This window comes from Lynx rufus, unplaced genomic scaffold (assembly GCF_022079265.1).
Source record: "Lynx rufus isolate CCGP_SWC_20201006 ecotype Redwood Valley unplaced genomic scaffold, mLynRuf1.p SCAF_16, whole genome shotgun sequence".
NCBI lineage: Eukaryota > Metazoa > Chordata > Mammalia > Carnivora > Felidae > Lynx > Lynx rufus.
In genome coordinates, this window is record NW_025814830.1 from 9,417,981 (window position 1) to 9,631,684 (window position 213,704).

General features: G+C 49.2%; 9 protein-coding genes, 2 long non-coding RNA genes and 1 pseudogene across 20 annotated transcripts; 5 read left to right on the plus strand and 7 right to left on the minus strand.

Moving 5' to 3' along the window:
- Positions 1-5,795: 5,795 nt before the first annotated feature.
- On the minus strand, positions 5,796-22,210 carry LOC124511088 (uncharacterized). 2 transcript variants are annotated; one of them, XR_006961820.1, is made up of 5 exons: positions 21,605-22,210; positions 21,277-21,369; positions 20,414-20,550; positions 18,498-18,582; positions 5,796-7,095 (listed from the first exon to the last, which is right to left on the minus strand). It is a non-coding gene; the product is annotated as an uncharacterized LOC124511088 (long non-coding RNA). The 2 variants fall into 2 exon arrangements; XR_006961819.1 differs by having other exon boundaries at positions 21,277-22,210.
- Positions 22,211-26,924: 4,714 nt separating this feature from the next.
- Positions 26,925-43,814, minus strand: LOC124511089 (carcinoembryonic antigen-related cell adhesion molecule 1-like). Its single transcript, XM_047077989.1, has 9 exons — positions 43,622-43,814; positions 42,419-42,778; positions 38,465-38,743; positions 37,583-37,837; positions 36,091-36,369; positions 31,641-31,767; positions 30,871-30,923; positions 30,121-30,152; positions 26,925-28,822 (listed from the first exon to the last, which is right to left on the minus strand). Exons 1-9 carry the CDS (start codon positions 43,683-43,685, stop codon positions 28,703-28,705), a joined length of 1,569 nt encoding a protein of 522 aa, XP_046933945.1. The 5' UTR covers positions 43,686-43,814; the 3' UTR covers positions 26,925-28,702.
- A 25,724-nt stretch (positions 43,815-69,538) lies between these two features.
- LOC124511732 (uncharacterized) lies at positions 69,539-85,488 on the minus strand (annotated as a pseudogene).
- Positions 85,489-88,054: 2,566 nt separating this feature from the next.
- Positions 88,055-112,503, minus strand: LOC124511090 (uncharacterized). Its single transcript, XR_006961821.1, has 3 exons — positions 112,210-112,503; positions 89,301-89,472; positions 88,055-88,892 (listed from the first exon to the last, which is right to left on the minus strand). It is a non-coding gene; the product is annotated as an uncharacterized LOC124511090 (long non-coding RNA).
- An 18,200-nt stretch (positions 112,504-130,703) lies between these two features.
- Positions 130,704-132,702, minus strand: ERICH4 (glutamate rich 4). Its single transcript, XM_047079328.1, has 2 exons — positions 132,529-132,702; positions 130,704-131,414 (listed from the first exon to the last, which is right to left on the minus strand). The coding sequence occupies exons 1-2, from the start codon at positions 132,700-132,702 to the stop codon at positions 131,187-131,189; spliced, it is 402 nt and encodes a 133-aa protein (XP_046935284.1). The 3' UTR covers positions 130,704-131,186.
- A 3,642-nt stretch (positions 132,703-136,344) lies between these two features.
- On the plus strand, positions 136,345-142,110 carry DMAC2 (distal membrane arm assembly component 2). The gene is made up of 6 exons (XM_047077995.1): positions 136,345-136,537; positions 137,707-137,943; positions 139,583-139,663; positions 140,189-140,325; positions 140,420-140,582; positions 141,003-142,110. Exons 1-6 carry the CDS (start codon positions 136,347-136,349, stop codon positions 141,178-141,180), a joined length of 987 nt encoding a protein of 328 aa, XP_046933951.1. The 5' UTR covers positions 136,345-136,346; the 3' UTR covers positions 141,181-142,110.
- A 1,531-nt stretch (positions 142,111-143,641) lies between these two features.
- On the plus strand, positions 143,642-146,802 carry B3GNT8 (UDP-GlcNAc:betaGal beta-1,3-N-acetylglucosaminyltransferase 8). 3 transcript variants are annotated; one of them, XM_047077994.1, is made up of 2 exons: positions 143,642-143,912; positions 145,351-146,802. In XM_047077994.1, exon 2 carries the CDS (start codon positions 145,383-145,385, stop codon positions 146,574-146,576), a length of 1,194 nt encoding a protein of 397 aa, XP_046933950.1. In that variant the 5' UTR covers positions 143,642-143,912; positions 145,351-145,382; the 3' UTR covers positions 146,577-146,802. The 3 variants fall into 3 exon arrangements, with proteins under 3 accessions (XP_046933950.1, XP_046933949.1, XP_046933948.1); XM_047077993.1 differs by lacking the exon at positions 143,642-143,912 and adding an exon at positions 144,365-144,995; XM_047077992.1 differs by lacking the exon at positions 143,642-143,912 and adding an exon at positions 144,365-144,988.
- Positions 146,803-147,165: 363 nt separating this feature from the next.
- Positions 147,166-165,947, minus strand: BCKDHA (branched chain keto acid dehydrogenase E1 subunit alpha). The gene is made up of 9 exons (XM_047077991.1): positions 165,833-165,947; positions 157,710-157,892; positions 157,517-157,603; positions 153,671-153,779; positions 150,976-151,137; positions 149,152-149,358; positions 148,816-148,957; positions 148,440-148,611; positions 147,166-147,709 (listed from the first exon to the last, which is right to left on the minus strand). Exons 1-9 carry the CDS (start codon positions 165,938-165,940, stop codon positions 147,539-147,541), a joined length of 1,341 nt encoding a protein of 446 aa, XP_046933947.1. The 5' UTR covers positions 165,941-165,947; the 3' UTR covers positions 147,166-147,538.
- A 475-nt stretch (positions 165,948-166,422) lies between these two features.
- On the plus strand, positions 166,423-175,755 carry EXOSC5 (exosome component 5). Its single transcript, XM_047078006.1, has 6 exons — positions 166,423-166,585; positions 170,406-170,519; positions 170,941-171,062; positions 172,516-172,656; positions 173,749-173,838; positions 174,476-175,755. The coding sequence occupies exons 1-6, from the start codon at positions 166,438-166,440 to the stop codon at positions 174,566-174,568; spliced, it is 708 nt and encodes a 235-aa protein (XP_046933962.1). The 5' UTR covers positions 166,423-166,437; the 3' UTR covers positions 174,569-175,755.
- Positions 175,756-176,372: 617 nt separating this feature from the next.
- On the minus strand, positions 176,373-197,211 carry TMEM91 (transmembrane protein 91). Of its 5 annotated transcripts, none has more exons than XM_047078000.1 (5): positions 197,007-197,211; positions 183,450-183,554; positions 180,102-180,340; positions 177,291-177,440; positions 176,373-176,779 (listed from the first exon to the last, which is right to left on the minus strand). In XM_047078000.1, the coding sequence occupies exons 2-5, from the start codon at positions 183,532-183,534 to the stop codon at positions 176,621-176,623; spliced, it is 633 nt and encodes a 210-aa protein (XP_046933956.1). In that variant the 5' UTR covers positions 183,535-183,554; positions 197,007-197,211; the 3' UTR covers positions 176,373-176,620. The 5 variants fall into 5 exon arrangements, with proteins under 5 accessions (XP_046933956.1, XP_046933957.1, XP_046933955.1 ...); XM_047078001.1 differs by having other exon boundaries at positions 183,485-183,554; positions 197,007-197,025; XM_047077999.1 differs by lacking the exon at positions 197,007-197,211 and adding an exon at positions 186,763-186,836.
- Positions 187,012-194,058, plus strand: B9D2 (B9 domain containing 2). 2 transcript variants are annotated; one of them, XM_047078004.1, is made up of 4 exons: positions 187,012-187,187; positions 187,849-187,940; positions 190,641-190,766; positions 193,033-194,058. In XM_047078004.1, the coding sequence occupies exons 2-4, from the start codon at positions 187,853-187,855 to the stop codon at positions 193,344-193,346; spliced, it is 528 nt and encodes a 175-aa protein (XP_046933960.1). In that variant the 5' UTR covers positions 187,012-187,187; positions 187,849-187,852; the 3' UTR covers positions 193,347-194,058. The 2 variants fall into 2 exon arrangements, with proteins under 2 accessions (XP_046933960.1, XP_046933961.1); XM_047078005.1 differs by having other exon boundaries at positions 187,012-187,123.
- On the plus strand, positions 195,178-209,307 carry TGFB1 (transforming growth factor beta 1). 2 transcript variants are annotated; one of them, XM_047077996.1, is made up of 7 exons: positions 195,178-195,533; positions 198,573-198,733; positions 199,937-200,054; positions 201,638-201,715; positions 201,865-202,015; positions 208,381-208,534; positions 209,020-209,307. In XM_047077996.1, the coding sequence occupies exons 1-7, from the start codon at positions 195,179-195,181 to the stop codon at positions 209,176-209,178; spliced, it is 1,176 nt and encodes a 391-aa protein (XP_046933952.1). In that variant the 5' UTR covers position 195,178; the 3' UTR covers positions 209,179-209,307. The 2 variants fall into 2 exon arrangements, with proteins under 2 accessions (XP_046933952.1, XP_046933953.1); XM_047077997.1 differs by having other exon boundaries at positions 201,868-202,015.
- Positions 209,308-213,704: the final 4,397 nt, after the last annotated feature.

A 213,704-nucleotide genomic window follows, 5' to 3' on the forward strand; every position in this document is an offset into this window, starting at 1 on the left:
GCTGGCTTTGAGGGCCAGGGTTGGTGGTGATGTATGAACCAAGGAATGTGGGCAGCCCCTAGAAATGGGATCAGGTGGAGAAGCAGATCTGCCTCTTGAACCTCCAGAAGGATTACCAGCCTGCCAACACCTGGATTTTATTCCAGTGGGACCTGAGACTTTTGGACTTCTGACCTCCAGAACTGTAAGAACTGGAAAAAGAAAGTATTTGGTCTTTGCATTCTGGAAAGTTATAGCCTGTCACCTGGAAGAAAAAACCAGAAGAAATATGCTGAATTGTTAAACAATGATAAGTCTACATTACACATGGGAAATGTTTTTCTCTTCTATACTTAGTTTTCAAAAATAAAAACATTAAATTACAAATACAGGTAAGTTCAATGTGCTGTGGGAGCACAGAGAGGGAAGCATTCATCTGCCTGTGGGAGCCCCTTCAAGGTTTGTGAGAGAGCACACCATTTGAGTTTGCTGAGTGCACGGGCAGGAGAAGGAGGTGTTACAGGCAGAGGAACAGCAGGTGCAAGGATAGGAAGGGAGAAACAGTAGATGCCCCTCACCCCAACCCTCCCGGTCTAGAAATGGTGACTTTGTGTTGAGGATAAGCATGAGACTTTGTACTTCAATCTAAATGGTCTGTCATCTCAATGGATCAAACCCAAAGGAAGGAATCTCTAGGCATCAAGGAATATGGTCAGGGACCTCTCATGGGGCAAACTGACATTCCAGCCACTCGGAATTGTATCAAGTAGCTTTGGACTTGTTGTAGGGGAAGAACGTGCTCATGAAATATTTGTTGTTTAAGGCTCAGGCTTTTCTGCTCTTTGCTTCCTCCTGTTTCTTGCAGTACCAGGGTGGGGAGGGGCTCCCTGTCCTGATACGTCCCCTGTATTTTGCAGGAAGAGTTTGTTTCCTTTGTGGAGGGGTGAATGTGTAGCTCTGAGTTTGTTTTTTTTTTTTTTTTTTATTGTTTTTTGTTTCTTTCACCAGCAATTAGGGAAATGGTAGAGCGGCTCCTTTCTCTACCAACAGTCTCATAATGGAGCCATCTAAATCTCATATTGATGCCTCCACCCCCTAAGGAGCCACGCCTTTTCCTGGTCCCTCTAGATCCTGGGGGACTCAGAGGCCTTGCAGAGCTCTCTGTGAGGGAAAACAAACAAACAAACAAAAACCAGGAGTGAGTAAGAACTGTTGCAATTGCCTTTGTTTTCTTCTCCCTTCCCTTTCTCCACCCTGATATTTGAGGGCCAAGTCCTCATCTCTGGGCACAAAACTGGTTTCCTTGCTCCTGTTATGGTTTGGTTCCACCCACCAAGACAATGGGGCCTTTTTCCCCCCCTATAGTCAAAGGCGTTGTGTTTGGCCCTAGGGGTTCCACTCTGAACTGGTGCCAAAGCTCTAACCTTCCTGTTTCTGTTCTTTCCAAGTAACCTGGGTATCTGCAGACTTGTGTGGTAGGGGTCCTGAGTTACGTCCAGAAAAAAGGGCAGGTTGTGGGAATCCCACACAGTTGTGCTTGGGAGAGTCTTTTAGGCCTCTTGGCAAAGAAACAGAATTGTGGGCCGGGGGGACCTGGGCTGTGGTGGTGGTGTATCATCCCTTCAGGGCCCAGGGATCTACCATTAGATAAAAATAAATTTAGGGGCGCCTGGGTGGCGCAGTCGGTTAAGCGTCCGACTTCAGCCAGGTCACGATCTCGCGGTCCGTGAGTTCGAGCCCCGCGTCGGGCTCTGGGCTGATGGCTCAGAGCCTGGAGCCTGTTTCCGATTCTGTGTCTCCCTCTCTCTCTGCCCCTCGCCCGTTCATGCTCTGTCTCTCTCTGTCCCAAAAATAAATAAACATTGAAAAAATAAATAAATAAATAAATAAATAAATAAATAAATTTAGCTGACGTCTGTGTGAGAGGCAACTGACCCCCAGATGTCATGTTCCCTGGGTGGCTGGCCTCTTAGGTTAGAGTGGAGCGTTGGGTATTTTTGGCCTCATCTTACTTGGGGGGTCTCTTTGGTAGCAGGAGGGGTAGAGCCTTCCCAAATTGTGAAAGTCTTGACACCCAGCCTAAGGAATTTGGACTCCTGTGAGTGGGGAACTCTCAGAGGATTTCGGTGGGAAGTGACCTACCTGGTCAGATTGTATTGCAGGACACGCGCTCTGGCAGCTGGTTTGTTGCAGCCGCTGGGAGCCTGGCCTGGAGTCTGAGATCTGAGCTGGGAGAGCAGGGGTGGGAGAGCCATTTGAAGAACTGGCAGGCCTTGGTGAGTGACCAAGAGGGTGGTGGTTGGTGGGAGTGCTGAAGATGACTTGGAGCTGCGTCTGGTTTGGGCTCTTGGGTGGCTCAGGTGCCATTAGTCCTGAGATGAGGTTGAGGGATAGGCTGGCTTGGGACTGAGATGCTAAACACAGTTTGGGGTATGTTTGGATGAGATGGCTGTGGATGGTCCAGGTGGAAATACTGTCTGGGCAATGGGGAGAAGCTGTAGGGGGAGGCCAGGCTGGGGTGAGGAAGTGGTGGAGGCAGTGACAGAGAAGAGGGAGCATGTCCAGAGCCTGTCCCTCAGCTCGGCCCTGTTCTCCTCAGCACAAGGCCATGGGTGTGCAGGCCTGAGCTCTACTCTCCATCATCCTTTTCTGTTGATCAGAGTGATTTTTCAGCGTTTCCGCCAGATGGATGTTCTTAACCTGGGGGTCACATGTTAACTGCCTACAGGTCTTCTGGAAAGTGGGGGCTGTGAGTTGATGAGGGGAAAGTAGAAAGGGGGGGAAGGCAAGGAAGGGCTTTGGAGAAAGTTAATAGAGAAGAGCAGGCAGTCAGAACACACCCTATAAAGTACTTAGCATCATTATAAAACATAAAAAAGCACAATGTAGATTCAGACTTTGTGGTGCCTGGGTGGCTCAGTCAGATAAACATCTGAATCTTGATTTCAGCTCAGACCATGATCTCACGGTTCATAGGTTAGAGCCCTGCATCGGGCTCTGTGCGGACAGTGCATATTGGGATTCTCTGTCTCCCTCTCTCTCTACCCTCCCCAACTTGCTCTGTCTCTCTCCAAATAAATAAATAAACTTAAAATTTTTTTTTTTAATTTAAACTTTCGTTGAGAGCCCAGTGTTCAGGGGCAGAAAGGGGTTGTTCAGACTAGCAGGGCACAGGGTAGAGGTAATTTAGGATTAAGCTAATAATGAAGCTGCTAGCTCTAGAAACTCTGTAGCTGAGAAGTCAGTTGATCTGTCCATTTCTTGGGAGGAATGCATTTCATGTGTACATATTGCAATATAAAATACTAATAGACCACAAATATGGTATGCTTACCAATTATGATACCACTGACAACTAGAACAAAACTCGTACCCAGCAAATATTGTGTGTGTACTACCTGCCAGGCAGTGTGCTAAGCACTTTAAATAGCTAGATCCCCACAACAGCACATGTGGTGGGTACTTTCATAAGCCCCATTTTACAGATGCAGGGGACTCAAGTGCAGTCATCTGCTCAGGGCTTTGCAGCTCATGCACTAGAGTCGGTTGGAAGCCAGGTCCTGGGGACTTCACAACACATGCTCTTAGCCACTCAGTGTCAGGTGGGGCAGTGGGGAGGTAGGACTTCTCTTAGATGGTCCTTGATCATCTGTACCAGAATTATCTGGGATGTTTGTTGAAAACTGAGTATCTATAGGTCTCACCCTGAATCAACTGAAAGCAGAATTTCTCTTTTTATTTAAAAAACATTTTTAAAATTAATTTATTGTTTAATTTACATCTAAGTTAGCATATAGTGCAACAATGACTTCAGGAGTAGATTCCTTACTGCCTCTTACCCATTTAGCCCATTCTCCCACAACCCTTCCAGTAACCCTCTGTTCTCGATATTTAAGAGTCTCTTATGTTTTGTCCGCCTCCCTGTTTTTATATTATCTTTGCTTCCCTTCCCTTATGTTCATCTGTTTAGTATCTTAAATTCCTCATATGAGTTGAGTCATATGATACTTGTCTTTCTCTGACTGGCTAATTTTGCTTAGCATAATACCCTCCAATTCCATCCATGTAGTTGCAAATGGCAAGATTTCATTCTTTGTTTTTTTAAATGTTTATTTATTTTTGAGAGAGAGAGAGAGAGAGAGACAGATCGTGAGTGAGGGAGGGGTAGAGAGAGAGGGAGACACAGAATCTGAAGCAGGCTCCAAGCTCTGTGCTGTCTGTACAGAGCCCGATGTGGGGCTGGAACTCATGAACCGTGAGATCATGACCTGAGCTGAAGTCGGATGCTTAACGACTGAGCCACCCAGACAACCCTAGATTTCATTCTTTTTGATTGCCGAGTAACACTTCATTGTATATATACACACCACATCTTCTTTATCCATTCATCCATCGATGGACATTTGGGCTCTTTCCATACTTTGGCTATGGTTGACAGTGCTGCTATAAACATTGGGGTGCATGTGCCCCTTCGAAACAGCATACCTGTATCCCTTGGGTAAATACCTAGTAGTGCAATTGCTGGGTCATAGGGTAGTTCTATTTTTACTTTTTTGAGGAACCTCCATACTGTTTTCCAGAGTGACTGCACTAGTTTGCATTCCCACCAGCAGTGCAAAAGAGATCCTCTTTATTCGCATGCTTGCCAACATCTGTTGTTGCCTGAGTTGTTAACGTTAGCCATTCTGGCAGGTGTGAGGTGGTATCTCATTGTGGTTTTGATTTGTATTTTCCTAATAATGAGTGTTATTAAGCATTTTTTCATTTGTCTGTTCACCATCTGGATGTCTTCTTTGGGGAAGTGTCTATTCATGTCTTTTGCCCATTTCTTCACTGGATTATTCATTTTTTGAGTGTTGAGTTTGATAAGTTCTTTATAGATTTTGGATACTAACCCTTTATCTGATGTGTCATTTGCAAATATCTTCTCCCATTCCGTCAGTTGCTTCTTAGTTTTGCTGATTGTTTCCTTCTCTGTGCTGAAGTTTTTATTGTGATGAGGTCCCAATAGTTCATTTTTGTTTTTGTTTCCCTTGTCTCTGGAGACGTGTTGAATAAGAAGTTGTTGTGGCCGAGGTCAAAGAGGTTTTTGCCTGCTTTCTTCTCGAGGATTTTGATGGCTTCCTGTCTTACATTTAGGTCTTTCATCCATTTTGAGTTTATTTTGTATATGGTGTAAGAAAGTGGTCCAGGGTCATTCTTCTGCATGTCGCTGTCCAGTTTTCTCAGCACCATTTGCTGAAGAGACTGTCTTTATTCCATTGGATATTTCCTGCTTTGTCAAAGATTAGTTGGCCATACATTTGTGGGCCCATTTCTTGGTTTTCTATTCTGTTGCATTGATCTGAGTGTCTGTTTTTGTGCCAGTACCATACTCGTAATGATTACAGCTTTTTAATACATCTTGAAGTCTGGGATTGTAATGCCTCCCATTTTCTTTTTCAAGATTGCTTTCGCTATTTGGAATCTTTTCCGGTTCCATACAAATTTTAGGGTTGTTTGTCCTAGCTCTGTGAAGAATGCTGGTGTTATTTTGACAGGGATTGCATTGAATATGTAGATTGCCTTAGGTAGTATTGACATTTTAACAATGTTTGTTCTTCCAATCCAGGAGCATGGAATATTTTTCCTTTTTTTGTGTGTGTTTTCTTCAATTTGTTTCATAAGCTTTCTATAGTTTTCAGTGTATAGATTTTTCACCCCTTTGATTATGTTTATTCCTAGGTATTTTATGGTTTTTTGGTACAATAGTAAATGGGATCGATTCCTTGATTTCTCTCTCTGTTGCTTCATTGTTGGTGTATAGGAATGCAACCAGTTCTGTGCATTGATTTTATATCCTGTGGCTTTGCTGAATTCATGGATCAGTTCTAGCAGTTTTTTGGCAAAAGCAGAGTTTCTCAAACACTGATATTGGGGGCCGGATGTGTGGATTCTGGAAGGCAGTGGAATCTTGGTTTCTTTAGTCACCCACAGTTTGGGTGTCATCCCCCTGTGCATCGACAATGTAGCCTAAGCTTGCTTTCTTTCTCTGGGCTGTTGGAAGGGTACATTCCATCCCGGGAATGGATGAAATCACGCTGACATTTATGATAGGGAGGCATTTTGAAGCAGCATCCTTTATTCACACTTTCCTTTCACCCTTCATTTGCTTCTCTCCCCTCAGGGTGGGTTTCACTTCTCTTGTCTGTCCTCTGGGGTGAGACTGGGGGAGTATGGGAAACAAGGGAGGGGTTCAGGGCTCTGTAGGGGGCCGTGCCCTGAGAGGGGTAGTTGCACCGAAGGTAGAGCTTTCCACGAAGCTTAGCTGCTTCACCCTGTGAGGGTGCAGACAGTGGGGCTGCAGCCTGGGATGTGAGGTGGAGACCCCGTCACCCATAGCAGTGGGTTTTTTTGAAGTGGAGGGTTGATCTCCCTAAGGGCTCCAAGCCAGGCAGTGTAGATAAACAGGAGGAAATACCATTCTTCCTCTCATCAACTAATGAGTTTGGAGGGCTGATCCAGTTAATACCCCTACCGTGAGTGAGGGCAAGGGAGTTTTATACAGTTCACTTTTGGGAGATATTCCCACATCGTGGCCTCAAGGAGATCCAGAGGTCAGGGGAGAGCCCTGAGCCAGAAGTGAGGAGAGCTGGTTCTGTGTGAGCTGAGTACTCCTTGAGAAAGTCACTCCCCTACCCTGGACGTGGGTTTTCTTATCTGGAGTTGAATTTGGCTGATATAGTCTTTTACCTTCCTTCTTGTCCTCAGGTCTGATGCTGTGATTAGCAGCTGGGAGGCAGGGCGGGTGTGGCAGAGCCCTGAAAGCTTCTTCTGTCTCATGTGCCTGCCTTCTCCCAACGAGCAGGTTGAGAATTATTTCAGTAGCCCGAAGATGTCCACTGTGGGTGTGGTAAGGACAGCCTTTGGAGTCAGGAGCCCCCCTCTGCCCTGGGGAAGGAGGGCCTAGTTGGGGGGTTCCTTACGGTTGCACAGAATTCTCATGTTTTGGTTTGATATGACTTCCCTTCCTGTTCTCCCACCTCTTCCACAACTTTCCCGTGAGCATCACATTCGGTTTCCATAGTGGGCTGATTGTTTAGATAACTTTCCCGGTTCTTTCCTGCCTGTGGTTCCCTGAAACAAATAGCAGGAAATTGTTTTCATAGTCATCAGGGTCCCGCTTCATGTTTTCTTCTTTCCCTGCAGAACCTGACAGAACACACAGAGCACAGAGATGCATGTGCATGCTTTAGCTCCCAGTGCTCCTCTGCAGTGAGGGGTGGGTGGGGTTATATTCTTAATATTGCCTGGGGGCCCACGGCACACTTCTGTGAATTGTGTGTGGCATGCTAATGGCTTGTGTGTCACTGCCATTTAGTTTAAATTTTTTTTTTTTTTTCAACGTTTATTTATTTTTGGGACAGAGAGAGACAGAGCATGAACGGGGGAGGGGCAGAGAGAGAGGGAGACACAGAATCGGAAACAGGCTCCAGGCTCTGAGCCATCAGCCCAGAGCCCGACGCGGGGCTCGAACTCGTGGACCGCGAGATCGTGACCTGGCTGAAGTCGGACGCTTAACCGACTGCGCCACCCAGGCGCCCCATAGTTTAAAGTGCACGTGTGTGTTACAAGTGCCTTGTGTGTGCATGCGGATCAGAATGTGGGGTCAAGGTGATTGTTGCTGAGAGGAAGTGATTTAGGAGCTTGTTTGCTCTCTGTTTCTGCTTTTTAATGCAATGTCGTGGTAATGTGTTGTCAGAGTGCTGATTAAAAAGATATTAGAAATTTCCTTAATCTGGTCTGAAATTCACTTTGTTTTATTATTGATGTGCAACGTGTAAGGGTGTGAGGAAGTGGAGGATGAAACATCAGACCTTCCTGAGCAATCGAGGTCAGTTCTCAGAAATTGGATGTTGACTATTTAGTTATCACCACCCTTGGATTTGTGAGCAGGATCCAGAGGATCGGAGCGCTTCTATGACAGAGGTGTTATCCTGTCCTGGGACAATTAGAGACAAGTTGGCAAACAGGAAACAGGTCAAGTTTGGGGCTTGTTTCTAACCAATATTTAGGCATTCTGACCTTTAAGAACAATTTAATTTCACCGATACTGTCACCTAACTACCAACTGTAAGGTGCTGAATTTTCAAGGATAAATGAAATTCACTCCCTGTTCCGATTATTAATTGTTGGTCTTTTCTTGGACAAGGCTCTCTGGGCCCAATTCCCTCAGTACCCAGCTCTCTTACTAGGCCACTTTTGAGAGCTCTCTCAGAACCGGACAAGCAAGGCTGATCCTGGAAATGGCTGATGCAGGAGAGAGGGGCAGGAGCCTAGCTCCTTGCAGTGTCTGACTCTCCTTTTCAGGACATAGTGACCATGGGAAGTAGGAAATGTCTCCTTCGGAAATCCTGTGATGGGCAAGGTGGTGGGGATGGCAACTCTGATGGTCCCTCACCTGTCTCTCAGCTCCTCATGACACGAGAGCATGCCCTCAAGCATTCCCAGAGATGGGCATGAGTGTCTGTGCCTTGGGGCCCTGGAAACAAGATTTGTTAGCTACTTCTAAGAACATCATCAGTGAGAAGGAAGGGCAATTTGAGGTCCTGCAGAATTATCTTTAGGGAACTACTATTACTTCACTCCATTCAGACCAGGAGGTTAGTGGTAGCAAAGCATGGGGTAGAGAGAACAGGGTGCAAAAATGCTCGGACTGATTGGTGCCAAAACTTTTTCTGAGACTCTCACACTAAGTTTGGATCCCCTCTACCCTAGCAAGGTACCGAGTGAACTTGGGTAGGACTTCCCCTCCCTGGAAAAACCATTTTGCTAAGGCTTTGTGATGTCCTCTTGTGACTTTTGCCTCTTCAATACTGCCTTTCATATATTCATTTCAGCCTGAGGTCACTTGTGTAAAATTACTGGGGTTAGAGTGAGTGAAATGTTTCCAGACCCTACATTCTTGGGGTTGCCTCTGGGCCCTGCAACAATGGGGCCCTGGGAACTTAGTTCTAGCCTGGGTCCTTGTGTAGCTCTTTCATCATCCCAGCTACTCTCTGTGAGAGAGACTTCAAGCACTGGGATTTCTTAGATGTACATGTGCCTTTGGAGTCAGATAGACCAGATCTGGATTTAAGTTCATGCTTTGTTCTTTGACCTTGGCAAAGAACCTTGGCAAGTGATTTATGCTCTCTTAACACTCAGTTGCTACACCTGTCAAAAGGAGATGATGCCTACCATAATAGTTATTATAACAGTAAAATTCATTGAGCATCTTACAGTTATTAATTCATTTAATCCTCATACATTTCTAGGAATTAAGTGCTGGTGTAGTTGTCATTTTTCAGATGAGGTAATTGAGGCACAGAGAAGTTAAGTAGCAGGACCAAGTCCATGCAATGTGTAAGTGGTGGAGCTGGGATTCTGAACTTGGACAGTTTGACCCCAGAGTCTGTGTCCTCAACTACAGCACTAGACCTTGTATTCACAGAATGTTAATAAGAATTCATTGAGATTAGGGCACCTGGGTGACTCAGTCGGTTGAGCATCTGACTCTTGATTTTGGCTCAGGTCATGATCCCAGGATTGTGGGATCGAGCCCCACATTGGGCTCTGTGCTGAGCATGGAGCCTGCTTGGGATTCTCTCTCTTTCTCCCTCTCTCTCTCTTTCTCTCTCCCTCTGCCCATCCCCCACTCACGTGTGCACACACATGTTCTCTTTCTCAAAAATAAAAAAAATTAAAAAGGTAAGAAATCCATGTTTTTAAAAAATGTTTACCTATTTATTTTTGAGAGAGAGAGAGAGAGAGAGAGAGAGAGAGAGCACAAGCTGGGGAGAGGCAGAGAAAGAGAGGGAGACACAGAATGTGAAGCAGCCTTCAGGTTCTGAGCTGTCAGCCATCAGTGCAGAGCCCAACTGGGGGCTCGAACTTATGAATCGGGAGATCATTACCTGAGCCAAAGTCGGATGCTTAACCAACTGAGCCACCCAGATGCCCCAAGAAATCCATGTTAAAAAAACCAATTCATTGAGATAAACATTTAAAGCACTGGGTATAGTGCTTGGCACATAATAGGCACTCAGTAAATGGTACCTGTTACTACCAAAGTGGAGAGGCCTCCTTCCATGTGGGTATGTGGAAGGTGTGGCCCTGGGTCAGGGTGAGGCAGGAGAAGAGACAGGAGTTCCTGCTGACCTGGGGTTTACACACTGTCAGGGTTTCTTCCAGCCTATCTTTTAAATTAATTAATTAATTAATTAATTAATGTTTATTTATTTTGAGGGAGCATGCACATGCGGGAGCGAGCTAGGCGGGGAGGGGCAGAGAGAGACTCAAGAGTACTCTTAACCAAGTGAACCACCCAGGCGTCCCCCCAGCCTATCTCTTTTAGACAGGGCTTATTGGCAAAAGTCTTGTTCCTGTAATCCCAAAGTTGCCTGACAGGCCCCAAAAGGAAAACACAAGAGCTGAAACTGGATGGCCATAGGGAGGGGCTCCCTCCCAGCAAGCCGGTGCTCAGGGATCACTTCTCTGAATCTGCTTCAGAGGAGTTTGACTTTTCATTTCCTGACATCTTATGCATTTGATCAGGGCTTCCAATAAGCCACCTGTGGAACAGAGTGGGGCTGTTGCCTGAATTGGCACAGGGTGGAGTGTTAGTGCCGGAAGCCAGGGAGACCCTGCAGGGACCCAGGGAGACCCAGATGTGGACTTTGAAGGAGGGAGGTATCAAGCTGGCTCTGCTGTCTTGGGTTGTATACCTTGGCTCTCCGCCTGGGCCTGGGAACAGCTTGGTCAGCAACGCCTGCCCCGCGCGGTGCCAGCTGGGTTTGGAAGCCACAAGGCTTTGGGGGCTGGGGGACCTGGATTCCCTTCATGGCTCTGCCACTTTTTAGTTGTGTAGCCTTGGCCTTTTATTCATGTTCTCTGACCCTCAGTTTTCTCATGTGTGAGAAAATTGTGAGGATCAAGTGAAATAACATACATAAAGCACCAGAGCGGTAACTTACGTAACTGTAGGTGCTCAGTAACTGTTCTCAGTCGTGGGTAGGTGCAGTTGGGGGAGGAGGGAAATATAAAATACAGTTCCTTCCTTTAAGAAGGTTACAGTTTGGGTGTGGTCAGAGGTAATAAGACAGGTAAACATATAAATCAGAGTTGGGACTGCATGTAATGAAACACAGAGCACTGAGTGTAGCAAACAGAGCTTTTGGAGTTCATATGTAGGAGAACTGCCCTGTGGACTACACTGCTCAGGGAAGGCTTCCTGAACAAGTGAACTGGGCAAACCTGCAAAGGTTGGGAGGAAGGTGGAGGGGCATTCCAGGAAATATCTGAGTTGAGGCCAAGTAGCATAAGTTGAGCGGAAGGAGAGGAAACCAGCTGGATACCCTAAAGGGTAAAACCGTCCTTGACAAAGGTCAGGCTGAGGCAGATATTCCAGATGGGATTTTAAAAAAAGACAGAGGGTCACCAGGGTGGCTCACTCCGCTAAGCATCTGACTCTTGATTTAGGTTCAGGTCATGATCTTATGAGCCCCGTGTCCAGCTCTACACTGAGAATCTATTTGGGATTCTTCTCTCCCTCTGTCTGCCCCTCCCCCACTCATGCTGTCTCTGTCTCTCTCAAAATAAATAAATAAACTTTAAAATAAGAAAATAAAAGAAGACAGAGAAAGGTGAGTTTCAGGCAGAATTTCGGGAGAAATTCTAGGGTCTCAAAATTAGAATGATCTCTAGGTAGGGCAAAGGGGGTGGCCACCTTTAAGCTCAGGCCAGGCTTAAGTTCAGGAGAGGAGCCTGAAGCGGCAGAAAGGGAAGGAAGGGCTCCTTCCCCAGGGATCTGGACTTGTGAGCTTAAACACAGCAAGTGCCACCCAAGGTTTCCTGAAAGGGAGTGAAAACTAAGTCAGGCCAAATCCTTGGTGAGCCAGTTAGGGGCCTGATGAGTTGGATCTGATGTCCAAGGAAGTTCAGATGTCAGCAGGTGGTATCCACTGAGAATTCCTTGTTAGGCTCTGGCTATCCTTGACTGAAAATGTCTGTCTTTAAAAAAAAATTCCTTTGTGTTTTTTCTTTCTTTGTTCCTATTGTTAGTTCGTCTGAAAACTTAGTCTTGGTTGAACTAAGTAGAAAAGGTTCATTCTTACCTAGCCAGTCTAACTAGGGTTGTTGTAAGAACAATTCTGGAAAACAATGTGTTGGTGGCCATGGACATCCATTGCCCTTTTGATAACTTTAGTAGCATGATTGCACTGTTAGTATGCCCTGTTCTTTATCTGAGTACATACTTAACTTTTCTCACTCCTCTGAAAGCAACTTAAGGTTAGAAACTGTGTCTTTGTTTTGGACTTTTATTAAAGTACCTGTCAAGAAACTACTTACATTATAGGTATCCAATAAATATTCATTAAATTGTAGGTTTTAACATGTGTGTCACACACAGAATCCAGTAAATGCTTGACATTTTTATTAATTAATTAATTAATTCATTCATTCATTCATTCAATCTCTTAAGAGGTATTTAGTTTCCTGAATGACTACTAGATACTAAGCATTATATTGGGCATCTAATGGGAATAAAATCTAAGGATTTTAGTGGTCCTTAAAGGGCTCATGGTCTTATGAGATAGTCCAATAAACAGACAGTTACAGAGCAGGATGACAAATGTCATGACTCAGGGACAGATTGAGTATTATAGGAGCACAGAGGAGGAGGGTCTCATAATTCATCTGGAATGAGGGTGGAGGTGTTGAGATCAGTCAGACAAGGATTTTTTCCCTTTTTCTCTTTTCAAGAACAACATTCTAAAGGAGGAATAAAAATTGAGGAAAGAGCCTCCCAGGCAGAGGGAATAGTGTGTACAAAGTCAGTGGTGTGAGGGCTACCTGTATATTCAGGGAACTGTAAGTGGTTGAGTACATTATAACAGGGAGTACGGAGGGACCGTGGTTAGAAATAAGCAGGGAACATTATGAAGAGCCTGGCATACTAGGTAAAGAAGTTTGGATTTTATCCCCAAGGTAATGGTACGGGCATTGACATGATCAGATTTGTATTTTAGGGAGATCACTTTGACTATCAAAGTGGAGAACAAGTTGAATCAAAGTGTTGGAGGAAGATGAACCAGGGCAATTCAGGGAACAGGATAGGTAAGCTAGGTGATTGCTGCTTCCTGCTTCTCTAGGATACTCCTTCCCATCTTGAGGGACTGTGTTTCCAGTACCTGCCATAGCACCTGGTTAACAGGAAGCACTTCAGAAATACTTCTTCCTCCTCTTTGTATCTCACAAGCCTAATACAACGCCTGACACTTGGAGGTGCTCGGTGCACATTGGTTGGCTCCACCACTGTGACTTGTGCTAGCAGCTACTGAGCACTAATTTGGAGATAGGGTGGGTACCCTTCTTCCTGTGGTCACAAACCAGGCAAAATTGCTTTCTGGGTTAGAACTGACTTTGAAGATATCTTTCGCATGGCCCTTCTCAAGATGTCTCCAAAGACATTCTCCATCTTCTGATGAGTCTTTGTTCTAGAGTGAACAGTGAGAGAGAGGGGTGCCGGGGTGACTCAGTCGTTTGAGCGTCTGACCTCAGCCCAGGTCCTAATCTCATGGTTCCCAAGTTTGAGCTGATAGCTCAGAGCCTGGAGCCTACTTCGGGTTCTAAGTCTCCCTCTCTCTCTGCCCCTCCCCTGCTCATGCTCTGTCTGTCTCCCTCTCTCAAAAATAAAAAACATTAAAGCGGACAGTGAGTCACTTTAGGGCAGGAAACATATTTTTATATCCCCAGGACTTATCACAGGGCATGATAGATGATAGTAGTAGGTGATAGTAGGTGATGGTAGATATTTGTTCCATGAATTTGAGATTCATTGTTTTGGACTTGAAATGTATTTTATGAAACATGTTAATAAATGTTGATTAGGTTCTGATTCCTCCTCAAAAGCCTTTTAGATTTTTTTTAAGTTTATTTATTTTGAGAAGGGGGGGTGAACATAAGTGGGGGAGGGGCAGAGAGAAGGAGAGAGAATCCCAGGCAGGGTCTGCGCTGTCAGCACAACCCAAGCCTCAAACCCAGGAACAGAGTGCAGAGTCCAACGGAGGGCTTGAACTCACAAACTGTGAGATCACGACCTGAGCCAAAGCCAAGAGTCGGGATGCTTAACCGACTGAGCCACCCAGGTACTCCAAAAAGCCTTTTAAACCTGTAGCCTAATGGGTAACCGGGCATACTGAAGACTGGAGGCGAGGAACTCGAGGAGATGGGAGGAGTTAGCAGAATGGGAAGTAAGTTACTTCCCAGAAATATTTGAAAGCTGAACTGAAACAGTTCAGAAAGATTCTGGCCAAAGGGTGTAGGTTCTTCGAAAGTTCTACTGGGAAGATTGGGAAGCTCTGGGTTCTCTTTACCACCTCCCGTTATACAGATTGCTTTGGTTTCTCCTCATACACTTTAAAATACAGTTAAACTAGATGACTCACCATGTTTTCCTGATTATTTGTTTTTTTGTTTCTTTTCTTCATTAGGAATGCCCTCCTCCTTTATACCATTATCATCATCCTTCAATTCCCTGCTGAAATGCTACACTCTTTCCCTGAAACCCTATGGAAGAAATAGTCTCTCCCTATCCTGAATGTTTTTGGCTTTTAGACCCCTTCATGGTACTTAATGCTATTACAATAATTATATATGGGTTATCAATCTTATTCCCACTAGGAGGAAGGGATCTGATTTAGCTATGTGTATTTCATAGCACAGGGACTTGTAAATGTTGACTGAACCATGTGACAGAACTGTATTACTAGCTTAGTGTGATGGTTAATTTTATGTGTCAACTTGACTGGGCCATGGGGTGCCCAGATATTTGGTCAAACATTTGGTCAAACATCACTCTGGGTGTTTTTGTGAGGGTGTTTTTATAAGGGAGTTTTTATATGAGATTCACATTTATTTTTATCAAAAAAATTTTTTTTAATATTTATTTATTTTGAGAGAGCACAAGTCAGGGAGGGGCAGAGAGAGAGGGAGACACAGACTCTAAAGTAGGCTCCAGGCTCTGAGCTGTCACCGCAGTGCCCAACGTGGGGCTCTAACCCACAAACCACGAGATCACGACCTGAGCCCAAGTGGGACACTTAATGGACTGAGCCACCCAGGTGCTCCTATGAGATTAACATTTAAATTGGTAGACTGAGTAAAGCAAGTTGTCTTCCCTAATGTGGGTAGACCTCATACAATCAGTTGATGGCTTGAATAGAACAAAAAGGTTGATCCTTCTCTGAGTAAGAGAGAATTCCTCCTTACTGCCTGGGACATCAGCTTTTTCCTGCCTTCAGACTTGAACTGAAATTTTGGCTCTTCTTGAGTCTGGAGCCTCCTGGCCTTTGGATTAGAACTACATTTTTGGCTCCCCTGGTCGCCAGCTTAGTGACTTAGCCCACAGATTTGGGGACTTGTCAGCCTCTTTAATCAAGTGAGCCAATTCCTTATAAATCTCTTTCTTTATGTCAATCTGTCTTTCTTTCTGTCTATCTAACCTCTGTATCTAGATATATCCATCCTATTGGTTCTGTTTTTCTGGAGAACCCTGACTAATACACTTACGTCCTGGATTTTAGAAATATTCTAGAGAAAGGAAAAGAGTTTGATCTACCTTTCCTGGAATTGGATTAACATGAGACATGCTTTTAAAATGATGCTTACCCTTTGATACCTTTTCATCTCCCAGACGCTTCTCATCTAAACTCTTCTTCCTTTTCCAAGATTTCAGGCTCATAGGACTTGGACGCTTCCATCAGCCCTCCACTGTAGTACCTGACCAACGCCCACCCTGTCCTTCACTTAAGGCCCACATTTTCCTTGCTTTTGAGTCCTCTTGCCAACCTCACCCCATCAAAGCCCCAACTCAGTGTCGTAGGTCTGAGGTTGGTCGGGGTGGCAGGGGCGGGGGTGGTGGGAAGCAGCCTGCTATTCAAGTGATGCATGTGTAGCTGAAAGCTCTCTAACCTTCTCAGAGTTATTTGCTAAATGACTTGGATGAAATATCAAGTAGTTTAAAAAAATGGGGTGAGGTTTGTAGGCAGAGTGGGGATGACATTTTGAGTAATTGCCTAGTGGGCAGGCAGAACAGCCCTCCTGACCTTCAGTCCGAGGGTAGGCACCTCCTATGCCCTTGCTGCTTTGACAGATTCTTCTCTTTTCCATTTCTGAAACCACAGCTTCTCCCAAAACAATAACAAATAAGCACTCCCACAGAAATAGCAGTGGAGATTCTGCTGCTGACACAAGAAAAGAGGGAGGGGGCAACCATGTGCATGTCTCTGATGGATCTTTATAAGTTAGCAAATACTTATGGTTTTGAAAAGCCCATTTTAGAAGAATATAGACTGGGGCGCCTGGGTGGCTTAGTTGGTTGTGTCCGATTTGGGCTCAGGTCATGATCTCATGGCTCGTGGGTTCAAGCCCCACATCTGGCTCTGTGCTGACAGCTCAGAGCCTGGAACCTGCTTGGGATTCTGTGTCTTCCTCTCTCTCTCTGCCCCTCCCCTGCTCGCTCTCTGTCTCTCTCCCTCTCAAAAATAAATAAACATTAAAAATTTTTAGAAGAATTAGACTGTTTTAAAGATGATGAGAAAATCAGAAGTCTTACATTATGTGTGGCTATAAATAAAGAGCTAAAGAGCTGGCAGGAGAGCAGATGTCAGCGGAGGCATTAGAGGTACCCTGTTTTCAAGGATGTTGGTTAGTCAGATCTGCACTGAAACTGCTCTGGCTTAAAATACTTAGCACCTAGCATATTGTAAGATCTTCCCTGCAGGTTTCCTGTGAGAAGGAGGGGGAGGATTTAGGGGAAAGATCATGATTATAATATGAAACTACAAACTCCTTGCATCTATTTCCATGTTTAAATATATTTAGATCTTTCTCATGTTAAAAAAAAATTCTTTTTTTTGAACCCATTCCTCTTGCTGACTTCCACTCTATCACTGTCTTCCTTTGTATAGACAAACTTCTTAAAAGAGTCATTTTCAGGGTTGTCTGGGTGGCTCAGTAGCTTAAGTGTCTGACTCTCAATCTCAGAGCCTACTTAAAAAAAAAAAAAAAGACTTGTTTTGGGAGCGCCTGGGTGGCTCAGTCAGTTGAGTCTGACTTTGGCTCAGGTCATGATCTCACAGTTCGCGAGTTTGAGCACCACGTTGGGCTCTGTGCTGACAGCTCAGAGCCTGAAGCTTGCTTTGGATTCCGTGTCTTCCTCTCTCTCAGTTCCTCCCACACTCACACTCTGTTTCTCTCTGTCTCAAAAATAAGTAAATATTTTTTTAAAAAAGGGACTTGTTTTTAGCCAGTATCTCCATTTGTTTATCTCCCATCCACTCCTCAGCATTGGAGAGTTGATCCCCCCACCCACCCCCGCCCCACCCCACTCCCTTGTACTTCGCACCTTTGTTTTACCTAATGTCACAGAGCAGGTGCCACTCTTGGCCACTACTTCACTCAAACTGCTGCCATGGCCCTCACTCTGTTGGTTCCCCACCAATCTGACCATTCCTCTTCAGTTCTCTTTGCCACCTCTTCTGATCTGTTCATGCCATAAATGTCACTGGTCTCTAGAGTTCTGACCTGTTCTATGCCTTCCTGTCTGTGACTTCAGTTATAATCCATCACTCTTGAGTTGTAGATCTCTACTGTCTGTTGGGTATCTGCTTTTGAATGTGCAACATGTCCCATACTGAACTTACCTTACCTCCAAACCTGGTTCTTTAAAAATAATAATAGTTATTATTATAATTCTTATTATAATAATATATGTGGGCTGGTAGCCCACAGTGATCTGTGCCACAAACCTGCCACCGTTCTCCTTCCCTTTGGCATTCCCTCATCTGGTCAGTCTGGGGTCATGACAATGCCAACTCCTATGTAACTCTCTAACCTGTCCCCTCTTCTCCAACCTGATTCATGCTACTAACTCAGGCCACCATCATCTCCTCTGGATTCCTGCTACATCTTCTCTCTGACCCCCTTCCTTGCTCCAGCCTATTAATTCCGTGCCCCCTCCCATTTGCCGTCCACAGTGCAGCCGAAGTGGCCCTTGCCAAACAAAGTTCTGATCATATCCTTTTCCATAATTAAATTCCTTCCATCCTTCTCTAAAGCAGCCCTCAGGCTGCAATTTGATCTCTTCAGCAAGGCTCCCCAGTTTTTTGTAACGTTACAAATGTAGAAGACCTCAGTATTCTTCAGCTTCCACTGTCCCAGTCCTGCCCTCCACCCCTCCCCAGTTCTTGCACATTATGCCTCAGCCACACCAAACTACTTTAATTCCTGAAATTCCCTGCTTTCTAGGAGTTTGGGCCTTTGTGCTTATTCTCTCTGCCTAGAACACTCCTGTCACGCCTCTTTATTTTCGTATCAGTTTTAGTTAGCTTTCAGGCTTTGGTTTATACCTTACTTCTGTAATCTACTACACTAACACACCAACCTGGGATTATGCCCCTAATGTCCCCAGCACTTACCCCTTTTGTACCACTTACCATGCTCTCTTGAGACTGGTGAATGTACGGTAAGCATCTTGTAGGCAGGGATGACGTGTTAAACTCCCAGGCCCTCGAATAGTACCTTTCACATGATAGATGTTCAATAAATATTTGTGATATCATTGAATGATTTCCATAATTACTTTGGACATGTTTCTTATTAAATCAGTTGAACAAGTCATATAGAGCTCATAGGGAGAGAGCACAAATGAGGTCCAAGGCCTTAAAGTCAGTTTTTGTTTTGTTTGTTTCTTTGTTTATTATATTTTTAAGTAGACTCCATGCCCAACATGGGGCTTGAATACATGATCCCGAGATCAAGATTCATAACGCTCTACTGACTGAGCCAGCCACGCATCCCTGTTTTGTTTTGTTTTAATTAAAGCAAAAGTTTGGATTTTTGCAGTGTTACTGGCTGGCTATGGGTCTTAATGGGCTTATGGGATAGTATAGTTAAACCTAGACTCCAGCTAGCTGACATAGTCCAATTCCAGACCTTTAGATTTTTTTTTTTTTTTTGAAGAACAGCTTTATTGAGATACAATTCATATACCATACAATTCATCCATTTAAAGTATATAATTCAGGGCTCCTGGTTGGCCCAGTCGGTTAAGCGTCTGACTTCGGCTCAGGTCACGATCTCATGGTTCACTAGTTTGAGTCCCACATCGGGCTCTGTGCTGACAGCTCAGAGGCTGGAGCCTGCTTCAGAGTCTGTGTCTCCCTCTCTCTCTGCCCCGCCTCCACTCATGCTCTGTCTCTCTCTCTCAAAAATAAACATTAAAAAAATTTTTTTTAAGTGTATAATTCAATGATTTTTAGTAAGTTCACAGAATTGTAGAACAACCATCACCACAGTCAATTTTGAGCATTTTCATCATGCCAACAAGAAACCCTATACCCATTAGCAATGCTCCTCATCTCCATCTCCTCTCTCCTCCACTGGAAACCAGTAATCTACTTTTTGTCTCTATGAATTTGACTATTCAGGATATTTCATATAAATAAAATCATACAATCTTTGGTATTTGTGACTGGCTTCTTTCACTTAGCATGATGTTTTTAAGATTCATCCGTGTCGTATCATTTATCAGTATTTTATTTCTTTTTATTGCCAAATGATATCCATTGCATGCCCCATTTTGTTTATCCATCCATCAATTGATGGATATTTGGGTTGTTTGCACCTTTTTGGCTAGCATAAATAATGCTGTTTATGAACATTTGTGTACAAACTCTTATGTGGACGTAGTTTTTATTTCTCTTGGGTATATATATATGGGAGTGGAATTGCTGGGTCATATGGAGGACTTATGGTTCTTCTTCTTCTTCCCCTTCCCCTCCTTCTCCTTCTCCTTCTCCTCCTCCTCCCCTTTCCCCTCCCCCTCCCCCTCCTCCTTCTTTTCCTTCTCAGCTACACCCAATGTGGGGCTTGAACTCATGACCCTGATATGGAGTCTGATGTCCTACTGACTGAGTCATCCAGGCACCCCAGGACTTAGGATTCTTAAGAACGGAGGTTGCTTTACACAATGAGCTCAAAAACACATGAAGCACTAATAACTCTTGCTCTTTAATTTGTTTATTTACTGACAGGCAGAGTTTTACAGCTGACTCTTTGAAGAATTGGCATTAATCAAATTTCTCTATCTGATACAAAGTAGCCAACGAATGTGCAAAGTCCAGTTTTCCCGTGTAGGAGAATAAAGGTCTTCTTGGGTTTAAACGGAAGTGGGAGAAGTTAGTATCTGTTTCTGCCCATTTCTACTCCCACTCTGCCATACTCCTGGACCACACAGGGCTGGCTGATGGAGTCACCCAGGAAAGCTTCAACTGGGAAAGCTGGCCTAGGAACTGATTTTCGCCATAATTAGATCACTGCTTCCATCTCTGTATTTATCATAAGAACTTACTGTTCCTTTTGTATGACATCTGTCTCTGGCTCTTCTTTGTTCATCTCCATCATCTCTGCCACCATATACACTCCTGTCTTCTCCCTGCTCTTTCGTTTTTCCTCACTCTCCTGGTCATGTCAAACTGTTCCTTGGTCCTATTTAAGACAATAAAGTTATGAGACTCATGTGAGTTTTAGGATTCCTTTTATAAGTATATCATACCCAGATAAATACGGGCACCTTAAAGTAGTTGTCCTGGGTGGCTATACATTTATTCCAAAACTTCTGTTGTTACTTAAACTATTTTGGTTATTTATTATGTAGAGTTGCTCTCAAAACCAGTCTGATCCCTACAAGAAGACTAGTTTCATTTCCCTTAATAATCACACCTAGTATTGCAAGGGCCTCCCACTCTGCTTGCATTTATTTGCTTGTATTTATTCCCAGTTCCCTCTTTCCTTTCTTGCTCTAGTCCCCCCAATAAGAGGAGTTCTGGGTTCAGATAGGGACACAGAGACGCAGTGAAGGGAGATTGGCATGTTTCACAAGACTTTGACCTTTAAACAAAGCATGCTTAAGATGCTCCAGTGTTCCATTTCTGCTTTGTGATCCCCTCCTCAGCCTTTTTCAGAGGAAAAAAAACCCCATAAAATAGTAGGGCTGGGAATATGGCCTTGAATTGTTCTCCTCTCAGGGGGAGAAATGAGTAGGGAGAAGTACTTCTGAGGGCTCCATTTCCTTCCATCCTGGGTAAGTTAACGTTTTACCAGCAGTTCGTTTGCCTCTAGGGGAGACAAGGATCATGTTCCGGCCCCACCCCGCTGCTCAGGGTAGAGGGCACTTTGTACAGAGCTGTGATTTGAGAACAGCCTGCATCTGACCTTATTCTTATTTTCGAGTCTGTAGCTGCCTGTGATCTTGTATCTTCTCAGCTCTGAGGATTTTCATATTCTCTTCCTCTTTGAGTTTCTGCTCTGGGGAGAAAAGGAAGATGTTTACTAGTGGGGGGAAAATAAACCCTGAAATTTGCAAAATAAAAATTAACATATAGCTGAGCTTCCTGCCCATCATGCCTCCATCTTCTCCCCAGCAGTTTCTGAACCTCCCCAAACCCCAGTGAGATTTTGGTTGGTTGTACAAATATATCTACAGGATTCCCTTAACGAGGGAGCTGTGTTTGAAGGCTTTGTGTTCTTGTTACCATCTTACCTGCTTTTCTCTTTTCCAGAGAATTCTCCTTCTCACAAATAGGTATGAGACCAATGGTCGAGAAATACAGCCTCCGTTCACCCTTCTATTAATTGCAGAATAAGTGATGCAGAGGCTGGTTAGATAATATAGCTGTGGGTAGAGAGCAAAAGGAAGCATTGGAACACCTGCCAGGGATGAGACCAGAGATCACCATTAGTGAATGAACATCCCTGGAGCAGAGGAAGGGAGGAGGTGGAAACAAGAAAGGGAGCCAAAGGAAGCCAAAGAATTATAGGAACTGAGGATATAATCTATAGGGGAATGAGGGAGGCTAGGCAGAGGATTTTGGTGGTCTCTTCTCTAGTGCCTGAAAGGACAGTTGCTTAATTAGTGGCTATTATGGGCATGGCCTCAGGGTAGATTCTGGGCATATAGAGATAAATAGATACAGTCCCTACTTTACAAGTGTACAGTCTAACAAAAACAAATACAAATTAGATGAGACTTTCAAACGTGTGGTATTGTGGACTGGGATACTGCTACCATTACTAGCAGTAACATTTTTGTAAATTGAAGTATAGTTGGCCAAGATTATATTGGTTTCAGGTGTATAACATAGTAACTCGACAATTATATACATTATGAAATGTGCACTTACAAGTGTACATCTGTCACCATACAAAGTTATTACAATGTTATTGACTGTATTCCCTATGCTGTGCTTTTCATCCCTGTGACTTAATTTATTTTATAAATGGAAGTTTGTACTTCTTAATTACTTCCACCTATTTCACCCATCCATCCCCACACTTCCCCCGGCTGGCAACCACTAGTTTGTTCTCTGTATTTACGAGTCTATTTCTGTTTTGTTTGTTTAGATTCCACACATAAGTGAAATCCTACGGTATTTCTCTTTTTCTCTCTGACTTATTTCACTTAGCATAATACCCTCCAGGTGTATCCACGCTGGCAAGGTTTCATTCTTTTTTACGGCTGAATAATATCCCATTGTGTGTGTGTGTGTGTGTGTGTGTGTGTGTGTATCACATTGTCTCTATCCATTCATTTATCAGTGGATACTTGGTTTGCTTCTGTATCTTGCCTATTGTAAATAATGCTGCAATAAACACAGGGGTGCATATATCGTTTTGAATTCACGTTTTGTTTTCTTCAGCTAAACACCCAGAAGCAGAATTGCTGGGTCATATAGTGTTTCTATTTTTAATTTTTTGAGTAACCGCCATACTGTTTTCCCTAGTGGTGGCACCAGTTTACATTCCCAGCAGCAGTACACGTGTTCCATTTTTTCCACATCTTTGCCAACGCTTGTTATTTCTTGTCTTTTTGATACTAGCCATTCTGACTGGTATGAGGGGATAACTCATGGTGGTTTTGATTTGCATTTTTCTGATGATTAGTGATGTTGAACATCTCTTCCTGTGATTCTTGGCCATATGTGTGCCATCTTTGGAAAATGCGTATTCAGATCCTCTCCCCATTTTATTTTTTATTTTCTTTTATTAAGTAAATTCTCCACCCAACATGGGGCTCATGAAACTCATGACCCCGAGATCAAGAGTCACATGTTCCAGGGGCACCTGGGCGGCTTGGTGGGTTAAGTGTCTGATTTCAGCTCAAGTCATGATCTCATAGTTCGTGGGTTTGAGTCCAGCATCAGGCTCTGTGCTGATAGCTCAGAACCTGGAGCCTGCTTCAAATTCTGTGTCTCCTCTTCTCTCTGCCCCTCCCCCACTCACACTGTCTCTGTCTCTCAAAAAGATGAATAAACGTAGAAAAGAAAAAAGAGTCGCATGTTCCACCGACTGAACCATCCAGGCACCCTTCCTCTGACTATTTTTTAATTGGGTTACTTTTTTTTTGTTTGCTTTTGTTTTTGTTTTGATGTTGGGTTGTATGAGTTCTTTATATATTTTGGATATTACCCCCTTATCAGATATATCATTTTCCTCCCATTCAGTAAATTGCTTTTTCATTTTGTTGATGGTTTCCTTTGTTGTGCAAAAGATTTGATGTAGTCCTAACAGTTTATTTTTGCTTTTGTTTCCCTTGCCTCAAGGAGGCAGATCCAGAAGAATATTGCTAATGCTAATGTCCAACAGATTACTGGCTATGTTTTCTTTTAGGAGTTTTAGGGTTTCAGGTATTAAGTTTAGGTCTTTAATGCATTTTGAGTTTTTTGTGTATGGTGTAGGAAAGTGGTCCAGTTTCATTCTTTTGTATGTAGCTGTCCAGTTTTCCCAGCACTATTTATTGAAGAGACTGTCTTTTCCCCATTTTGTCTCCTTTGTTGTGGATTAATTGACCATATAAACATGGGTTTATTTCTGGGTTCTTTATTACGTCCCATTTATCTATGTGTCTATTTTTGTGCATGTAGCATATTGTTTTAATTACTGTAGATTTGTAGTATTGTTTGAAATCATGATACTTCCAGCTTTGTTCTTTTTTCTCAAGATTGCTTTGGCTATTTGGGATATTTTGTGGTTCCATACACATTTTAGAATTATGTATTCTAGTTCTATGGAAAATACTATTGGTATTTTGATAGGGATTGCATTGAATCTGTAGATTGCTTTGAGCAGTATAGACATTTTAATAGTATTAATTCTTCCAATTCACGAACGTGGTATATCTTTCCAATTATGTGTGTCTTCAATTTCTTTCATCAGCGTCTTAAAGTTTTCAGAGTACGGGTCTTTCACCTCCTTTGTTAAATTTATTCCTAGGTATTTTATTCCTTTTGATGCCATTGTAAATAGGATTATTTTCTTAATTTCTCTTTTTGCTACTTTGCTATTATTATAATGAAATGCAATAGATTTCTGTATATTAATTTTATATCTTGCAGCTAACATTTATTGTTTGCCTACTGTCTTCTAAGCATTTTACACATGTACTAACTCATTGACTCCTGACAATAGCCCTGTGAAGTATGTATTGTTATAATCCCTGTTTTATGGGTAAAGAGTCTGAGGCACAGAGACATTACAAGTAGCTTGACCGATGTCTCAGAGTAGGCCCTCAGGAGCAGGACCTCCAGGTGGTCTGGCTCCAGAATATGTGCTCCTAAGTAACATGGTCATCCAAAGAGTACGCAGGAATTCTGCTGCTTCACATTTGCATGCCTTTGTACCACTTGTTTGCCCTTTTGCCTCTAATACTTTTTCTAAAAGACTCTGGTCAAGCAGAGGATGCTCCTTTGACATCTTCTCTGATTTCTGTTGCCTATCTCAGGGGGGCAGTCACTTTCCTTGGAGTTTGAATAGCACTCTGTCAAATTTTGTTAAACTACACAGTAGTGTATTTGTTGGAATATCTGATTCCTTGTGTTATGAGCTTCTGGAGAGCAGGGACTTTTTTTTTTTAAGGAAAATTTCAAATAGTTGCAAAAATAAAGCTAATAATAAAATGTATCTACATGTACTCATTGTGCAGCTCCAGCAATTATTTCATGGCCAGTATTGTTTCATTTATACTCCCCTCCTCAAACTGGGATATTTTGAAGCAAATTTCAGACATCAAATAATTTTATTAAGATTTCAATTATATTACTAAAATATAAGGTATCTTTACAAAAAACATAACCACGATACCATTATTGCACTAAAAATGAGTACTTCTTCAATATCATAAAATATTCACTGTTCAGATTTCTGTAATTATCTCCTAATTTTCTCTCTCCCTTTCCTTCTCTTTCCTTCTGCTGTTTTTGTGCCTTTATTTCTTCCTTTGCCCACCCCCCCCCCTTTTTTTAAAGCAGAGTTGTTTGAATAAAAATCCAAATAAGGGCTTTAGTTTTTAATCTCCGTGTTCTCATTAGCACCTGGCTTAGTGCTTGACATATAGTAAATCCTCAATAAATGTTTACTGAATGAATGACTCATCAGAAATCTATGCACATAAGTAGAATTCGTGTAACCTTATTGCCATAGTTGGTTGGTTTCTTGGGGTGGCTTTTGGTTTCTGGTCCCCTTAGTTAGGGACTGACTCAGATGCTTGCTGCTATCAGTGCTTGTGAATGTTACTAAAGGTGTGAGGACAATCAGAGTATCTGTGACTCAGACATCTACAGGCTAGAAGGAAATGGGCCAGACTTTCTTGTCTGTTTTTTGTCCTTAGTCTCTTGGTATCTCACTTTGAGTTTGGACGGACCATGTTTGGCTTTTTTGCTATTTCTTCAGAACAGGGATCCTGAAGGAGCTCCTCAAGAGCATGAACAGAGCTCACATGGTCTGGGTTGTTCAGGGTCATGGGAATGGAGCGAACAAGGTATGGAGAGGTGTTAAAGAATCATCAGGCTTTGATGATGTATCGAATCTGGGAAATAAAAGAGCAAGGTCTGAGGAAATAGGGGTGGTGCAGAGAGAGGTGAGTGAGCTGTGGGGTTGGGAGGGGGAGACCCGGTTTAAATGAGGGGGAATTTCATAAGGAGTTTGGATGTTAGTGTCATGAGATCTGGGAAACAGCCCTCTCTAGTAGGGGCTAGAGAGACAGATGCAGGAGCCGTCTCTGGAGAGGTCCTCGAGGCTGTGGAAGAGGGTGGTGTGGAGGTGGACAGTTGGCGTCCCACTACTAGATCTGGTGTGGGGTGCAACGCACGGGTGGGGGGTGGGAGGAAGAGAATGCCCAAGAAGGAAAAGTTGTCTGTGGTGCCTTAGGTGTTGTAGAAAAGTGGGTCTTAGACATTGTAGAAGTGAACAATGTGAGGACAGTGAAAAGTTGTCCAAGGATGGACACTGACTTCATGCTGCCTCTAGAGGTCTTGGGTGCAGAGGGGCCAGGAGAAACCAGATGATGAGGAAAGGGGAGTGCAGCACATGTTTCCATGGCTTGGAAGTGAAGGAAATGAGATAATAGGCTAACACTTAGTGGGATTAGTAAATGAAGGGTATTCAGGTTAGGAGAGTTCTGACCTCCCAAGGGGGCAGAAAGAAGGAACTAGGGACTCTGGAGGTGCCTGTGTGCCTGGGCCTGTGGAGATTCTGTGAGTAAAAGCTGTATTCAGCTGCTTCTGATTCACCGGAGACACCTGTGCAGGAAGTGTTACTTGTCCCTAATAAAGAGGCCGGGAGATCTTTGACTCATGAAATCAGCTTCTTACCCAGAAGAAAATAGGCAGTTTCTTCTGGGAAGGTTGAAGCTATGGCCTGTTGTTTCTAGATAGACTCACTTTGTTAGCAGGCATGCAAATGACGTGAGCTAATTTTCTGATCACTAGATCAAATATCTATAGACTTGGGCTTGCTCTGACTCAGCAATTTCTCTTTCTTCCTCCTGTAAAGAAGATATTATCTCAAGTAGTATCAACGGCAGCATGTTTTTGTCTAATTTATAATTTTTATTATAAATATAGAGCAAGTTTCACAAATAATTCAGAAGTGGCCCTAGCCAGGCAAAATTAAATAACACAGAGTAGCATAGATGAGGGGAAGTATAAATAGACTGTGTGAGGGTTAGAAAACCCTTGAAAGAGGTACCTGAGTACAGAGAATTCCCAACTAGCCCTCTTTGAGGGGCATCTTAGACACAGCATGACATCAAGTAATCAATACAGAATAAAAGCCTTTTCTCAACAGCCCCAAAGAGACTCCCGTCTGCTTAGAGGGAGGCTGGATGGGAAGTGCATTGACTCTCCTCCGGCTCTTCTTTTCTGTTCTGCACACTGGGACTTGACCCCATGGGAGAAAACATTTCAGAGGCTGTTCAAGAAGCCTCTGGCCCCGTTATCACCCTCCCGTCCTAACCTCTCACAGCCCGGGTTCCCAGGAGCATCAGCACAAGTGCAGCTTTCCAGGGTGTAAACAATGCCAGCAGGGGCTTGAGTGTGTTCCCTTCAGGGCATCCCCACTTGTCAAGGACCAAACGCACCTTAGCAGAGGCTGGGTCTCCTGAGAAAGTGAGTGGGACAGACACCACGCACAGCAGAGACCCCCGTGGAATGGAATGGTGGTTGAAGACTGGCCTGAGATGCTGGGAAACTGAGTTAGACCCATCTAGCTACAAAAGAGGCCACAAAAGAGCCCCAGACATAAATGCCTTGAGCAACTCCTGGCCAAGGGGACTTGTGGGTTTGGCGGCTTCTTTCCCCTAAGGCAGGCAGATTGGCTTATATAGATAAGCTAAGTAAAAATAGCCCCTTTCACATAAACTAGCAGATGCAAAAACTAAAATGGCAGAATGTCTCAGAGGAAAGGGAAAAAAACCCAATATGCCAAATTGGGCATTCTTTAACAATTATTTAAATAATCTCTGAAGGGTGGCTCCTCTGACTCCTCTCCCAAATTCCCAGCTGATTGTCTGTTAAGAGGCGAATGTTCTCTGAAGCTATAAGCCCTCCTTCTGTGAATATTTCCTTGAATAAAGCCCATAAAGTTGTGAAACATATTGCATTTGTGGGGCATTTTCATTAGGAATCGCCTGTGGACCTTGGCAAATAATTTCCCTAATTGCTTCCAGTGGGTTCTCTGAAAACAGGCTTGCCAAATGGCTTTGGTGGCATTCTAGTCAAGCAGCAAGGTGTTTAGGCCCTGGTAGACAACTCTGATAGTAGACAAAGGTGGAGAATTTGCCAGTTCAGCATTGGTTATATATTCGTTTGCCCGTGTATGGTGGGTTCACACTGGGCTTTGGGGAGATAGAAGCTTTTACTTTTACTTCTTTCCTCTCTTCTTTTCTGGCACATGCATTTCAGTGGATCAGGACATAATTCACAAGGTTACAGCAAATTCAAGTTAGACTCCAATAGGACAGGACTGGGGTGGGAAGGAATGACTGTGCCCTGAATAAGTAAGTTTAAAACAAGTTTAGGTCAGGAAAACTTGGGAGGGGCAAAAGTTCTGGCAACCGCCCAAGATCTGCTTTGCCAAATTTCAATGACTAGGAAGGCTGGGTTTCCTAGGAATCCCGGATGTACCTTTTCGTCTATTGACACTGAAGGGAGGGGCTGTAACCAGGCAGCCTGCAGGTGCCTCAGTTAGGGAGTGAAGTGGGGAAAGAGGCTTCGTCCCCTTTTCCCTGAGGGGAAAAGGGTCTCCTAGTGATGGGGATGAGGAGCTTGGGAAGGAGTCAGCAGCGCAGAGAGCAGGACAGAAGGTATTACTTCTTTTGGACTTCTGAATACACTGTTTCTGTGGCTGTTAGGGGTGGGGAGGCTGACGCTGATTTCTTTGGTGCCTGGACATTGAAGTTCAGGGAAGAATATGCAACTTCATCAGTCTGAAAGGCATGAACAGTGTGGTCAGTTCAATCAGTGTCATAGGTCAGGCTCTCACCTTGTGTCGTGTGATTGAGCACCACGTGCTATCACCACTTCGAAACCTTTAGTTTTGGAGAAGGGCTTTTATTACCCATTACTACTCTGCTTGCTAACATCCTGTGGAGTGATCATTAGAAGAGGTAGATTATAATATTCATAGTGAGATGCGATGATACAGCAAAGAGAATGGACAAGCTACAAATGCATAAAAGGATATGGATGAATCTCACAAAACAATTTGAATGAAAGAAGCTAGACACATACAAGGATATACTGTGTTGTTCATTATGTAAGAGCATAAACAGACAAAAGTAATCCAGTGCACTGGAAGTGAGGATAGTGGTTACTTTCTGGAAGAAGTCCAGAGCTGGAGGGTGTTTGGGGGGGTAGGGATGGTTTGTTTCTTGATCTGGGTGCTGCTTGTGTTCAACTCATGAAAATTTACACATGGTTAAAATGCATTTATGATTTAAGCACCTTTTGATATATGTGTATATTCTACTGAAGGGTTAGGATGAGAAAAATGTGGTAAAATTATTATAAAGAAAGAACCAAGACCTCAGACCCACCAGAATGGACACTGTACTTTGTTGGTAAGAGCAGGGTCAGTGGAGGTAGAGGAGGGAGAACGGCTTAGTGACTTATGCTGGGCGTTGTGCTGGGTGCTTTCCATTTGCCATCTCATTTAATTCCTTCAACTTCTCTTTGAAGTAGGCAGCATGCCCATTTTACAGATGACAAAGCCAAGGCTCAAAGAGCTTAAGTTACTTGTCCAAGGTCACAGAGTTACTGAGAGTCAGAGCCAGGATTTAAACAGAGGATGAGGTTAATTCCAAAGTCCACGTTCTGGCAATGAGGTAGACTCAAGGGAATAATTAACCAGTACTCCTTTGTTTGTTACCGTTTTGAGGAATTTTGACCCAAACTTGATCTCACATTTGTGTTTTCAAGAATAACCCATTCTAGGGGCACCTGGGTAGCTCATTCGTTTAAGTGTCCGACTCTTGATTTTGAGTCAGGTCATGATCTCACATCACGGGTTCGTCAGGCTCTATGCTGACAGCGAGGAGCCTGTTTAGGATTTTCTCTCTCTGCCTCTGTCTTTGCTCCTTCCTTACTTGTGCAGGCAAGTGCACGCACGTGCACACACACTCTGTCTCTCTCTCTCTTAAAAATAAATGAACATTACAAAAAATAACCTATTCTACACAGAGATATTTCCATGAGAAAATGAGCCAGTGAAACTGGCTGTGCTTACCTTGTTATGCACATTGTCAGAGTGGTCCTGACCTGGGGAAGCAAAGGAAGAGTTATCAATCCATGAAAATGCAAAGCTGATTTATGGCCTTGGAACAGGGGTTGGAAGGTGGAGATGTGTGTGGGGTTCCTAAGCTCTCATGATTTCTAGCTGAAGGAGCTGGCAGGTGGGAGCAGGGTAGGGTAAGGAGGTAGCCTATGATGGCTTGAGGAATTCACTTCCTCAGTGTCTGTGGTCCACACCCAGGGCATTAGTACCAGAGGGGGGGCAAGAGTAGAGCCCAGAAGGCCTTAGTCCACTTCTGAAAATTTCTTCCAGTTCACAAGGCCTTGATTTTTTGCCCAGATGTATTTCTCAGCAACAAGCTTCAGTGGCAAGGAGGGACGTCGAGGCCCACAGTACCCAGAGCACCACAAGACAGGGAGAGTCTCACCAAAGGAGAATGCCCACATCCATCATAGAGGCAGGAGGGGGAGGACTATGGGTGAGGAAATGGCTCCTGGAAACATGTCCATCTTATGCAGGCCTGCCTGGCCCGGGTGGAGTGAGCGTCTCTCCCAGGGCTGTGTCTCAGGGGAATCTTTTGTGGCTAGAAGGGTATGAGGACCTATGCCAACCTAAGGTTGGGAAATGGAAATCCCTTCTAAAAATTCAGAAGGTACTGAGTAGTTCGGGAATCCAGGATTCACTGATGGGGCGGGGCACGTGGTGGAACATGTCACGTCTCACTGGGTGAGTGGCTTTACTTACTGTGGTTGGAGGCTGAGGGTTTGTGCTCTGTGAGATCACGCAGGTCACTTGTCCTAAATAAATATCAGACAGTGTGACTGCTATTCCCAAGCATAGGATCTTTGCTCCTTGAATTAGGAAGGACATCATCAGCAGGTAATTCCTTGGGGCTCCTCAGTGTTCATTTATACCTGGATTATACTGCCTTCCCTCTTAGGGCCTCTTTTTTGTGTACCCACGGTCTCCTCTAGGCTTTACTCCTGTCCTGTTTGCTGGATGTCCACATTTAGGTCCATTCTTTATCAACTGCATATGAGCCTACCTGTACGCTGACACCTTTCCTCTTTTGTAGGTAGATGCTGTTTTCTGTCTCATTTCACTTATTGCCCAAAGAGGCCTTTGGCTGTTTGTACCCCTTCTTAGCTTGTCCTCCTGTCCTATCCCTCCCTCCTACTACTGTCAACAGAGCATGTGACTCCCATTCTCCTGTTCCTCCTTTCATTTTCTCATTTGTTTCCTTCTTGGGCCTTGGCTTCCCTGACTGGGAGACAGAAGTATAATGGGATCTGCCCCCTCTAAACAAGATGGGGATGGGAATTACCATGTCCGAGAGAGAGTGGAGTGCAGGAAGCATGGAGAAGAGATCCACAGGAATTAGTGCCCAGAAGCAGGGGTTTAGAAAGGAGGAGGAGTAGATCCAGGCCCAGAGACAGAGGTGAAGTCTCCTTCCCTCTCCCAAGCATGGCAGTTAGCCTTGGAGAAAACAGCGCAATGGGGAAGGGCCATCATACCCGCCAGACTTTCTGTTACACAGAAAGTACAGCAGGGCTGCTATGAGAGCAACCCCGGCCAGGACTCCGATCACGATGCCGGCAATAGCCCCAGCGGAGAGGCCAGAACTTTGTTGTGTGAAATCATCTGTCAGGGAAAGAAGAGAGAAGAATGAATGAGGGTGACATCATTTGACAGTGGGGGTCCCCCAGGGGACAACTCTTAACATGTAGTGGTCTCCACTCGTTCCTTCAAGGAATACATTTTCTGTGGGAAGTTTGCTGTGAGGTGATTAGCTGACTTCATCCGTCATTTTTTTTTCTCTCACTGTATTCTAGGCTGGTGATGAGGCTTGCCTCAATTCCATCCTGGCCTTTCTGCACTCAGATATTGTGAAGGCCTTGGAAATGTGAGAAAGATTGATTGCTATTTTTGTATAACTTCCCATCTTTTCACGGTTGCACATTATTCTGTGTTCAGGTGTGGCACCAGACTCCACCCACTCCTGCTTACTTTCCCTCACAGGCATGTTTCCCCAATAAATAAGTAAATATTTTTCTCAATAAATATAAATAAATAAGTAATCCCACTTTAGCTGCATCTCAGGGGATAAAAACTAACATAACAGGCTTGAAACTTTGCACTCAACTCCTTTTTTTCCTTTTCCATGTTCAGTCAGTAACTATGTCCCAGTGGCTTTTTTGCATAATGCTTTCCATACCCATATATAGTACTGTTCACATCTGTTTCTTCTTTTTTATTTCTGTTGTCCTTACCAGTCAACTCAAGCCTGTATATAAATGTTAGCTACTGTTATGGGGTACTTACTATGTGCTAGGCTCTGTGGTAAGTACTTTACTATTGACTCATTTGATTCATATAATAACCCTTTCAGATAGACACTATTTCCATTTTGCAGATTAAAAGCATTGAGGCTGAGAGTAGTGAATAATTTATCCAAAGTCATATGGCCAGTAAAAAATGGATCTGGGATTTGACTTTAGGACTACCTGACTTTGTAGAAGCTAATGATAATAGTAGTAATAATGGCAGCTAACACTTATGGAACATTTCCTCTGGGCATAGCATTTTTGCTAAGGGTTTAATTGTTACATTAAATCTTTAAAACAATACCATGAAGCAAGTACTCTTATTACCACTTTCAGTTGAGGAATATTAGGCTCAGAAATTAAGGATCTTGTGCAAGAAATTTGTAATTGCAAATACTTACATTGAAAAAAGAAGACCTCAAATCAATAACCTAACTGTACAGTGTAAGAAACTGGAAAAAGAAAAACAAACTAAACCCAAAGCTAGCAGAAGGAAGGGAATAATAAGGATTAGAATGAGGAAAATAAAATAGTGAGTAGAAAAACAATAGAGAGAATCTATGAAACCAAAAATTGTTTCTTCAAAAAACATTAACAAAATTGACAAGCCTTTAACTAGATTGACTTTAAAAAAAAAAGAAGATTTAAATTACTAAAATCAGAATTGAAAGTTGGGGGGGAGAAAAGAAAGTGCGGGAAATTACTGTCAATTTTATAGAAATAATAAGTATTATAAAATAATAAATACTATAGGTACTATGAATAATTGTATGCCAACAAATTAGATAACCTGGATGAAATGGACAAATTCCTGGAAACACAAAATTGACCAAGATAGAATCATGAAGAAATAGAAGATCTGAATAGATCTATAACTAGTAAGGAGATTGAATTAGTAAAAGCATTCAGCCAAAGATGTTGACATCTTTTCATGATAAAAACCCTCAAACTAGGAATAGAAGGAAACTTTCTCAATATGGTAACGGCCACATATGAAAAACCCACAGCCAACATCTTCCTCAATGGTGAAAGACATTGAGTAAGATGTTTTTCCTCTAAGATTAGGAACAAGACAGGGATGCCTGCTTTTGTCACTTTTATCCAAAATAGCATTGAAAGTCCTAGCCAGAGCAATAGTTAGGCAAAAAAAAAAAAAAAAAAAAAAAAAAAAAAAGGTGTCCAAATTGGAAAGAAATAAAATGATCTTTGTTCACAGAGGACATGAACATAGAAAACACTAAAGATTCCACAAAAAAAGCTGTTATAACTAATAAATACAGCAAAGTTGCAAGATACTAAATCAACACACAAAAATCAGTTGTATTCCTATATACTAACAATGAATAATCCAAAAAGGATATTAAGATAATTCTATTTACCACAGCATCGAAAAGAATAAAATACTAGGAATTAATTTAACCAAGGAGGTGAGAGACTCATACACTGAAAAACTACAAAACATTGCTGAAAGAAATTAGAGACATAAATAAATGGAAAGACATTTCATGTTCATGGATTGGAAGACTTAATATTATTAAGATGACAGTACTACTCAAAGTGACTACAGATTCAATGCAATCCTGATAAAAAAATCCCAGTGACATTTTTTTTGCATAAATAGAAAAATCTATCCTAAAATTCATACGGAATTTCAAAGGACCCCAAATATCCAAAACAATCTTGAGAAAGAACAAAGCTGGAGGACTCATATTTCCCAATTTTCAAGTTACCACAAAGCTTACAAAGCTACAGTAATAAAAACAGTGTGGTACTAGCATAAAGACAAACAAATAGACCAATAATACAGAATAGAAATTTTAGAGATAAACCCTTATATACATGGTCACAGGATTTTTGACAGGAGTGCCAAGACCATTCAATGGAGAAAAGACAGTCTTTTCAGCAAATGGGTGTTGGGAAAACTAGATGTCCATGCAAAAGAATTGAACCCCAACTTAATATCATATATGAAAAATTAACTCAAAGACCTAAATGTAAGAGTCAGAACTATAAAAACTCTTAGAAGAAAACACAGGGTGAAAGCTTCATGACTCGGGATTTGGCAATGACATCTTGGATATGACACTAAAAGCACAGGCCACAAAAGAAAAAAATAAGTGAACTGGACTTCAATTAAAATTAAAACCTTTTATGCATCAAAGGACACTATCAACAAAGTGAAAAGACAACCCCCTGAGTGGGAGAAGATATTTATAAATCATATAGGCCATAAGGGGTTAATATCCATAATAGAGAACTACAACTCAATAACAACAAAAAACCTACTCAAAAAATGGGCAGAGGATGGGGCACCTGGGTGGCTCAGTTGGTTGAGTGTCTGACTTCAGCTCAGGTCATGATCTTGTGGTTCATGAGCTCAAGCCCCATATCAGGCTCACTGCTGTCAGCCTGTCAGTGTAAAGCCTCCTTCAGATCCTCTGTCCCCCTCTCTACCCCCCGCCCCCACTCGCGCTCTCCCCAAAAATAAATAAATATTTAAAAAATGGTCAGAGGAATTGAACAGACATTTCTCCAAAGAAGACACCCAGATAGACAACAGGCACATGAAAAGATGCTCAACATCACTCATCATGAGGGAAATACATATCAAAACCACAATGAGGTACCACCTCATGCCCATTAGAATGGCTATTATTTAAAACAAAACAAAACAAAACAAAACAGAAAACAAGTGTTGACAAGGTGTGTAGAAACTGGAACTTCTTTGCATTGTTTGTGAAATGGTGCAGTCACTGTGGAAAATGGAATGGCAGTTCATCAAAAAATTGAACAAGGAATTACCATTTGATGCAGCACCTCCACTTCTGGGTATATATGCCAAAGAAATGAAAGCAGGGATTCGAACAGATATTTGTATACCCATGTTCATAGAAGCATTATTTATAACAGCCAAAAAGTGGAAAAATGCAAAAGTTCAGAGGCAGATAAATCATAGACAAAATGTGATACATACATACAAGGGAATATTATTCAGCCTTAAAGAAGGAAAGCAATTCTGATATATGCTATAAAACGGATGAACCCTGAAGATATTATGCTAAGTGAAAAAAGCCAGACACACAAAAAACAAATATTGTTATGATTACATTTATACAAGGTACTTAGAATAGTCATATTCATAGAGACAGAAAGTAGGATATAGTGGTTACTGGGGTTAAGGTCAGGCATGGGACATTATTGTTTAATGGGAACAGTTTTCACATGGGAAGATAAACAGTTTTGGAAATGGGTAGTAGTAATGGTTGTACAATATGAATGTCCTAATGCCACTGAACTGTATGCTTAAAATTGTTAAATGGTAAACCTTACGTATATTTTGCCACACACACACACACACACACACACACACACACACACACACGGTAACAGAGGGGAAGAAAGAATCTTGTGCAAGGTCACAAGAGTAAATGCCAGACCCAGGATAAGAAACTAAGTATATTTGATTCAGACACTTAGCTTTTAACCACTTTGCCATTCTGTTTACTGAAATGGTCTCTTGATTGCTATTCTGCCCCCTGTGACTTCTATCCATTTTGCACATCATTGGTGAGGATTCTTCCCAGGAAGATGGAACACGGTGTTACTTACATTCACCTTACGGATGTAAGGTGTCACTTACATTCCACATTCAGCTTGACGAGGTCACTTTTGCTGGAACTGACTGGGTTGGAGACCTCACACTGATAATCCCCAGCATCTTCCCTCCTGACAGGGTCTATGGTGAGGGTGCTGTTGTCTGGGGACAGCTTCATCCTCTCCGTGAGCTTTAGACTCTGGTTATTGAAGAACCACCAGATGGAGACCCCTGTGTTATTTGTAGAGCAGGTCAGGACCACAGAGTCCTTATGTTCTGTGGCTGTGGTGTTGCTGATGTTGATGGAGGGCTGGGACACTGGCTCTGTGGAGAAACAGAGGAGGTGACAGAATGAGAGGGGGCCTGGGGCCATGCTCCTTCTTCCAAGATCTCGGCCACTCCGAGGGCCCCACTGGGCTCTGTAAAGATGCCCCAGAGGATGGCCCTGATGTCTGCAGAAGAATGAGTGTCTTTGTTCAGGTGGTGATCTATAAGGAGGGGGCTGTGCCTCCCCGTCTGACCTTCAGGTCCCCCTCTGGCCCTCAGTCATCTGTCTGGTCTGCCTGGACATCAGCACCTCACACCTCTTAGCCCATGTCCAGCATCCCCATCAGCAGGTGGAATTTTTTACCCAGTGGCTTTTGTGTGACCCTTTCTAGAGTTTTCTGAAAAGATCAGGCACCTTTTTTAGTATGGGAGCTTTACATAGAAATGGAAGATATTTCCCTTTTGTTAAATAATTAATTAGAAAATGAGAACAGCCTAGCCAGTCTTTGTGAGCTTAGGACCTGGAAAAGTTCCAACCTAAAGGATTTCTCAGTCTGAATAAGATTTTTACTTCCTGGCCTGTGGGTTGAATATTACAGGGAGGAGACGTTTAGAGTAATGGTTACATTTTAACAAAAGGCTGGTACTCTTAGCTGTATGTATAAAGATCTACTTTTGCACTGTTCCTTCTGTCCCGTGTAGGGACTTCATCCACCTACTTTTCAATTATGCACCATTATTCACTGTCCTCCTTTGGTGTATCATACGTGCTGGTGTCACCCAGTGTTATGTAGCTGGTAGACTTCAGAACCAGGACACAGCCCAGAGGCGTCTGCACCAAGGCTCGCTCTGTCTCATTTCCCTGCAGCCTCACCTGAGGGAGGTTCTGGAGCAATTGGTGGCACAGTTTGGCCAGACTGCAGAGAGGCTTCTCATGTACCTACCTTCTCCTGTCCCACCACAGATGACATTACAGCAGAGTCAGTCATTGGACGAGCCAGTAGCAAAAAGAACCCTCCTTCTTCCTCTGTAAGCCCCCTCCACTACATGGGGCTGAGAGAACCCTATTCCCACATACCAGGCTGGACTCAAAATCTGCCATGAGAAACCAGAGAGCAAGGGGAGGAAGCATCTGCAGACGTGATGGGAGAGTTCAGGGACAGATCTGTGTCGCAAGCAAATGCAAATTAACTTCTTCTAGGCTCTTTTCTGAAAACCAGACAGATCTCCACCACAGTGCTTGATGCAAATGCTCCAGGGATCCACTTACCAGAGACTGTGATAGTCTTGACCGTGAACTTATTGAGGCGAGTGCCAGGGTTATAGGCGAGGCAGGTATAGGATCCACTATCATTCACAGTGATGTTGGGGATAAAGAGCTCCTGTGAGGATGGCTGGGGGCTCCCATTGATAAGCCAAGAATACTGTGCAGGCGGGTTAGAGGCTGAGTGGCAGGAGAGGCTGAGGTTTGCCCCTGGACGGTAATAGGAGTCTGAGGGGGAAATGGTGGGGGCATCCGGGCCATCTGGAGCAAACAGAATAAAGCCACACGTGATGTAATCCAAGGGAAGGGGAAGATCCTGGTCTGTATAATGTCCACAGTATCCCTCTGAGCTAGGTCATAACCCTGTTTTAGAAAGTCCCAACCAGGGCACCTGGGTGGCTCAGTCAGTTAAGCATCCTACTCTTGGTTTCAGCTCAGGTCATGATCTCATGGTTTGTGGGATGGAGCCCCATGTCAGGGCTCCGTGCTGTTAGGGTGGGGCCTGCTTGGGATTCTCTCTCCTTCTCCCTCTGACCCTACCTCACTAATGCTCATGTACTCTCTCTCAAAATAAATAAAAATTAAAAAATAAATAAATAAATAGTCCCAACCATAAGCCCCCTGTGTTCACTGAGCCTGAGTCTGAGATATTAACTTGTTTCCCCCTCATAGGCTATCGACCCTCCCAGGGAGGAGCAGCCTGTTCCCTCCTAGTCTTGGCTTAGGCTGGGCCTTCCCAGGTTTGCCTGAGATAAGAAGCCATGGCCAGCCTGGGTGTCTAGGTGAGAGTCAGGTACTCAGACCCCAGAAGGACAGATGTGGCCTGGCCTCTGGCAGCGTGGATTTGGGGCTGGCAGCCTGGGCCATGTAGGAATACAAGTTACTCACAGAGAACATTCAGGGTGAATGGGTCACTATGACCAGCACTGACTGGGTTCCAGATTTCACACTCATAAGGTCCTGTGTCATTCCTTGTGACACCATGTAAAGTGAGAGTCCTGTTGTCCAGGGACAGCTCCAGCCTGGCGCTGTCCGGGAGGCTCTTACTGTTTACTGACCACAGGTAGCTTGTGTTCTGAGTCTGAGGTTCACACGTTAATACTACAGAATCCACGTTCTCCACGGGGTCCGAGTTGTTGCTTGTGATGTTGGGTTTGGGTAACTCCGCTGTGTAGACAACAGAGAGAACATTGCCCTGTGTGATACCTGTGATTCCTCCAAAGGCATCTTCAATCAGAGCTGCCTTCTCTCATCTGTCTGCCAACACGAGTCCTTAAGAATAAAGCAGACCTGTGTATCTCAAGACAAATGCAAGAAGATGTGAGGGCTCAGAGAACATAGGGCCCCTGCTCTCTGTCTGAGAGCAAGGACAGACTTTCTCAGGGTTTGGTTGTGGAAGACACAGGATAGGGAGTCAGAGACCACCCCAGATCTCTCCTGGTTCTTCCCTAACCAGTGGACTGTCTGACCAACCTCAGAGGCCTCACCTGGAAAGTACAGGTGCTGAGGCCCTTTCTACTGCACAGACCCACACCAACCCACCTACGTGGGTTTTCCACAAGGCCGTGCTTTCCACAGTTATCCTGGAGATGGGTAATTATGGGCCTTCCCAGAATTTGAAACCCTGGAGAACACTGGGAAGCATGGCCTGGAACAGGGTATTTGAGAAGAGTAACACCCAGGGACACCAGGGGCAAGCCTGGAGGTCAGCCCAGTACTCAGGCTGCAGGGCCACAAAGTTAGGCAGTCCTGCTGAAGTGCTCCATGGTGACTGGCATGAGACAGTGACTCCACACAGGGTAGAGCAGAGTCAAGACTAGAAATGACCCAGAAAAGAGTAAGGGGGGACAGGCAGGACCTGGCTGGCTTTGGCAGAGAACTATGTGCTCTGCCCTCGGTCTTTAAAGTCTTTTTTTCCCACTGCAGAGGGCAGTGAGGACCATATTGGTCTTTCCTGAAATATAAGTGGATGTTTTCGAATGCAGAAGGGGTGAATGGTAGGAGATGGTGGGGTGGAGGTGGGGGTATTTGGCCCCATGGGCCATTTGTAAACACAGTTATGAGTTGGAAAATTGAGACGTTAAATTGTTTTCATATATGAAAATCACTATTAATACCCGAAAAATCTAAGACCAGTTTCTCTAGGAATATCTCTCTAGAGAGCACTGTACGTTGTAGACCAAGTTCTGCAGTCAGTCAGGGTCGCATCATGATCAAAGGAAGATGTTCTAGCGGGTTCAAAATCAGTGACTCCCTGGGTAGAGAAAGGCATGTGAGTCCTGGTAAGAAACAGAATTGATTGGGAGACAGTCTGTGGTGTCTCTCTTATATAAAGGGAGGGATGATACGAAATTAGTAGAAATGATATGTGTTAACGTTAGTAAATTTAGGAAAGAGGTCCTTGCCACCAATTTCTATGGACAGTCAGGCAAAATGGAAAGGAACCCATACTTGCATGTGGCTTTCTTTTGATCTCAGGAAACATAAGTTTGATCAAATTTATCCAAATTGGGCAGCATCCAAGTGAAAGGACAGTGACTGGTAGGTCTCACTGTGTGAGAGGGTCCCACCCTATGGTAAAAGTGTCACGTGAGCACCCAGGTGCATGTGAAATAGGCAGTAAACTAGTTAGATGGCACAGGGTCTGGCCAGCCCCACCTGGGAAGAAGCACTGGGAGGAACGGGAGCCTCACCAGGATGAAGATGTGAGTCAGGAGTAAAAAGTGTGAAATGAGCCCATGAGCTGGGGACTGCAGACCCGCCCTTCTGTCTTTGACTTCCTGGTTGAGTCATGTAGAAGAAAGTAGATCAAGGGGTCACACGTCCCTGACATGTGGTGTGTTCCACTTGTTGGCATCATGGAGAGAAAGAGACCTGGATGAGGGAACGGTGAAAGCTCGTTTCTCCTGGTGATCAGGCTGCTGTTCTGACTGATTTCTGCATCCTTTACTGTTGCCTGGGAGGGTGGGCCTGGCCACAGGTGTTAGCAGAAGAATCCAGGGAAGGCTTAAGAGTAAAGGAAGTTATGCAGATCAGGGGGAGTCCCAGCTGAAAGGAGGAAGAGGAAGAAGATGAGGGACATAGAAGGAACAGAGAACCAGAAATATCCAAGGCTGTGAGCAGTGGGGGTTACAAGTGACTTCAAAGACTCCAGGCACTGAGAGTCCACAGCTGACCCAGGGGCATGACCAGCACATCCCTGCAAACACTCCCATGGCTGAGCAACACCAAAGACTCTTCTCTGGGAGTGGCCCGGGGGGCTGGTGGTCAGAGGGATAGAACATGGGTCTCAGCCCCTAGAGGGACAGGGAATAGAACCTGTCCAGAACCTCCTAGGACTCTGCATCTAGGCTCCAGACTCTGAAGAGACTAATAATCATTCCTTCCTTCCTTCCTTCCTTCCTTCCTTCCTTCCTTCCTTCCTTCCTTCCTCCCTCCCTCCCTTCCTCCCTCCCTCCCTCCCTCCCTGAAACAGCAATGGAGTTCTTGGGCCTGTACCAATTAGGGGTATACAGTAGGAGGAGAAGGCAGAGTCCTTTCCCTCACACTCCAATGGGAGTGACATCAACATAACAGGAAACAAATAAGTGATTCCAAGTCCAAAGTAGGGAGCTGTGGATTGGCCACCTGAGGGGAGGCCTGGGCATTCCCAGCACTGACTCTGATTGTTGATGAAGGTAATTTAGTTCTTGAGTAAAAACAGATTAATTCCTCATTTGCTCTCACTTCCCAGACCAGAAAATCTACTTTGAGCTGTGGATCCCTAAGAAAGGTCTGATCCAATAGCTGGTCTCAGGGTCCACAGATGCCTAATAAGGCCCCCTGGGTGGATAAGTCCAGGCTGTGGCTGCAGACAAACCTCATAGGATTGTGAGCTGCCTGCTGCTCATGGTCTGTGTGACTCTGATTCAATGTCTGCATCACCCCATGCCTCAGTTTCCCCTCAATAAAGTCAAGTAAATGGTCTTAGGCTTGCCATGTTGTCTATAATTAACCTTAAATATTTCACACTTACCTGGCCTAAGGCTTGGTATAGAGGAGCTTCCCAAATAAACATTTATTATTATTTGCCTTCATGAGAGACAGCTCCTGGGCCTGATCCCTGGTGCGGGAGGAGCACCCAGGAGCATCAGGAGCATCTTCTCTCCTCTGTTCCTCCCTGGGGGTGCTGACCTTCCTCTGGAGTCTCCTACAGCTCCAGAGCAGTCAGACAATGGCCTAGGGACCTTGCCTACCTCTGCTCTCCACCCCAACTCTCAGGTGAAAGACCAGGCTCTACCCCTCCCCAGATGTGGCTCTTGGGACTGAGCCCTGGCTGGTGACCAGCTCAGGAACCTCAGGACTCAGGCAGCAGGAAATCATTGCTCCCAGTCAGCCCTGCCAGGAAGCCAAAACCCAACCTTGGCACGGACTCCCCATGATCATTGCAATCAGGAGCCCTGAGACAGGGGTCTGGGCAGGGGCTTTCTGAGCTGAGCTTCTCTATGAGGAACCCAGGAGGCCCCTCAGGCCTGGCCCGGACTGAGCCCTGCAGGGTCTTTCTCAGAGGCATGATCACAGGGAGGAGCCCAAGGGGTTGGACTGAATCAGTCTGCCTCTGCTGAGTTACTCCCATCAGACTGGTCCTTCTTTTTGCAGTGAATGTCTGCTAGGGGTGGAATCCAGGAAGGAATTCCGATCTTACGAAGTTTGTGTCCACTGTGTATGTCCTGCACTAAATGCTCAAACCCCACATGGGACACAGTGCAGAAGGGAAGGGAGGCACAGTCCAGGCCTGTCAATCCTGTGTGTACGAGGTAGAATTCACTCCACCCGACATCAGAGGTGACAGGAATTACTCACGATATACACGGAGCTGTCCAGTTACTCTTTCAACTTGAACATTCCTCTTTATGATTTGTAGGGTGTAGTATCCTGTGTCCTCCAGGCTGATGTTCTGGAACAGCAGGGATCCGTTGTGATATAATGTCTCTCTGCCGCTGTGTGCAAATCCTGGGGTAATTTCTTGTAAGTCGGCTGCATATGATACAATTTCCCTACGGGGATCTATAGTTGTCCCTTTGAACCAGCCAAAGCCTATAAGATTGGCAGGCAGATTGTGGACACGCAGAAGAACGTCCTTCCCTTCGGCAGCATTGGGCGGCACCAATTCAATAGTGACTTGGGCAGTGGTGGGAGGGTTCCAGAAGGTTAGGAGTGAGACTAGGAGGGAAGAGAGAAGACCTGGATCAATATTTGGCCTATGTATTGGGACGGAAAGATGTGGCCCTGGAGACTGGGCAGGTCCTAATCACTCAGCCTTGGGCCCAGGGGTGAGCGTGTGTGTGTGTGTGTGTGTGTGTGTGTGTGTGTGTGTGTGTCCTACTGGTCAAGGTCAGCGGCACGACCGCCATGACTTCAGTGCTTCTGAACTTGTGATTTCCTCTGTTTCCAATACTGTCACTCAGATGTCCGTGGGCTCACTCCCTCACTGCCCTCAGGTACCTGCTCACACTCAGGGGGTCCTTGGGAGAGGCCTGCCCACACCGCCTCCTCTAAAGACCCTCTGTCTTCACATTCTGACCTTTCCCTGCTCTGTTCCCTTCATGGCCTGTCAATGCCCGACCTCCCATTCTGTGTCTTTGCTTGTCTGTCTTCCTCCCCAGAGAAGTGTGCTCAGGGAGGGCAGAGACTCTGATCTGTGTTGTGCCCCAGTGGTGGGGCCGGCTGCAAATACCTGTGGATGAATGAATGAGTGTTCCCAGGGCCCAGCATTGATCTGTCAATATCTCAGGTTGGTGGGAGGGGCAGCGTTTAGGGTCCCTGGTTGCTCACATCGTTTCCAAAATTCAGTCCTCAGTGATGAGTAACTTGGGACAGAACACGTCGTCACTCGCTCGCCTCTTCCAGATCATGAGATTTTCCTGTTGCTGAGCCGGGAACCCCCTGTCCTGCCCTGCCCTGCCCTGTTCCCATGTCCCCTCTCGGCGCCCCATCCTCCCCTGGGAGACCGCAGCCAGTCTCTCTCTTCCTTTCACCCTTAACCCAGGGGATCGTCCCTCTCACCTGCCAGCAGGAGCTCCTGCCAGGGAACACGCCCTCCTCGGGGAAGGGCCGAGGGGGGCTCCATGCCGCCTGCTGCCTGCTCTGTCCTTCCCTCTGTGAGGAGAGCTTCGGCTCCAGAAATGCTCAGGAGCACCGCTGTCACGACAAGTTGGCTCTGTGGTCCTTCCTCCCTCTGTGCTGAGCCGCCTCTGGGGGCAGGAGCGCTAGGCCGGGTCACGTGGGCAGGGGCGGGGTCTCTGCCCGGTCCCTCCCCCTCCCCTCCCCTCCCTTCCCCTCACTCCTGCCCTCCTGGTCTCCTTCCCCTTTCATTTCGTCTACGTTTGGGTTCCCTGCGAACTGCTGAGGCCTCTCCCTCTTCAGCTGGGATTTCCCACCATATGCGAGTGCGCACACAATGCCCTTGTGTGGACAAGCGCAAGCCTGTGGCACTGGTGTCCTGGGCGCTCCCCGCAGCTCAGGGTCGGAGCGCACAGTCAGCCCCCTGCAGCCCTCTCTCCTCCCCATGTGGCTTTTCTCTTCAGAGCAGGAGCCCGAGGGGCTACCCCAGGAACTCTCGTCACAGGGATGTTACCCGCACCGGGCGTCGGAATCACCTGTGGAACTTTCTAAAGATCACGAATGCCCTGGTGACCCCTAGAAATGCTGCTTCAGCAGATGGCCAGCCAGGCTGAGACCCCAGGATGTGGGAGTGGGGCCACCTCCTTCTTTCCTGCACCCACAGAGGGTCTGCAGAGCCTGTAAAATGCACATTCTGACTCAGCAGTGTGGTGGGGACCTGAGAGTCCGCATCTAACGAGCTCTCAGGTGAGGCTGGTTGTCCTGGGCCAGGCACACTTTGAATAGCCAGGCTGACGGGGACCTGGTTCTCTCAGAGGACGAGCCTCCTCCCTACTCCGAGTTGGCCTCTGCTGAGTCCTGGCCTCCAGTCTGTCAGCACTGCACACAGAGCCCCAGGGGCCCCAAACCCAGGGGATTCTTTCCATCTGTATCAGAGAAGCCCAGCGGGGCACGGGGTCCCCCCAGTGTTCTCAAATGCTCTGGGGAAGTTGCATTGACTCCTGGCAGCAAGGTCACAGTAATGCTCTGAGGGTGAGAAGAGGGCAAGCAGGGTGAGGGATGCTTGCCAGATGACTGGTGAGGGACCCACTCTCCATCCCTGGGTGTCCCCAGCCCGGCCTCTGCTTCCAGGGACCGAGACCCGGGACCAAGTGTCTCAGGAGCTCAGGTTCCGGGTGTGCAGGCGGTTTCCTGTGTGTCCCGGGAAGAGAAGAGGTGGGGGGAGGTCCGGTGGCGGGAGGTTCCCTGATCCTCGAGGGAAGATCGTAAGGAGACCCTTCCTCTACGTGTCTGCCGGCTGCACTGTGGCCGAGAGGCTGAACGTGTGCTCCTGAGCGTCCTGGGCAGCCCGTGTGCTCTGCCTGAGGGACTTTCCTGTGGTCACCCTGTCTCCCCATGGCTGGTGCCAGGCAAGGAGTGGGGGCTGCACAGGGACCCCTGACAGATCAGGGTGCTCCTCGGCCCCTAGAAGGAGCAGGCAGGACAGAACAGCCACATGGGAGGGACTCAGAAGGGTCTCTTGGAGAAAGAGACGGAAATCAGGCTCCTCTACCTCCTTGGGCAAACAAAGCCAGCTTCACATTTCAATTCCCTGTGTGTTGCCTGCGTGTCCCTATGTCGCCCCCTGGAGGCAATGCTGGGTCAGGGATCCTGACCGGGCTCCAAAGGATGGGTGGGCCCTGAGCCCTGGGCAGCCTGGGTCCTGGTCCCTGTGGGTCCTGGGTTGCCTGACTCCATTTCAGGGTAGGGCGAGCCCAGGGAGCGGACAGGCACCGTCCAGAAGGTTCCAGATCCTGAGTCAGGAGAATTGTCCACCCAGAGAGATGTGCTCCCTTAGGAGGAACTCTCTGTCCTTGAGGTTTCAAGGAATGACTCAGTAGAGTCTCTTGAGACTTTGGAAGAGGCACTGGCCTGGGGGGAGGGGGCTGGACACCACAATGCCCTGTTTCCTCATCACAGCACGGGGCGGGAGGGGGGGGATTGCATCCGTGTCATCTGTGTCCCTGCTTTTGCTCTAGGCCTCCCCACAGAGCCCACCTGGAGACGCAGCTGAGGGTTCCCAGGGCTTCCTCTGTTACAGGGGAGGAGACCCTCAGCTCCTCTGAGATGGAAACAAATGTAGATCCTGGGTTCTCCTGTCCCATCCTGCACAGGGTCAGGCACGGGGCACAGGGCTGGGTCCTGGGGACTCCAAAGAGAACAGGACAGACATAGATCCTGAAACAGGGCCACAGGCACCCAGAGAAAATCATGGCTTTGAGGACACACTTAAAATGGAGGGAAGGTGGGGAGCCTCTGTCGCTCAGTTGATTTAATGTCTGACTCTTGATTTTGGCTCAGGTCATGATCTCTCTGCGGTGAGATTGAGCCTCTTGTCGGCTGCCCACTGGGTGTGGAGCCTGCTTAGGATTCTCTCTCTCTCTCTCTCTCTCTCTCTCTCTCTCTCTCTCATTCTCTCTCTCTCTCCCACCTCTGCCCCTTACCCATTTTCTTTCTAACATAACATAACATAACATAACATAACATAACATAACATAACATTATAAAATAGAGAAAGGGGGGCGCCTGAGTGGCTCAGTCGGTTAAGTGGCCGACTTTGGCTCAGTCGGTTAAGTGGCCGACTTCGGCCCAGGTCATGATCTCACGGTCCGTGAGTTCGAGCCCCGCGTCGGGCTCTGTGCTGACAGCTCAGAGCCTGGAGCCTGTTTCAGATTCTGTGTCTCCCTCTCTCTGACCCTCCCCTGTTCATGCTTTGTCTCTCTCTGTCTCAAAAATAAATAAATGTTAAAAAAAATTTTAAAAATAAAATAAAATAAAATAAAATAAAATAAAATAAAATAAAATAAAAGGGTCCATGAAGGGAAAGTGTCTGGTGTGACAGGAGCATGTAACAGGTCTCAGCTGGTCGGGGAGGGGCTGTCACATGGAGCACTCCTGACAAAGTAATCTTTTGGCTGAGACCAGAAGTGTGAGTGGGCCTTTGCCCCTCGAAGGACAGAGGGTGTGGAGGGCTGAGCTGTCTACAGAGGGACCTGTCTCAGCGGCAGACACCCGACTGGCCGGAGGGGCTGACGGAGGTCAGTGTGGGGAGCCTGGAGAGCGAGGAGGACTGTGACTGAGTGAGGCTGGGGAGGGTCAGACCCTGCTGGGGAGTGGGCGCGCCAAGGGGGATCAGCAGCGCCTCCACCCCTTCCCCCCCCTCCCCCCCCCCCCCCCCCCCCCGCCCCACCAAGGCTCCAGGCTGCGGAGTATCTCTGCTGCCCTCTGGTGGACAAGGAGGGAAGTGTAGAAGGCAGAGTCACCGTGCTCAGCCGCTCTGCATTTTTATTCATCATCAATCTGTAGACATTTTACATGGATCACATATCATGTTAATACGCCATCATATTACAGCTCTGCGAGTCCCAATATCTGTTGCTCTAAGTACATTGTCCGTGCCTCTTCCCTCAATGAAATGTCACCAAACTCAGATTTCACAGGATGTGTATCAGTGCATATTGTCTCCAGTAAGTTAAACTGTGTGTGCCCTTGGGTGGCAGTGGTGTGTATGGCTGGAATGCTGGGAGTTGGATCCGTGGACAGATGAAGGAGGAGCAGGGTTGTAGGAGGGATGGGATCCAACAACTTATCCTTCACCTTAGAAGAGGTAGATTGATATGCCACTCACCTCTGGATCCCTAGAAATTTCCCTGAGGGAGAAGTCCCCTGAATTTTTGTTTGATTTATTTTCCATGTTCTGACACATAAATGTCTTACTAGTAAGTCTAGAGTCGTTGCTACTTCCTGTTCACTAGGTTCAGTCAGCACAATGTCATCAATGCAACAGGCCAGAATGATGTCTTGTGAAAGGGAAAGGCCACCAAGATCCCTGTGAACTAAATTAGGACACAGGGCTGGAGAGTTGATGTACTCCTGGGCTAGGACAGTGAAGGTGCCTTGCTGGTCTTGCCAGCTGAAAGCAAACTGATTCTGGTAGGTCGTTGCTGACAGGTATGGAGAAAGAAGTATTTGCCAGAGGGAGAGCTTCAAAGCAGGTACCATGGTAGGCAGTAATCAGCTCAAGCAGGGAAACCACATCTGGCACAGCAGCTGCACTTGGAGTCACCACCGGCTTAAGCTTATAATAATCCACTGTCACTCTCCAAGGTCCCTGCATCCTTCAAGTCCTTGATGCTGCACTAATCCCTGCAGTCCCTCCAGTAAAATGTGGTATTGCTTTTGGTTTACTGTTTTCCTAAGTAGAGGCAGTTCTAGTGCCTTCCACTTGGCCTTCCCCAATGTAGCAGCCCTCACTCCACAGGGCAGGGAACCAATGTGGGGATTCTGCCAGCTGTTGAGTATGACTAGTTTAATTATGCCAAACATGGGAAATAAACAACAGGATTGGTTCAGGGACACCACCCCCCCCCCCCGCCAGGCTCACTGTGAGATGAACCTGTGCTGAACTCCATTGACCACTTGAGCTCCATAAGCCCCTCCTCTGATTGGTGCTGGGCCACTGTGACATTGGGTCCTCAGTTTAGAGACCATGTCTAGTAATGCCCCAAAGAGCTGACTATTTCCTTTTCCCCAGTGCACAGTCATCCTGGTAAAAGGGCCCAGGTCCCTCTGGGGAAGGGTGGGAGAAAGGTTCATTGTATAAATTTTTGGCAGCATACTGGGTCCTTCCTCAAGGGGACCCAGCTTCTCCTTTATTCAAGGGGTTCTGGCTCTTTAAATTGGCTCAAGTCTGGGAATTAATTGAGGGGCCATAACACTCAGTTGCTGTGATTCAAGATGGACTTTCTAGAACTCTCCCGCTTATATAGACCAAGTAAGAATTCAGTAGGCTTTCCATCTGTTTCATTTCTAGGAACACCATGATCAACTAGCCAATGTCATTGGTCTCTGTGAATGAGACTATTCTGATTGCTGCTTTGAGTCTGTTATCCTTCGTGATGACTGTGGCCCAAGTCACTTTCAGTGATTAATATGGCCTCTTGGCCCTACCTCCTTGGGATCCAATCTCCCTCCTTGCATTTACGTTTCCCAGTTCACTGGCAGCAGCTCCCTCTGACCTACAGAGGAGAACAATCACAGAGCTCTTTAAGTGTGCTGGGGCTCCCTTATAAGCTCACACCTCAGTCATGAAAGGGAAAGGTGTGTCTTCTGGACTCTCCCAGGGTGGATGAGTAGGTCTTAAATGATAAGTCCATACCACATTCCAATTTCCCTTAGTCTTTGGATCTTTCCTCTTTCTCTGAGTCTCAGGGCTATTCTCTGATGCAGAGACCTCATGGGTCTGTCAAGGTGAACAGATACAGATGTAAAACTTAACAGTGACCTGGTGAGCTGAGTGGGGGAGTATTTGGAGGTATTTTTATTCAGAGAGGTGTCCCAGCCCTTGGAACCCCAGGTGAGGGCGAGAATATTCCACATGGAGTCTCATATTCTCCCAGGGAGCTGAGGAGAGTGAGCCAGGTGAGGAAATACCCAGAGATATGGGCCCTCTGGTCAGGCGAGACATGGTCAGTCTGGAGGGTGTCCTCTCTTAGGGTGTCTGTGTTCCTTGGGAGTGTCCTATGCCTTGGCATGAGCATGAGGTACTTGGTGCTGACGCTTTTGATTTGAAGGGAACTCACCCAGGTGAGAGAGGAGCCAGTGCAGGGAGGTAAGCGATAGAGGACATGGGTGTCCTTGGAGCCCTTATCCCCAGAGTTAAGGGAAGTTCTGGGTGTCTGGGGTTGCTTTGGCCAAAGACTTTTTGAAAAGTCATCCTCTAGGGGCGCCTGGGTGGCGCAGTCGGTTAAGCGTCCGACTTCAGCCAGGTCACGATCTCGCGGTCCGTGAGTTCGAGCCCCGCGTCAGGCTCTGGGCTGATGGCTCAGAGCCTAGAGCCTGTTTCCGATTCTGTGTCTCCCTCTCTCTCTGCCCCTCCCCCGTTCATGCTCTGTCTCTCTCTGTCCCAAAAATAAATAAACGTTGAAAAAAAAATTTTAGAAAAGTCATCCTCTTTAGCTGAGGGCAGGAAAATGTCAGAATGGTGGATGAGGGATGAGGAGGGGAAGGGAGACTCATCTGTAGATGAGGGAAGCCCTCTGTCTCCCCCTAAGCAAAGGAGGAACATGATCTGAAGGGCTCCATTACCCCCACTGGTTTCTTGATGCAGAAGATATCCAGGGGTTCCAGTTCAGAGTCAGCTCACCCTGGGCCCCAGTCACGATGCCCATGATGGCCCCATCAGGAATAAAGTGCTAAGGCTCCTGGGGTGGGCCCATCTGTGGGGGAAGAACAGGGAGAATGAAATATACAGTGTTTTCACTAATAGGAGACTCGCCTCTACTTCATTCAGGCAGGATGCATGACTCCTCAGCACAGCTCTCCCTGGGAGGTACACCTGGGATGTGATGTCATTTCTCCTGGGCTCAGGGTCATCTTTCTACCAAAGGCAAGTCTATCGTTTTGTCTAGGAATGGTGGTCACTCTCCTCCCCAAATCACCCTTGACTCCTTGCCTCCATGCACAAGGGTACTTGAGGACATGTGGTTCGTGTGTGTGTGTGTGTGTGTGTGTGTGTGTGTGTGTGTGAGAGAGAGAGAGAGAGAGAGAGAGAGAGAGAGAGGGAAAGTGAGAGAGGGAAAGTGAGAGAGGGAAAGTGAGAGAGAGAGACAGAGAGACAGAGACAGAGAGAGAGAGAACCACATTTTGTGCCTGTCCTGATGTTGCCCTGTGGTGGACATGAGGGATTCTGTACTCTCTGTCAGGCTTAGGACCAGGCATCTGACTAGGGTTCAGATCACTGCTCTGGACGTTGAGCCCTGGGCAGAGATGGGCTCTCACCCCTCTCCTGCAGGGACAATCAGTACAGGACTCCAGCCACCCTGGGTCTATTGTGCAGCACAGTAGAACTCTGGTAGGACTGGATGGCCCACATTCCCCTGGCCCCACACTTTAAAATGATTAAAATGGCAAAGTTTAGGTTATATGTATTTTATCTCAAAACAAGCAAAAAACTTAGGAAACAAACCTACACATTACCTTATATAAAACTGGCACCAATCCACGACTGGGAATGCATGTGGGTGTCCATTTCTTCATCTGCTGTGCATGCCCATAGTGATTTTGTGAGAGCAGAAGCAGGTGTCCCCCCGTTTATCTACCCTTCTTTCCCTTATTCATTCTCTGAACACGATAGCCATTTTCCTGTGATGGGGCCATTGAGAAAGTAGGCTCACCCTGTCTCTCTCTTGGGAAATTGGGGATCTGTAGGACATAGGATGTGAACGTAGGTAACTGTACCTGACTGTGTTATCACAGCACAAAAGAACAGAGTCAGAGGTGAGAATTCAGAGGGGGTTTATTGTGTCCACCTGTAGAGGTTGGGGTGACCTTATGGCAAGATGGCCAATGAGATTGGCTATAGAGAAGGGGAAGGAGCAGATTCATAAAGAAAGGGGGAGAGGGCACCCCAGGCAGGGACTGTTTGAGCGAATACATGGAGGCAGGAGCAAGAATTATGAGGGGCAGTATGTGTGCAGATGGGATTACAAGGAGCAGGTCACAGGGGCGGGGTGAGACAAGATGGAGGCTTTTCTGAAGAGTTGGTGTGTTTTCTGGGTCTTTCCATCAGAGCCTGGACTGGAGGGCTGAAGAAACTGGGAGAGGGGGCTGAGAGAAGACACACCCACGATGTGTGTCCTTCTTTGCTCATATTTGTGTGGACATCAGCTGGCCCCGTTTTCTGTTTTCCTGTGTCCCTACTTGAGTTTGCAAAGGGAAAAAGGCTGGGAACTGTCCGTGGTCCCATGGTCCCCAGGGCCATGTGAGGACAGCCAAGTGCTCTCTTGGCTGGGTGGGTAGGGTCTCTTGTGAATCTCATCTTTTCCTGTTGATATTACCCCCCACTGTATCCCACCACCACAACTCGCTCCCAGGAGATAGGGATGGGGGGGGCTGGGATAATTTAGACATAATATTTTCCCTGTGTGCCCAAGAAAAGAATAGTCCTGGAGTTTCAGGTGAATTCCTGCTAAGAGAAAATCCCCATGAGCAGAAGAAAAAGAACAAATGCAGGGAAGACCCCTCTTTATTCACAGACCTGTTAAAGATTTAGAAGGTTTTCTCAACTGGGGATGGCACTCAGAGCATTTGGAAGTGTGGGTTGGGGACAGTATTTTGGTTCCATAAGTGACTTGACAGGCCTTCTGGAAATTAGAGTGTGGGGACAAGAGGGAATAATGCAGTAAGAGGCTCAGGACTGTCTGACATAACAAGGACTTCCTTGACCAAATGTAAATAGCTCCAGGAGAACTGAATCAGTTGACTTTATTTCTTTTCTTTTCTTTTCTTTTCTTTTCTTTTCTTTTCTTTTCTTTTCTTTTCCTTTTCTTTTCTCTTCTCTTTCTTTCTTTTGCATTAAGATGTGTGTTTTTATTTTAATTAAAATATTTTTAATTCTACTATAGTTAACATACAGTGTTATATTAGTTTCAGGTGTACAATATAGTGATTTATCAATTCTTTACATTACTCAGGGCTCATCATAAGTGTACTCTTGATCCCCTTCACCTATTTCATCCATCCCCCCACTCCTCCTTGTGGCAACCATCAGTTTGTTTTCTCTAGCTGAGAGTCTGTCTCTTGATTTATGTCTCTGTCTTTTTTCCTTTTCTCATTTGCTTTGTTTCTTAAATCCTACACGAGTGAAATCATATACTGTTTGTCTTTCTGTGATTTATTTAGTTTAACATTATACTTTCTAGCTCCATCCATGTCATTGCAAATGGAAAGATTTCATTCTTTTTTATGGCTGAGTACTGTTCCATTGTAAATATATATGTATGCATACATACCGCATCTTCTTTATCCATTCATCTACTGGTGGGCACTTGGGCTGCTTCCATAATTAGGCTACTGTAGATAATGCTGCTATAAACACAGGGGCTCATGTATCCCTTTGAATTAGTGTTTTTGTATTTTGGGGGGAATACCCAGTTGTCCAGTGACTGGATCCTATTGTAGTTCTATTTTTAACTTTTTGAGGAACGTCCATACTGTTTTCCATGGTGGCTGCACCAGTTTGCATTCCCACCAGCAGGGCATGAGGGTTCCTTTTTTTCCACATCCTCACCAACACCTGTTGTTTCTTGTTGATTTTATTTTTCTTGGTAGCCAATATCCTCCACTGACATAGTATGTATTTATTTACTGGTTTATCTTATATATCCACATATTTATTTTTTATGTTTTATTTATTTTTAAGAGACAGAGAGAGAGACAGAGAGAGAGACCAGGGGAGGGACAGAGAGAGGGGGAGACACAGAATCCGAAGAAAGGCTCCAGGCTCTGAGCTAGCTGTCGGCACAGAACCTGACGCAGGGCTCGAACTTATGAACCGTGAGGTCATGACCTGAACCGAAGTCGGACACTTAACCGACTGAACCACCCAGGCGCCCCTCCACATATCTACAAATGGAGCCTCATGAGAGAATTGGCTTTGATTTGTTTACAGCTGTGTTTTCTGACTCTCTAAGTAGGGAAACCCATGAGATTTGTGTTTGAACAGTGTTTAAAGATGCTTTGAATGAAAAGAATAGAACATGCAAAGTATACAAAGGACCTCTCACCTGGTTTCTGGTCTCCTTCATTATGCCTGAGATATTATTTTGTATTTATTTCACTGGCATTGTGCTACATTTAAGGTCTGTGTCTGATTTTCTTCATTTGCCATTATCTTCTTTTAGATGTAGCCTTAAAAAATATTTATGCATAGTTCACTGTTGCCCAACTGTATTAATTTTTCCTCCTAGAGATATTTGACATCTCTGGAAGTACCTTGGTTGTTGGATCTGTGGACGAACTATTGGTAACCACTGGATAGTGGCCAGGGTCCAGCAATAAACAGGACAATCCCCTACAACAAAGAATTATCTGGTCCAAAATGTGAGTAGTTCCAAAGTTGAAAATCCTTCTGCAGACAAAAATTTTACCATGAGTTTTGACAGAAAGAATATGACAATCTCTATGATAGTAAAGTAGCCTCTTAATGTTTTATAGAAGAACAAATCCACATATACAAATCAGGTGAATGGGGGAGTGGGGGAGGAAGCATATCTTCCTGGTAAGTCTGCTCCTGGGGGAGAAGTCAGGAAGGAGTGGTTTGGCATCAGGACAGGGTTTTGACAAGAGCAGTGTCCTTCCAGGGTGGAGCGTATGACGCTTCACGTCCCAAAGGATCCTGCCTGGCCTCCTCCTCATCCCCACGGAGGCTTTGGGCCTCCAGCTTTTGGAAGAGAGGGTTGAACAGGAGCGCCCATGGCAACCACTATTGCCTTGATAGCCGAGCCAGAAATCTGGGGGTGCTCGATTCACAGAGACTGAGGCAGCTGAGATTTGATGGGGTTGGGTTGACAGACACAGGCCACTTCTTATGAGTGTGATGCCCTTGGGGTTGGCAAAGGTGGGGGCTGAGGTGTTGAGAGGGGCAGGGAAGGCAGGGCTAGGAGGCCTGCAGCTGTCAGTGGACTGGGATTACAGGGCCCCCAGTCTGCTTTGGCAGGGCCCCAGAGTGGATTCAATATGGGGGGAGCAGAGTATCTGCAGGAGGGTGGGGAGCTGGGATCTCATCACTCCAAACAAAATCCGTTGCTTGGTGGGCTCCACAGGAGAAAGACAGGGGTCTGGAAGCTTGGCAGCCCTGTCAGTGGGAGCTGGTGGAGGAGGCCTGGTAGGGTCAGGACCTGTGTCAATGAGATACACATCCCAGCAGAGTAGAAGCAGCTGGGACTTGAGTTTCCTAAGGTGCCTAGAGGGCTCCAGCTCTTGGGTAGTAGATGGTGGGGGGCTGGGAGGGGGGGGCAGCAGGTGGGTGTCCTCAGCAGAAAATGGGCCCTGCTGAAGTAAGGCAGGTAAGGACTGAGTTCCTGGAGTTGGAGTCCCTCCTACACATAAAGATTTGGGTCCTGGGCTGATGCTATACCTGCCACAGGCAGTGGGCACAGGGACAGCTGGCTATCAGGCTCTCTCTCACCCTCCCAGATGGAAGTAGACGCTTCTGTGGACTTCCAGCCTGGGTACAAGGAAGGGACCATGTCAGTTCTCATCAGGGCTTTAATCTTGTCCTGTCTCCCCCTTCTGCCCTCAGTGCCCTGGCTCTCTCAGAAGAGCCTTATCAACCCCCCGGCTCCCTTTCTCAGAGCCTGGCCTCTACACTGACTCTCTGGGTGGTCCTCCGATGCTGGGAGCCTTGCAGGGCCAGGGGTAGTGGAAGGGCCCCCCTCTGCGCTGAGGGGCAATCTTGAGGTCCACCAGCCCCACACCGCTTTCCAGTGCCTAGCAGACCAAAGCTTGTACCTCATCTATCTCCCCCAAGTGTTGGAGAGGTGGGCTGGGTACTGGGTCCCAGTTCTCTTGTGGGAAAGCGCCCCCAAACCTTTCCTACCACCACATGTAGGTAGTGGCTGGTCCCAGTCTAGCAGTATCTTTGTGGGTGGTGGTGGAATCTGCATAGGATCATGCTCATCATGGGTGCACTGGACTCCGTGCAGCCCTGAGCGTGGGGTGTTGTGGGGTTTGGGGCACACAGGCAGCAGCCCTGGAGGAGCGGGTGTTGGGGAGTGCCTTCGAGCAAGGATTGGGCTTCCAGAAGTTCCCTCATGTTCCAGGATGCAGCCAGGGTGAGGTGTGCAGAGTTTGGTGACAACTGACATCGGGGATGTGGGATGGTGCTCAGGTTGCTCCAGGCCGGTGCCCGTGCACACGCGGACGTCCTGTGCCTGCAGCAGCCGGTTGAGCACCCCGCACTGTCTTGAGAACCAGCGAAGCTCAGGCCTCAGCTCTTCTCATGGTTGGCCGCAGGTGATTGGCTCTGGGAAAGGGGTCAGGGGCTGCCTGTCTTCTCTTTAAGCTTTTAGGGAAGAAAGGATAATTTCTACTAGGTTATGAAAAATACAGATAGCGAGCTACCTGGTAAAAGTGAGGATAATCCCCTGGAACCTTCTCTTTAGGACGAATAACTTAGTTTTATCAGTAACTGTGACAAATATTTTATTCTTCTAGTTTGTTATTAATTCACATTTTGCAGTTTGGCTCTTAAGGAAATGGTGAAAACCAACCAAGATTCAGGTTTTAGCATGGCAATGTTGATTTCATGTGGACGCTCCTAGGATTTTAAGCTTTCATGAATTCACATAGAATCTTCCCTGTGGACACTCATGTACTGTCTCCTTGTGCATTTCTTTTTTTTTTTTAATGCTTATTTATTTTTGAGACAGAGGGAGACAGAGCGTGAGTGGGGGAGGGGCAGAGAGAGAGACACACACAGAATCTGAAACAGGCTCCAGGCTCTGAGCTGTCAGCACAGAGCCCGATGCAGGGCTTGAACCCATGAACCGTGAGATCATTACCTGAGCCGAAGTCGGACGCTTAACCGACTGAGCCACCCAGGCGCCCCACTCTTGTGCATTTCTACTAGTCATACTTTTGGAGGGAGTCACATTTTCCCCTAAGGGTTGGAAGGCATCTGACTACTCGGGGTCGGGGGAGGGGAAGGTGTCCAAATGCTGCTGGTAATGCTAATGGCACTCATGATGGAGGTCTGTTCAAGGTGGGTGAAAGCAAATGTTTCTGAGAACTTTTCCCTCAAAATCACAAGCAGAAGGCACCTCCTGGGCCTGTCACAATGTTGGGATGGATGAAGGATGAAAATGGAGGTCCATAATTTAAGTATCACATCCAAAAGTGGACAACAGGTTCTGTGTAGAGTCTAGATATGGACGGGGAATAGTGAGGACACTTAAAGGCCCCCTCCCCTTAGTACCAGAGCATCAGAGGCTCCTGTGGTTCAGGCAGGGGCCCAAGGCTAGAGGGGAGGGTGCTGTCAGCCCACAGGTGCTGGGAACCAGACCCTAACACTGGCCAGTCCCTGACTAAGTCTGTTTTTTGGGGTATAGATTTATCCTTAAGGAATGATGCTGAGGTGTATGATTCTGAGGATAAGGAGATGCTCTTATGATACAATTTTCTTCTCAATAAGATAATTTCTTCCAAATGATAGTATGTCTTTGCATTCATGGCTAAGATGCCTCTCAAGACAGTGACGACATCAGAGGACATGTCTAGTGACATTACATACAGATTTGTATGTTTTTGCATCCCAATGTCTACAGAATTTCCCTCAGCTAACCTGGCAGTATAAACCAGTGGTGTCCTTCTGATTTGTGGTCACACCCTTGGCAAAACCAGTTTTCGAGCTACTGAGCCACAGGCAGCCAAGATAATCACCGCTAAATATGCCATCTGCTGACAAATCAACTTTTGATTAATTAAAAGCAGTTTTTCATGACATTAATTATGCCTGTTTATTTTCTCTCTTATTTGCACACTCCAAGAGGCCCAGGGTTTCATTTGGTTAGTTAATATAGAGGTTAGTGTAGGTCACTTGTTCTCAAGGAGGAGGGATCTTACCAGCACCTCTCCCCTTCCTCTAGGACACGCAGCATTGTCTCCAGAAAATCTCTTTACACCAGGGGTGGAGAGTTCTCCTGGCATCTGGTGGGTGGAGGCTGGCATGGTGCTAATTATCCTATGGTATATCAGATGGCCCCCAACAGGAGATACTAGGCCACGATCAGGGATGAGGAGACAGAGCCCTTCTGTGTGCCCATCACCCAGCCTTCCCAGGAGGCTTCCCCTCACTCTGCTCTTCCCCGTCTCTCCAGACTCTGCCCCTCTAGCCAGCCCCCCTCCTCCTGCAGCTTCACTGCCAGTCCTTGTGAACCTGAACATGCCTTTGGTTCAAGGTCAGCCCTAATCCCTCAACTCATCTGGCTCCTTTTTGTTATTTTTTTATTGTAATTCCAATGCAGTTAACATACACTGTTGTATTAGTTTCAGGTGTACAATACAGTGATTCAGCAGTTCCATATATCACTCAGTGCTCATCATGATAAGTGTACTCTCGATCCCCTCCACCTGTTTCATCCATCCCCCCACCCACCTCGCCTCTGGTAACCATCAGTTTGTTCTCTATAGTTAGGAATCTGGGCTTTTTTGGTTTGCCTCTTTTTTCCCCTCTTTGCTTGTTTGTTTCGTTTCTTAAATTCCACATATGGGGGCGCCTGGGTGGCGCAGTCGGTTAAGCGTCCGACTTCAGCCAGGTCACGATCTCGCGGTCCGTGAGTTCGAGCCCCGCGTCAGGCTCTGGGCTGATGGCTCAGAGCCTGGAGCCTGTTTCCGATTCTGTGTCTCCCTCTCTCTCTGCCCCTCGCCCGTTCATGCTCTGTCTCTCTCTGTCCCAAAAATAAATAAACGTTGAAAAAAAAATTCCACATATGAATGAAATCATATGGTTGTTTGTCTTTCTCTGACTGGCTTATTTGGCTTAGCACAGTATTCTCTATATCCATCCATGTTGTTGCAAATGGCATGATTTCATTCCTTTCTGTGACTGATTAATATTTCACTGTATACATTGACCACATTTTCTTTATCCATTCATTTGCTGATAGACATTTGGGATACTTCCACAATTTGGCTATCGTAAATAATGCTGCAATAAACATGGGAGTACATACATTCCTTCAAGTTCGCGTTTTTGTATTCTTTGGGTAAATACCCAGTAGTGGAATTACTGGATCACATTGCAGTTCTATTTTTAATTTTTTGAGGAACCTCCATGTTGTTTTCTACAGTGGCTGCACCAGTCTGCATTCCTACCAACTGTGCATGAGGGTTCCTTTTTCTCCACATCCTCGCCAACACTTGTGTTGTTGACTTCAGCCATTCTGACAGGTGTGAGGGGATATCACATTGTGGTTTTTATCTGTATTTCCCTGATGGTCAGTGATGTTGAACATCTTTTCATGTGCCTGTTGGCCATCTGTATGTCGTCTTTGGAGAAATGTGTGTTCGTGTCTGTTTGCTCTTCTTCTAGCAGGGACAGTCCACTAGAGGGCACCCACACTCTTCCTTGAGCCTGTGGGGAGCTTTTCCACTTGAGACAAATACAAGTGTATTTCCTGCCAGAACCCCCAGCTTTCAAATAACTCTTTAGATTTGCCCAGGGTGAAGCTCCTGGGACAGATATCTGGGTCCCGGGGAGGAATCTTACATTGGAGGATTGTGGGGGGGTATGGACTGGCGACCCAGAAGCAGTCCTAGGGCCTAAGTCTTGGGGAGGGGATGGTTCCACACCTAGCAGGCAGCTTAGGCTAGATGTGCAGGAACAAGATGCCCCCACCCTACCTGTTGGCACTGGGGAAAATGACTGTAAGTCCATGACCCTGAAGGACTGGATCACTCCTTTTTTTTTTTTAATGTTTATTTATTTTTGAGAGAGAGAGTGTGTGTGTATGTGTGACAAGGGAAGGGCAGAGAGAGAGGGAGACAGAGAATCTTAAGCAGGCTCTGTGCTTTCAGCGTAGGAGCTGATGCAGGGCTTGAACCCACGAACCAGGAGACCATGACCTGAGCTGAAGTCGGAGACTTAAGTGATTGAGCCACCCAGGCACCCCTGGATCACCCTTCTTAAGTGTCCTTGCCCTCCCAGTAGTAGGATTATACACCCATACCCTTTGTGACCTTGCAGCTCCTCCCCCCTGGAAGAGGGGCATGTGCCCCCAATCCCTCATTCATCTTGGGCTCAGCTGTATGCTTGCTGAGGCTAACGGGCTGTGGGAGGAGAGACCTGGGGCAGTTCAGAGTCACACCATAGGAGGCCTGGCATGTTGTCCTTCCTCTCTCCTGATCAGCTACAGGAAGAGTGTCTGCTTCTGGTCCCCTTCCCGCTGGTGCATTTAGGAAACCTGCTAAGTGTCGCAGGCCATCTGTGGTCTGAGGTCGGAGCCGTGAGTCTGGTTCTCTGGGCCAGGGGAGCTGCCCTCCCTCAGGCCCAGCTGTCTTCAGGAGGTCTGACCCAAGCAGGGCTCTGCCCCTAGGTGTGGCCAGGGGAGAGCCTCTGAGGAGGGTTGAAGCCCAGGGGCTTGAAGTTCGGGTGGTGAACACAGAACACCTTGCGCCACTCCTGATGAAACTGATGTCTGTAGTGACCGTCCAGTAACTGCGATCCTTGCTGCAGGTTGTAGGCACCTTCATCAGGTCGAGGAGAAGTTTTCCCTTGGTTTCCGTACCATCCAAATCTGAGTGGACATGAAGCGTCATCAAAGGCCACTTGGCTTCTCTTCTCGTCATTAAGAATTATTCTCTAGTTCATGTGTTAATGTGCTTAAAGGCAATGATTGATTTTGAATACTAATCAACCTTGCATTTTGGGAAAGAAATTCAGCTTGGTAATTCCTGATCCATTTTGGTAGCATTTTGTTTCAGGGATTTTTCATCTCTGGTCACGAGAAAGGCCTACCTGTTACTTCTTCTTTGTTTCCTGGTCTGGTTTTGACATGAAGGTTATTGTGCCACATAAAATGAGCTAATGAGTATTCATTTGTCCTGTTCTCTGAAAGAATTGTTTAAGGTTGAAATAAACTGGTCGTTAATTGTTTTGTGGATTGATATGTGGATTGCTTTTTTGTATGGCCTGGAGAGATTGTACACTTCATTTTTTTGTAAAGTAACATGATCACTGCAATAATTTTCTGCACACGTGTGCCTATGAAGCCATTGCCCAGATCAAGGTAGAGAACGTTTCCCCACACCAGAAAACACTCTCATGCCCCTTGCAGCCACTAGGAGCCCCACCATCACCCCCATTCTGATCTCTACCACCAGAGACTGGTTTTGCCTCTTTGGGAACTTTACATAAGTAGAATCGTTATGTTTCCTTCTGCATTTGGCTACTTTCCTTCAAGTCTGTGTTGGGATTCTGGGCAACCCTAATTCATTCCTTTGTCATATTGCTCAATACTCTTGTTTGAATATACCACAACATTTGCCTGTTGTGGTGTTGGACATTTGGATTGTTCGACTTTGTGGCTCTTCCGAATAATACTGGTATGAATACCCTTATGCATGGGTGTTGTGATGTGTCTAACTCATTTCCTTGGGGATATATACCATTGTATTTGCTGGAGCATCTCCTGAAATACATGAGAATTTTAGATTCTTCTGCCAGATTATTGAACAAATCTTTAAAAAATGTTTGTTTATTTATTTATTTATTTTGAGAGAGAGAGAGGGAGAGGGAGAGGGAGGGATAAGGAGAGAGGGAGAAAGAATCCCAAGCAGACTCTGTACTGTCACCACAGAGCCCAACGCAGGGCCCAATCTCATGAACCGTGAGATCATGACCCGAACCAAAATCAAGTGTCAGACCCTCAGCTGACTGAGCCACCCGAGCGCCCCTGAACAAATCTTTATCCCCAACAGTAACATTACATGTTCAGATGTTCCAACTGTTGATATTGTCAGTCCTTTTAATTTCAGCTCTTCTCATGTGACTGACATATTTCATAATGCAGCTTTTTATATGCTTGTTGGCCATTTTCACATGTTCATACTATTCACTGTCTTTTAGAGAGTTATTAGCCATCTTAAAAAATTTTGGATTGTCAGCCTTTTTATATTGCTTTTGTAGGATTTTATAATGCACTTTGGACATGGCTTCTTCATCATATAGATACGCGCACATGCACACACATGCACATAACTTGTATATGCATGAAAGACAGAGGGAGAGAGAATTGGGTGTGTTTTGAAGACCAGAAATTGTAACTTTGATAAAATTTAATCTGTTTCCAGAAGATTGTATTGTGTGAGTTAGGGTCTAGGTTCCTATTTTTTTCTCCATACAGATATTCATATTCATTTTAAAGCCATTTGTGTTTTTTGAGTGCACACAAATGTGGCACATATATCTGTGTGTGCACAAATGTGTATGTGTGTGTAAAGACACTTTAACTCTTAATTAAATTTCCTTTATAGTTATACTACAAGTCAGATTTCCTGTTTCTTGCTGAGTTAGTTTATGTTATTGCTAATTTTCTAGGAATGTTGTCCATTTTGTCTGCATTGTGAGCTTTATTGCCACGAAGATTTTTTTAGAACTTTCAGTCTCTGCCCCAACTTTAGTTAGGTCCACTTGTTCCCACACTAATGTAGCTTATTTGTGCTTCCTCTGTTGTTTTGCTGATGAATTTTTTCAGAGGTGTTAAAAATTTATGAACCCTTTCAAGAAAGGAGTTTTGTAAATTTTTTTTTCAACATTTATTTATTTTTGCGACAGAGAGAGACAGAGCATGAACAGGGGAGGGGCAGAGAGAGAGGGAGACACAGAATCAGAAACAGGCTCCAGGCTCTGAGCCATCAGCCCAGAGCCCGACGCGGGGCTCGAACTCACGGACTGCGAGATCGTGACCTGGCTGAAGTCGGACGCTTAACCGACTGCGCCACCCAGGCGCCCCAAGAAAGGAGTTTTGAATAATGGGGTTTTGAATTTGGGATGTGTGGATCTTCTTGATTCTGTATTTGTCTTCTAGCTTATTATTTTTTCCTCTTAAGTTTATGATCACTTTCCTTTGTCCCTTTGTTTTTCTCCAACTTGTTAAGTTGGATGATTAACTCATTTTAAATCAACCTTTTCTAGTATCAGCATTTAAGGTAATGAATTCCCTTGGGAGCACCACTTTAGTTGGATCCCATAAGTTAAAAAAAATTTTTTTAAGTTTATTTATTTTGAGAGATAGAGAGTGCAAGCAGAAGGGGGGCAGAGAGAGAGGGGAGAGAGAAAATCCCAAGCAGGTTCCACACTGTTAGAGCTGAGCTGATGTGGGGCTCAAGCTCACGAAACCATGAGATCATGACCTGAGCTGAATCCAAGAGTCAGATGCTTAACCAACTGAGCCACTCAGGTGCCCCTGGATCCCATAAGTTTTGCCAGAAGTATATTTTTAGCGAAGTGCCAAATATTTAAAACATCCAGGCAGAGCAGTGTGGCCCAGTCTCCCACGCACAGAGAATCAGCTCCCCAGGGCACAGACTTTACCCAGGGTGCACTGCTCCTGCATGCCCAGGGTCTCCAAGGGTGGCTAGGATGGACTCTTGGCAGATGAACATGTGGCAGTAGCCATGACAGCCCAGTGTTAGCACCTCCTGTAACACTTGGTGGAACCAGAGCCTCAGTCCCCCTTTCCCAGTCCTGGAGATAAGACACATGTCCAAGGGACTTGGCTCCTCCAAACTTAACATCATAGAGGGGTTCATCCATGCCAGGGCTGGAGAAGGACATAGAGAGTGGTGTGAGCAGGGCAGACAGAACAAAGTTACCTCCTTTTGGACAGTGTCTCCAAGACATGCCTTTGGGAGAGAAAACCTCTAGGGCCCAGATGGACTGCATGGAGCCTCTTTCCTTCAACCTCCCTCTCCCCTTTCTTTGATCCTGTGTATTCTGTGGACCCAGGTCCTGTTCCCAGGCTTCCCTGAGGACACTGAGGTGACAATGGTGTGGAGAGAGGGGATGGAGCTTATTCTATTTATAATAGCATCAAAAAGAATCAAATGTTTAGAAATAAACTTAACCAAGGAAGTGAAAGATGTATACACTGAAAACCACCAGATATTCAGAAAGAAATTAAAGAAGACACCAATAAATGGAAAGATATCCAGGTTTATGGATTGAAAAGCTTTATATGATGTCAATGTTACCCCAAACTATATATATACAGACATATAGATACCATGGAATACAATAGAGAGCCCAGGAAAAACGCCCCAATTATTTGATCAAAAGACTTTAGACAAGGGTGCCAAGACCATTTAATGGAGAAAGGACAATCTTGTCAACAAATGGTGTTAGGAAACTGGGTATCAACAAAACTAAAAGGCAAACGACAGAATGGGAAAAGATATTTGCAAATGACATATCAGACAAAGGGCTACCATCCAAAATCTATAAAGAACTCCCCAAACTCCACACCTGAAAAACAAATAATCCAGTGAAGAAATGGGCAGAAGACACGAATAGACACTTCTCTAAAGAAGACATCCAGATGGCCAACAGGCACATGAAAAGATGCTCAACATCACTCCTCATCAGGGAAATACAAATCAAAACCACACTGAGATATCACCTCATGCCAGTGAGAATGGCTAAAATGAACAAATCAGGAGACTATAGATGCTGGAGAGGATGTGGAGAAACGGGAACCCTCTTGCACTCTTGGTGGGAATGCAAACTGGTGCAGCCACTCTGGAAAACAGGGTGAAGGTTCCTCAAAAAATTAAAAATAGATCTACCCTATGACCCAGCAATAACACTGCTAGGAATATAGGAGTGCTGGGATATAGGCATATAGGAGTGCTGATGCATAGGGGCACTTGTACCCCAATATTTATAGCAGCAGCTTTAACAATAGCCAAATTATGGAAAGAGCCTAAATGTCCATCAACTGATGAATGGATAAAGAAATTGTGGTTTATATATACAATGGAATACTACTTGGCAATGAGAAAGAATGAAATATGGCCTTTTGTAGCAACATGGGTAGAACTGGAGAGTGTTATGCTGAGTGAAATAAGTCAGGTAGAGAAAGACACATACCATATGTTTTCACTCTTATGTGGATCCTGAGAAACTTAACAGAAGACCATGGGGGAGGGAAAGGGAAGAAAAAAAAAAGTTAGAGAGGGAGGAAGCCAAACCATAAGAGACTCTTAAAAACTGAAAATAAACTGAGGGTTGATGGGGGGTTGGAGGGAGGGGAAAGTGGGTGATGGGTATTGAGGAGGGCACCTGTTGGGATAAGCACTGGGTGTTGTATGGAAACCAATTTGACAATAAATTTCATAAACAAACAAACAAACAAACAAACTTAAAAAAAAGAAAACTGGGTATATAGATGCAAAAGAATGAAAGTGGATCACTGCCTTATGCCACCTGCAAAAATTAACTCAAAATGGATCAAATCCTAAAGGTAAGACCTGAAACTATAAAACTCATAGAAAATATAAGAGAGTGTCTTCATGACATTGGATTTGGCAGTGATTTCTTGAATAGAACACTAAGAACACAAACAAAAAAAAGGAAAAACAGATATACCGGATTTCATCAACATAAAAAAAAAAACCCCTATTCATCAAGGGACACAATCAACAGAGTGAAAGGCAACCTATGGAACGATAGAGTAGGTGGTTAGCTGGATATGAGCTGGAGGCAAGGGTGGTGGTAAACAGTGGTTTCATGGTTTCCCACCTTCCTGGGCTATGAGACCAGGAACAGCAGGTGCAGAGCATATGTTCCCCCTTCCAGCCTGTGTCCTATAATAAACTGTAACTTCATTATAATATATTTACATTGCGCCCCCCACACACACACTATGGGGGAAGACAGCCATAACAATTTTGGCAAGAACCTTGTAGAGTCAAAAACTCCTCCTCCCCACCTATGCAAACATAAAGGGACACCCCTAAGCCTCGGGCAGTTGCTAACTCTGGGCCTGCCTACTCTCCCATCTTGAGAGTGTATTGTCCTTAATAAACTGCTTTGTGCTTGCTACTTTGCTTCTGGCTGCCTTTATTCGAGCGGGGTCCTCCTCACATAAACCTTTTGTAGGGAGCCAAGAATTAGATATCCATTCTCATGTCACAGAATCTCCCACCAGTAACAGAATGAGAGGAAATAACTTGCATATCATATATCAGATAAGGGGTTAATGACCAGAATATACAAAGAACTCCTACAACTCGACAACAACAAAACCAAATTTAAACCTGATTTTAAAATGGGCAAAGCTCTTGGATAGACATGTCTCCAAAGAAGGTATACCGATGGCCAATAACCACATAAAAAGCAGCTCCACATCACCAGTTGTGAGGGAGATGCAAATCAAAACTACAATGAGGGGCTCCTGGGTGTCTCAGTAGGTTAAGTGTCTGACTCTTGGTTTTGACTCAGGTCATGACTTTGCAGTTCATGAATTCAAGCCCCACATCGGGCTCTGTGCTGACAGTGCGGAGCCTGCTTGGGATTCTCCCTCTCTCCCTCTTTCTCTGCCCCTCCCCTGCTCATTCATTCTCTCTCTCTCAAAATAAGTAAATAAACAAAAAAATTTAAAATACAATTAGGTACTCCCTCGCACCAATTAGAATGGCTGTTTTCAAAAAAGCCCAGAAAGCAACAAATGCTGGAGTGGATGTGGAGAAATTGGAGCCTGGTGTGTTTTTGACAGGACAGTAAAATAGTGTAGCCATGGTGGTGATTTTCAGAAAAAAACTTTACATAAAAATACCATATGATCCAGTAATTCCACTTCTGGGTATATACACAAAAGAAGTGAAAGCAGGAACTGAAAGAAATATGTGTACACCCATGTTCAAAGAGTATTGTTCACAATAGCCAAAATATGGAAACAACCCAAATGCCATCAATGAATTAAGACAAACACAGTAGAATATCGTTTAGGCTTCTGACCATCCTGAGCAGCCTCTGTTCCCTGCCTGGCTGACTTTCCTGTAGTCACTGGCCTTTCCCCATGGATGGCACAAGGCAGGGAGTGGGGAGCTGCACAGGGACACTTGACAATAGAGTCCTTAGAGGCCTCGGGAAGGAGCTGACAAGACAGAACAGGCACATGGTAGGGACCCCATAAGTATCTGTTGGAACGGGGATAGAAGTGAAACTCCTTTTCCACCTTCTTAGCTAAAACCAACTTCATGTGTTAATTTCCTCTGTGTTGTCTTCGTGTCCCAATGTTGCCCCCTGGAGGCTATGCTGGGGGCTGCACCAGAGATGCTAACCAGGCTCCAAAGGATGTGTGGGCCCTGAGCCCTGGGCAGAGGTGGGCTCTGACCTCCAGGCTGAGGGGCTGGTCAGCCCAGGTCCTGGTCCCTGTGGGTCCCAGGCTTCCTGAGTCCATCCTAGTGCAGGGTAAACTCAGGGAGAGGACAGTTGTTGTCCAGAAGATTCCTGATCCAATGTCAGGAGAACCATCCATCCAAGGGGATATGTTGCCTCTGATGGTGGTCTCTGTTCCCAGAGTTCCAAAGGAAGGGCCAGTGAAGAGTCTCTTGGGGCTTTGGGGAGAATACACCTCAGAATTCCCTGTTTCCCCCATCACAGCACTGGGGCCTGTTGCATTCAAGTCACCTATGTCCCTGTCTTTGCTTTAGGCTCCCCATAGGACCCAGGAGCTAGAGCAGCTCCACCTGGAGACTCATCCAGGGAGTCCCGAGGGTCCCTCTGCTAGGGAAGGGGAGGCCTCTGTGGGAGCCTCAGCCCCTCTGAGATGGAAGCAAATTCAGATCCTAGGTTCTCCTGTCCCATCCTGCACGGCAAGTTCCTCTCACTTCTCAGGACTCCTTGGGGTGGTAAGATGTCTTCAGCAGACCATAGCCACGTATCCCCACAGATCAGAGACCCTAGGGAGGAGGAGTCACCTCCTGACTTCCTTGAGTTCCGAGAGGGGCTCTGACTTCCCCTGGTGGTAACTCCACCTGAGGTCAGGTCTCTGAGAGAAGATGAGGACACAGGCTGCCCAGGATCTCCAGGGATAGGTAAAGTGGCTCACAAGGTAGAGATGGAGTGGGGGATGTCTGTTTTCTGTGAGTGAATGGTGTCAGATGCTCACTGTTAGGAGGTCTCTGTCATCACTCCTCAATCTATGAGGAGTGAAGGCTTGTCCCTGGGACAGCCTCGGGTACTTGTTGGCCTCCTCCCATGAAGATACCAGTGCCCCTGTGTCTACAGGGGACAGGTTCTGACCCCCAGGTGTCATGTGGGGGTGACATGCTTTATGGTGTGGTTTCTCTTATCCATTTCACACATGTCTATTGACGCATGTCATCTGGCACAGATGGGGTTGCCTGGATATCTGGCCTGGCTGCCATCTCATCCTCTAAGACACTATTGATGAAGTAGTGTCTATTCAGAGTAGCCACTGGGCATAAGGACAGGACTGCCCCATTTCTCACAAGGGACTTAGTCATGGATGGATTGCACCCTGGCTCTGCTTGCTGCTCTCCCGGCTGGTACCTTGACAAACCTTGTCTTCTGTCTTCCCATTGCCCAGCACAGCCTCCAAAGCACAGGGATCTGGGCCCTCTCAGAGGCCCCCAGCCAATCAAACCCTGCACCTCATGTAACCTTCTTTGTGTTAGAGAGAAGGGCCCCGTTATAGCATCAAGCAGCCTCATGGGAAAGCACTTCCGAGCCAAAGTGACCCCCATGTGCTGGGACTGGTGTGTCCCATCTGGCCACATCTTGGCGGGTCGTCATGGGATCAGGGCAGAACCAGTGTGAGCTGTGCTCTGGAGCTCCAAGGAACTGCCAGTGAGAGCTGACTGCTGGGTTCTCGTCTTCTGGGAGGGATTCAATTTCCAGAACTTCGCGATATCCTTGGACCCAGCCAGAGACCAGGAGCTCAGGGCTCTGGTGGTGGTTGGGATTTAGCCACAAGGAGGTGCCTGGCTCTGCCCCCATACGTGCCAACCAGCGGCCCGAGCCTGTGCAGGGATAGTCCGGCCCATCTCCGCCTGCAGAGTGTGGAGGTGGACAGGTGAATGCTGAGGACACCAAAAGGAACTCACCCCTTAATGATGGAGCATCAGAGACTCTTGTGGTTCAGAGAGGGGCACAGGGTTAGAGGGCAGGGTGTCAGCCCACAGGTGCTGAGAATGAAACCCCAACACCAGCCAGTCCCCAACTAAGTCCATTTTGGGGGGTGTAAATTCATCCTTAAGGAGTGATGCCAAGCTGTATGATTCTGAGAGAAGCTCCTATGATATAATTTTCTTCTTAATATTTCTTCCAAATCCATAGTATGACTTTGCATTCATGGCTAAGATGCCTCTCAGGATGCTGAGAACATCAGAGGACGTGTCTAATGACATCACATGTCGATTTGCGGTCATGTATGTTTTTGCATCCCAATGTCTACAGAATTTCCCTCAGCCAACCTGGCAGTATAACCCAGTGGTGTCCTGATTTGTGGTTACACCCTTGGCAAAAACCAGTATTCCAGCTGCTGAGCCACGGGCAGCCATAAGTTCTTCCCCTCTAAATATGCCTCCTTCTGGACCTGAATGTGCCCTTTGTCCAAGCTGAGCCCTCCTGTCTCCTGTCCAGGGCCCTGTTTGCTCTTCCAGCAGCAGGAACCATCCACTAGAGGGCACTCACGCGCCTGCCTGAACTCCTGCTGACCATTTCCATCTCCTGACCAATGCAAGTGTTTACATTGCCACAACGCCCAACCCTCAAATACTCTTTAGATTTGTTCACAGTGTGGCTCAGTCAGTTAAGCTTCCGACTCTTGGTTTCGGCTCAGGTCATGATCTCACGGTTCGTGGGTTCAAGCCCTGGTTTGGGCTTTGTGCTGACAGTGTGGAGCCTGCTTGGGATTCTCTCTCTGTCTCTGCCCTTTCCCCTCTCTAAATAAATAAATAAATAAATAAATAAATAAATAAATAAATAAATTTTAAAAGCCCACTAAGATTAACAAATTGTGTTGTTTTAAGCCACTAATTTTGTGGTAATTTGTTACAGCTACAGTAGGAACTTAATCCCCTAGGAAGACTGGTTAGAATCGGTCACGTCCATGTAGGAAATGACGATGTGGACTCACGGTCAGTGTGGACAAGAAGGTGGTAGAGGGGCGCCTGGGTGGCGCAGTCGGTTAAGCGTCCGACTTCAGCCAGGTCACGATCTCGCGGTCAGTGAGTTCGAGCCCCGCGTCGGGCTCTGGGCTGATGGCTCAGAGCCTGGAGCCTGCTTCCGATTCTGTGTCTCCCTCTCTCTCTGCCCCTCCCCCGTTCATGCTCTGTCTCTCTCTGTCCCAAGATAAATAAACGTTGAAAAAAAAAATTTAAAAAAAAAAAAAAAAGAAGGTGGTAGAGAAATAGGAGGAACATTGGGGCAGGTTGGGGGGCCTATGGAGGCTTTGCTAACAGGTTCCACAAAGCACAGGGAGGAGCAGAAGAATTCAATAGTGACTCTCATGATTCTTGCTTCAGTAGCCAGGTGTAGGGAAAGACCTTTAATAGAAGAAGGAGATGTGTGCAGGCTGAGCCTGTGTGAAGACCAGAAGTGAACGTTTGAATTACATGTGCAGTTAAGGTGGCCAAGAGGGGCCGGGGAGCACTGGTTCAGCTGGATCCCAGCTTCTGTGAGAGGCCAGAGGGGAGTGGGAGGAGAGGATCAGTCCGTCCAGCAGGACACGATCCGCACGGTGTTCTCCTGGGCTGGGAGGTCTCCAGACTAGGTGGGGATGGAGTTGAGTGGGCAGTGGGACAGCTGACAGAGCACACGGACCGGAGCGAGGTCCCACCTGCAACAGCCCCTTCCTGAGCCACAGCCTGGGACGCTGTTTCCTGGCCGCCCTGCTGGTGGCCAGCACGGTGCTATCCATTGAAGCTAAGGAGTCAGAGTCACCGGTCAGGTCACTATTAACCACTTGCATCCTTCCCTCGTCTTTGTTTCCTGTGTTCAACTGATATTTCTTGCATGTCTCTACTTTATGGGTCTGAGTAGAATAAAATAATCCAAACTACATTTTCTCCTGATTATCTTTTGTTTCCAATTCCTCATGCTTGAATATACTAAAAAACAAACAAAAACACAAATAAAAATCCACCATCAGCAGGGTACTGGCAGAAGCAAACACACCATTACTCAAAAGCCTAATCCTCCCTTCTCCCCTCAGACACCAGGTGTCCTCACACGACCACGAATAAGAACATAGATGTTGACATATGTCCGGGGTGATCTGTGAGAGCCTGGGAGTGTGCACCTGCCAGCACGCAGGTTCTGTCTCACGGCGTCCATGGTAGCTCATCCTCAGAGACCCGTGACCAACCATGTTCTAGGAACCTTCAGGGTCCCCATGGGGGTCCTGTGCTGACAGAAAGGGAAAGGGAACAGGCCAATGCTGGGGCATAAGGAACATCCTCGGGTATCTCTGGTGACCAGCAAACCAGAAAACTCATTGGGTCCAGATCCAACACATGGACCTACAGGTACCCACCTGAGTCTCTGAGTCCAAGTGTAACACGTTCTATCAGATAATATGGAATTCACTCTGGGTTTCTGGGGACCGCACTGGCTTGGGTCACACGGAAGTATCATCTGGAGAAAAGAGTCACATTGGAAGTGAACTGTCAGCTGCCTTCTTTCTGACGATGACACTCAGCTTGTCTCACCTGAAACAAAGTTTATTTATTTATTTTTTTAATTTTTTTTAATGTTTATTTTTGAGACAGAGAGAGACAGAGCATGAACGGGGGAGGGGCAGAGAGAGAGGGAGACACAGAATCGGACGCAGGCTCCAGGCTCTGAGCCATCAGCCCAGAGCCGACGCGGGGCTCGAACTCACGGACCGCGAGATCGATCGTGACCCGAGCTGAAGTCTGACGCCCAACCGACTGAGCCGCCCAGGCGCCCCCAAAGTTTAAAGGTTTGGATTTTCCTGTCAACTAATTCATTTCAACACTGAAAGAATGTATGAATTGTCCTATTTCTCCAACACTGAAGATTATGAGGAACATCCACTGTACTTCTTCAGCCAGAACTCTTATTTTTTATGTAAATTATCATTATTTTTACACTTTTCTTACAGTCTTGCTTTCCTTGAAAGTATCCCCACTGACGGGTTTCCTGAGTCCAGCCATCAGAACTCCAGGACAAACCTCACAGGCCACATGCTAGAAAGTGCTGGAAAGGCATCCATCTCCAGCACCGCATATCCCCAAACACACTTGAAAAGTGCATCCACAATGCAAGGTCCTCACTGCTCCTTATCAAGATTTTGACTTGTTCAACACACAGAGGGCAATGGCACCATTTTATGATATTGGGGGAGGTAGTATTTCAGGGAAAACGTGAGGGAAAGAGAAACACTCAGGAGCTTCATTTTGGACGTAAAATACTGAAATACCCATCAGACAGCTAAGCTCTCCTGGACACTTGCTCTAAGGGGTCCTTCCTTGCCCTGCCCATAAAGGTGGGCTCATTTCTCTCAGTCTCCCCCATTTGTTATTTCTCTAGTCTTTTGTTTCATTCTGAACACCATCTCGTCACTTGTCTTACTATTTTCCAAAGTCTTGAAACTTTACAAGCCCCTTATCAATTCCCTTGTAACCCCACAGCCCCTGTTATGTACTTTCATCTAGCCCTCATCAACCATACTGTAATCACGTGTTTCCATGTGTTAATGAAAACCTATTCTGATAGTCATTACTCATGTTGAGGCACACTTTATTGAGGCCGATTGCTACAATGGCTTTGCAGTAGGAGGGACAGATTGGACTCAACTCCAAATCAACAAGACTAAATGGGACTTATAGCCAAGGAGCAGGGTGGGGCAGTCAGCGGTGGAAATTTACCAAGAAGGTAGAGTAATTCTTGCCAAGAAGACCTAACAAGGTTCTTACTGAAGATAGCGGGAGTGATCATGTACTACCTAGCAGATGCTGCTGGGGTGAGAATTTGGTCAGAAAAGGAGGGTGCTCAGATATCACGGGGGGAGGATTATGGCTCAATGGCCTTCACAGGTTTCTTGCTCAAACTGGACCTGAAGCCCAAGTCAGACCTCCTTAAGCAAATGGCTGAGACAGCCTGACTAAAGTCTGGTCCAGGAGAGAATCTTTGCTGCGAGTTTCCCTCCACCTCGTACAGTTCCCACGAAACCATGGTGTTCGGATAGAAAGACAGAAACAGACACAGAGAGAAAGGGATCAATTGGTACGTTGGTAAAAATCTTTAAGGACTTCTCAGGAAGATACAAGAGAGATTGTAAAATTTATCAGAGACTACCACAAAAACTATGCCAATGTATTTTCACATATGGATTAAATGAACAATTATCAAAATAAATGTCAATCACCAAAACTTACCTCAAAACAAAAGTCTTAATATGAATAGAGCAATAACCATTAAAAAATTAAAACGTGAGCCGCTGATTTCCCTCGGTCAAAAAAACAGTACCAGGCCCTGATGGTCTTTATGGGTGAGAGTTAACAAATCTTCAAGTTAAAGATAACCTTCAACAGACTCCTCCAAGAATAAAAAGTTTTACAAGAAGAATACTTCCTAGTCCAGTACGTGAGGCTACTTGAATAGCTTCATACCAAAACCAGATAAGAAAACCATGGGCCAATTTCACCTACAAATACGCAGACAATGGGTGCCTGTGTGTCTCTGTCACTTTAGGGTCCAGCTCTTGCTTTCGGCTCAGGTCATGATCTCACAGTCCATGAGTTGGAGCCTTGCATCGGGTACTCTCTAGTCTTTTCTGTGCTGATAGCACAGAGCCTGCTTGGGATTCTTTCTCTCCCTTTCTCTCTGTCCCTCTGCTGCTTGCTCTCTATCTATCTCAAAAATAAAATAAACTTTATAAAAACTCACATAAAAAAATCAAAGTAAATGTTAGTAAACCAAATGCAGAGTTAACAATAACAGGAAACAAATAGACAAAAAATTATCATGATCAAGTAGGATTTATTTTTTTTTAGTTTCTTTCTTTATTTTGAAAGAGAGAGAGAGGGACTGACAGAGATAGAGGAGGAAGGAGGGAGCTAGAGAGATTCTGAAGCAGGCTCCATCCACACTGTCAGCAGAGAGCCCAATGCGGGACTTGAACTCATCAACCATGAGATCATGACCCGAGACAAAGTAGGATGCTTAACTGACTTAGGCACTCAGGCACCCCTTTTTCTTGTTTTCATATTGACTATTGGATATACCCAAAATAATTGCTTATATCATCTGTGCAGGGAATGAAAGCAACAATTATTTTTTTTAAAAACTCCAGGGGCACCTGGGTGGCTCAGTTGGCTGAGCGTCTGACTTCGGCTGAGGTCATGATCTCACGGTTCGTGAGTTTGAGCCCCGTGTCGGGCTCTGTGCTGTCAGCTCAGAGCCTGGAGCCTGCTTCGAGTTCTGTGTCTCCCTCTTTTCTCTCTGCCCCTCCCTGCCCTTGCTCACACTCTGCTTCCTCTCTCTCTCAAAAATAAATAAACATTTTAAAAGTTTTTTTAAACTCCACCCCCCCCCACAGAACTCCCTATGAGTCTTTACCCAGCTCAAGGAAGAAGAGAAGCAGCACCTCACACACCATGGATGCTGTCACCAGTCCCCCTGCCAGCCCAACCCACCCCCCGCCATATTCTGCAAAATATTCCCCTACCCTTACACGTCTTCTTTTTCAACAACATGCTGTAACCTTAAAAGCCATACATTTCATATTGAGCGTTGTTGACCTTCACAAAAATGAAATTACACTGAATTTCATGCCACTTGCTTTGTTCAGGAAAAATTCCCAGGATTCACTCCCACAGGTGTGCCTGGATGGCGATGGTCTCCGCATCTCCCATCGTAAGAACTTATCACATTTTCTTTCACTGAAAGAAATGTGGTAACTGGTGAACATTTGGGATGTTTTGCTTTTGCTCATATGTTATACAAACACTGCCACTATGAATGTTCCTCCCCGTTCACGTCTGCTATGGCACCACCCAACTTCTCTGGGTGACATCTACAAGCTTTTCTATTGGTTTGTTTTTCTTTATTGCAAGGATCTTTATATATTGTGGATGGCATGCTTTGCCAACTATGTGTGCTGCACATCTCTTTCGTATAGTATCCTTTCTAAAGAGACATTAAGTGTAATATAGAACTCATATTTTTACCATTACATTGGTGTTCCTCTACCTAATTTAGAATAATTTCCCAAGGCTGTGTGTGTGTGTGTGTGTGTGTGTGTGTGTGATCAATTTTTCAGACTCATTTATAAAAACTGCCTTCTTTCCTCCACTTTATCTGTCAGGCCACCTCCCTTATGAAATGTCGATGTGTGAGTAGGATGGTGGCCGATGCCACATTCAGGTCCCCAGTGGAGCCACAGCACCAGTTTTCTATAGTGTGGCTCGGTGATCCATCTTGATATCTATCTAGTAGGGCCGTTGCCACCTTGTTACACTTCTTCGGGGCCCTTTGTTAAGCTCTTTAATTTTAGAATTCCCTTGTCCAGTGGAAAGAAAACAATGACAGTTTTTATTGGGAAGTTCGTAATTGTCCAGATAATTTGGGGAGAACAGCTCTTCCACCAAGCGCAGTCTTCCCGATCCTGACACTCCCTGGTATCTCTTTCCTTTCTGTTGGTGATTTGTCCTCTGTTAGTTATTGCCACTTAACAGCAAACTTTCATGTTCAGTCAAGTTTTAGGTGGTAAATAAATAAAGGCCTTGCTTACAAAGCTCTTTGTTTATTCTCCAGTTGCTGCTATAAATATTATTTAAATGACACTTGCTCTTATAAAGCAATGTCATTCAGCCTCACATATGAATCTCCTATCAGGCATTCTTGGGAAACTACTGTACTGATTCTGAGAACTTCTCAGATGTGAATTATGACATCGTTTCTGCACTTTTCCTTCTCAGACCTTTTCTTTTATGTGTCTGGCTCGGCGCGCTCAAGGACCCCATACGCACCCTTACAAGTCAGCGTTGGCAGCCCACCCGAGCCTGGCCGCCTGACCTTAAAATTACGTTTGCTCTACCATTTTGTACACACGCTTTATCAGTTTCAGAAAGTTTCATTTTATTTCTGTTGACGGGTTTCTGTCATCAAATGTAGCTGAATCTTACATAGAGTTTTTTTTAACGTTATCTTTCAAAAAGTCACATAATTTTCCTTCTTTCAACCATTAAAGCTGTGAATTACACTGATCTTCTCCTGTTAACCTAACTGCATTCCTGGACTAAACCTCACATTCACGCACGTGATCTTTTCCCTTCACTGCTGGACTGTGGTTCCTATTTCTGTAGGAGGTTTGTGTATGCTGCTCCTGGCCTGTAATTTTTCCTTTCCGTATTTTTTCTGGTTTGAGGGTCAAGGTTATTCTAGTCTCACGGTAAGAGCTGGGAATGTGTTCGCTCTTTCTCTCAAGAGTATGCGTAAGGTTAGAATAAGGTCACAAATGTGTAAAATCTCCCCATTGAAATGATGGAAATTTCAAAATGGTAACTCAAGTGGTGCCTGAGGGGCTCAGTCAGTTGAGCGTCTGACCCTTGGTCTCAGCTCAGGTCATGATCTGGCACTTTGTGAGTTGTAGCCCAGCACCGGCTCTGACGCTGACGGTGTGGAGCCTGCTTGGGATTTGGCCTCTCCTTTTCTCGGCCCCTGCCCTGCTTGGGCATGCGCTCTCTCTTTCTCTCTCAAAACAAATAGATAAACATAAGAAAATAGTAACTCAAGTTCGTATTAGGTTGGTTATTAGGACTCCTATCATGCTTTTCTTCTGGTTATTTTTTATTCTTTGCTCCTTTTTTCTGCTTTTAAGCATCTTAACATTTAAAATTTCCCCACAGGCTCCCCTGGGTTGCATCCTGTGTGTTCTCTGTAAAGTATTTTTCTGTCAGTTATACATATTGTGACACTGCCATTGTAGTTTCTCATTAGGCAGGAGTTTTACAAACACATGGTTTCCATTCAGGGAGTTGTTTTCAGCTTATACTTTTCATTCTGTTCTCTGACTACCGACCACAGGGTTTATAGAGCCTTCCATGTCTGTGCATTGATGAAAATTTGCAGTCTTGGCCCAGTATGTGGCAAATATTCATACAGTTGCCATCTGTGCTTGAAAAAAAATTTTACCACATTTTGTATATACATACACCAAGCTTCTTACATTGCTCCAATATTCTCTATCCTTCCTGCTAGATGAGCTTCCCATCGAGCTTGCCCTCTCATTTCTGAGAGGCATATGCTCGTGTCTTCTACCAAAAGAGTGGATTCCAGGTGGCTTTTTAAAGACAGGGAAGAGGGGCGCCTGGGTAGCTGAGTCGCTTGAGCGTCCGACTTTGGCTCAGGTCATGATCTCACAGCTTGTCAGCCTGAGCCCCGCGTCGGGCACTGTGCTGACAACTCAGAGCCTGGAGCCTGCTTTGGATTCTGTGTCTCTCTCTCTCTCTGCCCCTAAACAACGCCCATTCTGTCTCCGTCTCTCTCAAAAATAAATAAACATTAAAAAAAAATTAAAGACAGGGAAGAAAGAAAGAAAAAAAGGAAGAAAAAGAAAGACAAGAATTGACCTCATACATGTCTCCCAAAAAGCCTGCAAAAATTGTATTGGGAATGAAACCCATCAAGAGTTACCAAATTACTTTTTCCTACAACAGCATGTGAATACAGGTCTGCTTTCTTCCTCCGCTGAGACCCTGCCCAGCAGATGAAATGAAGGAGATTCCTAGAACAACAGTGAGGTACGTAAAAAAAGGACTTCAGAGGCTTTTCAAAGCCTGCTGCAAAAAATACTTAGCTTATGACCCATTTCTGTAAAATAAGAACATGAAACTATGTTACGGACTATTGATGAATACAAACATATATGAAAAGGATGGGTGAAATCGCTGTAAAAAGTCTCCTACATAGGATGAGACCCTCACCCACCAGCAAGTCGTTACCTCTGGCAAAGGAGGACAGCAAGGGAGAAGGCGCTGGTGTCCGATATGATGCAGCTTGTTGCCTTTTGTTTGGCAAAGGAGACCGGAGGCCAAATTCTAAAACGTTCACATCTGTTAAATCTTGGAGGAAACCGAACGGCTCACTGCACTATTTCGTCTACGTTTACTAGCTGGCATTCCACTGGAGACTTCAGCTTTCTTTGTCACCGTTTCTTTGTTGAAATCTAGAAAGCCTTGTTGATTTAAACACCTGACAATCTGGGGCGCCTGGGCGGCTCTGTAGGTGAGTGTCCGACTTGAGCTGAGGTCAGGATCTCACTGTTTGTGAGTTTCAGCTCCACATTGCGCTCTCTGCTATCAGCCCAGAGCCCACCCCACATCCTCTGCCGGCCCTCCCTGGCTCACTCTCTCTCGCTCTCTCTCTGTCTCTCTCTCTCTCTCAAAAGTAAATAAACATTGAAAAAAATATCTCGCAACAGAACCCAACAATCTGGGTTTCTGTTTTAGAGATTGACGGAAGGCTAAATCTAATGTTTACATGAGGCTGAAATGTTTTCATCTGTGTCAACGTGGCCCTCCCAGTTGAAGATCAGAAAAACAGCCACGCATCCACCACGTTCGGTGATCAACACTTACCTACAACCCTGATCGACAGTTACCTATGCCTTCTCCTTGCTTTGAAACTAAAAAAAGTGTTCTCCTCTGGTTGATTGCCCTCACAACCTTGAAGTGTCTAGATGGGACTCTCTATGTTGAACGAGTTCTAGACAGCTCCAGAGCAGAGAGACAGGGCTTCCTCCTCTCCAGACCTCAGAACACGAAAGCACAAACAACACTCCAAACCCCATCCATGATCAATCTGCATCACTGTGATGGAATCCATTGCTGTTCTGCTCCACCTTGGGTGAGCAGTGTCATGAACCTTGACCACGACAGAACCTTGCCTTCTAGGGGGGGTTACAGGGACCACAAAGGACATGTTTTTCAAACCTCCCACTAAGAGCAGACCGGCCAACCGGTTGAATTTTGTCCTCTTCACACAAAAAACCCCAAATCCTGCCTTTCCATCAGTGTAACCGTGGTCACCAAAACCCCCTTGTAAAAAAATCCCTTGAATTTTGTCCTCTTCACACAAAGAACCCCAAATCCTGCCTTTCCATCAGTGTAACCATGGTCACCAAAACCCCCTTGTAAAAAAATCCCCTTGTTTTTTTGTTTTTTGCCTCTGCCAAATGGCTGCTGGCACACGTGGGACAAGCTCGTTGGCTCCTGCCTGTGTGTAGGGGCGGGGCGTCAGAGAGTGACTGGTTCCAGAAAGTATAAAAGGCTGGCTCTCTAAGCTCTCTTCGGTCTTTTGGCCCGAAGCGAACTAGTGCAAACCTCCTATGCCCTCTACCAACTCAAACATGTTCAATATCAAACCTTGGGTCGTGGAATTCACACTGGAAATGATATCTAACATTGTCATGCATAAGATAACAATGTCTATACCAAACTTGTACATGACACGTGTTGAGGACCAACAAAAATTCACGGACTGGTTAAAAAAGATGTGCCACTTTCTGTTGAAGAAGACCATTGTTTACACCCTGAGCAGTCTTGCCTCTATTGTACACAATCTGATGGTCAAAAAGTTCTTTACAAATATACGACATTATTTTCGAGACGACAAGATGTTTCCTAAACCCACAGAAGTGGTTGTGCTTTAGCTGCTGTAATACGTGTGCATTCCAGGCTCTCTGGGGAAATACTTGTCATCTGGAAGAGAGCAAACTACTTTACCAGCTTACCTACACTGAGTGGACCATATATGTATTCTCAGCTCTCTCCGTGAGTCATCACTTGTGTTTCAAATGAGAAATTCTAAAAGGAATTACAAAACTACGATTATAAAATTATACCAGACTCACAAATAAGACCGCTCACAACTGTTCACTGTGAAATTGAATCACTAATGTTAAGAATCTTTAACAAGGAGCTCAGAGACCGCTGTAAAGATGGTCCTGTATATGTCCCCACCTAGATGCAACGTGACATCGTAGCCTGTGCCAACCACAAATGGGACATTCTGCAGCACTTCTCGGAAGAAAGCTAGCTTGCTTCCTTCTGCTGAAGGAGGCATAATTCTTTCCAAAACACTTAAACAAGCTTCGGGTTTTCCCTTGATCAACTCTTTCTCCTCCCAGCTCTGAGCTGTTTCTGGTCCTGGAGAATCTGTGTCTCCTAGCTGCCAATCTCTCGAACTTCAGATGAACTTTTCTTTTGCTTTGCAGCCTCGGTTCTTTCTGATTTGGCACACTGGACAAATAAACTTCTTATCAACACATGGGGTGTCTGAAGCCTTCGTGCGCCGCTCCTAGCCTGACTTCTTTCTCTTGTGTGGCTCAGGGTCTGTGGCCAGGACCCAAAAAGGAGGTACGAAAAATCTCAGTGATACCAAGGAGAGCTCGTGGTTGTGGGGGTAGGGTGGAAAAGGGAAGTTGTGAAGCCTGGGTGAGAATTGCTGAATGGAGATGGGGTGGGGGTGGTTTCCAAAGCTGAAACTCTGTGGTGAGTGTCCCAAGAGGTCTTTGGGGATGTCTCATCTCTCCAGCAGAAGGTCAAGGTGAGAGGAGTTCAAACAAGGTGCTGATTGAAGGCACCTTGACCAGCCTCAGGGCATTTGCCCAAATTTGGCCAGAGGAGAGCCAGGTGCCTTGAAGTCTGAGCTAGGGGGAGGTTTAGGGCCCCCAGAACTCATGTTCCAGGGGACTCATTCTCAGGTGGGGTGGTGGTGGTGGTGGAGAAACTCTGAAGGTTCCCACACAGCCCCCCTCGGGTCAGGAGAGACCCTGTGGAGGAGGAAAGGCAAGGAACAACCCTTTCTGGGGAAACCCGGGGGTCCTGGGGCTGACCTGGGGATGTGGAGCCTGCACTGCACTGGGGCTTCAGGCTCCTCGTTGCAAGGAGAGCTTGGAAATAGCAGCGTCCAGCTCGCCCCTCTCGATCCCAGGTCCCTCAACAAATAAGCAGACAGGGGACTGGGCCATCCTCGGCATCTGTCTGCTCCCTTGGAGACCCCACCCAGTCGTCTTCACACATGCTCTGCACCCTGTCAGGCAGCTGTGAGAGCTGCTGCCCCTGCTCCTGATGGTCAAAAGAGCCTTCCCCCACCCCCGCCCCCAAAAACGGAGTGGGAGTTTCCTCCAAATTAACAGACTTACCGTACAATGTTGCAGTCTCCCTTCTGATTTTATACCCATAAGAATTGAAAGCAAGTTTGGAAGAGACACTTGCACATCCCCGTTCATTGCTGTGCAATTCCCAGGACTCAGGAGGTAGAAGCAGCCCAAGGTGCAGAGACAGAGGCGTGGGTGAAGAAAGGGGCTTGTGTCCACACTGCAGTGTTGTCCAGTCTTTGACAAGAAGGTCATTCTGGACTCGCTGCTAAGTGATCTAAGCACGTCACAGAAAGAAAACTAGCCTAAGATTCCACTTATGTGAGGAATGTAAACTAGTCAAATGTGTCAAATCAGAGAGAACTGTGCTTCCAGTCAGGGTGGGGAGGAGGGAACACGGAGCTGTGGATGTAGATTTTCAGTCACAAAATGAACTCGTGCTAGAGACGTGCTGTGCAACACTGAGAATCTATATACCGCCACTGACCTATCCACCGGTTAAGGATTGATGGTAGTAAAGTCAATGTTGTGTGTTTTTTACTATCAGTTGGTATTGATTTCTTTCTTATTTTTACACTTGGTCATAAGAACATGTATTTCTGTCATGAAGAAATTACCTTTTCAAAACGGCTAGAAATTTCAGAAGACGAAGGTGAAAAAGGAACGAAGTAACTCCCAGTGTCCTTCCATTTCAAAAATCGTCTGACATCTGAGCCAGAGGACTCTGCGTCTATCAGTGACTTCCTCTTCATGTGTCTCAGAACGAGTTCAACATGCTTTACACGATCCGTTACACGTAAGACCGTTTCCAATAGCTTCTACCGTAAATCAAGAAATCCATTTATTCAAGTTTACTTACGGAGTATTAATCCCACAGAAAATTTTAACAGCCTCTTTTTCAAAAACAAAATCCTTGATGCTACGTGGCATTCTGATACATAATGATGTGGTTTCAAAGACTGAAAAGCATTAGGAGCGTATATTTGAAACTCAAGCACTTAGACATTAAAAATTGTAATACACAGAATTCTCTGTATCAAATATTCCAGAAAAATAAATCAGAATATAAACAGTATATAATCTCCTCTGGATTCCTCTTCCCCTTGAGTGACATAATATAACATAGGAATTTGTTTCAAAATACTTGTATGTACTTAATATCCCGTCAAAAACATGTCATTTAAAAAACCTGAAAAATGAGACCAGGAGAACTATGGGCAGAATGCACAAGAACAAAACCTCATGAGTTTCTAATTTCTAATGACTTCTATTCCTAGTGATTTCTAAAAGCTGTCTTCCTAATTTCCAAGGCAAATTTACACAACAGAGAAAAATAAGCACTCGGCTATCCAAGCTTTACAGCCTTTTTTTCACAGAGTGTGGCTCTTCTGCCAAAATTCAGCCATCAATATACAACCTCATTTCCTTTCTAAAGTGAGTGAGAACATATTCTACCTTAAATGGGACATCGAAGCAAATTTCCAAGAATGAAAATAGCACTCGAAAGTCTTAATTTCACGATTCAAATGTCAACAAAAGCAACAATTCCCCAAATCATGAAAGAAGGATGAAGTAACTGCATAGGAAAAAGTGCACATTTAAGTCTTCTTAAATATTACATAACAAAAACAGGTGTATTTATAACTTCAGTCTTCGGATGGCATACTTCACGAAATCATTATTCATTGAAAATAGACAAATGTTTACAAAGAACATTTAACTTAAATTTCATGGTTGCTTATTAAATGGTTGACCTGTACAGGGACATAAGAGTCCTGTCAAGATAGGTAATAAACTATAAATATAAACTATACCACAATGTTAAAAACTTCATAGTGCTCTATGGGAAAATCAATAAAGATAACATAATCTTTCTGGGGAAAAGTATTTAGCTTTACAAATAAATTCAAAATGTACATTTTACATATGAATTGCAGAATACATGTAAACCTTGTATTGCCACATAATCTTTGATTTTGTGGAAAACCATAAAAATGATGTACGTTTTCAATATATGGACATCAAAACTACACGGTTCACTTTTTTTCTTTTTTTCTTTTTTTTTTTTTTTTCGTTTTTACTTTTTCCTTTTCTGGCAACTTTGGATGCACTTTTCCGTTTTGGTTCCCAAAGGGGATTTTCCACAAATCCCAAAGCTGCACCTCTGTCCAGCTTGCCGGCCATTTTCTTGTCTCTTATTTCCCTGACTCTGTTCACGGATACCCTGATTCTTTCCAATTCCTGCTTTACTGGATGTTCGTAGAATAAAAACTCCCTGAGTTGCCAAATCAACCCCAAACGCTGAATTGCATGTGTAAGCAGAAGCGAAATCCACTTTTGCTTGTTGAAGGGGGCCCAACCTCTGCAACAACTCGTTTCTGGAAACAGACATCATGGTCTTCAGCATCTCATCCACACACCAATGGAATTCTCAAATGTGGATAAATACTCATGAATTTCCACTGGCTAGTCTTCCTCAATTTCTCCCCTGCCATTGTGACCACCTTGTTGGCCTTCTACTCCTGTCTCCGGGAGATGAAGTGTGATAGATTTCTTTAAGGGAGAAACTGGGGTGAAGAAGCCTGGGGCCCTTGAGAACTTCCTGCCTTCAAAGAAAAAGCTCAGGGTGTGACAAGTACACAGGGTCGGTGGTGAGCTTTGTTTCCTGTTCCCCGTCAGCCTGTTTCCGCCCCAGATGGTTGCTCGAGGGGTCTCTGAGCCCCTCAAGAGTCCACAGTGGGGAGGATGCTCAAAGCTCCAATGACTCTCCAGAGTTGAGGGGCGAAGGTGGGAGGGGAAGGGCCGGGCAGGGAAGGAAAGAGGGGTAGAGGAGGTAGCAGTGTGGAAGGGGGGGCAGATCAACACATTCAAGAGAGCTGAAGAGCCTAAGATGTGCCTTCAACATAAAAAAGGAAGGAGGGGAGAAGATGGCGATGGCCTGGAGCACGAGACTCTTGATCTGCAGTCATGAGGGCAAGCCCGACATAGAGCTTACTTTAAAAAAATTAGCATGAGACTTTAAAAAATTATCCATAAAACAAGGAAAACTGATGAGGAGGCAGACACTTTAGAGGAGCAAGTTGGGGAGCTCCTAAGTCAGGTTGTCTCTGTGTCTGTTGAAGTTCGCCTTACGTTTAAGGAAACCTTTGCCTTTGGGGTGGCTGGGTGGCCCAATCAGTTGAGCATCTGACTGCAGATCTCGTCGTGATCTCACGGTCTGGTCCGTGGGTTTGAGCCCCTCCTCGGGCACGCTGCTGTCAGCGCAGCGCAGAGCCTGCTTCGCATCTTCTGTCCCCCTCTCTCTGCCTCTCCCCTACTCCCACTCTCTCTCTCACTCAAAAATAAATAAACATTTAAAAAATAAAGACTACCTATACCTCAGTATTAAGAAGATAAGCGAAAGAAAAATAGGAAGAAAGAGAGAAAGGGAAGGAGAGAGAAAAATAAAACCTCTGGCTTTTCTGAAGATATTCAGCCGCACTGGTGCCCTAAAGGTGAAGCATGTAGCCGGCAGCAGCACAGCAGAGAGGAGGAGAGTCTCCTGTCTCTCGTCCAGAGATGGTTAAAACGAAGAGATCATGTTTCAAAATTCTAAAAATGTCTCTTGATGCCTTTCTCCCACTCATAAGCTCCAGCATAGGGCATAGTGGAAATCCCCTCAGAGCACGTGGGAGCTCGAAAGTCGCAGGAAATGGTTCCAGAGCAACTGTTTCTTGGGAAATCACCCATCCTTACCCCAGAGAGCCAGATGGGGCTCTTTAGACTGCCATCATTCTGGAGTCAAGGGTACCTTTGGGAATCACATTAAGAGACTGGATTTCTTCCCACAGTTTTTGGCGCTCATGCAGCCCTGAGCCGAGGGACCCACGATGGGCTCGGCAGCCCTGGGCTCCTTGAACTGACCTTCCCTTTATCGAGGAGTCTTTGCCTCTGGGGTCCACGGCGCCCCGGCATTCCTGCAGCTGGTGGCCTGAGACACCTTCCTGTTGGGGGCTGCCCTCCCAGGGACACGTGGGCAGGGATGCAGGGACGTGATGAATCTGAAGTCCCAGAGGAAGGAGCCTGACTCAGGACAGACCACGGAGGGGACAGGGTGTGAGGGGAACCACCACCCAGTGGGAACATCTCTCCTGAGGCTCCCCTGGGGATGGGCAGCCTGCATTGTTCTGGCTCTTTGGCCTCATCGTTCAAAAGGAGACATTTAACCATCAGAGCAGAGATATCATTTTGATGTGGATGACCTACCACCCCAGGGACATCTGAACTTGTCACGCAGCCCCACTGCAGCTCAAACAAGGCAATTATTATTATTCTAGCCCTGATATTCACACTATGAGCACAACCAGTTCTGGCTCCCTCCCGTCGGATGTTCTTTCCTGTAGTGGTGACCACTACAGGTCACCTTTGATAAGCCCTTTGTGCTGTGTGTTCTGTCTCAGAGTGTTCCCAGGAAAGCCCTGGCTTCTCTGTCAGGCACTACGCAGGGGAGATCTCTCTGGAACAGCACCAGCTCCTCTGGACGGAACCCCAATCATCTCTGCCCAACATGCTCGGAGGCTACTTAGTGATTTTTCACTTCCCTTTGAAAAAATGGGGAACTCAGTTGCTTTCTTCCCCATCACCAGGACACACAAACCCTTTCCCTTCCCTGTCTGGGCAATATTTTCCTAATGCCTGTCTCTAGTGTAGATGTTTCTCTATCTCTTTAATGCTATTCCTATTTGACCAGAATAATTATGATCACCCAGGCCCCCACCTTGGACTGTGGAGTCAAGAATGCGTATCTGAAGTACATTAGGGCTGGAGAACATTCTTGCAGTGACCTGGGCGGAGAGGGTGAAGGGGTGGAGACGCTTAGAGACCTATGAGGACACACAGTACCAAACACTAAACTCCTCCTCCCATCTTTCCAGATTACTCTGTGGTGCTGCCGCCCTCTGGTGCCTACAGTATGTAGTGCGGCCCTCGGTTGCCTCATTCCTGTCTGTCCCAAAGGAGCCCATCAATCTGTGGTCAGTCTTTGGGGCAGAACAGCTACAAAACTGGCAGGACCCAATGTAAAGTGAAAATGCACGGCTCCTTGGTCAAAGCAATTGAGAATTTCAAGATGTCAGAAGCACACAATGATGCCTAGCACAAGGTAAAATTTTTTTTCTATTAATCTCTGCACCCAACGTGGGGCTCGAACTCATAATCCCAAATTCAATAGTCACATGTCCTTCGAAGTGACACACCCCGGCGCCCAGCGCAGGGCGCTTGTAAATCACTGCAGGATTGCACAGATTGCAGCTGGTGAGGCCAGCCCTGCCTTACTGGACCAATGCCTGTATTCATCCTCCATGTGACTATCACAGCAACTCAAGCCATACAAAATTTACAGAAATGGGGAGCCCGGAGAGTATCTGTCTTTTCATCTCTAATGAGACGATTTTCTCTCTTTTAAAAAATTCACCCGCCATTTTGCTCTGGCCCAATCAATGACCCAACTGGACGTGATCCTAGCTTTGAAAATAAAAAATGAATGAAACACACTCATTATATAAAAAGCCTCTAGCCACCCAAACCCTGCACCTCGTGTACTTCTTCGTGTCCGACAGACTAGACCAGTTATAGGATCAGGGCAGCTTCATGGGAAAGCACCTCCAAGCTGCGGTGGTCATGGGGTTCGGGGAGAAACGGTGCGGACTGTGCCCGGTCAGGGCTCTGTGGTAGGTCTTCAGAAATAATGCAGAGCTTCCTGATCCATGTCAATGCTCCTGCACAGAGGACAGGAGCTCAGGGTTCTGGTGGTGGTCCGGATTGAGCCACAAGGGGGCGCACAGATCTCGCTCAGACCCCACACCTGCCAATCAGGAGCCTGCTCACATGTAGGTATAGCCCAACCCGCCCACCCCCACCCCCCCAGAGTCCAGAGGTGGACAGGTGAAAAGACGCCCTCCTCTATTTTTTTTTTTTTTTAGTTTTTTAATCTTTTTAAATTTACATCCAAGTTAGTTAGCATATAGTGCTATAATGATTTCAGGAGTAGATGGCAGTGATTCATCCTCTAGGTATAACACCCAGTGCTCATCCCAACAAGTGTCCTCCCTGATGCCCCTTACCCGTTTAGCCTATCTCCCTCCCTCCAACACCCCACCAGTAACCCTCAGTCTGTTCTCTGTATTTAAGAGTCTCTTATGTTTTGCCCCCTCCTTGTTTTTATATTATTCTTGTTTCCCTTCCCTTATGTTCATCTGTCTTGTATCTTAAATTCCTCATATGAGTGAAGTCGCATGGTATTTTTCTTTCTCTGGCTAATTTCGCTTAGCATAATACTCTCTAGTTCCAACGATGTAGTAGCACATGGCAAGATTTCATTCTTTTTCATTGCCGAGTAATACTCCATTGAATATATATATACCACCACTTCTTTATCCAGTCATCCGTCGGTGGACATTTGGGCTCTTTCTATACTTTGGCTATTGTTGATAGTGCTGTTATAAACATTGGGGTGCATGTGCGAATCAGCACACCTGTATCCAAAAGGCCCCCTCCTTTAATGACGGAGCATCAGAGGCTCCTGTGGTTCCGAGAGGGGTCCAGAGTTGGAGGACAGGATGCTGTCAGCTCGCAGGTGGTGGGAACCAGACCCCGACACTGGCCAGCCCCCAACTAAGTTAACTAGGTCCATTTTAAGGGCATCATAATTAAGGAATGATGCCAAGGTATATGATTCTGAAGATAAAGACGAATTCCTATCATATCATCTTCTTCTTAACAAGATGTTTCTTCCAAATGAAGGTATGACTTTGATTCATGGCTAACATGCCTCTCAGGATGCTGAGAACATCAGAGGACGTGTCTAATGACATCACATGTCGATTTGCGGTCATGTATGTTTTTGCATCCCAATGTCTACAGAATTTCCCTCAGCCAACCTGGCAGTATAACCCAGTGGTGTCCTGATTTGTGGTTACACCCTTGGCAAAAACCAGTCTTCCAGCTGCTGAGCCACGGGCAGCCATAAGTTCATCCCCTCTAAATATGCCTCCTTCTGGACCTGAATGTGCCCTTTGTCCAAGCTGAGCCCTCCTGTCTCCTGTCCAGGGCCCTGTTTGCTCTTCCAGCAGCAGGAACCATCCACCAGAGGGCACTGACGCGCCTGCCTGAACTCCTGCTGACCATTTCCATCTCCTGACCAATGCAGGTGTTTTCACTGCCACAATACCCAACCCTCAAATACACTTTAGATTTGCTCACGGTGAAGTTCCTAGACGGCAATCAGGGACCCTGGAGAAGAACCTTACGGTGGCAGATGTGACACAGTGGACTTGTAACCAGAAGCAACCCCAGGCCCACGGCGTTGGAGAGGGGGTGGTGCCAGGGACAGTGGCTGGACACTCAGGGCCCAGATGCTCTTATGGGGGTATGGCTGTGCTTGCCGGGTGGAGAAGGCCTCAGAGAGAGGAGATGGTGGAAACTGAGTGTGGTAGGCAATAGTGTGACCCCCAGAGATATTCACACCCTGCTCCTAAGCCTGTGAACATGGGACTGGGCATAGCAACAGGGAATTAAAGCTGTTAATAGGCTAGACCTTAAATAGGGAGATTATATTGGGGGAGATATTTGTGTCAGGCTTCTAATCTGACTGTAACCTAAGACTCTAAGATTAACAAATTGTTTTTCTTTAAGCATTTTCCTTTTTAATATTTTAATTGTTATTTTTGACAGAAAGAGAGAGAGAGAGAGAGAGAGAGAATGAGCAGGGGAAGGGCAGAGAGGGAGGGAGACCCAGAATCTAAAGCAGGCTCCAGACTCTGAGCTGTCAGCACAGAGCTAATGCGGGGTCGAACCCATGAATCGCGAGATCATGCCCTGAGCCAAAGTTGGACGCTCGACCGACTGAGACACCCAGGCACCCCAGGATTAACAAGGTGTCTTGTTTTCAAGCCATTAAGTGTGTGGTAGTTTGTTACAGCAACCATAGGAACCTAATCCCCTCGGAAGCCCGGTTAGATCCAGCCAGGTCCACACAGGAAAGGACAGTGTGGACACGTGGTTGTAGGGCACAAGCAGGTGATAGAGAAATATGAGAAATATTGGGGCAGGTGGGGGACCTATGGAGGCTTTGGTGACGGTTTCCACATGGGGCAGGGAGGAGCTGAAAGATTCAATAGTGACTCTCAGGATCCTTGCTTCAGCAGCCAGTGGAGGGCAAGACCTGTATCAGGAGGAGTCGCGTGCAGGCTGAGCCTGTGCGAAGACCGGAAGTGAACGATTGAATTATGCGTGCAGATCAGACGGACGAGAGGGCCTGCGGGCACTGGTTCCGCTGGGTCCCAGCTTCGTTGAGAGGCCAGCAGGACGTGATCCTCACGGCTTTGGCCTGGGCTGGGAGGTCTTCAGACTCGGTTAGGATGGATTTGGGTGGGCGGTGGGACAGCACACAGAGCACACGGAGTGGAGCGGGGTCCCACCTGGAGCAGCCCCTTCCTGAGCCACAGCCTGGGACGCTGTTTCCTGGCCGCCCTGCTGGTGCCCTGCCAGTGCTGTCCTGTACGTTGCAGCTAAGGAGTCGGAGAGTCACCGCTCGGGTCACTATTAACCATTTGCATCCTTCCGTCTTCTCTGTTTTCTGTGTTCAGTTGGGATCACTTGCACGTCTGTGCTTTACAGGCCCAAGTAGAATAACATAATAATCCAGACTACATCTTCTCCTGAGTATCTTTTGTTTCGATTCCTCATGCAGCTTGAATATACTAGAGAAGAAGGAAAAACACAACTCAAAATCCACCACCACCAGGTTACTGGCAGGAGCAAATACCCCATTATTGGAAAGCCTCATCCTCCCTTCTCCCCTCAGACACCAGGGGACCATGTATAAGAACGCAAACCACTGACATATGTCCCAGGTGATCTGGGAGAGTCCGGGAGTATGCACCTGCCAGCACGCAGCTTCTGTCTCACGGCATCCGTGGATGTTCATCCTCAGAGCCCTGTGACCAACCATGCCTTAGGAGCCCTCGGTGTCACAGTGCAGGTCGTGCACTGACAGAAAGGGAAGGGGAACGGGGCAATGCTGGGTCTAGGAACACCCTCAGGTATCTCTAGTGACCAGCAAACTCATTGGGGTCAGATTTCTAACACGTGGACCTGCAGGTACCCACCTGAGTCTCTGAGTCCAAGTGTAAGACGTTCTGTCACATAATATGGAATTCAGTCTGGGGTTCTGGGGACCTCACTGGCTTGGGTCACATGGAAGTATCATCTGGAGAAAAGAGTCACATTGGAAGTGGACTGTCAGCTGCCTTCTTTGTGACGACGCTCAGCTGGTCTCATCTGAAATTAAGTTTAAAGATTTGGATTTTCCTGTCAACTACTTCATTTCAACACTGAAAGAATGTATGAATTGTCCTATTTCTCCAACACTGAAGATTATGAGGAACACCCACTGTACTTCTTCAGCTGGAACTCTCATTTTTTATGTAAATGATCATTACTTTTACACTTTCTTACAGCCCTTGCTCTCCTTGAAAGTATCCCCACTGACGGGTTTCCTGAGTCCAGCCATCAGAACTCCCAGGACACACCCTCAGGCCACATGCTAGAAAGTGCTGGAAAGGCATCCATCTCCAGCACTGCGTCGCCCCAAACACACTTGAAAAGTGTGTCCGGATTGGAAGCCTGCACTGCTCCTTTTCAAGCTTTTGCCTTGTTCAACACACAGGGGATAGTGGCACGATTTTATGGTCTGAGAAACTGAGGTAGTATTTTTGGCAAAAGCATGAAGGAAAGGAAAAAACTCAAGGCTTCATTGTGGATGTGAAATACTGAAATGCCTATCAGACAGCTAAGCTCTTCTGGACACTTGTTCTAGGAGGTCCTTCCATGCCCTGCCCATAAAAGTGGGCTAATTTCTCTGTTTCCCACACCTGTTATTTCTCCAGTCTTTTAATTCATCCTAAACACTATCTCTTCAATTGTCTTAATATTTTCAAATTCCTGAAACTTCACAAGCCCCAATTGATTCCATCGTAACCCCACAGCCCGTTATGTACTTTCGTCTTGCCTCATCAACCATATTGTAATTACTCCTTTCCACGTGCTATTGAAAAACTATTCTGACACTCATTACAGACAATAAGGCACACTTTATTGAGGCTGACTGCAACAGTGGGTTTGCAGTAAGGGAGAGACAGATTGGACTCAACTCCAAGTCAACAAGAAGAGTGGTGATTTATAAGCAAGAGCATGGTGGGGCAGTCAGTGGATGGAAAATTACCAAGAATTAGAGTAATTCCTGCTAAGCTGACCTAACAGGGTTCTTACTGAAGACAGGCTGGGAGTGATCGCATACTACCTAGCAGATGCTAGAGACAGAGAGAAAGGGCTCGATTGATATACTGACAAAATCTTGAAAGACTTATCAGGGATATACAAGAAAAGTTTATCAGAGACTACCACAAAAGCTAGGCCAGTGTATTTTCACATATAGATGAAATGAACAATTATCTAGATAAATGTAAATCACCAAACCTCACCTCAGAACAAAGGCATAATATGAATAGAGCAATAACTAAAAAATTAAAATGTGAATCACTAATTTCCCTCCATCAAAAAAACAGTACCAGGCCCTGATGTCTTTATGGGTGAGATTTAACAAATCTTCAAGTTAAAGATAATCCTCAACAAACTCCTCCACAAAATAAAAAGTTTTAAGAGAAGAATACTTCCAAGGCACCTAGGTGGCCTAGTCGGTTAAGTGTCTGACTTCAGCTCAGGTCATGATCTTGCTGTTAGTGAGTTTAAGCCCCGTGTTGGGCTCTGTGCTGACAGCTCAGAACCTGGAGCCGGCTTTGGATTATGTGTCTCCCTGTCTCTCTGCCCTCCCCCGATTGTGCTCTCTCTCTCTCTCAAAACTTAATAAATAAGCTTAAAAAGAAAAGAAAAACCATCTCCAGATATCTGTGTTTCTTGTTCATGTTTATGTTCTTTCTCCTTTGAGTTTGTTCCTTTTCTTATTCCTATAGGTGGATAATTTAGCTCTACAATGACCATCTTTTTCTTCTTTTCTATGTTAAGCATCTTAACATTTAAAATGTGCCCACAAGTCCACCTGGCTTGCATCCTGTGGGTTCTATGTAAAGTTTTTACTGTCACTCAGGCATATTTTGAAATTGCCATTATTGTGTCTTCTTCAACCATGATTCTTTCATCACACACACGGTTTCTATGCAGATGGTGGTGTTCGGCTTGTCCTTTTATTCAGTTTTCTGCTTTCATAGCACAGTGTTTACAGAGTCTTCCATGTCTGGGTATTGACTGAAATTTGCTGTGTGGCCTAGTATGTGGCAGATATTTATAAAGTTGACATTTGTGCTTGAAAATGAGTATGACCACATTTTACATATATGCCAAGCTTCTTGCATTGCTCAAATATTCTCTATCCTTCCTGATTAGCTTGCTCTCTAATCTATGAGAGACAGAAGTTCAAATCTTCTACCAAGAAAGTGGATCCCAAGTGGCTTTTTAAAGCCACGCGTTTACCTAATACATATCTGCCCAAAAAGCCTGCAAAAATTCTATTGTGGAATGAAACCCATCAAGAGTTACAGAATTACTGTTTCTACAGCAGCATGTGCTTTTCCTCACAGTCTGTAGTCAGTGAACTTGTTCTCCTACAGACAAAGTGAAGAGTGTAGAGTCCCCAGGGACTTATATAGTGGAGTGGGGTGAGGCTCTGGCCAATTAAAATTCTTCATTTTCAGGGCAGACATGTGAATTAGTAGAACCACTCAAGGAGTCCTCTGGCACTATCCATTCTCATTAAAGATGCTCTTGCCCCAGAGCCAGCAACCAGCCTCCACTTTGGGGTATTAGTATATGCCCCAGGGAAATCTTCAACCTGTGCATAAGAAAACATGTTCCAGGGTATGGAAGTCTTGCTCTGCTAGCAAACAGTGATTTCAACTTACTGCCTTTCAGTAGGGGAATGATCTGTGCCTTATTCCTCAGGTGGGATCCTACCCAGCAGTTAAAATGAAGGAGATTAGGAGCACCTCATTGGCTCAGTCGGTTGAGTGTCCAACTTCAGCTCAGGTCATGATCTTGCAGCTTGTGAGTTTGAGCCCCACATTGGGCTCTCTACTAACAGCTCAGAGCCTGGAGACTGCTTCAGATTCTGTGTCTCCTTTTCTCTCTGCCCCTTCCCGACTCTCTCTCTCTCTCTCTCTCAAAAATAAACATTAAAAAATAAATAAATAAATAAATAAATAAATAAATAAAATGAAGGAGATTACATAGAACAACAATGCTATATGTAAAAAAGACTCAGGATTTTTTTAATCCTGGGACAAAAAATACTTAGTTTATGACTCATTTACGTAATTTTTTTAAAAAAGCTATATTACATGTTATTGGTGAATACAATCGTGTAAAAAGGATCAATCAAACAGCTATTAAAAGTCTCAGGCATAGGATAAAGCCCTCTCCCTACAGCAAGTCATTACCTCTGGGGAAAGAGGGCAGCAAGGGAGGAGGAGCTGGTGTCTGATTTTTGTAACATTTTGCCTCTTTTCTCAAAAAGGGAGATCTGAAGCCAATATCTAAATGTTCACATCGGTTAAATCTTGGAGATGACCAAACAGCTCACTGTACCATTTCCTCTACTTTACTAGCTGGCATTTCACTTGTAGAGTTCAGCTTTTTCTTCACTATTTCTTTGTAGAAATCTATAAAACCTTGTTGACTGAAAAACCAATCTGTTTTGCTGCCTCGTAGATCTAAGGAAGGAGAAATCTGATGTTTTCATTAGTGTTAAATGTTTTGAACTGTGTCAATTTGGCCCCGCTGGTTTAAGATCAGAATAATGGGTGTTCATTCACCATGTTTAACTGATCAACGATTATTTACACCTACCCATTGATTTAATGGGGCGCCTGGGTGGCGCAGTCGGTTAAGCGTCCGACTTCAGCCAGGTCACGATCTCGCGGTCCGTGAGTTCGAGCCCCGCGTCGGGCTCTGGGCTGATGGCTCAGAGCCTGGAGCCTGTTTCCGATTCTGTGTCTCCCTCTCTCTCTGCCCCTCCCCCGTTCATGCTCTGTCTCTCTCTGTCCCAAAAATAAATAAACGTTGAAAAAAAATTAAAAAAAAAAAAAAAAGAAGTGTTCTGGTCTGCTACAGATGTCTTCATAATGTTTAAGTGTCTAGATCTGACTCTCTATGTTTAATGAGCTCTAGATAGCCTAAGAGCAAAAACACCAGGGTTCCTTCTTTCCAGAAAACAGAACAGAAAGTACAAGCAATACTCCAAACCCAGTCAATAATCAATCGATGAATCCTCTCTCTCTCTGGCTCTCTCTCTCTCTCACTGCAGGATTGTGGGTGATCGTCTCCCATGCTTGCATGCTTGGTTGCAGGTCATGGATTTTGGCAGAAATCAGTGATTTTTGAGAATGTTGGAAGGCACTAGTGTATTTTTTGTCACCTCAAAGCACCTATGGACAGTCTTTGCTTTTCCATACAAGAGTAAGCTTAGGAAGGCTTTGCTTCATTCTAGGTCAGGCTGCCTGCAGATATTGACACTTTCCTCTGCTGCCTTATTGCCAGTTATGTTAAATACAGTTTATTCACTGCATTCATTAACACAGTGTTCATTAACACTGTACCATAGTCAACATCTGTGCGAGCATATACAATGGCCCTCATGCAGAAAAAGGTTGAAAACAAAGACAGTAAGAAGGTGATGATTATGGTGGAAGTTAAGAAGGAAATCATTGAGAAGTATGAATGAGGTACGCAAGTGGCCAAAATTGCAAGATTTTATAAGAAGTCTACATCAACCATTTGCACAATATTAAAGACAAAAGAATAAATAAGGGAACTAGATGCAGTAAAAGGACTGTGACCGAGAACTTTATCTTCGAGAAAGCAAAGACCTTGTACACCACCCTCATAAGTAAACTGCCAGTTACATCAACAGAAAATGAAGAAGTCATCAAGGCAAGCAGGAGATGGTTTGGTAAGTTTAAGAGGGGAGGTGGCATCCATAGTGTTGTGAGGCATGGAGAGGCTGCGAGTTCAGAATCTGAGGCAGCTGAAGTGTTTGCTACCAAGTTCCAGAAGCTCATGGTTTCCAAGTGTTACCTATCGAAGAGAGTTTTTAACTGTGATGAGACAGCGCTTTTTTGGAAAAAGATGCCAAAGAGGACCTACATTACAGAAGAAGAGAATGCAATGCCTGGTCACAAACCCATGAAAGACCATCTCACCCTTTTGTTTTGTGCTAATGGAAGCAGGGATTTCAAAGTCAAGCCCCTGCTCCTGCATCATTCTGAGAATCCATGAGCCTTCAAGAAATGTCAAGGTTTTACATATATTATATTTTAAATATATTTTATATATATATTCAAGAAATTTCAAGGTTTTATATATATATTCAAGAAATTTCAAGGTTTTACTATATATATATATTAAATATATATTTTAAATATATATTTAAATATAGTATATTAAATATAATATATATATATAAAATCAGGTATTTTTATTCTATTCTTTTTCCATCTTTTCTCTTCCTTCTTCTTTATTTTCCTCTGTTTCTCTGGAATTAGCCTTATCTTTTTTTCATTCTCAGTTTGGTTTTATTTTCTCCTCTTCCCTTTCTCTCTTTTTAGGAATCAGGCTCCTCTCCCTTTTTTCCAGGGTTACTTCAACAAACAAATCAAAGCACACCCAGTTAAAAGTCCAAACACTCCACCAATAAAGGCAAGGAGAAGCTCTGCAGAGAACTGACCAATGGGAAAGAGCAGCTAAAACACAACAGAGTGCACACAGAATACACCAGAAACACTTCCTGGAAGACCAGGCCCTGCACAGTGTATGACCCCTTTTTAATATGGTAGTACTCTCAGGTGTAGGACACATAACAAGCTTTTAAAACATGCAAAAGAAAAAATAAAACATGCAAAAGAAAGAAACTAAGCCAGAGTGACAAGATGGAAGAATTCTCCCCAAAAGAAAGGTCAAGAAGTAATCACAGCCAGAGAGTTGCTCAAAACAGATATAAACAATATACTGAACAAGAATTTAGAGTAACAGTCTAAAGACTGTCAGATGGGCCTGAAAAACACATAGAAGACACCAGAAAAACCCTTGCTGCAGAGATCAAAGACCTAAGAACTAGTCAGGATGAATTCTAAAATGTTATAGCTGAGATGCAAAATAAACTAGATACAGTGACAGCAGAGATTAAAGAAGCAGAGGAGAAATAGAAGATAGAATTGTGTAAAATAATGAAGCTGAAAAAAAAGAGGGAAAATAAATTACTAGATCATGAGAGGAGAATTACAGAGGTAAGTGATTCCATGAAATGGAACAATATCCATATGACAAGAGTCCCAAAGAAAAAGAGTAAGAAGAAGGAGCAGAAGGTTTATTTGAACAAATTGTAGCTGAGAACCTCCCTAATCTGAGGAAGGAAACAGGCATCTAAGTACAAGAGGCACAGAGAACTCCCCTGAAAATCAGTAAAAACTAGTTAACACCATGACATGTCATAGTGAAACTGGCAAAATACAAAGATGAAGAGAGAATTCTGAAAGCAGCTAGGTACAAAAGGTCATTAACCTACAAGGGTAGACACATAAGGTTAGTAGCAGACCTGTCCACTGAAACTTGACAGGTCAGAAGGGAGTGGCAGGAAATATTCAGTGTGCTGACTAGGAAAAATATGCAGCCAAGAATTCTTTATCCAGCAAGGCTGTCATTCAGAATAGAAGAAGAGATAGAAGCTAGAAGAGAATAGAAGGAGAGATAAAGGCTTTCCCAGACAAACAAAAACTAAAGGAGTTCATGATCACCAAACCATCCCTGCAAGAGATCCTAAGGGAACTCTATGAGTGGAAAGCAGCAAAGACTACAAAGAGAACATTGCCACAAACATGAATTCTACAGATAACAAAATGGCACTAAGTTCATATCTTTCAATAACCACTCTGAATGTAAATGGACTAAATGCCCCAAACAAAAGTCATAAAGTATCAGAATTGACTTATAAAAACAACAAGGGGTGCCTGGGTGGCTCAGCAGGTTAAGTGTATGACTTTGGCTTGGGTTGTGATCTCATGGTTCATGAGTTCGAGCCCTGTGTTGAGCTCTGTGCTGACAGCTCGGAGCCTGATTCATATTCTCTCTCTCTCTCTCTCTCTCTCTCTCTCTCTCTCTCTGCCTCTCCCCCCCTCACACTTTCTCTCAAAAATAAACATTAAAAGAAATTTTTTTAAAATTTTTTTTCAACGTTTTTTATTTATTTTTGGGTCAGAGAGAGACAGAGCATGAACGGGGGAGGGGCAGAGAGAGAGGGAGACACAGAATCAGAAACAGGCTCCAGGCTCCGAGCCATCAGCCCAGAGCCTGACGCGGGGCTCGAACTCACGGAGCGCGAGATCGTGACCTGGCTGAAGTCGGACGCTTAACCAACTGAGCCACCCAGGCGCCCCAACATTAAAAGAAATTTAAAAAAAAAATGCAAAGTCTATCTATATGCTGCCTATAAGAGACTTATTTTAGACCTGAGGACACCTGCAGATTGAAACTGAGGGAATGGAGAACCACCTATCATGCTAATGTGCATCAAAAGAAAGCCAGAGTAGCCATACCTATATCAGACAAACTAGATTTTAAAACAAAGACTGTAACAAGAGATAAAGAACAGCATTATATCATAATTAAGATGAGCTAACAACTGTAAGTATTTAGTAGCCCAAATATATCAACCAATTAAACAAAAACCTAAGCAAATTTATTGATAATAATATTTTAATTGTAGGAGACTTTAATACTCTACTTACAGAAATGGACAGATTATCTAAGCAGAAAATCAACAAGGAAACAATGGCTCTGAAGACACATTGGACCAGATGGACTTAACAGGTATATTCAGAACATTTCATCCTAAAGCAGCAGAATACACATTCTTCTCAAGTGCACATGGAACATGTTCCAGAATAGATCACTTACTGGGTCACAAAATAGCCCTCAACAGGTACAAAAAGATTGTGATCATACCATGCAGACTTTCAGACCGCAATGCTATGAAACTTGAAATTAACCACAAGAAAAAATTTGGAAAGCCCCTAAATACATCGAGGTTAAAGAACATCCTACTAAAGAATAAAAGGGTTAACCAGGAAATTAAAGAAGAAACTAAAAAATACATGGAAGCAAATGAAAATGAAAACATGACAGTCCAAACACTTACAGATGCAACAAAGGCAGTCCTAAGAGGAAAATACATTGCAATTGAAGAAGCAAGAAGGTCCCAAATACACAACCCAACCTTACACCTAAAGGAGCTAGAAAAGGAGCAGTAAATAAAGCCCAAAGCCAGCAGGAGAAGGGAAATAATAAAGATTAGAGCAGAAATAAACAATATAGAATCCAAAACAACAAAACAAAGCATTAGAACAGATCAATGATACTAATAACTTGTTTTTTGAAAGAATAAATAAATTTGATAAACGCCTAGCCAGACTTCTCAAAAAGAAAAGACAGAGGACCCAAATAGACAAAATCATTAATGGAAGAGGAGAGATCACAACCAATACCAGAGGTATACAAACAATTATTAAAGAATACTATGAAAAATTACAAAATTGGACAATCTGGAAGAAATGGACAAATTTATAGACACTCACACACTGCCAAAACTAAAACAGGAAGAAACAGAAAATCTGAACAGGCCCATAACCAGCAAAGAAATTGAATTAGTAATCAAAAATCTCCCAACAAATAAGAGTCTGGGCCAGATGGCTTCCCACGGGAATTCTACCAGACATTTAAGGAGAATTAATACCTATTCTTCCCAAACTATTCCAAAAAATAGAAATAGAAAGAAATCTTCCAAACTCATTCTATGAAGCCAGCATTACCTTGATTCCAAAACCTGACAAGTACCCCACTAAAAAGGAGAATTACAGGCCCATATCCTGGATGAACCTGGATGCAAAAATTCTCAACAAGATAACAGCAAATTGAATTCAGCAGTACATTAAAAGAATTATTCACCATGATCAAGTGGATTCATTCCTAGGCTGCCAGGCTGGTTTAATATTCACAAATCAATCAATGTGATACACCACATTAATAGAAGAAAGGATAAGAGCCAAATGATCTTTTCAATAGATGCAGAAAAAGCATTTGACAAAATACAGCATCCTTTCTTGATAAAAACTCTCAAAAGGGGCACTTGGGTGGTTCAGTCAGTTGAGCATCCGACTTCAGCTCAGGTCATGATCTCACAGTTCATGAGTTTCAGCCCCATATCAGGCTCTACGCTGACAGCTCAGAGCCTGGGGTCTGCTTCAGATTCTGTGTCTCCTTCTCTCTCTCTGCACCTCCCACACTCATACTCTGTCTCTCTTTCTCTCTCGAAAATAAATAAACATTAAAAAATTAAAAACTTTCAAGAAAGTCGGGATAGAAGGAACATACCTTAACATCATAAATGCCATATATGAAAGGCCCACAGCTAATATCATCCTCAATGGGGAAAAACTGAGAGCTTTCCCCCTGAGATCAGGAACACGACAGGGATGTCCATTCTCACCACGGTGGTTCAACATAGTCCTAGAAGTCCTAGCTTCCACAATCAGACAACAAAGAGAAATAAGAAATAAAAGGCATCCAAATTGGCAAAGGAGAAGTCAAAACTTTCACTCTTCACAGATGACATGATGCTCTGCATGGAAAACCCTAAAGACTCTACCAAAAAACTGCTAGAGCTGACTCATGAATTCAGCAAAGTTCCAGGATATAAAATCAGTGTACAGAAATCGGTTGCATTTCTATACACCAATAACGAAGCAGCAGAAAGGGACATCAAGGAATCGATCCTATTTACAATTGCACCAAAAAGCATAAAATACCTAGGAATAAGCCTAACCAAAAAGGTAAAAGATCTGTATGCTGAAAACTATAGAAAGCTTCTGAAAACAATTGAAGAAGACACAAAAAGATTAAAAAAACATTCCATGCTCATGGGTTGGAAGAAGAAATATTGTTAAAATGTCAGTATCACCCAAAGCAATCTACACATTCAAAGCAATGCCTGTAAAAATAACACCAGCATTCTTAACAGAGCTAGAACAAACAATCTTACAATTTGTTTGGAAATGCAAAAGATCCTGAATAGCCAAAGTAATGTTGAAAAAGAGAAGCAATGCTGGAGACATCACAATTCCAGACTCCAAGCTGTATTACAAAGCTGTAATCATCAAAGACAGTATGGTCTTGGCACAAAAACAGACACATAGATCAATGCAATAGAATAGAGAACCCAGAAATGGACCCACAAACATATGGCCAATTAATCTTCCACAAAGCAGGAAAGGGCATCCAACGGAAAAAAAGACAGTCTCTTTAGCAAATGGTACTGAGAGAACTGGACAGCAACCTGCAGAAAAATGAACCTGGACCACTTTCTTACATCATACACAAAAATAAATTCAAAATGGATGAAAGACCTAAACAGGAGACAGGAAACCATCAAAATCCTGCAAGAGAAAACAGGCAGCAACCACTTTGACCTCCGCCACAGCAACTTCTTACTCGACACATCTCTGAAAGCAAGGGAAAGAAAAGCAAAAATGAACTATTGGGACCTCATCAAGATAAAAAACTTCTGCACTGCAAAGGTAAGAATCAACAAATGTAAAAGGCAACTGACATAATGGGAGAAGATATTTGCAAATGACACATAAGATAAAAGGTTAGTATCCAAAATCTAACTAATCCAGAACTCACCAAACTCAACACCTAAAAATCAAATAATCCAGTGAAGAAATGGGCAGAAGACATGAATAGACACTTTTCCAAAGAAGACCTCCAGATGGCCAACCAACACATGAAAAGATGCTCAACATCACTCATCATCACCATATTGAGATACCACCTGTCAGAAAGGCTAAAGTTAACAACTCAGGCAACAACAGATGCTGGTGAGGATGCGGAGAAGGGGGAACCCTTTTGTACTGTTGGTGGGAATGCAAACTGCTGCAGCCACTCTGGAAAACCGTATGGAGGTTCCTCAAAAAATGAAAAATAGAACTATCCTACAACCCAGCAGTTGCACTACTAGGAATTAATCCAAAGGATACAAAAATGCTGATCTGAAGGGGCACATGCTCCCCAATGTTCATAGCAACCTCCATCAACAAAAGCCAAGTTATGGGAAGGGCCCAAATGTCCATCAACTGATGAACGGATAAAGAAAATGTCGCAAATATGTACACAATGGAATACTACTTGGTGATGAAAAAGAATGAAATCTTGCCATTTGCAACAAGGTGGATGGAACTAGAGGGTATTATGCTAAACAAAATAAGTCAGTCAGAGAAAGGTATCATATGATTTCACTCCTGTGGAATTTGAGAAGCTCAACAGATGAACATACAGGAAGGAAAGAAAAATAAGATAAAAACAGAGAGGCAAACCATAAGAGACTCTTAAATACAGAGAACAAACTGAGGGTTTCTGGAAGGGGGGTTGGTGTGGGGATGGGTTAAATTGGTGATGGGCATTAAGAAGGGCACTTTTTGGGATGAGCACAAATGTATATAAGAGATAAATCACTGAGTTCTACTCCTGAAGCCAAGACTACACTATTAACTAACTTAAATTAAAAAGAAAAAAAGCACAGGGACAGGACCCAGGGGCAAAAAAGAGAGTTGCACTTGGAGTGTGACGAGTGACTGATTACATACCTTCAGGTTGGGAGGGGGTTAGGGATAGTATAAGTCTCTAAGGAATTTTTCAAGCCAGGTTTCCAGGACCTTGAGGGGCTAGCTGCTGTTAGGAAAAGGTCATTTACTGCTGTCTAGTAAACCCTTAGTCATGAAACCCTTCGGATGTATATCAGGGGGCCATATGCTTGGAGGATGATTGCTAACATATATTTTGGGGAGGAAAGATAAAGCAAGTTTCCAAAGGAATTTCTATATGTTTAGAGTAGATTCACAGGATCCTGGGGGGTCGGGACAATGTCAAGCTGAGGTTTCCTTTTGCCCTGAGCAAAGTGTTGACGGTAAGGTAGCTGAGTTCCTCCAGGAAAGTCACTCTGTCTGTCCCAGGGACTTGTTAGAGGGCTGTGAGCTGTAAGGAAATCTAATTTTATCTACATTTCTTTTTGCCTTTATTCTCCACATCATTAAAGCCAACACCACGAGCACTGATTTCTCCCTCAAAGACCTATGTTGCTTTTCACTTTACTTTCACATTACTACTTTCACTGTTTTGGATTCAACAAGCTTTTCATCTTGAAAATATTCAGCAATGCAGTGAAGAGGCCTGTTGACTCTGTGCATGAGACATGGTACTGTTGGGAGTTTCACAAAGAGCATAGATCAGATTTGAGGAAATATTTTAGTCAGAATAAGCATTTCCTTGGATTCATATAGTACAGATCTTACTGTGCAGTCATTCTGCATAAATTTTCTAATAGACCTGAAAAGGACAAAAAAAGTAACCTCTGTTGCAATATCTTATTTTCCTGTAGGACAAAAAAGAATCTGAAAGACAGATGACTGTGCCTAAGCCACACACGGTTTTGGCAGATAACGAGTAGACCCCTGAATCCTACCTGTCAGTCAGGCAGTGTCATTTCTGCAACTTCACGAAAGCTCAGTGAAAAGAAAGTAGCACATAAGTGGATATACCATGCTACCTGTATATACTATGAAGATGACAGAAGAAAGCTCTTCAAAATTTTTATAATGTTTATTATTTATTTTGGGGAGAGAGAGAGAGAGACAGAGAATGGGCATGGAAGGGTTGGAGAGAGAGGGAGACACAGAATCCAAAGCAGGCTCCAGGCTCCGAGCTGTCAGCACGGAGCCCAATGCAGCGCTCGAACTCATGAGCGCAAGATCATGACTTGAGCCGAAATTGGCTGCTTAACCAACTGAGCCACCCAGGCGCCCCAGAAGAAAGCTCTTTAAAATGCTCTTAGAATATCCCTGTTGTCATCATCATCAGAATCACAATCATCGACAAAGGTGAAACTATTAGTGTCAGCAAGATCATCATCAAAAGACAAAGTTTTCAGTAGTTGCCATGCCCAAATAATGTATAGTAGAATTTTCAAGTCATGTTTCTGTTTCACTTGGGGTTTTGCCCCATTGTAAGTATCTGCCCCCGCTTCCGTGTATTTTTTTTTTTTTTACTGTGTATTCCTGGTAGTGTATACTGGCAAATATGATTTGTAGAGGCACTTTTAGGAAAACAGGTTTGCGCGATGGACTGCAGAAAGGGCCCACAGTGACCCCCCTGGCTAAATACAAACAAGCCTATTGGGTGACCCACCTCAAAACAATCATAAGCCTTAACTGACCAATGGGCTACTTACAGCCAGGCACAGTTACGAAGAAAGGGAAAATTCCATATGTCCCATACCTCCTCACCTTCCTGCTTTAAATATGGCCCCCACCCAGTGCCTCCTTGCAAACAGCCTCTCCTCCACTATCCTGCCCACCAATCCCTTGCAGTATATTCAGTAAACTTCTATCTCTTTTCTTTCACCTTGAATGAATTCTGTTACCACCCGGGTTATTGGCCTCCACCCAATCATCTCCCCACATTTGGAGGCCCCCTTCCAATCAGACATTCCATTTAATTTAAACATCGCATGATTAAATTTATTTTTTGCAAAAAAAAAAAAAAAAAAAGAACATGGACCATGTTCAAATGCCCAGCATTTTGAAGCATACCACATGGACAGACATACCACACATACTTATAAGCAAAGAAGTCCTTTTAGTAATTCTCAGTTTGGCAAAAATGAACACATTCATTAACAGATTAACAGGCACAAAAGTGCTTGTAGCCTGAAAACTGTTTGTGGTAACTAATATTTAGTGTGCTCACTTACTTAGGATTCATCTAGGTATTTACAGACTGGTCAGTATTTCACTTAACTTGGCATAGTACAAGTCTGTAAACTACCAAGAGATACAGATCATTTTCACATTGACATATGACAAGATACCATTGCTATTGAAATAATGTTTTGTCAGAATTCATTCACTTTCCTTCACCTAAGGACATTTTTACAAATATTCACTTATTTTTCTCTATAGCCTTTACAATAGAGACTCTCAGGAATTGTAGGGACTCATCTAGTACCACCAGGCAAAGGAGGGCACATATTACACATAGGACACATACACTCTGCTAATGTAATTAAACAAGCCAACAGCAGACTGAGGTGGCTCTAACACCTTGGTGGCCTACACAGCCAAACCAAAACCTGAGCTAGGGTCAGAGCACCCCCACCCCAGAAGAGAAAACTGGGAAGCCAAGCACAGACGGCCAACTTGGTTTGCCCAAAGAAGACCAAAGCTCCAGCCATAGCCAATCAAACTATGTCATTGCTTTGCTTCCAGCTCTTCTTTAGAAAAACCTTTGGCCTGGCTCCTGTTCTTGGAGTACCTCTGGCCATCTGTGCTCTGGCTCTGCCCAATTCCAATCTCTATATGCTCAGGTAAACTCTTGAAAATATGAATGTGCCCCAGTTGACCTTTTCTCGGTCCTTACGCACTCATCAGAGAGACAGATGCAACAAGAGTGCTTAGAGCATCAGTTCAACGAAGACAACTTCCTAGTAGAAAGTCCTGGCTCTCACTCTTTCCTCACCTTGACCTCCTGACCAGGAGCAGGTGCCAGGGGACTGGGCAAGTTGAGGTCACCTGCTCAAGAAGAGGCCTGAAGCACTCCTATCAATCTTTGTGGAGGGGACTCAGAAGATGTCCTGTGCCCTCACGTGTCAGCCAATGGAGGCTCTGGATGAAACTGCAGGAAGAGACTGAGGACAGACCAAGCAGCCAGCCATCTGAGTGTCTCCATAACCTGTCCCAGGGACATAATATCCAGCCCACTTCGTGGAGCACCCCACCTCAGGTGGGGTCCTTGAGTCCCTTGAATGACCATGATGGGGGCAGCACAACGAAGCCCCAGAGACTGTCACAGCAGAGGAGTCCTAGTGGGAAGGGGAAGGTCTCAGAGGTGTAGACAGAGGGCTAGAGGAGGTGAAGGTGTTGAAGGGGGACACATCTAAGGATCCAAGGGATGGGAACCTGGGTGGCTCAGTCCGTTAAGCGTCCAACTCTTGGTTTTGCCTCAGGTCATGATCTCACAGTGAGTTTGAGCCCAACTGGCTCTGCATTGACAGCTCAGAGCCTGCTTGAGATTCTGTCTCCCACTCTCTCTGCCCCTACCCCCTTGCTCTCTCACTCTTTCTCTCTCTCTCTCTCAAAATAAAACAGAAAAATAATTTAAATTTTTTAAATAAAAAAAGAATTTAAAAAAAAAGGGATCCAAGGGAACTGAAGGGAAAGTCAAAGGGCAAAACAGGAGGAAGGAGGAACAGAAAGGTGGCAGAGGAGGGGGTTTCAAAGGAGCCTGCTTGCAATTCCCAAGGTACCCCATGTAGCCATTAAAATTCCCAGGGGTATCTCAGAAAACCTGGCCATTTCTGAAGCTACTGACTGAAGCAAGGGCAGTACAGCGAAGCATGTGGTCAGCAGGGCAGGATGAAGGAAGATGACAGTGGTCCCTGGGATGAACACACTGTCAGGAAATCTTGAGAGGGGCCAGAAAATTGCACCATTGCATTAATTTCCTCCCATACACATTCCCTAGGCTAGAGGAGAGGGAGCTCCATTGGAACATTGGAGAACTGCAAGGTTCCTGAAAACATAAACAGAGCTACTCCTTTACAGAAGATCTGGAGCACCAAGAATCAGATTTAGGCCTCTCGGTAACTCTGCTGGTATGCAGATTGCAAGGTAGCGTCTGACACGTGCCTTCTGTTGTGAGAAATGGTTCTTTTATACCGCACAAAGGTACTGGCTGCTGAGACACATGTTACAATCTCATTGGCCAGGAGCCCCTCTTTCGTTAAGAGTGTGACGTCAGAGAATGACTCATTCCAGTAATTATAAAAGGCTGGATCTCTATGCGAGACGAAAATTTTGGGGACGAAACAGAGAAGAGCACACTCCTTCTGTCCTATAGCAATTCAGTCACGTTCAGTATCAACTTCGCGTCATGGAATTAATTGCGAACGTTGTAGCCACCTTTGTCCTGAACAACATAAGAATGTATATCCTGGAGTTGCCCGTGCCATTTCTGGAGAACCAGTGCAACGACACAGGTTGGTCAAACATGCTGTGCCATTTTCTGTTGAAGACTATCCTTACTTATGCCCTGCGCAATCTTGCTTCCCGTGTCTGCAAGCTGAATGTTGGAAGGTTCTTGCTAAATATGCCATATTGCTTTCGACGCAAGATGTTTTCTAAACCCACAGCTGTGGTTGTGGTTTAGCTACTGTTACAGCTACGCAATCTGAGCTCTCCGGGGAAATACTTGTTATCTAGAGAAGAAGATATTAACTTCCTAGCTTATCTACATCCAGTGGAGCTTGTATGTGTGCTCAGCTCTCTCCGTGAGTTGTCATCTGGCCCCTTATACCGGACTCACAAAGAACACTGGCTCACAACACAACTGTGAACTGAAACAAGGAAATGGAATCACAATGTTAAGGAGATCCAACATGGAGCCGGGAGATCACCGCTGAAGTTGGGCGTATGCCCGCCCACAGCTGGATGTCACATGACCAGCCTGTGCCAATCAAAAAGGGCTACATCTGGCCGCCATTCTCAGAAGAGAGCTTGCTTTGCGGAATTCCATCCAGCTAGTACCAGGATAGTAGTTGCTACAAATCTTAATCTACAAGTATTAAATTTAATTTACAAAAATAAATTTAATCTACAAATATTAAAATTCATTGTTTATGCTGTGTCATTCAGATCTCTTTCAGAAGAACTTCTACAGGCTGGGGGGTGGGGGCGGTTACCTTTATCAACTCTTTCTCCACCTGCCTCAAAGAAAATTTCCAGTTCCTCTAAAATCTGTGTCCAAATACTTGAAGTGAATATTTGTTTTGCTTTTTGCACCCTCAGTTTCTTTTGTTCGACACGACTGACCAAATAAACTTATTATCAACAAGAGGAGTGTCTGGAAACTTACTACCTGGTTCTAAGCTGACCTCTTTCTCCTGTGTGGCGCAGGGTCTGTGGCCACAACCCAAGGAGGAGGTAGGGAAAAATCTCAGTGATTGTGATGACAAAGACAGCTCTGTGGGATGGGGTGGGATGGAAAGGGAGAGGGGATCTGCAGCTTGGGTGAGATTTGCTGAGGGAAGGATGGGGGTGGAGGACGGTTCCCAAGGCTGAAACTCTGGGGCTAAGGATCCCAAGGGGGCTTTGGGATGTCTCATCTCCCCAGGAGAAGTTCAAGGTGAGAGAAGTACAAACCAGCAGTTGGCTGAAGGCGCCTTAGCCAGTTGCAGGGCATGTACCCAAAACTGGCCAGAGGAGAGCCAGCTGCATTGAAGTCTGAGCTGGAGGAAAGAGCGGGGCCCCCAAAACTCATGTTGCAGGGGACTCAAGTTGAAGTGGGGAGGTGGTGGTGAAACTCAGAAGGCTCCCAGACCTCCCCCCTCTGGTCAGTTGAGACCTCATGGAGGGGGAAAGGGTATGAGGGGAACAACCCTCCCTGGGGAACCCGGGAAGTCCTGGGGCTGACCTGGGGATGTGGAGCCTGCACTCCTCTGGTGCTTCAGGCTTCTCGTTCCAAGCAGAGCTTGGAAATAGCAGCCTCCAACTCAGCCCTCATGATCCCAGGTCCCTCACCAACAACCAGACAGGGGACTGGGCTGTCCCGAGGAGCCGCTTGCTCCCTTGGAGACCCCCACCCAGTGGTCTTCAAATATGCTCTGCAACCTGTCTGGCAGCTGTGAAAGCTGCTCCTCCCCACTCCTGATGGTCAAAGCCTTTGTGCGGTGATTTCATGCACACTTTGGGAATCCCAAGTCTGGTTTCACTTCCAAGCTGCCCTTGGTGACAAACACAGAAATTCTGTGGGCTCTTTGGTTGAGAGTTTTAAAAGCAAATGCTAGTAGAAAGGCCCTTGTATGAACGAAAGAATAAAACTGGCTGCTCAATGCTCTGAACCCTAGAGTGTTGCCCCCTCCCCTTTCAATTGGACCCCCAGTCATCCAGGGCACTGCAGATTCTTCCCCCTTTTCTCCATTGCATCCAGGCTCTGACCACTGTCAAGTCACCTGGCCTCAGTCCCCTTCCTGACCCTCTCCTGTCCTCCCTGTGACCTGCAAACTAGTCACCCCATGCCTTTCAGTTACACAAAATTCTCCTGGAGGACCTTGATAATGAGTTGGTGAGGTGAAGGTTCCTCAGGGAAGGAAGCAGACATTTTACTTTTCTAGAACAATCCTGAGCAATGCTGAAACTGGTTTGAACGCCAGATAAAGGCATCTCATCCTGGTCTGATCTGGACCTTGGGAAACCCTGGCCCTCCCTATCCAAAGCAGGATCCCTCGACCCTGTGCCCTCCCCACCCCCATCCCCAGAGCCAGGCAACCAGACCAGAAACCCCCTTCCTCCCTGCAATCACCTCTGGTCTCTGTGTGATCCCTGCACCCTGCAATCCCTCCTGCCTTTCTGGACTCCGCTCCCCCACTGGACTCTAACCTCCCCCACACCTCCACCTCCTGCCCATTCCTCCTTCATCTGGGCCCCCTCTGACAAGCCTTGAGCTCCTGAGCCCCTGAGTCTCTGTCTGCAGTTCTCTTGGCTTATACAGCTTAATGACTCCCCACTTGACCAGGAGCTCCCCCAACTTGAGTGTTTTGTCTTCAATGTCATCTCCATTGAACATCCAACCCGTTTATAAATTTTTTAACGGTCCTGGAAACTACAATCCCCAATGGACTTCACTCTACCCAAATGGAGGCATCTGTACTTATGTGTACCCTCCTGAGACTCTTGGGAAGAATGTGTTTTCTTCTCTTTTGTAGCTTTGGGAGGCTTTCCTCATTCTGGGTCCTGTTTCCCCATCTCACCCACCTTCTCTCCCCTGCTTTATCCTCACATTTACTGTTTTCCTCCCTAGGCCAATCTCCCTTCTCTCTCTCTCTTTCTCTCTCTCTCACTCTCACACTCTCCCTCTCAACACTTGAGAGTACATAGAGCGACCACCCGGACAGTCCAGAATAATCTTTCCATCTCACGATCTCTAACTCCATCACACGGGCAGTGTCTTTGCCAGGGAATATGACATTCACAGGATCCAGGGATAAAATTCATGATGTTTTGGGGGCCAATTATTTGCTCTAACACAGTACTAAAAGAACTCCAGAAATTCTCTCTTCATATTAAAAAGAAAAAAAAGAAAGCTTTAAAAAGGTCACCTTGTTGCAGCCCCGGGAACGTGATTATGGTACAATGCCGTCACCCCACTTGTACCTCCTCATGCTCCCAGCCCTGTGCAAGGATCCCATTGCTTCCCATGATCAGAAACACCTTTGCTCCTTCTGATTCGTTCTTTGGCTGTCTGCAGGTTATTCAGAAGAGGAGAATCTTTTCCTTTTACACCCTCTTATTAAAAGCAGACCGGGGGCGCCTGGGTGGCTCAGTCGGTTAAGCGTCTGACTTCAGCTCAGGTCACGATCTCGCCGTCCGTGAGTTCGAGCCCCGCGTCGGGCTCTGGGCTGATGGCTCAGAGCCTGGAGCCTGCTTCCAATTCTGTGTCTCCCTCTCTCTCTGCCCCTCCCCCGTTCATGCTCTGTCTCTCTCTGTCTCAAAAATAAATAAACGTTAAAAAAAAAATTAAAAAAAAAAAAGCAGACCGAACATCCAACAAAACTTGTGTCTTTGTAACAAAAAAAATACTGAATTCCACCTGGATATCAAATACTTGACACCAAAAGCTCTTGTAAAAAGCTCTTATGGGGGCGCCTGGGTGGCGCAGTCGGTTAAGCGTCCGACTTCAGCCAGGTCACGATCTCGCGGTCCGTGAGTTCGAGCCCCGCGTCGGGCTCTGGGCTGATGGCTCGGAGCCTGGAGCCTGTTTCCGATTCTGTGTCTCCCTCTCTCTCTGCCCCTCCCCCGTTCATGCTCTGTCTCTCTCTGTCCCAAAAAAAATAAATAAACGTTGAAAAAAAAATTTTTTTTAAATAAAATAAATAAAAAGCTCTTATACATGAACCCAGGTAATCTCAGCCTGAGAGAACCAGGACAAATAAAACTCCCTGATCCTGAACCTTTTGCCACACTCTCTATGTGCATTCGGGCTCTGTCCTACACTTTCATCCGTCCTATGCTGCAATGCATGCCTTTTTACACGGGGACAAACTTTGCTCATAAAGTGCATACTTTGCTCCCAAAGTTGTTTTTCTGCTCCCTGATTTTTCCTACCAGAGGCTCATTCATGTGGAAGGATTATTATCTTTCCTACAGAAACTTCTATTTCACAGGGATAATTTGAGTGTTGGATAACCAAGGACTGTCAAAACCAGAATAGGATATCAGACGTTGTGAAGAGGGTTCTCCCCAACCTTTGTATACATATACATCCCTTTTGCTACAACACGGCAAATGGGACATGTTCATTAAGAGAAGCAATATATTCATAACGGTGTGATTATGCTTTGTTTCAGCCCATTTGGAAATCATTTAGGTATTTAATGAATATCTATAATTAGCTTAACTTAGCAGAAGGGTAATATTTTAAGTTACCTGAAGATCTTGGAAACTGTCTTCAGGCAAACATAGTACAAGACATAATGAGTGAGGAAATAAAGTCTTCTCAGAGTAATTGCTTTTTCTTTAATTCATAGGCATTCAGCCTCCACCCTTCTGCCAGGCTACTGGCAGTCAAGCCACTGCCTCCATGGGGTCCTGGTGCCGTCCAATCCCTCCACACTCTCCAGACTCTGAACCCCCACCAGCTGGCATGTCCTGTGGTCTGTCCCATATCCCTAGTATCCCATCCTAGCCCACATGCTGCTGTGTCCTGGGAGCTCTTTGTGTGCATCTAACTCCCTTGAGAGATACAAACATCTCTCCATCCAGCTTCTGGAGGTTTGTGTCCATCCTTATGACTGTCTACTCCAAAATGGGCCCCCTGAATCAAGTGTTTTGTGCCCAGTGTCAGGATGCTTCTCTGAGTCTTTAAGAATCTTCACATTTCCACCAACCCCCCTCCCCACCTCTCACACTGACCCCTAAGGCTGCAAGAATGGCTCTCCCACCTCATCCTTCAGGTTCTAGCTGCTCTCCCCACAGCAGGTGGGTCAGCCTCCACCTAGACTCCTCACGCCCCTGGACACTCCTGCCCTGACAAGTCTATGCCATCTTAATCATGAATCATGTTTCACACACAGACTCCCTACCCTGCTTTACACGATTTTATCCCCAAATGCTCAAGGGTCAAGAGGAAGACAAAGGAAGGGGTTAAGACTTAATGCCCTAGTGAGTAGGAAGTTGAGAGTTCAGAAGGAAAGCAGAAGTTTGCCAGTTAGTGATAAAGAGGTGTTGATGGGGGACAATCAAAGGATTCAGGAAAGCTGAAGGGAAAATCTTAGGTATAAAAAAAGGATGAATAAGGGTTAGTTGCATGATGAGAAGGGAGTAATCTTAGATGAGCCAGGTTGGGGTTCCCATGTTGCTGGAAATACCCATCTAAATTCCCCAGTTTCCTTAGCAGATGTTTACCATTTCTAGAGATATTGAACTGAATTAGTGACATACCAGTGACGCACAGTTGGTGACAGAAGAAAAGAGATGACAACTACAGAATAAGAGATACCCATGGGTTAATAGTTAAACCGGAGAGAAGAAAAACTTGGAAGGAGTTGAGAAAAAGTCTGGCTTATTCAATGTCCTCACACAATCTCCAGACCTGAAGCCTTGGAAACCCTGTCCTCTCATCAGCTCAGACAGTCCCTGAGTGGGGTGGGAGAGGTGAGTGAATCCTTCAGAGGGTTGAGTTTGGGGAGACTGAAGGAGCGGGGACTAGAGCAACTGCTTCTTTGAAAATCCATCCTGATCAGGAACAGAACCATATGTCAGAAGACTTCATATTGGTAAAATGTCCCTACCCCCCAAAGTGATCTACAGAGTCAATGCTATCCACATTAAAATCTCAATGGAATTTTTGGCAGGAAGTAGAAAAAAAATCATCCTTCAATTCATATGGTATCTCCACGGACCCCAAGGAGCCAGAACAATCTAGAAAAAGAGAAGCAGGAGGCTTCACATCCCAATTTCAAAACATATTTCTGAACTACAGGAAACAAAACCTCCATAGAAACACACATGTAGACCAAAGGAACAGAACAGAGAGCCCCCAAATAAACCCTCCCACAGATGACCAAACAATCTTTGACAGGGGCCAATCCCACCCAATGGAGAAAGGACAGTCTTTTCAAAGAAACTTCTTCTGAAGACTGGATATCCACACACAAAAGAAGAAAACAGGACCCTTCCTTTCTACCATACACAAAAATTCACTGGAAATAGATAACTGATCTCAACAGAAGACCTAACACTATGACGTTGAGACAGGAAAACAGGAGAAACGTTCGATGACATTAGATTTGGCAATGAGGTCTTGGACATGACACCAAAAGCACAGGCAACAAAAGCCAAATAGACAAGTGGTGCCATTTCAAGCTTACTAACTATTGGCCCCAGAAGAAACACTCAACTGAGGGAAAAGGGAAACTACACAATTGGGAAAGTATTTGCGAATTGTGTATCAGTTAGGGAATTTACTGATACATCTAAAGTATGTAAAGAAATTCTAAAATTCAACAACAACAAGAAAACAAACTACCCAATTAACAAATGGGCAAAAATCTTGAATACACATGTCTCCAAAGATATACAATGGCCACCAAGCTGATGAGAAAATGCTCAACACCACTAATATTACAGAAAGCAAATGAAACAGCAAGGAGATATCATGTCGCAGCCATTAGGATGGTCACAATCAACAACAATAACCAAAGCATCCAAAAACCGAAAAGCATAAAACAACTTATGCTGGCAAGGATATGGAGATATTGGAACACTGGCACATGGTTGGACAAAATGTAAAATGGCACATTTGCTGTAGCACACAGTGAAGAGTTCCCCCCAAATCAAGAAATAGACTTACCATGTGATCGCACAAACTCAGTTCAGATTTTATATCCATAAGAATTGGAGGCAGTTTATGAGCATCCCCGTACACTGCTGTGTAATTCTCAAGAGTCAAGAGGTAGAAGCAGCCAACGTGTCCACAGACAGAGGAGTGGATGAAGAACATGGGGCATCTGTGTATAGTGGGGTGTTGTCCAGGTTTAGACAAGGAGATGATTCTGACTTGCTGCTAAGTGAACTAAGCACATCACAGAAACTCAAATACCCTAAGATTCCACTTACGTGAGGTATGTAAAGTAGTCAAATTTATAGAAATGAAAGAGGAACTCAGAGCAAGTCAGGGCGGAAAGGAGAGAACACAGAACTGTGGGTGTAGATTTTCAGTCACGAAATGAACTCATGCTGGAGACGTGTTGTGCAACACTGAAAATCTATATACCGCCATTGACCTATCCACTGGTTAATGGTTAATGGTAGTAAATTTAATATTATGTGTTTTTTTCTATAATAGTTAACAATGTCTTTAAAGGACAAATTGGGGTGAAGAACCCAGGGGCCCTTGAGACCTTCCTGACTTCAAAGAAAAAGCTCGGGGTGTGACAAGTACACAGGGTTGGTGGTGAGCTTTGTTTCCTGTTCCCCGTCAGCCTGTTTCCGCCCCAGATGGTTGCTCATGGGGTCTCTGAGCCCCTCAAGAGTCCACAGTGGGGAGGATGCTCAAAGCTCCAATGATTATCCAGAGTTGAGGGGCGAAGGTGGGAGGGGAAGGGCCGGGCAGGGAAGGAAAGAGCGGTAGAGGACATAGCAGTATGGAAGGGGGAACAGATCAAAAGATTCAAGAGAGCTGAGGAGTCTAAGATGTGCCTCCAAAATAAAAAAGGAAAGAGAGAAGAACAAAATGGTGACAGCCTTGCTCAGTACAGGGAACATGAGACTCTTCATCTCAGGGTCATGAGTTCAAGCCCCATGTAGAGCCACTTAAAAAATTAACATAAAAAATTTAATTACCAAATAAAAAAGGAAAAATGAGGGCTGGGGATGAGGAGGCAGACACCAGAGTTGAGCAGGTTGGGAACCTTCTAACTCAGGTTCTCTCTGTGTCTGTTGAAGTTCCCCCTTATATTTAAGAAATCCTTTGCCTTTCCTGAAGATATTCAGCTGAATTAGCGCCCTCAAGGTGAAGCATGTGGTCTGCAGCAGCACAAGAGAGAGGAGTCTCCCACGGCATTAAGAGATGGTTAAGGCTAAGAGAACATTTTCTTTTAAATATGAAGTTTATTGTCAAATTGGTTTCCATACAACACCCAGTGCTCCTCCCAACAGGTGCCCTCCTCAGTGCTCATCACCCACCCTCCCCCCTCCCTCTAACCCCCCATCAACCCTCAGTTTATTCTCAGTTTTTATTTTTTTTTATTTTTTTTATTTTTGTATATGAAATCTATTGTCAAATTGGTTTCCATACAACACCCAGTGCTCCTCCCAACAGGTGCCCTCCTCAATGCTCATCACCCACCCTCCCCCCTCCCTCTCACCTCCCCATCAATCCTCAGTTTATTCTCAGTTTTTATTTTTTTAATTTTTGTATATGAAATCTATTGTCAAATTGGTTTCCATACAACACCCAGTGCTCATCCCAACAGGTGCCCTCCTCAATGCCCATCACCCAGCCTCCCCTCCCTCCCACCCCCCCCATCAATCCTCAGTTTGTTCTCAGTTTTTAAGAGTCTCTTATGCTTTGGCTCTCTCCCTCTCTAACCTCTTTTTTTTTTTTCTTCCCCTCCCCTAAGAGAACATTTTTCTTTTTTTTTTTTTTTTTTTTTTTTTTTTTTTTTTTTTTAAAACTTTTGTTGCATTTTATTTTATTTTTCAACGTTTATTTATTTTTGGGACAGAGAGAGACAGAGCATGAAGGGGGGGAGGGGCAGAGAGAGAGGGAGACACAGAATCGGAAACAGGCTCCAGGCTCTGAGCCATCAGCCCAGAGCCCGACGCGGGGCTCGAACTCACGGACCGCGAGATCATGACCTGGCTGAAGTCGGACGCTTAACCGACTGCGCCACCCAGGCGCCCCTAAGAGAACATTTTTCAAAGCGAACAGAAAATGCCTCTTGATGACTTTCCTTCCACTCACAACCCCAGGATAGGGCATCAAGGGCCCCCCACCCCTCAGAGCAGGTGAGAACTTCAAATCACAGGAAATGGTTCCAGAGCAACTGATCTTGGAAAATCACCCATCCTTACCCCAGAGAGCCAGATGGTGCTCTTGGGACTGCCATCATTCTGGATTCAAGCTACCTTAGGGAATCACATTAAGACACTGGATTTCTTCTCTGTTTTTGACCCTCACGCAGCCCTGGGCTGTGGGACCCACACTGGGCTCAGTAGCCCTGAGCTTGTTAAACTGACCTTTCCTTTATCTAGGAGTCTTTGCAGCTTGGGTCCACAAAGCCCCAGCATCCCTGCCTGCTGGTGGGCTGAGACACCTGCCAGGTACACATGGGCAGAGATGCAGGGATGTGATGAATCTGAAGTCCCAGAGGAAGGAGCCTGACTCAGGACAGACCACGGAGGGGACAGGGTGTGAGGGGAACCACCACCCAGTGGGAACATCTCTCCTGAGGCTCCCCTGGGGATGGGCAGCCTGCATTGTTCTGGCTCTTTTGCCTCATCATCAAAAGAAAGCATTTAAACATCAGCCTCTCATGGGGCGCCTGGGTGGCTCAGTCGGTTAAGTGTCTGACTTCGGCTCAGGTCATGATCTTGGGGTTTGTGAGTTCGAGCCCCACGTCAGACTCTGTACTGTCAGCTCGGAGCCTGGAGCCTGCTTCAGATTCTGTGTCTCCTTCTCTCTCTGCCCCTCCCCACTTGTGCTCTGTCTCTCTCTGTCTCTCAAAAATAAATAAACGTAAAAAAGAAAAAAGATGGAAGGGCCAGATCCTGATGGTGTTTTCAGTCTCTTGGAGCAACTGCTCCAATATTGTCTGCTCTTTGACGTGTGGCTATAACAGGAGGGTGCTACATCATCTTGAGTGTGAAAAGTCTTTACAGCTTCTCTAATTTGAGCACGATTGACTTCTTACACAGTTTCTCAATCTGAGTGGTTTCACCTCAAACCAACTTGTGGTGGAAAAAGTATGTCCTAAAAGGGCAATGGGTTAATGTTTGAAATTAATTAGTTAATGGTAAAGCAGCTAAGAATATAAAGTAGAGACAGGGTCATCTCTCCAATAAGTGGTGTTAGGAAAACTGGATGGCCACATCCAGAAGAATGAAACTAGACCACTAGCTGCACCATAGACAAACATTCACTCAAATCAGATTACAATCTTGAATGTAAGACCTCAAACCACAAAACCAGTAGAAAAGAAACATAGGCAGGGGCACTTGGGTGGCTCAGTCGGTTGAGTGTCCAGCTCTTGTTTTCATCTGAGTCATGATCCCGCAGTTTTGTAGGTTCCCTCCCTGGGTGGAGCTCTGTGCTGGCAGCATGGAGCCTGCTGGGGATTCTCTCTCTCCCCACTCTCTGCCCCTTCCCCACTTGCACTATCTCTGTCTCTCTCAAATAAATAAATAAACTTAAAAAAAGAAGAAGAAAGAAAAAAACAAAGGCAGTAAGCTCCTTGACGTCAGACTTGGTGATAAGTTTTTGGACTTCACACCATAAGCATCAACAGTTAGAGGATAAATAAACAAGTGTGGGGGGGTGCAGAGTGGCTCAGTTGGGTAAGCATCCAACTCTTGATTTTGGCTCAGGTCATGATCTCACAGTTCATGGGATCGAGCCCCTCATCAGGCTCTGCACTGATGGTGCAGAGCCTGCTTGGGATTCTCTCCTCCCTCTCTCTCTGCTCCTCCCTCATTCTCTCTCTCTCTCTTTCAAAATAAAAATACATAAACATTAAAAAAAAAAATAAGCAAGTTCAACGGCAACAAACTAAAAACTTCTGCAAAGCACAGGCACCTGGGTGGCTCAGTCAGCAAAGTGTCCAACTCTTGATCACAGCTCAGGTCAGGTCTTGATCTCTGGGTCATGAGTTCGAGCCTCTGTTGGGCTCTGGATGTGAAACCTACTTCAAAAACATTAAAATAGGGGGAAGATGGCGGCGTAGGAGGACGCTGGGCTCACCGCGCGTCCTGCTGATCACTTAGATTCCACCTACACCTGCCTAAATAACCCAGAAAACCGCCAGAGGATTAGCAGAACGGAGTCGCCAGACCCAAGCGCAGATGAGAGGCCCATGGAAGAGGGTAGGAAGGGCGGCTAGGCGGTGCGCGCTCCACGGACTGGCGGGAGGGAGCCGGGGCGGAGGGGCGGCTCGCCGGCCAAGGAGAGTCCCCGAGTCTGGCTTGCAAAAGCGGAGGGGCCTGACGGACTGTGTTCCGACAGCAAGCGCGACTTAGCGTCTGGGAGGTCATAAGTTAACAGCTCTGCTCGGAAAGCGGGAAGGCTGGAGGACAAAGGGAGGGAGAGCTGCGGAGCCCCCCGGTCGACAGAGCTCAGTTTGGTGGGGAACAAAGGCGCTCGCCAGCGCCATCTCTCCTGCCCATCCCCCAGCCAAAATCCCAAAGGGAACCGGTTCCTGCCAGGGAAATTGCTCGCTCCGCGCAACCACCCAACTCTGTGCTTCTGCGGAGCCAAACCTTTGGTAGAGGATCTGACTCCCTCCGGCTGCCACAGGGCCCCTCCTGAAGTGGATCACCTAAGGAGAAGCAAGCTAAGCCTGCCCCCCCGCCGCCGTGCACCTTGCCTACCCACCCCAGCTAATACGCCAGATCCCCAGCATCACAAGCCTGGCAGTGTGCAAGTAGCCCAGACGGGCCACGCCACCCCACAGTGAATCCCGCCCCTAGGAGAGGGGAAGAGAAGGCACACACCAGTCTGACTGTGGCCCCAGCGGTGGGCTGGGGGCAGACATCAGGACTGACTGCGGCCCCGCCCACCAACTCCAGTTATACACCACAGCACAGGGGAAGTGCCCTGCAGGTCCTCACCACACCAGGGACTATCCAAAATGACCAAGCGGAAGAATTCCCCTCAGAAGAATCTCCAGGAAATAACAACAGCTAATGAGCTGATCAAAAAGGATTTAAATAATATAACAGAAAGTGAATTTAGAATAATAGTCATAAAATTAATCGCTGGGCTTGAAAACAGTATACAGGACAGCAGAGAATCTCTTGCTACAGAGATCAAGGGACTAAGGAACAGTCACGAGGAGCTGAAAAACGCTTTAAATGAAATGCAAAACAAAATGGAAACCACCACGGCTCGGATGGAAGGGGCAGAGGAGAGACTAGGTGAACTAGAAGATAAAGTTATGGAAAAAGAGGAAGCTGAGAAAAAGAGAGATAAAAAAATCCAGGAGTATGAGGGGAAAATTAGAGAACTAAGTGATACACTAAAAAGAAATAATATACGCATAATTGGTATCCCAGAGGAGGAAGAGAGAGGGAAAGGTGCTGAAGGGGTACTTGAAGAAATAATAGCTGAGAACTTCCCTGAACTGGGGAAGGAAAAAGGCATTGAAATCCAAGAGGCACAGAGAACTCCCTTCAGACGTAACTTGAATCGATCTTCTGCACGACATATCATAGTGAAACTGGCAAAATACAAGGATAAAGAGAAAATTCTGAAAGCAGCAAGGGGTAAACGTGCCCTCACATATAAAGGGAGACCTATAAGACTCGTGACTGATCTCTCTTTTGAAACTTGGCAGGCCAGAAAGAATTGGCACGAGATTTTCAGTGTGCTAGACAGAAAAAATATGCAGCCGAGAATCCTTTATCCAGCAAGTCTGTCATTTAGAATAGAAGGAGATATAAAGGTCTTCCCAAACAAACAAAAACTGAAGGAATTCGTCACCACTAAACCAGCCCTACAAGAGATCCTAAGGGGGACCCTGTGAGACAAAGTACCAGAGACATCACTACAAGCATAAAACATACAGACATCACAATGACTCTAAACCCGTATCTTTCTATAATAACACTGAATGTAAATGGATTAAATGCGCCAACCAAAAGACATAGGGTATCAGAATGGATAAAAAAACAAGACCCATCTATTTGCTGTCTACAAGAGACTCATTTTAGACCTGAGGACACCTTTAGATTCAGAGTGAGGGGATGGAGAACTATTTATCATGCTACTGGAAGCCAGAAGAAAGCTGGAGTAGCCATACTTATATCAGACAAACTAGACTTTAAATTAAAGGCTGTAACAAGAGATGAAGAAGGACATTATATAATAGTTACAGGGTCTATCCATCAGGAAGAGCTAACAATTATAAATGTCTATGCGCCGAATACCAGAGCCCCCAAATATATAAAACAATTACTCATAAACATAAGCAACCTTATTGATAAGAATGTGGTAATTGCAGGGGACTTTAACACCCCACTTACAGAAATGGATAGATCATCTAGACACACGGTCAATAAAGAAACAAGGGCCCTGAATGAGACATTGGATCAGATGGACTTGACAGATATATTTAGAACTCTGCATCCCAAAGCAACAGAATATACTTTCTTCTCGAGTGCACATGGAACATTCTCCAAGATAGATCATATACTGGGTCACAAAACAGCCCTTCATAAGTTTACAAGAATTGAAATTATACCATGCATACTTTCAGACCACAATGCTATGAAGCTTGAAATCAACCACAGGAAAAAGTCTGGAAAACCTCCAAAAGCATGGAGGTTAAAGAACACCCTACTAACGAATGAGTGGGTCAACTAGGCAATTAGAGAAGAAATCAAAAAATATATGGAAACAAACGAAAATGAAAATACAACAATCCAAATGCTTTGGGACGCAGCGAAGGCAGTCCTGAGAGGAAAATACATTGCAATCCAGGCCTATCTCAAGAAACAAGAAAAATCCCAAATACAAAATCTAACAGCACACCTAAAGGAAATAGAAGCAGAACAGCAAAGGCAGCCTAAACCCAGCAGAAGAAGAGAAATAATAAAGATCAGAGCAGAAATAAACAATATAGAATCTAAAAAAACTGTAGAGCAGATCAACGAAACCAAGAGTTGGTTTTTTGAAAAAATAAACAAAATTGACAAACCTCTAGCCAGGCTTCTCAAAAAGAAAAGGGAGATGACCCAAATAGATAAAATCATGAATGAAAATGGAATTATTACAACCAATCCCTCAGAGATACAAACAATTATCAGGGAATACTATGAAAAATTATATGCCAACAAATTGGACAACCTGGAAGAAATGGACAAATTCCTGAACACCCACACTCTTCCAAAACTCAATCAGGAGGAAATAGAAAGCTTGAACAGACCCATAACCAGCGAAGAAATTGAATCGGTTATCAAAAATCTCCCAACAAATAAGAGTCCAGGACCAGATGGCTTCCCAGGGGAGTTCTACCAGACGTTTAAAGCAGAAATAATACCTATCCTTCTCAAGCTATTCCAAGAAATAGAAAGGGAAGGAAAACTTCCAGACTCATTCTATGAAGCCAGTATTACTTTGATTCCTAAACCAGACAGAGACCCAGTAAAAAAAGAGAACTACAGGCCAATATCCCTGATGAATATGGATGCCAAAATTCTCAATAAGATACTAGCAAATCGAATTCAACAGCATATAAAAAGAATTATTCACCATGATCAAGTGGGATTCATTCCTGGGATGCAGGGCTGGTTCAACATTCGCAAATCAATCAACGTGATACATCACATTAACAAAAAAAAAGAGAAGAACCATATGATCCTGTCAATCGATGCAGAAAAGGCCTTTGACAAAATCCAGCACCCTTTCTTAATAAAAACCCTTGAGAAAGTCGGGATAGAAGGAACATACTTAAAGATCATAAAAGCCATTTATGAAAAGCCCACAGCTAACATCATCCTCAACGGGGAAAAACTGAGAGCTTTTTCCCTGAGATCAGGAACACGACAGGGATGCCCACCCTCACCGCTGTTGTTTAACATAGTGCTGGAAGTTCTAGCATCAGCAATCAGACAACAAAAGGAAATCAAAGGCATCAAAATTGGCAAAGATGAAGTCAAGCTTTCGCTTTTTGCAGATGACATGATATTATACATGGAAAATCCGATAGACTCCACCAAAAGTCTGCTAGAACTGATACATGAATTCAGCAAAGTTGCAGGATACAAAATCAATGTACAGAAATCAGTTGCATTCTTATACACTAACAATGAAGCAACAGAAAGACAAATAAAGAAACTGATCCCATTCACAATTGCACCAAGAAGCATAAAATACCTAGGAATAAATCTAACCAAAGATGTAAAGGATCTGTATGCTGAAAACTATAGAAAGCTTATGAAGGTAATTGAAGAAGATTTAAAGAAATGGAAAGACGTTCCCTGCTCATGGATTGGAAAAATAAATATTGTCAAAATGTCAATACTACCCAAAGCTATCTACACATTCAATGCAATCCCAATCAAAATTGCACCAGCATTCTTCTCGAAACTAGAACAAGCAATCCTAAAATTCATATGGAACCACAAAAGGCCCCGAATAGCCAAAGGAATTTTGAAGAAGAAGACCAAAGCAGGAGGCATCACAATCCCAGACTTTAGCCTCTACTACAAAGCTGTCATCATCAAGACAGCATGGTATTGGCACAAAAACAGACACACAGACCAATGGAATAGAATAGAAACCCCAGAACTAGACCCACAAACGTATGGCCAACTCATCTTTGACAAAGCAGGAAAGAACATCCAATGGAAAAAAGACAGCCTCTTTAACAAATGGTGCTGGGAGAACTGGACAGCAACATGCAGAAGGTTGAAACTAGACCACTTTCTCACACCATTTACAAAAATAAACTCAAAATGGATAAAGGACCTAAATGTGAGACAGGAAACCATCAAAACCTTAGAGGAGAAAGCAGGAAAAGACCTCTCTGACCTCAGCCGTAGCAATCTCTTACTCGACACATCCCCAAAGGCAAGGGAATTAAAAGCAAAAGTGAATTACTGGGACCTTATGAAGATAAAAAGCTTCTGCACAGCAAAGGAAACAACCAACAAAACTAAAAGGCAACCAACGGAATGGGAAAAGATATTTGCAAATGACATATCGGACAAAGGGCTAGTATCCAAAATCTATAAAGAGCTCACCAAACTCCACACCCGAAAAACAAATAACCCAGTGAAGAAATGGGCAGAAAACATGAATAGACACTTCTCTAAAGAAGACATCCAGATGGCCAACGGGCACATGAAAAGATGTTCAGCATCGCTCCTTATCAGGGAAATACAAATCAAAACCACACTCAGATATCACCTCACTCCAGTCAGAGTGGCCAAAATGAACAAATCAGGAGACTATAGATGCTGGAGAGGATGTGGAGAAACAGGAACCCTCTTGCACTGTTGGTGGGAATGCAAATTGGTGCAGCCGCTCTGGAAAGCAGTGTGGAGGTTCCTCAGAAAATTAAAAATAGACCTACCCTATGACCCAGCAATAGCACTGCTAGGAATTTATCCAAGGGATACAGGAGTACTGATGCATAGGGGCACTTGTACCCCAATGTTCATAGCAGCACTCTCAACAATAGCCAAATTATGGAAAGAGCCTAAATGTCCATCAACTGATGAATGGATAAAGAAATTGTGGTTTATATACACAATGGAATACTACGTGGCAATGAGAAAAAATGAAATATGGCCTTTTGTAGCAACGTGGATGGAACTGGAGAGTGTAATGCTAAGTGAAATAAGCCATACAGAGAAAGACAGATACCATATGGTTTCACTCTTATGTGGATCCTGAGAAACTTAACAGGAACCCATGGGGGAGGGGAAGGAAAAAAAAAAAAAAAGAGGTTAGAGTGGGAGAGAGCCAAAGCATAAGAGACTGTTAAAAACTGAGAACAAACTGAGGGTTGATGGGGGGTGGGAGGGTGGGGAGGGTGGGTGATGGGTATTGAGGAGGGCACCTTTTGGGATGAGCACTGGGTGTTGTATGGAAACCAATTTGTCAATAAATTTCATATATATATATAAAAACATTAAAATAAATAAATAAAAAGCTTCTGCAAAAAAAAGAAACAACAAAATGAAAAGGCGACCTACCAAATGGGAGAAAATATTTGCAAATCATATGTCTCATAAGCAATTAACCCCCCAAATGATCTTATTCATATGGGCAGAGCAGCTGAATAGGCATTTTCTCAAAGGAGACATACAGCTAGCCAACAGGTACATTAAAAGGTGCTCAACATCATTAGTCATCAGGAAACCGAACCAAAACCCCAATAAAATCACCCCACAGTTAGAGTGGCCAGTATCTAAAGACAAGAGAGAGCAAGTGATATGGAGAATGTGGAGGAAAAGAAGGCCTTGTGCAGTGTTGGTCAGAATGTGCACTGGTGCAGCCACTGTAGAAAACAATATGGAGAGTCCTCCAAAAATTAGAAATAGAACTACCTTCCGATGTAACAATTCCACTTCTGGGTGTATCTCCAAAAGAAATGAAATCACTGTTTCAAAACAATATCTGAGCCCCCATGTTGATTGCAGCCTTATTCACAACAGCCAAGACAGGGAAACAACCCAAAAGCCCATCAAGTGTTAAATGCTTAAGAAAAGGTGGGACCTTATACAATGGAATATTGTTCAGCCATAAATAAGAAGGAACTCTTGCCATCTGCCACAACATGGAAGGACCTTGAGGGCACTGTGCTGAGTGGCAGCAGTCAGTCACAGAAAGACAGATACTGTACTATCTCGCTTATATGTGGAATCTTAAAGAGAACAGTTTATAGCTACCTTGCCTGAGAGACAGGGGTGGTGGGGAGGAGGAAAGGTGATAACAAGATAAAATCCCCCAGATAAGTAGGTCCTGCAGACATAATGTACAGCATGGCGACTATAGTTAACAATACCATCTTACACATTTGAAAGTTACTAAGAGAAAAGTTTGTAACTATGTGAGGTGGTGCAGGTTTGCTCCACTTCTTGTGGAGATCATTTCACAATATGTACATATATCACATCAGGATGTTGTGCACCTGGACTAAGACGATATTGACTGTCAACTATACTCAATAAATCTGGAAGAAAAGATATAAAAAAGCAGTATTTCTGTCTTCTAGGTCATCTAACAGAAAACAAAGTAGGGTGAAGGAGAAGGAGTGAGAGTATCACGAGGGGATCTTTCTTGTTCTATAAGATGCTCAGTGAAATCTACCATGGTGAGGTGACATCTGAGTGAGACCTGAAAAGAGGGAGGAAGCAGTAATGTAAATCTCTGCACGAAGATTATTCCAAGAAGCACCTATGCTCGGGGGCAGGAGCTGGCTTGAATGTGGAGGAAGGGTCAGGAAACCACTGTGGCTGGAACACACGGGTGAGTACGATGGCTTGGGAAGGAAGGGCAGGAACAGGGTGGATGGGGCAGGGCCACTCAAAGAGTCATCTGCAAGGAGCTCAGGAGCTTGGGCCACACAGTAGATGGGCCACATCACTAAGTGCCCTGTTTCTTTCAGCTGACATTTTCTTCATTGCAAGACTTTCTCAACCAAAGTGTTGAGCTGATTGACTTTCTGGTGGAAACTCTTGTCTTCTAGCAGGCCATCCTCACTCTAGGTATCATCAATGTAGGGCCTGTGGGCTGTGGGAGGACTTTGGGTTTTGGTGTGATTGAGATGTGAACAGCAGGAGGGCTTAGAACAGAAGAAGAATGACCTGGGGTTTTGAAGGAAATCATCCCTGAGAAACAGAGATCCTAAGTGGGGAGATTGGTGTACAGGACAGTGTACCCAAGGAGACAACGGGAAGACCAGTCAGGAGACTGTCACAATACCCTTACTTAGGAATGATGGTGGTTTGGATTCTATTTATATTTTGTGGACAGATCTCAGGTTTGGTGATGGAATGGAGGCATCAAGGATAATGCCAAGTTTCCTGAACTGAGCACCTGAAGGATGCTCTTGACCTTGACTGAGAAGAGGAAGACCCGGGGAGGGTCAGGCTGGGAGGAGAGAGGAATGAAGGTCTTGGGTCTCCATTGTGGAGATGCCCCAGTGAGGCCTAGGAGAGATGCCCAGATTGACTTATCTCATTCTCCTCCAATCACCTTGGAAAGCCCATCAAAGCCTGACAAGCTACAGACATCAATTCCCGGACTGACTGACAGCAGAGCCATACGTGTGTGATGTGGAAAAGCAGAGTGGGTTGTGAGATGCACATTGTGCCTCCAGGCACTCAGGCCAATGGAGCCAGTGGTTCCCAGTCTTGTTGCTACTGAGAGGCTGTAGAGGTGCTGTGGCCTGAGGCCAATAAAGAGTCTTGATTTTCCAGTTTTTCTCTCCTGGAAGTAGCAACAGCTTCCCTAGCAATCTCTATCTCTAATCCCAACATGGAGATCTTTCTGGAAGCTACAACTTGAGCCTGCCTCCAAATATGTAAGTAAAATATTAAATAAGTAATACTTCTCTAAAAAAGGATGGCAGGCATTGACAGACTGGTGATGATACTGGGTCATGAATCAAACAAGGATTATGAGTTGGTTTTTTTAATTTATTTCATTTTATTTTATTTTATTTTTTTAATGTTTATTTATTTTTGAGACAGAGAGAGACAGAGCATGAACGGGGGAGGGTCAGAGAGAGAGGGAGACACAGAATCCGAAGCAGGCTCCAGGCTCTGAGCTGTCAGCACAGAGCCCGACGCGGGGCTCAAACTCACGGACCGTGAGATCATGACCCGAGCCGAAGTCGGACGCTCAACCGACTGAGCCACCCAGGCGCCCCATGAGTTTTTAATTCCATCCCCCTAACTCAAAAAACAGTGAGAGATAAAGAAAAAGGTCAGTCCCCATCATATGTCATATGGACAAAGACCTAAGAAGTTTGGGCTTCTTGGACGAATCTTAATCAGGTGTGTAAGGCTTGGCCAGAACAGAGATATCATTTTGATGTGGATGGCCTACAACCCCAGGGACATCTGAATTTGTTACACAATCCCACTGCAGCTCGAACAAGGCAATTTTTATTCTAGTCCTGATATTCACACTGTGAGCACAACAGTTCTGGCTCCCTGCCATCAGATGTTCTTTCTTGTATTGCTGACCATGCTAGACATTGCCCTGATAAGCCCTGTGTTGCTGTGTGTTCTGTCTCAAGGTGACCCCAGAAAAGACCTGACTTCTCTGTCAGGGGCCATGCTGGGTAGATCTCCCTGGAACAGCACCAGCTCCCCTGGATGGAACCCCAGTCATCTCTGCTCAACATACTCTGAGGCTACTTAGTGATTTTTCACTTCCCTCTTAGAAAATGGGAACTCAAGTACTTTCTTCCCCATCACCATGACACACACACTTTTCCCTTCCCCGTCTCTGCAATACTATCCTAAGACCAATGTTTAGCATAGACCTTATTATATCTATTTAATGCTGTTCGTATTTGAGTCAGACAGTTGTGATCACCCTGCTTCCCACCTTGGATTGTGAAATTGTAAATGTGTATTCTGGTGTGCTTGGGTGGCTTGGTCGGTTGAGCATCCGATTCTTGACTTCAGCTCTGGTCATGATCCTAAGAATGTGGGATCGAGTCCCAAGTCTGAGAGAGTCTCTCTCTCCCTTTGTCCCTCTCTCCCACTTACACTCTCTCTAAAATAAAATTTAAAAACAATTTTTTTTTAAATGTGTATCTCTAAAGTACCTTCAGGCTGGAAAACATTCCGCTGAGAGCTACAGAGACTGGGGCGGGGGTGGGGGTGTGTGTGGGGGGGAGACATTTAGAGACATACAAGTACACAGAGTAGAAAAAAGCAAAATGTTGGTGGGCCTTCCCATCTCCCCAGCTTACCTTGGGGTGCTGCCGCCCTCTAGTGGCTAGAGTACATATTGCAGCCCCTGGTGCCTCAACCTGTCTTTTTACAAGAGCCCATCTATCCATGGTCACTCCTTGGGCAACCAGCTACATAAATGGCAGGACGCAACGTAAAGTGAAAATGCAGGACTCCTTGTTCAAAACTCATTAGTAATCTCAGGATGCCAAAAGCATAGTTTTAGAGACAGTTCAGGCCCTTCTAAGTGTGTGATTGCACAGATTGCTAACCTGTGAAGCCAGCCCTGCCTCACAGGGCAAATGGCTGTGCTCATCCTCCATATGAATTCCACATCAACTCTAGCTATAAAAAAAGCCTACAGAAATGGTGAGAGCTGACTGTCTTATTCCCCCATGGGAGAATTTTCTTTCTTTTGAAATGTCACCTGGCATTTTGCTCTGGCCCAATCAATGACCAAACTGGAGATGATTCCAGCATCAAAAGAATCAATGAAACACATTGACTATATAAAAATCTGTAATTACCCTCAAAAAAGAGGCTGTACACAGCAATTTCTTACTCAACACATCTCCAAAGGCAAGGGAATTAAAAGCAAAAATGAACTATTGGGACCTCAAGAAAAAAAGCTTCTGCACTGCAAAGGAAACAATCAACGAAACTGAAAGGCAACTGATGGAATGGGAAAAGATATTTGCAAACGACATATCAGACAAAGGGCTAGTATCCAATATCTATAAAGAACTTACCAAACTCAACACCTGAAAAACAAATAATCCAGTGAAGAAATGGGCAGAAGACATGAATAGACACTTTTCCAAAGAAGACATCCAGATGGCCAACAGACACATGAAAAGATGATCAACATCACTCATCATCAGAGAAATACAAACCAAAGCCACACCGAGATACCACCTCACACTGGTCAGAGTGGCTAAAATAACAAATCAGGAAACAACAGATGCTGGCGAGGGTGTGGAGAAACGGGAAACCTCTTGCACTGTTGGTGGGAATGCAAACTGGTGCAGCTGTTTTGGAAAACAGTGTGGAGGTTCCTCAAAAAAATTAAAAATAGATCTACCCTATGACCCAGCAATAGCACTACTAGGAATTTACCCAAGGGACACAGGAGTGCTGATGCATAGAGGCACGTGTACCCCAATGTTTATAGCAGCGCTTTCAGCAATAGCCAAATTATGGGAAGAGCCTATATGTCCATCAACTGATGAATGGATAAAGAAGATGTGGTTTATATATACAATGGAATACTACTTGGCAATGAGAAAGAATGAAATCGTGCCATTTGCAGCAATGTGGATGAAACTGGAAGGTATTATGCTGAGTGAAAGAAGTCAGAGAAGGACAGATCTCATATGTTTTCATTCATATGTGGATCTTGAGACACTTAACAGAAGACCATGGGGGAAGGGAAAGGGAAAAAATAGATACAAACAGAGAGGGAGGTAGGCAAACCACAAGAGACTCTTAAATACAGAGAACAAACTGAGGGTGGGGGAGAAGGGAAAATGGGTGACGGGCATTGAGGAGGGCACTTGTTGGGATGAGCACTGGGTGTTGTATGTAAGCCAATTTGACAATAAATTATATTCGTTTAAAAAAAAAAAAGGCTGTAAAAACCATCCCCTAGCCGATCCCCACTGGAGGTGACAATAGGAGCTCCTCACTCTGAACCTGGGTCCTGTTCTTCCAGCAGATACCAGGGCCCAGGGGTGAGGGAAGCCCTTTTGCACAGAAGGTGCCTGTGTCTGAATCCAGGAGGGATGATAGAGTTAGTGACTGTCCTTGTGCACAATGGGCTCAAGCCAAGAACAGGATGGGGAATGCAGCGGCGGGGTCGTGGTGGGGGTGGGTGCTGGGGATGTGATAGCCGCAGGCATTAGGTGTCTCCTCAGGGCCCCACAGGATCTGAGGGATTAGGGAGCCAGTGCTGGGAAGACATATCTCCCCGTTTCTATTGGGGGGGGTGGTCTTCTTGCCTTGGAGGGGGACACTGCATTAGTTTGGCAGCTTGTGGCTGCCATAACAAATTACCACACACTTGGTAGCTTCAAACAAGAGGAAGTTTGTTCTGCAACAGTTCTGGGGGCCAGGAATCCAAAATCAAAGTATCAGCAGGACCACATTCCCCCCAGAGAGTCTAGGAGAGATTCCATTTCTTTCCTCTTCCAGCTTTTGGTGGTCTGAGTCATCTGACTCGCACAGCCTGGACAGAGCTTTCGAGAGACCCCAGACTGTCCTCAGCCTCTCTCTAGAGTATCTCATGGGGGAGAGGAACTCTGCTCCTTTGTATGCTCTTGGGGTGTCTTTCTCCTTCCCCGGGTGCTGGGGTCTGACTTTCATTGCTCTCCCCCCACCCCCACAGCAGATTTCCCCGCAGCCGCAGACCTGGCTAAGGTTGGCAAAGAAGGATCAGTTTGGGGATGGAGCCTGAACCCCTTAATCTCCCTGTACCTCCCCGCCTCCCAGTCTTGCAGGACTCCCCTGGACAAAAAGCAGCAGGTTTTTCTAAGGAGGAAATCCCCACGGACAGGGACTCAGCACGTCTTCCGCCAACATATCACTTCTCTGGGAACATCCTCACTCCCAACTAGAAAGTGGTTTGATGAAGAATTACAAAAACGTGAGCATGTGTTTGTCTTCGCCAAGAGTAATGATCTTATGAGCCCCAAACGTCTCCCCTGAAGAGATGTCTCTACTTAGGCGGGAGCCCTCCCCCTGCTGACATAGGCATCCTTTCTGCAAACGTAGACCTCAGGAATAGGGACCTTCTCTCCTCGGCCGCCATCCACAGATATCTGCCTCCTGCAGGTGGAGCTCTGAAACACCTAGAAACCCTCGCTGCCCATGTGCTCACACCCACATTCCATTTAACGGACATCTGAAATGGTGACATGTAGTAAAAAAACGGGAGATTTGATCGTGATTTTCAATTTTCTAGCCGTCATATTTAAAAATGTAGATAGGTGGGGCGCCTGCGTGGCTCAGTGGGTTGAGTGTCCGACTTCAGCTCAGGTCATGATCTCGCGGTTTGTGAGTTTGAGCCCCACGTCAGGCTCTGTGCTGACAGCTCAGAGCCTGGAGCCTTCTTCGGATTCTGTGTCTCCTTCTCTCTCTGCCCCTCCCTCCCCCTCAAAAATAAATAAACATTTTAAAAAATATGTAAAAATGTGAAGCGCCTTGGTGATTCAGTCGGTTGAGCGTCTGACTCTTGATTTCAGCTCAGGTCATGATCTCTCAGCTTGTGAGTTCGAGTCCCGCATTGGGCTCTGTGCTGACCGTGCACAGCCAGCTTGGGATTCTCATTCTCTCCCTCTCTCTCTCTCTGCCCTTCTCCCACTCACACTGTCTCTGTCTCTCTCAAAATAAATAAACTTGAAAAAATAAAAATGTAAAAAGGAGCACCTGGCTGGCTCATCAGTGGAGCATGTGACTCACGATCTCAGGGTTGGAGCTTCAAGCCCCACATTGGGTGTAGAGGCTACTGAAAAATAAAATCTTTAAAAAAAAAATAGGGGCACCTGGGTGGCTCAGTCGGTTGAGCATCCAACCAGGTCATGATCTTGCAGTCTGTGAGTTCGAGCCCCACGTCGGGCTCTGTGCTGACAGCTCAGAGCCTGGAGCCCGCTTAGGATTCTGTGTCTCCCTCTCTCCGACCCTCCCCCCCACCCTCTCTCAAAAATAAATAAAAACTAAAACAATATTTTAAAAAATAATAATAATAAAGGGGGTACCTGGGTAGCTCAGTCGGTTAAGTGTCGAACCTTGATTTCCACCCAGGTCATGATTTCACAGGCATGAGATGGAACCTGCAGCCAGTCTCCATGGTGGCTGTGGAGCCTGCATAAGATTCTTCCCCTCCTTCCGCCCCTCCCGTCCCCTCCCACATGCTCTAAATAAATCAATCAATAAATAAATGTAAAGCAGACAAGCACACGAAAAGATGCTCAAAATCAATCATTAGGGAAACACAAATCAAAACCGTAATGAGATACCACCTCCCATCCATTAGGATGAAAAGAAAAAGAAAATAAGCATTGGTGAGGATGGAAAGAAGTTGGAACCCTCGCACATGGCTGGTGGGGACGTCAAATGGTGCAGCTGCTGTGCAGAACAGTCTGCGTGTTCCTCAGAAAACTCGAACACGGAATTACGACAGGATCCAGCAATTCCATTTCTGGGTATATCCCCAAAAGAATCGACAGCAGGGACTTGAACAGATATTTGCACATCCTTGTCCACAGCAATGTTATTCACAGTTGCCAAAGGGTGGAAACAATCCAAGAGCCCATTGACAGAAATATGGATAAACAAAATGTGGCGTGTTTCTACAACGGAATATTATTCAGCCACAAAAAGGAAGGCGATTCTGACAGCGGCGTCTAGGCGAAGCGTCCGACTTCGGCTCAAGGTCATGATCTCACGGTTCATGAGTTCTAACCCCACATCGGGCTCTGTGCTGACAGCTCAGAACCTGGAGCCTGCTTTGGATTCTGTGTCTCCCTTTCTCTCTGCCCCTCCCCTGCTCGTGCTCTGACTCTCTCTCTGTCAAAAATAAATAAACATTAAAAAAATTTTTTTAAATAAAAAATAATTTGGCTAAAATGGAAACTCATTATATACATTTTACCACATTAAAAAAATTTTCAAATACACAGGAGAAACTAATTTTAGTAATATGTTTATCCCATTATGCAGAAAATAGCATCTCAACAAAATTTTTAGATTGTTGAAATGTCTTATATATTCTTTTGATCATAGGAAGCCTTCGAAATTCGATCTGTAGTTCCGTGTCCCACGCACTTCACTTCAGACCAGCCATGTTTCACGTGCTCAACAGCCACTTGTGGGGGTGGGGGGGCGCCATACTGGGCAGCCTTGCCCACCTGCCAGCATCTCCATCCTGTTTGCAAAGACCCACGTCTCCCCTGCAACCCACCTGCAAATACACCTACAGTTTCTCTGCAAACCTCCCACCTCGCCTGCAAACACACCCCGGGGGTCCCAGGCCAGCCCCTCAATCTCCGTGCAGACATCTTCAGAGAATGTATTTGCTTAAGGAACAGGTGTTGATTCCAAATCTGCGTCGGCAGGTTGAGTTGACCTGCAAATCCCCCCTCCTTTGCATAAATTTGCATCTCCTTCGTGTGTCAATCAGAAGCACCTGGCAGGGCCTCAGATCGTCATCTCAAAGTCCGGGAGTTGGTGGCCTGGGGCTGAGAAGGAGACCCCCAAGTGTCCCTCCTCCTGCTTCCCCTCGGGCTCTTCCTCGTCCTCCTCTTCCTCCACGAGGCTCTCCTCCTCTTCCAGGAAGGTGACCAGGTCCTCCCGCAGAGCCCCCATCTCCAGCCCCAGGCTGCACAGCTGGCCCAGCAGCTGGACGTCCACTTGGCGGAGGCGCCCCTGCCAGTGGGAAGGGGAAGTCATGGGCACCCCGCCCCGGAGGGCAGGGGGGTCAGCGTGCCCCCCCCCCCAACCTGCTGGAGTCCTGGAGAAGATTCTTTGCTTGACCAAAGTTCAGCCAAGCTCCTAAACCCTCTCTGGGCCTATCTGTGCGTTTCCTCGTAAATCCAGTTTTACCAAGAATCTCCGGACTGATCACTCCCGCTATCTGATCTGGTTCCTCGCGCCCCATCCCTTGCCCAGCTCACGTCTCATCTCCCTGGCCTGTCTCCAGCAAGAATCCAGTTAGTCGATAGCTGGAGCCAGATGCCCCGCTTCCCCCTGATGCTTTCACTTAGATTTTCCATCCACTGACCCCCACTGGCTCCTTCGCTAGAAATTCCCACTTGCCCCTACTGTGTTCAGAGCTGAGCCCTTCTCTCTCCCCCACTGAAGTGGTCCCCACACCTATCACTTTACCGTCTTTAATACAAGTCACAAGTAAGCTTTTCTTTAACAATCCAGGCCTGCAGCACCTGGGCGGGGTCCTCCCTGTGTCCCGGATCCTGACTGCCCAGCCTGCTTCTCCCAGGGTCTCTGGATCTCTGCCTCTGTCTCCCCCTGTCTTTGTCTCTATTTCATTGTCCTTCACTGTCTCTCTGTGTGTCTCTGAATCTTTGTGCCTCCCTTATTGTGTGTCTTTCTTTTGTTACCTGAATTTGTTCTCTGTCCCCCCTTGTCTGTCTCTATGTCTTTCCATATCCCTTTCTGTCTCTATTTCTCTGCCCCCTGCCTTTGCCTGTCTCCATCTCTCTGTCTCAGATTTAATTTGAGTCTCTGTCTCTGTTGCTCTCAATCTCTGCTTTCTATCTCTGTCTCTCTTTTTCTGAGTCTCTCCGTCTCAGTCTCTACTCCTGACTCTCACTCTTTGGGTCTTTCTTTGTCTCTGTCTCTCTCTCTCTCTCTGCTTGTTTCTCTATTCTTGTCTCTTAATTCCTTTTTTTTTCTTGTCTATTAATTTCTGCCCTTCAATCTCTGGCCCCTTTGCAATTTTATTCATTCCCATTCACCCAGGAGTTCTCAGTCCCCACCCCCGCCTGCCCCCATCTCTTGCCCTTCCAAACCCCTCACTCACCAGCTCCTCCAAGATCCACAGCAGACTCTCCCTGGCACCTGCAGTGTCTACTCCTGGGAACGAGAGGGTCTGGCCAGCTCTCCTCACTGGCGGGGGGGCCCTCAGGGCGCGGGGAAGTGGGCCCAGTCCTGGGGGCACCAGTCCCGCCTGCCTCAGTTGCCTCCACAGTTCCATAGTCTCTGAGTAGTGGCAGCCAGGAGCAGAAAGTGACAAGGTCCAGATTGACCCAGTCCCCTGAGGAGCTGGTAGGGGAAGTGGGGGGGGGGGAGGGAGCAAAGAGCGGGGGATGGGGGAGCAGGTGCCTGGGACAGAATTCCAAAGTCCACTCTCTGGTAAGAATTGGCAGCCTCACGGGGGTTTTCTTCCTTCTAAAGTCTAACCTCAGCTCTGCTCACAAGGGCCCAGCCACACCCCCTCTGGCGGACGCCAAAACCCCCACCCTTCTTGAGCCCTTCTCAGGCCAAACCCCTCGTGGGTGCTGTGGTCTGTGGATGCCTGGCCTCATCTGCCCCATCCCCTCCTGTGTCCCTCCCACTGCTCCTCCTCAGCCTCCACACTTCCTCTGCATTCTCTGGCTTGGACCTTGTCTTCCCCACTTGGGCCACCCCAGGGCCTTCCAGTTAGTGTGCCTGAGGAGCCAGGGGTGGCTTCCAGGCCACGATGCCTCAGCTGCGGTGCCACAGGGTCCAGGCTGCTGGCCCACAGCTGAGCAGTGGGCGCTGCTGACCCCTGACTTGCCCACAGAGTCCATCGCTATCAGCGTGGGCCCTGCCATGGAAAAGACTGGGGTGTGGGCCTCCCTCTGCTAGAGTCCCTCTCTCAGGCCTAGGGTTTGAACTCCACCTGCACACCCATGGCTCCCAGGTCTCAGACCCCAGTCTGACCTCCATACTGAGCTCCAGACGCCTACTCAGCATCTCCACCTTGACGTCTCAGGCGTCTCAAGGTGAATATGGTCAACACAGCTCTCAACTGGGACCTACCCCGTTGTGTTAGTTTCCTGCTGCCCCTGTAACAAAGTACCACTTTGTGGCTTAAACCAACGCACAGTTAGTGTAGTTCTGCCGACCAGAAGTCTAAAATGGGTCCACAAGGCTCGGCTCCTTCTGGAGGCTCTAGGGGAGAATCCATTTCCAAGGCTTTCCCAGCTTCCAGAAGCCACCACATTCCTTGGCTTCTTTGAATCACTCTTGCATCCACCGTCACATCTCCTACTGACTGACCCCCTGCCTTCTGGCTAACAGGACCCTTGTCATTGCATTGGGCCCATCTTGATCATCCAGAATAATCGCCCTGTCTCAAGATTCTTAACTTAATCATGCCTTCCTTTTACCGTATAAAATAACAGATTCACAAGTTTCAGGGATCAGGCATGAATTTTGGAGGTTGTGCGTGTGGAGTGGGGGGCTCTCTTCAGCCCGCCGCACTTGCCCTTTCAAATCTATCACTTTCCCAGTCTCCCTGTCTCCATAATTGGCCTTCCCATCCTTTTAGTTTCCTGAGCTATTGTCTCAACCTTCAAAACAGACTCATAATCTGAGCACTTCTCACCATTTTCCATTGCCCCATCCCTGCTCCTGTCTCCATTCACCTCTTGCTTGGACTACTACAGTAGCCTCTTAGCTGGCCCCCACTTCCACCCTTACTGCCTAAGGTCTGTTCTCTACCCGGCAGAAATGATCTTTTAAAAAAATGTAAATCAGGGGCACCTGTGTGGCTCAATCAGCGAAGCAGCTGACTTTGGCTCAGGTCATGATCTCGCGGTGCGAGAGTTCGAGCCCCGCATTGGGATCTCTGCTGACAGCCTGGAGCCTGCTTGGGACTCTGTCTCTCCCTCCCTCTTTCTGCCCCTCTCCTGGGCTCTCTCTCACTCTCTCTCTCAAAATAAATAAACAATTTTTTTAAATGTAAACCAGGAATTTCTTGGGCCTTATGCTGAGCCATGGTGCTGCTGGAGAGCAAGCACTTCCTGATGAAGCTGACCAGATTCTTCTAGAAGTGCTGTTTGTCATGCAGCGTGCTGATCACCCTAAAGAAGTATGATGGTCAGACTAAACCCATTCCAAGGAAAGTTCTGCGGAGGGCTGCGAGCCCTCAGACAGCAAGTGTCTGTTAAGAGCTACTGATGGCAAAGGTTAGCACTGTGGTGAGCTCCCGAAGAAGTGAACAAGTTTCAGATGGCTTACTCAAACCTACCGAGAGCTATCATGGATGGGCGGAAGGAGGACAAAAAAACAAGAGTAAGAAGAATGAAGCAGCACAGTGAAGGGCACCAGAGTTCCAACTAACCACCAAATTACTACACTTCCATTTACTACACTTCCACTTCCGTTACTACACTTGTCGTTTTTTACATTTGGCCACAAAGCCAGGTTCCTGGTTCCCCTATAACAACTTTTCATGTGAGATTAGGGTCATTTTGGACTGCAGCACGTACAGGGTAGCTGTAAGGAGCCAAGTTTATTTTATCTTATTTTTAATTTTTTTAATGTTTATTTTTAATTTTTTTTAATATTTATTTTTGAGAGAGACAGAGTGCGATTGGGGGTGGGGAAGGGGCAGAGAGAGAGAGAGAGAGAGAGAGAGACAGAATCCGAAGCAGGCTCCAGGCCCAGAGCTGTCAGCACAGTCTGAAGCGGGGCTCACACCCACGAACTGTGAGATCATGACCTGAGCATAAGTCTGACGCTTAAACGACTGAGCCACCCAGGCACCCTGTGAAGCCAAGTTTAGTTTAGAATTGGCTAGTTGGTCTGTGTTGCATGGTTGCATATCCCGGAATTATAATGTCTCTGTAGCTATGGGTGCAAAAAAAAAAATGGATCATTAAACCTGTTATTTATTCGCAAAAAAAAAAAAAAAAAAGTAAATCATATAATGACATGCCCCTGAGAATGGAATAGGGCACAGTCCACTTCCTACCCGCCTCTCTGACCTAGTCTCCTACTTCTCTCTGATAGCTGGTTCCCACCCCTGGGCCTTTGCACTGGCTGTTACAGCTGCTTGGAACACCTTTCCCCTAGATCTTTGAATGGCTGTTTCCTTCTTATCCTTCATCTCCACTTAAATACCACGTCTTCAGAGAGGACTTTTTACTCATGTCCTGACTCCCTAGTCACTGCCTATTATATTGCCTGTTGTTATTTGCCTCTTATCAAACGAGTTACCTAAAATTATCTTGCTTATTCTTTTGTTTCTTGTCAATCCTTTCTCAGCCATGGAATGTTGACTCCCTGAGATAAGGGCTTGGTCTTTCACCATAGTAACCCCAGTACCCAAAACAGTGTGGGCCACGTGCTAGATACTCAGTAAACACCTAAATAATTCTATCCACAAGACTTCATACTCAATCTTCACACTGAGAGATGGAGTTGAACTCCAAACTGAAATTGTAGACACATCACAATACTTGTCTTGAGACCTCATCTCTCTTATCCTGAAGTCTAACCGCACCACCCACTAGACCTTTTCCTTCCCTGATCCTGGTGTAAAGAATGACTCAGTTTCCTAGTCAGTGTGAAAACTGGAGGAAGAGAGCAGCTCACGGGGACTGTGAGTACAGTCGAAGGAAGGGTACTCTATCAGTCTACCAGGAAGGACTAACCGCTATCTCCTAGGAAAAGCCTGCAGAGTCTGATTGTAAGGACCATGGAAATGGCAGTGGGAGGAATCCCTAAACCGGAGTAAAAAGTGCGTGTGCCTTTAAGAGGAGAGGCGGAAAAACAGAGGGGGCGTCACCCTAGGAAAAGTAGTCTCAGGCTCAATCAAGCGGGTGGACTAAGAAAAACCGGCCCCTTCCGGTTACGTAGCCTAGCAAGATGGCGGCGCCCAAGGCGGTAAGTGACCGGATCTCCATGAGCCCCCAGATTGAAGCCTGCTCTGCTGTCTCAGCCTTCAGGGTTTCTGTCAACACCCAGGAAGCAAGGAGCAAGAGACAGCAGAAGGCCTCTCCCACTAAGGCTCGCGATGGGATCGCAGACACGCACCCTCTGGGGGTCGGGAAGGATCGGTGTGAGTCGCAGATAGCCGAGGCGCTTTAGGGAGGAAGGGGGGCGGGGACTTGGCTGGAGGAACCAATGGGGAAGCAGGGAGTGTGTTCCGAAAATGGCGCATGCAGCCAATCAGAGGGAGGGATCGATTGAGCGCTCTATGAGTCGGGCTGGCGAGTTCCTGGGAGTGGGACCTGCAAAGGAAGGGGGTTAGGGAGGGATTGGAGAAGCCAGGGTTTGAGGGCCTACGGTAAGAGACAAAAGGATACAGTGGAGGAGAGCTCATGGGACAGTTCGGAATTTTTATGGAAAAGCAAAGGGATGATGGGAATTGAGGACAGGAAACAAAGGGTCAAATTTAGCAGTTCTGAGGGAGGGACCTAGGGGAAATTAAGGGAAGAACTTGCGATATTCCTGGAGGGAATTTAGGAAGACCTGAGTAAAATCAAGGAATGGATTTAGGGAAAAATAAAGTGAGAGGTTGGAAACCTGGGAATTTTGAGGAAAAATAAGGATTTGGGCAAATTGTTGAGAAAATTTGGTTGAAACAGAAGGAGAAATTGGAGCAGGCTAAGAGAAGACTGGAGGAAGATTGAAGAGGAGGTAGATGAGGGGTGGTTTGGAGAAACCAAGAAAAATTAAGATTATATTTTGGGGAGGGGCGCCTGACTGGCTCAGTCAGTAGAGCGTGGGACTTTTGATCTTGGGGGTTGTGAGTTTGATCCCTGCATTGGGCTTAGAGATTACTTACAAATAAAATCTTTAAAATATATATTTTTTTTTATCTTGGGGGTTGTGAGTTCGATCCCTGCATTGGGCGTAGAGATTACTTACAAATAAAATCTTTAAAATATATATATTTTGGGGAGATAGAAGTGGATTATTTAGGAAGACTCCAAGGAAAATGGGGTATTATTAAGGGGATATTTTGTGGGAAATTAAGAGCTCAGATAATACACAAACATAAGGGTTTGGGGAAAGATCGGTGGAGAATTGGGATGACCAAGAATGGCCAAATCAAAGAGAGAATTTAGGATTGAATTTGGGGGAAACATGGGGAAATCTGGGGGGGGGTGTTCCAAAAGCAGAATTTGGAAGTTCTGAAAGGAGAAATTTGTGAGCCAGGAAGCAGTGTTGGGGTGACAATTCATGGACCAAGAACAGGGGTATCTGGCTCTGACTCTCACAGGACACTCCAGGCTCAGCGTCTCCTTTCCCATCCTCCCCAGTCCCTGCACCTGGTGGCCCCAGTATGGAATGGGGGTACCAGGGGTATCAGTGGCCTGAGCAGGGTGGTAGCCCCCGAGGGCAATCAGAAGAAGGGGAGGTCGCTGCTCCAGTTCCTGGCTGACCGCTTCTATGACGTGGAGGCTCTCAGGGACCACCTGCTCCGAAAGCGGGTGTCGAAGGTGCACCAGAAAAATCGGTGAGAACCCTTGGCCAAAAAGACCCTGCTGCTGGGCCTTACCAGGGAGAACTCAGATCCTGCCCTTGTGACTCCCGGACAGCCGTGTGGCTTCCATACCAGCCCTGCCCAGTTGTATCTTCATCTCCAGCCACACCCTTCCCAAGGGTTCGAGCTCATATGGGTGACCTGCTGCCCACCATCTCTTGGAGGCACCTCAAGACATGGATGGCACCTCAGACTTAACATGGGGAACAGCAAGCCCTTGACTTGCCCCTAAGAAAGTCTGTTCACCCCCAAGCCTTCCCCATCCCAGGAAACAGCAGCACTGTTCCCAGTGTTTCAGGCCACATTCCAAGGAGTCCTCCCTGATCCTTCTTCTCTTGTTTTCCACCTCTAGCCCACCAATAAAATACTAGATCATCGCAAATTTGACCCGTTGTTACTGGTCCTATTTTAGTCTGGTCTCAGCCCCTTCATTTTATGGTTAGGGTTAGTGCATTAATCTCCTAAACTGATCCCCCTTTGCCTCTTCCAGTCTATGGTCTATAAATCATCCAAAGGACTCTTAAGAAACTAAAATAGAGGGACGCCTGGGTGGCTCAGTCCGTTAAGCATCAGACTCTTGGTTTCAGCTCAGATCATGATCTCACAGTTCTGTAAGTTTGAGCCCTACATCGGGCTCTGCACAGACAGTGTGGAGCCTGCTTGGGATTCTCTCTCTCTCTCGCTCTCGCTCTCTCTCTCGCTCTCTCTCCCTCTTTCTCAAAATAAACTTTAAAAAAAAAAAAAAAGGAAAACACTCTTTTGCTTAAAAACCTCAAATGGTTTCCCCTTGCAACTAGAATGAAAGCCAGACTCCAAGGCCTAAAATCTGAGCCTTGAGACCCCTACCCCTACTCCCCTTATGCCCACCAGCATGGTGTCCACGTGGCTATTTTTTTCTGCCATCCTAATTTGAGCCTCTGAGCCTTTACACTAGCTGTTGTCCCGGCCTGGCAGGCTTTTGCCTTGACCTTCGACTTTGTTCCCACCACTCAAATCTCTGTTCAGGCGTCACCTCCTGCATGAAGTATTTCTTTTTTTTTTTTTTTTTTTTTTTTTAACATTTTTTATTTATTTTGGGGACAGAGAGAGACAGAGCATGAACGGGGGAGAGGCAGAGAGAGAGGGAGACACAGAATCGGAAACAGGCTCCAGGCTCCGAGCCATCAGCCCAGAGCCCGACGCGGGGCTCGAACTCACGGACCGCGAGATCGTGACCCGGCCGATGTCGGACGCTTAACCGACTGCGCCACCCAGGCGCCCCAAGTATTTCTTAATAAAGTAGCGTTCTGCTTCTCCACCCCTGACCCAAGGCACTCCTAGTCAGTCCCTCTGTGTTGTTTTCATGTGGAACAGAGTCTCTCTGCAATTCGCCCTTAATTTCCTGGTTATCTGTTTCCTTCTGTATATTAGCTTCACAAGGGCAGGGGCCACTATCTGTTGGTGCCCAGCACTGAATAGATACCAGTAAATCCTTGCAGCCTGTGTCATCAGTCTGTCTGTCTGCATGTCCCAGACCTGCTGCTGCAGACTCTGGGCAGCACCGGGGCATGGTGGGGGAGGGGTGCGGGGGGACCTCCTGGGGCCGCACCCTCAGCTACTGTTCTCTCCACAGACCCTTCAACCACATCAACCAGCGATACGGTCCCTACGTCGCGGGTGCCTATTTCATCCTGAAGCAGGGAGGCGCGGTCAGGTATGATGGCACAAGTGTCCGAAGTGGGCTGGGGGGAGGCCGTGGAGCACGGACCCCGAGGCTCTCCTGACTCCCCATGAGCTCCGGGCTCCAGCCCCTACTGGCTCTAGGGCTTGGGGCTGGTTCCTGAACTTGTTCCGCTCTGTCACCTGTAAAACGGGACAGCAGTTGTACCCAGCCTATGAGGTTTGCTGCAAAGATTCAAAGCCATTTTGCTACCAAAGCACTTGGAACAGGCCTGGCACAGCACACGTGCTCAGTAAATATCCATGTTTCTTTTCTTTCCTTGGCCCCTTCCTTTCTCCTCCTTCCCTTCCTCCTCCTGGTTTTTCTCCCCTTTTTTCTTCTTCTTTGAAAAAGGTCATTTATGCATCTACCCCTCATTTTGTTCCCATGAAAACTTTCAGGGCCTGATGTAGAGCGAGTGCACCAGATCCCGTGGGACCATGTCGCCCAGGGCTGGGGAGCATCCTCTGGAGGCCTGGGGGGGGGGGTGTCCTGCTGACACCCCCCCTCCCCTTCCAGGTTTCAGGGCAGGGAGTGGATCCGGCCAAATCAGCGTGGCCACTTCTCTCTGGACTTCTTGAAGTTGCAGGCGGTGCCCGTAGAGGCCGTCGATGCCAGCGGCTGTGCCATCAACTACCAAGGCCTGGACAGCCTCTGTGAGTGCGGTGGAGACGGGCAGGGCCTTGCGTTTTCCCTTTGGTGGTGGGTTCCAGAAAGGCCCTCAGTGCCGTCCCTCCCGCCCCCTTGCAGTGGCCCTGAAGGAGCTCCAGTCCCTGTGGCTGCAGCGCTGCCCCCACGTGGATGACTGGTGTCTCAGCCGCCTCCACCCGCTGGCCAGCTCGCTGCAGGAGCTCTCGCTGGCCGGCTGTCCCCGAGTCTCTGAACGGGGCCTCGCCTGCCTCCACCACCTCTGGTGAGACCGCAGCTCAAGCCAGGGTGGGGGCTCCCACCCGACAGGTGCGGGAAAGCGGGGAGGGGGCCCGTCAGGCAGTCCCCGTGTCCCTGCCGCCACGACTAATCCGGAGCACGTGTGGGGTCGGCACAGATGAGCAGTCGCGGTGAATCTGTGGCAGAGGGAAAGGATGCCTGGTTTTTCTTCCTTTTGGTTTCAACGAAGACCCCGTGACATTTGCACTGTTGTAAACAGTAGGAGCTAGAGTGTGCGTCCGGGATTAACATGGTGGGTGTCGTGTACTTGAGCCGCTCTAACGTTTTCTGGACCCTGGAGGACTTTACTGTTAAGGAGCTGGGGGCTGAAGTGGGGGCTGGCACACCCCCTCCCCCACACAGAGGCCATCCTGACGCGGGCCTCCCCCTTGGTGCCTCCTCTCAGGAATCTCCGCAGACTGGACATCTCGGACCTCCCTGCCGTGTCCAGTCCGGGCCTCACTCGGATCCTGGTGGAAGAGATGCTTCCTAGTTGCGAGGTCCTGGGGGCCGACTGGGCCCAGGACCTCAAGCTGGGGCCAGAGGAGCAGCCTCGGGACACAGCCGGCCCCACCCCTGCCTAGCCCTCGGCCAGCCACCGTCAGGCCGGATCTCAGCGGGACCCGGCGGAGTGTCCCACGGTTCCCCATACTTCTGACTTCCGTCGGGTTCACTCGGTGTGGGGGTTGGGCTCTGGCTGGCTGCATCCTGGGGGGAAAGGTCACAGCTCCTGTCTCCTGTCAGGAGGCTCTGTCCACAGGCTTCTCTCCTGGGTTCCAACCAACAGTCGCCTCCTCCTGCCTCTTCAGGCCTGGGGGAGGGTTACCAGCCCCAGGAGCTGTGCTCCCCCCACGGTTTCCCCACACCTGCCCACTAGCACGTAAGAGACTCTGCTCTTGTGTCCAGAGACTCTCCAAGTATCTTTATTGGAGTGTGCCGCTGCTTCCTGCCCGGACCTGGCTGACACCGGGGCGCTGCTGGCACGCTAGGGGATGGGTCTTCGGGGTGTGACACCGCTCAGCTCACCGCAGGCTACGGCATCCCTGGCCTGCACTCACGAGATGCCGGGAGCGCCCCAGGTCCCACAGTGTTGCCGCTTACCCACGTATTGGCTCCAAATTCAGCGTTCTCGTTTGCTCCGTGAAAACTGACCTGGGCCTTTGCTAAGTGGCACGAAGAGGTTTGTCAGTAGAGGGCGCCCTAGAGGTTCCAGGAGGAGAGGCTTTTGCTTCCTGGTTCCCGAGGACGGCGGTGTGCTCACTCTGGTCTGGCTCCCTGCCCTGAGTGCTCAGTGGTCAGCAGCTTCCACCCCCCACCCCCCACCCCCCACCCCTCTGCCGGCAGCTTCAGAGCTGTGCCTCCACTGAGGCACCTCCCTGCAAATGACTCTCCACGGCACCCCACCTGGGGGACCTCCGGTAAATGCCGAGGCACCTTACCAGCGAGTCCCTGTTATTTCAATTTGCCATTCAAGTCAATAATTCTTTACATTAAACTTCACCTGCTCAATTTACTGTGTGGTGTTTCTCTCCTGACTGGATCCGCGCTCATACAGCACTGGCATCTGGAGTGTTCCAGGAGACAGACTCACAAAAGCTGGGATTTGGGGTTGGTCCTGTCCTGCCTTTGGAGCTCAGGGCTGAGCTCTCTGGTGGTGGGAAGCGGGATGGAGAATCCCACGGCTGCGGTGGCACCACAGTCAAGCTTTCGCCTGGGGCTGTGATGAGGTGCCAGCTGAAGCACGTGTCCCGGGAGCCCCCGGGGCTGCTGCACCTGACCCATGTGACGGTAGTGACAATTCTAAACATAGGTGCTGGATACATTCTTTGGCATGCCCTTCAGTGCTCACAGACAATGACAGGCTCAAGTCTGTTTGCTTAGCTCAGGCCAGGGTCTGAGAACTGGGGAGCTTCTGTGACTACCCCCCCTCAAAGTTCTCCCAGCAGGTGGCCAGAACTGAAAACACAATCTAGAAGTCTGTGGGTTGTCGAGTTATGACGGTTGGATTCCCAGCCTTGACAAGTTTCTTATGTGCAAGCGTGGGTGCTGACTGGTACGCGAGGGACCCAAAATCTGGAATGGGGTCGTCTGGTTGGAATCAGAGGAGCAAGACGATCTCACGCTCCCAAGTCACTAGAGCTTCCCTTCCCAGTGTCCGAGGAGCCCAGCAGCCTTCCCGTGCTTAACAACCCTATGCTCACCTCACCCAAGCAGAGGCCTTGAAAGCAGGCATCTACGCCCCCACAGACTCCTCACAAGCACCCCTGCTATCACCGGACCCACAAATACCGAGGGTCAAATCTCTGCCCTCCAGAGTACAGACGTCCGCCGGGACCCAGGGCGTGCAGCTTTCTACACTAGAAGAATTGCAATATTTGCAAACATATAGTCAGAAACCGCGGGACACCGGGGTCTAAGGGTGTTAGACCAGTGACGGTGGATATCACACAGATGGGCCAAGTTCACGGGTCCGTGGGCACTTACTGGAAGTGATGAGTTAGCTAGTACAGCTGGGTGGTTCTAAGGGCTCTCTCCGGTCGGCTGACTGGAACTTGGACTCCAGTGTGGCCTGCAGTTAGGAGAGAAGCCAGAGAGGCCCTGACGTAATCTGGAGGGGGGGACCCAGCGCTGAGGGAGGTTAGTGTTGGACCGGGCTGCTCATGGTTGACCTGCAACCTCCCCCCAGCACTGTGTTCCACAGGAAGGCAGCTCTTCACTCTCCACGATGGACTTTCGATGGACTTTCCCTGTTCCAGTTCCATAACAACCAACGCTGTACTCTGAGATTTCCAATCACCCCCCAGGAGGAGCAGCGTCAGCCCTGGTGGCAGGACCTCTCACCCCTGGGAGAAGCTAGATTCTTCTCCCAGCCCCGCGTGGGGGTGGGGGTGGGGGAGGCCTGCTGGGGAGACCCTTCCAGGGCGCTCAGGGCCCTGCCCCTGGCTGTCTTCTCCCACTCTGGCTTTCGTTGCATCAACACTCGGCACTTCCTCTGTGCGCTTGGCCTCCAGCGGCTCCCCCGGGCTCCATTACTCAGACTTAGGGGGAGGCGATCAGCTCCGGACAGATCCGCTGCTGCTGACAGGGTGCCGAGGAGGAGACATCAGAGGGTCCTCCCAATCCAGGGTGGAGTGAAGGGGGTCAGGCCGGGCTCAGAGGGGCCCTCGGTGCCACCCAAGGTTCCAGGAGGTCTGGGCTAAGGAGACCTCGTCTGCCCGCCTCCCCAGACAGCTGCAGCAGCCCCAACAGCAGAGGCCCCCGGAGGGCAGGGACGTAAACACAGGCAGACACCCTCTCCTGTCCCGGGGGGCCGGATGTGAGTGTTCCTGGAGTCACGGTGCAGCTGTGGGTGGGGCTGGAGTGGGGAATGGGGGAGGGATGGATCCCGCCCCCGTGAGGCAGACCCGAGGCACCAAAGGGGTGGAGGAGGTACCGGGGCAGCTGAGCACCAGGGCCCCGGGTGCCCTCACCCCACCCTCCACTGGCCTCTAGCTTGGCTCCCCCTTCACCCACCCCTTCCCTTTCCATCAGGTCCCCTCCTGCTCCTCCTTAGCTCCCTTCTCCACCTCTCCCCAGGCTCTGGCTGTCCGCAGGCGCCCTCTTCTTGGTCCCACCCCAGGGTCCTCCATCTGCCTCTGCTCTCTCCCTTCCCGCCAGGGGCACCTGGCTACCCTGTACCTCACTCCCGGTCTCCACGTCCCTCCCCTGCCTCTCCCCTTGCAGTCCTCTGCTCTTTGCCTCCCCCTCCATCTCTCCTTTCTCTTCCCCCGCCTGCCCCTGAGGTCTCCCCCATCCCTCCTCCTCCACCAACCCGGCCCATTCCCCTTCCCCACCCCGACTCCTCCGGTGGCCACAACACACCCCATCTCTGGCACGGGCGGCCCATCCCCTCAGCACGGCCCGCCGCCTCTGCGGCCGGGCGCCAGCCGCCCGCCTCCCCTCCCAGCTCTGCCACTTTGGGACTCTTGCCTGTCCCTGGGCCATCTCGGCACTACCCAGCTCAAGCTCAGGCCTGGCCCTCAGCCTCACCCCCTACCCCCAGACTCTCCCAGGCCCCTGGCTCTCCCTGCCTGGCCTCGCCAGGTCCCCCATCTGTGTCTTTGGCCACCCTGAACCTTCCCGCTGTCTCACCAGAAAACCAGCCCCAACACGCCAGAGCCCCATCCCTCAGGTCGGCCTCCTGCCCTCCCTTCCCCTCCCCTCCTCTCCTCCCTCGGCCCCGCCCCGGCCCCTCCCGGCCCCTGGGGCCCTGAGGCCTCCCTCCCCGCCTCTCCGGACTGGCTGGGCTGGGCTCAGACGGCTGCACCGCAGGTTGGCGAGAGCTGAAGGGAGGGAGCGAGGGAGGGCCTGAGCTGAGGCCCGGACCGGCGCAGGCGGGAGCTGGACCCAGAGGTAAAAGGTCGCTGGCTCCCCTTCCCCGGGGTGGGGAATGTTAGGGTGAGGGAGGCTGGCTTTCCAGGAGGTGGAAGGGCTGACCCCGTGATTCTGGCGCCTGATGAGTGGACCAAGGGGGGCTGGAAAGGCCAAGTCCCCAATCCCCCAGTGCGGTGGGGGGGGGGGGGGTGCTGCCTGCAGAACAGGTCAGTGGAAGGGGCTGGGCTCAGGGGAAAGAGCAGGGTGTCAGAACGAATGGGAACTGGATTCCAAGGTCAGAAATAGGGAAGAGGTGGGCGGGTTCAGGGTCTGGGGCTGAGGGGAGCGGGCACAGGGGCTGGCAGGGACTGACCCCCGACGCAACCGTGGCTCCTCTGCAGCTCCCGCGGCCGCCCCTTCCCTGGGCTGGGTCATGCGCTGCCCCAAGTGCCTTCTCTGCCTGTCAGCGCTGCTCACGCTCCTGGGCCTCAAGGTGTACATCGAGTGGACATCTGAGTCTTGGCTAAGCAAGGCCTACCGGGGACCCCAGGGCACCCCACTGGGCCCCACACCAGCCACCCCCGAGCCCACCCTGCCGGCTAACCTCTCTGCCCGTCTGGGCCAGACCAGCCCGCTGCTCTCTGCATACTGGAACCAGCAGCAGTGGCGGCTGGGGTCCCTGCCCAGTGGGGACAGCGCTGAGGCAGGGGGCTGCCGGGCTTGGGGGGCTGCCGCTGCTGCAGAGATCCCAGACTTCGCCTCCTACCCCAAGGACCTCCGCCGCTTCTTGCTGTCGGCGGCCTGCCGGAATTTCCCCCAGTGGCTGCCTAGAAGTGGTGGCGGCCAAGTGGCCGACTGCTCAGGTACGGACGTCCCCTACCTTCTGTTGGCCATCAAGTCGGAACCAGGGCGTTTTGCAGAGCGACAGGCCGTGAGGGAGACCTGGGGCAGTCCGGTTCCTGGGGTCCGGCTGCTCTTCCTGCTCGGGTCACCAGAGGGTGAGAGGGGGCCTGACCTAAGCTCCCTGGTGGCCTGGGAGAGTCGCCGCTACAGTGACCTGCTACTCTGGGACTTCCTCGACGTCCCCTTCAATCGGACGCTCAAAGACTTGCTGCTGCTGGCCTGGCTGGACCGACACTGCCCGGGCGTGAGCTTCGTCCTGCAGGCTCAGGATGACGCCTTCGTGCACACACGGGCCCTTCTGGACCACCTGCGGGCCCTGCCCCCTAGATGGGCCCGAAGCCTCTACCTGGGTGAGGTCTTTACCCAGGCCAGACCCCTGCGGAAGCCCAGAGGACCCTTCTACGTGCCTAGATCCTTCTTTAAAGGTGAATACCCGGCCTATGCCAGTGGCGGCGGCTATGTCATTGCTGGGCGCCTGGCACCCTGGCTGCTGCGGGCAGCGGCCCGTGTGGCCCCCTTCCCCTTCGACGATGTCTACACTGGCCTGTGCTTCCGGGCCCTGGGCCTGGCACCAAGGGACCACAAAGGCTTCCTCACAGCCTGGCCAGCAGACCGCACTGCTGAAGCCTGTGCTCTCCGGGACCTGCTGCTGGTGCGGCCCCTCAGCCCCCAGGGTAGCATTCGGCTCTGGAAACAGCTGCAGGAGCCTCGGCTCCAGTGCTGAGCCTGGCGGAGCTGAGGAGAGGAGGGCAGCACAGACCTGGCTGCACCTCGGTGCCTGTCTCTCACTCAGCCTCTCCTCCTGGGCCTCAGCGTGAAGGAGGAATTCTAGAACCGTGACTGCCTGAGCCCCTCCTAGGTCCTCCCGGGCCAGGGGACGGGGCAGCCGGAGGGAACAGACTGTTTGTGTCTACTTTTTGTGTCTGAAAAACACGCACTCCCCACTCTGAGGCCTGGAGTGGTCTTTGCGCCTGTGGGGCCCCAGAGTAGTTGACAGAGCAGAGCCCAGCTGCACCCCGGCATTCACACTGGACCCCTCCCCACCCGTACCGGGCAGGGCCAGCTCTGCCAGCCTCATGGTCACTTTGCTGAACAGCAGTCTTGTCCCATCTAGGGGAGAACAAGAGACCATCTCTGGAGGACCCCACCCCCACCCTGTCTGCGGATACGGACCCTCCGCTTGCTAAAGTTTCCGGGGGAAGTAGATATCTCAACAGCCTGGCCTTCTTTATCTAGAATGGAGAAACAAGGTCCCAAACTAGTCATGCTGGGCTCTCCTCCCACCTCCCAAACTCCAGGAAACAGACCAGCAGTGGCACAGAGCCAAACACAGAGAGTTTATTGGCCACCTGCTGACCACCTCTCACTTTGAGGGAGTGACTTCCACAGGCTGACCCGCCACGCCCACCCCAGAGGGGCTTCTAGTCCTGGAGGCGTCCTGGCCCAGCCCCTGGGAGAAGGCACTGTAACAGGCGAGGAGGGGGCTGACGGAGCCCCCCCCCACCCCCACCCAGGGTAACAGCCTGGAGGAGTGGAGATGGTTGGCTGGAGTCCTGGCCCCAGTATTTCAGAGGGGGCTGGCTGGGGAAGCAGGGTGGCATCCTGCAGCTCCCTGGGCACCCCCCAGAATGGGGCTGCCCCTCGGGGGAGTTGAGGTGGGTGGGGGTGGGCTGGGGCAAGCGGGCCTCACTTCTCGAAGTGGTCCAGGGGGTAGTGCTCGCCGTAGGCCTGGAGGTGCCGGGCCAGGGACTCCTGCTGCTTGCGAAGCTGGGCCGGCATCTCCTGGTACACGTCAGAGAAGAGCAGGTTGGGGTTGGGCTTCGGCTTCCGCTCCGCCTGCTCAAAGGCCTCCATCACCTGTGGAGGGACGTGCGACAGTAGACAGGCAGCCGGCTCCCCACCCCCGACCTGTGGGACCCCACTGAGGGGTCAACCCCCCCTGAGCCGCTGCCTTCCCATCTGGACGACGGAGGAGATGAAGACCCAATAGTGCTAAGAACCAGCAGCCACATCAACATCCCCCAACCCCGGCCTCCCCTCCCCGGCAAGACCAGGCGCTGCACGAAGTACAGGAATCGGTTCAGCCTCTTGGCACAGGCAGAACCAGGCAGCAGGCAGCTCAGAGGGGAGGGAACCGAGGCATGGAGAAGAGGGGGTACGCCACGACAATGTCCTCAGGGCCCGGGCCAGGGTCTGCCCTTACCACTGGGCACACGGCCCTGGCTCCAGACACCCAGGCCGAGGAGGGCGGCACTTGGACCCGAGTGGGACGCTCACAGTGCACATGGATTAAGTCACCTAATCTTAATCACCCTCTGACAGCGACACCCCAGTGTCGCTCTTCAGATAGGAGGGCGTGGAGGGCAGGCATCATACCAAGGACACAGCAGAAACGCATGTGCCCAGGCAGCCTGACGCCACAGGCCACGCTTAGAGACATCCCTGGAGCTGTCCCCAAGTCTCCCAGTTCAATGTCCCCCAAACCCAGCCTCTCCATCCCTCCAGAGTTCTTCACCCAGGCACCACCCCCGAACATCCCCCCGCCCCCCGCACCGGGGCCTGGGTTCCAACAGAGGGGGGTCCCCACCTTCTTGCGGGACTGCTTTCTCCAGGCCTTCTCCTGCTCGTCGTCCCACCAGCCTCGGCCCTGCAGGTAGTGCCGCAGCCGGGAGATGGGGTGGTCCTGCTTGTCCCAGTAATTGACCTCGTCCACCGAGCGGTAGGCCGAGCTGTCGTCACTGGTGCTGTGGTGCCCGATCCTGCCAGCGGGAGGGAGCCCAGGGTCAGGTTGAAGCCTCCTGGTGTGGGTTCAGGAGGGAGGGGGGCGGACTAGGGGAGAAGGGCCGGCACTGGAACAAAGGCAAGGACGGGGAGCCAGTGTGGGTGATGGGGTCATGCTCTGGGGCAGTGACCAGTGCAGGGCAGATGCTGTCAAGGCAGGGAGGAGGACAGGAGGCAGGCACCTGTAGGTCATGGCCTCAATGAGGAAGGGCTGGTTCTCAGCCACCGCCCGCCGCCGGGCCTCCTTGGTGGCGTTGTACACGGCAAACACATCGTTGCCGTCCACGCGGATGGACATGATGCCGTAGCCCGGGCCTCGAGCAGCTGTAGGGACAGAGGCAGGTCAGGCCCCAGGGCTCAGATGAACAGAGTGGGGAGGGGGGAGGAAGGAGAGGGGAGCAAGCAAAACAGCGTCCCTGCGACCACCCTTGTGCCAGACTCCACAGGGAAAGGACTGGGTGGGGCGGGGAGGGGGGGGAGCATGAGAGCAGGTGGGGGCGCAGCTCACAGGCCCATACCGATGCCGTCCCCGCGGTACTGCTCAGAGGTGGGTGTGGAGATGGCATAGCCGTTGTTCCGGCAGAAGAAGATGACCGGGCACTCGAGGGTGGCGGCGAAGTTGAAGCCGGCGTGGGCATCCCCCTCGCTGGCCGCCCCCTCCCCGAAGTAACAGATGACCACTCTGTTGGCGTTGGCACGCTTGGCCGCATAGGCCGCCCCCACCGCTGCAGGGGGAGAGGGGGCTGAGCAGGGGCAGAGCCACACACTCCCCCCACCAGGCTCTGGCCTCTCAGCCGAGGGCTGCCCTGTCCTTCCACTTGGGCGGCCTCCTCTCTGACTCCTAGATGTGCCATTACCCACACCACTGCCACCTTCAAAACACAGCTAGAATCTGACCCCTTCCCACCTGTTCAGGGCAGACGGCCCACCCAGTCACCTCTTGCAGCCTCCCAGCAGCCTCCTCACTGGCGCCCCACCCCACCGCTGGCTCCCACCTGCTCCCCTGGGGCAGCCAGAGGTCAGTTAAAATGTGAACCAGGCTGACATTCCACCCCAGCAACTCTCGCCCTGCCCCCTGCGGCCCCCCCTTCCGCTCCAGGCAAAAGTCAAAGGCCCAGATTCCCCTGGATCTGCACCCTCCCCGCAGCTCCCCAGCCCCTCCAGACCTCTCTTACACCTGCCCCGCAAGCAAGCAGGCCGGCCAGCAGGCACTTGCCTCAAGATCCCACATGGCTCCCTTCCCCCTACCCCCACCGCAGTCTGTGCTGAAATGTCACCTCTGATGCAACCCAGGCCTTCCTCCCTCACACCTACTCCCTCTGGCTTTAGTTGTCCCTGCGGGACTCCTCACCCGATGTACTTCTCGTGCTACTCCTTCATGCTTACTGTTTGTCTCCTTTCCTCTACCCTGGTGTCAGCCCCAGCGGGACTGAGGTTTCTGTCTCTGGCTCACTGTGCCTAGAATGGTGCCCACGTAGCAGAGACTTCCTACGTGTGGCCGCTGGGCAGCTTAACAGTACTCAAATGGAAGGCAAGGGCCAGGGCCCAGCCTTACGGAAACCCTGCCCACCTGGAGGGAACATGCCACCTCCTCTCACAGAGCCACGCTGCCCACTTCCCACTCGCGCTCCTCACACAGAGCACCAGGAGCCAACACATCTGGACGGGTCTGCCAACCAGCCCACTGCTAAGCCCCACCGACACACCAACGCATGTATCTTGGCCACCTCGGAGCAGAGAGCCGCGGCCTAGCCTGGCCCTCGGCCAGACTGTAGGGTCCAGAGGGCAGGGAGTGAGGCTGGGTCCCATGGTCTCTGTGCTGTGTGGGTGCAGGCCTGGCCCCTGAGGGGTCTGCTTCTCAGCTGTCACCTTTGACAAAAGCAACTCAGACCACTCTAGGCACCATGGGCCTCCAGAGTAAGCTTCAGGAGAGTCAGGCTCGGAGGAGTGAGGCAGAGCAGGGCTGGGGTCAAGAACCCAGCTCTGGCGCCACAGATCCACACTCGGAGTCCCTGCTCTTCTCGCTACCTGCCAGACGATGCTTTGGCAGGAAGCTGGTGCCCACTCAGTCACACAGTGTTGTTTGTTGCTGAGCGGACAAACGGGACAGGCACACGTTTGGGGAATCAAGAGGGTGGTGGCCATGCCAGCTCAAACCTGCCAAACCGGAGCCCTCCTCTGAAGACAACCAGATGAAGAGTATCTGGAAAGTCTGCAGCCCGGACCAGCGCTCCGACCCCAGCACCAACCGGAAGGCCGCCCACAAGGGCTGCAGAAGGGCTGGGGCTTGCACAGGGGTCCGACGCTGGTCTGTGCGTACCAGGCCCGGGCCAAGTCCTCACCCTGCGGGATCTGCGTGGCCAGCGGAGAGGAGATGGTGACGAAGTGGCGCTCCTTGCAGCCATAGTGCACGGGCATCTGGCGCCCCTTGCCCAGGTCGCTCGCGTTGCCATAGCACTGGGCCATGAACAGCTCCAGGGGGTAGTCCCGGTACATTAGCACACCTGGCGAGGAGGAGGCCGTGTGAGCCTGCAGGCGGGGTGGGGGGCAGACCGGCCCTTCCTGCCCGGGCTCCTGCTCCCTATAAAGACAGTCAGGGAAATGGACGCAAGCAGGGGAGGCAGAGTCGAATGCTCATGGGGACCAGGCAGGTGAGCGGACAAAAAAGCACAGGCCTGTCCCAAAAGGGAGGCCACTGTTCTGACCATCTGACTACTGCTCAGGGAAGCCAGATGGCCCAGTTCTTCAAAAGAAGGCAAAATCTGGCTTACTTTTATTTTTTTTTTAAGGAGAAACTACCTGATTTTTATGTTTCAACTAATAAAATTACTTGATAAATTGTCATACGAGCCAAATAATACTATTTGTCACACTAGGTCACAACTTCTGAACTAAAGAGCCAATACTCAAACATGTTTATGGCTGTAAAATCCTTTCTTCCAACAAAACCTCACCACCAAACGGAACCGCTCTGGGTGAAGGGGGCCTTGACTGCTAACTCAGAGGACAGGAGCGGGTGGAGATGGCCCTGGGATGAGCAACGACCCACTCTGGCGCCTGAAAAGGGGAATGATTGTCACACCCACACCTGAGGGGCAGCCCTGGGGATCAAGGACCTCCCTGGAAGCACCCAGAACCTGAGCATTACAGAGCAGAGGTGGTACATGCATTTCCGAATCTTCTTCTTTACTGCAGAACCCTTTCTTCCTCTGACAACTTACTGGGGATCACATACCACGGGAGTCACATTTTGTGCAGCGTTAAGCACACCTTCCCCAAATAACTGCCACGTGAATATAATATTTGGTGCCAAGTGCCTTTATTCGGAGCACTTTTCAGACATTAACTTGATCGATCCTCCCGACAACCCTCCGAGGGAAGTGGGGTTATTCTCCCCATTTACAGATGAGGACACTGAGGTAGGCAGAGCTCCCATAACCGGCGGGCTGGAGCGCTAGTATGGCACATGGCTCACACTTCAGCACGGAGCCTGAGGAAGGGCGGCGGGGGGCTTGTCTGTTTATCTGCTAACGGGGAGCCACCGTCGAGACACGGTGACTGTGGCCCGGACAACCAGCTCTGCCAAGTACGCCCCCCAAAATGAGAGTTGGGGTGAGGGTATTTGGGAAGACTTCAGCCTTCACCTTTCACGTAACTGGATGTGGGATTCTGTCACACAACACAAATTCACACCCAGTGTGGCCACGCTGTACCTAAAACAGATCAAAGAGGAGGCGCTCCGCTGAAGCAGAAAAAGGGGGCTGTGTGTGGCGGGGGGCTTCCCCACAGCGTGATCCAGGGTCCACAGTCCACCCCGGGAGCACCCGCAGTCTGGGGCAGGAGCCAGCGGGAAGTGCGAATCCAGATTCCTGGGCCCAGGTGGTTCCGCACCAGGAAACCCCAGGTCCAGTGGCAGTTACTGCGCTAGACGGACACGTGCCGCCTCTGAGATCCTTTTTATGAGCCCGGTGCCACGGTCCGCACACCACACGCACCCTTGGTTTATACCAGACAGCCCTGCGTGGGCAGCACCACGGGGGGCAGCGCCGGGGCGGAGGAGCGAGGGCTGACTCCGGGAGACCCCTGCTCCCCTCCTCAGGAGGCGTGTGGCCTGGGCACGGGGACTCAGCCTCTTCGGCTTCCTACGCCCTGGCACAGACAGGAGACACGGCTGCCGGGGGACTCCTTCCTGCAGTGGGGTCGGGGCAGGTGAAATGAGGTCGAGCCTCCACTGCTTCCCGCACGTGGAACAGCACCTTGGCCTTTAAGACCCCAGTGAGGGTCAGCTATTGTTGTGAGCATCCTCGTTCTCCCCACCTCCAGGTGGGGACTGAGAGAGGCGGGACCGGGTGCAGGTCTGTGTGGCTCCCTCCCCACTGAGCACGCACCCCCTGCCGCTGTCCAGGCGGGACCTTCCTCAGGGGCCTCACCCCGTGAGGGTGCTTCACAACCTCATCTCAGCTCCTTCCGTCCTGTCACTCACTCGCTCAGAAGGGTGCCAGCTCCTGGCTGGCACTTCCAGGCCCTCCCATCTGCTCTGCTCCCTGAAGGACACAGAGCCTGGAGAGGCCAAGAGAGTCCCGTGCCGTGGACAGGGGTCCCTGTGCGTGTCCACCTGTAGCCAGGCCGCCCTCACTGCACACTGCTTGTATCCCTCAGGGCAGGGGTGGCAGTACCGTCATTAACTCCGCGTTGGAGACCAGAAAATGGAGGCTCCCAGAAGAGAAGCAACTTGCCCCAAATCTGCTAGCTGGTAACCAGCAGAGCACGGAGCGGTCGGGAGCACGGGCTCTTCACTACAACACTGCCTGGACTCCAGACAGCCCCACAAACTCCTGCCCCTGGCTTGGCTCATTCCTGCTCAGAAAGCTCTTCCTCCGGCTCCTTAGACCTCCCTGGCATCACGCTGCTCCTGGAAGAGCACACAGGGTAGCTAACGTGGGCCTCGCCTTCCCACCGGGAGGGACTGGGCCTGACTCGCCTCCATGGGGACCACAGACCCAGGGCCCCAGCATCTGCTCCGCAGGGCAGACATACCTGCCTCTCGGTACTGGCCAAACACCAGGTCCGTGCTGTCCAGCGCTGCCGCACTCCCCACATGTGTCCCCTCCTCGCCATAGTTGGTCATGTAGAAGGAGATCCGGCCCTGGGGGTGCAGGAGGGCCCGGAGGCCCGGGCTCAGTTATGCTGGGCAATGACAGGGAACCATCCAGATAACTGACCAACTTCTGGAGACTTCATTAATCACCTCACACTTCCTGGGCCAGGACAGGTCGGAGTTCCTGTCTTCCTGGAGGGACGGCCAGACTGCTTGAAGCCAGAGCAACAGGGCCATGCGACAGGAGGCCAAGCCGGTTGTCTGGCTCACCACAGAGGGGCCTCGGGGTCAAATGCCTGAGCCGAGCAAAGGTGAGGTTTCCAGGCAGAGGGAACAGTAAAGGCCATGAGGCCAGAATGGCTGGGGCAGAAAGTGGGAGGGGGTGGGGACAGACCAACAGGGAGAGGCAGTGCCCAGGACCATAGTGAATGATCCGCATCCTGGACTTTACCCTGAGAACTGTACCCACGGTTCTTCTCAAGGGAGCAACATTTTAGAAAGGTCTCTCTGGCTGCCATGTGGAAAACGGATGGTGGAGACAGGACGGAGTGCAGCCAGCCAGGCCAGAGGGGGCGGTGGCCCGGGAGGGGCAGGGGGCAGGCAGAGGAGCTGCTGGGCGAGCCTTAAGAAGCAGAGTCAGAGTGCCAGGGAGCGACAGACCCTACAGGCTGGCCACACCGATGCCCTGGCCGGCTCCTTTCTCCTGGGCCCCCCAACCCTAGAGCCTGGAAAAGCCAGGCTCCCAATCTCCCCTACAGAGGTGACCACGGGACACAGATCTAGCCAGAGACTTAAGAAGTCTGCTTTTGCTTTCTCGACAAAAGGACCCACGGGAGCTAGAGCCAGGCCTTCTTCCCGCCCTGCACACGGCCATGAGGCCAGACCTGTGGCAGCCGTCTTGCGAAAATGAGGCAATAAGTGCAGAATGAAAGCCAACTCGCCCACGATGGGGGAGCAGAAAGGTAGGAAGTCTGGCTTCCTGACACGGTGCTGAGCAGCAGAATGGATTTCTAGGGTAAATGAGACAGGAGAAAGTGCTGGCGGGGTGGAGAGAAAGGAGCAGGGATGAGATGCAGGTCTCTGGTTTGGGCAAATGGTGGGTGGCGGCAACCTCCACCGAGAAATGGCCTGAGGGAGGAAGAAGCCGAGGTCATGTCTGGACAGGCTGAATTTGGTGTGGGACATCCCAGGCAAGAAGCCAAGTAGATCTGGGGCTACGAGGTAGAGTCTGGCTGGCGATCTGGGGCACCCCTGGCACACAGACAGAACTGAGCTCCCCAGGACCACGTGTAAAGTGAAAGAGCTCACGCCGGGACGCGAGGGACGGCCACCGCCCAGTCCTCATGCGTTCTGCAGGCCTGGCTTCCTGTCATGGCGGGAGAATAGATGAATAGTGCTACTGCTTTCTTCTAAGTGGGGAGCCAATTAAAAGTTAATGGGCCTCCCAGAGCCAAGTGGGCAGATGCTGGGTGCTGAAGGCCTGGGAGGGCTGTCAAGGGTGGTGTGGGGAGGAGCCTGCGCACCCTCCCATCCAGGAAAACAGGGCCTGGCGAGTGGCAGAGGTCGCTGGTTGCCTACCCAGTATCCTATCCCTCTTCCTGTTTGTTAACAGAGATCTCATTCCACAGGCAGCAACCACCCAGATGAAGAGACCACAGTGTGGCCTCCTTGCAGCTGAGAGCAACCTATGCAGTGTCAGATGCTACTGGGTGGGGCTGCCTGCAAAGTTCTAGAAAGGTGGGTATGGGAAGACAGCTGAGATACGCCACGTCTGACCTGTCACTTTCCTTCCACTTCCTGCCTAGAACGAGGTGGGATGGAGGGAGCTCCAGTGGCTACTTGGATCATGAAGGGCCCTAGAAGCCAAAGCTGGGTATCCAGTGACATCATGGTGCCACCATACCAGCCCCAGACCACCTGTTTTTAGACTTCTTTGATGCAAGATGGAAAACCTAGCAATCTGTGTAAACTACTGCATTTGTTTTTGTTGGGACTGGGGTGGGAGGGGCCTGGGGAGGTCTGGTACTTACAGCTCAACGGAAGCCTAGCTAGCACAAGCTGAGCCTTGACGGGTGAGTTGATCTTACTGAGGCCTCCTCTGTGGCAGTCAATGGCCAAGGGGCTTTATGCGCTGGGCCTCACAGAAGTGAGGATTGATAGCCCCAACCTCGCCATCCCCCCTTTTTAATATACTGAAGAAACTAAGGCAAAGACAAGAAAAATCTCCTGCCCAAAGTCACACCTCTGATTGGACCCACATCCACTGGATTCCAAAGCCCCTGTTTATGTAGCCCACACAGGCATGAAGGGACCCAGGCACGTTGAGGCAGGGGAGGGATGGCCTGGCCCGGCGGTAAGGCTGTGGAGAGGGGAGCAGAGAGGGAGCGAGGCCACAGTGGAACAGGAAGGGCCAGACCTGACCCTGTGGGCTGGGGGAGCCCAGGGAAATTTCTGGGCAGGTTTCAGGGCAAAGGTACTTACTACCCTGCCTTGGAGAACCCATACCCAGTGCCCTGTGAGTGGGAGAGTGGGAGAGTCTGCTCGGTCCTGTCCTACAGAACAGTGGGCCTTATGCTTTAGTCCACAGGGGGATGGCCTGGGGGCTTAACATAAATGCAGGCTCTCAAGCCCACCCCTACCCCTGACCCAGCACAAAGGCCCACCACCCACCATTCTTCTCCCCCTTTCCAACAGGAACCCCAGAGCCCTGGGAAGGACGGATTCCACTGCTCTCTTCACTTGGTTCCTGGGGATGAGAGCATGGTCCTCCTGGCTGGGGACTGGTTGAAGGCAGGGTCTGTGACCAAAGCCCGGACAGTGAGCATAGGCCCTGGACTTTTGCTGGAACATTAGGAAGCAGACACTCTCTTTCCACTGCTCAGCAGAGAGGATAATCATTGTGAGGCTGACAGGGTTATGATAAACAGGGTTATGATATACGATAAAGCTAATATTTACTGAGTGCTGGCTGAACGTCAGTTTCACTCTTTTTAAGGCCATCACATGTGCCACTGTCAATCCTTAAGCCAATGGCATGAAGTAAGTACAGACGAGAAAACTGAAGACCTGACAGATTAAGCAACTTTCCCAGGGCCGCAGAGCCACAGAGTGACAGAATGAAGACGTTGGTTGCACAGTCCTGCTCCAGAGCCCACCCCCTGATCCCTTCTCTGCCACTTCTCCTCAAGCCTAAACCTTCAGAAACGACTGCTGCCTAATAATGAAGGAAGCCAGGGTGAAAGAGAGTAGAAAAGACACTGGGAGAAAAGAAATGGGTCTGAGAACATCGAGGCCCCTGGATCCAGCTGTGCCTGAAACCAGACCTTCTGAACTTGGAAATTATTTGAGTCAATAAATTGCCTCTTTGTTAACACCGCTTTGATTGGGTCTCTGCCCACTGACACAAACACTGCTGAGGCTCACGGCACATCTGACACAGGCAAACCAGGAAGCACAGAGGGTCACCCTGTTTCTCAGGGCTGTGAGCTCCCAAGGGGAAGGCCCATCAGGTACTCTCTGCCTGTACTCTCTTGGCACAGCCAGGCCACCAGCCAGGTGCACAGGAGATATTTTTAGTGATCTGGTCCATCCTTCTGCCCGTGGGCAGTACCCTTCCCACACTCTCCCTCCAGAACACCAAGAGAGAACTCCAACAACTTTAAGGACTCCAAGACAAAGGATCTCCATTCTACCCTCTCCTCCTTGGGAGTTATCTTCTGGCCCGAACACAGGCAGGGCGACCTCAGGTAATTCCAAGCCTCCCTCCCCAGCCTGTCTCCACGCACCTGCCGCTGGGACTCGTAGAGGATGCGGTCCATGGTGTTGAGCAGAGTCATGCTCTTGTAGAACTTGAGCACCGTCTCCTGGGGCAGCTGCAGGTGGAGGCACAGACAGATGTAGGCCAGGTGGGACCAGAGAGGAGATGGACAAGGGGCCTGGGTGTGGGAGGCACAGGGTGGGAAGGAGGGGGCCTCTCACGTGGGGATCCTCGCTGGGGTTGATGATCTGGCCCTGCCGGTCCATGACGCGATAGACGGGGATCCCAGAGATGACATTGGGCTGGATGAATTCTAGCTTGTCTACAAACTCCGCCGAGGCCCCGGGGAACTGGGGCTTGTCATCCAGGGATGGAAAGTGCTGCTGCTCCTGCCTCTGGGGGTGCTGGGGAGAGAGGAGGGTGAGGGTGAGGGTGAGGGTGGGGAGACCCATGTCAGGAGCAGCAGAGGTTCCCCTGGCTCAACCTCATAGAGGCAGGCAGTATGGGCAGGCCCCAGAGGACCCTGGGGCCTGATGCACAGGGTACAGATCCCAGCTCTGCCACTTTCTCGATGTATGACCTTGGGCAAGTTACTAGAACTTCTTTATGTCTCAGTTCCTCATCTGTAAAACTGGGGCGAAAATAACATCTAACCCACAGGGTAGTTGTAAACACTAAATGGTCCAATAAAGTAGCCGGCAGATCAAGAACTGGCAGCTGTTACATCAGAGGCCCAGACGCTTCACCCTGGCATTCAAGGCCTCCCCAGTCTGGCCAGATATACCCTCTCTCAATCTCCCACCGCCATCGCAGGCATCGCAGGCACACCCTCCCCCAGCACCCTTGAATCAGCCAGACAGGCTCTTCGCTGACCCTGTACAAGCAGGCAGCCACCCAGAATTGAGTAAGTCTGTGAGCTCTGAAGTGTCAGCCTGCCTGGGTTCAAACCCTTTGCTGGGCGACCACAGGAAAGCGACTTCCCTTTTGCACCTCTCTCCCTTTCCATCTGTAAAAGGGAGGCGACCTCACAGACATGTCATGAGGCTCAGGTGAGATCATGCACATGAAACAGTACTTGCACACTTGTAAGTCGTACAGCAAACACTCAGACAAGTATGGATTATCACTTCGACCACCACATGACTACACTTGGCTCTTTACTAGAATGTCTCCCCACCCCCGCTGCCCGCCAACTTCCATGCTTCAGTGGCCTCTCCATTCCAGTCCTAACCCCCACCCTCCAGGCCCAGACTGACTCATTCAACAAATATTTGAGCACCTGCTTTGTTCCAAGCCCTGTACTAGGTTTGGGGGACCTTAGAGAAGTCAGACATCTGTCACTGCTGCCCAGCAGGGAAGACAGCTGCTGAACAAGTACAGCTGAGGCTGAGTCGTATTCGCCCAGGAGAAGCCTTGAGTGCGGCAGAATGGAAAGGAGCCAGGCTTCTCTGAGGAAGCAGCATGAAAGCAGGAGAGCTGGAGGACAGCTAGGAGTCAGGGCAAGAGCACCAGAGGCCGGGGGCACAGAACACGCAAAAGGCAGGACGTGAGGGATGGCCTGTCACTTGCGTGTCGCTTGCGGAACCTAGAAGGAGTTCAGAGTGGCTGGTGGGGGGCGTACCACCTCCTCAGCGGGCTGGGAAAGGCCTGGAAAAGGCCATGAGAAGCCTCAGGCACTGCAGGGTGAGAGCCCACCCCACTTCTCAGCTCTGGAGCTGGGCAGCCGTGAACTGGTCTCTCGTCTTGGTGCTGCTCCCCTTTTTTTTTTTTTTTAATTTTTTTTTTCAACGTTTATTTATTTTTGGGACAGAGAGAGACAGAGCATGAACGGGGGAGGGGCAGAGAGAGAGGGAGACACAGAATCGGAAGCAGGCTCCAGGCTCTGAGCCATCAGCCCAGAGCCTGACGCGGGACTCGAACCCACAGACCGCGAGATCGAGATCGTGACCTGAGCTGAAGTCGGACGCTTAACCGACTGCGCCACCCAGGCGCCCCATGTGCTGCTCCCCTTTACCAAGCACCTGCGGGCTGCCAGCTGAGCTCTGTGCCCACAATCTCACTGAGCCCTCAGCGCATGTCTGAGGCAGAGACGCTCTGCTGTGGCCCTTGAGGACTAAGGAAGCGGAGATACTGAAGGAGGTAAAATCACCTGCACCAGAGCTAAAAGTGGGTAAGTCGAGACCGGGCTTCCATCCCAGGCGGGGCAGGCATTCAGACCCCCAAGCCACGCTCCTAACCCAACAGCCACAGCTGACCCGGTTTCCACCATCTACAGCTCACTTCCCGTGACCGCTAGCGATTGTGGCTTCACCTCCAAGAGGAGCCAGACAAGAATGACCCAGTTTGCCATGCGCTGGATCTCACACGTGTGCACCCAAGTGTGTCCCCCACTCCTCCTCCTCTAATTGCGGAGAAGCATCCAAGGATCCAGCGGGGGAGCGTGAGCACCAGTGCATTTATCTGCATTTATGGTTGTGAGGAAATAGAGGAAATTACACTCTCAACGGCAGGGCAGGTCCAGGCCTGCCAACAGCATGGCAGACTTCCCCTCCGCTCGCAGGGGAAGCAGCTGAGCGCTTGCAGCCCGGGCGTCCCCCTGCTGAGCACCCAAGGCCGGACCTCTCCGTCCACCCAGAGGATCAACTGTCTGCCTCCCACACAAATCACAAACTCCCGGAGGGCGGGGAGCGTGTCTGGGTTGGTTTACACAGCAGGCACTCAACAGGCCATTATTGAAGGGACGGATGAATGAGCGGTTACGTTCACGGGCTTTGGAGGCTGACCGACCTGGGTGCCAGTATCTTAGCTTGCCCAGTGGCTCTACGCAAAACACACTGTCCCTGCGAGGTTCCTCATCTGTAAGAAGGCTGCATGGGGCTGTTGTGAAAAGTTCCTGAGATGAGACACACAAAGGGCTCAGCACAGGCCTGGGACACATTATGAGCTTGGTAGAAAGGGAAAAAACCCAAATCTGACAGGTAGGAAACGGGGAACACAAAGTGGCCGGCACTTTGGGAAGAGCTGGAGCGAAGGATGGGCAGCACCGCGAACAGGACCATAGCAGCAGACAGACCACAGAAGAGGAGGGCTTTAGGTGAGGGGCCCACAGGGGGCAGAGGACAGGGTTACAGGCTGAGAACAGACTGGGCTGTTAGGACAGGACTCTGCCTGCCTCCAGAGGCTGGAGAGCCGCCATCAGGGCACCCCGGCGCACCCCCACTCTGGACTGGGGCCTTGCGGGCTTGGGGGAGGGGGACCTTCCTTCCTGGGCCCGAGGAGATGCTGGAGTACCTACCCCAGGGTTACTGAGCTGACTGGGTGAGAGGCCAGCCACAAGGAAATGCAATCCATGGGAGGGGTGGTAAAACGCCAAAGGAAGGATGTGACTCCACCTACTTTTTCCTCAGATTTTGGCGGGGGCAGGGGTGGGTTTGTGCCGGTGGCCAGTAACTGACAATGGCAGAGGCTACCAAGCCTTGCTGCCACATCCCCTCCCACCACACTGGAAACAGGCCAGCTCTGGGTGGTCCGGTCTGCCCTGCAGGTACTGGGGTGCCCCCATGGAGCCACTCCCTCTGGCACCAAGGCTAAGGTTAAGACTCCCAGGGGCGCCTGGGTGGCGCAGTCGGTTAAGCGTCCGACTTCAGCCAGGTCACGATCTCCCGGTCCGGGAGTTCGAGCCCCGCATCAGGCTCTGGGCTGATGGCTCAGAGCCTGGAGCCTGTTTCTGATTCCGTGTCTCCCTCTCTCTCTGCCCCTCCCCCGTTCATGCTCTGTCTCTCTCTGTCCCAAAAATAAATAAACGTTGAAAAAAAAAAATTAAAAAAAAAAAGACTCCCAGCGGAGTAGACTGCTGCCTCCTGGCTGTGTACCTAAAGCTCCCTGAGCCTGTTTCCTCTTCCATGAACAGTGGGATGAGTAACTATCTCAAGGGTCACCAGGAGGATTAAACGAGTCAATGTGTGCGGAGTGTTCAGCCCAGTGCCCGGCACATAACAAACACTCAGCAATCACGAGCAGCTAACAAGCATATCTGATGATCGCTATTGTCCAGCAGGTAGCTACCAAATAGTCCACGCGGGGCCCTGTACAGGCTGGAGATGAGAGAGTGAGATGGGTGACAACACTGAACACACAGGTGACAACTGGGGGCAGGACAGACTGGTGGTCAGCCACACGGCAGGGTAGCATGAGGGCCTCTCTCCCTTTCCAGCGGCGTCACCTTGGCTCCCTGAACCTGCGTCCCCTTGTGGAAATGACAAGAATTACTACCACAGGTCTGGGGTGACATGGGTACAGAGCACCCGCTATGGCTCTAGGGGGGAACTTTTGCTACCAGCATCAGAGGGCACATGAGGAAAAGCTTTCTGGAGAAGGGGAGTCACGCCAACCTGCTGGACCAGCAGGGGTGAGCCAGGCAGAGGCTAGGGGGAGGAAGGTGTCAGTCCCCGGGAACTACCAAGGCTGAGGCAAGAGGGGAGAGCCTGGCAGTGTGGGACCCTGGGGACCAGTAAGGCTGCAGCACGTTAATAACAGTAACTCGTTAGTAACAACAGCTAAGTCGGGGCCACGCAAAACACTTCCTGGTGCCTATATGCTCTCCGCACCACCCGGTGAGGCAGGCACTATTGTCTCACCTCAGTACAACAGGGGTGGCCCTGAGGCTCAGGGGGGTTCAGTGACTCGTCTAAGGGCAGGGAGATCGTGAGGGGTGATGTCAGCATGCGAAGCCAGCCAGCCTGACTACAGCTGCCTGAGGAGGCTGGAGAGAAAGGTGGGGTCCAGCCGTGGAAGGTTTTGTGGATGGTGCCGGTTAACCGAGTCCTCTGTATCGAGGGTAGCCAGGGCCCCCCCAAACCCAGGGGCTTTAGCAGCACTATGCCCCCCGAGGCACTGCAAGTGGAAGGCCCTGAGGGAGGCCATCCTTTCCTGACCATACCAGATTTACTGTCCCTGGAGAAAAATTACAGCCCCCATTTCCTGAGACCTTACTGAGTGCTTGGGAAATGTGGTAACTGCTTCCTAGGAACCACTTCCTTTCACCTTCCCATCTCTCTGAGGGAAGTACTGCCGCTGCCCCATTTTACAGATGGACACTGGTGTTGGGGCCAGGAAAGCTTCTCCGAGGAAGGGGCCTGTCAGCCGACATCGAAGGACCATCGTCCTACAAAGGCCTTCAGGTGGAAGGAGCTCATCCACAGGAGGGAAAAAGGGCCAGTGGGGCTGAGGCGCAGGGAGGGAAGGGCACGGGGGGCTGAGGCTGGCGCCTCCACACCAGCACCTCACCAGACCCAAGGGCCCCAGGCAGAAGCTGGGGACACGTGCCAAGACCAGATGGAGCAGGATACTGCAAGACTTAAACCGAAGCCCAATCGCTTCTCCGGGCAGCCTGGTACTGTGAGGAGAAACGGGGCTTTAGAGTCCTGAACTCCAAGTTCAGACCTCACCCCGTGAGCCTCAGTTTCCCCACTCATGTCAGGAGAAAACTACCAATACCTTGGCATGTGACTGTATTACGTATAATAACGGTTTGGTAGTGTAAACCACGAAGGGCTTCCTGATGTGGAAAAAGAATCCGGGGAGGGGGGTGGAGCTCAAGACACCAGCCAAGAAGGAGATGGACCCATACGGTCAGAAGACCAGTAATGACCATCTCCATTCATGCCTCAACACACACGGGGCACCGCCACTTGGGAGATATTGCACAGGGCACTAGAGCACTGGAGTCCCCAACAGGCTGCCCCCGGACAGCGGGGTCAGAGAAACAACATCCCTGGCAATTCACAGAGACTGAGCTCGAGGTGCCCCCTGACTTCCAAGAGTAGAGACTCCAGTCACCCCACTTGCTATGCTCAGAGAAGTGAAATGACTTGGACAGGGTCCCACTTGCTTCTTGGGGTGGTGGCTGAGAAACCAACTCAGAACTCCCTGACAATTAAGTTGCCTCTCTCCTCTTTTCCCTGAGCACTAAAACACCGGCTGTCAACTGCAGGGGGAAGGGAGGGAGAATCAGGCAGACACCTCCCGAGCAACGGGGTGTTCAGTCAAGAACATGGTGAAAGGAGAGGCAAGAAGGCAGAGATGGAAGTCAGGCAGCCCCAGCCTTTCTCCGAACCCAGGCTGCCCCACGACCCATCCATCCACTACAACACAGCCTTTCAACCTTCCCCCAAACCACTATCCCTGGGATCTGCCTTGATCCGCAAAGACTGCACCACCCAAGATGGCAGCCACCAGCCACGTGTGGCTATTTAGACTGATGAAAATTAAATGAAAACTTCAGTTCCTGAGCCACACTAACCACATTCTGAGTGCTCAGTAGCCATGTGTAGTCAGCAGCTACTGTACTGGACAGCACAGATCTAGAACACGGTCATCATCGCAAAATGTTCTAGTGGACAGCTCCGGGTCTACAATTTTCCTTAACTAAATGCTCCTACTCCTTCCCTCCACTCAAAAAAGGCTCCTTTTTATTTTTAGGAAGAAAAAAAAAAAGCAAGTGGGAGAAATAAAAGTGGGGGAGAACAAACAGGAACTCTAAAAGCGTCCGACTCTTGGTTTCCACTCAGGTCACGATATCACGGTTTGTGGGTTCGAGCCCCGCATCAGGCTCCACACTGACGGTATGGGAGCCTGTCTGGGTTTCTCGCTCTCCCGCTCTGCCCCTCTCCTGCTCCCACTCTCTCTCTCAAAATGAAAATAAACTTAAAAAAAAAAAAAAGTAGGTACTCTGAAAGAGCTGCTCCAAAAAAATCCCCCATCCTATTATACCCCCACAAAATAAAGAAGGGGAGTCAAGAGAGAAAGGTAGCAGGGAGACTGAACCTGGAAGGAAGATTTAATCAGCCATAAATGACCTTTCCCTACTTTCTGCCCCAATCCTCCCCACTGCCAGCCAATGGACTATTTGGACTGAGATCAGCCCTGCAGATCTGATTGCTCAGGAAAAAAAAAAAAAAAAAAAAAAAAAAGGCCACAAAGAATAGCCCAAAGGCAGGAGGCTGCCCCACCCCCAGCCTGCTCCAGCAGCCCTTTCAGAATTACCTGCTTCAAGTGACTCCATTTCCAGTCTATGTCCCCTCCCTCACCCCTGGCCCATCCTCTTCACCCTCCTCCTACCTGAAGGGTCTTCCCACAGATTTTATCTTCCTTTAGAAACTAAAGGATTAGGGATCAGGGGGTCAGACCCAACCCCACAAGATCTTGATAGATTTCCCTCCAAGGGCCCTCACCAACCCAGGTCCTGCCAAGGTCACCTCCTTTCTTCTCCTGGTCGCCAAGGTCAGTTTCTGTCCCTTCCCTCCACCCTCACTTTCCACAGTGACCAACATTGCTATTGCCCTTATCAAATACCAGGTCCAGGTCTTAGCACTTGACACATTTGATTTTTACTACAACCCTATGAGGTGGTCACTGTTAGCATTTTAGAAAGGGGGAAATGCATCCCCTTGGAGAGATCCAGAGGAGCAGTCTTTTGCCCAAGACCACACAGCTGGAAAGCTGTGACTAGGAATATGAACTCACTTTCTGAAACATTACTCTATCTGTGAAATTTTAGTGCATGGCTCTTCCGCAGCCCAATGCCTCTCTCCCTCTAAACGGGCTTCCAGCTAGATCTCTGCTGTGTGAACTTACTGTCAGCAGCATCAACCCAAAGGGATTCTAACCCTTTTGAAAAGAATTGAGGCATTTCTCAACTGCGACTCAGTTGGGCAAGGGGGTGTCCTGTCTGGACCTCTCTCCCTCCTCTTCTCCCTTAGTTAATCCGGCAAAATTTTATTGATTGCCTGGTCTCCTGTGTTGAGTGACAAAAACGGACAAGGTTCCTGTTCTGGCATTAGATCAAGGACACAGGATCAAAAGACTTTGTTACGCAATTCATTCTAAAATCAGAACAGTAGTAAAGGAATAGGGAAATGAAGAGAACTATAAAAGCCCGCGCTGGGGGACCTGATCTCTTTCCTCCTTTAGGAAGGGGGAAGGGGGATCCTTACCGAGAAGAAAGTGTCTTCCTCGGGCAGTTTCACTCTCTAATGCCTGCGAAGAAACGTCTCGCCTTCCTCCCGTGCCCCTCCAAGCGGCCTCCGGTGGGGATGGGTGGCAACTAATGAGGAACCCACTCCCTCTCTCCAAGTTGTCTCCCTTCCTCGGGGCCCACAATGGAGCTGCCTCGCTATTCCTCTCCTGAGGAAGTTGTTCCCGAGTGTCCTCTCCGAGTAGTTCCAGACCTTTTCCATTCTGTGACAGCCCTTCCTTCGCTCCCTGCACAGACCTGACACCCTAAAATCGGCGTTGACATCCCTACTCTCACTTGGGGAAAGCTCCCAGTGCCCCGGGAACTCACATATCTAGCCAGCCCCCGAGCACCAAGCCGCCGCAGGAGCAGGACGCCAGCCTGGCCCAAGCCTCGACCTGAGCCCCGGAGCTTCGCCGCAGCAGCCGCCACCGCCATCTTCGCTAACAACTCCTCAGCGATCCGCCCCTCTCCCCTCTTAGACTGAGGCTGCCCCTTTATGAACCTGATTCAAATGTTAGCCCCATCCTCCCAAGAAGCCACAACCTACTAGTTCTTCGGCCTCCTGGACACGGGTATGAGTGGACAAAACAATCTAGCTTGCCAAAAGTACTCTTATAGCCTCATCTTAGTTTTTTATGTAACAGGCAAAGAAGAGGGCAACCTGACCAGAGCCTCAGGCCTTTAGGGCCCGGGGGCCTCGGGTAGGACGAGCCCAGGCCAAGGCCCGCCCGCTCTTCTCTAATCTCCAATGGATTTCCAGGATTTGCGAGGCGGGAGTGGGAGGGGCCAGATTGTTAGTAAACGCGGAGACACGTGCGGGCGCGACTCCCGGCGCCCGGGATAGGCGCGTGCGCACTGGATACGCAGCCTGTACGCAAGCGCGCGCTTTTGCGCGGAAGTGAGCGTCCCAGCTGCACGTGGGATCTGGGGTGATGGAAGGGGTGATGCAGACTGACGCCAAGATGCGTACTGAGTCTGGAGCAGAGTCCAGTCCTCGAGCTCCAGGCTGCAGTCTCCGGCACTTTGCCTGTGAGCAGAACCTGTTGTCCCGGCCGGACGGCTCTGCCTCTTTCCTGCAAGGTAAGAACTTAACCTAGGTAAATACTGCCCCGGCCACGTTCGCTACGCTGTATTTGTTTTAGGAAGTTGCAGGGTACCGTGCAAAGGAGTGCCACTTCTCCTGGACACCAGCTGGTGAATGTCCCTCCTGGACTGGTGCATTTCTTCTTACCCGGGTGGATACTACCGGATATGCCAGAATAATCTCTCTTTCCCGACTAGAAGGGAAATGACATCGCCACTCTGGTAAATACTCAGATGAGAGAGGAGCAGACTTCCTCGTAAGACCAAATATTCCAGAATAGAGAAAAGCTCCTCACCAAAGTAAATATCTCCCTTGACTAGATTCGTCTCCCACCTCCACCCCACACATCCTGGGTCCCTACATCCTAGACTGAGGCAAACCTGCCCATATGTGTGAATACCTCTAAACTGGCAGATGACCACTACCGGCTTAATTACTCTCTGGACCGTGGCATGTCTTTTACCTGAGTACTTTTCAGACTGAGAGTGATGTCCCCTTTCCTCCCCACCACTGGGATAAATATTTCTTTGACTGGGACACGCATCTCTCTATAGGAGCAAATATCGCTTAAGTTTGGGGCAGGTCTTACCTATTAGGTAAATGTCCCCTTCCCCTATCCAAATGCATCTCAAACTGGACTCCGCTCCCTTACCCAGGTAAATATTCCTCTGGAGATAGGCCTAAGGATCATCCCTGTAAATGCTTCAGTCTCCTCACTAGAAGCATTACTTTCTACCCAGGTACAAACCTGTTTTAATTCATTCCTTCATTGGACACATATGTATTTGTGCTAAGTACTGTTCTAGGCACTGGGAATATGTCGATAAAAAGTATTTTAAATCCCTGACCTAACAGTTTACTTTCTAGTCAGGGAGACAGACAAAAGGTTAGCTAAGGAAAATACTACGGAGAAAAATACAGAGAAGGGGAATAGGGTGTGCCAGCCAGGGGTGCAATCTTAAATAGGATGGTTAGGAAAGGCCTTGATGAGATGGTAACATCTGAATAAAGACCTAAAGGTAAGGGAGCACACCCTGAAGATATCAGGAGGAAAAGCATACCAAGTGTGGGGGAACAGCAGGGGCAAAGACCCTGAGGCAAGGACTTGCCTGGTGTGTTTGAAGAGTAGTTAGGAGACAATGTGGTTGGAGTAGTGAGGAGGCTGGAGAGAGGTAAGGGGGACTGCCTGTCATTTGAGGCTTAGTGAATGACCTGGAGGCCATTGCTCACAAGTTTTGCTCAGAGGAGTGACATGATCTGAATGTATTTTAACAGAATCTCTCTGGCTGCAGTGTTGACTTTTGAGGTACAGGGGAGTGGGGGCGATGGTGGTGGCTCAGACCAGAGCGGGAGTGGAAGTGATGAGATTCTGTAAAGCTGACAAAATTTGCAGATGGTTCGGTGTTGGGGTATGAGAGAGAGAGGGATAACACTAAGGTTTTTTCCCAAAATCAGCTGTGCTGGGAGAAGACTAGTTCAGTTTGGGACATTAAGTTTGCAGTGCCCGGTAGACATCACAGGGACAATAGGGACTGGGCAGAAGGACATACAAGTCTGGAATTCAGAAGAGAGACGCAATCTGGACATACAATTAGGAACCCTCTGGCTATAGATGGTATTTTAAGCTACTGATGGGATGAAATCAAGAAAATAAATGTAGGTGGAAAAGAGAGGTTACAGGATTAAAACCTGTGTCTTCTAACTTGTGGGGAGCCAGGAAAAGACACTGAGAAAAGGGGCACCTGGGTGGCTCAGTCAGTTAAGCATCCAGCTTCGGCTCAGGTCATGATCTCATGGTCTGTGAGTTCGAACCCCACGCCGGGCTCTGTGTTGGGCTCTGTGCTGACAGCTCACAGCCTGGAGCCTGTTGGATTCTGTGTCTCTCTCTCTGCCCCTCCTCCACTCACACTCTCTCAAAAATGAATAAACGTTAAAAATTTTAAAAAGACACTGAGAAGAGGAGCCAGGAAGGGAGGAGGAAAACCAAGAGAGGGCACTCACCTGGGGCCCAGAGCAGTGTTTGAGATGTAAGGGCCCACCAGTTGCATCCGTCCTCCCAGACCTGTGGGGGGACAATCTGGACTTCTGTCACTGTCAAGAGCTGTTTGGATGGAGTGGAGGGGTCAAGGAGGAGAAGAAAAAGAGAGCACAAGAAGAGACAGGTCTTTGGGAGCTTTGCTTGGAAGGGGATCAGATAAATGCCGGACGAGTTGAAAACAGGTATAGATCCAGAGAATTGCTGGAGCCATGTCCGTGAGAAGGAGGGACTCCTAGGTTCATGGAGGCCCCAGGCAGCAAGAATGAAAACCACAGTGTGGATCTCGTTCTATGTAGATAAGTTTCCCTTTGAGGACAGATTCTCCCGGAGCCTGAGGCCCAGAATCCACCTTGCACCTGCTAAGGCTGGCCCCTGTCCGTTTGCAGCAGCTGCGGAGATGCTTGTTTGCAGGCTGTTTGAAGCTATGCTCCAGCGCTGTTTCTTCCCCCTGCAGACCGCGGGCCCAGCTGCACCCTGGAATGACCTGCAGGGCTCTGAGGCTCCTGGTGCCTGCACTCCACCCCAGCTGTTGAATAGGATCTCTTGGGGAGAGGCCCGGGCGGCAGTATCTTTTCTAGGTCACCAGTGATTCCAGTGTGCAGCCAGGGTTGAGAACCACTGCTGTGTTCATTAGTGGTCCTTTTTAACTGGGATAGAGTAGGGGCACCTGGCTGGCTCAGTCAGTGGAGCATGTGACCCTTGCTTTCAGGGTCTTGAGTTTGAGCCCTACGGTGGGGAGTAGGGGGTGTGTGGAGATTCCTTAAAACAAAATATTAAGGGGGCGCCTGGATGGCTCAGTCGTTTAAGCATCCGACTGTTGATTTTGGCCTAGGTAATGATCTCACGGTTCCTGAGATGGAGCCCTGTGTCCAGGCTCTGCAGTCACAGCACAGAACCTGTTTGGGATTCTCTCTCTCTCTCTCTCTGCCCTCAAAATTAATAAACAAACATTTTTAAGAAATAAAATCTTACAAGTATAAATAAAATTAACTGGAATAGAATGGAAAACATCAGAGTGTAGCAAAGCAGTGACAGTAAGAGTTGTTTTGTGAGGCCTTTGTTCCGGTTACACATATGTTTGCGTGAGATTGAGGTCACGCTGTAAAATATATTTTTTATCAGGAGCTATGGTGAGAAGAGTTTGGAAGCCACTGGTGTAGTCTGGTCTCTTCATTTTGCAGATGGTAAAACTGAGGCCCAGAGAAGTGAGCACAGTCAGCCAAGGTTGCAGGACTAGATGCCAGGCTTTTGTTTCCTGGGTCTTAACCTCCCTGGCCCCTGTTCTTACCCCCTCGGGATCACTCCCAGGTATATCTGTCCCTCTCTCGGGGGTCTTGACTTCTGCAGAGTTTGGGACACGAGCCTGAGGGAAGAGAGCCAGGTTGGGGGAAGCTCTGGAAGGAGTTGAGAAGACCAGCTGCAGTAAGAAGGAGGAAGGTCAGCTCTCGGGAGGAACCTCCTATTAAAGTTAACAACAGCGAACGTCCGTTGCGCTGCGCGCTCCATGTGCGCCAGGCAGTGTCGGGAGTGTTCTACGTGGATTATGTCATTTAATCCTCAGAACTCAGGGAGGGAGGCGCCGTTAACCTGTCGGTTCACAGGTGAGGAAGCACAGGCAGAGGAGTGAGTGAAGCAAACGCTGGAAGAATCAGTGCCAGCGCTTGGTGGGCTGGACTGGGGGGTGGCGTGGGGGACCCTGGCCAGCCGGCTCAGCGCGGCGCACTGGGACCCCAGAGGAAGGCGGGATGTGGGCGAGGCCACCCGTGCTGTCTCCCCAGGGGATACATCGGTCCTGGCGGGCGTATACGGACCAGCCGAGGTGAAGGTCAGCAAAGAGATCTTCAACAAGGCCACCCTGGAGGTGATTCTGAGGCCGAAGATCGGGCTGCCTGGTAACTGGACCCAGGGGGATCTCCACCTTCTTCCTCACCACTGTCCCCAGGGTCCCCTCTGCCTCCACTTTAGTCTGTCTTTCCTGGCTCCATCTCCCCTTCTTTCTACTAACCTGTTTTCCCCCCATTTACTACCCCCACCCCCACCCCTGGGTCTGGGTTCAATGGGAGGGAACTCCGGGATTTTCATCCCCCAAGAGGCTCTGTTGCTGGATGCCAGAGGGGGCAGGGATGAAGTGGGTATGGGTCAGGCCCTGCCTCCTTCCCACTGGGGATCCTCTGTCATCCCTGCAGGGTCCTGCACCAACTCTAGCGGAGCCGGCAGGCCCTTCCCAGAGGGCTTGGGTGGGGCATGTGGAGGAAGGTGAGCCAGATGGAAGGGAAGAGCCTGACCACCCCACCCCACCCCTGATTTCCCCAGGCGTCGCTGAGAAGAGTCGGGAGCGGCTGATCAGGAACACTTGTGAAGCAGTGGTATTGGGAGCGCTGCACCCCCGTACCTCCATTACTGTGGTGCTGCAGGTCGTCAGTGATGCTGGCTCTGTATCCTTCCCCCCAGGCTGCCTCCTCCCGGAAGTCCTTCAGAATCTCTCCCATTGCCTCCCTTGCTGATGCCCACAAGCAAGCTCTGTGTTGACCAGAACGCCTCCCAATGCTTAACAGGCACCCACTTGAAGAAGAATAGCAAACACAGCTTGAGTGCTTACCATGTCTCAGGCACTGTTCTGAGTGCCTTACACATATTAACTCGCTAACTATTCTCAGCACAGGAAATAGGTGCCACTATAATCCCCATGTTCCAAATGGGGAAACTAAGGCATGGCAAGGTTAGCTTTTATCTAGTATTTTGCAGAGCCAGGATTTGAGCCCAAGTCATCTGCTCCTAGAGCCCAGAGGCCCTGGTAGATGGCTATTTTTTTTTTTTATGTTTATTTTTGAGAAACAGTGCTAGCAGGAGAGGGGCAGAGAGAGAGGGAGACACAGAATCCGAAGCAGACTCCAGGCTCTGAGCTGTCAGCACAGAGCCCAACACGGGGCTCAAACTCAAGAACTGTGAGATTGTGACCTGAGCTGAAGTCAGTCGCCTAACCAACGGAGCCACCCAGGCAGCCCAGCAGATGGGTATTCTTATGTTCCCATGTTTCATGTGACGAAACAGGCCCAGAGAGGGGAAGTTACTTGCCCAGGGTCACACAGCTGGAAGGCAGCAGAGGCAGGACTCAAGCTGAGGCCTGACTACCTACAAAGCCTGTGCCATTGACCTCCACCCTGACCTTGAGCAGTGCTAGGGGAGTCCTGAGCAGTTGGGTCAGCAGCTCGGCCTAGAAGGATCCCTGGGGTTGGGGCTGAGGACCAGAGATGGGCAAGTGGGGGGGGGGGGGGGGGGCGGGGCAGGCCCTGTCTCACAGAAGGAAAACTGAAGCCCAGAGGGGAAATAATGGAGGGGCAGATCTGGGGCTAACTGATCCTAAAGCTGGACCCTTCCCCACTGTGTGGGGCTGGAGACAGAGACTAGAGGAAACTTGAGGCAGGGCTGGTCGTCTGGCTCCAGGCCCGGGCATGCCTCCCTTCTCCCTCTGTCACCTTGCCAGTCTGTCACCTGGTGGTGGCTGCCTCCAGATCCCAGGCTCTGGGCCTGACCCTGCCACTCCCCATGTGACTGTGGAAGGTTTCTCCCCTCCTTGTCCTCAGTTTCCCTGAAGGCGCTTGGCACGTGCTTCAGTACAACTCTGTTGAGTATCATTCCGACCCCTGATTGAGGCTGAGAGAGTAAGTCACTTGTTCAAGGTCACATAGCTGAGAGGTGGCAAAGACCGGTCTGGAGCCCAGGGCTACCTGATCCCAAAACCACTTAGAACCACTGTGCCATACTGCCTTCCTGTGATGAGCCTGTGCAGTTGGCCACAAGCCCTGGCAGGGTAGGTGGAACGCAGGCACACTCTGCTGGCCATCCCTACAGTGGAAATGCTTCTTAACCTCTGCCTGTGGCACCCAGCTCCTGGCCTGTTGCCTGAACGCTGCCTGCATGGCATTGGTGGATGCAGGTGTGCCCATGCGGGCCCTCTTCTGTGGGGTCACCTGTGCTCTGGACTCTGAGGGGACCCTCGTGCTGGACCCCACGGCCAAGCAGGAAAAGGTAGGTGTGAAGGCCAGGGTGGTGAAAGGCTGTGAGCAGATACTCCTCTAGGCCCACTTCCCCCACACGCTTGGCTCCTAGCACGTCAGTCCCAGTTGGCAAGCTCTGGTCTGTGCATCGGGGCAAGTGCTAGAATGCCAGCCGGGACCCATATCTACCTTCAGTGCCAAACTCCAAACATAGGTCCAGCTAGAGCCAGGGTCTCAGACACCCTAAGGATTTCCTTGATTTTGCTTCTCAGTCCCTGCTGTCCTATGCGTGTTGGTTTCATTCTCTGGCCAGCATCTTGCCTGAGGCTGTGACCAGCCCCTAAAGGTCTGTGCTTTTCTTCACTGGCTCAGATTCACAGTGCCCAGGGCTCTGGATATTCCGAGTTACTTGCCCAGTACTATGATGGTCGCATTGTGTCAGGAAAGCAGAAGCCACTTGGGGTTGTATCAGGGAATGTACTGCGGGAAGCTGGTTAGGACGGTGTTGGAAGAGCCAAGGGAGCAAACAGGAAGGAGGGCGATACCCAGAGACTAAAAGCCTGTAGGGAGACACTGTCACAGTTGGTTTTGGGTGCACACAAGGCATCCTGGCTTTGCCCTGGCAGCCGATGTCCCCAGAGCCTCCACAGCTACTGTGGGCACTGCCATAGCCACCACATCCACTTCTATTGGAGCGAGGACAGGATGTGGCTCTCCCTCCTTCGGCCTCCCCCGTGACTACCAGGGACACCTGACGGGCAGGGGAGTCTGGGATATAGTGTGTCGACTTCCAGCCCTCGTGGCACAGAGCTGGAGAGGGAGGCAGGAGGCCAGGAGGTACTGGGTAATGACTGGGGGGCATGTGGCTGCCCCTACAGACAGGAGTACTGTGCTTGGAGGCCCCTGTTGGAACCATGTGGGTAGAATCGGGGTGTGGGAAGCGATTCTACAGAAGGAAAGGCCAAGAGCCCTGCCCAGGGAAGCGGGGACGGTGCCTAGACAAGACACCTACACTTGATACACTTGGGGAGTGGTGGCTGTTGGGAAGGGCAGATGCCCTATTTGGCACCAACTGAGACTGTGCCTGGGGGGAGAGTCCAGGTGTCCTACCCCTCGTCTCTAGGAGGCCCGGGCCATCCTGACCTTTGCCCTCGACAGTGTGGAACGGAAGCTGCTGATGTCCACCACCAAGGGGCTCTACTCGGATGCTGAGGTACCAGGGTGGAGATGGGGTGAAGGCCAGATCCTTCCTTGCATCCCCTTTGTTACGTAGAAGGAATTGTCAAACCTTGTAGGCCCAGAACCCCTTGTGGGAATTTTGAAGGAAGCTCCAGTAATGAGTGGAAAAGAGAAAAGAGCCCTGGTCGAGATGGGGAGGTGAGGCATTGAAAGCCCTTCACCTTCCTGCTCAGACCGTGCACACCCAGAGTTCCAGGGCTCTGGTCTCTGAGAGCACAGCCAACCTGGACCTCCCATGAACCGAGGAACATGTGGTCAAGATTTGCGGTCCCAGATTCCACAGCTTTCTACATGATTTGGTGTCACAGGGGCTGTGGCTCAGAAATTCTCAAGCTCCAGGCTGAGGCCTCTTCCAGCAATCAGGATGCCTGATCCCGTGGTCCACAGTCCTGGAGCTGCACTAATCTGCCCCCTGAAGCCCACACCTTCTCTTTTCCTCTCTTCCCCTCTGAGAGAGAGCCTGTGAAGTGGGGAAGAGAGGCCCTTGAAATCCTTCCCTCACCACCTGCCTCACCGCGGGGGAGGCAAGAGGTCTGGGATCTCTGGGAACCAGATGGGGTCAGGGCCGGGAGCAGGGTGGCCCCAGCACCAACAGGTCTCTCCACCTCCAGCTCCAGCAGTGCCTGGCCGCGGCCCAGGCTGCCTCGCAACACGTCTTCCGCTTCTACCGGGAATCGCTGCAGAGACGTTACTCCAAGAGCTGAGGCAAGCCGGGGCAGGGCGCCCCTCCCGCCGCCACCCACTACCTCCATGGAAAATAAACCAGCAGCCTGGCCTCACCTCTCCATCCCTGTGTGCCCGGATGAGCTTGCGGGCCTAGAGGCACAGACCCACCCTCCCCTCCCCCGGAAGGCATTTCCAAACTCAAAACCCATCCCATCCCGCCAGCCTGACAGATACCTGTCGGGTACCCGCTCTGGGTACCCGCTCTGTGCAGACCCTTTTAGGTACTGGAGACTCAGCAGTGAATGACCCCCAGGTTCAAGGAGCACTGGGGTGATAGGCAAAGAAAATCAGTGTCTGTCAGATGGTGGTAAACGCTGTGTAAAAAGCAGGGAAGAGGGGTTGGGAGAGGCCAAATTTAATACGTCAGTCAGGGACGTCTTGATGGAGTATGGGAGACTTCGAGGGAAGCCCAGGAGGAGGCCTGTGGAAGAGGGAGGATCAGGTTCAGGGTGGCGCTGGTGTGCTGGAGCAGGGCAAGTAGGGACCGGGGAGGGAGGAGATGGGTCAGGGAGGGAACATGCACAGTGGGAGGGCCTCGTGGGTCTTGGCATCCTTGCCTTACAAGAAGAAACCAGCTCAGAAGCCAGTTAGCTGCCAGATGTCACCAGCTAGCTAATGACGGAGCAGGGGGCTTCTACTCAGAGTCCAGCCCCAGAGCCCTTCACCATTCAGACAAGCCCAGGAGACCCCAGCACGCTCCAGGCTGCAGTTCCCCATCTGTAAGCAGAAGCGGCTGAGGCCCGTCGGTCAGGTGTATGGAAATACGGGGAAGGGAGGTTTTAGCAGCCATTTGACTGCTGTGTCCCCCACCCCCATATTTAGTGGGTGGGAGCCAAGAACAGCGCATCCCACAAGGAGTAACTCTCCCACAGCTGGGCCACGTGGTCGCCAGATTCTATGGGGTGCTGACATTTGGGGGTTTACAGTGAAAATTATATGTCTGGCGGGCCCTCAGCCACATGTTTCACATGCTTGAACTAGCTCACCCGGTTCCCACAATTGCCCCTTGGTGCCGGTGTCATTTTCGTCCCCAGTAACCAAGAAGGGGAAGCATCAAAGTCTTGACTGAGCTTGAAATTCTGTCCTGTGAGACTCCGGAGAACGCCAAATGGGAAAGTGTTCTAGGAAGATCCAGGATGGCATTAAACAGGAGTGAGAAAACTAAGCTGTAAATTGCCTGTCATGCTATTACTTGGTGATCTATCAGACCCTGTTAGGGAGCACTTTGTGCCCCCAGCAGCGCCTGTTTGGTGGGGGCCAGGGGGCCAGTGCCTCAAGGCTGTAGCTCTCTGGGTCTCTGGCTGTGTGATTCCCATGGGGCTGCCTCTCAATCAGGGCCACCCTGTGAGGGATCCCCAGGGAGGAGGACCTCTGGGGTACCTGAGTTCCTGGGACCACGCTTCTCCAGAAGCCTGCACAGAATGAAGCCAACAGAAAAGGAGGGCCAGGAGGCTGAGAGACCAGAGCCTTCGTTTCATTTGGGCCCCTGAGTCCAGTTCTGCTTCAGCCTCCTTGCCTTTTGATGCTTAAAGCAGTCTGAGCTGAGTTTCAGCCGCTTGCTGTGCAAAGAGCTGAGGGATGCCGCCCTTTTCGTGGATGGCCCATTCATAGTTCCCAGGTGCGGAGAAAGCCCCATTTTGCAGACGGGAAGATGTGAGGCTCAGAGCGGTCACATGGGTCAAGGTTACACAGCTGAGGAGTAAGCACTTGGCGCCCCGCTCTCTAATGTTCTGCGGACCACCGCGCTGTGAAGAGAACACTCTGCCCCTCGGGTTTCCCCTTCTCCAGCTCCGAGTTGTCACGGAGCACCCCGGGGACAGCCTGCCCCTTCCTGGTCTCCGCACCCTCGCACACATACACACACAGACACAGGTTTGGCTGCGAGAGTGTCTGGAGTTTAATCTCGTTGTGGCGGCCAGGAAGGAGGCGGTGGCCGCTGCTGCCGCCGCCTCATCCACCCGGATTCTCCACGTTGCCCGCCGACGCGCCCGGTGCCGGCCCCTGATTCACAGTGAGGGCCGCGCGGGCAACTAGGGCGGCTCTCGGGAGGCCAGGTAGGCGGCCAGGGTCACCAGGGCGGCCGCATATGTGCACACGCCCAGCCCGACGGCGAGGACCCCCAGCAGGAAGGCGCGGCGGGAGGCAGCCCCTGCCCCCTGGACGTCCCCCTTGGCCCAAGCCTTGTTGGTCTGTGGAGGCGTTGGGCAGCGGTGACTCAGGCATCCCCTCATCCCACCCTGCTTCCCGCAGCCCCAGACCCTTCCCCGAGCCCCTCCCACGCCGGTACACCCACGCACTCATTCATAGATTCCAAAACCAGGGAGCCGCTACTGTGGTCGGGCACAGGGGAGACTGGCTGGGTAATAAAAATATACATCTATTACTCTATGCCACTGTTCTAACTCGTTGGGACCTCATGGTGAACCAGAGGGAAGAATTATTCCCATTTTACAGATGAGGCACAGGGAGGTTAAGTGGCTTGTCCAAAAGTCTTAAGAGCGCGTCAGACCTAGGATTTGAGCTCAGGTTCTGAACCACCACTCTGGGCTTTCACTCTGAAACACTCATTTAACCCTTCAATGTTCCTATGTAGATCCTTCTCTCCACCTTGGTTTCCCCCCACATATAGCACCTCTGCTTTGTTTTGAATGCACTTTTCTCTTACATCCAGCCCCCTCCCAGCCACACCCACAGACTGACCTTCTGGGCCAGGCAGAAGGCAGCGATGCCCACAGGCCAGAAACAGCAGAGCATGGAGAAGACGGCCAAGCCAAGGTGGTCGTGGGGTAGGAGCGGGGAGAGAAGGCTGCCCCCATCCCAGTCCGAGTCGCTGTCACTGGATGATGCATCCTATGGGTGGGAGAGGGCCTGGGTGGGCATCTCCACCTACCTTCCCTGCCCCACTGCTCTGCTCCCCAAAGACCAATACCAGGGCCTCCCCAGAAACAGCAAGAAAGAAAAATGTTCCAGGAGATAGGCTCTGAACTTTTCTACATCCTGGATCCCTTTGAGGGGAAGCTGTGTACCCTGTTTCCAAAGAGCCCCATTCACACCCAAAGTTTTATGTTCCATTTCAAAGACGTCACGGGGCCACTCACAGCCCCTGAAGTGGAGATAGATTGGGGGTTGGGGGGGTGGGGGCGCCTGGATGGCTCAGTCAGTTGAGCGAGCATCTGACTCTTGATTTCAGCTCAGGTCATTATCTCGAGGTTCATGAGTTGGAACCCCACATCGGGCTCTGCGCTGATGGTGCTGAGCCTGCTCTGGATTCTCTCTCTCCCCCACTCTGCCCCTCCCATGTGCGCGCTCTCTCTCTCTCTCTCAAAATAAATGAATAAACTTTAAAAAGAGAGAGAGACAGCTCTAGTGACCTAAATTACTAGGACAAACCTGCCTGCTGAAAACTAGAAATTCTGTATTTTAAAAAATATTTTTGTTTTTTTGTTTCTAAATCTTGCATCAAATAGCTCACACGATTTTAAGTAATTCCTATAAGGCCAAAACCGAAATTAAAATCAGCAGAGAGGTCAAATGAACTGAGGCCTCTTTTGCGCTGTGGGCATTTGCCAATCCCAGAAAAATAGCCTTTCAATCAAACTGTGAACTAGATTAAAAGTGATCTCTAACTGGTAATGACCCCAGGTGGCTGACAGAAGCAAACCAAATCTTCTCAATGGTATGTACCTTCAGCCTAGGCCACAAAATAATAGTCCTAAAAATAATGTTTCAGGGGCACCTGGCTGGCTCAGTCAGTAGAGCACGCGACCCTTAATCTCAGGGGCATGAGTTCAAGCCCCACGTTGGGCATGGAGCCTCGTTAAAATTTAAAAGATAAATAAAAATAAAAATAATTTTTCAAACATGATGACCAGCATACATTCCAAACATAACCAGGCACATATGAAACCATAAATGAGAAGTAGCAGAAACAATAAGGCCTTCAAGGGATGCCTGGTGGCTCAGTTGGTTAAGCCACCGACTTCGGCTCAGGTCGCGATCTTGCAATTTGTGGGTTCGAGCCCCGTGTTGGGCTCTGTGCTGACAGCTCAGAGCCTGGAGCCTGCTTCAGGTTCTGGGTCTCCCTCTCTCCATCCGTCCCCCACTCGTGCTTGGTCTCTCTCAAAAATAAATAAACTTTAAAAATAACAATACTAATAATAAGGCCCTCAAACTTTTCAAAGAATGGAATTATCAGACACATACAATGTCAGAGTGATGCTAACTGCCACAATGTGGTTGGCTGTGTTTCCAAAAATGGCCACAGCCATCTCTCTCATCCCACATGCCCTTCTTATAGTGTGACTGATACTCTTCCCACCAAGGGGTGAGGTCTGTGTCCCCTTTCCTGGAGTCTGGGCAGGCTGTGACTCACTCATAATTGGTAGAATGTGGTGAAAGTGATGCCACATGACTTCCGAGCATAGGTCAGAAAAGGTGAGGCAGCCTCTGCCTTACCAGAGCCCTCATGCTGAGGCTGAAGGCCCATAAGGACGCGAAGTATGCTGAAGCTGCCATGTTGTGAGGAGGCCCAAACCAGCCTGCAAGGGGAGAGTCATTTATAAGCCCCAAGGTTAAGAGAGCGATACCCACCCAGCTCCCGGCTGCTTCAGCCATGGACTGTTTCAGCCCTAGCCGCCGGCTGACCGCAACCTCATGAAAGACCCTGAGGCAGAACCACCCAACCAAGTCCTTCCCAAATTGACCCATGGAAACCATGAGCCATAATGAGTGTTGCTGTTTTAAGCAACTAAGTTTTGAGGTGATTTTTTTTTTTTTTAACGTTTATTTATTTTTGAGAGAGAGAGACAGAGCATGAGCAGGGGGCAGGGGCAGAGAGAGAGAGAATCTGAAGCAGGCTCCAGGCTTTGAGCCATTAGCACAGAGCCCAACGCAGGACTCAAACCCATGAACTTTGAGACCATGACCTGAGCCAAAGTCGGATGCTCACCCAAATGATCCGCCCAGACGCCCCTGAGGTGATTTCTTATACAGGAATAGTAACTGGAAAACCATGTGTAACAAATAAAAGACAAGCAGGGCGCCTGGCTGGCTCAGGCAGAAGAGCATGTGACTCTTGATCTCGGGGCGGTGAGTCTGAGCCCCACATTGGGTGAAGAGATTACTTAAAAATAAAATCTTGAAAAAAATATAAAAGACAAGCTTCACAGTAGATACAAGGAATAAGAAATTATACAAATTAACACATTAATTTGAAAAGAAGAGACCAGGGCCGGCACGGAAAGAGAGAGAAAATCAGAGAATAGGGGAGTCAGAAATCAGAGGGAAGACAGAGAACCAAAGACAAGGGAAGAAAGATGAGTGACAAATCTGGAGAGAAAAAGGTGAAGAAACCAGAACAGCAAAAATCATAACTAGGAACGTAGGAAGTCCACACGCAGTGGGAAGTGAGACCCCCCAGGCTGAAGGTAGGTACCCCAGCCAGCCAGGTGTTGGCCACAGCTGAGTTCACCTCCCTCTCCCCCAGCTCCCACTAAGACCTGCTGCTCCTACCTCAAGGTCAGGGGGCCCTGGCTCCCCAAGGCCAGCGCTCACAGTGGGAAGAGGTGGTGGGAGGAGCTGCCAACCCCTCAGGGACTCTGCAAAGGCTGTCTCTCCAAAGGGAGGCCCCAGCTGGGGCTCACCAGGCTTCTGGATGGGGGGCCCACAGCCCACACCTGCCAGCAGAGGCTGTTGGAGCTCTCGAAGACTGGGGCTGTCCATGACTGGGGAGAGGCTCTGGGAAGGGTTTTCTGGAGGTAGAGGAAAGAAAAAAAAAAAAAAAAAAAAAAAAACAGTTATAACAAAGTCTCACCATCTTTCCCCTGACTCCTGACTCTGGAGAGATTCCTGGCAGAGACGATAGTTAGCTCATTGACCATCAGACCCATTTTACAGATAGTAAAACTGAGGCCCCAAGACTAAAAGACGCTGGGCCAAGTTGTGAAGACAACTCAGGGGTCTGGACATTCAGTTCTGGGATTCTGTCTCCTCAGGCAAAAGCCACATACCTGTTGCACACTTATTCCAAACCGTGTCTTACACACTTACTTGCCCCATGAACTACACATCCCCTGCACCTGCAAGTCTGCACACTGAATACCCCAAACCCTTGCCACACATATTCATCCACTCCAGCCCAACCCCCACCTCCACCTGCTGGCATTCATCTCCCCGATGGCTCCTTGTATACTTGCCCTGAACAACATCAGCTCCCATTAAACACTCCTCTGGAGCCCCCAACCCGCTTACACACTCATCCCAAATGATTCCTCGCACACCCCTAGCCGCCCTAGCATCAGATCCCCCATTTGTACACGTACGCACAGGCTTCCCATGCATGCATCCCAGACACTCTCCATTGTTCCCATCACTCACTTCCCTTGCACACCTGCCCCAAACACCCGGTCCAAGCACCCCTCCCCTACTCCAACCACATCCACGGCCCTACACAATTGCCTGCACACTCATCAGCTCCCCCACACCTCCTGTTTTACCAGAATCCACCTTTGCACAACTCCCCCATAACAGCCCCAACCCACCACCCTCATACACATTCAACCTCAAGGAATAATGCCACCCCACCATCCCCCCTGAGGGCCCAAGCCTCCCGCCCTCACCAAACCTGGCTGGAGCCGATTTCCTCACCAACGTTTGCCTCCCCATCCCCAACACTAGGACCCAGGGGAGGCGCAGTGCCGCCCACCTGTGCCCCTCACTCACCGCCCACGGCCATATGTTGGGACCTCCTGGGCCCCTGCACCGACACCCGCCTGGACACTGCGGCCCGCAAGTGACTGAACTCAGCGAGCCCCGCGCTCCCTGGGATCTGGGCCTGGGGGGTGCGGGTTGTGCGCGTTCCTCTGGGCTCCCCCTCGGAGCCCCTGGCCCGCAGCGCGCGGGGGCGGGGATGGGGGCGGGGCGGCGGGCGGGCTCCCGGCTCCGCCCTCCGCCGCGGCCCGGGAGGGGGCCTTGAAGGCCGACGTCAGCGCCCAGCACGGAAACCCTGCCACCCCGGGTGTGTGGGAGCAAGCGGGGGACTCCAGGGACTGTGGGCCCCGACCCCCCCTCGCCCAGGCCCAAGCGCTGCGGGGTGGAGGAGGGGGCGCCCCCGATTCTCCAGGGCCTTTCTGGCTCGGCCCGCCTCCACCCGCCCCGCCACTCTCCTTGCCCAATAATAATAACAGCAACAGCGGCTAACTGTGTGCACTGCTCTCAGTGCTGTGCATGGACGCGTAGACATTTATTCCTCGCAAGGACTGAAGAGACACTGTCATTTACTGTCCTGTTGTACGCAGGAGGAAACAGGCGCAGAGAGGTTGGGTTCTTGACTGCGAGCCTGACGCTAGTTCACTGAGTGCGGTCTAAGCCCGGACCCCTGGCCGGTGGGTTAGGGGATTTACAATCACGGTGGCTTTGACTCCTCTCGGCAGCTCTATTTCCATCTAAAGTTTTACAGATAAAGAGACTGAGGGTCAGAGGTGTGCGCTCACTTGGCCGAGGTAAACAGCTGGAGCCAGGACCGGCAGATTTGTACCCCAGGGCTGTTTTCCTTGCTGGCCCAAGGGAAGGGGAGGAAATAGGGCAAAAGGGTACGGTGGGAGCTTCCACGCAAAGGAGGCCGAGGTGGGAGAGGGCCAGGAATGGGGTGATGTGCTGGTTATCAGGTGGCGCAAGTGGTGGTTACGAGACCGTGTTTAGACCCACACAGACCCGAGTTACTTTCCAGGCTCTTCAGGGCACCTGCTCTGTGTCCTCGGTACAATGGCATCACCCCTCGGAACCCTCATGTTTTCATCTGTGAAATGGGCTAAACACTCCTTGCCTTTTAGACGTGATAACATCCGTAAAGCACTTAGATCAGGCACGATACCCAGCGTCCACCATTTACCCAAAGCCTGGCAATATAGGCACTCTGAGTGTGTTTGATGATGTTTAGGAGTATTATCAACAACTTCCGGCTCCCATCAGTCTCGGTAAGGGACACTTCTCACCCCGGAGGACTCTCTCCCTCATGGAGTCCACCCAGCTTGCACTGGCTTCCTCGGCCCAGAAGCCTTCCTTATCACTAGGCCCAGTCAAACTGGACGATTCCCCTCTGATGCGGGGCTGGCCAGAGTTCCCTTGCTCCAGGGCTCCAGGGCTCCGTGCCAAGAGTCCAGACGCTGGAGTTGGCACGGGCCCCACTCCCAGGGAGAGCAGATGGTGTCTGCAAGTGCAACTTGGCGCAGGCAGAGTTTCTGGCAGACGACAGGCAGGGGAGGGAAGAGAGGGACCTGCAGCAGGACTGTGTTATCTGGGAGAGATAACCTGCTACTATCTCCTTAACCCGGCTCTGGTTGTTTTTTTCATGCAGCTAATCACTATGAAACATATGATATCTTTCTATCCTTTGTAGTTTGACTCCTCCCACATCGGTATCCACTCCAGGAGCCGGATTCGATCCCTTTTGTTCACCGCTGTGCCTCAGGGCCTAGAACAGTGCCTGGCACAAAGTAGCCCTTCAGTAACTATTTGTGGGATGGGGGCATGAATACTCACAAGCCTGTTGACTTTTTTTTTTTTTTTAAGTTTATGGAGAGTGGGGGGAGGGGTAGAGAGAGAGGGAAAGAGAGAGAGAATCCCAAGCAGGCTCTGTGTCTGACGGCGACTGACTCTTGATTTCTGCTCGGGTCACCATCTTGGGGCTCCTGGGTTCCGCACGACAGTGTGGAGCCCGCTCCGGATTCTCTCTCTCTCTCCCTCTTCCCCCACTCTCACTATCTCTTACAATAAAATAAAATAAGATAAAATAAAATAAAATAAAATAAAATAAAATAAAATAAAATAATAAAATAAAACTGAAAAAAAAAATAGAATTACCAGAGGAGCCAGCATTTCTACTCCTGTGTACGTACCCCCGAAGAACTGAAAGCAGGGTCTTGAAGAAGTATTTGTAACGCTTCATAGCAGTGTTATTCGCCACATCTGGAAGATGAAATCACACCAGTGTCCATCAGTAGAGGACTGGGTGAAGAAAATGTAATATATTTTCTTACAGTCCGTGAGTTCGAGCCCCGCCTCAGGCTCTGTGCTGACAGCCTGGAGCCTGCTTCAGCTTCTGGGTCTCCCTCTCTCTCTGCCCCTCCCCCGCTCGTGCTCTGTCTCTCTGCGTCTCTCAAAAATGAATAAAGGTTAAAGAAATTAATCTAAAAACAAAAGGATACGTGAAATATTCCATTTCAAAAGTAACAACGCGAAGACCCATCAACAATAGCGAACATTCACAGTGCTTCCTATTTTCCAGCACTGTCCTAAATTCATTAGACATTTGTACTAATTACCTATTGCTGCATAACAAATCATTCCCCAACACCTGGTGGCTTCAAACAAACATTTATCAGCTAACATCGTCTCTGCTGGTCAGGAATCTGGCAATGGCTTGGCTGGGTGGTTATGACTCCAGGTGTCTCATGAAGTTCCAGTCAGCATGCTGGCCAGAGCTATAGTCATCTAAAGATCTAACCAGGGTAGGGGCGCCTGGGTGGCGCAGTCAGTTAAGCGTCCGACTTCAGCCAGGTCACTATCTTGCGGTCCGTGAGTTCGAGCCCCGCATCAGGCTCTGGGCTGATGGCTCAGAGCCTGGAGCCTTTTTTCTCTCTCTGCCCCTCCCCCGTTCATGCTCTGTCTCTCTGTCCCAAAAATAAATAAACGTTGAAAAAAAATTAAAAAAAAAATAATAAAAAAAAAAGATTTAACCGGGGTTGGAAGATCTGCTTCCAACACGGATCATGCACGTGGTGTTGGCTGCTGGCAAGAGGCTTTAGTTCTTCTCCACATGGGTCTCTCCAATGGCTGCTTCTCTGCCATCATGACATGGTGGTGGCCGACCTCCCCATCGGAGCCATCCGAGAGAAAGAGCAAGGAGGAAGACTCAACGCCTTTTATGACCTAGTCTCGGAAGTCACACAGCAACACTTCTGCCATATTCTATTGGCTACGAGGAAGTTTTGAGTGAAGCTCAGACTCAAGGGGAGAGGAACTGGTTTCCACGTAATTGAAAGATATATCGGAGCACCTGGTGGCTCAGTCGATTAAGTGCCCAACTCTTGATTTTGGCCTAGGTCATGATCCCAGGGTCTTGGGATCAAGCCCCGTGTGGGACTCCATGCTGGGCATGGAGCCTGCTTAGGATTCTCTCTCCCTCTCTCTCTGACGCTCCCCGCCCCCATGCTTGCTCATTCTCTCTCTCTCAAAAAATTAGTTATTAAAAAATAAATTTAAAAAATAAAAGAAAATAAAAAAAGAAAGAAGGCACATCCCAGAATCTGTGGCTAGGGGTGTCTGACTGGCTCATCCTGAAGAGCATGTGAGTCTTGATCTCAGGGTCGTGAGTTCGAGCCCCACAGTCAGGCATAGAGCTTACTAAAATAAATAAATAAATAAATAAATAAATAAATAAATAAATAAATAAAATTAATTGTGGGCATATTTTATTTTTTAAGTTTTTAAACTTATTTATTTTGAGAGTGAGTGAGCACGTACAAGTAAGAGAGAGAATACCAAGCAGGCTCCACACTTAGCACAGAGCTGGGCTTGGGGCTGGATCCCCCAACCGTGAGATCATGACCTGAGCCGAAATCAAGACTCGGTCACTTAACTGACTGAGCCACCCGAGGGCTCCAGTGTGAGCATATTTTAAAACAACCTCATATATTAACTCATCAAGTCCTGACAACAGTCCAACAAGATGGGGCCTATCATTCATCCTCACTTTACAGAAAAGAAAAGCAAGATACAGAGAGGCTAGAAGTCACACAGAAGGTGAAGAGCTGAGACTTACATCTAGGTAGTTGACCTGGGAACCATTTTCTTAATCACTAATATCAACCAGTAGGGAGAAAACCAGTAAAAAAAAAATAAATAAATAAATAAATAAAAAATTAAGAAGGAGCACTGACAGGATTCGACTGGTTGGATGTGGGAAGTTTTGTTTTGTTTTGTTTTTTAGTTTTTAATGCTTCTTTATTTTTCAGACAGAGCATGAGCAAGAAAGGGGCAGAGAGAGAGGGAGACACAGAATCCGAAGCAGGCTCCAGGCCCTGAGCTGTCAGCAAGGAGCCCGACGCGACGCAGGGCTCGAACCCACAGTCGGGGAGATGGTGACCTGAGCTGAAGTCAGGTGCGCTGTTAGTGATGGAGTCTTGGATGATACCCAGGCACAACCTCCATATGCCCTTGGATACTGAAAGACGTGTATCCAAGAAAGGAAGGACAGCAGAGAGGTTAATAACATCAAGTTTAGGGACAGAGTGAGAACTACAATCAATGTGATTTAAGGCAAACGATTTTGCCCCAATTTTTTCATCTTAAACAAAGCTGATATTAACTGCCCTGTGGGATGTCTCAGGATTAAACAAAATCATGCAATCAAAACGATCAGTTTACAGGGTCTGGCATAGAAAATACACTCAGTAAATGGTAGCTTTCAAATATACCTATTAGTGAAATGTAATCCTATTGAATTATTTTCTGTATATTAATACTATTCTATTCGAATGTTGCCCCCTCCCTATAATTTTGACTTCGGGATGCTCACTTGTGTAGCCTCATTTTGGGAAAAGTCGAAAAATGAATTTCCTTTGGACTCCTGGTCTGGCCTAGAGGAATAGGGACTAGGGTTCAAGTGGAGTTGGAGGGTGAAGGCACACTGCTCACGAAATCAGAGTATGTCGGTGCGTCGGACTCGGTCCTTCTACTTGTACCCATTACACAGATGAGATAATAGACCTGGAGACCTGCAGGGGCACATGACCAGTTGCTGGCAGAGTCCAGCCTTCAAGAACCAGATTTTCTGCAGAAAAAAGAGGCCTCAGTTCCTCATATCTCATCCCCTTTCCCCCACGCTCCCTTCTTACTCAGAATCAGCACTAACAGTATTTCTGAGAAGGAAGTTGGATTTATCAGTCCGTGAGGAGCCACAGGAAACCCCCCAAAAAGGAAGGAAAACCCCTCTCCCCAACTTGAGTTTCTCAGAAGGAGGAAGAATGTTTTTCATAAGGGGGATGCAGGCAGTGACCTTGAGGGAGATTCCCCTTTGGTCCTGGCTCAAGTCTGATTTGTGGTCCTGGCTGGGAGAGAGCGTTCGAGGAGGCAGGCAGCGTGGATGGAACCGCTTATTTTGTGAGGAAGGTACCTGGCAGAAACAGTTGGCGCGCAAATTTCCTCAGCCACTCAAGATGGCAGCTGCCCGACCACGCCCCAAATGGCGGAACCTTTGAGTGTGCGGAGAGACGCTTTTCCCAAAATGGAGAGGGGGAGAGAAAACGTCCATCACATATTAGCCCCGCCCCGAAGACTGCTAGGGCCAATTAGCGACCCGCAGGGCGGGTGCAAGACTAGGGGAGGAGGCTGCTGTTGCCCCAGCAACAACCAGGGAGCCCGAAGGCGGGCGCAGCTTCGGAGGGATCAGCGCCTCAGGTCTCTCGCTGCCGGGAAGGTCCTGGGAGAGGCGCGAGCCAAGCCTAGGAAGTCAGCATCCGCGGAGAGAGGGACAGGTCAGGCCCATGAACTGCAATCCCCGCTGTCTCTTGGCCCGACCTAACCGTTAGGTGCTCTGAGGTAGGAATAACGCATGCCCGGGCTTAGAGGCGGGGCTAAGGCGGCCCTGCACTTAAAAGGCCTGCGCCTCTTGGCGCTTGCGGGATCCGACGTGAGGAGGCGGGGCTTTTGTGCCTGTGGGCGGGGCCATTGGCCTTTGGGGCGGGGCTTTCCGCTGCGCTGAGTTTAAGGAAGAGGTTATTTTATTTTTTTATTTTTTTTTAAATTTTTTTTTTAACATTTATTTATTTTAGAGACAGAGCATGAACGGGGGAGGGTCAGAGAGAGGGAGACACAGAATCTGAAACAGGCTCCAGGCTCTGAGCTGTCAGCACAGAGCCCGACGTGGGGCTCGAACTCACGGACCGCGAGATCATGACCCGAGCTGAAGTCGGCCGCTTAACCAACTGAGCCACCCAGGCGCCCCAGGAAGAGGTTATTTTAGAAGCGGGTAGAGAGATGCCAGCTTCTCCCTCAGCTCTCGCCTCACCCCCCCGTCATTTTTCCCGGGCTCTCCTGGAGGGGCGGTCAGGCCCATGGTTAAGGCGGCAGCCTCAGTAGTTTGACGAAACTAGCTTGGAATCCTACTGCCCCTTATTTGGTAGGTCTCAGTTTCCCCATCTGTCGAGTGGACATAATAGAACACTTACTTCACAGGGCTGTGATTACATTTTTCCCTCAGGGCCATGGCTGAGGTGCACGTGATCGGGCAGATCATGGGGGCCACCGGGTTCTCGGAAAGTAGCCTCTTCTGCAAGTGGGGCATCCACACAGGTATTCTGGGGCCTGGTTCATTTCCCCACCCAGACCTCCAAGCCCAGAGTTTCTACTCCCCTTCCTTGACTCCCTCGCCTAGTCCCCGATCCTCCTCTTCCGTTGGCTCTCAGGACTCCTAGCCATGACCATCCTCTGACAATGTGAATCTCACACTCCTTCCTTGTTCTTCCCATCTCATATCTGTGGGAGCTCTGGCTCCCCTTCTCTGAACACAAAGCCCCTGAGGATATGGGACTATAGGCTAGATTCCCCCCCACCCCACCCACACAGACACACTCCCAATCCTCAAAACCCTAGACAGCCTATCCCCACTGGACTTCATTCACTGTCTTGGGGGGTGTGGGGGGCCTGGGTCCCTCTCCCATCTCCATTCGTTGCTTAACAGTCTCCATGTATTAAATTCTTACTGTAAAATGGGTTTCCATCCCAGATTTACAGAGAAGAGGCCACCCTACTGTATTCATAATTCTCTGTGAGAATGTAGGAACCCCTTTCTATCAGTCATTCAGGTTCATCCACACAGGTGCAGGAGAGACTTTGGAAGCCCCAGTTTTCCCCATCAGAGACAGCATAGCATCAAGGGTAGGGCCATAGCCTGCCGGATCTGGGCTCAAATGCTAAGTCCCTCACCTATTGAGTGGTGGCCTTTGGACTTGACCTCTCTAGGCCTCAGTCTCCTTGTCTAAAAAGGAAGCTAATAGCAGCTAAGAGGCAGCAGAGTGTTAAGAGTGGACTGCCTGAGTTCAAAACCGCATATTAATTACGTGACCTTGGGCACTTGTCTTTGCCTTGATTTCCCTGTCTGTACAATGGGAATAATAGCAATACTTAACTTCATGGGGTTGTTGTAAGGACTAAATGAATATCAACCAGCACTGAGAAGAGGGCCTGACCCAGTTAGCGTTTGCCTCACTTGTGTAGAAACTGGTTGGGGTTCTGTTAGTAAAGCCTTGGGTGTGTTGCCCAGCACAGATAAATGCTCATGAAATAGCGTGGCTATTGCCGCCTTCATCTCTGGAGGCCCTGGGTCCTTTGTGATTTCCCTAGTGGGTAGAGTGGTGGCTGAGATCCCCCAGGGAAATTGGGGTCCTCCAGCTGAGCAGATGAGAGGCAGACCCTGGAGTCAGACTTGGTTTCCAGTCTGGACCCCACCACTCACCTGCTCTGTGACCCTGGCCAGGTGCCGACCGCCCCCCCCCCTCCCCGTCCCCCACTTGGAGCGTCATTTTCCTCATTTGTAAAGTGGTAGAGTGGGAATATTTGTCTTTCATAGGGGTGTTGGGAAATCTCGTAAGTGAAGGACCTGACTGAAGGCCTGGTACTTTCCTCATCTGGCCCAGAAGGAAGAGATCACCAACATGATTTTTATTATTTCAGAGGGCTCTTGGTGGTGGTGGGGGGGTAGTTAATCCAGCAGAGAGCTCAGGGGCAGCCAGATAAAGGGCTTGGGCCCTGCAGTCAGAGCACAGTTTGAGTCCAGCGCCACCGTGGGACATTGGTAAACTGCGTTCCTGCTGTGCCCAGCATGGACGACAGTGCTTGGCCCACAGCAGGTGTTCAGTAAGTGTTCGGGGGACTAAATGGCCAAGTGACTTTCCTTCTCCTTTCTTTACCTATAAAATGGGGATTATATCAGCACCCACCTCCTAGGAGCCCTTACTTGTCCAGCAAACATGTATTGAGCACCTTCTGTGTACAAAGATCCTGAGTTTGAAGTCCTGGGGACCCAGCAGTATACAAGAGACAGACATGCTCTCCTAGGGCTCCCAGTAGAGGAGACAGGAAATAAAATGAGCAGACTGGTTACTGACAGTGGTAGGTACCAGAAGAAATGAGAGGAGATGATGAGACAGGGACTCGTGTTTGGATAGGAGGGCGAGGGAGCACCCCTCTGGGAAAGTGGCACTGGAGCCTATCCCTGAAGGATGAGGAACAGCCACGTAAGGGCACATCCAGGAGCAGAGCTTTCTGGGCAGAGTCAACAGCCAGTGCAAAGGCCCCGGGGGTGGGGGGAAGAGAACAGAAATGGGGGCAGTGAGGCTAGAGGGTGGTGACAGGAGAGTGGTCGGAGAGGAGTTCAGGAAGGGAGCATAGGCCAGGCCATGGAGGGCCTTGTGGGCTACAGAGGAGAGTCTAAACTAGGGGGTGGGGAGGGGATTTAGAGCCCTAGAGGGCAGATTAAGTGAATTGATTTTAGCACAGCATCTGGCACTCAGGAAGCAGTGCATTTTTGCTATTCTTTTCACCCTCGTGAGGATTGCTATTATTATGCACCTTTCACCCTGTGCTGGTGCTCTTGAAGGGACATCCTTGACCCCATCTTTGTCCTTGGACTAGGCCTCTAAACATGGGGTGAAGAGTCAGAAAATGATATCCAACACTTACCCAGCACTCACTCTGCCCCCCTGACACTGTGCTGAGGGCTTTCTGTGTATTAGCTCGTTTAATCTTTTCAGAAAACTATGAGGGATGTGTCAGGAGGACACCCATCTTACAGAAGGGGAGACCGAGGCAGAGGAAGGTAACTCGCCCAAGGTTGCACAGGCACGGAGAAGTAGTACCAGGATTTGAACCCAGACATTTGGCTCTAGAGTCCACACTTTGTAACCCCTGACCCCCCAAAGCCAGGGAGAAACAGGTTCCTCCAGCCACAATGGCCTCCCCTTCCTGATGTCTGCTTCCTACCCCTCCCTGCAGGGGCAGCGTGGAAGCTCCTGTCGGGCATACGGGAGGGCCAAACACAGGTGGACACCCCCCAAGTAGGGGACATGGCCTACTGGTCCCACCCCATCGACCTGCACTTCGCCACCAAAGGCCTCCAAGGTGGGTTCCCGGCCTGGGCCCCAGGCTGCCCTCTGGGGCCCTTTCCTGGCCAGGCCTGGTCCCAGAGAGGCTCTCTGCAGGCTGGCTCTAGGGTGTGCAAGACTAGGCCGGCCAGGGCTGCAGGGGGTGAGGGGAAGGTGGGGACCAGGGGGAGAGGGGAGGTGGCTTTCGAAGAGACAAACAGGAGGCTTCAATCAGGAGGAAGCTGGGAGGGGGTGATGAGGGAGAGAGGGCTGGTAGCTGTTTCTGCAGTCCTGGCTCCCCAGCTGCTCACAGGGGAAGCGAGTATGAGTATGCGGGGGAGGAAGGGTATCAGAAAGCCTTTTCTCGTGGAAAATTTAGATCACTGGAGAGGAGTGGATTCTAGGAAACAGCCTAAGTCAACATGACATGTGTTTCAACAATACAAATAATATTTACTGAGCGTCTGCCCTGCGCCCAGCCTGTGTTGGGCGATGCCAGGGAAATGTTGGTGATTGAGACAGCCCCCCAGCCCTGTCCTCATCGGACTCACCATCTCTTGCGGGGGGAGACCGAGCTGTCCCAGATAGTGGCATCCCAGAGTGGGCAGGACTGGAATGGGGGATCCTAGAGGGTAGGGAAGCCCAGAGGAGAAGCCTGACTGCGAGGGAATTCAGGGAGAGCTTCCTGGAGGAGGGGGTGTTTGAGCTTTGCTGTGAAGGGCTAGTAGGAACTTGTACGGCAGAGGGATGGAAGAAGGTTCTAGGCAGAGAGCTGCGTATGAAAGGCCCAAAGGGGAAAGTGAGCCAGGGGCCTTTGGAGGATCGAGGGTAAACAGGAGAAGGGCCAGGGGTGAGGTGGCAGGGGACAGGGGACAGGCCGTGGAGCTGAGGCCATCTTCAGAAGGTGCTCGGGAGCCGTAGCCCGTGATAGACATGTCAGATTTCAATTTTAAAAGATTCTTCTGGCTGCCTGTGGCTGATGGGCCGGAGTATGAGGCAGGCGACTGTCCTTCAGTTCTGCAGACCCCACATCCTCCAGTACGGTCACTGTCTTTGCCTCCTCTTTCCTCAACCCCCACTCTGCCCACCCAGAAATCCCTTTGGCTCTACCTTTGGAATGTATCCTAAATCCCCCCCACTTCTCTCTCTGGTCTCTTGGTCTGTCCATCCTCACCTTTCACCTGGATATTACAGTAGCCTCTTCCCTGTGCTCCATAGTCTGTTCCCCTGTGAACACCCAAGTTGGGTCATATTCTTCTGTCTCTATACAGAACCCCCCCCCCCATGGTCCCCATCTTACTCAGTAAAAGCCAAAGATTTATCCTGGATCATAATCAATTTGAGACAATCTGGTCTGTCACCTCCTGTCCCTCTCTCCCTCTGCTCAGTCCAGCCTCACTGGTGCCACCAGCCAGCTCCCACCTCAGGGCCTTTGCACACACTGTTCCCTCTCCTGGGGGCGTACTTCCCCAGATGTCCATCCACATGGCTGGCTCCGTTCCCTCAAGCATTCGCTCAACCGTCACCTTCTCAGAAAACTTCTCTTGATCACCCACTTTCTAAAACTCCATCCCCACCCCCACCATACCCAGCTTTATTTTTCTCCAGAGCAGTTATCACCATCTGACATACCCTGTAATTTGCTTATTTACTACATTCGTTGTCTAGGATGTCAGGAATTTTTGTCTGCTCTGTTCACCACTGTGTCCCCAGCTTCTAGAATAGGGCCTAGCGCAGGCGGCGGTGGGGGGGGGGGGCGCAGAAAGGAGGGTGAAATGGGGTCTCCAAGGGCTTTTGCCTACCGCGTTGAGGAGCTGAACTGTGTTCTAAGGACATTGAGAAACCTATGGATGTGGGGGAAAGATGCTTCCAGCTGCCAGGTCTGAAGGTGCATTGGAGGCGCAGGAAGGAACGCCCTGGGCCCAGAGAGCACAGAGTGGGCTGTGGGGATGGAAGGAGGTGTCCCGGACAAGGCCCAAGGTCACCCGGGGACTGGACTGCCCTGAAATGGGGGCACAGAAGAGGAGGCCACAGGAAGGGATGTCCGCAGAGGCCAGATCCAGAGGGCCTGGGGTGTTGAGGTTGGAATTGATAGTGAGGGCACGGGGAGCCAGGGAGGGGTTTTCAGCAGGGGAGGGAAGTAGATTCGGAAAGATTCCTTTGGCTGCCTTGTGAATGGGAGAGAAGGCTGGGGCAGAAACCCAGCGGGGAGGGGACTGGACCAGTGGGGATCAAGGAGATGGGGATCCAGGAGGGGGAGACGGAGCTCCACCATCGCTCCTTTCCTCCCTCCCGTCCCGCAGGCTGGCCCCGACTCCATCTCCAGGTGTGGTCGCAGGACAGCTTCGGCCGCTGCCAGCTCGCAGGCTACGGCTTTTGCCACGTGCCCAGCAGTCCGGGCACCCACCAGCTGGACTGCCCCACATGGCGGCCCCTGGGCAGCTGGCGGGAGCAGCTGGCACGGGCCTTTGTGGGTGGCGGCCCTCAGCTGCTGCACGGGGACGCCATCTACAGTGGGGCCGACCGCTATCGCCTGCACACGGCCGCCGGTGGCACTGTGCACCTTGAGCTGGGCCTGCTGCTGCGCCACTTCGAGCGCTATGGTGTGGAATGCTGACCCTGCCCCTGCCGCCACTCACAGGCCCTTATCCACACCCGTCTACCTATGGAGGGGCGGGATGGCCCGGTGGTCAGAAGCGTGGGTGGGTCCGAAGACTGTCAGATCTGACCCCAGCCAAGGCAGGCCGTGGCTTCTGTCCTGGCCAGCACCTCAAGCCCAGTGGCTGCCCCTCTCAGGTCCAGTTTCCCCATCTGTAAAATGGGGGCAGTTAAGTGTGTGAGGTCGCAGGGTGTTGGGTGAGAAGAGACTGCACACCGAAGTGCTCAATAAAGGAGCAGTTCTTACAGGTGTGGGTGCCTTCCTGACTTCGTCTGTCAGAGGTCTTGTGCCCTCCTGTCCTCCCACTGACACCCTCCTTCAGGTCCCCACCTTCTGACAGACCCACTTCCCCCATCTTGTGCCTCAACCTCTGCCTCCTCCCCACTCTGGGGGCCCCTCTTGTGACCCCCTCTCTTTGGGGCTCCTTGCTCCCCTGTGCACCTCTCCCCACTGGGTCCCCGTCTCCTGGCTGACCCTCTTCCCCTCTGCTCCAGCCTCCCACCCTCTCTCCTCTGGGGTCCCCGCTCTCTGATCCCCTGTGCCATGTGTCCCCAGCCTCCGATTGAGCCCTCCCCGCCAGATCTTCATTCTCTCCACGACCCCGCACAGCCCTAAAAGCCACACGCAACCCGTCTGCCCGCTTAGGTTGCGCTCAGCCGCCAGGAGGCAGCACCCTGTTCGCGGGGCGGAGCCGGGGTGTCCGCCCCCTCCCCCCGGGGCCTGAGGGACCCCCCTCGGAGCCCGCCCACGCGAGATGAGGACGGTGGCCCGGCCCCCCCATGTCCTCCCCCTGGGGGCCGCCCCCGCCCCGCGTGCTTCCTGGGTGGGGCCGGGGCGGCTTCAAAACCCCCCGCCGCCCCAGCCGGTCCCCGCCACTGCCGCCGCCGCCGCCCTTCGCGCCCCGGGCGTCCCACCCCCTCCTCCCGCCGCGGATCCGCCAGACAGCGAGGCCCCCGGCCGGGGGCAGGGGGGACGCCCCCTCCGGGGCACCCCCCGGCTCGGAGCCGCCCGCGGGGCCGGCCTCGGCCGGGAACGGAGGAAGGAGCCGCCGAGGAGCAGCCTGAGGCCCCAGAGTCTGAGACGAGCCGCCGCCGCCGCCCCCGCCGCCGCCGCCGCCGCCACTGCGGGGAGGAGGGGGAGGAGGAGCGGGAGGAGGGACGAGCTGGTTGGGAGAAGAGGAAAAAAAGTTTTGAGACTTTTCCGCTGCCGCTGGGAGCCGGAGACGCGGGGACCGATTGGCGCGGCACTGCCCCGCCAGGAGGCAGGACTTGGGGACCCCAGACCGCCCCACCACCGCCTCGGACGCTTGCTCCCTCCCTGCCCCCTCCACGGCGTCCCCCAGGCGCCCCCATTCCGGAACAGCCCTCAGGAGCCGCCAACCCGGACTCCCGCGAAGACTTGACCCCAGACCTCGGGCGCACCCCCCTGCACGCCGCTCCCCCACCTCCAGCCTCTCTCCTGAGCCCCCGCGCATCCAAGGACCCTTCTCCACCGGGATCCGGGAGACGGGATCTCTCCCACACCTCCTTAACTTTCCTACTCAAGACCACCCACCTCTGGTACCAGATCTCGCCCCTCTCGGTTTTTTCCTTGGGATACCGAGAAACCACCCATCAGAGCTTCCCCTCCACCTCCACTCGGTTCTCCCTGAGGGCTTCAACTCCCCTCACCTCACCCCGACCCTCCTATCTTTCTTCGGGAGACCCCGAGCCCCTCTAGGGGCGGGGCCTCCCTTTTCCCACCGCAGCGGGGCTCGCGCTCTCGGCAGTGCCGGGGGCGACGCCTCCCCCATGCCGCCCTCCGGGCTGCGGCTGCTGCCGCTGCTGCTGCCGCTGCTGTGGCTACTAGTGCTGACGCCTGGCCGGCCGGCCGCCGGACTGTCCACCTGCAAGACCATCGACATGGAACTGGTGAAGCGGAAGCGCATCGAGGCCATCCGCGGCCAGATCCTGTCCAAGCTGCGGCTCGCCAGCCCCCCGAGCCAGGGGGAGGTGCCGCCCGGCCCGCTGCCCGAGGCTGTGCTGGCCCTGTACAACAGTACCCGCGACCGGGTGGCGGGGGAGAGCGCCGAGCCGGAGCCCGAGCCTGAGGCGGACTACTACGCCAAGGAGGTCACCCGCGTGCTAATGGTGGAAAACACCAACAGTGAGCTCAGAGGGGCCGGGGACCCTGGAGGGGAGCCCCCAGGGGGCGCCGGAGTGCAGGGGTCACGGGGGAGGAAATTACTGGCAGAGGAAACTGCCTAGAGGAAGAGGACCCCCGGGGTTGCCGGGAACGCGGGAGGGGGGTCTCAAAGAGGAGAGGACTGAGCTTCCTACCCCTCAGGTATCTGGCCTTGAAGGGCAGGAGATAGGGAGCGAAGTGGGCTTCTAGAGGGCGACGGGAACCTGCGGGATGGTGGGGGGGGGGGCCAGTCCCCTAGAGGGAGAGAAGCAACTGGGGGGTGAAGGGGTAGAAAGACTTCTTTCTTCACAGTGCACTAGAATGTGGGGGGTCGTGGGGTGAGGGCTGCATAGAGAGAGGGAGCCCGCTTTGGGAGAAGCGAAGACTCTAGCATCTGAGAGAGGGGAGGCAGTGGGGAAAGCTGACCCAGAGCTCAGGGGCACGAGGCGAGAAAATTCAAGAAGGACAGAAAAACTAGGTGAAGCGAACTCCGGAGGTATCGGGAAAGTGGACAGTGGATCCACTTGCAGCGAGCGCGAAAAACACGCGGGATTGGGGGAGGGCCCACAGAGAGGAGGATGATAAATGCGGGGAAGAGGGGACCCGAGGTCTTGGGGTGGGGGGAGGTACGAGCAGGAGAGCAGCGGAGACCCCCAGGGGGGCGTCGGGGATGCGCGCGAGGTGCCCCGAGTATTTGGCATATGGACGTGAGAGGAGGAAGCCCAGCGCGGGAAGCGAGCCCCCAAGAAACCTAGAATAGTGGGTGGTGGGAAGGGGTTTAGAGAGAGGGGAGACAGGCATGAGGACGGGGGACGGGGAGGGAGTGGAGGGGAGACATAAACAGTGCCGTTCTGGGAGCAGCGAGCCCCCCACGCGCGGGAGGGGAGGAAGCGGGCTGAGTGAGGAGTCGAGCCCTAGAGGGAGAGGTGGGTGGGTGAGACTCTGCAAGATCGGGGTGAGAAAACCGAGCTGGTCGGGGTGAGGGAGCCCCACGTGGGTGCCACGCGCGGAGGGAGGAGCCTGCCCTCCCGGAAAGGGTGGGGGGGGGAGGACCCCGCAGAGCTGAACTAGGAGAGTCTGGACCCCAGAGTCCCAGTTCCTCTCCGGGAGGCTGGGGAAACCCCAGCGTCCGGCCGCCTAGCCCGCCCTCCCTTCCTTTTCCTTGCCCGGGGGGCGGGGATCGCGCGCGGAGCCTGGGGCGAGACGGGGCAGGTCGGGTCCCCGCCCTCGCGGCTGCGGCGCCTCCCGCCCTCTTCACCCCATTCTGGGGCGGGGCTGCTGCTGGGCCCGGCCCCTCGGCGCCCACGCGGGGACCCAGGGGTTCCGCGTGGCCCGGAGGTTTGGGGCAGCCCCCCTGTTTTCATTTTCTGTCTTGGGCGGTGCACCTGTGGTCCTTGGGCCACGCATGCGTGCCCGGCCAGGTGACGGCCCTCCCCACCCATATTTCAGGCTCACCTTTTCTGTGGTTTCACCTTCGTTGTAGAGATTTCTCTACCGCTGGTACCTTCAGTCCTCTTCTCCCCTCCCAGTCTGGCTCCATCTTGCCCCCAAACCCTATATCTCTCTTCCCGTGTGTGTCTCCCATATCCCATGCATGGGTCTGAACAGTCTCTTCCCTCTTTCTCCCTCTTTTTCCATCTCGCCCTATTCCTCGAGTCTCCCTGTCTCTGTGGTCTCTCCATCCCTCCCTCTGACCGGTCCTGCCCTTCCTTTCTTCCTCTGTATCTGTCTTCACCCGTCCTCCCACCCTCCACCCCTGCACTACACTTCCTTTGGGGTTTGCTGAGTAACCCCTGGGTCAAGATAGGGCTTCTTTGTGGGGGCCCCGGGCTGGCTTGGCTAGTGTGGGGAGGAGTAGGGGCAGGGGGCCCGTGGAAGGAGTTGCCTCTCCTTTCTCATCAGATCCCGTCTCCTCCATTTCTGCACCCCTACGGCAGAGGCCTTAAAGGATGTATCCCAGTTGATCTACAAGGTCATGGCCTGCCTGCTCATCCCAAACTTTTCCTAGACTAGAACGCACTCTTCCCATTTTTCTTCCTCCCCCCACCAAAGCCACTCCTACCTAGAATGAACTTTGCCTTGTCTAACCAGCTGAGGGAGAGAAGGCAGGAAGCAATTAGTAATAGTAAGAGTAATTCGTAGTAATAATAATGTCACAGTAGCAGGGAGACTGCATGGCCTTGGGGTTAAGAGTAGTCTTTGGGACCAGACCGCCTGAGTTTGAATCCCAGCCCTGTAGCTCCTTACCTATGTCACCGTGGGGCAAATGACCTGTTTCCCCATCTATAAAATGGGTACAATAATTGTCTTTTCCTCATGAGGTTGTTGTGAGGTTTAAATGTCTTAGCCCTTGTAAAGTGTGGTGCACAGCCCCTGGCAAATAGTGAGCACTCTTTAACATACACGTTAGCACAGCCCGGGTGTGCAGACTGCTGCCTGCTTTACCGCACCAGCTCACTCGTCGCACACTATATAATCTTGCAGCCGGTCCTCCTTTTACAGTTGAGAATCTGACACAGAGAGTGGAATTCGCTTGCCCAAAGTCACACAGTGCTTCAGTTAGGAGAGCCTGGTGGGCAGTTAGGGAGTTTGGTGGGGTTGTCATTTCCCAAAGAATAGCCCCGAAAGCGAGGCTGTGGGAAGGAATGTGACTTGCCCAAAGTCACAGAGCTGGAAGGCTGCTCCCTCCATCCTACTCCTGCCATTCAATTTGCATTTGAGGCTTCAAGTGCTGGGGGCGCCTGAGCGAGCACAGCAGCCCCTCTTAGGGCTGTGTACTGAGTGGACGCTTTATAGATGACAGGAGACAAGCGTGGCTCAGACCCCATTTTACAGAGGGCAAAACAAATCTAGAGAGGGAGAGCCACTGTCCCAAGGTCACACCGCTAAAAAATGTCAGAATCGGGTTCCAACCCAGGGTCGTCAGCGCCGGGAGCCCACGCTCTTAGACTTGGGGTGTGCTAGCTCTCTCCGCCCTTGCCAAACCCCCTGACCTCCCTCCTCTCTGCTCCTCCCGCCTAGAAATCTATGAGAAAGTCCAGCGTACCCCGCACAGCATATATATGCTCTTTAACACGTCGGAGCTCCGAGAAGCAGTGCCCGAGCCCGTCTTGCTCTCCCGGGCAGAGTTGCGCCTGCTGAGGCTCAAGTTAAAAGCGGAGCAGCACGTGGAGCTGTACCAGGTGGGGGTCCGGGCCCCAGAGGTGGGCTGCACTGGGGCCGAGGTGGGCAGCTGGACGGCTGGTGGCTTGCAAGGTCCACACAGACAGACTCGGCAGGATGGGGGCGTGCGGGCCATGGAATCATGGGGCCCTTTAGAACTTTCAGGTTCCTAGTACCCTAGGATACTAAACACTCAGGAGGCCAGAATCTTGAAAGGTTGCAGGCTCTCCAGCCGTTCTGTCCAGTACAGTTGTCCAGGACCACTAGCCACACGTGGCCATTTAAGTTGACTAAAAGAAAAAAAGTTCGACCCCTCAGTCTCACTGGCCATATTTTGGGTGCTCCGTAGTGGTTAGTGGCTGCTATTTTGGATGCCGCAGATAAAGGACACGTCCAGCATCCTAGAAAATTCCTTTGGATAGTTCTGTTCTAGAAGAGTTAGAGTCTCCAGGAAGACTGGGGCCTCTGGGAGGGCTGGAGTCTAGAAGATTATGCGACCTGGAATCCACGTCGTGCGGGACATTGGGTTTAATGGTAGGTGGTAGACTGTTACAACAAAGGAAGTGTGTCTGTGGTCAATTCCTTGGGAGTCTAGAGAATTCAGCTTCATGCTGCCAGTGTCTGGAGTATTCTGCCCAGCCCCAGAGGATCGTGGCACACGGGCATCAGACCTCTGCAGCATCTGGGTTTGGGGCGTGCCAGACTCCTGGGTGTCTAGAACATCAGTCTCTCAGAATTTCTCAGGTTCATTGAATGGGTCATTCTTGGGGTATGGAATGACTTCTAACATAAGCCCCTAGAAAGTTACAGGCTCTCAGAATTCAGGGTGTCAGATGTGCAGAATTGTATGCTCAGGGGACCCCAGGATGTCCCAGGAGGATCTCAGCATGGTGGACTGTCTGAGCTGAAAGGGGCCTGGCATTTCACCAGTGAGGGAACTCAGGCCGCGGAGGGGCCCCACAGGGACTCAGAGCAGAGGCTGAGCCATCCAGGTGCCTTGATCCCCGGCCTGGGGCTCTCTCTCCTCTCCTCCCAAGGCCGCTCCGGCGGTGGGGTGGGGGTTGTTCCTACAGGGCCCCACAGCGTGGATGTCTGGGAGGGGACTGTCTGAGGGACTCTCTGGCAGCCTGTTTGGTGGAGCAGGAGTGGGGGTGCAGTCAGTGTATTTGGGGGTGGGGAGCCGCATCTAATCCACTGTCTCCCCCCAATTCATCTCCCCCCAGAAATACAGCAATAATTCCTGGCGCTACCTCAGCAACCGGCTGCTGGCGCCCAGTGACACGCCGGAATGGCTGTCCTTTGATGTCACTGGAGTGGTGCGGCAGTGGCTGAGCCATGGAGGTAAGGACCACTTGTTTGCCCCGCCCCTATTTTGTAATGGGATAGAGCCCTTTGTTTGTCCTGCCTAGCAGCTGGGACCCCATGTCCCAAGAGCTGGGACCCCATGTCCCAGCCAAGACGTGGCCTTCCTCCTAGACCTCAGACCTGAGTGATAATGCCTAATCCATTTCCTGAGCACCTGCTGGGTGGTGGGTGATGCTGGGGACACAGCAGTGACCCAAACAGCCCCACCCTTGCCCTCACGGAGCCCATAGTCCATTCTTGGGGTGGGGGAAGTGGGGAAAGACCTGAAAACTGGATGGTAATGACCCAGATTGGGTAGGGCTGGAATAGGGACCCCAGAGGAGATGGTGACCCAGCTTGGGGTCAGGGAGGGCTTCCTGGAAGAGGGGACATCAGAGCTGATATTTGAGGGTTGAGTGGAACCCGTCGAGGAAAGAAGGAGAGGCAAGAGTGTTCAAGGCGCACCCTGAGTCCAGGGAGAGCCTGACACAGCCGATCTGTCTGTAAGAGGACTGTGTTTGACCTGAGTCCACCACACCCACATCCCCCTTCCTGATCTCCCTTTTGTTCATGCCTCCCCTCAACAAATGCCAATGGGTCCCTGCTCTGAGCCCCGCCCTGTGTGCGGTGATGCTGGGGACACAGTGGTAACTAAGACAACTTCTAGATGCTGCCTTCATGGGGCAACTCTGGACATCTACAAAGTCTTGCCAAAGCCCTAGGTGGCAGTGATAACCCGAAGGAGCAGTGGCGGGGTGGGGAGGCCCCGAGTGCTGCTGCGACCCATCCTAGAGGGTCTGGGAGGGCTTCCTGGGGGAAGGTGATAGTATAGAGACTTAAGGGATAAGTGGTGGATCGGCCAGGTGTTGAAAGGCAGGGGCCCGGGGCCGCTGGACAAAGGCCTATCTCGGTCACTGCAGAGTCTAGAGCACCGAGCACAGGGCCCAGCACCTAGTAGGAGCTTAGAAAATCATTCACTCATTTGTTCAAGAAGCCTTTCTCCCACAGCTGCTCTGTGGGTGTGCACCCCATCCCTACCTTTTCCCACTTGGGGCACATCATCTGCCTTCTGTGGGTCTTGGCTTCCGTGCCTATTAAATTGGGACCTCTGGCGAGGATCAGAAGAGATAATGCTCACAGAGCATTTAGGACAGGGCCTGGCACCCGGGGTGTGCACTCAGTAGATGTTTATTTTTAAGACTGTGGGCTAGGCCCAGCGGGGAGCAAGAAAACAGGAATCCCTGCCCCCATGTATCCTGCTTTCCACTGAGAACAATGAGGGAAACAAATAGCCAAATGCGAATGTCAGGAGGGGGAGTGCTATGGAGAAAATAAAGTGATGTCACTGTGGGGGTGGGGCATGTGTCCAGGAGGGACTCCTGGAGGAGGTGACATTTGAGCTGAGACCTGAAGGAGGAGAAGGAGGAAGCAAGGCCAAGAGCAGGAGGATGCAGGGAGAGGGCAGGCAGGGGAAGAGACAGGGGGAGCCCCAACACCCCCTCCACCCTGGGTTTGCTCCACCCACGGCGGGGGTGTGAACAGCACCTGGCATCTCACACTGGCTTCCCACACTCCCACAGGGGAAGTAGAGGGCTTTCGCCTCAGTGCCCACTGTTCCTGTGACAGCAAAGATAACACACTGCAAGTGGACATCAACGGTGAGGCCCATCTCCCTGGCCCGGCCCCATGCCCGCATGTGTGTGCATGTGTGTGCACTTGTGTCCTCTTCCCCCTGCCCCTGCCCCCATTCATCCATCTGAGAGTGTGTGTCTATGTCTCCCCCACACCCTACAACTCCAAACCAAAGCAGGGTTCAGTTCCAGCCGCCGAGGTGACCTGGCCACCATTCATGGCATGAACCGGCCTTTTCTGCTCCTCATGGCCACCCCGCTGGAGAGGGCCCAGCACCTGCACAGCTCGCGGCACCGCCGAGCCCTGGACACCAACTACTGCTTCAGGTGAACCTTTCAGCCCTTGACCATGGCATTCTCGTCTGGTGGTGTGATGGCTGGGCGCAACCAGGGAAGGCTCAAGTTGGGCACCTGGCTGGTGCTACGCGTGGCTGGCACCTCCTTCAGCCTGGAGGGCTCAGAGGATGGGCTCTGAGTTCTAGGATGCTGGGATGTGGAGTCCTAGGATGTTGAGATCATCTTGCTTTCTTGCTGGTGTGTTGGTATGTAGACTGAGGGACCCGAGCAAGTTCAATGTTGGCAGTCTGGGATTCTAGAACGTTGGGATCCTAGGACATAGAATTCAGTGTTAATGACTGGAATCTGAGAATGTTGGACTCAAGGAGTGTTGGGATCTTAGAATTAGGGAATTGAGGATTGGAAGATTGCCCATGTTGGATTCCCATACCATTGACAGATTGGAGTCTCCACTGTTGGCAGACTGGAGACCTTGAATATTGGGCTCAGAATGGTGGAAGCCTGTGTTAAAATACTAGCATTCACGGGACACCTGGGTGGCTCAGTCGCTTAAGTGGCCTACTCTTTAAAATTTTTTTTTTCAACGTTTTATTTTTATTTTTGGGACAGAGAGAGACAGAGCATGAACGGGGGAGGGGCAGAGAGAGAGGGAGACACAGAATCGGAAACAGGCTCCAGGCTCCGAGCCATCAGCCCAGAGCCCGACGCGGGGCTCGAACTCACGGACCGCGAGATCGTGACCTGGCTGAAGTCGGACGCTTAACCGACTGCGCCACCCAGGCGCCCCTTAAGTGGCCTACTCTTGATCTCAACTCCGGTCTTGATCTCAGGGTCATGAGTTCAAGTTCTGCATTGGACTCCATGCTGGGCATGAAGCCTACTTAAACACAAAAAAACAAAACAAAACAAAACAAAACAAACTGGGGTACCTGGGTGGCTCAGTCAGTTGAATGTCTGACTCTTGATTTCAGCTCAGGTCATGATCCCGGGGTTGTGGGATCAAGTCCCGCACTGGGCTCCATCCTTAGCATGGAGCATGCTTGGGATCCTCTCTCTCTCTCCCTCTGCTCTTTTCCCCCCACTCTCCCCCTCTCTCTCTTCCTCAAATAAAGTGTATATATATGTGTGTGTGTGTGTATATATATATATATATATACATATATATATATATATATTAGCTATAATATATATATGTGTATATATATATAATATATTAAAAAAAACAACAACAACAGCTGGCATCTACAAATGTTGGGGTTGGAGAAAGCCAGATTATTGGTATCCTAGAGTGTTGGGGCTCAGAGTTGGGATGTTAGACTCTTGGAAAGCTGGGATCTTCAGAGGTGGCAGCTTGGACCTCTTGAGTGATGGGCTCAGGATTGTGGAATGCTGTAATTCGATACTGAGATATCACGAATGACAAGATACCGGAGAGTTGGAATACAGGAATCCTAGCAAGTTGGAAATGCCATTGTTAGAATGTTGAGATGCTGGAGTATCGCAATCTAAGAAAGTTGAAAAGTTGGATTCCTTAGCATGTTGAAATACAGAGTTAGATGTTGCAGAATTAGAACGATAATCTGACCTTTGTCCCTCCCCAGCTTACTGTTTGGATGAGGTACCTCTGGGCTTTGTTACATGCTGTTCGCCTTCTGGAAAGTCAGCTCTATTTCCAAGCTTAGCACCAGCCCCAGCCTTAGCCCAGCAACCCCACGAATGAATGAACGTTATTAATAACAATATAGAGGGAGGCAGCCAGCCATGGGAGCCTCCGCAGGGAGAGACACAGTGTCACCTCAGAAGTTGTGCCAAAAAGTGAACCTGCAGCTGAACAAAATGGTAGATCCAACTACCAATTTTCTAGAAACACAGGGACAGAGGAACATGTTAAAGAACACCATGGGCTTGCAGTCAGCAACAATTAGATTGTGGGAAATCTGACCCACTTTCTTCAACAAATACAATGCAAAGTAGGGAGGTAGAAAGATGATTATGTAGATTTCTAAAAGAATCTTAAAATATATATCAAGTAATTGCAATGTGTAGACCTTATTTGGGTCTTTATTCACGCAGACTAGTAAAAACAAAAAGACATTTGTGAGACAGTTGGGGAAATGTGAACCCTGATTGGATATTTTATGATATCCAGGAATAATTGAGAATTTTTCTTATATGGTCTTGTGGTTATGTTTTACAATAGTCCTGATTTTCTTGGAGATACCTGTGGAAATATTTGTGGATGAAATGACATGGTGGATGGCATGTGCTTTGAAATCGCCCATTGCGGGAGAGGAAGTGGGTAGGGGCAGAGATGCAGTGAACTTGGCCGTGACATGGGATTGTGGAAGTTAGCCTCCCTGAACTCTTACCCAACATCCAATGTGAGGCCTTCAGCCTGTTCTGTTCTGGGGCCCCAAGTGGGTTTCTTTTACCCATCAGGCCCTGACTGGATGACAGAGAGGCTCTGCAAGAGCTTTGCAAGAGGGACACCTGGGTGGCTCAGTCGGTAGAGTGTGGGACTCTTGATCTCAGGTTGTGAGTTCAAGTCCCATGTTAGGTGGAGAGCTAATTAAAAAAAAAAAAGAAGGGGGCGCCTGGGTGGCGCAGTCGGTTAAGCGTCCCACTTCAGCCAGCTCACGATCTCGCGGTCTGTGAGTTCGAGCCCCGCGTCGGGCTCTGGGCTGATGGCTCGGAGCCTGGAGCCTGTTTCCGATTCTGTGTCTCCCTCTCTCTCTGCCCCTCCCCCGTTCATGCTCTGTCTCTCTCTGTCCCAAAAATAAATAAACGTTGAAAAAAAAAAAAATTTAAAAAAAAATAAAAAAAAATAAAAAAAAAAAAAAGAAGAAGAAAGCTTTGCAAGAGGCCTTGCACTGAATAAATGGGTTAGAAAGTGCCTCAAAGTCACCTGGAGGCTTGTTAAATATGGCCTGCTGTCCTCCAGCCCCAGCCCCACCCCCAGTTTCTGACTCAGTAGGTTTTTGGTGAGCCTGGAGAATTTACATTCCCCACAAGTTCTCAGATGGTGCTTCTGCTGCTCTGGGGACCCCACAGGGAGGATGTCCCAGGTGGGTAATCAGGGTCACAGACTATTCAAATCTTAGGACCTCAAAACCCCCAGCCAGAGTTGAACCGGAAGTGAAAGATTATTCTGGACAGGGGGTTCTTTCCCTTCTGTGAATTTAGGACCCCCTTGAGAAGCTGAAAGCCAGGACATTTCCCCAGAAATATGCCTGTAAATGCGCACATATGTGCCTGTGGTTTCAGGAGCTCAGGACTCTCCCTGGTCCTGGACTTCCTGATGCCTCCTTGACCCTGAACAACACCTTATTTGATCCAACATCCCTCATGTCTTTGGACAGATGGGGAAACTGAGGCCCAACCAGACTGGGGAGGAACCAGGCTGAGCTCACAGGGATCTCAGATTCCTGGCTCCCTTCTCTGTGGCTTTTGGAGAGGCCTTGTCTTGCCCCGGGAAATGCTGTATCATCGCCTCTTCCTGCTGTGCTTGAGCTGACATGGCTGTGCTGGACAGATGAGGCCCCAGCCTCCCAGGGGACACAGAGCTGGCCGTGAACCTGTCCCCAAGCTCCACACTTACATGCTGTGTATGGGCAGGCAGTGCTTTCCTCTCTGGGGCTCAGTTCCTTCATCCTTCAAATGGGAATAATAATAATAAAGCCTGCCTCATAGGGTTTTGAGATCAGTTAATTCTCTGTTGATTACTTCTTGAATAGATAAATGCATGTACATGGGCCAAACCTAGAAGGAATAGTCAGAGACCCTCCAGCTCTGATCCCCACCCCTCTCTGAAGAAGAGACAGTCACTTTTATTATATTTGTGTCTCCTTCCAGACACAGTGTCTGTTTGAAACACGTATACACATCCGTATTTTTTTATTTTGCCCCAATTGCAGAGTTCGTTTTTTTTGGGTGGGGGGGGATGTAGAGAGGGCACTGCATATTCCTTCCTCCCTCCCTCCCTTCTTCCCTCCCCCCCTCTCTTCCTCCCTCCCTCTCTCTCTTCCTCCCTCCCTTATTCCCTTCTTTCCTTCTTCTCTTTCTTATTCTAAAAGTAACACATACCCACTGTCAAGAATTTAGAAAATACAGAAAGATATCACCCATCACACTACCACGTATAAAAAAAAAATCAACATTTGAATATATTTCCTTTTAGTCCTTTTATGCAAAACAGAATTTGGATCATACTGTACTTGTAGCTTTGAAGAATATCTCTTTCACATGATATGAACCTGGAATATAAAGTGTTCATGCTTCCCACGAATCAAGCTTTTTAACTAAGGTCTCTGCCCAGCTCAGCCATGGCCCCAGAGGCCAGCACATAAAATGCCCTGGTTCTTTCCAGACAAGCAGGAGCCTGGGCCTGGACTGGGGAGGGACTGGCTTTTGCTTCTGAGCATGGGACAGGGATTATGAGTCTAGAGCAGTAAAATATTATACATCACTATTCTCCAATATGCTTTTTAAAAACCTAACATAGAGGGGCATCTGGGTGGCTCAGTCGGTTAAGTGTCTGACTCTTGATTTCAGCTCAGGTCATGACCTCGCAGTTCAAGCCCTGCTTTGGGCTCTGTGCTGACGGTATGGAGCCTGCTTGGGACTCTCTCTCTCTCTCTCTCTCTCTCTCTCCTTCTCTCTCTCTCTCTCTCTCTCCCTTCTCTCTCTGTCTCTCTTCCATTTGTGCTCTCTCTCACAGTAAATAATATATAATATATGTGAGGCTCGAACTCACAACCTAGAGATCAAGAGTCACATGTCCTACTAAGCCAACCAGGCGCTCCAGGTAGCAATAAGTTTTAGAAAGAAAATAAATCAGGGGCACCTGGGCAGCTCAGTCGGTTAAGCATCTGACTCTTGATTTCAGCTCAGGTCATGATCTCCTGGTTTGTAGGATTGAGACCTTGTCAGGCTCTACGCTGACAGCACAGAGCCTGCTTGGGATTCTTTCTCTCCCTCTCTCTTTGCCCCTTCCTCCCCCCAATAAATAAATAAACGTTAAAAAAAAAAAAGAAGGAAAATAAATCAGAAGAAGAGGGAAGAAAAAAATAGATATTGGGTACTATTTTTCCTATTCTGGTTAAAATTTTCTTCTATTATGGAAAATTCGAAGTGTAGACAAAAGCAACCAAGATATGATGTAATGAAGTCCCGTGGATTCTCATCCAGCTTCAACAGGCATTAAGATTTGCCCCACGTCTTGGGGCGCCTGGGTGGCGCAGTCGGTTAAGCGTCCGACTTCAGCCAGGTCACGATCTCGGGGTCCGTGAGTTCGAGCCCCGCGTCAGGCTCTGGGCTGATGGCTCAGAGCCTGGAGCCTGTTTCCGATTCTGTGTCTCCCTCTCTCTCTGCCCCTCCCCTGCTCGTGCTCTGTCTCTCTCTGTCCCAAAAATAAATAAACGTGGAAAAAAAAAATTAAAAAAAAAAAAAGATTTGCCCCACGTCAAATACAGACACTGTCATATTTTCTTGCAGAACTGAAATGCCACTATCACACTGAATGGAATTCACGATCATTTGAATGGGTACTTTGGGTAGGATGGTCCAGAAAGGATGCTCTGAGGAGAGGATATTGATTTTTTGTAACTGATATTTATTGAGTACCTGCTGCGCACATCAGGCAGTGTTCTAGGAGTTAAGGCTCCCTGCGTAAAGGACATCTGAGCATACATTTCAATGAACCGAAGGAAAGAAAAGAACTAGAGTGGATATCTGTGGGAATAGCAAGCCAGGAGGAGGGATGAGTGAGTGCAAAGGTCCTGGGGCAGGGCTGTATTTGAAGAACAGGGAGGATGCTGTGTTCTAGTGTCTGGAGTCAAGGAGAGTGGGGAGGGAGTTGAGATCAGCTGACCAGGCGGCGCCTTGTGGTTCCTGTTAAGGGCTTGGGCATTTGCCCCAAGAGACACAGAGCCATGTTTGAGCCATGTTCGGAGCAGAGATTCGACACGACAGTCTCTAGCATGTGGCCCCAGAAGGCAGGAATTCCTGTCTGTTTCGTTTGTACTGAGCCCCCAATAGATCCCAGCTAAGCAGTTGGTCCTGGTTCAACAAGTATTTGTTGCACACATAGAACTTAGGGCTTGGGGACGGTCATTTGACTTTCTTACAGGCTTGTCAGGAGCCTTGTGTGAAATGATGTTTACAATCCCGTTAGCAAGGGGCTTGACCAAAGAGAGCGCTTTATCAGTGTTAGTGATTATCATTGCTGTTACCGTTATTGCTATTATCACTGAGATGGACGCTGTGCTGGGGGCAACCAGGGTGCCCCCCCCCCACCTCGGGGGTGCGGCTGCCCTCGCAGCAGCAGCAGCAGCAGCAGCAGCAGCAGCCGCGCCCCCCTGACCCGGCCCCCTCCACCCCCACCCCCCACCCCGCAGCTCCACGGAGAAGAACTGCTGCGTGCGGCAGCTCTATATTGACTTCCGCAAGGATCTGGGCTGGAAGTGGATCCACGAGCCCAAGGGCTACCACGCCAACTTCTGCCTAGGGCCCTGTCCCTACATCTGGAGCCTGGACACGCAGTACAGCAAGGTGCGTCTGGCCACGGGCCGGCCGGGGTTGGGCTGGGGGGAGCAGGGGCCGAGGGAGTGGAGGGAGACAAACAGGTAAAATCGGAGAGGACTTAGCCAGATGAGAAGTAGAGAGAGCCCGGGGATCAGAGAGGATGGTACAGAGATGGGCGGAGACAGGCTCTGAGCCGGTAGAGAGACCTGACGCAGAGGGAGACGCAGAGGGATCTGCGGTCTATGGCGAGACCCATGGAGACTGAGTGACCAACCGGGTGCGGGGAGGCCGGGAGACGGAAGGAGAGGGGAACGCGAGAGACAGGATGAACAGTGAACGGCCTGGAGTCCACACACTGCCATGGAGACAGAGACTGTGAAGACAAGGCAAGAGTGGAAAAGGGAGAGAGGTAGAGACTGGGAACGGACTGAGACGAGACAGAGGGAGAGGGGAAGAGGCGGGAGAGGTGGGAGCGCCCTGCCCACGACCCCCGACCCTGACCCCGCCCGCAGGTCCTGGCCCTGTACAACCAGCACAACCCGGGCGCGTCGGCGGCTCCCTGCTGCGTGCCGCAGGCGCTGGAGCCCCTGCCCATCGTGTACTACGTGGGCCGCAAGCCCAAGGTGGAGCAGCTGTCCAACATGATCGTGCGCTCCTGCAAGTGCAGCTGAGGCCCCGCCCCGCCCCGCAGGCCCCGCCCACCCGGCAGGCCCGGCCCCGCCCCCGCCCGCTGAGCCGGGCTGTATTTAAGGACACCGCGCCCCAGAGCCCTCTGGGGTCGATTAAAGGTGGAGAGACAACTGGGGTCTCTGTGTGTGTGTGTGGTTGGGTCCCAGAGTGGGGTCTCCCTCCCGACGTTCTCGACGTTCCTGGATTCCCGTTCCATCTGTCCCCTCTGGTCTCCATTCATTTCCTCCCACAAACGCCTACTGAGCACTTATGTTCCAAGGACTCCCCGTGAACACTAGTTAGATTTATTTATGGAGCATCTTGTGAGCTGTTCTAAGTGCCTTCTATCGATTAATTCATTTAATCACCATAACAAAGCTCTGAGATACAGGGACTCTGATAACACTCTATTTTTTTTTCCTGCTTATTTTGAGAGAGAGCGCGCGCGCGAGCGAGCGTGCGCATGGGGAAGGGGGAGAGAGACTCCCAAGCAGGCTCCGAGATGTCAGTGCAGAGCCCCACTTGGGACTCGAGCTCAGAACTATGAGATCCTGACCTGAGCTGAAACTTAAGAGTTGGAAGCTTAACCAGGGTGCCCCTGATAACACTCACTTTAAAGATGAGGAAACCAAAGCCCAGAGAGGCTAAGGGACTAGTTCCTGCCCACCAGGAACCTACTTCCTGGGGAGGAGACAAATATGGGAAGTCACACTAAGACAGGAAAGTAGCACTGAGTGAGAGATGATTTGGGGAGGGAGGAAGGGCTTCTCGGAGGAGGTAGCATTTGGGACGTGAAGGAAGTCAAGAGCGCAGTCTGGGGGAGCCCCGGGGGAGAGTGTTCTTGGTAGGAAGACCTAGGCACAGCCTGGTCTTGAGGATGAATTTGGAGTGAGCCAGCGACACTGGGAGGAAAGGCCAATGTGGTTGGAAGGGAGGGATAAGGGAAAGGGTGTTGGGAGCTGAGTCAGGTCATTAACACTCACAGGCCAGAGAGTAATGATATTCCTCGTGCCAGGTATGGTGTATGAGCTCCCTGCGTTCTCCCCACAGCCCAGCAGAGCAGGGGTTGGCACACTGCTGCCCGCAGGCCAGTTCTGACCCACTTGCCTGTGTCTGTAAATAAAGTTTTATTGGAGCATCACCTAAGGCTGTTTCAGTGCTCAGTAAAACCGTATGCAAAGTCACAGTTACTCTCTAGCCCTTCAAAGAAAAAGTTTGCCAGCTCCTGCTCTAGAGACCCTTTGCTCCCCACTTTACAGACAGGAATGCCAGGGTAGGGGCACAGAGAGGTTCAGTTACTTGTTAAGGTCACACAGCTAGCATGTGGCACAGCTGGGATTCGAATCCAAACAGCTGGAGTCGAGGATCCAGGCACATAACCTCTGCACTGGTACCGCTTTCCAGGCCACATCAGGCCTCCGGGGGCCTGGGGGAACTTGCACTCAGGGTTCCCAACGGAGGAAGAGTGTGATTTGACTTAGGTGCCCGGAGGGTCCCTCTGGCTGATGGTTGAGTAGACTGAATGGGGGCAAGGGGGGCTGCAGGGAGACCGTTCGTGCAAGTGAGAAATGACAGTGCCCTGGGTCAGGGCGGCCCTCCATCTGCTGTGGTCTTGCCTGTGAATTCTCTCCTGCTTCCTCTTCTCAGCCTCTCAGTGGCCCCTCTTCCTCCCAGGTTTCAGTTCCCTCCTCCCACCCCCCACTCTGTCCTGACCTTCCCAGGGCCACCGGACCTGCTCCTTGGCCCAGTGATTGCCTAGGTGGGGTTCACTCTGTAAGGACATACTGCCATTTTCACCAGCCTCGTGTGTGGAGACACTTGCAAGGACACAGTGACGCAGACTGTGGTCACCGCAGCCCCACGAAAACGCGGCACAGCTACACACACACGTTCGCGCTCACCACAGAGGTTCAAATCTGGACCGGGTCCCTCGGTCTCGCAAACACATTCCCCTTCCGCAGCCACCGTGGAGACACAAAAACTCCTGACACCTGGCGGCAGCGACAGCCCCTGCACGCGGCCCCATTCCAGATGCAGAACCCAGCCTTGGAGCTTCACTGGGACACAGCAAAAAGCGGTCGCTCAAATACATTCTGAAGGGTCACAGGTCATGACCGCCAGCCACACACCAGATACAGACTCAGAGATGGTGCCCCGCACAGACACACACCTCACAGCATCAGAGCCCCCTCAGGAAATGAAACGGAGGCTCCTGCTGGGACCCACCAACAGTTAACACAAACATCCTCCCCGGGGTCACTCGCAAACAGGCACAGTGCATGCGCACACAACCTGACACATCACAGTCCCACCCAGACACACACGCCACACATGGAGACACACGTCACGATCACCCGGAGGAGGCCGGTCCTGCCCACTCCGTCTGACATCTCCCAGGCCCCCACACGCTCAGGCCCGGGGAGTCCCACCAGGCCCCGCAGACAGCAGCTGGCCCCGTCAGACCCAGACACGCTGTCACACCCCGGGGCCCAGACGGAGCAAGTCCCACACACCCAGACACACCCCCCAGGGTCGCGGCCCTCGCAAGCCCAGCCCGTGCCCGGGCCGAGGGCAAGTCCTGGCCTCACACCGGGGCCGCACACTCCCGCGGTCGCCCGAGCCCTCGCCACGCCCTCGTGACACACCCCGCCCACCTGCCCGCCGGGCTGAGCTGGCGCGGAGGCCGCCCAGGAAGGGAAACTTGCGGGCTCAGCACCTTCCTGGACTGCCTGCGGGCGGCCCCTGTCCCGCAGGAGAGGGGGGCAGAGCCCGTGGGGGACAAGGTAGTCCCCGCCCCCCGCCAAGCGCAGGGGCAGCACCGGGCGTTCGGGGCGCCCCTTCCCCCTCCCCCACTCCTGCGGGCAGCCCGGGAGGGGAGGGAAGTCGTGGGGGGAGCCTGGGTTCCGGCTGGAGCCCCAGCTTCCCGTCCGGCCCCCACGGGGCAGGAAGCAGGGCCGGGGAGGCCAGCTCAGGCCTTCCTGCCCCCTCCCCCAGACAGGCCTGGGGGCTGGGTCAGCCGGAGGGAGCGGGGAGGGGGGAGGAGGGGGAAGACGAAAGAGAAAGCCCCTTCTCCCCGAGCGATGGTGTCTTTGGGGTGTTTCTAATGTAAATTTGAACGTGTTCACAACCCCTTTGTGTGGTTGTGTGTGTGTGTGTGTATGTGTGTGTGCGCGCGCGCACGCGCGCGCAAGCTTTGTGCTGTGAATTTTGTCCAGCCTGGGGGTTTCTGACGCCCCAGCGGGTGCCCTCCGGCTGTGTTGGGTGTGCACAGGTACTACCAAAGCCTGTGTCCCAGCACGCGTCCCTTCGGTTTGTCTACCTGTCCTGCATTTCCAGTGTGTGCGTCCCAGTTTGGGGTTCCTGTTTACAAGCCAGTGCCCCCTCTGGGTTCTGTGGCGGGACACTGTGTCTCAGCAAGTCTGTGTGCAGGAGAGGGTCGTGTCCCCGGGGTCTGCTGTGGGTCTGAATTCTTTCTCCACATCTTTGCCGTTGTTCGCTGGGTGTAGATTTGTGCATTCTTCAGTAAGTTTGACTTAAAATATGGATGTTCTCCGTGTCTGTCTGTGTGTCTGGGAGAGACGTGTGTTTCCGGGAGGGGTTGTGCTTTGTGTTTGCTCTTGGAGCTGTGTTTCTGGTGCATGTGTTGTGTGTCCGTGGGTGAGTTGTTTCTGGGTTATGCTTGTGATCGGTGTGTGCGTGGCTGGCATCAGCATGCTGTGGGGTGTGTCCCCAGTATGCTTGCTGTCGTACTCCCCGTGTGTTTGTGCGAATGTGTGTCCATGCAGAGACTGGTGTCCTCAGCTCTGAGAACAGGTGGTGTTTGCGTTTTGTCTCCCGTCCGTGGGCTGGTGACTTCGGTGTGTGAGCTGTCCTGTGGGTCTCTATTTTGCATCAGGTTCGAGGCCTTGTGAGTCTTCAGTGGGCTGGCAGTGTCTCCTGCAGGTCTGCATTTTATGCTGGTGTTTCCAGGGCAGGGGCGGGCACGGTGTGTCCCCAGGGAAGCCAACGGCATCCCGAGCGACACGCCCAGTGGCCTCTGCACTGAGTGGAGGCTGCGTCTGCGGTGTGTCCCCTTGCCGGCTGGTGCCACGCTGGCTCAGGCTGGCTGTGGCGGGCGGGCAGGGCAGGGGCTGTGGTGGGCACTGGACCGACGCCCGGACCTCGGTATAAATATCCCGGCTGCCGTCGGCTGTGTTTACTCGGCCCCAGCCCGGGGGCGGGGGTGGTGGCAGCCCGGCAGGTCCTGGGGGCGGGGGTGACCAGGCCACAGCGCAGACATTTCCTTCAGGCCAGACAGGCCACAGCCTTGCCTCCCCCTTTCTGGATGAGGGTGCAGCGGTGACCCTTCATCCTGGGCTCCCAGGGGCCACCAGTGACCCTCTGACCTGGACATCCCCACTGGGCTTCCCAGGGTCTGGGAGACAGAGAAGAGGGGCCAGCCGACAGGGGGTGAGGGGTCAGGCCAGGGACCACAGGGAGAGGGGGAAATGGGGCGGAGACTCCGGACGAATGGTCACACAGGCTAAGG

Coding starts and splice junctions, on each gene's coding strand:
- LOC124511089 (XM_047077989.1), bottom strand. CDS start 43,685: ATGGAGCCCCCCTCGGCCCTTCCCCGAGGAGGGCGTGTTCCCTGGCAG. Junction 38,744..42,418: donor TGGACAGCTCCGTGTATATC/GTGAGTAATTCC, acceptor TTGTCTACACAG/CGGAGTTACCCAAACCCAAC. Junction 28,823..30,120: donor CTGACAATGTGCATAACAAG/GTAAGCACAGCC, acceptor CATGCCTTTCAG/ACTGATGAAGTTGCATATTC.
- ERICH4 (XM_047079328.1), bottom strand. CDS start 132,702: ATGGAACTGTGGAGGCAACTGAGGCAGGCGGGACTGGTGCCCCCAGGA. Junction 131,415..132,528: donor TGTGGATCTTGGAGGAGCTG/GTGAGTGAGGGG, acceptor TCCCACTGGCAG/GGGCGCCTCCGCCAAGTGGA.
- DMAC2 (XM_047077995.1), top strand. CDS start 136,347: ATGGCGGCGCCCAAGGCGGTAAGTGACCGGATCTCCATGAGCCCCCAG. Junction 136,538..137,706: donor CTGGGGGTCGGGAAGGATCG/GTGTGAGTCGCA, acceptor TGACTCTCACAG/GACACTCCAGGCTCAGCGTC. Junction 140,326..140,419: donor CCAAGGCCTGGACAGCCTCT/GTGAGTGCGGTG, acceptor GCCCCCTTGCAG/TGGCCCTGAAGGAGCTCCAG.
- B3GNT8 (XM_047077994.1), top strand. CDS start 145,383: ATGCGCTGCCCCAAGTGCCTTCTCTGCCTGTCAGCGCTGCTCACGCTC.
- BCKDHA (XM_047077991.1), bottom strand. CDS start 165,940: ATGGCGGTGGCGGCTGCTGCGGCGAAGCTCCGGGGCTCAGGTCGAGGC. Junction 153,780..157,516: donor TCTACGAGTCCCAGCGGCAG/GTGCGTGGAGAC, acceptor CTGCACCCCCAG/GGCCGGATCTCCTTCTACAT. Junction 149,359..150,975: donor GGCCACGCAGATCCCGCAGG/GTGAGGACTTGG, acceptor CTCCCCCTGCAG/CGGTGGGGGCGGCCTATGCG.
- EXOSC5 (XM_047078006.1), top strand. CDS start 166,438: ATGGAAGGGGTGATGCAGACTGACGCCAAGATGCGTACTGAGTCTGGA. Junction 166,586..170,405: donor CTCTGCCTCTTTCCTGCAAG/GTAAGAACTTAA, acceptor CTGTCTCCCCAG/GGGATACATCGGTCCTGGCG. Junction 170,520..170,940: donor GCCGAAGATCGGGCTGCCTG/GTAACTGGACCC, acceptor TGATTTCCCCAG/GCGTCGCTGAGAAGAGTCGG.
- TMEM91 (XM_047078000.1), bottom strand. CDS start 183,534: ATGAAGCGTTACAAATACTTCTTCAAGACCCTGCTTTCAGTTCTTCGG. Junction 177,441..180,101: donor CAGGGCCCCCTGACCTTGAG/GTAGGAGCAGCA, acceptor TCCCACCCATAG/GATGCATCATCCAGTGACAG. Junction 176,780..177,290: donor CCTTCTGCCTGGCCCAGAAG/GTCAGTCTGTGG, acceptor ACGCCTCCACAG/ACCAACAAGGCTTGGGCCAA.
- B9D2 (XM_047078004.1), top strand. CDS start 187,853: ATGGCTGAGGTGCACGTGATCGGGCAGATCATGGGGGCCACCGGGTTC. Junction 187,941..190,640: donor CAAGTGGGGCATCCACACAG/GTATTCTGGGGC, acceptor CCCTCCCTGCAG/GGGCAGCGTGGAAGCTCCTG. Junction 190,767..193,032: donor CGCCACCAAAGGCCTCCAAG/GTGGGTTCCCGG, acceptor CCCGTCCCGCAG/GCTGGCCCCGACTCCATCTC.
- TGFB1 (XM_047077996.1), top strand. CDS start 195,179: ATGCCGCCCTCCGGGCTGCGGCTGCTGCCGCTGCTGCTGCCGCTGCTG. Junction 202,016..208,380: donor GACACCAACTACTGCTTCAG/GTGAACCTTTCA, acceptor CCCACCCCGCAG/CTCCACGGAGAAGAACTGCT. Junction 208,535..209,019: donor TGGACACGCAGTACAGCAAG/GTGCGTCTGGCC, acceptor CCCCGCCCGCAG/GTCCTGGCCCTGTACAACCA.